This window comes from Amblyomma americanum, chromosome 4 (assembly GCF_052857255.1).
Source record: "Amblyomma americanum isolate KBUSLIRL-KWMA chromosome 4, ASM5285725v1, whole genome shotgun sequence".
In the NCBI taxonomy this organism is placed as follows: domain Eukaryota; kingdom Metazoa; phylum Arthropoda; class Arachnida; order Ixodida; family Ixodidae; genus Amblyomma; species Amblyomma americanum.
Window position 1 is genome coordinate 190,368,687 of NC_135500.1, and position 277,175 is coordinate 190,645,861.

The window sequence follows — 277,175 nt, forward strand, 5'->3', positions numbered from 1 at the left end:
ATTCGCAGCCAACGGAGTATGTGTTGCTATTAAGCGCTGCCAAATCTTGTGTTTCAAAGCTTACCGCGTCCTGTTTTCTTTCTTAGGAACGCCTTCACTCAATGACAGTTTCGCTTGGCCGGTTTGCAAACAATGAAAAGATGGAGAGGGGAGAGAGGTGTGCAGACGTAAACAGAGCACTCAGAGGAGAAACCCAGGCATAACCTACTCTGGATCCCGGGCCACGCGGGCATAGGGGGGAGCGAAAGGGCAGACAGCCTAGCTCGAGGTAACGCATTCCGAGCAGGGCAGTCAAATGCTCCGGAGCTCCGCCTACAGGCTTGCGAGGGGGGATACGCAGAGACCTTGAACTTGCATAGGGGAGCTAGAATTAGATGTCCACCACCACACAAAGCCCTAACAAAGGAGGAAGCGACCGGCTGGCGCAGATTACAGACCAACTCCTTTCCTAACCTACACATACTTAACAAGATGTTCCCGACACAATACAGAGCCACCTGCCCTTGGTGCGATGCCACACCTACATTTTACCATATCACGTGGGAGTGCTAACGCAACAAAGCATTCCACCAACACGAACACCCGAGTGCGGAGCAATGGGAGAGTCGGCTCACCAGCGGCGATCTCACGACCCAAAGGGCCTTAGTGCAGCATGCGAATGATGCAGCACGACTCAGTGGAGCCTTGGAATAGGGGCCCACCCTTGCTGACGAGAAGCCTCAAGTCGCCAGCGCCAGAGAAGATGACGGAGACTTCATAACCGCGAAACCCTTGAAATATCCAATAAAGTTTTCACTCACTCACTCACTCACTCAAGATCTGACACGCGCGAGGTAGTGGATGGGTGAAGGGAGAGAAGAGCTTGTTTTCAATCTACACAAAGTATTTCACTTCCGGGAGCTCGTTAAGGTCTTGGAGCTTTAAAATTGCGGCTGGCTGCGCCTAGGTCTGGCTTCCGGATTGGCTGTAATCCAAATTCGAAGGGTCTTGAGTCGAAGGACGTTATCTAGTTTGTTTTTGTTTTTAGCGTGTTCAGCAGAGAGATTACTGTCTTCACTCTAGCTTTCATCTTCTTCCTTCCATCTTTGCCACAAGGTAATGGGCTGTCGCAAGCACTAACACTTCCGCTAGGCTGCAGCGAGTTTGAATTTCCGATAAAATATTACCCCTCCACAGAAAAGGGATGATGTTAGTCTGTTATGTTTGCTGTGTCAGGCGTTTTGCGATGCTACTCAAAATGCTGCCATTGAAGACAAGCACAGGATTAAGCCTGCGAGACCTAGCAACATAAGACGATGCTTTCTTTTATGCTAGGATGAAATGAATATCGCTTTAAAATAAGATGCTAGAATGTCGCAGGGAAAGCCATGGATGAACGAAAATGTAGTTCGGCATGGGGAAATTTTATTGTCAGTTGGCTGACACAATACTTTCCTCAGGTAGTCATTCACTGATCGGAAACGTCACCCGTTCCACTGCCGGCATCGTTACTGTTGTCACATGTATTTAGACAGGTCGTTGGCGTCATCTATGTATCTGTCCTTCACAATCGCCTCCGTGATACCACATTATTTGCACGCGCTCCACCCGTACTACCCTGCGCTACCTTTGGGTCACCATATCTTTGTTAATGTGACAGGTGTGCTAAAACCAGTCTTGTTGCGAGACAGGAGTTTAAAGAGTTCAGTCTCAAAGGGAGCACTGGAAGTGCAAGGAGAGTCCATTGTCGCGCATTGGACGTAATCCAGATGCTGCTGATGATAAAAAATGACGATGAGGAAGTAAAATAGTGCTTCGGAAAAAGGCAGCTAGCTTGTATTTGTGTAGAACTAAGTATTTGTGTAGAACTAAAGTAATTATTCAAGTGAGCGCTCTTAAACTCAACAAAGTAGCTTGAGCTATGTTGAAGGAAAAAATCTTTACGACAATAATTAGGAACCCATTTTTGTTCGGGTGCGCTTTTGAAAGTACGTTTTATTTTGTTTTGTTCTTTCGGTTATGTTAATATTGCGCATTTATGTTTTTTATTATTTGGTAATGCGGTGGTACAACACATTTAGAATTTTTCTCAAGGTTCTATTCCAGCGAGTTATCTTGTTTGCGTTTGGAACAAAAAAACAGCCTTTTCTCAAGGATCCTTTTAGTCAAAGAAATTCATTAGTAATGCATGTCTTTTCGTGATTACTACATTCGTTCCAGAAAAAAAACTTGCGTTGCCGATTTTCTACGAAGCGTGGAGTGGAGATCTACAGGGCAATACCAAACGGGCATCACGATAGCTATCGTTTTTGCTTGAAGTAGGTTCCCCACCGCATGCTTTTCATTTAACCTCGAACCTTCTTACAACCGCTGTAAAGAATCGTACGTTATGAAAAACTTAGCGCTGGACGCAGTAGCATCGAAAGAGTGGGGGGAAAGCACAGTGACATTTATTTTTCGGTCCAGTTTCAACACACACCAGCCACGCGATTACGCCATGCGTCTTCATGCATCACGTGGTCGACCTCTGCCTTTTGTCGCCTTTATACATCATGAATGCAGGACCCATTGCCTTTGGCGACAGCCGCCTTTTTTATCGCATGTGCGCCCTCAACCAAAAAAGATCGGCGCTGACATTTATAGCGCCCTCAGGTGAGGCATAAAGACCCGGCGCCTCCGTTCAGGACACGATAGAAATGGAAACGCCATTTGTGCCTCGGGGCCGGGCGGTCTGCTGTGGTCACGTCTTCGTCACTGACCCGAAAACGATATATGCTGGAAGCGCGCCTCGAAAATGGGGTTTATGGACAGGTTTCTCGTCGTATGGCAGCTGTAGAGTGACGCGCTCCGTTCTTCGCGAGTGCGAAACAAACACAGGCGCGAAACACTGTTTGTCTGCACCCTACCGCAACAACTGCTTCCCCGAGGAGCCGTCCGGGCAATTCAACTAAACGATTCCGTGGTGTGGGGACAAAACCAGACGAAGAGGTGTCTTGGGAGACTTTCCGAATAGGCGTGAGTAAACAAACGGAATGGTGCCATGACGACACCAGAACGACTTGGAGTTTTATTTTTTCCTTTTCGCATTGACGTCAAATGCAGCACTCTCTTGCGTCTCTCGAGCATCGTATGCCACCATAAAAGCGACGGCGAAACCTCAGTTAGGGCACAGCAGTAAGGCGGCCGGAGACGGTTAAGAAGCTACAATACAAGTAACGTTAAGTTTAGGCGACGTCTTTGACACATTCTAGATTGTTAATGTCGAACAAGTCGATTCCGTTTTATGATCAGGACTTACCTTTAAACGAATGTACCGTGTTTACTTGCGAATAGACGCACCTTGTTCCCCCAAAAAATCTCAAAATTTGAGGGGTTCATTATATGCGTTCATTACGCGAGTAAATACGGTATACATGTCTGAGGCTATGGCAGGCGTACGGAATATTAGTCTTGTTTTTAATTAATAATAATAATAATTGGTTTTGGGGGAAAGGAAATGGCGCAGTATCTGTCTCATATATCTTTGGACACCTGAACTGTGCCGTAAGGGATGGGATAAAGGAGGGAGTGAAAGAAGAAAGGAAGAAGAGGTGCCGTAGTGGAGGGCTCCGGCATAATTTCGACCACCTGGGGATCTTTAACGTGCACTGACATCGCACAGCACACGGGCGCCTTAGCGTTTTTCCTCCATAAAAACGCAGCCGCCGCGGACGGGTTCGAACCCGGGAACTCCGGATCAGTAGTCGAGCGCCCTAACCACTGAGCCACCACGGCGGGTCATTGTTTTTAATTACAGGATTTATTTATGAGCGAAATGGATTGGGAAATTATATCAGACAAGATATTTCAGAAGAAAAGAAGCAAAGACAGCCACAAGCTGCAGGTGGAAGCCGAACGCCCGACCTCAACGTACCGCGTGCAGTGCTCTGCCAAATGAAGTATAGACTCTAATGAAGTACAGTGGTGGTTGTCTCGCCCTCTACTTTCGAGGCTATTAATGTTAAGTGCATTGTGACCTCGAGAGTGAGTTAGTGAAAAATTTTTGTTACCTCTCCAGAGTACTATACGTGGAGTCAAGTGGGCGGGTCTTTCTTTCCTGGGCTGCAGCGTCCACGACTGCAACGCATGCTCGGTCCACCTACCGGACATGATCGTCCAGCTCTTCACTTGACAGCGCGGCTTCCCACTGCTCCGCTGTGAGATTCTGCATGTGTGGGAATTGCCGTCATCTTCTGACAGACCCATGTTGTGTGGTGTAGTGTTGGTCTGTCTCCGCACCAAAGAATTGTGTCTCGGTATATGGCTGGGTGGATTTTATTAAGAACAAAGAGGTCTAAGAAGGCGTTCGTCTGCAGTAGCCTCCAGCGGACCGACTGTTTCGTGTTGAATTTTGCATGGGGGGTATTGAAACGCTTCCTGGGGCAGCTGAGGTGCTCCAATATGTCGCCGTACGTATGACATACCGAACCGGTTCCCATTTCGTGTGCTGTATTGAGTTGTGTTGTGTCGTGTTGTGTCCTGTGTGTTGTTTTTAATGGCACATAAGCAGCTAAGGCCATCATGAGGCCAAGCGCAAAGTATACGGTTCCCATTTCGTTGATTGACGCTAGGTTAGTGTGGCCGCGAGATATGGCGTCTGCGATTTGGTTCCCGCAGTTCGGTGTGTCCTGGGGCTCATGTGATTGTATGCTGTTTTGAGCAGCTGTATTTTGGTTCAGTAATTGGAAAGCTTTACGATAGGCTGTGTGCGAGTCTGAGATAACTGTCAAAGATCTGTGCCGCCAGGCCTTGAGAGGGTTCACCAGCGCCGCACCCAATCATAGCGGCGGACGTGAAAAGTTCCTTTGTATACCTCAACTGTCAAGTAATACGCGATCAAAAGAGTAGCGGCAACTGTGCAATAACATTATATATATATATATATATATATATATATATATATATATATATATATATATATATATATATATATATATATATATATATATATATATAGAGAGAGAGAGAGAGAGAGAGAGAGAGAGAGAGAGAGAGAGAGACCTGAATCCAGAGCCGTTCTCGAGCACGGGCATTTTCTGTTGAGTGGCACGCCGCAGTGCGGGCGTTTCTATGGGGACCGTCGGGATGCGGAAGCTCCGCGGTCGGGCCTGTCTGTATGAGTTCCGCAATTTACTGCCCTTCATATAAACATCAACATAGAAGACAGCTTTCAAGACTTTTGCAACCAGAAGACGAGTCTATTTTATTCAGAAGCAGTCAGCGCGTGTGTCAGCACTCAATCCGCTCATTTATTACGAAAAAGAAATATGCAGCTCTTACTCGAGCGGCATATTAAGAGCGGATATTCACCGCGCTCTAAACTAAGACTGGCTTACAAGTCGGGACTTATGTTGTATTTATTGAACGCCACGATTGCGAATTGCTGCCAACGGTTGCCAAAAGATCAGGGCGCATCTACGCCTAAACGAGAAAATTTTCAAAGCTAACCAAACCACAGCTCTTTGTTAAACTCAGGCGGAAAGGATGCAATCAGTAATATTACACCGATGTGAATACTGGCTTTTTAATTGCTTCACAGCAGCTACGTGTCCTGATGAAGGGGAAAAAATCTTTTTTTCCTCCGACTGTGTCTGCATGTCTGTCGATATGTGTAAACGTGTTTTCACCGCATGACGGAGCCGCTACCAACGGACTTTCGTCGCCGATTCAATCCCCCGCCACGAAACCGAAATGATTGGGAGTCGATCCCGCAACCTTGAGCTCTGCGACAGAACGGCTTCGCCGCTGAACCACCGCGCCGAATAACATGCGTCTCTACTAAAATGATGAAAGCGGCAAGCAGGAACACAAAGTTTCCAATGAGCTATTATTAAGCTGTCATGGTTAATTTATTATATTGTATTAAAACAAGCTTTCTCTAAAAAGCTACAACACTGCTGCATCTTAGAAGATACTTATTTTTTATATCCTCGCGACTGTAAGTATCTGATTCGAGATGACGAAAGTGCTGCTGAAGTTAGATCCTATACTCCAGGGCTTGAATGGCTTGGTCCGCTTAGATGGAGGGCATAAAGGGATCTAATAAGCGTCTTGAGCTGCGAGGCAGTCGGTTTCTTTGACGCTTCACACTAGCGCGGTTGTTTATATTTTTTGCAATGCGCTAGAAGTAAAACCTTTCATTGTGGCAATTAGGTCTTTCCAGAGGATCGTAAAAAAAAAAACATTACGACAGAGCAAAAGGGGGCGAGAAGCGTTTTATTTTTCAGCAGTAAATCCCAGCCGTTTCGTTCTGGAGGCAGCTGTTACAGGACTAAGAAGGACCACCCCTTATTGCTACTGGAACTGCAAAGCTGGAGCTGCTTGTCCCTTCCTTTTACGGCTCCCAATCTTGATGTGACTACCTTACGCAAGCACAATCTTCACGCCGGCTCATTGCAAAGAGAGGCTGAACTCCTTCCTCATCTTGTGTAACTGGATGCAGTTAGGTGGTCACTCGTAAATCCCCCTAATCCCGTACAGAAATAAACCCCACTTCAGCGCCAGCCGGAGGCTGCTCACCGAGGACAAGTGAAGAAAGAAGCGAATGCTTTGTCACCAATCGGTAACTGCGCACGAGCTGGAAATAGCTGCAGTGGAAAGGAGGACAAGCTCACCGTCGTCCTCTGCGCAAAGTGCCATGGTCGTCGGAAGTGACGCCACCAAGTTTCGAGGCTTGAAATTCCTCTAAATGCAAAGAGAGAAACGAGTTTTCGAAGTGTGCAGATATGTAGTGGCTGCTGCCATGTCTAGACTGAGCGTGCGTAAGCCGGCCTACCCTGTGGTAGCACAGTGGCTGCGGAGTTTGGCAAGTGAGCCCGAGTTTCGGGTTTGATTTACTGTTTGCAAATCGTGCCCGGCGTAGCAGGTGGCGTAAAGTTTTCTAGATGGCGCGTACAGGAGACAGACTAAAGAGAAGTGAACAGCCCGAGAGGATCACGGAGAGAAAAAGCTAAAAAAATTAATGACGCGCAACTGACGAAAAAATTAAAAAAACTAACAGAGATTAGGTGGGGTGGATGCACCAGCAAATTTTGCTTCCCTAAATTTTGCAGCTTTTGGCGCTGTAGTACTGTATGTTATTGTTTTATACGGCGCAGTGAAAAAGAACCGCACGTTTTATTCTGGCATAATTCAGCGACAAAAACTGTTAGATAATAGAAGGAGACAAAACAATGGCAATTTTGAATGTTTATTTTGTTTTTCGCTCGCTGCATTACGACAAGTTCAAGTATTTTCAGAACCAGCAATGCACTAGACGCGAGTTTATGGCAAACACTCCCCTCGGGCGATTCCGAAAGCACCCTTAAATCTTATAGTCTGTTTTTTTTCTTTAACTATGGACATACTATCATTAAAAACCCTGAATACCGTTATCATAACTGTCACGAGAATCGAGAATCTAACCACTCATAAACCACACCCAAAGGGGCCATGCGCACAAGGTCAACGACCTTCAGTTGAAAGCATTAGGGTTGGTGCTCGAAAAATAAATGACAAAGGAAAAAATACATGCGATATGTGATTATCACGATATCCAGACAAAAAGCTATGTTTGCCGCGTCTCGCTGAGATGAACAGAAATAATGAAAAATTGTTATGACTCGCCAGCGCTTCCGACGGAAGTAAACGGAGTAAGACGTCATTGTTAAAGGCAGCGAGGGCGCTGCTCTAATGAAGGGCGAAATAAATTACGGCAGCACAACGCTGGCCGACATCATCTTCTCTTGTCATGTACACTGAAAGCGAAAAATTTTGGCTTGAGATGCAAAATCTCTTTTTCTTGTTATTTCTGCTGTTCTTATAGCAACTGCTTGTATTTATTGTTTTCTGTCTGTACGCACGCTTGTCGCGGTCACAGCCGCATAATTTTTTTTAAGATGGCGCAGGGCTGTATATAGGGTACCGCTAACTTCGAGCACAGCTGTTTGTTTTTCGCCTCATCACTGGAGCTGAATTAAGCTGCAGGAACCTACAATACCAGCCACGGCGTTTGGCGCTTTTTTATTTACGACTGGAGAACAGCTGCCTGTACTTGTTAAGGGCAATGACCCTGTCTCTAAAGATTGTTAACTGCGTTAGCAAATAGCTTTGTTAACTACATAAACTGCTCGCTAAACTCTATATCCTTTATGCTTACCTTTAGCCCACAATATCAATCGTATCGTGCGTCCTGCGTTTCTTTTGTATAGGACAATGAAATAAACAAAATTAAGTGAAATTCCCCCCCCCCCCCCCTCCAAGAAAAAAAAGATAGGAAGCATCTCGAGAATGCTATTGTTATCTTGTATATTGCATCACCGCTTTGCTGTTCATATATCAGGCGGGCTTGACAATAAGTTGGTGAGAAAAATTCGAGGGGTACTTTTGTTCTCTGCCAGTAAAACCAAAGGGCAGACAACCAACGTTCTTTTTCTTTTTCGGTTTATTTAGTTTTTTCTAAGCTTCTTCTTCGCTCTTTATTGTATATATGCATAATCATACATGTACAGTCTTTGTCAAATATATACAGCCCAAGGGGTTTGCTTCCAAGCAGTGTAGCGGGGCTCTTAAGTAGATTCCGCAGTCCTAAGCTTGGAAGGGTTGAGGGCTCAAGTTCCTCCCGCCTTGGTGAGATAAGGCACATGAAGAGGATCCGCGCTGCAAGGCCCAGAAGCAGACTCCTTGGGCTATATACTTTTGGCAGAGGCTGTACATACAGCAAGCTATGTTTACTCCATCCCGCTACAACACGTTCACGTACATTGTTATCATCGTTGTTTTTCTGCACTCCTTGAAGGTTTGCGCATGGGCGTTATTTGCTTATTTACGAGACGTTTTCAGAGTTCATTCAGTTGAAAGTGTAGGACCTGTCCTGTTTTCGCCTTTTCTGTGTGCTGTTTAAACGCTGTGATCTTCGATAAAATGTGTTAAAGAAGAGAACAAAACAAATAAAGCATTATAAACGAGGCAAAAAGATTTTAATGTGAGCTCATAACTTTCTCTGAGAATCGTCACAGTAGTTTTTGCCTCCCCTCTTCCCCTTTCTCTCTCCCTGCCTTTCCGCTTGTCTCTCTGTCTCTCGAAGTGTTTTGCAGATGTTAACTTAATCTTCTGCTTGTTGCGACGCCGCTGAATTTCCTTCGACGCACACAGCACTGAGTACGTCAGCAGCGTTCATCTCCTGCGACTGCATGCCGGTCTCGACTAAGCTACGGCTGACTTCCACAGCATCGCAAAAGTAGACAACCTTACACACATAGTTCCAAACACTAATGCATCACCCACCAGGCTCCCTTCTGGCGCCCGCTCCACTCTCCCCATCTTAGCATCTTCTTTAAGGAAAAGTACACCTGCCCTCATTTCTCCGTGCACTCCCCCCCCCCCCCTCCCTCATAACTTATCGAGATTGGAGGAGGTATCTTTTAGAAGGATCAGGTTTGGGACGGCGCTTACCACGTCGGTCACGTGCTGATGGGGTTCTGAAGAAGACGCAAGGCCCACCACCTGCCCGAGGTGATCCACACCGGCTGCAGAGGTGGATGTTTTCCACCTGCTGTGGACTTTTGCAGAGACAAGGGCTTCAAGGACACGAATTTTACAGGAACTTGGACTAACGGCGACAAGGAAGGAGGATTCCTCCAAGTGGCTGACCGACAACACTAAGAGTAGGAGCCTTCTCCGGTTCCTGTATGGAAATATCTTGCATCATTTCCTTTAATTAGTATACAGCGAACCCAAATTATGTGTTTTTGGCAAACGTGCGAGAAAAAAAAAAAAGATTGCCACAGCATGGAAGCTGTGTACGGCCCCTGGCCCAGGCGGTAACGCCGAACAACGTTCCTCGGCTTGGTTCAGGCCCTTGGGTACTACCATTTCTTGTCGAGCAAGATTACTTAAACGTTTGGGAGTGTCCTCTCAGCAGTTTTGAGTGCCTGCAACGACCTCGTGGCAGAGGTTGCAGATGCACCGTAATGAGCGGTGTTGTGTCTCTTTTGTCGGTGTTGTAAACTCTATGTGGAACCGCTGCGTCGTGTTTTCACTGCGTTCATTTGAAAGACAGAAGGAGAGAAATCACTTTGTCAAACAAGACATGACAGAGAAATTTACCATAGCGCAATCCGCGGCCGCTATCCGCCTCCGCGAGGAACCATTGCGCATGCGCAGGTCGCTTTGAGGGCGCCAGATGGCGCTGTGTTACGGGATCAATCAGCTAATGCGCACTGTTGGCGCTCAGAAGCGAATCGTAGTAGCGATCGCGGATCACAATATGCTAAATCTCTCTATAAACTGTTCAAAATGTTCGTTTCTTTTTCACGCTGTGAAGCTATTGGAAAGGATAATCACTCCCTCCCTACTGAACGCGGCGGTTTGACGATCGTCTTCATTTTCTTTAAGCGAGTTAGCTCTCCTTTATATTTTAAAGCGCACATTTCAAGAGTGTTTTTTTTTCTGTTCAGCGGTATCGGTCGTTGTGAGCGTACCAGCGGTTTTTGAAGAACGTCGTCAATACCACCTTTTTTCTTACAGGCCCTTTTCTGTCTTGAGTGCACCCTTGCCGCGCGTCGAAGGCAAAAAGCGAGACAATCACATACAGTGAAATTCTAGAACACTACAGAATGTGGAAGAGAACCCTGCCCTCCCCCCCACCCCCCGTACATCTCTCACAAAGAAGGAAGAAGTAATCTGGCGAAAACTGCAGACGGGTACCTTCCCAAACCCGTATATCCTACACAAATGGCATCCTGAGGTGCACTCTCCTAAATGCAAATACTGAGAAGGCATAGCAACCCTAAATCAAATGCTGTGGGCTTGCCCAGCGCTAAATGGTCTACACGGAAACAAAGAGTCATGGGAATCCTCCCTCCATAGCCAGGAAGAACAAGTCCAGAAACAAGTCACCGGTCAAGCCCAGGCCGCCGCCGGAAGTCAACTGATTCCGGCTGACGTCTAGGGGGGAGGCAGACGGTGAAAAGGGGAGTTGCGTCTCACCCGATCACCCATACTCTCTGACGGGTGCAAATAAAGTGCTTTCTCTCTCTCTCTCGAAGGCAAATCTGTACATAACTGCTCGACGCCCTCTCATTTGCCTTTTTTAGATTGCTGCTTGCTTGACGCGTCAAAATCGTGGTGCGCTTAAGAGCGCCGGCCGTCTGTGCCTCTCGTAGATAGTTAAACCTTTTTATCCTTAACTCCTATAAACACGGAATGCCCTCTTGTGAAACAATGGTTGAAAGCAAAGGGACTGTTCTCTGCCAATGCGGATGAACTGCCACTTCTGTTCGCATGCTGCAACTCTTGAAGGTTGTTTCGAACATTGACAAATACATTTATGCTGCCTGAGGAATAACCAGAAGGGGGCTGGTTGGTACTATTTCATGGCCACACAAAAACTGCAGTGAGAATAAGGAGCTCTGAGATAAGGTCCCAGGATGGGGCGCTACTCTCTCGTTCTATGCTACCTTCAGTTCTTCGCATCGTTCGTGCTGCGCATTTCGCTGCGACCACTTGTTCTGCATAGCCTCTGGCGCAGCAGGATACGTGAGAGGCACGCTGAAAGCCCACGATCTATGAAGTCCTCCTGTTGTAAACCTACGCCACGTGTGCGTACATTTTATGCAGCCAAGAAGTAGCCGCAGGCTGTAAACAATCGTTGAATGCATGCGTTTTCTTTCCCGCGAATATAATTTTTTTTTCAGCGTTTTCTTATTGCCGTAGGTAAGTGCTCTTGCTGTTGTGTGTGTGTGTGTTTCAAGCATCGAAACAAAGAAAAAAAAGAAAGCCTGTCAAACTTCTTGCCATCGCTCGCGTCGAAGTGGAGAGAGCGACAGCTGAAGCGCACCCCTGCAGGTGCGCTTCTTAAACGAAGCTCGCTGGCATCACATGTGACGGCTCAAAAAGCGCTAAAAGGGCGCAGAAAGAGGAACCGCGAAAGGCAACTGCGTAACTAAAAGAGAAACAGTGCAAAAAAAAAAGAGATGAAATAACCAGTAAAAGCACATATAAGCGCGCAGTCGCGTTTGTGTCTTTTTTTTCTTTGCAACACTCTTTTGTCTTTTAATGATGACTTCAATTTCGTGACGTGTTAGGAAACCCATTCGTACTAAATAGCCAAGCTGGCAGTTCTCGACAGAACATTTTTGTAGGCATCCATTGGGTGACCCAGATGGCTCTTAGGCTTGCCCATAAACCTAATATTAACTAGAAGGAAAGCTGGCGCTGCGCTAGTTAATCCAATATGGAGAGGAGCAGTAATGCTGCGAAGATGAGCTTTTTTTTCTTGACTACTGTTAGGCATGAAACGTGGTTTCTGCCCTGACAATAAGACTCTTCTCGAGGCAAACCTCGAACAAATGCTAGGAAAGTTTCCATACCAGCCTAACACTTGCGTTAAATTTATTACAGATTGGAAAAACGCTCTAATGAACTGATTGAATCTACTCGCCGGGGAGAGGGCATCGCATCGTCGCTACCGATTCCGAGGCAGAATACACCTTAACGTGTTATGGTGGAGAGTTGGGCAGGTTGGTACATCATACATAGTTCCTTCTCGTGCCGTGCATGTTTCTGCGTTGTTTTTTTTTCCTTTTTAAGCACATGTTATCGGCCCAACGCTAGCCAAGAAGAATACGAAACCTCTTCTTCCCGCCATTACCGCAATAGACGAAGTGGTCTTTAATAAACTCGCATGGATGGTGGCACCAGCTTTTCCTTCGCGTAATATTGGAAAACTATGTGCTTGCCAGCCTTGGCCACATAAGCAATGACGGCGAATTCTTTGTGGTTTGCAAGGGCGTTTGTGTAGTTTTTGGTTGCGACATGGGAAAGTTTCATGTAGGCCTATAGTTGCAAAAAAAATATGTATCGACGGCTCAGTGGTGCGCCAGCATTCTGATTAATAGACGGTGGTTCGACACTTTTCTTAAGTGTATGGTACATGAAATCAGGTGCTAGCCTACCCATCAGCGGTGGCAGATTATGTTTGAGGAAGGATTTACGAGAGCTGTAGGATTGCGACATAACACAATATCTTCATGAAAAACCTGGCCAACTCCACCTGCAAGAACTTGAAGTTAAAAAAAAAGAATATGTATACTTTGTTGCCCAATTGTGCGAAATACCACCATGAAGGTTGCCTGGCTTTGGCGTTGCAAGCGCGAGATGCCAGGCGCGATGCCCGGTGGCATTGACCGAATTTCCGAAGAGGCGCAATGAAAAAATGCTGGCGCAGTGAACTTTAGTGCACATCAAAAAACTTAGACGGTGGAAGTACAGAGCCCATTACCGTGGCTTTTTTTTACATTCTCACAGTATAGCTTTGACATGTGAAAGTTATTTTATCAAAGAGGTAGAAAAAGATAACCAGTCGAACATCTTTCGACTTAAGCCATCTAAATGAAAGAAAATTGGTCGGGAATAGTCTTACTGGAGACGGAAAGAAGTAGTTTGCAAAGTTAAACTGCTCGAGGATCAACCTTCATTTTCTTACGCACCAACATTGTTGAATATGACGTCAGAACTGCCTGCCGGTGTTGCAGGGTTGCCCTCAAATATGCCTATTCAAGACATACGGAGGGACGGATGTCAGCTAGATGGCGAGCCATATGGTGTTCCAGTGCTGAAACAGCAGTGCCCAGAATCCCGATAGGAGGCGGAGTGAGCGAAACCTCTGCTTATAGACTCTGGTTACGACGCTGAATCACCGAACGTGACACATGTTTGTATACAAAGGTTTTATTTAAGTGTACGCTCACCAACTGCATAAATGTGGATGACACTATTTGGACTCTAGAGATAACGCATAATAATGTTTGCGTTTGATTCTGACCTGAATGCACACGTTTAACAAAACAAAGTTTAGATTACAGGGAAAAACCCACGAATGTGACAAACTACCGAAAGCGGGTAGTTAGTGTTGATGCGTCCTGTAAGCTATCTAACGTTTGTGTTTAGTTCATGTGACAGTAATGTTGCGCGCAATGGTTACAGATTAGAGCAATATGAGCGATATAAACTGAATTGTTAAAGTGAACCACCTCGAGAACACATCAAGAGCATATAAGAAAGTAGGCGGAGATTAACATCAGACGCCAGAAAGCATTGCAGCCCATACCATAACATCATTTTCAAAGAGCAGTTAAATGACGCTGCCCCGTTTTTAACGAGTACTTGCCAAGGACACCATAATCGCCACGTACTAAAGAAGCAAGCAATGACTGCGTCTACAAGCCAAGTGCTTTGAAGAAACTGCGCGAAAAATACGGACAAGTAGAGAGCACGTAGTACGTGGAGGAGCGCACACGTAGAGAGCGCATGCGCGGAGACGAAGGGAAGAAACGCACCACACGCTACGTGTTCTTCCCTTCGTCTCGTCCGCGCGGTTGAAACCAAGCGCTGAAATAAACAAACTGGTCCGAGGGGTCTTATTTATTATACAAGCCAAGATCACGGAGAAATCAGGCAAGTGCAGAAGTTCACGCAATTTCCAGGCATTCATCCGTATTCCCTGCCAATAAGCCCCGTGTCCGAGCCCACCTGAAGTCACATGCAGCTGTCGTTTCTGGAGGCCTGAAAGATCCAAGCCCCTCGAGGAAAGTCAGGGCTTTGCACTCGCTAGCAGCTGTCCCATCCAGCCTCAGCGCACTGCCATTGAACGGTGCCACTTCATTAGGTGCTCCGGATGGCGACCAAGCAACTATACGAGGCGCAGACGTAAACATCGTGTTTGAGTTTCGCAGGTGCAATTCCACTCATGCATATTGAAGTCCGCAGGGTAACTCCCCTGATGACTCGCTTCTTTTTCTCAGTTTGCGTTCAGTCAAGCTGCGTTGCCGGAAGGGATGCTTTCCTGCTTTATTTTCGCGAGGGCATACACATGGCGCTGAATGCGTATGCAAATTCGTGCGGGTTTCGACTGTCATGCCAAGGGATGTCTTTCAGCTAAAACATGCAAAAAGAAAGTCACCATTTTGTGACCAGTAGCTTCTGTGTTCTCCGGAAAAAAAATTGTGCATTTGGCACAGTAAAATGATCGCGAAGGGGTGCAGACTTCGATTCTTTTGAATATTCTTGCTTGTTTAGTGTGCTTTTCGATATGCGCCCAGGCTTTTCTCAGAAATGAATACTTACTTTACATTCTACTAAATTTCAGTACTAGCCGGCGCGGTGGCTGAGTGGTTATGGCGCTCGGCTGCCGGCCCGAAAGACGCGGGTTCGATCCCGGCCGCGGCGGTCGAATTTCGGTGGAGGCGAAATTCTAGTGGCCCGTGTACTGTGCGATGTCAGTGCACGTTAAAGAACCCCAGGTGGTCGAAATTTCCGGAGCCCTTCACTACGGCGTCTTTCATAGCCTGAGTTGCTTTGGGACGTTAAACCCCTATAAACCAAACCAAACCTAAACTTCAGTACGACTAAAACAAATCATGGAAAAGCAAATTTGCGCATGCTGGTAGCTCCAACTGAGTGCGGACGGCAAGCAACGTTTAAATGCGCCGCATACCCAGAATGACACAGAAAAATAATGAAGGTGATTCGCACCGCTTTCGCACTCTGAACTTTTCAGCTTCTCAGAAATTATAAACAGCGGCCATGCGTTGTCGCTTTGCAACTTAAGTTTCCTGCAACTGTCGCCCTACGCAGTCAACTGAGCACCGTCCCAGTTCTGGGCGACTATACGAACAAAGAAAATTGGGAGCATAAATCTACAGATTCGCTTTTGCTCCCCTAGTTTAACCTGCGCCCACATACACACATCATTGCACAAAAGTACAGGCTTGATGAAAGTTGACGCCTTCTCTGGGATTTATGTGTATATAAATGTTATCGACGTGGTTAGAAACGCCTGCTGACAGTTCGCTCTGAGGAGCACAAACAAACCTTCATTCTCCTAACTGACATTGTAGGTGTTCGCTCCAAACAAGTCTGAGCAAAACAACTTCCACGCGCTCAATACGCGCTCCGGTAGCGTCCCCGCAGTGACCTTTGTCTCAACAAATAACGGAGGAAGGAAGCGTCACTCGAGACGCTTTTCAGCGCGCTGGATTTTTCCCGGCGGCGCTTTCATGAATGGGCGTCAGGACAAAACCACGCAGGAACTGGCTTCATGGGTGGGCAGGGAGTGGGTAGAACTTCGGTTCCTATTTCTCTTAAGGCTATGGCTGGAGTTCCGTCCAGACGGAACTCCAATTTGCGCTCGAGTTACTTTGTTTGGCAGGATTAGCATGTTTAAAATAAATAAGCAATAAATTTCACTAGTCTTAAATGGTTGAGCTATAGTATACAATTTTACATCTCACTTTGCTGATTGCTGCTTTTTGAACTTTTTTAATAGTTTCAACTACGTAACTGCGCCTTAATTGTTCCACTCAGCCGGTTCCGCTGGATTGTTTGCTGGCTTCGCCGACAACGGCTTCGGCACCAGCACATCGGGACGTCGGCTTAAACGTAACATAAAGGAACCTAAAGGAACATAACATAAAGGAACATAAACGAGTAACATAAAGGAACTCTAGCTGCAGCAAAATATTTCTGTCTGGACAGAACTGCAGCAGCAGCAAATGTTCCGTCTGGGCGGAACGCTAGACACTCCTTTGTCTTTAACGTCACAAATCGTTCATATCTCCACAATTATCTCGGGTATGAAAACTTGCTCCGACGACAAAAAAAAAAGAAGAAATGACAGAATTTTTCCCTAAATTCTATAAACCTGCAAATGCAGAATTGCGTGAACAATAACGACGACGATCTCTGTCTTCGCGCCACAGGTAGAAGTTGATCGAGACGACGATGTGTAATGCACGCCAAGGGAACTTTGAAGCGAAAACCTGCACTACGCTAGGTAAAGCAGTCGTCGCGTAGGACGGAGGATGACCTTCAACGACCTTCAGCCCAGCCACGTTAGCCCGGTATGACCATATGTGGTACAGTTGTGTCGAAGCATTGACCCCTGACCTTGACCCATAACCTTTAGCTAATCTCTGACCTGACCTTTGGCATTGGGTGACCGCTGACTTTAAGAACATCCGATGGGGTGATGTGAAGCCACGTGATGGCATCCGATGGGGGTGTCGTAAGACCACGTGATACCACGTCATAGCCACGTGGTGGTGTGGGTACATGTAGAACGGCTGTCGCGAGCGTGGAGCGGAGCTGCCACGGACGAGCCTCAGACGCTTGGCAAGCGTGTTTGCTTTTCGCTGAATCCTAGGGTTAGCCAAGTTACGCCACTGCCACTTTTTGTGCTATGGTCGGTGAACTGCCGCCTACGCGGCCAACCAGAGGAGTTCGATCAGTGCTTTTTGTGGCGCCGTGATGCAGCGTTTTTGCTGGGACATAATTCAGCGGACAGTTAAAAGTGCATTGAGATATCGCCGTACACGATAAGGTTCTTGCCTGTGCTTGAAAGACGCCGGGATTCAGTGCGATCTGTTGATGCGGATTAGAATTTTTAGCCTATGGAAGAGCCGTATGATTGGTAGACACGCAGAACCAGCTCGTTCATGGAAGTCTCCGTTCAGTGAACAGTGCGCCTTAGAGCGGGGGCTTTAAGCTGCGCAGGACCAGCCACGTGAATGGTTGCCGGTTCTTGACGCATGTGCATGTAACCCGCAATTTTGATGTGCAGTGCAGTGCAGTGTACGAAGACATGAGAATGTGTGTCTGCATTGCGGAATAGTATGTGTGTACGTAAAGCATTTGGTAGCGGGAATAATTTCCATGCAATAAACAAAAAACTGCGGTGATAGCATAGTGCTCTCGTGCAATGGCCAGTGAAGCTGATCCGTTCGAGCCTCCGCGGGTCCGAAACACATTCGGGGCAATATTTGTTTGCTTTATTTTTATTTCACTTGGAACAAAACCACAAGCATCGCAAGATCTTGCTCGGGGTTTATCCATCGCAATATTAATTTCGCACTAATATTTGGACACAGAACCAGCGCATAGACCGGTCACACAAAACACGCGTCCGAGAAGCCGCTGAACTTCTATTTTTACTTTCAGACTACTATAGAAAAAAAACTCAAAAGGCGATTTTTTTTTGTTCCAAGCAACCGAATTGACGGATACTCCTCAACAGTACATTACTAGTTATGTTAACGCAACCCATTGAGAGTTTCGGGACTGTTGAGAACGAATAGGACCAAAACAAGGAAGGGCTCTAGAAACGTAAGACACTGTACTTTGCTGGACACAACGTGGGCCCGCAAAGTTAAATCTGTCCCAAGAACGACGTAGTGCTCGTTAAAAGTAAGGCGCAGCGAAACCTCTACTCCTTAAACACTCCGGATAAATGAAAACGACCACAAACCAAAACACAGTAAACTGCTTTCTCGACTGGACAAGTCTGCTTTGCTCAGAGACATGACTGTCTATTGCAGCGACGACAAAGTAGAAACTCCGAACGCAACTGAATGGGATATTTTATTACAGGCCACTATTATTCATTCGTCAACAGAAAAAAAAAACTGGCGCCAAATCCAACAACACACAGCAAGAAAACCTGTCAAGTCTTCCTTGCTGTGTGTTGCCTGATGTGGCGTCAGTTTTTTCTGTTGATATGCACCAACTAGACCCCTAACAAGTTCTACTCAATTATCCATTCCTCGCATAATGCGACAGCCGAAATTTTCAACGACTGTTAAACCAGCTACCCGGCATGCCTCGAGTAGTCGCCTCTTGTACGTGATGATCAATATCACGATCTCAGGAGGTCGAGTCCACCCTACCATCCGTCATAGTTATCAGCGCACCATTGCACGCGTGCATTAGACGGACACGAGCACAGCCCAACAAAGCAGCTCGGCAACATTAGTCCCAACGCGCATTCACGCCAGCTTCCTAGCAGGACTGCTACGTATACATTGGTCAGGCCAGTCAAGGTATATCTATGTAGGTCGCGTTGTGGATAGAGGTGGCTTTATAAAACGTAGTCTGTAGGCACGTGACGCCTCGCTCACCTCCGTAGAGAGGCGGCAGTGGCCGATTGCGGCGTGTTGTTTGTCTGAACTCTCCCAGCCACGTTTGGGCCGTAGAACGTACGGGGTTGGTCAAAAGTTCCCAGGCCACACGGTCCCCTTTTATTCGGTGCATCCCGGCACTTCTGATGTCGGTAAAGCTATCTAAGTTGTAATAGGTTAGAACAATGCTTCATTTACCCTCTACAAATATATTGCCGTAAGTGCCTTACTATACTGCTCAAAAGCAGACCCTGTGGCCCGGGAACTTTTGACCGGCCCTGTACCTTTGAAATGTAGATGCAAAGGAGGTTGGCACGGAACAGGCGATAAGGTGTAACCAGTCACCATGTTCCGATTAATCAGCAAAATACCGGCTTTTTCGATCACACACACACACACATTAGGCGTAGAGGTTCACGGGCCCTACGGCTGCCAAAACTGTTCCAGCTGTTTTTGCCACTGCTGTAAATTACACTCCAAGCAGAAGACCAGCTTCCTTCCGGGTAGAAGGCAAAATCACGCTGTTATGATTCAACCAGCTAATGATAGAATTCCGCAAATGCGACACGAAAGCACGTTTATTCGTAGTCGCCTCAGTTACATGATTGTTGACGTTGGTGGAAGAGCTGTCAACGACCCCTTGGACAGACATCACCGCAGATACACGCAATGAGGTTATGAACTTCACAGAACGTATATGAGTGCGCATCACGAAAACTCTGCATGTTCTAACTGCAAAAGAAAAAGCGTCAAACGAAACGAAAAACATTGGATGCCGGAAACCGCTTCCAGCATTCCTAAAATCCCGGAATAGCAGCCTTTACCCTACCAAGTGCGGCGTGTGCCACGTCATAAAGTTGTTAATTCATGCATGTTGCCCAGGGTCACTTGCTCTGTGCCTGCGTGTATCGGGAACTACTAGGCTGCTTAAGGTTGATTATAGTAGGGGTCCAAACAGCAGACCTGAGGCAGAGGGTGCCGGGAAATAATTTTCGTGTACACATTTAGAAGCAACACGAACTGAAACGATACAATGTTTCGGGAAAGTGAAATTATTCCAGAATTTGGCAGACACTATCGGTAGATGAAGGCCGCGGGGTTTGCGACGAACTAGATGAGTAAGACTGCAAGGGAACCTAAACAACAAGGAAAACATAAATAGAGACCCAATTATCTGATGTGTTGGCAACGAGATAGCATTAGAAGCGGTTTATGCTTTCACCGGAAGTGACGTCACATCCGGTCTGGTGACGTCACTTCCCTCCAGCCAATGGGCGAATTCTATGACAGACGATATCTTTTTTACCCCCAATGAGGCTTTTAATGCACTCATTAAAACTGCAAAGCATCACACAGACCAGAAGAGGAAAGTGCAATGATGTCGAGGTGCTGAAACAGCATGCGGTAAGAAATTAAAAAAATGAACGCTCGCGGGCAGTGTGGTGCAGAAGAGAAGGAATTCCACGATGCGGTCGTAAAGACCTGAGGAGACGCGTCCCGCCTTCTTGGGCAGGAATGAAAGAACGAGAATGATGTGTTGCGCAGCAGCGCTGAAGTGCTCCCGGACAGTCTGTACAGCGAGGAAAGATGGGGGTCGACATTCACCAATTCGAGAGGCTCTCGAGTGACCACATTTGCACTGCGCGTAGTATAGAACATGCGTGCTCGAAATGCAATGGCACCTGAGGTGACGCAAGCGCACGTGTAAGGGAACGTAAACCGGATTTTTGGACTCCGCATGTTGTGCAAAGGGCACCAGGCTCGGGCCGGTAGCCTTGCCCGAGAGATGCTAAACATTTGGATGAGGCATGGTTGTTCATTTCGCAACCTTTCTATGTGCTCTCGTCCCTAGCCACTATTGAACGCTGAGAAATTTGGTAGTGTTCACGTAGCACATACAAATGCTCCCGCGCTGTGTTCATGCCTACACGGCAGTCACCGTTGGTACATTGCACATAAACGCCCGGAATGGCTCTTAGCGATGCCACATCTGCAGTATAGAACATGGCGGACCCTATGACCCGTTAAAGTTCCGCACGCAGCCACTGCACTTTTGAAGACAAGAAAAAAATGCGGCCAAAAATACTCCACTGCGTTAGGTACCCTTCCATTGAGAGGGCTGAAAAGTGGTCGCCAAAGGTACAGTGAAGTGAAAACGCCGAAAGGTCGTAATCACCTCAGCAAGATTGGCGCTCGAGGGTGTGTTGTGCAGGGCACGATGGAAGTAAACGTACGCGGTGCCTGCGACCTCCAGTAACTGGCCCCCTTCGTGAGCGAGCTGGAGAGACATGGCGGTGTGCAGCTTTCGGAATGTAGTCAGCATTTGCTCGCTAAGTGGGTGCGAAGCTGATAAATTTTTGCGGTCAGGGTCACGCTCCGAATCGTGAAGAATGATCTACTGTAATAGTGCGCATTTGGAGAACAAAGTGGTGTCAGAAGAAAAGCGCCAGTTGCCTATAAGGAAGGATTATGCGATGGCACTGAATTAAGAAGGTGTGGCGACCTACCGAATCTATGACCTCGTAGACCTTACTGATGGTACGCTCGATTCTTCGAACTGCCAGGTCGCGCGCAGCCCGCACGGCCTGGTGAACCCGCTTGGCCTGCACATTATGCAAAGGTCAAGATTACCTTGTAGGCAAAAGTTTACGCGGAATGTCTAGTTTCACCGGAGCACGTAATGCACTGCGCTTTGAGCGCGTAAGTGGAATGTGCATCGGCGAAAGGTGAATCGGCCATCAGGAAGTTCCCTGCAAAGCTGTAACCATAGCCTTCGCGAGCAACGCAACAACGATACGTAGAGCTGTTCAACAACGTGCGCGGTGAGTAAGAAGACCGCTTACACAAATGTCCAGAGTATAAAAATCGAATCTTGAGCCTCAATGTTTACAGCGAGTGGCGCGCCTCCGTTAGTGTGCTGCGGATTAACTAATATCGACTACACGCAGCTCTCACGTCTCATATTCCGGGTGCACCAGCGGTTTTTGGTCACCATCCAGGTGTGGTCCGCCCCTCGCCCACACCGATGCAATACCGGCGATATACTGAGGAATGACGTCATAGGCGCAGATCCATCACTGCGTGCGGGCACCAAAGTAAGAGATTGACCAGTAATGACGGCACAGGCTTCTCAAGCGCTCTAGCAGACACCGTAATCACGATACTGAACAAGCCCCCAAGGCTAGTTCACGTTGCTATTTTGTTCTGGCCGCCTTTATAATGCTCCACCTTAAGGAAATCATTGTTGCGCGCGAACAAAGAAAGCAGAAAGAGCTGCACTCATGAACTCTTTGCAGCACAAAGATGGACGATTTTGACGTCGAACTCTCGAATACACTAACGTTTACACGTTTTTTTTTTTTTTCACTACGCCGCATGATTAAGACCGGAAATAAAGAGAAGAAAGTGTACCTGCTCGCGAATGCATCTTTCCATCTCCTCAGCTTTATGGCGGCCGAAGGCGACAGTGTCTGCAACGATTTCTTCAGGCCGCCGTAGTGCAGCTGGCCAGTTCTTTTCCATCTCGTCCAGGGCCCAGCAGGCGAACGCTTCGGCGTGCTCCAGCTGCGGGCCGAAGTAGGCCATCGCCACCGGCTCAAACCGTCGAACGACTGCGACAGCCGCGTTCTCAGCCGTTGCCAAAGCCGCGGCCAGGATCGTAGAGCGCGCTTTGATTCCTTCGTAGCGCCGAGACACTATTTCTGCGATTCCAGTCATCAAAGGGACGCAAGCGATCCGCTCGGGGAGGTGCAACTGCGGATCGCGAACAGCTTCGCGAGGTGCACTGTTTCCGTCTTCCTGGACCATCTTGCCGTTCCCGCAGCGATATGCGTAGTCACGTGGTTCCTGTTCTTTACCAGGCACGCAGTCGGAGTGTGCGAGAAGTCTGTCAGACGCGAGGCCTGTGCTCTAACCTTTTTTAATGTTTGCGGCGCCGCAGAGTAGATAAAGATAGCGGATATCGGGGAAATCCCTTGTTACCGCCCCCCTTTTAAATTCTTTCGAGACTGCCATCGTTTTTCTATGCATTGCGCCTGTAGAGAGTGACGCGCGCAAAGTTCGTTGGCGATTTTTTGCCGCGGTCAGCTTCGCTAAGTATCAACCTCGGGCTTCCTCTCATGTGGCAGTTGAAGATATAAAGTCTCCAATAGACCGCTTTGGTTTATGGTTTATGGGTGTTTAACGTCCCAAAGCGACTCAGGCTATTAGGGATGCCGTAGTGAAGGGCTCTGGATAATTTCGACCACCTGGGGTTCTTTAATGTGCACTGACATCGCACAGCACACGGGCCTCTAGAACTTCGCCTCCACCGAAATTCAACCGCCGCGGCCGGGATCGAAGCCGCATCTTTCGGGCCGGCAGCCGAGCGCCATAACCACTCAGCCACCGTGGCGGCCAATAGACCGGTTTCGATTCACGCTGTATCAATGCACATATCGCAATGTAACAGTGAAGCGCGTCGTAGGCCTATCTTTAGAGTAACTTTTGCTCACGCTTGTACTGTTTATAAGTTCCTTCGCGCCGTCGAAGCGCTAAAGGTCCGGGTGATAATTTTTTTTCTGTGTCTCTTAGTTTCGTCAATATCAGTGCCTTATCAGTTTCACCCCTTCTCAGTTTCAATGACAGGTGGTGATGGTCTTTTTGTTTCACTGGTCTGTCAGTTTCAATATTCACGCTGTCCGTCTCACCATCAGCACTAAGTATTTTCGGTGATTGTTTGCTCTGCTGTTGCCTTGCTAACATCTAATGTCTGCGATCATTGACGATCAATTTCACATTAGATGAGGAATTTTTTTAAAAAAAGGAAGATATTCTAGAAGCGCTGTAGACAAATGGTAGGAGATATAGTTCATCTATGATTATAAATCTCAGGAGCGAAAATTTGCGGCATAATTATTGCCAGGTTGATCCCGCCTGCATCGTGTCACCGTCACAACACCCGCTGCATTGTGGGTACGCGCCTTTACATAAGCCGGGAACCAAACCTTCTTTTTCGCCTTCTTTCATGTCGACTGAGCTTGTTCCGTACACGATGTGTATAATGTTACTCCTATGCAGCTGTCTTTTTTTTTTTTTGAGGGGGGAAAGGGGGGGGGGGGGGGAGTGCGGTAAAAATTGAGCGCGTGCAGGAAATATGAACTCCATTTTCAAGGTTAAAACTGCAAATATTTCAGCATCGTGGCACGCTGCGGGCGTGTGCGTAGCGATGTGTATCCACAGTTCGCTTCTTCGAATGACAAATTGCTGGCAATAAAGCGAAAGTTGGAATGACACCTATTTTCAATCTCTTAAAAGTACACCAAAGCATTTAACCTGGTTATTTCCCTTCGCCCTTAATTCCATTCGTCCTGAAAATAATCGTCCTGAATTGTAAATTGTTTCGTTTAGTTTGATCTGTGATGTTCAACGCCCAGAAGCAACTCAGGCTATGAGGGATGCCGTAGTGAAGGGCTCCGGACAGTTTCGGTCCCCCCGGGCTTTTTTAGGTGCACTGACACCGCGCGGTACACAAGCCTCTGGCATTTCGCCTCCACCTAAATGCGTACCGCGGCGGACGGTACCGAACCTGCGCCTTCCGGGTCAGCAGCTGAGCACGTTAACAAATGAGCCAACATGGCGGCTGATTTTAAATTCTGGGGTTTAACGTCCCGAAGCGACACGTAGGTTTTTGAGGGACGCGGTAGTGGACGGCTGGTGACTAATTTAAGCCACCTGATGTTCTTTTAAATTGCGCTGACATCGCACAACACACGGGCATTTTTGTATTTATCTCCCAACGAAATGTGGCAGCTGCGGTCGAAATCGTAGTCGCGACCCTGGGATCAGCAACTAGAACGCCTAATTTCCATCGCAGCGGGTCAGATAATCACCTTGTGTGCTTTTAATTTCTCTTCAATTGTCTGTTCCTGCATTCTTGCTCAAGCGAGCGGGAACGGAAAATGCAACCGCTTACTCAAACACTTAAACAGTTTGCCACCGCGGTAGCTTCGTGGTTGTGTTTGTCGGCTGCTGACTCGAAAGACGCGGGTTCGATTCCGGCCACGGCGTTCAAATTTCGATGGAGGCGAAATGCATAGAGCCCCGTGTACTGTGAGATGTCAGGGTACGATGAAGAACGCCAGATGACCGAAATTATTCGAAGCCCTTGACTATGCGACACCCCTCTTAGCCTGAGTCGCATAGGGACGTTAAACCCTCTTAAACCAAACCAAACCAAACATTTCAACAGTTACCGAAAAGTTTAGTTCGCTTTGCTTTCAAAGCAAAATAATATTCAATAGCATTTGTTTGAATGGCCGCAAATTTCCGTACAGCTACTAAAGCACACAACATGACAAACGCTAGTTTAAAGCGTCAACAACAACGGCGGCAAAAACCGCGAAGCCAGTGTAGAGGCACACCAGCCAGGAGGCAGTCTCCGGAGCTGTTAGCGGAAAGTAGCGACGCTTTATTAGAGAGGCCAGCGGACGGAGGCGTTGATATTAGGCTCGTCCACAAACTGGACACTGCAGTATCCGACCGACGCGGAGCGGGTAACTTCAAGCTCCATAATTAATAGGATGTTGTCTTTCTGCTTGAAGAGCACCCCAGGAACGTACAGCGTCTTCTGCGGGCCGGCGGGGGTCCAGTAGCGGCCCAGGTTGAAGCCGTTGAGGAAAGCAACGCCCTGAAAAATGGACGAGACCATTGTAACCACATGCATGGTAACTATTCCACGAAATGGAAAAGTGGCACTTGTTTTTTTAGTTTTTTTTTATCAGCAGCAGTTGCTCAAGCATGCGGCGGAGCGAAAGCGCTCTCCAGCTTGTACTTCTACCTTCATTTATTGCGACCAGTTTAAATCGCGAAGAGATCAACTATGTCATGGCGTCGCCGAGCAAGCAAGTGAACACGTTAAGGTAGCAGTCGCACGGGTTCAAAAAATTTTGACGCACCGCAGTCACCGACGGAAGCAAGCAGCTAAGTAAAGTCACATCGCAGGCGACCCGTTTTGTATGAAACAATCTCGTTTTATCAGGTTGATTTCCATCTTGCTGTGCGCTACACTCGCAGTGTGTCTCGTGAAAAATATTTGAACTGATCTTAAAACGCCCACCGTCAACACTGTCTTTTTTGTTTGGCTAACCGAATAGTTGTGCGTGATGGTACGCTAGTATACAGTGCGCAGGAAAAAGCTTGCAACAAGTGACCGAAGGCCAGAGCGAGGAACTCTCGATATGAGGCGCTGCTATACATTACGGAAATACCCAATGCGAGCTGGCTGGGCAGTTCCGACTTTTTGGAGATGGGTGGCGGGGCTGTGACGGACTGGCATCTTTTGCGAAACTACTAGAGGAGCGGCCCACTCCACACAGTGTAAGGTCCCGTGTGAGACTGGTTTCTGGAATGTTCCAAGAATTCCCAGTGATGAAAATATAATGCAATCCTTGTACCGCTGTGGACCGGTACTGTCTGTATCAGAATAGTGAGCAGACAATCGTGGGGAAATGAAAGACTCATGATGACACACAAATGAAAGAAGGCAACAGTCAACGAAACCAAGGAAAGCATAGTGAAATGTTTCTTATATTTTTTAGTTTTTAGTGCTAATCGATAGTAAATTATTAGTGTAATTACTTTATGGCTGAACGATAATTGGTTAGAAACAGAAGAACAAGCAACCCCGTGCCATCGGTGAGATTCGAACCCACGACCTCCTAATTTTGCGCACGGTGCTCTACCATATTACCCGCCGCGGCGGCTCAGTGGTTAGGGCGCTCGACTACTGATCCGGAGTTCCCGGGTTCGAACCCGACCGCGGCGGCTGCGTTTTTATGGAGGAAAAACGCTAAGGCGCCCGTGTGCTGTGCGATGTCAGTGCACGTTAAAGATCCCCAGGTGGTCGAAATTATTCCGGAGCCCTCCACTACGGCACCTCTTCTTCCTTTCTTCTTTCACTCCCTCCTTTATCCCTTCCCTTACGGCGCGGTTCAGGTGTCCAACGATATATGAGACAGATACTGCGCCATTCCTTTCCCCAAAAACCAATTATATATGCTCTACCATATCAGCTATGGCGGCGGCTGTTAAATCTTCAGCTCTCGGGGGTATTTATGTAGCGCGTAACATGACCTTAAGAGGGCGCACCAGCGCCACCCTCGTTCATAGCGGACGAGGGTGGCGCATTTTGCTAGGAAGTCGTCGACGTACCGAACGATTCCTATGATCCACCAGTGCTATGCAAACAGGAGAATTTGAATGAAACACTCAGACATCGAACTGGCTGCCTTGAGCTCAAATTCGTCTTAGAACTTATAGACCACGGTTCACTGCGCTTTCTGGATTTATGCCCTGATTTCTCTCTTGACACACTTGTTAGATGCACAAGCCACGAGTTATCAAGAGTTCCTCTCTTCTAGGCCCAACCACTCAAAGACGGTAAGGACAGGAACTGCGGGGAAAGCGTCGCAATCTGCTCTAAACAAGTGGTGTCAACATCAGATGGAGCAAGGCTTCCAGTGGCAGAACATTAGGTTTGCGTAAGCAGGATTCCCTATGATTATGATTTGAGGTGCAGTGGAAACCCTTGTGCTGAATATTAACCGGGTATGAGACACCGAAGCAGCAAAGAATGACAAGAATTTTGCGGCTGCTCCGTACTTCCATAGACTGACCCACAACCTTATGAAGATTGGTAAGCGGCACAGCGTCCGGATCATTTGTGTGGCGCCTAGTAAGGTGAGAAAGCATGTGCGTGCGAGCCAATGGGCAAAATAAAAAATCAAATTTCGAGACCCCGCACCAAACAAAATAACATCAATGCGTTCAAAGAGCTGCGTATCGCATTTCCCTGTCTTGTGGAAATTATTACACAGGACAGCAAGCAGAGGCCCCTGGAACCAACTTTCCGATGGACTGCAAATATTGTAAAAGAAAGCAACAAAAAAAAAACGCTCGGTCCAATCAGAAGCTTCATGCTGTGCAGGCGCTTTAAAAAAAATGTGGCCAAGATTACTCATGAGGCATTAGAAGCATAGGCCATACGAGAATCTGGTAAGCAATGCGTCGATCAGCACGGCATCTGTAGCACTATCGAAGAAAAAAGTGTTTTTGCGCGACGCAGTAGGAAGGTAAAAAAAAATATATAAGAAGGTTCTTATATCCTTAAATTCTTTGGTATAAAAACGCCCGGAGTTTCAAATAAACATTTTAGTTGTCAGCGCACCTTCGTCCTCATCTGTTTGTTCCTTCTTTGGTTTATGGGGGTCCGAAAGCGACTTAGGCTATGACGGACGCCGTAGTGGAGGGCTCCGGGTAATTCGAACATCTGGGATTCTTTAGCGTGCACTGACATCGCACAGTACACGGGCCCCTAGAATTTCGACTCCATCGAATTTCGGCCCCCCGGCCGGGATCGAAACCGCGTCTTTCGGGTCAGCAGCCGAGCGCTATAACCACCAACCAAGCCGCCGCGGGGGCTTTGTTCCTTCTTTTTCTGTTTTTTTTTCTTCGCTGCTGCGGTATGCAAAAAAAAAAAATCTGTACATTTCTGTGGAATGAAGAATACAAACAGATGCATAATTGATTATGCCATGTGCAAATAATTCCACAGCTTGTTCATCGATACTACACTGTACTACGACCCATACTTTCAATCTCCTCTCTCTCTCTCTCTGTCTCTCTCTCTCTCTTTTGGCAGTGAGCTCGTAAAAGAGCTGTCCTCTCCTTTCGTGCAAACGAAGCGGAAGGTAGGGGTTCATTTTTCACGCGGCTAAGAACACCAGGACAGTGCCACAAAAGATGTCATGGTTTGGAGAGGCGCAAGAAACAGCTAGCAGTAATCGTTTAGGGTACTTTTGTGATCAAACTATGTCGAGAGCTAGGTTTTTCTTTTCATACTTGACGCAAGTTGATCAGGCATTCGCGCGCATAGATATGTATACTTTCAAATTTCGCCGCAAGCAAGCCATTAGGCTGCTAGCTATTACGCCCTGCAACAAGAAAATGAGCTGCAAAGAAAGTTGTGTGACGTGGCAGAACCACTTGCCACGCAGGCCACTTTGCGTGCATTGGCGGTAGCTGTAGTCACCTTCGTCCAGTGGCTCAGCCGTAGGAAGCTGTCGCGCGCTGTCTGGCTCTCGGGAAGCGCGAAGGTGGTCGCGTACACCGACAGCCCGTCGTTATGAACGTGGACAGATCTGCCGCCCTGGCGGTGAATTTTCTCAAGCGCTCCGGCATCTCGCAGCCAGTTGCCTTTGGACAGGTCTAAAGGCATCATCTTCCAATCGGTCAGGGTCCGCTCATCCAAGGTCACATTCTCCACAATACCCTGCAATACGGATGCAGGGCACGACACACGTGGTTGAGCTTTGCTGGGTGTTTAAATATGGTTAAGTGAGGCGTTAAATCGTAAAAGTATGGCAGGTTAAACGCAGAGCAGTGAGTCATCGTGAAAAAGAAAAAAATGGCGGTAACGTTAAGGGACAGAAAGAAAGAAGAGTAGATTAGGCTGGGAGGGGGGGGGGGGGGGGAGGTTAATTACTGATACCGTAGCTGAAATCACGAAGAGTAATTGAACCCAGGTCATACATGCAAATCGAAGGCTAAGCAATGTGCGGTCTGTTCGAGTAACAAAGGGTATACCAAGGGTATGCAAGTGCACCAGGCGCCAAAAAAACAAGTGAGGAAAAAACAAGATAAACATATTTGTATAAAAAAGCCACCGTCGGTGCAGGACGGAGATAATTGGATTTTGATGGGAGATGCCTTTGTATTAAAGTGAACGTAGGTTGGATCATGATGATGGTGCTGGTGATGATGACGATTATGGTGATGATGACGATTATGGACTCGCGCACACACTAACCTTGGGGTCAGCGATAAAATCCCCGTAGTTAATTCGGCCTTGGTTCTCCACCAGTATCGACAGTGTCTGCTGTGCCTTGGCCTCAATAAAAACTTCAAAAACACCATCCGTCCGGGAAACAATGCCTCTGAAGGTCTGAAAGCGAAACAGCATGACCACAAATGTTTACTAACGCACTGGGCACTGTTTCCACTGAGCGCGCAACTGAATACAGAGTGGTGAAGCGATAAGGTCAGGTTATTAAACTAGCGCATCCGGGCAGGCTTGATAGGATTGGACTAATCGGCGCTTGCATTAAGCAGACCCACAAGGCAAACGTTTCCCAATGTTTGTTAGCCGACCGAGGCGAAGGCACTAGACGTTCCTAGAGCGCTCAGGCAATGCGTTCCGGAGAAGAATAAGTGGAATCTAATTGCAGATTGCGAAGTAAATTACTGAGTGCCGTCTACTCTTTTCTTCGGCAGCATTGTGTGTGATATGTAAGAAACGTACCTTACGCGGCTGCACATCCACCCAAGAAGCGCCTGTGACGTTCAAAGGCTGTGGTGTGATGATGTGTTTCGAATTGCGTCAGCAAGTGACCCTCAGAGCACTCCAGATTAACCTTGTGCTCTCTATACTCTCCAGCCACAGTAAACTAATTCGCAGCGTCAACATATTTGTACTCCTTCTCCATAAAGTGTTCGAAGATACATCGACATTGTGAATCATATTTACATATTTTACCGCTAGGGTCAAATTTATTGCCCCAGCAGTGCGTTGTAAAAGTAAAAAATAAAAATAAACTACAGTCAGTATAGCTGAAAATCATATTCAACTTGCTCCGGAATGTATATGTGAGCTGAAGCATAGCGAAGGAGTTTATTAACATTAATGGCGGTCATATCGGTAAAAAGATGTTGCAGTAAACGGAAGACCGAGAAAGGAAGAATTAAAAAAATTAACATTTTGCATCACACTTTTCGATGTCAACCTTATGACGATGATCAATGAAAAGAGAACTGTGTTACGGACTTGAAACAAAACATTCGCGTGGATTGTCGTGATCTGTCTTGTGAAGATTTAGGCGACAAATCTTTCAACATGGGCCGCCGCGGTGGCTAAGCGGTTATGATGCTCAGCTGCTGACCCGAAAGACGCGGGTTCGATCCTGGCCGCGGTGGCCGAACTTCGATGGAGGTGAAATGTAAGAGGCCCGCGCACTGTGCGAATTGAAAAAAAAAATGGTTTTGGGGGAAATGAAACGGCGCAGTATCTATCTCACATATTGGCGGACACCTGAACCACGCCGCAAGGGAAGGGATAAAGGAGGGATTGAGAGAACATAGGAAGAGGTGCCGTAGTGGAGGGCTCCGCACCACCTGGGGATCTTTAACGTGCACTGGCATCGCATAGCATACGGGCGCCTTTTGGGTTTCGCCTCCATCGAAACGCGGCCGCCGCGGTCGGGTTCGAACCCTGGTACTCCGGATCAGTAGCCGAGCGCCCTAACAACTAAGCCACAACGGCGGAGGTACTGTGCGATGTCAGCGCACGTTACGCACAAATGTAGCCCCTGCGGACTATGAAAGACAGTAAGGCCTACGAATATCACCGCTATTATTGATTAAGTAATATACATTTTATAAGTGGTTAACGATTTAAAGTACTCATTGGAATAGTTATTAACCCTTAAAAACTGGCAACTTTTATTTTTAGTTGGTATTAATAATAAAAACGTTCCTATGAAGCCAATTCGCACAGGTGTGGAGTATCTTGGAGCCATTCTGCCTTTACATTAATGGCCTCGTTAACATCAGCAGTAAAGTTCGTCATCTATGTCGACGATATCACTATGCTTCTTACTGACTCAAATCCAGTTGACGTAATTAAACCCGCGAACCAAGCAATCAAGAATTCACTGAATATAAATATAAAAGATAGCAAAGAAGTTTTCTTTAGACCCAAAAAACGTAAACTTCACCAGCTACCCACTTTAAAACTGAACGATTAAGTTCATGTTTCGGTGGTTAAATGCCCTGGTGCGTTCTTTGAGGAGCACATGATACGGAGCTAGCACGTAGAGGCTATGGCAAGAAAAGTTTTCTGGCGTTTCATGTACTGTTTCAAAGTTATGATTCTCTCTATCCAGTGTCAACCGCTGTCATCAATCATGCGGCCTTACTACAGTTTCAAATATGTATATACTGCACATTCTAAAAAAGAAAGCAATCAGTAAGATCATAAATATGTAATTTGACAGTCACACATAAGCCTTTTTTACCGAGCTAAATTTTCTTTCTCTTCCGGACACCTACACAGACAACTTGTTAGGACGTTACGAAGCCAGTCTGAACGGACATAATTTCGAACTTAGTAATGTTGTTACCTTAAATTTAAAAAGAAATATTTGCACTACTTGACGTGTGGTAAACTGGAAAATTCCACCATTACGGAAAAATTACGGACTTGAAATGCCGCGTCATCTTCTATCTTACACTTTAGCAAATACACGTAGTCTTTTCTCTGTTTAGGTGCACCTGCTTTGAATCTGCTTTTTTGCACCTTAGATTTCGTTAGGCCGCCATATTTGTTTATATTTCACACATTTGTCGCCTCCTTCATGCACTTTATAGAGTGCATGAAGTGTTATGCATTGTAGTTCCTATTCTTTTACATGTGTACCGCAGCGGTGGCCTAGTGGTTTGAGCATCCGCCTCGCATGCAGGAGCTGCGGGATTTCATCCCCAGTGCCGCCGGGCACCCACCGGTCATACAATGGGAAGAAGCTTTTCCCCGGCCTGGTGCTCGGCTTATTTAGGGTGAAAAGGCTTGGTAAATCGGTATTTGACCCCACATTGAGTAAAAGAAAATACCTAGTGCCATGGTGCTCTTTGGCCACAGATGACCTTGCGCCATAAAAGCCCATCAACATCATCGTCACCTTTTACATGCATATAATTGCTCAGTGTCTTCATTGCACTGCGCTATTTCACTAGTTTTCTCTGAACTTTCAATGCGTTCATATTCATATTTCATAATTCTGTATTTGTAACCTAATTCAAGTTGTAATGCTTGCTGGATACCATGGTGTCATGTAATAAAGGGTAGTGAACCTAAACAAGCCCTTTTAGAGGCTTTTCATACACGGCCCTAAGCACTCTGATGTTGGAATAGAGATTTTATTTCATTTCATCAGTTTCGTTTAAGGTAGAGCAATCGAATATATGGCTTTCTAGGGCCGCATGCCCAGATGCACCATTCCAATACAAGATAGCAAAAAAAAACTAAAAACAACGCTTACGCTTGTCAGCAGCATCCGCAACTAGTCTTTATCGTCACCTGTAGCGTCTATATTCCCTCTTCCTTTAGTTTTAAGCAAGCAACAACGAAGCCCAAAGAAGCGGGTAAAACTAGCGATGACAGACACAAGCTAGGAGCTGCGAACAACAAGGCACGGCTTAACAAGGAAGAAAGCCTGTGTGAGCAAGAAAATTAAGGTGCATATTATTGTTTGCAGCCGACGGTGTACATACATCGTCTAGGTAGACGTAGCCGCGGTCTCTAACACCGTGAAGTTTCAACAGCGAAGGCGCCGGCGGCTGAAAACTGAGCCGTGTTTCGTACAGCATGTAGCCGTAACCCTGGGAGAAAACAAAAAGAAGTTATGCACTCAACGCGTTGCGCAGTAATGATGCTATGCGGATAATTTATCACACCGCTGCTGAAGAAAGCAGTTTCAGTATTAACCGTCCGCAGGGATGTTCGCATAGCGAATCGACTATTTTAGTTTTGAGCGATAAGCTGTTTAGAAACGCTTATTTGTTGATGCGAAACATTCTATCATTGCTGGCACACGACTACGCTAATTTACGCTGTTGTTCACTTCAAAAAAGTCTCTAAGATATAGGACAGCTGTAGTCAGCACAATGCCAGCAAGAGTGCTCGGCGGCAGCACAACATTTCGGCCTTAGCGGCGAAAGTTGGCTGCGCCCACAAACTTAATTTGTCTTCATGAGACAAAAAGGGCTACGATAACATTTGAACGCCTCGCCTGTCGCCTAGAGCGAACGCGCGACGCTACTCGAATTTTCTCATTTTGATTTCTGGCTCGTCGCGTCTTGGCGTCATGCCCATGGGGCTGTTCGACCACACAGATAAAACAGCCCCAAGATCATGATACCAAATTACCGGGATGCCTCCTGCAGGAAAACTCATAACCATTGTTGTTGCTGGTAGTGTGGTGTTCTTTTTTAACATTGTTGGTGTCGTCCAGTTTTTGTCGAAATTAGTATCATTAATTATATGCTTTGATGTTTTTGTTGTTTCTGCTGTCTTTCTTCCAGAATACTGAGCGGTGGCCAATGCGCTTCTGTCCACAGGAATCTCTGCCACGATTTGCGGCTGATATCAAATTCGAACTCGTATATCATATCCTAAACCCGGAGCAGTTTGCACAATTTTCAATCCTTTTGAATATCGAGCGGTTCTGGATAGCAATGCAACTAAAGCCATGCACAAAGCCGCTGTCGACAAGTCCTTACGTGGCCAACTCTCTCGAAAGTCAGCGGGTAGGGCGACTTCACAGACAGATTGCGCATCAGTTGTCGCATCTCCTTGAGGCCGAACATCTGCAAGGTGAGGCACCTTTTTACTTCCAGCGAGCTTTCATCTAGATCCGTCAGTTGTTAACAGGTAAAGGGAAAAATATGCAAAGCTTACGCGTTTTAAGGCCAACTTTCCGAGGGCCATCTTCTGCTTTGGCGCTGGAATCGGTCTCTTCGCTCGATCCGGGAAGAACTGGAAGAGACAGAGGCAGCATGCGAGAGCCATGTAACGACTAGCGGCCTCGTACCATCGACTAGTGGATTACTGGAAGTCATCCCAAGGTAGGCGGACAATAACAAACGCTCAGGGACGTGGTGATAATAACCACACACAGCAGAAAGGTTTCTATATATGTGAAATTTGGCGCGTGAACATGCCCTAACAGTACTCGTTCGCTGGATGCATGGGGACTGACAACTGAACAGCTGAAAAAAAAAGTGAAGGAAAATATGCACGGCAAACACATTCGTAAGCATTCATCGAGCATGTTTCTTTTTTTTTCGCCCCAGTACCCTTCGCGCAGTTAATTTGCCGTAGTAAAAATGAATCTGACCAGAATGCACGAGGTGCATTATGAAAAGTTTCTCGATGTTTCTCAGAAAATTACAGCAAAGATTCCATCGAGCCCCTCCCCCCCCCCCCCCCCCCCCCCCCGCTTTTTTTTTCTTTGCACCTACCTCAGCGATGACGTCACGAATTGCCTTTAACTTAGGCGTGGCGTCGCCAGCTTCGTTGATCGGTGCATCGTAGTCATAGCTGGTGGGTTGAGGCCGGAATCCGTTTTCCAGGTTGGCTGTACGTTTCCGTAGACGTGAGATCAGTAGCGTCATATATTTGTATTAAGTAATTACTTGCTATAGTCTCCATCAAAATCAACGCGTGTTATGTAGAGCAGCCATTCGACTAAACGTGATCGACAGCCCTCAAATACCAATGTTGGCGCTATGTAAACACGCAGCAGTCAGCTGGCCACGTTAAGCCTCGCATCTAGGCATGCCGCCCCTTGGCCTCCCGAAGAACAGCGTCTCCCGACGCACTGGAAGTGCCTGAATCGTCCCTACGTATTTTTGTTATACTAAGCTTGCTGCTTGCGGATATCTTGCTGAACTGCTCACGTTATCTAGAGTTGAAAAATATATATTCCGAAGCAATCTGCAAGTTTTATGTAAAAAAACTGACATATGAGCGATAATTATTCTAGGAATGACCTGATCCTTTAGAGATTAAGTTGGACCATGCTTGTCGCTAAAGCTTGTAGAAACCTACGTTTGGCAGTAATGCGGAATGTCAAACCATACTTTCTGTATATTTTTACTGTACTCTCTTTTAGCAGGTAAAAATACAGGCAAGTATTTCTGATAGAAGCATAAGAACGAGAAGGGACTTTTGTTTTACGCATTCCTGCCCGTTCAGCCGTGCTTAAGAAACTCCAACTACAAAAGCAGGTTATGTTATACCAGAGGGTGTACCTACAGCGGCATAAAAGCTAATTAATTTCATTTGGTAGTAGGAGGTTCACGAGTACGCTTCGCTTCCCGCCGCCCTGGTGTTGCTCCTGTTTTCACATTAAAGAAAAAACTAAATGAAAACGTAAAATTAGGGAACGAAGGAAGGAGCAAGGAAAAAGTGACTCTTACCGCCAGTTTTGAATCCAAAATTTGTTCCACCGTGAAACATGTACCTGCAGTGCGAAGATTGAACATATTTCGACCGAATTCTCTTTTAATCTTGGTAGCCAAGAAAATGAATTAATACGAACAAAAAAACTCAGCCCATGGCAAGGACATGAGCTAACAAAAATTACTTCACACCTCGGCTTCACGCTGCAGCTTCAAGGATACAGTCGCGCTGTAACTCACGAGTCCGAATGTAAGGGGCTCTACTTCCGAGTTGCCTCGCAGTTATCACAGGAACAGCATCCACACATCCAGGCCCAGCGCCAAAATCCTAAGACATTATTCGTTACAACGCGCCAGCCGATGTCAAAGGAGAGTCCTGCCCCAAAAAAATTCCACCAGCGTAACGACCCGCTTTCTAGGCCTGTGTCCGTACTACTCGCAAGAAATGAATTGCATGCATAGGGAAAACGCCTAACTGTTTCAGTGTGCTTACACTCGCAGCTGCTGAGAATATGCATGGAACGAGCACGGTGGCTACAATTCCGCGATGAAAATGCGTATGTATGTATGTATGTATGTATGTATGTATGTATGTATGTATGTATGTATGTATGTATGTATGTATGTATGTATGTATGTATGTATGTATGTATGTATGTATGTATGTATGTATGTATGTATGTATGTATGTATGTATGTATGTATGTATGTATGTATGTATGTATGTATGTATGTATGTATGTATGTATGTATGTATGTATGTATGTATGTATGTATGTATGGACACTAACTACCTGATGTGTTGGCAATAGTAGAAACCATTACAAGCTGCTGATGCTTTTATCAGAAGCGACGTCCCTTCCCGTATGGTTTTTACCTCCCTTCCCTTCAAGCAATGGGAATTATCCGCTCCGGTGACTCACTTCTCACAAGCCAAAAAGAATTATCCGCTGTGATGACGTTACTCCCCTCCAGCCAATAGGCGAATTTCATGACCGACGACACATTTTTTTTTCCCCCGATGAGGCACACGCACGTAATGGCCGTACGGACCGTTGTGGGCTTCATGAGAGCGCTAGGACACATATCAGATTGGAGTTTCACATCAAGAGGTCTTTGTCTAGCAGCGGATTTAACTGGGATGACAATGACAGTGACGAAGAAGGAGAAATAGAAGAGCGGGGAAAGAGAACAAGTGGAGAATAGAGAAAAATAGAAAACAACATGAAAGGACAAGGATAAGGAGAAGAAAGAGAAAGAGGAGAAGGCAAACGGGGGGGGGGGGGGGGGGGATCTGCGATGTGCAATAAGCTTTTAAGATAGCCCCTAACTATCCCCTTTATCAAGGCTGCGTCTTCCTTGTTTTCGGTGCTTTACTTTCGCTCCCGGCATTGTACGCCTGCCGTGGCTCCTGATGCTAGACTAGTCGCAAGAACTTGGCCAGAGACTTTTCTTTCGCACCTGCTTTTTAAGAATGCACCGGCACGAAACCTCCGCTGGCAAGTACCGCGAAGGACGTCTAGGGTAGAAAGAAACGCAGGAACGCGCTGACAACACTGGCGCAGGGACCCTTCCGGCAAAGTCTATTCTTCCGGAAGGGAAATAGTACTGACAGGTTGAAGGAGGCCTTCATGGCGAGCACGGTGCGGATCCTGCGTGCCAGGAGGGAGGCGTTGACCACGTGGTGCTGCTCGCCCCAGTGGTCCAGCCAGCCCGTGTACATCTCGGAGTTTATGAGCGGTCCCGCCTTCTGGTGGCGACGCTTGCGAGCAAACGGACCCCTGGGATCCACGCCTGCACTCGCGCACGCAAGATGGCGCCGTGTGCGTTACTTCGCATCCGCACTGCTGCCCTAATTCAGGGCGCTCCACCTGACGCCGTGGCTCAGTGGCTGCGCAGCCGCGTTGCTTAATATACAGGGCGTTTCACCTAGGACATTACACAATTTTTAAAAGTAGGCTTTTTGAGTTAGAAGAGCGCTTTAGCGGTGTAGTACATCACAAACAAGCTAAGATGTGCTAACTAGCAAGCTGGCTAACTAATATTGAATAGTTAACTTTTTTAACTCTCACTGTTAGGCTCCTTAATTAGTGAGCGGCCTGTAGCCGACCGTAAGCAATAACCATATCAGTTTAGAATTTCGAAAACATGGTTACCCTTGCCGCTATGGCCCAACAAATTTCGGCTATTTCGACGAGTTACGTGCACTGGAGGGCTTGCCTTAATTGCCTGCAATCTTCTCGACAAAACGTGTATTTTGGTGCGATGTCGCCAAAATTTTTTAGTCCACATTGCCGAGGGTAACCATGTTTTTTAAATTCTAAAATCTGATATAGATACTACTTACAGTGGACTACACGCCTCGCATTATAAGGAGCCTAAGAGTAATAGTTAAATGTTAACTATCCAATATTGGTAAACAAGCCTGCTAATTAGCTCATCTTAGCTGTGTTCTGATGTACTACACCGCTGACAATGCTATGCCAAAAAAAGCGCTCTTCTAACTTAAAAATTCCATTTTTAAAAATTGTGCAAAATCTTAGGTGAAACACCCCGTATACGAGCATCTCAGCAACCGCGGCGGGCTCCTTTCGAGGGGGTTAAATGAGAAAATGCCTTGTGCTGAGATTCTGATGAACGTCAGGTAACAAAATCTGGTTTCTTTGTGAACGGCGGGGACGAAACACGACAGGAATCGTACCGTCCTGTCGTCTTTTGCTTTAATAATAATAATAATAATAATAATTGATTTTTGGGCAAAGGAAATGGCGCAGTATCTGTCTCATATATATCGTTGGACACCTGAACCGCGCCGTAAGGGAAGGGATAAGGGAAGGAGTGAAAGAAGAAAGGGAGGAGGTGCCGTAGTGGAGGGCTCCGGAATAATTTCGACCACCTGGGGATCTTTAACATGCACTAACATCGCACAGCACACGGGCGCCTTAGCGTTTTGCCTCCATAAAAACGCAGCCGCCGCGGTCGGGTTCGAACCCGGGAACTCCGGATCAGTAGTCGAGCGCCCTAACCACTGAGCCACCGCGGCGGGTTCTTTTGCTTTCGCCGCTTTTGTTTTTCGCGGTGTCAGTGCAAAGAAGCCAGATGCCACATGAAGTAGATCCCTTTCTTGCTTTCTTTAGAGGACACCAAAGGGCTGAAATTAAGCCGGAGCATTGCCCAGGCGTATCTTTGGTGCCTAGAAATTCATCAATCAGTCAGTAAACAAGCAATGAAATAAAGCACAAAACTTACGCAAATTAGCCTGGTTGTGCGTACGTACCGGATTAAATCAATTCGTGTTCAGCGTTTTATACTGACAGCGACAACAGGCAAGCAGATAGGAAGGCTGGGAGACAAAGAGTTCAAATGGAAGCTGTTTGTCGAGCAAACCTGCGCTATACGTATCTTACGCACAACTTGAAGGTCGAGACGTCACGCATCTGTGCGTGGCATGCATGCAGCGAAATTGAGCTCGCGCTGTTAAGTCGCTGTAAATTTTCTTTTACGCCGAAGCTGTTAGAGGCCCACTTGACGCGTGAGCGGTGGGGTCGTTGGCGTGAACATCACGTGGTCACGTGTCATCACCGTCACATGACCGCAGTCAGGCGGGATCATGTCAAGTGCGCGACTGTGACGTCACCCTAACGTGACTGTCGCGCCATGTGAATCGCGTTGTACAACTTTTGGTGCACACTCTTCAGTTAAACTAATACATCAAAAGCTTTAAATCGTAAAAGCATAAAGAGGTGCACTGGCCAAGCATAATGAGAAAGCAAAATCGTAGATGCATTTTTTTTTAAAGTTCAGTCAAGCTTAATTTCAGCACAGCTCCGTACATTTTTAATGCCCTCTTATCACTATTCCCAGCATTAAAAGCTGCTCTTATATTTGGTGCACGATATTCAGCAAGCTCGTAGTGAATAGAACAAAGGGAAAAAAAAGCCGTGCCAAAGTGCAACCCGCCGGCTCGACGCTCACCGGTGCCGAAGTCGACCGTGGTGAGTGTTCCTTGCACGGCGCCGCACTTGAGCATGTTGTCATTGTCGACGTCCACCGTGAAGAGCGTCACGTCTCGCCCCAGCTGCGCCCACGCTAGGTCCCGAAGGTGCGCCATGTAGGCCGAGTCGCACGCGCTGAAGCTGCCGTACTCGTTCTCCACCTGCAAAAGAGAGGGCGCTCGCGGGAATCATCTACATGCTAAAGAAACGGGAGTTTCAAGAAACTAATCAAAGACAAACAAGGCCAGATCAACAGCAAATTCAAGCCCTTATCAGCGACTGTGTTTGCAGCACCGCTGTAACTGTGTTACATGCAAAGATACCACCTCCACGACCAGCAACAAAACCGTTAGCCAGCTTCGTAGAATTTCAGAATAGTTGCTAGCACATTTATTCAAAACTGCTGCACGTCTCTCAAAAAACTTTTAATTAAAATATTTCAATCTGTCACGTACTAATTTGCTCTGTCGTTCATTATTTCTTTTTTTTTTTTGCAGACAGGGCGTTACACTGGATTGTGGAGAGATATATGCATGCATGCCTACCTGTACCATGATGATTGGTCCCCCGTTGTTGATAAGAAGTGGTCTCACTTTCTCGTACACCTTTTTCAAATAACGGTCCGCGTAGAAAAGGTATTCTGCGGTAAAGTGCAAAACAACTAAGTGTAAAGAAATCTCTCTCTTTACAGCAGACGAGTGCTCGCCACAGTTAAAAGCCCTCGCCGGGTAAGAAAACTCAAACCAACTGATGGTCAATCTTGTCCGGCTTTGCTAGCAAATGGCAGTGTTTCCAGAGCGTATAAGCATTTTGTGCATGGGATTCAAATTCAGTTTCCTCCGCTTTGGGTACCCTGCGTGCAGGCGTCGCATCAACGCGCTTATTTTTTTTTTGTTCTGTTTGATTTTGACGTCCGTTGAGTAGGTAAAGTACGCCGTCCACAGACTCCAGCGGTCCTCAAAACACTACGTGCTAGTCCTATGCAACGCTTCCCCCCCCCCCCCCCCCTCTTCTCACTAGCTCTTTTTAGTTAAGCACTTCCACTCATGCCACCTGTAGAGACCCTGGCAATATTTACACACACCGTTCAAAACGCTTGCTCACAGGGCTTTTAGGAACACGTCCGGAATAACTGCGGCGCAGTTCCTCCGCAGCATAGCGCTACCCGCGAGGCGCGAGTGCGCGTGCGCAGAAAGTCCCCGCCAGAGAGCGCCACGTGACCGTGAGCTGCGCGCGCGTCTGCCACGTAGGGACCAATCAGCACGCACGCAGGGGTTCCCAGTGGAAGCGGATCACGGTGTCCAGCTATAACTCCCTATTAGAAACTATTAGAATAAGCTGACGCCATCGGTTAGGGGCCTAGGAGAATAACGGGGGGTCAGTGTGCAGACGCAGGACAATAACGCCCTTCCGGCCAGTTACCGAAGGAAGGAACTTCTGTAGGCAGGAGTGGGTGGTACAATGAAGAATACGAACAAGAAAAATAAAAAATGCCTAACAAGAAATACACGTAGTACAGGTAAAAATACGTTGCATTTAACATAATCTCACATATCTTAAATATATTTTAGAGGGCAATATATAGATTGTCCGACAGGCTGTTTCCTTATTTTTCCTGGCTGTGTTCAGATAATGTCCGGCTCCATCCAAATGCGGTTTGAAATGAAAATTGGTTTTTGGGTAGAGGAAATGGCGCAGTATCTGTCTCACATATCGGGACACCTGAACAGGGCGGACGCCATAATGGAAGGGATAAAGGAGTTGATGGATGGAAAAACTATATTTCTGTCAGCACGCATGTGCGGACGATTCCCTGCTAGATGGCCACCAACCAATGGCTGACGGCGACCTGGGTGGCCCACTCCACGGCCCTGGTCTGGACGACCGGGTCTCAGCTGGCCAACATGGCCAGCTGAGAGAAGGATCATGCATAATATCCCCTGGTGGCGGCGCTATGCTACAGCTCCATATATATATGGTCATATGTTGCCAGTTCCTGACAGCATTTGCATTCCGGCAGAACATCCGGATAGATTTTGTTTAACACGTATGGGTTAAAAAAAGATCTCGTCTGCAATCTTCGCCAGACACATTCCTGCGCCTGCACCAATCGCTTGTCCGGGGGCGGGTAAATTCTCCGCTCAAGTTTGTAATGGTTAGTAATGTCGTGAAAGGACACCAGCCCATCTCTCTCGTGGACCTCCCCGGAACGTCCGGCTCACCTGCTCGGCTGACGAAACCTCGAGCATTCATGTGAGCCGGCTCGTTCCCAAGGTTCCCAGAGTGTACCGGTACCCAGACAATTTCCATCTCCGTAGTCCCTCGCCCCTTGGCCCGATTTAGGAATCGTGCCGCTGTGATAGGTATTCTGCCCCTCGCCAAATTTCGGATGGCTGTTTTTGAGTCGATGAAAATCAGGTCAGCTTTAGTACTAGCTATAGCTAGCGCTACGCCGCCTCCTCTGCAGTTTCTGAGGAGCGGGTTTTGATTGATCCAGAGGCCACCAAGCGACCCCGCCGCTCCTCCACCGCAACTGCAAATGCGTCCTTGTCCTTATACCCGGCGACATCTACGTAGACTTCCCCGTTGTACTTGTACTTAGCATGTAAAGCTCTGGCTCTTGCCTTCCTGCGGTCCTCGTGATGCATCGGATGCATATTTTTGAGCAAAGGTTTTATGTTGAAGATCCCCAGGGGGTCGAAATTATTCCGCAGCCCTCCACTACGGCCACCTCTTTCTTTTTCACTCCCTCCTTTATCCCTTCCCTTACAGTGCGGTTCGGGTGCCCATATAGAAGTGAGACAGATACCACGCCATTTACTTTCCTCAAAAACGAAACCAATTTCTATTTGTGTTAGTTTCAGGTACCCACTTTTGTCCATGGTGCGAAGCCGAATAGACGTGCCATTCCTTAGGAGCCAGTACGGAAGCCCTCCCTGAAAGGAAAAATATCTGTTGTGGACAATATTTCCCGGTAGTTATTCGTGCTCCTTTTGTAAAGAAACAGGAAGCAATGTACTGATGTTATCCAAAGAGGCATGATTCTGTCAGAGGTTATCATAGATGGATAGCTGTAAGGGACAGATATTTACTAGTTAAAAAGGTTTTCCGTAAGCTTTTGTATTGTTATTTGCAGAGTTAGCCTTTCCATAATTTGTTTTCTCTCACACTAGTTGATAGCTTTAGTGCGGACAACACACTTGTGAGCGCTGCGCTATCCTAAGTATGATTTCATGCCCTTTAAGCTATTCATATCACAGAAACAGTGAGCAATTGCGCTATGAAAGGCACTATAGGTGAAGCGTGACAAAAAATGCAGTTGACAGGGAAAAAAAAACTTCTTTCTATTTGAGTCGCTGCGTGCACCACGCTACGAGAGCTCACGCTAGCTGCATCATGAAATCAGTCGAACGGAGCTCGAAGATGGAAATGTACAGTGCAAATAAAGACGAGGACGCAAGAAAGACACATGGAACACACGAGCGTGTGTTCCATGTGTCTTTCTTGTGTCCTCGTCTTTATTTGCGCTGTACATTTCCATCATGAATCACCAACATGCCCAGACTGCCACCTCAGGAGCTCGAAGGACCAGTGCAATGAATGCTTCGCTTGTTTGAACAATCAACGCAATGCCACCGGGATTTCTTGTCTCCTGCAACGTGAATAAATCTCCCCGCAGCGCAGCCCTCGAAACTCGTAAGGAGTCTCTAAGCGTTCGACTACTGATCCGGAGTTCCCGGGTTCGAACCCGACCGCGGCGGCTGCGTTTTTATGGAGGAAAAACGCTAAGGCGCCTGCGTGCTATGCGATGTCAGTGCACGTTAAAGATCCCCAGGTGGTCGAAATTATTCCGGAGCCCTCCACTACGGCACCTCCTTCTCCCTTTCTTCTTTCACTCTTTCCTTTATCCCTTCCCTTACGGCGCGGTTCGGGTGTCCAACGATATATGAGACAGATACTGCGCCATTTCCTTTCCCCCAAAAACCAATTATTATAAGTCTCTAAGCGCCACTTACGAAGTCGCGCTCGGCGCAGATATACGGTCCAGGCCGGAGGATGACCATGAGGCCCAGCCTGTGGGCGATCCCCAGGAAGCGGACAATGTCCTGCTGCCCTCCGAATTCGAAGCGACCTTCCTCGGGTTCGTGGCTGCTCCATTCGACGTAACTGTGCAAAACAGATGTCCGTGCGTAAACGTCGCTAATTATGTGAGTGCAGGAAAAGGTGCTCATCACTGCCCTCCGCACGTTCATCGCAACAGTGCCTTGAAGTGTGAGGCCCGGGATCTCTACGGTCTGGTACAGGCGGTAGCGCGAGAGGCACACATCTTAAACACAGGCATCCTTGGTTAGGCTTTGCCCGGAACGCGTATTGGAGAGCGACAGTTGTCTGTCGACGTGCCTGAATTAATTTATTCTAAGGGATTTTCTTCTTCAGCTTGCCAAGAGAGACCGCTACCATAGAAAGGTGCATTCTATCGGATACAGTGCATGGCTTTATGCTACAAGGTTTGTCTGGAAACTAAGAATACACCGCTCACAACACGATGAGTTAGAAAGATGGTTGAGAGGCGGGAGCACAGTTCTAAATCTGAACCCTCAGCTTCCCTCTTGTTTATTTACAGTGCTCCACCAGCGCATGACCGAGTAGCACACTTTACAAATACCTGCGCTGATCCAGACTCCCACCAAATGCGGGTTGCGAGCCGCGATGAGCTTTCTGCACTCACGTAAGATGCGAACCACCGGCGGCTATTTACACTGAATTCTGCTCTTTATGGTGATGTTAAGAATCTATAGAATGTGGTAAGACCGTGCCGTGAATTCGAGAGTAGCAGAGCCAATGTTAACATGACGAGAAAGCCATAGAGAGCCCTCTGTTGTCACTGATGACTTTCTTTGGCAAATGGAAGTTGGAATTCTTTCGATTAGGCAGGTGACGATGGAGAATATTGCAAGAACTCGAAGTTCGTTCCCAACGGCATAATAATTAACGCTGCTGCATACTGAAAAACCTTGCATCGGTTACAGCAGTGCATTTCAGGCAAACGGAATGGACTGCTGACAAGTAGCGCACGCGTGGTTCATGACAGCGCCCGGGCTCGTACCACACACGCCATCATCTGGCAAGGTTCAAACGGAGGATTTTCAAGCACGCCCGCGTTGCCCACACCTGGCGCCACTGGTTTGTTCATTTGAAGTAGCATCTCGCTAGAAAGCTATTCGCCGGTAATGAGTTCAAAAGAAGAGTCATGACGTAGGCTCTAAACACGAATACGCCTACATGGGAGTAGAAAAGGAGTAAGTTGTCCCCTTTTATAAAAAGGAGTGCATTGTAGAGGACAGTTTACTTCCTTTTTAATCCTTTCTGTTTAGAGTGTAGTTTACACGGTATAGGCGGAAAACTTATATGACCACGGCACCTAAAAACTGATTCGCAAGCTGGACGGTTGTTTGGACAATGGCAGCAAAATTGTGTAAAAATGAATAAATGAAAAACGGTTACTTTTAAATGAAAGCTTCGTAGAGTAAAAATATTCCACATACGTGGCGGTTTTTGTATCTTTACTATCCGGACACGCCTCGTAGCAATGAATCTTCCTAAGTACCCTGTCAGTGCATTCTGCGTGCACTACGGTGCCAGGGCTGTTGAAAACGTACGAAAATTCACGAGTCATAATGTCGCAGGCGAAGGTGGACACGGGACTCCGTACGTTTCGATCGCGTTCAGGCCGGCGGCTTGCATGGTCCTGAGGCGGTCTTCCCACAACTTCGGAAGAACCCTGAAGTAGTGGATGGCCCCGGACATTATTTGGACAGGCTTGCCCCGAATCAGGAAGGAGTTGCCGGAGAGATCGGCCGCGAAGGGAAAGTTCGCCTGGGAAGAGGAGTACTGCGTCAAACGCAAATTTGAGAGCAGACATGAAAATTTAGGATTTAACAAAAATCTGGAGAAAAACGTTCGAACACAGCTCTACCGTTTCTTATATCACGAAAAAAAATGGCAACTGAAGAGCTAAAAGCTTTCTTTCGCACAGCATATTCGGCCGAAGCTTAGAACCCAATGCTGCAAGCAGTCCGACCACTTCAGCTTCACTGGTAGTCTTGGTAGAAGCGTTATCAGCCGTCAGCTTTATCTGCTACGATGGCGTCGCTGTTCGCGCTAAACAGCACGTAGTTTGGCGGTGTATTTTTGGAACTACTGAGCAATTAATTTGAGATGACATTTGATTCCGACCATGTGATTTGTGGGGGCGAAAAGTGCTTGTTCGCTCGGTGACTTACGTTTGCTGAAGAACAAGTGAGCCTTATTTATTGAACTCGATAAAAAAGAACAAAGCGAACTTCAATAAACAAGATAAAACTTAGAAATTTGTTCAACATATCATAAGGGTCTTTCGCTTTCTAGCAAAACCCTTTTCTTTATCTTATTTTAGAACCGACAGCCAGTTAAATAAAAAGTCGAGCTGTACCTGATTTGCAGCCGAACTGCCCAACCTGAAATTCGTTTTTCCATTGCAAACATGTCGAGGTACCACATGAGAACTAGTAGCAGCCCCCTTCAGGAAGGTCTTATTTTATTGTCAGTGATCGAAGATCTTCGTTAACTCTTGTCACGTAAACTCTTGATTCATTTCAGAATTAGTTCGAATAGCACCTATTAGAAGTGTGCTATCAGAACGCAAATACCAGCTTCAGGCCTTATCGGCAGTTTTCTAGCAAGTGCTTGCAGACGTCATCCAACACCTTTCTGTCTTCATTTTGAATTCCAGATGGCAGCTGCGACATCGTTCGACCACTTTCGATACCGAAAAACGCGCAAAAAGGTTCAGGACGTCTAGCATGAAAATGGAAATTCTGAATAAGTGTACGTTCATGTACCAAAAAGAATGACTGTAGGAAAATAAAGACCAGCAGAGGACAAGTGTCTTGTCAAACAATGCGTGGTGCATCCTATTTCAGCTTGTTCTTGAAGACAAAGCACATTAAGTCCAGCAAACAAAGTAAATGCTTATGATTAATCGAGGCAAAGTTACGAGGGAATAAAGCCTGAAATGCGGAGTAGCAACTATACTGTATCACATCGGGACTTCTAACTCGGAAAGCAGCGCCAGATTTCTACCTTGCAATCTTGGAAATAAAACTTAAAAACAGAAGAACGAAGAGTCCTAATTGTCAACAGCCTAAGGCGTTGGAGCAGAGGAGACACTGCCCCAGCCCCTCCCCCTTTTTTTTTGCTTTGTTTTAGTATGTCGGCTGTCGTCGGACACAACTCAAGAAGGAAGCGGCAAAATGTCCCTCAAACGAGGTTCCCCAGGCAATAGCGCCGACCGAGACTCATGACGTTGTAGTTAGTCTTGTGAGACCTACTAGCGTGATATAGGAGGGAGTGTAGAATGAAAAGGGATTAACCATGGCTTAATCGAATTAATCCCAGCGTCATGACAATCGGTCGGTGTCGTTGGCAAGAGAGCCTCCTTTGAGGGGAATCTGCCACTTCTTTCTTCAGTTGTATGATCCGACTAAAGGAATCAGGACACTGTACACGTTTTGCCAAGTTCACTGCGTGGAATCATGCTACAAATAAAGCGCGCAAATAGTACTGTGCAACAAACAGAGCACCCTTATCCGTGCTGCAGACAGCATGTCATGGCCAAAACAGATTCCTAATAGAGGTCCGCAGCAGCAAGGAGAAAGCAAGGTGGTTCCTCGAAGCACAAACATGAATCAGGTGAGACACGCCGACCAACATTTCGACAAAGGGACTTGCCCAGACGAAGACAAAACCCCTTATTGAAAAGTTTGTCAGCTAACTGTGGCGTCCCTCTCTCGTCTTGCTCCGATTTTGCGCTCATGACGGAAGTGTAATTTTAATGAAACGCTTTCACCGCGAGCAGGGTTCGATGTGCAATAGTTCAGGAAAACATCCGCGAGGTTAACGCCACCACACAAGCGCGGCATGAGTACTCACGTATTTAGGCCTGGAGACGCCCGGTAAAACGAGGTAAATGAGGCAAATGCCGGCCAGGGCGCACAATAGCCACCTGCAGGCCCTGGCGGGTCGGCGCGCGAACGGCAGGCTGCTCTTCAGGTGTCGGTGCAGCTGCGCAAAGGGATGAGTCGAGTGCGTCCACCTATGGAGCGCGCTGTGTTCAGGTATTTCAAGGCAACCCTTCAGGCTGATTCCCAAGAACTTTAAATGATTTCTTCCACCTACACACCTACTGTCAAGGGTATGTGAACTGTAACCACTACTGTGCTAGAAGCTACAGACTTTTAGCTTACTGCACTTATCCTGGGCGACGCGGCAAGGATTCCAACCCGTGTCCTCGATCGTGCTCAGCAGTAGCACGCCTTAGCCTCTCAATCGCATAGTTATGTATTTCACTGCTACATCACCTCCCACAAAAACGCGTCCCTGTGTTTACGGTTGCCCATTGGTGGCCAGCTACCAGCACTGCCTGAGTCAACTATTGTCTCTACGTAAACTTCAGACTTGCCTACGACGATAATGGCACTGGCTGCACCTGACTGCGGCCAACTAGTACTCTCTTCTCAGACGTTATGTCGCAAATGCAAGTAGCCATTAGCATATCCTGCCGTTTAGCGTAGACGGGTTGAAGACCCTTGTCTGGAGGAGAGGACTGCGAGCTCTAGAGAATAGAGGTTCCGGCGGTGTACTTGCCGAAGTACGTTCCATTTTCGTTGCTTGTTTTTCTTCTGCTTCGTCTTTTCCGATCGGCGATATTCTCGCCACCGCGCGTGCGATGCGAGCGCTGCCTGGTGGCCTCTAGCGGGTCGTCGCCGTTTTATCAAGGGCGCTCAACAAATGTGGGTTCAAGTTATGTTCACAGTAAATGAAGGCAGATTTATTTGCAGAGGCAATAAGGAATTTGTCTAAAGTACCACCCCCGGGTGTATGCAAAGGGGAGATTTAAAAAATCTGCTGGCGGTTTACAGTTGCTAAGCACGGAATATTGTGCGATAACAGACTTGCGGGTGAACGCCAACGCCACGTAGATGAAAGCGCGATTAGTGTCCACTGAACCAGCGAGCCAGTTATCCGCCTTTTTGAAGCGAAAGCTTCACTACGCTACCTCGTAACGATTTCGCGGTGCTTGCGGTTTTGACCTACAAGTGAACCAGAGGTCAAACACCTAACGGCGCGGTTCGGGTGTCCACCGATATATGTGAGACAGTTACTTACTCGCCATTTCCTTTTTTCAAAATCAATTTTAATAACCAATCTTCAATTTCGTTCAAAACCAAAGGAAAGGCGCATAGCTTTCCCCCTGGGACGGTGGACACCTCAGTCGCGCTTCAAGCTACGTGGCGATATAGCTACAGATGCGCGCTGCATGCGTTGGCATTCGCAACGTTGTGGCAGGAACGCGGCACTGAAGCTATAGACCGTCGCTGTTCTTTGTGTTCACTGGCGTTAGCGTTGACAACGCTCTAGACTCCCATGATTTTGAGGAAAGGAAGGCGCATAACTGGCTCCCTGGGGCAGTGGACACCTCAATCGCGCTCTGAGGTAGGTGGCGGTGGGGAGAGATGTGGGCTGCATGCATTAGCGCTGAAAACGTTGTGGCAGATACGCGCCACTGCAGCAATAAGCCGCAGCGTTCATTGGGTGACCAACCTCTCGCGCTCAACCATTAATTTAACCCCCGCCTGGCAGGGAGGGCGCGTTGACTATCAAATTCAAAAATAATAATAATTATTATTATATTTCAGGAAAGGAAATGGCGCAGTAACTGTCTCACATGTCTCGGTGGAAACTCGAACCGCGCCGTAAGGGAAGGGAGGGAGGTGGGAGTGAAAGAAAGAGATGCCGTAGTAGAGGGCTTCCACGTTGACTATCCAGCGTGATGAGCGCACTCAACGTTAAGGGTCTAAGCCGCGTCTACTTACCAAAGCTTTCGTTCTCTAACTAGGTTCAGCAGTAGTTGAACCGCAGCTAATTTTCTTTCCTCGAAATCAACGGAATCTACAACGTTGTCAACGCCAACGCCAATGATCCCAGTGAACGCCGGTGGCCTGTTGCCACAGTGCCGCGTTTATTCCAAAAGTTCTCAGCGCAAACGCGAGCAGCGCACATCTCTCTGTCACCACCGCCACACAGTGCAAAGTGCGATTGTGATGTCCACCTACCCAGACAGCCTTTATGCGAGTTTTCTTGCCTTTCGTGGCTTTTCCGCACTGAAGTTGGTGAAGACGGCGACGTGCAATACGCCAGCGCTGTTCTCTCTTCTGCTGTCCAAAGTTCGCACTTCAGAGAACGATTTACCTGGAGGTCCCGCTCTCCAGGTTCGGGCTCCCGTTATTTCCGCCAGTGTTATTATCGTTTGGCGCGAGCGCCAACCTACCAGGTATCTGAGATGCTTCTTACATACATCGGCTCTTTCAGGATCGCAATAGTGAAGTAGTGCTTTCGCACCAAAATTGACAAAACAATCATGAAACCTAGCTGGTGCATGAGAGCTGCGATAGCAGCTGGATTTTCCCTCTATGATTGCATAGTCTTACTCATGATTTTACTCTAAGCCGAGGCTTCACATAAGCGACCGAATTTTTTTGGAGGGTAAAGGTGGCCAGAGGTGGAAGCCATTCTTAAGTGTGGCGGTGGATGGAGTAAGGGTGGCGTGGTGAGCTGGGTCAAGGAGAACGGTGGGTGAGTGGGCCGCCCCTTAGCTAGAAGGGTGCGATACGAAGGTGGCTGGCGGTGGCGTTTGTGAAGGACAGCTAGCTTTCCCACTGGGCCTTTGAATTTGATTTCGCCGTTACACGGACCCCACCCCGAGTGGGAATATAACTGAAGTCCGAAGAATTTGTACTTGTTGAAATCTGCGGTGACTTTGGACAACACAGGGACGACAGTCACTCGTGCGCAAACTGTCAACTGAAGTTTATTGCGGTGTGCACACATATATAAGCTTCGCATGTCCAAACAGAAATACGAAAAAAAAACAGTTGAGGCAGCAACTTTGCTATCATATAAACAAGCATCAATAAAAGAATTTGTCCCAGCAGATCGGGTCACCTTTGTTATGTTATTACTTTTCCAAGAATTGCTTTTCTTGTTTGGAAAGCAAAACTGAAGGGTCACTTATACACAAGTCCCTTTTCCCGATTCCAAGCAGTAAGCTTCCAGCTCCCTGATTGTCTTATATCTGGATTTCAGCTGAACTGTAGTCTGTTGGAAGTGGGGTTTGCAGCTATAGCACCTGGCGCAATGTGCCGCCAGATTTCCAGATGCAACCCTTCTTTGATCCCTCCTGCACCTCTATACGCAACGGTATTCTTACCTACTACCGAGATACCCCGCGTGTTTACGCACCGCCGGCTCCCTCCCTAACCTTAAACCAAGCCTCCCACTGGCACCGACTCCAGACCCGAACTGCTCCTTACCCTATTCTCCTTCATGCCCGCTACCCCGATCAATTCCTCTCTTCCTGTAAACTTTGCGGGAATAATTATTGGTTTTTGGGGAAAGGAAATGACGCAGTATCTGTCTCATATATATCGGCGGACACCTCAACCGCGCCGTAAGGGAAGGTATAAAGGAGGGAGTGAAAGAAGAAAGGAAAATAGAGGTGCCGCAGTGGGAGGCTCCGTAATAATTTCGACCACCTGGGGATCATTAACGTGCACTGACATCGCACAGCACACGGGCGCCTTAGCAATTGCCTCCATAAAAACGCAGCCGCCGAGGTCGGGTTCGAACCCGGGAGACTTTCTTCACGTCCTCCTCACATGTCCTACCTTCCCGCAACACCCTCCATCCCCAAACACGGCGCGCGTGGAGTCATACTGGCCGGCAGACTCTCCTGGCCAGCTCCGCTGCTGCTGACCAGCGCCGGGTAATTATCGACGCCCTGAAGCGGATAGCCCTCCAAGGGCTGTCCTTTGTCCTGAGGGCAGCCCTTAAGGGTTGCCTCGTGCCCTGTTAGGGGGTTTTCTCCCCTCTGTATTGCTTGGCAGTAAATGTTTCCACTACCACCACCGTCAATATTTCCTGGTGGTCGAAATTACTGGTGGTGGTGAAAGCATTTATTAGGAAGGGACAAGAGGTATGTTTGGATCAGCCCGTAAGGGACTGATCCTTAGAAGCACTAGGTGGAGCGGAAACCTCCACTAAGGCACCTGTTTCTTCTTTCAATCCCACCTTCCTCCCTTCTATGGCGCGGTTCAGGTGTCCACCGAGATGAGAACCAATTAATGCGCCGTTTCTTTTCCTCAAACGAATGCTTTGCCCGCCAAGGCGAGATGGGTATCTGGCTTTTGCAGCAGCCGCCCTCGTCGCTTCGGAACATTCACTCACCTCTGATGATGATGATGGCCTCTGGTTGAATGGCACGTACCCACGGTGGGGGACTGGCCAGGGTACATTGTTGATATTTTTCAACTTTCTCAACTCGCACGACCCGCCGCGGTGGCTCAGTGGTTAGGGCGCTCGGCTACTGATCCGGAGTTCCCGGGTTCGAACCTGACCGCGGCGGCTGCGTTTTTATGGAGGCAAAACGCTAAGGTGCCCGTGCTGTGCGATGTCAGTGCACGTTAAAGATCCCCAGGTGGTCGAAATTATTCCGGAGCCCTTCACTACGGCACCTCTCTTCTTTCACTCCCTCCTTTATGCCGTCCCTTACGGCGCGGTTCAGGTGTCCAACGATATGTGAGACAGATACTGCGTCATTTCCTTTCCCCCAAAACCAGTTACTACTCGCACGAGGCAGCGATATGACTTGTTGGGTGCCAGTCGACAGGCACGTGCTTTTTCTTTTATCTTCCTTTGCTCAGCGACTTACACGCACACCAAGGCGGTTATATATGCAAGTGCCGTTGACAAAGGCTGGGAGTGCTATTATTGGACTACTGTTGCACGTGCCGAGAGACAAACTCAGCAGCGTACGTCGTATGAAGTGCTGCACGTGCGAGACCTAGCGAAGCCTCGGCGGGTGGCCCGACAAAGGAAGCCTGGCTTCCGTGTTCCGAATTATGGGCGCCGCGATGAAGAAACCAATGTTGTGGGGTACAGCGGCGAGGGATGCCCGGAGCTCAGCACAAAAGCCGTAAGCTGCCCGTTTTCTTCTCGTGTTCAACACACTTAGGCCGATGCTTCGCGCAATCACTGTTGCTACTCCATGCGTTGCGCTGTCGCGTTCTCAGATACCAACCGAGTATGTACAGGACACGTGCGGCCCCATATTTACCTGCATATTTTACAAGGCATGTAAAGATCGCCAAGAGCGCGGCGATCACTTCACGGGCGTTCGAGACGCTCTTGGTTTCCACTCTTGTCCAGTCAACCAACGTAAGCGCTACGGCGTCGGAAGACGTGTCCTGCTTTTCGCGATATGTGTCCTACCAATTCATTTAAACCGATGGGATCTTCCCGGGGGCGTGCTGTTCATACCACACATATGCACCTAGATGCATGCACGCAACCAGTCACGTAAAATTTATGCATCGAATGCACAGTGAAACGAGTTTCGATTTCCACTGCAGAGTCCCGGGATTTAAGCTATTTGCTTTGCAGTTCTTTTCAACCTAGCTATAGTTATATTCGCAGACAGGGCCCTCGTGCTTTCCTTGGCTAGCACAACTTCACGAGCTGTTTTTCGCTATGGAGTCAACTTCCCTAAATATAGGGTCAGCAGTGAGGCAAGGCTCGTCTGCATTTTAGCTAGACGGCCATTCTTCTGCCTACGACTTAATGCTCTACTGGGTCAAATGCCGAGAGGTGCTCAAGCTTACATAACTAAACACGTAACCTCATATCCGGATTTTTTTTTTATGTGCTGGAGCTATAACTGCCAGGAAATAAATTATGAGCAAGTTGTACAACCAGAAACAAAGCAAATATCAAATGTGCTATGCTTCAAGTATGTTTATTCGCAAAAATGGTGTACAGAAAATCCAAATATGCCAAAAGTAAGGCACTTTTTCCCAGGAAACGGGATGCTTTTGCTGGCAGTGAAGCTGCTTTGCTTCTCAATGACAAAAATGTGGACACCCCCCTAACACCTCAGGATGCAAATCTTGAGCATCAGAAATGAGAAACACAACAAATAAACAGAAGATATAAGTAACGACAAGTGTAGACAAATAACAAGGGGGGCGGTGACATTTAAAGCCTCCATGCTTGAGGAACGCAAAAGAGGCATGAACAGGAAAGGTTACACAATTATTGCCTCAAAAACAAGCCCAAACTTTGAGGCTGTGAAAGCAAATGAGAAATCACATGACGAAAGCCACTCACACAGTAAGCACAGCATATGGGAAATATGAAATCACAGTATGGCTGAGATCACAGGACAATTTGAAAGGCACCTTTTTCCTTTCTTCTCCTACAGATGTGTGGGCCGATGAGGAACACGATTTTCACTTGCTAGCCATGACATTCTCAGTACAAGGAAAAAAAGCACAAGTACAAGGAAAAGAAAAAAAAAACAAAGAAAAAAGGAAAAGATCTAGTTCGATGTAACACAATTATATGAAACCAATTAGCAAGCGAAAACAATAAGGAAAGTTGCAAGGTGGTTCTAAGGTGTAGCAACATGACAGAAGTAGCCAATATGAACTCCAATAAGGTGACAAAAAAAATATTTTCATGAATCCATCTGTTACATAGCACAACCTTTGCAAATGTCATATGTTCGAATTAGTTTTTATGCAATTCTTAAAGATGGCTGCACAAGGTGTACATGAGCTCAATGCACAAGCCGTGAATGGTCAGTTTTCAAGCTACATTGAAGCATCAATGAAAAAAGGAGACACCATGATTGAAATGTGTTCAGAATGAGACTAGATTTCAGTAGCTGGTCTGCATAACAACTAAGCTGCAATTTCTAGGAAAACTTGGCAGACAGAGATTATACACGCCAGCTATTTCATAATCATATATATTATGACTTAGTTCAAAGTTTCAATCTTCTTTGTTTGAGGTCAGGAGCACCATTTGTGACCAGTGGGACTAGACAAGGCGAAAACTGAGGCACTTTAAAAAATAGTTGCACTAACATGGCTGACTAGATGTTTGCTGGACTAGAAAACTTGCACCAAGTATCAGTGTTAACCCACAATCAACTGTGGCCAGGATGCAGCCTAAGGCTCAATTTATTTGGCACCACACTATGTCATGCCACAGGCAGCAATTGGACCCTGCAACTGCGCAAATGTAGCTGCCGCCCATGTATATAGATACAGAGATCACAGGAAACTTCTACTTAACAGTTGCATTGCAAATTTTGGGCTGTGGCCAAAAATAAGTAAAAGCTTTCTAGTCGGACACAGACAAGAGACTATTCTTTATCAGCCAAAGGAGGAATTATTCACCCCAAGCCTTGAGTCGCTTCCCGAGTGCTGCTGCACACACTGAACAAAGCAACTTGCTTGTCAAATAAATCAGAACTGTAATGAACATAAAGCACAATAAGCAGTGGCAGCTTAAGTAAGAGCAACTGAATGTGCATGGAGGACACATTGCTGCAGCCAATTCTGACCTCCAGCACTCATTGCAAACATGTAAACACTAGATTTGCCACACGTTCAAAATTTCAACCTTCTTTGTTTGAGGTCAGAAGCACCATTTGTGACCAGCGGGACTAGACAAGATGAAAACTGTTATGCTAACATGGCTGAGGAGATGTTTGCTGGACTAGAAAACTTGCACCGAGTATCAGTGTCAACCCACACTCAACTGTGGCCAGGATGCAGCCTAAGGCTCAATTTATTTGGCACCACACTATGTCATGCCACAGGCAGCAATTGGACCCTGAAACTGCGCAAATGTAGCTGCCGCCCATGCATATAGATACAGAGATCACAGGAAACTTCTACTTAACAGTTGCATTGCAAATTTTGGGCTGTGGCCAAAAATAAGTAAAAGCTTTCTAGTCAGACACAGACAAGAGACTATTCTTTATCAGCCAAAGGAGGAATTATTCACCCCAAGCCCTGAGTCGCTTCCCGAGTGCTGCTGCACACACTGAACAAAGCAACTTGCTTGTCAAATAAATCAGAACTGCAATGAACATAAAGCACAATAAGCAGTGGCAGCTTAAGTAAGAGCAACTGAATGTGCATGGACAACACATTGCTGCAGCCAATTCTGACCTCCATCACTCATTGCAATCATGTAAACACTGGATTTGCTACACGTTCAAAATTTCAACCTTCTTTGTTTGAGGTCAGAATGACCATTTGTGACCAGCGGGACTAGACAAGATGAAAACTGTTATGCTAACATGGCTGAGGAGAGGTTTGCTGGACTAGAAAACTTGCACCGAGTATCAGTGTCAACCCACACTCAACTGTGGCCAGGATGCAGCCTAAGGCTCAATTTATTTGGCACCACACTATGTCATGCCACAGGCAGCAATTGGACCCTGCAACTGCGCAAATGTAGCTGCCGCCCATGTATATAGATACAGAGATCACAGGAAACTTCTACTTAACAGTTGCATTGCAAATTTTGGGCTGTGGCCAAAAATAAGTAAAAGCTTTCAAGTCAGACACAGACAAGAAACTATTCTTTATCAGCCAAAGGAGGAATTATTCACCCCAAGCCCTGAGTCGCTTCCCGAGTGCTGCTGCACGCACTGAACAAAGCAACTTGCTTGTCAAATAAATCAGAACTGTAATGAACATAAAGCACAATAAGCAGTGGCAGCTTAAGTAAGAGCAACTGAATGTGCATGGACGACACATTGCTTCAGCCAATTCTGACCTCCATCACTCATTGCAAACATGTAAACACTGGATTTGCCACACGTTCAAAATTTCAACCTTCTTTGTTTGAGGTCGGAAGCACCATTTGCGACCAACGGGACTAGACAAGATGAAAACTGTTATGCTAACATGGCTGAGGAGATGTTTGCTGGACTAGAAAACTTGCACCGAGTATCAGTGTCAACCCACACTCAACTGTGGCCAGGATGCAGCCTAAGGCTCAATTTATTTGGCACCGTACTATGTCATGCCACAGGCAGCCCTTCGACCCTACACCTGCGCAAATGTAGCTGCCACCTATGTATATAGATAGAGAGATCACAGGAAACTTCTGCTTAAGTTAACAGTTGCATTACAGATTTTGAGCTGTGGCCAAAAATAAGTAAAAGCTTTCTAGTCAGGCACAGACAAGAGACTATTCTTTATCAGCCAAAGGAGGAATTATTCACCCCAAGCCCTGAGTCGCTTCCCGAGTGCTGCTGCACGCACTGAACAAAGCAACTTGCTTGTCAAATAAATCAGAACTGTAATGAACATAAAGCACAATAAGCAGTGGCAGCTTAAGTAAGAGCAAATGAATGTGCATGGAGGACACATTGCTGCAGCCAATTCTGATCTCCATCACTCATTGCAAACATGTAAACACTGGATTTGGCACATGTTACGTCACAGGCTAAATGCAAGCTGTCATGGCTGACTAGGATGCACGAGGCTACGCAGCAACCAACTGGCCTTGACCCTGAAAATAATGCCAGTGAGCTGCCACACACAGCACTCCAAGCCAGTCGGTCAATTCTGGGGCTGTGCAACATGTGGTGCCATGTTGTAGCCATGGGCTGACGATGGGCCAAAGGAACTGCTGTTCATTGGAGTGCCAAAGCCAGGTGCTGGGGAAGTCATGGGGTTGTGTCCTAAAACAAAAGAAAAAATAATGAAAACAGCATTAACAACTTTTGTTTAATTTAGCCCTTTCATAAGATATATGAATACAACTGCACTAACAGCAAACCCACCGATTATTCCAACGGTGTGCTTTACCTGGTCACGACTTCTTTGTTTCCGACAGATTTAGCACTTACTATTCACGATGCTACCAGAATTTTTTGTGTTGGCTAGCAAACACAGGGAAATAATATTTTTCAAGATGACCTTACTTACTGAACATATCCGGAGGCTTCAACATAATTCTAAACCATTACGACACTTGATATACAGTTATGTACATTTGTCTATAAAACAAGAGGTACCATTTCCTGTTGCAAAACTAACTAGCTTTCTTCAGGCCTGCCTGCATTTCTCTAGTCCATGTGAAACTTGAGGATGCTAACCACCTCATCCGACATATCTAACTGGAAAAAAAAATCAATTTTTTAGTACAAATCTGAAAGCATCTGAAAGGGTTGAAAATGACAAGGCATGTGCAGTGTTTGGCAGAGGCACTGTGTGTGCTTTAATGAATTTCTGCACTTATATAGTCAGCAGCAGGCACTATGAACCACAGATTGGCTAACACAATTTGAGCACACCAAGTTGTCAGAATAACTGGCCTTTAAAAGCACAACTTCATGAACCGTGCATGTAAACCTTTCTGCAGGTGAGAAAAATGCAATAGCTCTTGCTTCAATATTGCAGTATCTATATTCATTCTTTCTACTTGGGGTTAGTGCCACTGCATTAGCTTACCAATAAGGCAATGTTGAGCTGCTATGTCCTATTCAAAACATTAAAATACAGTAGTCAGACTGCCTCAGAACAAGTTTATGCAATTTCAAAACCATGTAGCAATTTGATGTCACCATCGAAAACAATGAGCACACCATGAAGTTGACTGGTAGTCGGAAGAGTGCAAGCACAAGAAACATCCAACATGTGAATGCACAAGTACTGCAGCACTAACTCACACTACTGAAAGAGATGAGCGAACATTAATTAAGAAATTTAAAAGCAAAATTCACGGGAAAAAGTTCGTCAAAAGCAACACCTGGCACAAGTGAGCTTGAGCAGCTGAAGAGTGCCAATAATGGGCACGTGAGTGACGTGAGAAACATGGAAGCAGTTTCTATAGAGCGCTGGTGAGTGCTAGCTAACTATCTTCGCATGCACGGAAGCATCTGCAGCGCCCACGACTCTGTTTGCAAGCTGCGTGCATCTTTCGATGAATGTTCATGCTGTGTGCTGTCTTCTATGCACTCGTAGCATCTTACTAACAGACAAGATCCCAGAACATGCTACATGCTGAAATGTTTCAGGGTTTGTGGGCGCACTGTGCTTGCCAAAGGCACACTTGTCCGTGAACCACAGCAGAGCTTTCTCCTCGTACCTAATGGCTAAACAGCCTTATAGGGAAACTGAGGACGGAGTAAAGTTGGCTTGTATCGACAGACTTCCTCGTTCTAATGAGAAAAAGGTTGCTTTCAATGATAATAAAACTGGTATCAGCCAGAGAAAAGGCCAAAAAATGAAATACAGGTACTACCACTGCCGGCTGTATACACAAGCAAATGTCTGATCTCGTCAAGAGCAGTTTTCTGCTACGGATCTCTATGGCCAAGCTACACTGTGCTGTTCACATCAACAGGGTCCTATCTGATCTCAACATCCCGAAATTGAAATGAGTGATGGAAAACAATGTGCAGGATTTTTACTACCCATGAAGACTGCAAGGAAATGTCCTTACTGCCCCTTTAAGAGGACTAATTTCAGAGGCAAAAGGCAGTGCCAGCAACACTACATTCTTTACATTCTCTTCAGTCACAAATTATTATCAAAGGGCAAAAAATTTCCAAATCTGTTCAATTTTTGGGAGAAGCACACCAAGAGTGCACAGAAAAAAATTATGCAATTTGTCACAACGCTGCTTTCTGGGCATCCGTTAAACTTCTTTTGACTCATTAGAGTCACGAGTTATGTAAAAAATCAGCACATTTTAGGCATTTTAAGCACTGAGGACAACTCCATAAACTTGCAGTTTTCAGTAAAAATTTATTCCCCGACTCTTTTTGTGTGTATTAATGCTTGCCCAGCAACAAAAGATGAATTTATGGCTCAGGAAAAGGCTTTTCAAATTCCAGATGTCTACACCAAGAAGGAGTGCTTGTCACCGTTTTGAAGTGAATGGCATGCAGTGTAGCGTAGCCTCTCGGGTCCGCACCCAAAATTCGGTGTTGACGTAAGCAGTTCACTCGGGAAATCACCACGTGGTCATGGCGACACCTGTATTTTGTTCTTTTGGTCTTTTTAAGCCGATAAAGCTTCATTTTTAGTTAAAGTGGTCTCTTTTGTCATTTTAATGCCATATTCTATCAACAGAGGCCGGCTTCAATTTGTCCTTGGTGTCCCTTTGAAGTGGTCACACTTGTAAAACAAACAAAAAGAAATGCACTCACTGGAGCCGGACGACAGCTACCAAAAAATGCTGAGGCACCCAGCTTAAAAACAATTTCCTACTCATTTCGCATACCTGGCTTGCGATGGCAATATTTTTGAAAATTTCAGTACATTACTGTGTCCACATTGATGGGCACTGTCCCTAGTATACAAGGATTTGACAGCACAGGCTGCATCCACAAATGAAAACACATCGCATCGAGGTGGCATGGCACTATATCTGCCCAAAATGCTATTTTGGCATACAAGGGCACAAAGGTTCACCTTTAACCTCATTTGGCAGAACTTGGCAGGAAATTTGTCACTGAAAATCTTTACACCTGGCTACAAGCGTTTTGTGCACTTTACCACAGCAAACAAGACAATTGAACCACAGACAGTAAAATGAGAAGCTCTCAGCTGGGGGAACCTCAATATCAGTGAAGGGCAACTTCAAAGGTGCGAAGACTGTCCTTTAGAAGTGTTAATCAACCTCAATTGCATTTCTTTTCCAGGAGCCATTATTGTTGGTGCTTTTATGTTCACACTTCAATTCTCTTGCTTGCATTTCATTCGTTGCTGATAGTACAAGTATTGCAAGTTGTCAGGCCATCCATTCAAAATATACAAGCCTCCATTGGGCACTTAATAAATACAAACAACTTATCACCCTAGAATGTATCACAGTATGTCACTGCTGCATGAGCTTTCATTCATTCCGCAATTTGTGAGATCACAAAAGATCACAGGCAGCTTCTACAAGTGGTGCTTTTTTGTCAGCCTATCAGTTTGTTAGTGGAAAACATGTATGGCATTATGCAAGTCAACACAGACAAATAAACGAAATATGCCTCAGCAAGACAAGGAACAGCAAGAGGAGATGCTACCCAAAATACATGCGACTTGAGCTCCTACCCACATGCATCACGCCTAAGAGTGAATTCCAATCGCAGATTCGGAGCACTTCCGGATCAAATTTTTCTGCTCTTTTCACTGCTGTTTACGGAGCAAGGCTATTCCAATGGCAAAAGAGGATCGGAGATCACTTGTTGCAATAGCAGATTAGGAGCAGTCACCAAGCTGTGGCAGTGGGGCAGTGCGGACTGCTTTGCTGAAATCGGTGGATTTGACCGGAAGTCTGCCATTCCATATCAGAAGAAGAGCACAAGGAACGCTGGGTACTTTTCTCTGTCAGATGCCCAGAAGACTCTATTCCTAAGAATTTTTACCCCACAAAAGCCTAGCACCAGGCCTGGGGGGGAACCTTGCACCCATTACAAAACCTGTGGGTACACAGTGGCAAATCTTAACTCCCGCCATTAGAAAGGCGGTGGGTACCCGGCAGCACTAGGGACTGAACCCAGCCCCTACCGTATACGAGGCGGATGCTCTACCAAAATGCAACTGCTTTTTGTCAAAAAAAGGGCCACAAATGGGGTTTATTGCACAAGCCGGATTTAAGTTATTTGATGATCACAAACCTTCTTCGTTAAGCCATGGGGCAGCTTCATATGCTGCTCACAGCTGCCGCGCTGCAGCGATACCATCTGCATAAGGGCATCGTTCGAGGAGCTGGGCACTCTTGTGACCGAGCCCCTATTAATCTGAAGATGAAATTCGACCTTTTAATGTAATTTCTGTGCATGGGACCATGCCAAGCACTTGCTGCATGCCGGCATGCCTTTCCGGCTACAGAGGCATGATTAAGAAAGTTTTGTTGGTTCCTGCTCCAGAGACACAGAGATGCCGAGAAAACCGAAGTGGGCAGTAGCGGGGCAAGACATAAGTGGCTTCACCAACGCCTCAAAATGTGTGTGCTTGTGAAAAATCATTTTATATTTTCAAACTTCAAAATAATCGACGCTGGCCCTTTTCAGCAATGACCATATAGACCTAACAAGCTTGTGAATTCGAGAGTGTGGTTCCAGCAATTGTGGAGGGCAATCCAGAGTAGCATTAACAACAGTGACCTGAAATCTACAAGTGCTAATGCCGCAGGACATGCATACAATTAGCAGCAGTGCTACTGTGAGCTGGTCTGCCAAACAATGCTAGTGACTGGCACCTGTCGCCGGTGTCACTTGTGAACAACAAATTTACCCGCCGCGGTGGCTCAGTGGTTAGGGCGCTCGACTACTGATCCGGAGTTCCCGGGTTCGAACCCGACCGCGGCGGCTGCGTTTTTATGGAGGAAAAACGCTAAAGCGCCCGTGTGCTGTGCGATGTCAGTGCACATTAAAGATCCCCAGGTGGTTGAAATTATTCCGGAGCCCTCCACTACGGCACCCCTTTCTTCGTTCACTCCCTTCTTTATCCCTTCCCTTACGGTGTGGTTCAGGTGTCCAAGGATATATGAGACAGATACTGTGCCATTTCCTTTCCCCAAAAACCAATTATCATTATTATTATTATTGGACAACAAATTAGGCCACTTCAATTACACAAACTGTCACTGAACATACTTCTGGATAAAATTATTTAAAATACAAGCATTTCTCACATTGGAGAAAGCAGATACAGGTAGCAGGAAGTGCCGGTTGCATGCGGAGTCAAAAACCCGGCTATCAAATGTTTCCCAAACATACATTTGCATCCCTGGGCACTGCTTGCAGATTTATTGTACTATGCAAAATCAGTAAAGCTACGACCAGCACAGAAGATAAAAGAATATAAAAGGAAAGCAAATCTCAGCTTGTGTTCTATACCATGAAAACAAGCAGCATCTGACTGTACACAGCTATTTAATTAAACAACAGCAGAGCTGGGATGCAATCGTAGTCATCAGTGCATTCCTGGGGCAATATCGTACACACTCAGTGAACGCTGAATGGTGTGCCAGTACGTTGAAGTATCCACTTAGCCAATGCACAAGATATTTATTAAACGAGCAGCAGAAAAAAAGCGTACAGCAGAAACCGAAATTAACTCCACAGGAGCCGGAGCAATTGTGCAGTGAGGCTGTGGGTAGGGCGAAGTGGAAACGGTAATGGCTATTAGCCGGTGCAGACTACGAGGCATCATGCTGGCTGACTGCCACCAGACTGCTCCAATCTAGGCTACGTGCCACTGACACCACCGTACGCCGGCCACTGATGCACCGCCAATCTCAACGTAGTGCAACAAGGGCAAAGGCTATGCAGAGAATGCCTTTGCTGACAATCTGCTGACTGAGATCAGCCTGGCGTGAACGCGCCTTTTGCATACCGACCATGCACTGTTTGCTTTCTTAAGCAAGTGTTGAATATACACTACAGTGACACTTCCATTTGTGTACAGAAAGTTCTGCAGCCAGCAAGGATAGAGTGAAAGGTGACAAGTAAACGGCCTTGCGGCTTGTCTGATGGGCAGTTAAGTCTTGCCTGTCACGTTATAAATTCCTCCAGGGCTATTCCAAGTTACTAACAAGCTGCACCGTTAGTTTTACAGCATCTGCTCTAGCGGGGCATTCATTCATTATTAGCGCTGTCCTAGCCTTTCCTACAATTGCGTAATAGAAGATGCATATTATGTTCAAAAACTTAACGCTAGAGCGCATTCTAACGTAAGTTAATAAGACAATCGCAGAAAATTCCAAACATTTAGCTGCAAATACTGGCTGAAATGTAATACCAGCCGGCGAGTTCTGCGGTGGCTCAACGCACTCTTGTAAATGTGGCGCCTCTAGCAACTGACACCGAATCTATATGAAACTCCGGTCGGAGTTTCATGCCCTGAAAAAGTATTGAAGGACACTGGTAACATTTTGCACGAGATCCTTTTCGCAAGCGTTTCACCCAAGAAAAGCTGAGCACCAGGCTGGGGGAAATCTTGCACCCATTAGAGTTAGTTGTATGGGGTCTAATGTCCCAAAGCAGCTCAGGCTATGAAGGATGCCGTAGTCAACGGCTCTGGAAATTTCTACCACCTGGGGTTCTTTAACGTGTACTAGCATCACACAGTACATGGGCCTCTAGCATTTCGCCTCCATCGAAATGTGACACCATGGCCGGGATCAAACCCGCGTCTTTCGGGTCAGCAGCCAAGCGCCATAACCAGTTTGCCACTGCAGTGGCGCTTGTAGCCATTAGAAAACCGGTGGTTACCTGGTAACACTGAGGATCGAAACCAGCACTTCCCAAATATGAGGCGTCTGCTCCGGCCAAAGTACAAGTGTTCCAAACGCAGATTTCGGCTGGGTGCTCTGCCGGATTCAGCCACTCCATCGCAAAGTGGGTGAACTGCTCCAGATATGAATTTGGAATCCACATATTTCTCTTCTGTTCCAATATCGGCTTGCTAAGCGCTACAATTCCGAGCACGTTTTCCCTCACCCCCTCAACCCAAGCAACGACTTGATCGCTGCCCCTGTTCCAGTCACGTACAAACTAGAATAAAAAATGGCCACTGGGTAAGGAAGACAGGAATGAGGAGCAGCAAGACCTTCACCGAAGCCATTTGTAGGAGCTCCAGCGTCTGGCACATTGCACCTCACGTCAGGCACAACAGTGCTAGAGTCAGGCATGTATGGCACACAGGCCACGCTGAAGTTGCCATTGTAGCCCTGCACTGGTGGGACGACGCACGCCTGCACGGAAGTGCTGCACATCCGATAGTACTGGGCACAAAAAAAAAAAAAAAAAAAACAGTATGTAGGCATACAGGAGCTGGAAATAAACACAGCATTAAAACGGATAACAGGTGCAAAAGAAACCAACTGTCTTTGAAACCAAGGAAAGCGTTGGGAAACACAAATCGTCAGCAAGATGGTTGTCTTCTACTTTCTGGTAAATTATGTGCTGTCTAAAATGATTATTCAATTACATTCCTTCTCTAGAAAACTAAAAGCCAAAACAAAAAACTTTAAAGTCATAACATTCACCTATAACCTTCCTTCGTTTTAAATACTGTTGGCTTCTTTTGCACGTTGAGACTCTCATCTCCATTTTTCTTTCCTTTTGTGGTGATTGTAAGAAGCCAAAATTAGAGTGAAACGAAGCAAGCATAACGAACATAATGGTGAGGACAGAAGACTGGGAGTGCAGAAAAGACAAGGCAGCGCATTAATTATCTTCCTCTAGGTGTGCTGTTCGTTATGCTTGCTTCGTTTCACTCTAATTTTGGCTTCTTACAATCACCACAAAAGGAAAGAAAAATGGAGATGAGAGTCTGACTCTCATCTCCATTTTTCTTTCCTTTTGTGGTGATTGTAAGAAGCCAAAATTAGAGTGAAACGAAGCAAGCATAACGAACAGCACACCTAGAGGAAGATAATTAATGCGCTGCCTTGTCTTTTCTGCACTCCCAGTCTTCTGTCCTCACCATTATGACCACTGCCATCACCTGTCAAGCTAATTAGTTCACAGCAGGCTTGCCATGCCTAGCACCCCAGTCATGTAGGATTGCCTTGCCTAGCAGCCCAGTCGTGGCCTCTATTCTAGCAACTCCCCAATCTCATTACTCCACCTCAATATCTTTTGACTACATTTTTAGGCCTGTGAGAATATTAGATAATTTCAAATACTTGATTGAACAGTAAAGAATTCGATATTTGATCTGAACCGAATGTTTGGTATTCAGAATCTCGAAGTATTCGTCCCGAGCGAATAACTTTTCTGGAACTCTTGCTTCATACTCCAGGATCGCAACACGGCATGCGCGCAACCAAAGCCCCGACTCTGCGCCCCGTGCCTGCGCTCCCGAGCCTATGCTGGAGCCGGTCTGTGCATGCTCGCAGCAAAAAACTCAAGCAGGGAGAAGTGTGGCGCACAGATCTGTAATTGCCAGGTGCCTGCAGCCGCGCTACACGCGGTGCGCACGCGGCAAGGTGGCGTGCATCAATAGAGAGATTTAGATCCATGCGAAATTCGCGAATCAAGCGCGATGGCGTGAGCTCGAAAGGAAACTAGCACGAGGCACATTGTGACAGGTGCCCATTCTGACATCTGATAAGGGTGGCGCTGGACGTGTAGCATGTGCACTTAAGAGGCACTCATGGAATCGTCGCTTAAAACAAATATCTGCCCAACGACGCAATCGCAGTTAAGGCCAGCAATCTGAGATCTCACAGATAGGTCTCGCACCCGAACTCGGCAAGTAAGCCAATTTCCCACTTTCCAATGCCCACTTTAGCAGGCCATCGACACAGCTTCAATGAATGTGATAAAATTCAATGCATTCTCTCCTTTTTTTCGTGTAATGACCTTGTGTGTTCGAAAAATACATAATTTTTCAAATGCCAATTGTGCCGTTCAACCCTTTTCTGTTCCACACTATTCGTTCCATTCAACACGTTCAACATGATTCAAATTATTCGAAGAAAATTACTATTCGATTCGAATTTGCTTCGAATGTAAAAAACCACTATTCGCACATGCCTATACATTTTGCGAATCCTTTGACGTTCACTGTGAGGACATCTTTCTGCAACTTTTCTTTTTAGTAAAATTTGAATGCCTGGGGAAATATGCCTCTGCTGACGTTTTTTTTTGGCAGCAGCATATATACTTATCGCCTGACAAATTTGTGGCCGAAAATGGAATATTTTGCCCCATTCGATGATGACAACAAGATAATTACAGACTTAGTCATCACAGTCTGCTTGTGATAATGGGCTGTGGTGGCCATGTATGCATTTATTTTCTTGCAGTGGTGGGGGGTGGGGGGGGGAAGGCGTTCATTTTCTAGCTTGTGAAAACACTCGATTTTCATTGAAATTAACCTCTTTGTCAATAAAATGCAGCATAATCAATCAATATGAACCAGCTTCAATTTGTCCTCAGTGTCCATTTAACAGATCATTAGTTACTTAAGGGGGGATGAGGCTTTTTAACCAGGAAAATCACTAAAAAAAAAAACTGAATTTTTCGAAAACATTAGATTCGGTATCTATAAGGTCTTTTTAATCACTTCCCGAAAAACTTTTGCTGAAAACAACCCAGCAGCGACTTCAAAAAAATATTTTTGTGAACGCAGGTAGGAAAAAGAAATTAGCAGTGGCTTAACTCGGCTATGCCAGGATATACGTAGCGTGAGCTACGCTGAGCCGCTGAGCAGCAATTTCGCTCTCCTTCTACATGGCTATACCACACTGGCAAACGCCCCGCTAGATGTACACCCCCGATACCTTTGCGCATGCACACAAAATGAGAGGCGCTATCAAGCGGCTCTGGCGCAGCGCCAGACTTGGCTACTGCGAAACGGAGGCGCACAGCTGGGCACACGGCGGCACCAGTGCATCTGCCGCGGCTATGACCAGCGAGGCGCGCGCGCCAGCTGTGCGACGTGTGACGTAACTGCTCCTCGCGCATGTGCAGCACGGCTCTCCAGGAGACATGCAAAACTGCTCAACCTTGGCCAGTGTAGCTCACGCTACAAAAATCTGGCTGAAGCTTGCGCTGAAGTGGCTGATTTTCAAGTGCGATAGCTCGGCTATCGCACAACCGCTCGCGACAACGCTGGTGTCACCAGAAAGCTAGTCGCATCGCAATTCATTCTCCTCCTGGCGGAATCACATGGCTACAAGGCGCCCAAAGCCAAAGACACTGAGCATTATAGTTCTGGGGCATTTCTACGGACATGAAGTGCCTGTACAATTTCAGTGTCAGTTTTCTCAAAACTAATTTTTTACCTGACTGCTCTGTTTGCAGACAGCATAGCATGACAATGGCTTCCCTGATTTTCATGCATTTTTTTGCACTATGTTCTGTTATAAATTCTTTATGCAGTGAGATTTCTATATTTTTGAGTTACTTTCTCATTTTCCATATAACTCGCTAATTTTTCATGATGGTAATAAGCACATTATGCAAGAGCGGATACAGAACTTTGTGTATAAAAACATCTGGCTGCTAAACATATTTGGAGAGTGTCACTGCATCAACCATTCCTTTCGGTAGATCTTAGGAGAGACTGCAGATTCCTACCAAGTTCTGTTGTCACACCAGGCTTTCGCAAGTTTTATGGTACAGGAAAGACGCACCTAAAAATTAATGATGCCAAAACTACTGAAGATATTTTAGTAAAATTTTGTACTTCAGCATTTAGCAGACTTTTTAATAGGCATGCTAAGTTTCACTGTTGTATGCAAAAAAATTTTAAAATGTGAAGAAAAACTGGCAGTGAATTTACGTAAGTTGTCTTAGGCTTCAGCAGTAAAAAAATTCCAAGGACGATTACAATATTCCTTAACGCAAAATTTGAGCGCAGCTCTCTGGGTGTTTTGATTTTGCAATATATTGAGGCAAAGAATTTGAGAGATACATGTATGTACATACAGTTACAAAGCACTCCTTATCACTTCTCTCCCAGTCATTGATTGTCATGAAGGTGGCTTTGCGGTCGGAGAAATGAATGGAGATGTGTTCAGCCTGCTGCACCAATGCCATGGTTCATAAGCAGGCAGTTTATACTAGGAAGACAACGCTGTGAGTGGCATGGCCGAAGTGGACAATCTATCGCTTGCAGCACATTTCACAGCACCGCCTGCCAAGGGAGCGGAGCGTGGCGCACTGCAACAACAGGGAAGTGCGTGGGTGTGTGTGCCGCCACAGACAAACCTCCCCTCCCTTGGCTACCCTAACTCCGCACATGCAAGTTCCGTTCGATTCGCCTGCACGCTCTGCACCAGTTCTGTAAAGTTCAGCGGCAGCGCGGTGAGTGTGCAGCACCAGTTCCAGCATTTCAAGTGCTGCTTGACACTGGCTGCTTCCAAAACGAATGGTCGAGTGCAGGCCTGGTCGTCTGCTAGACTTGGCGTTGCCACCACATTGCAACCAGCAGCGTGACGTCCAAATCAACGGCCGCCAACATCCCGAACCGCGTGAAGAATTTTCAAACAGCACATCGCAGCGACATGCTGCCATGAGTCAGCCTCGATGCAACCTCATGGCAGCTAAGCAAAACGCACGTTTATTCTTTCACTGAACGCGACTGAAGGTGTGAGCTTGCTGACTTGCATGTTAAGCGGCTGCTGCAACAACATGCATCATGCACTGCATGAATGTGTTTATTTTTTAGTTAAAATAACCGTCTTCGATAACTAATATAGCTTTATTAGTAGAAAGGAAAGACGCTGGCGACGGGTCTGTCGAGAGCACGATGGTCGAGAGATGCAAGGTGCCGGCGAGGGCCGCCGTCCCCACCTCCGTCGCCACCTTCTCGGGCGGCCAATCACGTTCCATAAGAGTCGGAGTGCCCGTGTGAGGCACAGTCCTCATCGACGAGTGGAATAATTCGAGTATCTCTGCCGTTTATCACAAAGGGCAAGCTATCATTGCACAAGTCGTCTGCTTCCATGGCGACTGCACCATTTCGGCACTGACCACTGAGGAGGTGCAGTTTTCCTGAACTTTCCTGAACTAGACCTGCACAACGTCAGCACTTTTTGAAACGAATGGAGTCATGCAGACGCGTCGCCATCTTGCACCGCTGAAACAAATGGCGAAGTGCAGCACCGCAAGAACCAGTTCACGTAGTGGAGGCGAATCGAACAGACCAACAGTGGTGATGGACAATGGTGCACATAGCGCGCACCACTCTGGCACCATCTATGAGTAAGCAGCGGTAATTTCCTTCGCTCGCCACGGCCGGTCTCGAGGGGAGTCAGCGATGTCAGTGACGGCGATGCAGCTCAACCCACGAATCAGCGCTTAAGAGCTGCGCTCTAAAATTTTGCCTCCGAAACCTGTTCCCCCCCAAATCGCCACAGTATACTAGTCAAGACTAACTCTCTTCAATTCCTACTAGAATTATAATCCGATCTTAGTTCCCTAATCCATGCAGCCTGCTTTCTGCTTCTAAACATCACAGATTTTTTTGTTTTCAACTGTTTGCTGCACTGACCTTAGTCAGATCTCAAGTGCTTTCCCATTAAGCATTAAATTTTCATTCATAGGGACCACTCAAGGGGTGTGTTGGTTACAATGAACAACCCTTTTACGGCAGACTGCAAGACTGTTCATAATTTGGAAGTATTTGCCAAGTCCACACTAAACTATGCTTATTCACCTGCTATAAGGGGAGGGGGGGGTCGCACTAAAGGTAAGAAGAAACTATTTTTTTTTGTGCTGATCCCTGGCGAATGGAAGTCATGTCAACACCATGAATGTTTTATTGAAGTCATCTCGCGTCGCCTTCACATTAGACATATGCACCTTACACATAACTTCATACCCATGAAAAAAGAAAATCCTCTGTGAATGTGGCAAAATGGTCAGAGTAAACCATATTTTATTTTCATGCAGAAAACTCGAAAAACTAAGAAAAAAAGTAGGGGTGTGTGAATATTGAAATTTTCGAATACAAATCGAATACGAATATGAAGAAAAAATGGCTTCGAATATCGAATATCTGATCAGCACGAAAAATAAATTCAGAAACGATAAACAAGCAAAACATTGTTGCTCATATTTTTTTCAAAATAGTGTATGGCCTTTACAACTGAAATAAACAAAACTAGACTGCCGGATATAAAAAAAAAATAAACATGATGTGCGCAGAAATGTATACTACCTAATTGAACAGCATAACAGTATCCAACCTGTAATGTGGTCAGGCAAAATGAAGTCCATAACGTGACAAGACTGGAAACAAAAATAACATGATGGCTAGTAAAACCTCATTAATTCGGAGTTCAAAGAACCAACAGAAATGCCCGGGTAATTCAAAGGTCGATTTATAAAATGCCTTGCAGACCCGAAGAAAAAAAACTACCGAAAATGCAGTATTCTTATGAGGCGGCTCTATAGTGCAAACACCTGTAATCTGGTGACAAGCACAGAGTTTCGGCGTGCTGGAACACATTGTGAACGTAAGCGAGATGGGAATGCACACTGACGTTGGAATGGCGAGACTGCTTCTAAAAAGGAAAAAAAAATGACCAGTGACGCGTCAGTCAGCGCCTGAAAGCGGCATGGTGCTGAGATTAGACTACTGGCGAATGCACGGGCCGACAGTTGCCATTGCCACGGGCGAGTGGCGAAGCTCAGAAACCAAAACTACGTGGCCAGGTTATTTTTTTTACCTAGTGACAGGGGCCCTCCGAACGTTGTCACGCCTGCCGTTACGCCCACTTAGGAGGTGCATGAGTTACAGTGCACCATGCAATAGGCGGGATTTTTACAGGATCGCTTGCCCTGCTCCGACACCTCGACTCGCCCCTTCGGGAGCCTCACGCGAAATTCCGCAAGTAGGCTTTCCCGCATCGCGTAGTTGACCAAAATAAGATGCGGTGGTCACGCTTAGAGATTTAAGGTGACAGAACGAATGCCATGGGTGTGGGCATTAATTAGATAACATATTACGGAAGGATAAAAAGTAAACGCGGTTTCGCGTTGCAATTGCTAGAAGCGGGTCGTCCCTCATCTCGTTCGCAGCACGTGTGGTATGTGGGAAAGCCCACTTGCGGAATTGCGCACAAGGTCAAGTCTAGCAGCATCGGAAAGCGATCGGTCCATGCAATAAACGATGGAGAAGAAAGAGAACAGAGCCTTTATATTGTTTTCCTGCAACTTTAAACTCTATATGCAGATAATTTGCCCAGATACTGCGTTTTTGCCACATAACATATTCGATTCGTATTCGAAAATTTAGATATTCGCACACCCCTAGAAAAAAGCATTCCACAATATTTAACAACAAATACATCCCTTTCCATTCTTGCTTGGCTCTTAGGAGAGAATGCAATAGTAGACTTATCATGAGTAGCTAGATTCCTAAAAGAAGGAAAAGCCAAATTGTAGACTTATGAGTAGCTAGATTTCTAAAAGAAGGAAAAGCCAAATTGTGAGTTTTTTTAAGAACTAGTCCACCAGCACAACAGTGAGGTTTTACCAACCCTGTGTCTGGCACATATCATGAGCTGCTTATGCGCCATAAAGCCCGACACACACGCACACAGTCTTTGCATATGCAATCATGATGATGATGAATTTTTATGGCGTAAGGGCATCTGTGGCCAAAGAGCGCCATGGCACAAGTTTTTTTTTTTTTCTCCATTTCACAAGCATTTCACCCTTAAGAAGCTGAGCACCAGGCAGGGGAAAGCTTGCACCCATTGTATTACCGGTGGGTACCCGGCGGCACTGGGGATCAAACCCTGCACATCGTGCATTCAAGGCAGATGCTTAAAAACCCACGACCTGACACTTCTGAAACTGTGCTTGCCGAGCTAAAAAAAGTTATCTGCCAATCAAACTACACTCATTTCCGAAATAAACAACCTTAAAGAAAGCCAGACGAATTAAACTAAAAACGGCATAGCCGACCCGACTAAGCGCACAACCGATCTGGAGGCCCATTTACAAGCTTCTTCAGCTATGCAAACAGAGAAGGAATGAAATCTGAAAATGCGATGATGACTCGCCAGATAGACCTTCTAGACGCCCGAGTCTACGATACTGAAAATCGCTCCTCATAATAACCTCATATTTTATGACATTCCTGGTACTATCCCATTCGAAAATTTTGCAGGCTTTGAGGAGGCAGTCATTCGCCATGTTTTGAGCCCATAAACATTCACTGCGCCCATTGTCTTGGGCGCTATGTAGTCCCCGTCAAAAGTGTACAGTACAACGGGATTTGCTTCTAAGCTCTCTAGCGGGGCTCCCTAGAACATCTAGCAATTTAAAGCTTGGGAGGATTGAGGACTCAATGCAATTTATGTTCGCTAAGTATGCCTAACCAGGCACGCTGAAGGTCTCGCAAGAAAACCCCCTTGGGCTGTATACTTTTGACGGGGGGTGTGCCTAACCACAATCGTTCAATCATAGTCAAGTGTAATTCACATAAAACTAAGGACACTGTACTTTCTAACAGTCGTAAATTCCAGGAAACTGACGTCAGCGTCAGTGAAGACTTTTCCGTCAGAAATGCACGAATGAACCTGGTCAAGTTTGCTAAAGCAAAGTCTGCGAAATTTGCTTTGAAATACAAGATTTTGCATATTGTCCCAGGCAATACGCATTCAGTGAAACCTCAGAAACAATAAAAGAGACAGCAATCACCTCTTCACTATCAGAACAGCAACCACCTCGTCAGAAGCATAAAAAAAAAACCACACCAAGAATGCTAATTTATTTAGTCACTCTTTCTCCGCAATACACACTAACATTCGTAGATTTCTTCAGTGCGAACTTGTTTCTAATCTTGTTTTGTCATCAAGTAGCAAACTACTGAAATTAACCGAAACTTGGCTGAACAGTGACATTACAGATAACAAACTACTGGCCTAGTTGCCAAACTATCAGTTTTCCCGTAAAGATGCACGAGGAGGGGATATACTTACTGCGGTCAGCCAAGGTTTATCACGTTCCCTAATTCACGATTCCGCTGACCTCGAAATGTTATGGTTGAACTGCCATGCCGTACTTTTACTTGGCGTTTGTTACAGGCCACCACATAACAGCCACGATCTTTCCCATCAGCTTGATGAACTAAGTCAACTGATCGCAAAGCACTCCAATTCACATATCTTCCTTTTTGGAAACTGTTAATTTTCTATAATTAATTGGCATAATCAGACCGTGCCTGTAGCTAACAACAACAAAGCAAGGCAATTCCTAGATTTCTACAACAACTTCAGCCTCACTCAGGTTCTACCGGAACCTGCCTGCGTTACAAAAAATTGTGCAAATATTTTAATTCCTATTAACAAATACCTTAGACAGCGTTCAGCTCACAACATAACTACCTGAAATTAGCGACCACAAAGTAATCAATGCTAACCTCGTCCTCACATCAATCCAATGCCAAAAATACAGTAAAACATACTTTACGACAAAGGAAACTATGACATGATAAATAATGAACTTAATGCATTATTTCAAGTCTGTGCATAAAGTTGCCACAAGAGCACTTACTATTAAAACTTTCGTATTTATACCTACCCTCCTACATCTTAAAATGGATAGACGAATTCTTGACTAATTGCTCACAGTTTGTCACTGTTAACAACCCCAACTCCAATTCTATTCCAGTAACATCAGGCGCCCCTCAAGGGTCTGTACTCACCAACCAATATATATTGTAATATTCGCATGTTCGCCGACAACTGCGTTGTTTATTGCTTAGTTACTAATGTTTTCAACAAAACATCTTTTCAAAACGACCTTAACTGCGTTCAGAAATTGGTGTACCGATTGGTTAATGGAACTGAACCCTCATTCCACCGCAGCTGTAACCCACTTGATTTCCTTTATGTAATCGCTAACATCCTATCATATTAATACTTGGGCATCACTTTATGTAACGACTTGTCCTGGAGTACACATGCTACTAACATCATTTCGCCTGCTAATAAAACACATGGATTTTTACGTCATCTCCACCAAGCCCCTGAACATGTAAAGTTATTAGCCTAGAAATCCTTTGTCAGATCAAATTAGAATATACGTCACCAATTCGGAGCCCGCATCATGCTTACTTATCAATGCACTTGAATCAGTTCAGAACAGAGCAACTATCCGTTCTTCATATTCTTACGACCACCCAGCTTATTACCCCTCTTCGTTCATCGGCTTACTGCCAGCCTTTGCTTATTTCATAAATTTCCCCATAGTCCACTTGGCTGCCATACAAATTTCCCTATAGTTCACTTGGCTGCCCACCCTACGTTGTCCCGCCAGCCCACATATCTCACCGCACTCATCCTTTTCAACTTTACCGACCACGTGCCCATACTGTTACTTTTGTCGCTTCAGATTTTCCTGGGCTGCTGCAGACTAGAACGACCTACTCAACAACATCGCAGCCATCACATGTTCATCAAACTTAACCGAAAATATCACCAGTCATCTTTCGTTGCGTTGAAACTTGTTCAGCATTCTATTTGTACCCACCCCCGATATAATGCCCCAATAACCCTCACAAGTTCTTTAAGGTATTAAAATAAAATGAAATAAGCTTTTACAAATTACAACAGATGGCAGAACCACCCTCGCGAATGTTTGAATGAAGAATTGCAAGCACAGGGGTACTAGCACACAAAGAAGCGTCCACTCCTTTCTTAAGCTGAGCTTGTGGTGCTAGTAGCACCAAGTGACCATGCCTCCCAAGGAAGAAGGGGTTGGCACAGTTGCACCACGATCATCTAGCTTCAAGTGACAAACTCTACAGAAAGATAATACAAGGTTCTAGAAATATATTACAGATGGCGAACCACCCCGAGCATGCTAGCTTTGCATTCCGGCACGCATTTTTTAATGCCGAGTGAAGAATGTGCAGGTATGTAAATGACTCTCATAGAGTAAGGGATGGCGAGGCAACTACACAACGAGGAACAGTCTCCGAGTGGTCGGCCTTGAACAGCCACGATCGAAGTAAACAAGGAGATTTGTGCTTCTTCCCCACATTTCATAATACAATGTGATCATACGTGCTGATGTTTCTACAGAAATGATTTTGGAAATCTATAATGGGTGTGTATAAGGACACTGCATTCTTAAAAGGGCGCCGCACCCAAAGGCCAACGTGATGTCTGGACTGATGAAGTCTTGCAATGCCTCGATGCTACAAACATCTCCAAATTTTGATGCAGTAACATGTAATGCATGTTAATGTAATGTATGCATGTAATGCATCAGCATTCCACATGCTATGACTAGCAAATTTACCTGGAAAAAAACTTCCTAGCTATGATACATAGAAAGAGCCTGTCCTTGAAAGTCAACAAAGCCAACTGTGACACATCAGTGACGAATTAGCAGTTTATGGAGTTGAATGGGTGTGTCATGGAGAAATATAGCTGTGAGAGCTCCAAGAAAAGTACCTAAAAGATATATATAAAAAAGTCACATGAAACAAAGCTTCATGCACACAGTGCCAAACAACATTATGTTACCCCCTGTAGGCATTTCATGCTTACACCTACCTAGACCAGCCTTTGACAGCTGTTCAGTGAAATTATATCTCCCCTTAAATTTATCCCTTTATTGCAACAAGACTAGTCTTACATTTGTACCCTACACCATTAAACCACAAGACAGTTATAGTGAAAGCAGGATATAACAGCAAGTCAAGGCAGAAATCAAGAAAAGGTAATTGGCAACATTCTATAGAAATCTCAATGAGAAGAAAATATGTCGGTTTCTCATCCAGCAGAGAACAACATGACAAAAAAATTAAGAAGTTTCACCACCCGGTGAATGAAGTGAGAAGAATCAGGTTCACAAGCAGGGCAACAAATACAGCTGAGCTGTATTTGTTGCCACATATTGAACCCAGACATTTTGAATTATTCACTATATCAAACAAATATTATCCCTTAAAATCCTGTACAATAAAGTCACGAAGAAAACTGAACTCATATGCCGCTGGTCGTTCAATAAATTGAACGGTGCGCCGCACTTCTGCAAGTGGCGCTTCTGCTCGTAGCACACTTTTATAACTTTTCCCACAGAGAGATGGGTTGGCTGCACGGTCACCTGTTGGCAGTGGTTGCGTTCTGAAAACACGGACGGGGTGAACGTAGCGTGTGCTTGAGGGCGATCATCTGTCTCTTCTACTCACTTTCTAGAGGCCAATTTACCTAAAGACTAGCGGCGGCCCTTGCCTGGGGTGCTTTACTCGCTTCGCTGCTGCTGAAGGAATTACAGAAATCAACTCTACCTTAATTTTAATTATTCTATTTATACTATACTAGTAACAGCATCAGATATCTTATTCTTACCTCCAGAAAAATCAACTAGGTAAACATCACAGCAGAGAGAACTACATGGCAAGACAGCTCATTATATGCTGTAAAACTGCCACAAACCGTCACTGAAGACCACATGCATAATATAAGCAAGAGTCCTTTGCTGCTACTTTTCGAGTTGCAATTAAAGACGAAAAGACTTGGGGGATTTTAAATGTGAACACAGTGCACTTTAGAGAGTTTACAGCAGTCTGTCCATGCAATCTGAACCAGCCTACTTCTGCTTATTTATTTGCAAAGGCCATACACCATAATAAAAAAAAAAGGAAACAACTATGCCATACACCATAATGAAAAAAAAAAAGGAAACAACTAGGTTTGGGCATTTATTTTCTTGTGCATTCTTTTTCATGCTAACAGGAATTCGATATTCAAAGGCATCTTTTCTTCATGTTCTAATTCAGTTCGCATTAGAAAATTTCAATATTTGCACATCCCCTAATAATAAAGCAAAAGCAGAGAGATGTGCAAGCATTGTGCAAGGAAACAATAAAATAAGAATAAAATGGCATAAATAAAAGGAAGATGAGGCAAACATACATCACAGCCAACGTTGTAGAAGAACCGCAGGGTTGATGTATCTGAAAATTCAGAGGAAGTTACCATAAGTTCTATTGAACACAAGAAAATAGAGTATTTACACGATTGTAAGTCGACTCGAATGTAAGTCAACCCCCCCAAATCACATTTCTGAAAAGTAAAAAAACTTCCGAGGTTGTTTAACCTTGGCCTTGAATAGTTTAACGAGATAGCATTATCCGGTGGCCGCCGTTTATCGGCAGCCACTATCAGCTGCCGCGAGCGGGGGTGCCCGTGGGCAATTCAAAACGAAAATGTATTAGTCACTGGACTACTCGTCCACACTTGCGCCATCGCCCTCACTAATGCTGCCATTGTGATCGCTGCTGCGGTCCCACAGCACGTCGTTCTAACGTCGTCGTCCAGCGAAATCCCGCACTTCGCAAACAGCCACATCGTGTCATCGCGTGGAACAGCTGAAAATTTTTCTCGCTGCAGCTGCCACACCTTTACCACCCGTTGCAACTTGTGGCTCGGCGTGCGGCTGTTCGTTTCTTCGGTGTAAAAAATGGCAGCCGTCTTGAACGTAGCCATGAATGAGCGCCGGTTGCTTGCTGGAACTGGAGCACAAATGATGACTGACGAAGCACTACACTGAAAACTTGTGAAATGCGGCCGACAGTAGTCAAATGCCTCAGAGCCAAAGAGAAACTACCCGTGAATGGCGTCGGCTCTTCCGTCGGCTACCGACATTCCCCGGTACCGCTGCCGTTCCGAGTGGGGGTGCCTCCTCGACTGGAGTAGCGGCCCTTCCATCAATTATCAACGCTCCCTTGAGCGCAGAGCGTGCATTTGAAAGTAAAAAGAAAACTTGTCGGACGGTTGAGCTTCCCGCAGAACGCAATTGTGTTATCGGGCCGCCGCCGCCAATTATCAGCAACCGCAGTCAGCAGCCAGGTGTGGGGTGCCAGTTTGCTGCTTATCGATAGCCGCCATCGGCCGCTGCTGCCCGCACGCGCGCGGGGAGGGTATGCCAGTTTTGCGCGTTGACATAGCAGCTGCTCAGGACCAGCACCACCCTTGAGCGCCGAGTGCGCATTTGAAAGTAACAAAGAAAATTTGTTGGACGCTTGAGCTTCCCTTAGAATGCGATTGTGTTATCGGGCCGCTGCCACTTATCAACAACCGCAGTCAGCAGCCACGTACGTGCGGGGAATGTGGGATGTCAGTTTGCTGTTCATCGATAGCTGCCATCGGCCGCCGCCAGTGCGCGCGGGGAGAGGATGCCAGTTCCGTGCGTTGACATAACAGCTGCTCAAGGCCAGCACCAAGAGCGATGCGACGGAGCCACGCAGCAAAAATGCAGCCACGCTGTAGCATGCCTAATATCTCGTTTGTCTCGCCTTTACTTATAGTGCGATGTTTTCGTTTCGATTCTAAGTCGACCCCCCCCAACTTCGGATTTTCAAATTTTAAAAAATAGAACGACTTACAATTGTGTAAATACATTATTAAAAATCACTCATCAGGCTATTATGTGCAAAAATTACAGAGCATTACATGTCGTACGCGGCAAGTACAAACAGTAGGGCCTTTATTATTAGAAACTATGCAGGTTGATATATCACACGCAGGAAACATCGCTCAAGCAAGCGTGACAATGCCATGGTGACACCACCTGAGCCCGCAAGGCACCTTATCTGTCATGAGAAAGTAGCTACAATGATTGTGTTTCGCAGCATAGATGGCAACAATCTGGTGTGTGCTACTTTGATTTCTTGGGCACAAGCGATTTCAGAAAGTCCTAATTTTTATTTTGAATACAGCAAGCAACAGTCAGCAGTTGGTGGATTTCTGACAAGCTGATACTAGAGGCCATCCTCAAGCAAGGAAGACCCTGGTTAATATGATGGCAGAATACGTTGAGAAGCACTGCTCCCCAGTTGTGCTTGCCAATAGTGAATAATGTTTCGCTCCTTTCCCAACCCCACTACAACGGCACATTTACTCAGCATATGGTGTATTGAGCTTTATTTCAAGAAACAAACAGAACGACAAACTGGCTCAGAGCTTGTCCCATCATCGCTCAACTGATCACAGTCTGCTGTGTTCTGCTCGTTACCAAAATAGAAAGAAATGCTGTTACATCAGGCCATTCTCCACTCATTGGCAAAAGAGCATTGCGAATGCGTCCTTGAGTTAATTGCAATTGAGTACTTTAAAGACGCACGTGTGAAGTATGTTGGAATCAGGTGCAGAAATTCCCGAATGTGCTGAGCAACTACAATGAGGTAGGAGGCAAAATGCTCACCACTGGGAAGGTCTCTACCATCGGGGTCAATTGAGCGCTGGGCGGCCAGGTTAACAGTGGGTGCCGGCGGCTCAAAAGGAAGCACAATATTGGTGAGAGGCACTGTAGAGAACGAGGTAACCAGCTGCACCTGTTGCTGCGGGTGTTGCATTTCTGGCTTTTGCTGCAACACTGAAACCTGGCCGTTCGGCGCAATATCGCTTGCACAACTGTTTGGAGTTGTGCCAGGGTTCAGCATTCCGTTTTGCTGCGGGCTTATTCCAACCCCTGGTGAAGGAGCACCCTGAAAACAAAAGCGCAGTGAAAGTTGTAGCTGGTGAGGGCATATGCAAATAAAACCCCCCTTTTATTTTGCAGCTAGTAACTAAAACTTACAATCGAATAAATGCCAAGAACTGCATTTGTAGAGCACGGAATGAAAAAGCAACACACACTTGCAAATGAGACATTCGATTTCCACTTTTATCAATACTAAACAAAAACGCAGCAAATACTGTGGCATACAAGATTGTTTAATTGCAGCCGTTTGAGGGACAATGCACTTGCTGTATGTCTCCACACCAGTCCTGCACTAAATTCTCTCCCATTCTTCCCTCAGTACAGTACATAAGTTGCAAAATACTACTCCACATTTGTTTCAGCATGGCAATGTCTGCAGTTGTGCAAATAAGAGGGCTTGTGCACATTTCTCAAACTTGTCTTATTCGCCAAACTGCCTTCCAAGATCAATGTAATTCCAGATCAGCATTGGTGATTATGATTCATCTTGCAAACACAGTGGAACCCTAGAATTACGTTTTCATGGGAGTGCTGAAAAAAAAAAAAATGTACCAGCTACAAAACATAGTAGGCAGGAAGCACGTGTGAAAAAAATGAACATTTTTATCTGCCCTTTTTCTTTTTGCATACAGTAGGGGCAATTCTCATGAATCTGCAAGGTGGCGGGTCTCTCGACCGTTTGGGCCCGCATGCACACTTCAGTGCTGTTTTCATGGCAGCCACTTTAATCCTATACAATCCTCCTCAAATGGAACCAGTAAATTGCGTTTTTAAGCTGCAGGCAACAGGGAAAAATATGCCAACAAGCAAACTCGCAACTGCATCTTGTGTAGCACTGGCCGCACAGCGTCTGCCATGGCACAGTTTCATTTTCGTGCCTCCAGTTGTGAGAGCTCGCACCGTGGCAGCAATGAAACTGCAAGCTGCAACAAAAGTCACGCCGCCCGTAAGTGTGCTCACCGTCGGCATGGGTGCAACATGCCGGAAGCCGCTGAACATGGTGGAGGCTGTGCGCCATGGAGCGAGTTCCGCCTTGGCCAGTGTGCCATTCCCGTTGTGTGTGCATTAAACGTAGGCTTTCAAAATGACGGCATGGGGAAAACTACCATCACGAGGTGACATTCACAGCGTAGTGCGCGGGAATGCTCACAGGTGCGACCTAACAGCAAAGTTTGTATCGCATGGGTTTCTATAGTAGTTTGGACGCGACCAAGCCACGGAAACGTCACAGCCCGGAAAGCACAGCACCTGGAAATGTAACAGTGGGGTTCTACTGTACTAGGCTGTTATGAAGCAAATTATCAGGCATTTTCAGGAGTATAAGGTGCTTTTCTTAGCTCCTCTGTTTGTAGCAATGTTATAAGCATTTTCAGTATTTCATTTAGAACTCTTTCTGCCACATTTAATTCAAACTTGATTTCAGCTGGAACTCCCCAAGAACTTTTTGTATCATCCAAATCGAACATAATCCGTACGCACAAGCATGGAAGATGCATTCACATAGCTCAGTCTACGACTGACGGGATTTGTTTACAGCTGCGTGGCCACAGTTCACTACTTACGGTGCGTACAGCGCAACTGCTGATCACGCCGCCACTCACTGCTCGCAGTGCGTATCGCACAACTAGCAATCACAGCATCGGCGAAGTACAAGCATTGCTTAATGCTTGGGGGTGCAGGCATGACTTGTGCATTTGTAGCATCCCTAAATGGTGTGGGTAAGTGTTTGGAACATTTGAAATTCTTCACATTGTATATAACGCTAAGGGGATTTATTTATAGCAGCACGGCCACAGCTCACTACACGGTGCATGCAGCAGGCCTGGTGATCATGATGCCGGGAAATTTCATAGATTTATGTGATCCTGCAGTCTGTATGAACCGTGTTCATATCATCGAGATTCTACTGTATATGCTTCTGTATGCTAGTCTTGGTGTTCATTCCGAAAGCAAATTAAAATTTATCTAACGCAGCACCAAGGCAGTGCTAAAAATCACGTGCACCTTCGCACACAGAAATGTGGCACACATAAACCTTAAACTACTGCAGTGCCCTGACAGTAAAATGTACAGCCTATCTCAGCCTCATTATTTAAAAGAGAGAAGAAAACTGAGCAATGTACTATATTGTCATAGACTAGAAGACGATGAAGTGGGGAATGGCGTGGCAGTGGCTTGCAGTCACATAACATTTGTTGTGAGGTGCAGGGTTATAACCCATCTACATCCTGGTCCTGGAGCTTCGGCATCCTGCGTCTGCCATGGTTGTCGGCCATGTGTTAATGGTCTGCACCACCCGGCCTTGCCCCAGCCTGCCTGACCTGAACCAACCTCGCCGTTCACCCCAACTCTGTCGCGCGTCCCGACCAGAAGACACGAAGAACTGATGATGCCGCCATGTCCAGACCCTACGACCCCACTGATCTGAAACACATGAGCACATAGCCCTCAGTCCATGCTGTTTGGTGCGACCATGGACCTCGTCCATTGGCTCTTGGTGACCTGTGGCCAGAAAGTTTCGTGGGCCAGGCCTCATCCAATAATCTTCTCATCCGCCGAAATAGCAGGCCCTTCACCTTTTCTTCCCTGTTCACCCCTTCTGCCACACCCATCAAACCATCCTGCGTTTCATCGTCACTGCCATTCTTCTAGTTTGCGCGATCGCAATGATCGCTCGGTGGCCCTGGCTCGTGTCACGGACTAGAAGACAACGAAGTGGACAGTGGCATTGGGTGGGAGCGGTCGTGCCAGGCCGTCCGGCCATTAAATCATGCCATAGCCATCTTTCATGTCGCAGTGTATTCCTCGGCTTGCCGTCACCGTGTCACGTAACACTATGCTTCAAAGGAATGGGGAGTACTAAGAAATCACAACAAGTTTCACTCCAAATGGTGAAAAGATATTTGGCTAAAGGGAAGAGAAAGCAGGGCTCACGTAAGAGTAGGAAGGAGGAGGGACATATTCATAATGAGGTGACACTGGTGAGCCAAGGAACCCAGAATCCGTGAGTGGTGACGTTTGGCCCAGCAGTGATGATGGGCCAAAGACAGTGGAGAAGCTGTTGTAGAAGGGACTCTCAGTTTGTTGACCGCTTGGAGGCGGGCTTCGATAGCCATGGCTGATTCCATTCGGATCCTGAAGCAGAAAAAGAAAAAGAAAAAGATTGTGGATTTTGTGTGAAAACCAAATGCCATACACAGCACATGATGTGGAAAGTCCAAAAAGAAAAGAAATCCTAACACTAACAATTCTTCTGATGACTGGGTCCACACATTTCCTTCCATTAAATTCATGTTTTGTTCACCTTTTTCCCACATGCTTTACCGTGCAATTTTTACACACTGAACTGCTTTAACAAGGTGCTGGTACTTAGTTGCGGAAAGATGCGTTTAGTGCAAAGATCAAGGACTATACAAAGCCTGTAAATGAAAGGACAAATAAAAATGTCATCTAATAGGTGCGTCAAGTCACCGATCCTCGTAGTCGTGCAGTTGAAGCAAGGTAAGGTGTCTCTGCATGAGAGCGGCCCGGAATCAAGCTGTCTTGCAGCTCAACTGCTTACAGCATCACATATTGTAGAGATAAAAATGGTGTTTGGGTTACACAAAGCAATTACAATGCACCAAAACTGTACCAATATCCCTACTAGCAGAGCACTTAAATGTTCCTTAACATTTTGAGGGTCGAATTAAAAAAAAATAATCTTTCCCCGATGGTCAAATTACTTTATTGCAGATTTTAAATGTAAAAAATGTGCAAAGTCCGGAATAAATAGTAAGAAAAAAAAAACGGGAACAGTATTTTGGCGTTAGCATCACTCAGAACTCTAAAATGTTGAATGGTTCACATTCAAATTTCATTTTAACGAGATGGTACTTGAGGAGTTGAAACACATAGCTTCACGAGTAAATTCTCTCCCTATAGAAGCTCTTAGAAACAATGTCATGGCAAGAAACTAGGTGCATTTCAGAAATTATAATGCAGCACTAGAGGAGAGAGTGAGGAGAGAGACTTTACAGGAAAGGTCTGCCTACCGATCTCAACTTTTTTTTTTTTAGAGGATGCATGCATTATTGACATTGTATTAAATGGCATAGAAAAATTAACTCACTCTGAACCAATCCTTGCAGAAAATTTCCCTAGACAACTACAGATAGACAGACAGTAGTATATCTGAACATAAGAACTGCTCAAACCGAGTCGGAAGCATGTAGATTACAAAGCTACATGCTCTGCTGGATGCGTCATGCTTTGCGCTTCATGCTTCATAATAAATGCCTAATACAATCTCCATTTTCTATACCACAGGCAGCAGCAGCACTTAATGCCCATGCAGCTCTTACTCCTAACAGGAACCTCTAAGAACAAAACAAGACACAGAGAGAAAGTCAACGGCTGAAGACACAACTTACATTGATGTCACTCCTGAGGGGGGCATCACTGTATTTGGAAGTCATGTCTGGTAGTGCAAATAAGTGCAGCGTCAAAGCTTAAAACAAGAACACCTTCCTGCAGCTCATTTGAGGTAATATAACTGCTACATATCAAGACTAACCATGGGCTATGAGGCAAGATACATTTTTAGTTTAAGGTAAAATACTTACACTATAAAGAGCTGCATTTATAAATGATATACGGAAAAAAGTGTCATTGAGGCTAAAATTTGCTGACATTACTAAGGCAACAGCATTCTTTCTTTAACATAAAGCAAATGTGTGAATTTGACCCCACACATTTCGTTTTTAAATATTTATGCAGCTGCAGGCTGCTGTGAGTCCTGTGACACTTAAGAGGGCTTGATGCTTAAAGGGGCCATGACAGCCTATTTTCAAGCATACCCTGGTTATCGCATTTAATTCTCAACTTGTTACATTAAAATTCCACCAAGTTTCAGTTGATTCTGTGCAGTAAATATTTTTAAAACGAATTTTTTCCATTTCTTCTGCGAACTGCTTGCTAGTCTGGCAACCTCTGATCACTGACGTCAGAGGGGGTCTGCTGCGCGCTGTTAAGATGCTTGCATGCACACCGTAGACGGCAGTCGCTCGAAAAGTTCTTTTTTTTTAGCTTATCAAATAAAATGCATTTTCAGTGTTTTCTTTCCGGAAGCTGTCAGCTTAGTACGCGACCTGAGTGATCCTTAAGAAAGCGGACTTGCTCGTGGTACCCCTTTTCTGATTGTTGAGGAAACAGAAATCGATGAACCCCTGCTTTATTATTCCCGCTCATAAACATGTTATTTTTATGTTATGAGTGTAGTTTCTTTTGAGCAGTCAAGTACTCCGATATGTGAAAAGCGGCACGTGCCGTGCATGCCTTCGCCGATGTGCGCCGTGAAAGCCGCGGCATTTTGTAGCTGGCTACTAATTTCTTGTCCGCTATACATCGGCTCGATAATTAAACTCATATTATCACAAGGCGGCACTAGAGTAACCTTGAGGCCCGAAAGGAGCAGAGAAAAGTGCCGAATGAGACGACTTCCCCGCTACATGTGTGCATTGTAAGTCAAACATACATTCCCTTCGGTTCCTAGAACCCTTTTGCAGGAACCAAGCCGCTTGCAAAACCCTACGCGACTCAAATGCTTTAACTGCTTGCACCGATGAACAGTCGCCACCATCTAAATGACCGCTTGAAAATAATAGTACATCATTTAGCAATTACTGTGCGTGCGCACTGTGGCCTAGGAATGCGACGATCATGACAATTGCAGCACCGCGCTGGGGTTTTTACATAGCTGCGCGCAAACAGTACTGCTCATTTGCTCGGGATAAAATGCAAGGTGGGCTCTCCTTATCTTAAATATTACGTAGTACGGCTCACAAATTGTAGTTTTACTCATTTACATACTATGATAACACTGCAATAAGTGCCGCTGATGCTATATCGGCTGTTTGGGAAACGCTTCGCGTAGGACCGGTGCTTCGCGCTGATTGTATCTGCTTCCTCTTATGTCATCAGTATTTGGTTTTAAAGTGCTCTGAAGCTAAAAAAAGTGATTTTAAAGCCAAAAAATGATTTTAAAGCTAAAAATACGTTCAGACATTACTTGAATTAAAGGGAAGCTGAAACGGTTTTCAAATCGCATGAAGTGCTGTGGTTGGGAAGAAAGGACCTTGAAAATCATGTGTGTAATTTTTTTCCCGATTCTATCTGCGAACAGAGCTGCAATCACTTCTTAAAAACCCGCCGCCGGTACGCCCTCGTCGCTTCCGGAAGTGCCGGGTGGGGGGACGGCAAAAACGGAGAACTGGCGGAAGTGCCTCCATTCACGGAGAGTCGGCCGGCCGTCCGGCTGCGCTTGCTTCGCTGCGTCCCGCGCTTTGGCGAACCACAGATCAACGTAATCTTCTGCCAGTGCCGTTTACTTTCTCTCGTTCGGGCGTTCCATGTAATGCTTGAAGCCTGTATATGAGACCAGTTTGGCATGGTACTTCTTTCAAACAGCGCTCAGCACACAGCTTGGTAGTATCCATCGGTGGTTCTCCCCAAGCCTCTTCCAAGTTAACCAGACAATCTGGTGGTACGCAGCATGCCGAAACTGCCTTTTTTTTTCTTCGTTATATTACTTTCTTACCTGTTTGTAAACTCTTTGCCTTTTCCAGCTGGTTCACATCCATGCTGAGCTAAGACCACTTCCAGCACTGTCTTTAAGGCACACAGTCTTGAACTTTTTTGAGCTCCTTACGCACTGTGTGTCTTTTTGCTTTTTCCTGATTGCTTGCAGCTCATGGCAGCACAAGCAGTTCCCTTTACATTTCATCAGCGTGCAGCACATGCCGCTGGACCTAACTGAACAAAAAACCGATTATATCAACCTAGTATACTTGAGCAATGCAAACATTTGCATTCACGAGCGCTTGATCATGGCTGTCGATCGACAATGGCGCCAGAATTCATGCAAATCTGTCCTTGAGTCAGAACGGCAAAGTTGTCGAGCCGCGGTACGCATATATCTGCCATAAGCAATTCTGCTGGTTACCTCGATATGCAACAACAGCAACCATATATATCTCGCAGTACACTAGTTTTGATGAGCAGCACTGAGAGCTCCGAAACGCAGCCATAATTATTGTTCAAAAGCGTGTTCAGCATGCAAAAAAAAAAAAAAAAACAGCGCACGGGAGTAAGTGCAGAAGTTTCATGGTTGAACAGTAGCTCGAACATGCAAAAGAAGGAAAGCACAGACGGGACCTTCCTCCCGAACACCTCGACTCTTCGCGCTACAGTACAGCCGTGCACCCACTCCAACTCATCCAGTTTGGCATTCTTTTGCAGTTCTAAAAGGCCTTCGGGAGTAATTAGGCAAAAACAAATGAACAAACAAATGCTTTACCCCGTGCGACTCGTGTAAGCGTGCCAGTGATCTGAATTACATCACGTTTACAAGCGTTACAAGTTGGTCAAGAGGAAAAAAAAAACAGCGAAAAAAGACGCAGGAACAGGAGAAGACACACACAGATTGTCATCGGAAAGAAGTTGGTGGCCAGGGTTTTATGCAGCAGCGGCACACGACAACGTTTCAGTACAATTTACTTTTTTTTTTTATTGCCACTTGCACCTACACAAAAGATATGCACGCGCATGCACCCATGCAAAACATACGTATCAGTCGAGATTTGGTTTTCGTGTTACCCTGGTAGGACGTGAAAGGCCCATACTGGGTTAGCGAAATTTCCAACTTGCAGGCGCCGCCATGTCGCTTTTCTATTAGGTTCTTATCAGGCGGTGGCACCAGTTTTCTCTTCTGTAGTCTGTAGTTCACAACGATTTCAGAACAGGTTTGCGCACACTCGTCCAGGTTTCGACAGTGCGGCGGTTCCAGGGTTACCCGGAAGCAGAGAATATGGGAATGCGCCGACTACCCCGGAGTCGACAAAGATATTGATAGCAGAGAAAGGTGGGAAGCCCTGCTGTGCAGCGATGAACCCGCTCGGCAGAAACAAGCCAATCTGCCTGGCGGCTGATGCCGCGAAGAGATAAAATCTCTTTGTTTGCCTTTATTCACGGAGGCTCCGGCCCCCGCCCTCCCGGCCTGCGTGCCGGGGGCGGTGAGTAGTAAAGGGTCTCCATTTCCGGTGGAAATAAAAGCTGTCATCCACCCATTCATCCAGTCGAGATTTCCAACACGTGAAGATGTCTCGACGACTTTCGCTGCCGGCGCACTCCGCGGCGTCGTTGGTTCCGCCGTTTTCTGAAGCTACTGATGGCTCGAACATGCATGGCGAAAGTCCAAACTGTTCTACACTGTCCATAATTTCCAAAACGTAGTCCTTAAAAGCCAGCTGAAGCAACGCGCTACGCAGCAACGCCATCGGTGCCGGCCGGAGATCCCTGTGGATGACGTCATGACGGTCCCGACCAATCGTGGGCAAGAGCGGCGTTCGCTCGGCGCCCTGAGGCGATGGGGTGCGTTTTCTTCTAAAAAACAGCTTTTTGCGTTTATTTCCGCTCTTTTTGAATGAGATATTCTTTTTCAGCGGACTAAAAGCTATAAAATGATGTAGAGAACTCGTTTTTTTCGAAAAGAGCTTCAGCTTCCCTTTAATGAAAACAACCAGATTTTTTGTCCACAGTCGACGACGACGGCTGCTGCCGGCTGCCTTCACCACATGCTGTGCAGACCGGGTCACATATCGACACTTCCCCGTTATTGTACTCTCACCCTGCGATGTAGGCAGTCGTCGCTTTGAGGGCACTGTAGTCAAAACTACTATCTACAGCTAGGCGCTAAAACTTGCGAATTCGCTCTCCGCAATCGCCGAAATCGCACACACGAATCCTGCATACTCGCTAGGCCTCGTCACGTAAGGGGCTGGCGGTCCGCCGTCGGCCGAAATTCAAGCATCTGGCAAAAGTTCCCCGCTGATTAGTAAGAAAGTGTGAAGATATGAAATGTAGCCGCTCGTTTTGCTTTTTTCGATAAGGATAAGGTACACAAGCGCAGTTTTTCGGGCCGTCTGTTCACCGGGCGTAAAGCTTTTGCCTGGCCGCACAAGCCCAGGCGACGGCGACGAGCGGCACCGTCGAGCGGTGTTTTCTGCCCGAGTCGCACAATTGCCTCGCCGATAGGTTCTATATGCGCAGGCACTGAATGAAAGCACATCTTCACTGGTGCATGCACATCGCATATGTCGCCATGGCTAGCATCAGGTACAATAAGTTTTAAAATTCTTAAGTGTACAGAATGCCATACCAACTAGTCCCCCACCCCACTCTGCCAGTTCCCACGAAGTTCTCTTTACGCTACTGCGATACGGGGTCGTTGGTCGTGCTGGTGTTGTCGTCGGTCTAGCTTGACAGACCAGTGCGTCAGCGATAGCATTTGCATACCGACCAGCCAACCGGCCACCGATCGCCGTCCCATCGGCCTAGTCTAACCAGACGCTATACATATACCGAAGAATAACTGCGTTACTATTATTTACGCTTTTGCAACACCAGTCACTCATATATGGGGGATGGCTACTACTTCGATCGCCCGCGGAAGTACAGGGAACAAGAGACCTTGCTGCGCACACTGCAGCAACGAGAGCAGACGACATTGCTCCGTGCATGTGCTAGTGGCATCACAATAGCATTCAATATGGTGGTCGCTGTCGGTGGGAGGAGTTTCCCGTTCTCAATTTCAATCACATTTTTTGGAATATACAGCGCATCCAGGGCAGCCAAATTTCGGAAACTGAATCATAAGCTATTCTATTAGTTACTGAAGCACAAAACTGCAATATGGAGAACGACCATGTCATGGCCCCTTTAAGTGGATACAAGGGCCTTAATTCTTTTTTTATTATTTGTCAAAATATCTTGCTGAAACTTGGCATATGCAGGTATATCATAGAATGCTGGTTTCGAATATGCATTTTGATTTCAAATAACTCACCTGGAAGGAAATATACGGCAAAATAACACATCCTAATTAGGTAATTTCTTATGGACCTTTATGGTAATTTCTCAGTTAAAAAAGCTTTGTTAAGAATAAACAGACATTTGCAAAGGTCCACTGCACACCCTAAAAATTCCTACGAAATCATTTTGTTGATGATAAATAAATAAGTCAGAAAGAAAAAACAATTATTGTGGCAGTAATTAGCCCACACTTAACCTAATTGCCAATATATCAAGTTTAAAGGAAAAAGGAAAGCTTTAGGATGTGCAATGTAGCTTTGGAAATGTCTGCATATTCTTAAAGAGAGCTTTTTTTTTTTAACTGAAATTATCATAAATGCCCGTAGGAAATAGCCAACCGGGATGTTATTTTGCCATATATTTCCTTCCAAGTGTGACATTTGAAATCTAAATGCATATTTAAAATCAGCATTCTATTATACACGTGCATGCCAAGTCTCAGCAAGTTATGAAAAAAATAAAAAAGTTTTCAAGTTCTTAATCTAGAAAGGGAAGGCAACATTAAAACAGCACTAGTACAATGAAAACTAATGAACGAATTTGCATACAAGCTTTCAAAATTCAAGTCCAAAATCCAACTTACCAGCAGAAAGCTTGAAGTCAAATACTGCATGAGCTTGGCATCTTGGGTTTTCTTGGTACACGATAGGCTAGAAAGATGTTTTGGTGCGTCCAGCACATTATAAAATTTAAGCAACCTACCCACTAACTTCTCAACAATAAATAAGAAATAATAACCATATTCTCTGGTGTTCACACTTTGCTAAATAGCGACTATACCAAAAATTGGACAAAGCATTTACAGCATTTCTGTACGTACCACATAACCTCAACATTCAAAAACTTTTTTTAAATGCCTCGATCACTGCTAGAAGAACCGGTCTTTACTGGAAACCTTTTAACACCAGCGGACAAACACCACATAAGTAGCCCTGGTTACGTTTAATATTTTAATCTATTTAAATTTAGCCTACTGAAACAGGCTAATCAACTTTTTGCCAGGTGCTTTCAAGGCTAATACTGCAGCATCACTTTTTAAAGAGATTGCCTTAACTGGAATTGGTAGACTTTTGCAGTATGAACAATTGTAAAGACTGAGAGCCATTCATGGCATATCTGCCAACAATTCATTCTTCTATTCTTATTTCTGAAACTGGACACTCAAAGAATGTTGCACTAGCACTTAGGTTCCTTGCCTCCGAAATGACGCCTTTTCCTGTTTACAACAAACCTGCCCGAAACTAAAATGCACTAGTAGCCCAGGCTGAAGTTCTGGCAAAATGCTGATATCTCAAGAACAGCTGGCTTCTTCAAAACTAGCAACTGCATTAGTTTACAAAAACTTCTATTGTGACACCACAAACTTTCAAGAGGCAATTTACAAAACTAAGTTCAATCATCAAAGATTGACAGAGTGACAGTTATTCCCTACACCGTCCACTGAGCAAGACATGTAGCAAAGACATCCTCATAGCAACTAGTGCCACCTTCCCTTTATATTTTATTTTTGTCCAAATAACTTTTCATACAGAAGTTCACTTTGTTTGCAAGTGACCATTAAAATGGCACGGACTTTATCATAAACCCTGTTATACTGAAAACCAAAAGAGCTTCATGCCATACTTAAGTTAACTGTTCGCAAAAGGACACAAGGCACAATCAGAACGCAACTAGTTCTTTTTAGCCAAGAAAAAGAACTACCAAAACAAACTTCAAATGTTCTCTATTTTATGCTTACAAGGTTCAACTGCATCTCAACTTTATTGCAAATTCTTTGAAATCTCCAGCTTTTATATTTTCTTTATGCCATTTGCAAAAACGTCAAACCGTCATAAGGCAACATTGCATTCTCTCATAAAATAGAATCACGATCCTGGTTGATACATATTTCAGGGTGATAAAAATAACCCCCTCCCCAACTGCGGTTGATACAAATGTGTGCGAGCCACGACCGAACCCTCAAGTACCCAAGTAATTGCTGCCCGCACATCGCTAATGCTGAGATCACTAGTCACGCGCTGTGAATCAGAGGTAGTGAGCAGCGGCACCCAGCTCGACATTGCTATTGTCGCCAGTCGCGCGGTGCACACCAGTAGCAGTGAGTGGCTTAATTGCCAGTAACATGGTGTGCACCACGTGCAGTGAACAGTGGCGCACGACGAGCACGGCACCGACGTCACAAATAGGTGTTTGCGCAGGGTCATAAGTACACCCCTTCAGCTGAAAACAGATCTGTGTAAATCCTGCATACAAATTTTTTCTTTCTGGGCGATACAAATTTCGGATGATACGAATAATTTTGCGACCCCCGTGATATTCGTATGATCGAGATTCTACTGTAGCTTGTTAATGACCGTGTATTGGCTTCTAGAAGGGTAGACACTTGGGCTTGTTGGTTCATTTCAAGGATAGAAAATGTAGCATAACAACAACAAGGACCGAGAAAGACAGGCACACACAGCACTGTGTCTTTGTCTTTCTGAGTCCTTGACGTTTTTACGCTACGTTTTCTTTATTGGCTTGTAGTCTTTGACATCTGAGACCATGATGTTCTTTCCCACAGTTACCACCATGGATTTTGTCCACTGCATTGGCAGCAGGCGATACTCTGCTTATTCTTAGCAAGCAAGAAGTTCCAACTCACTAAAACCATCTTTTCACTTATGTCATTTCAGTGTGCATTGAAAGCACAGTAATCCAACCAAACTACTGGAACCATTACAGGATACCGAAATCTGCTTGAGCTACTTATGTAAGTGCATCCTTCCTATTCATGAGGCCAAGACAAACTATGCAATGGTACACAAGCAGACACCTGTGGAAGTGGGCGAGGGCTCCCTGGAGGCAATGTCTGGGCTTGTTGGTTCCACAGCACTTGGTTTCTGTCCAGAGGAGGTGAAGGGCTCAGTGGGAACCTCAGCCTGGTGGATAAAACACGTGGAAATGAAATGCTCCCAAAACACGTCTTCAACACATGGAAACAACATAATTTATGTATCAGGTTCAAGCATGCCAGCAATTACAAAACGGCAAAGTAACTGTGCCAGAAAGGAATCAGACTGATATTACAGGAAAAGACCTACGATGGGAGGCTCAGTGGCTTCGGAATTTGAAATCTGGCTACGAATCCCAAGGTCGCGGGATTGAATCCCAGCCTCGGTAGCCACATTTCAAAGGAGGCGAATCACAAAAACACCCATTATCTGTGTGACAGTATTAGCAGACGTTAAAAAACAACAGGTGATCTAAATTAATTTGGAGACCTCACCTAGGCAATCCCATGTGTCACTATAGGCTTGTGCGAATATTCGATAATTTCGAATATTTGGTCGAATAGTAAAGTATTCGATATTCGATTCAAACTGAATGTATGGTATTCGAAATCTCGAAGTATTCGTCCCGAGCGAATATAGTTTCTGTAACTCTTGCTTCGTACTCCAGGATCGCAACGCGGCACACACCTAACCAAAGCTCCGACTCCGCGTCACGTGCCTGCGCACCCACGCGTATGCCGGAATTGGTCCATTCATGCTCGTGGCAACAGATGCGAGCATTCAGAGCATGGCGCCCAGATCTGTACTTGAAAAGTTTGAAAGTTTGAAAAGTATTTATTTGAAGTGTGTTTCATACACTTCAGGAAGGAGGCCAAAAGGCGTGGTGCCTGACGAGGGCCTTCCTCCCTGGGGGTAAGCAAACTGCACTCGGCACATACACACACAAAATAAACAAATACAATAAATGTAGCGGTCGCCATTACACTTGCTGGCATGTTAAAAGAAAAACAAAGGAAAAACTGTACAACAATGTTAAGGTATCTTCGAAGTTGTTAAGATGCGTGCTGTTGGGTTACAGGGAATTATAAAAAGGAAAAAAAAATATATATACAATCATGTTGACTGTTATCAATTTATAATATGTCACAGGATGTACCGGTTAGTCATGAAGTCAACAGTGCAATCACTTTTCTCTTGTATATTTTTTGAGTTCTGCATTGATGGAGGAGGTCATGAAAATTTCTGTTTTCATTCAAAAAGGTAGTCATCTGATATCTAATCGTTTGGAATCCGTAATTTGTTCTTGATTTTGGTGCTCTTATTGTCATGTGTCGAAGGGGATATGGGTTTTGCGGTAGTTCTGGTGTTGCACAAAAATTAGTTTCAAGATGAAATCTGTTATATGTTTCAAGTGCTAGCCGAAGAGTTTTTAATTGAAAAATTGTCAGTAACCCCAAGCTGTTCCACCACGAGTTAGTGCTATCCAAGTAGCCTAGACACCTATACTTGCAGGTGTCTGCGGCTGCGCTACTCACTGTGCATGCGTCTTAACCGCGCTCGGTGGTATGCATCAGTGGAGAGATTTAGCATTGCATGACCAGCTTCCAAGCGCCGCTAGGGAGCACGCGCTGATTAGTCCTGACAGGGTGGGGGTGTGAACAGCTGGCCGACACCTTGCGACGCCCTCAGGGCGATCTGTGCATGCGCAGGGGCTTCCCGCAGAATCGGATCGCGCTCTAATCTGAGGGCGCGCGGTTCTCTTGATATCCGCGGAGCGAGTTACACTGCAGGTGCCGCAGCCGCTCTTCTCCACGTGAAATTCGCGAATCAAGCGCGACGACGCGACCATGAGAGGAAGCTAGCAAGAGGCACATTGTGCTGGGTGCCCCTTTCCGATGCCTGACGTGGCACGGCACTGCGTGTGCAGTGCATACGCTTAGCAGGCATAGGCATGCGTGCAGGCGGGAGGGGCACACTTTCCCCCCAGTCATCTAATGGAGGCGCTAAGTATCCCCCATGCATTTGCTCGTTTGGCCATGCAGGTTTTTTAACGACACTACTAAAAATAAAAACTGCTGCTCAATAATATTTTGTACATGTCACAATACCATCACATTTAAATAAGCGTTTCACAACCATACGTCACCTTTGCCCTGCATTTTGACCGTAGGAGCATGGGTGAGAGGGGTTGGGAAGGTGGGGGGGGTTGCGGCGGAAGCGCTGCGGTGATTATGGCTACCCATAATGGAGAACCCTGTGCACTCGCCAGCAGGTGTTCATTGAGTGATCGCTTATAAGCAATAGCTGCACAACGACGCAATCGCAGTTAAGACCAGCACTCAGGGGTCTCATAATAGGTCTCAATAAAGTGAAATAGGCCAATTTGTAATTACAGTTGACTGTTTCACAAAAACCTGAAGGGACCATAAAATTTGTTAATATTACCAGAAATTCATTTTAAAATAAAGATACTTGAGCATGCTAGGTGTGTCCATACATATGTTACATGAAAACAATGAATAAAATAGCCTTTAAGAAACAGGATTCATGTTATCCTGTTATCCTACAACAGGATTAATGTTACCCATCGGAAGCGAGATCGATCAGAACCAGAGCTGCGTATGCTGCTTGATTTGGCTCTTTGCTGCCGCAGAGGATGCAGATTTTTAATTACTGCTGACTGAATCAAGAAAGTACTTCACCCTAACATGTTTTTAAAGAAAAGGGACGATTAATTGCTATGCCATACATTGAATTTCTGCACGAACAAGCAAGCTGCGTAGCCGAGAGAAGCATTTTACACACTGCATTTAGTGATGCAACACGTGTTATCAAAAATTTGGGAGGGTATACACGCATATTATGCACTGACATGTGCATAAATAAGGGCCGGCAAGCAGTGCAGCTTACTTGTTGTCAGCTGCAAAGATGTCACTGCCTTTGAACAAATGAGGTGATGGGCTGTTGAAGTCCGGGCGCCGTGCACCGGAGAAGTCAAATGGTAGGCGAGTCCCACCGGCCACCGCAGGCATCCACATGGAGCATTCCTAAACAGATGCACGCAGTGTTGTCAGTAGAAACTTTAGTGATGCATGGATATAACTAGCTTAAAAAGCCACTCAGCACAGCTACATCAGGTTTTCGTGCACAGCAAAGTTCAATGTCTGGGCCCTTCGCTGACTTGGTCTACATTAACCCAATAGAAAAAGGCACCTTCACTGACGAGAAATTGGGAATTGAAAATGGGATAATCTTCCTTACCACTCTAATTCAAACTTGTGAAACTGGTGATGAGATCAGGTGCCACAGGCGCTTAATTTTTTTGTGTTAAGTTTTTCTTTTTCCTTGCACGCACACGTTATTTGTTCTTTTCTCTGCTACAGAAGAAAAAATCTCTAGCAACATCGTCCCGGTTTAGCTTTGCAAATGACCTGTGCTGGAATTTTTCATTTTGCACTCGGGATGTATTTTATGGGACATCAACACCCTTGTCATTAGGAAGTGGCAATCCAAGAAATCTTGGCCAACTTCAATTTGGCCTCAGTATGCCTAAAAACATGCAGAAACCCATAAGCAAACAAACCGAAAGACTTGTCTAGTTTGTGATTTCACAACACAGCAGGAGCAGTGAAAAATGGGGAAGAAAAACATGAACACAGCACTAACAATGCACAAGTGAATCACTACATCAAAGCACAGTAAATACGTGCACATCTAAGGCATGTGAAAACAAGTTAGAAAGGCCACTTACATGCACCTTTCTTCTGGAAAAAAAAAATGCAAAAGGCACACATCTATTTTCACATTACAACCACCAGCAAAAATACTCCAAATGAAATGCACCACAACTCACTTTAGTTCCTGTCTTTTCTTTGCGCAGAATCTTGCGTTGTGACTTGTGAATGTCTGCATAAGGAATAGCAGCAAGTTTCACAACAGCTCACTGTGCACCTTTAAAAGCAGCATGCAATCTAAGCACAGTAATTAATGTGAATGACTACACACTTAAAGAACGGTGAAAGTGAGCAATGATGAATGATCTTATTTTTTACTTATTTATTCGTTTCTTACAGCTGCCATGATCGTCTCATCAGTGAGGCCTTCATTTGTCATGACTGCATCCTGAACGTGCAAAAAATCTTTTTAAGTCCAAACCTGCCACCACCATCACCATTCACCGACCGATCGATCAGTCATGCATGTGAAAAGAAAGCAGAGAATTGGCTTTCAATGGCCAGGGTGAAAGAGACAGGGTTTTCGCCAGAAAGACAACTCGGAAACATTGTAATGAACCTCAATTGGGAATTTTTGCTGCCCACTTGACCCACAAAGAGAACCACTTACTTCCCAGTTGGTGGCAAACTGGAACCATTTGCCTCCCACTTGGCCCCAACTGGGACCAGTTGCGTTTCAACTGGGCTTCAAAGTGGTACAAGTTGGCATCCAACTGGAACCATCTGAATTCCAACTGGAACCAGTTACTCCCAGTTGAAACCAGTTACTCCCAGTAAAGTTTCCAGTTGAAGATTTTCGCCTGGGTTCCAAAAGCATCAAGCAAAAGGATGAAGCGTGCCTCACTGCAGGACTTTGCGGGATGTGTGAAGAACACGTTTTGCACAATTCTGTCTGTCATGCTCTACAAGGCCTCCAAGAAGTGCGGAATTTCAAATGCCATGGACAGCACTGAGAATGACTACTCTGAGCCATTGCTAACGACAAGAAGGCTTCCAACAGGGACAATGAGCAATGATGATTTTGGCAGCCAGATGGGGAAAGGTGAGAGATGCAGTGGTGCCGTTCACTTTGTTGTGACATTAGAGCAGTTGCAGTAAAGGTTGGTTGCACCAAGTGAGAAAAAATTTATTTCTTTATCGAAGCATGAAAATCTCGTGCATGTTATAATAAAAGGCATTTCACTTTTTTTTTTTTCTGACCATAAAAAACGGGTGCACATTACAATCGAGGGCACCTTAGAATCAAGTATAAATGGTATGTCCCTACGACTAGAAACCTCATGCAAAATAAGCAAACAATCCTGTACTATACAGCAGTTTCCAAGCTAGACATTATGAGTGTCCATAAATTAGCAGCATGTCACTACAATCGAACCCACCTATAACGATACTGGTTTTAACAATATATTGGTTACAACAATGAAATGCTCTACATCATCCACTTTTGTATATTTCCTATGGTAAAATAACCCACTTACTACAATGCCCTCATGCCGCATTATCGGTTATAACAATGAGGTCTGGCTCCCGAGTGCTCGTGCCAAAAGGTAGTGGAATGCGAAATCCTTGCGCTTCTTCGGGATTTCTCAAGCCGAGAGATGGCCGCGGCAACCTTCATACATTTTTTACATGGCCACTTTCGGGGCTACCAAAACGATGCCTTGGCTGAGCTCGCATGTCACTTGCCGTCCGTGTCCCCTCTTTGCAGTTGTTATGCTTTTTTTCGTGCTACCCGTTTATAACAATTATTGGTTATAACAATGGAATGTTCGTGGCACTTCAATATTGTTATCAGTGGACTTGACTGTAATCTCAAGTGGTGGGGGGGACAAGAGGAAAAATAAATCTGCCTGCGCCAGAACTGCAAAAAATTAGAGATCGCTGCAGCTACCTGAATTCGAAGAATGCAAAAGGGTTGACGCCTCCTCGACACTGGTCACCTTTCAAATTTGGTGCCATGGTTGCTTTCCCATTCACTTGAGTGATTGGTTATCAAATAATTCTGATTATACCCTCGTTTCATCCCGGCAACCATTTAGAGTTTTCAAATTGGGCGCCACGCTTCGTTCCCGCCCACTATGTACCCGTCCATTACCTTTTGCTTCTTATTAATTGCCTCAAATTTTTTATACCTTTTTTCTATCTCCTTTCATTTCCTAAACACTTTCTAATTCTTTTGAACTGTTTATCTCAATTTATTAAACATTTTGCTGCCATTTACACATCCATTTCCATTTTACCGTCCACTCAGTATATCGACGTCAACGTTACACTTTTTTTATATTTTTTGCTCTAATTAATTAACTACTCATCCTATCGATATAATTCTTTTTGCAACATCATCCTGACATCACCCTCTTTCGATTACAACCACTCGTTTGACGCTACATCTTCTGAGGACCTCACAACTGCTGGGGACATCCTTTGGTGACATGACCGCGTCAACATAGCCTAGAGATGCTTTCACATTAATGATCCAAGGACTATGCCATAGTATACTGCAGCTAATTAAACGAGTAGGATTTAAAGAAAGTTTGCAAGAGAATTACCTTGCAGGCTGGACAGCAATGTTTCCTTGTATATACAGCTCCTCAGCTTGTGAGGGACAAGCCCTTGTTGCAGAGTCAATGCTGCAGACAGGATTAGTTGACATTGCACATTTCTACTTCCACTAGCAAATAATGTTAGCAGTGTGCAGTAATTGTCTCACATATGGGTGGACGCCGAACAGCGCCACAAGAGAAGAGAGGAAGATGGGAGTGAAAGAAGAAAGAGAGAAAGGTGCCGTAGTGGAGGGCTCCGGAATAGTTTCAACCAGGTGCAGTTCTTTAATGCGCACTGACATCGTGCAGGAACACCATTTTGGGGCACTTTGCAGCCAAGCTGCACAGCTTTTAATCCCAATGTCCCAACATGTGAACTAAGGTCAAAGGTTAGTTCATTTCAAGACTTTTGTACTCACAACCGCTCGTATTTATGCCCACAGCACTCTGTTTCAGACAGGATACTAACTCTGCTGAGTGGTGCTCAGCGAGCAACTTTGGGGCGAGCGTTCCAACACTACTAGTTACAGGTGCCACGTGCATGAGTAGAAAGTTTTTGCACCAGAAAACAGTTCGCATTATCTGTGCCTTTAGCCAAACTGGCTTAAAGCAAAATCTGGGCCTGAAAGAGCAAAAATGCTGTTCAAGCTTCACACAGATGCAATGCATGTGTAATTACACGTATGGAAATCGGGGAGGAAGCAGCTGCCCTGGCAGTTGATGAATTAATTGCAAGCCTCTTGCTCTCTCTCTCTCTATGTCCAAATAAGGAGTAATGGCAACGTCACACTCACACAATGCAAGCCCATGCAAGCCCAAGTGTGGCTTTTTACTACTCTTTAGTCTGAATACAGTACTACTCATGGGCTACGGCAACTTGCTGTACATTTAGCCCTTGTCCCAAGAAAAATGACAGCAGTTCATGTAGCAGTAGAACACAAAAAATAAAAACAAGAACACAATCACGCGCTACAGTAAAACCTCGATAATTCAAGCTTAGTTACCAATTCGAAACCCCGGATAATTCAAAGAATTTCTGCTGTCCTGTAATTTCTAATGAAAATTGTACCGCATAATTTGAAGTGGCAGCCTGCACCAATCCGGTTAATTAAGATCCGGTGTACTATGCAGGAATCCTCTATCCTAATTTTGCCACAAACCGGTAGAGCAACAGCCCCTCACAGCCGCGAGGCGGCACCGCAGAGCGATGCTGATTCTTGATATCTGAAGTGCCCCGTCTTCAATACTCCCAGCTAGGCAGCTAGGGTAGCCACCAGCACAAGACCCACGACCGCCGAAACGCGTTCCTGCGCTATTGATCTCCATTGGCTTCAGACTGTCTTTGTGATCGCATCATTAAGCGCTTATTGGTTTGAGTTGCGGCGCCATGATTCCACTGTGTGGGAAACCACAAAACAAGTTGCAGCGTTGGGACGACGATATGGGATGATTTGGAGTCTACTTTTTGTTGGGCAAGCAGGGGCAGTTGGAAGGTAGGCTTTTATGTGGCAGTATATGGTAATCACAAAGTTTGTCTAATTTAGGTAGCACATTGAAGCAATGAAATTTTGTCCGGGTTCCATTTTTTTTTTTGCTGTGCTCAGTTAATTCTAATATATTTAGCAGTCCCAGTGACTTTGATTTAACGAGGTTTTACTCTATATCGGTCTCTGCTGACCGCACTTACTGTTTTGCTGGCAGCAAAGTCTGCAAAATTTATAAAAGTTCCAGTGACTACCTGCTTTTACTGCAGTGATAACTGGTGTGAAGTCCCCGCACTACATCACCTTGATGTGATGCAATGCAACTTCGCTTTCAACTTTACCTGGTGTTCATAGTGAACAATAGATTCTTCCCATCTGCAGTAAGAACAGTGGCCGTGCACAGCAGCTATGCATGGGTGTTTGAGGCACTTTGATTATCTCTACAACCGACTCCACGAATGTTTTTTCCTGGCCAAGACTCGGTACTCCAGTCGTGGTGTACATTTTGATGGTAATGTCAGTTCCACTTATATTAAGCAAGTTACAAGGTCGTGTTCCTTATAAGCGGGGCTATAATGAGGAGGCTTGACTGTACCGTGAAACAGTCTACTTACAGGTCATGGAATATGTTCAGAGGCAGATTTATGGGTAAATTCTGGAGGGGACAGCCTATTAGCATAATGCAATTGAAGGTAACACCATGACTCATCTGCCCGGTGCATATGGAACACACTGACAGTGGCAGAGAAGACACCATGGACGCTGGTGTCTACTCTCCCAGGTGAAAATTTCCTGCTGGGAATCTGCTGGTTTGTACTGGTCCCAGCAGCAACTTTGCTGGTTTCGGTCTGGGCCTGCTGGTCCCAGCAGCCCACTTGCTGGTTTTGGTCTGAACCTGCTGGTCCCAGCAGCACTACTTGCTGGTTTTGTGTTGGGAACTGGTCCCAGCAGCAACCTTGCTGGTTTTGATGTCTGAGCCTGCTGGTCCCAGCAGCACCACTTGCTGGTTTTGTGTTGGCGGATTGGTCCCAGCAGCAACCTTGCTGGTTTTGTACTCGATCAACTGGTCCCAGCAGTAAACCTGCTGGTTTTGTACTCAGTCAACTGAAACATATTGTTGCTTTTAAAATCAAGTAGCCGGTCGTCAGAAGGGTTCTACTGGTCTCAGTAGAGAAGAAACCGGCTTTATATTGAGATTATTATTTACTTGCCTGGAGAAAAACTGATCAGCTGGGAATTCAACCTGGCGTGTATTGGACCAGATGACCTAGCTAGTTGGAAACCAACTAGACATGACTAGTTTCATTCAGAAGGTGTGTATTAACAGCCATTTGGCAACTGCTTCAGCGCTTGAAACTTGAGTATTTATTGGGAGACAGGTGTAACTAAATAAAGAAACACAGTGACAAGCTTCTGCGACAAGCTTCATGCACGGCTAGCAGTAAAAGTGGAACTTCGCCTTGTGAATTCCAACTCCAACGCTTTTCTTAAAACGATACTTCGTCAATGGAAGATCATGCCTATCAAGAATATATAATATCAGTCTTTGAAGCGCTTTGATTGCCTTCCAAGACAATCCACACTCAATGGCAAGATTCACAGTCAGTGCAAGGAAGTCCTCAACAGTTAAATTACTGCATTGCGTCTGATCTGACGTCTCAGGGTGCTCGGAAAAGTCAGGCAGTTGCGTGTGATTGCTCGACGATGTAGGAGTTTCCGTAGGACCTGACCAATTATAGCTGCTGCCATAATCATCCCCATCATGATGCGTGGCCTGTGGTGATGTCTGCGCTGGTGAAGATGACCGCATAGGTCCTTGCTCTGGCGAAGCTTAGCGTGTAGATCCTTGCGCTGGCGATGGTGGCGGCCGCGGAGATCCTTGCGCTGTTGACGTCGGGTGCGTATCCCCTTGCACTGGTGACGATTACCGCGTAGGCCCTTCAGCTAGAGACGGTGGGTGCGCAGACATCCGAAGATAACTTCTGGTGGAAGTCGGAAGACCAGCATCGCAGCCTGGGTCAAGACAACGCCGGTACCGCTTATTCCTGCGGCCCATTCTTTCAGCTCACTGTGACAATAATACCACGGCCACCATCCGAATAGCACTTGAACGTCGACCGAAGAGAAGCACTAGGCGGGGATTGCTGTTGCTGCTGCAGGATTTGGATATGGGGCTTTCTCTTTGTATCGGGCGGCCCTTACAAAAAAAAAGAAAACTCGTGTCCTAGCCTATTTTGCAGGAGGCCCTACAGTTACAGAAAATATACTAGTTCACTGCACTACAGTCGTCGAGTTGAACGAAGCGTCTAGTTGGATTTGGATTGGATTTAGACAACCTGGACTGGTGAAAATGCCGATGTGGCTATCCTTCAAGAGCTCATTGAACTGATTTACGAGTAAATTAGCACATTTAATTACATGAACATGCCACTAAAACTTAATAAGTAACTGTGTATCAATTGTTTTGTTTTAAATCAGTTTTGAAAAACTTGCTTACTTACTACCTTTTTTCTTGTCCGAAGTTTGTCGCATCGATTTTTGGAGATAGCAACATTGGGTACCTGTTTACTTTTCTTTTCCCCTTTTTCCCTGTCTTCTCGGAGTGCACGGACGAGTATCGATCCCCGTCTCTCTGTTCTATCATACTGTGGCGGCTTTTAGCTTTTTAAATTACTTCGCTAATCCGAACTTATTCAGTTAAATAATCTGCGGCTGATCTGCGCTTGCAGAGTTATTAGTGATCCTTGGTGTGCATCACGCTCCACAGACACGTGCGATGTTTGCCGTTGTCAGGTTCGCGCACGATATAGATAAGTTGTACGTGATTCCTGCAAAGGATATTACGAATTTCAACCCGAAAAACAACACAGACTTCAATACGCGGTCTGTGTATACCGCGTTCTGGAGAGATCCGCTGGACGGAAAGGACAGCAGTCACTACAGCACCCAAGTCCTGATGCTAGGAGGTAATGGCTCAGTTTTGTGCACCTTAATTGCATGAGATTTTGCCACGCGAACTGGGTTACTATAATATATGTGTGTGTATGTCTGAATTTCTCACTGCAGAGTTGGAGAAAGAAATCCAGGAAAGGATGAAAAAAAAAAAAACTTGCGATGCCAAAAATTCTAGATCCGCATGATTCTTCAAGTGAGACATGTGAAGAGGAAACAGCAGCCCAAAAGAAGAAGGTGTGCTTGCATTGTGCAGTGTTATATCTTGTTTCATTGTGCAATCTCGTGAAATTTAACCTGCGATGTGTTGTAGTGTATGCTTGTTGCAGCACATCCTGTGTTTTTAGTTTTTTCGTTCTTTAGAAGCAAAAGCGAACTCTGCTGGCATCCAAAAAAGCAGAGTATGATGAGACCATGCTAAAAAAAAACATGGACGATGCCAGAAGCAAAACACTGGCAGCTCAAAGCCGCGACAGCCGCCAAGTGGTAAGTAGTACGCCTGCTTAGCTATAAGCTGCCTTATAATTATCAGACACCTTTAAACGTCAGATTAAATCTGAAACAGTGAATGATAATTCTTTATAGGCCAAGAAGCGAGTTGGCTAAAGTTCTTTAGTTATTATAGCAAGTTGGGAGTTATGCGCACTATGCCCCTGCAATCACCTGCTGGATCATGCGCACTATGCCCCTGCAATCACCTGCTGGATCCTACTGTGTCACACCCCTCCTTTCTTTCATATGGCAGCTATCTCTGCAGCACCTTATTAACTGTTGTAAATACTTTTTTGCAGCCACGGTCAAGCACTGGGGTCTACAAAAGGGCGTGGACGTGGACCCCGTCGTAAAAAAACATCAACAGGATCCTCAGCGAGAAGATTCAAGATGTCGTAAAATCCAAGAGGAAGGATATGCAGTGAACTGTCCATTCACATGAGAATAAACATGCTAAACTGCACAAGACAAGTAGAGCTTCTTGCCTTCTCCTGCTGTTGAGAACATGCAATGCATTAGTATGCGTCAAAGCAGCAAGTGGGAACCTGTGTCCAATGAGCTGTGTTTGCTCGGCAGTCTCGGATGAGCAGAACTGGCATGTTAGTTTAGCTTAGGTTCCTCAAATTCTGCGTGAAGGAACTAGAACAATAGAAGTGATACAAATACCAGACAGCACTGTATTTGTGGTATATGCCTCGTTTCTACTGATGTTATTCTTTCACGAATTTCGAGAGGTCAAAAGCTAATTTCAGTGCCTGCTGGTCCCACTAACACCTGCTGGTCCCAGCAGCGCCTGCTGGTCCCAGCAACGCCTGCTGGTCCCAGCAACGCCTGCTGGTCCCAGCAACGCCTGCTGGTCCCAGCAGCTCCTGCTGGTCCCAGCAGCTGCTGGGAATCTGCCAAAATCCCAGCAGTGTTGGGACCAGCAGATTCCCAGCAGGAAATTTTCACCTGGGCTGATGTTACAAACCACCAGCTATAGCCCACCTGTCTACACTCAGCAATTCAAGGACTTTCATTGGGGGAAAAAAAATGATGTTTTTCATGGTTCCCTCAAATAAAATCCCCTCTCCTTTAAATCAGCCCCTGAATGTGTTACTGCAGTAAACGGGTACAGGTATTAGAACAATCGAAGTAACAAAATCCTTTGCAAAGGCCATTCAGATGATATTTCAAAAATAAGTACTATGCGGCCTCAAGATATCATTCCCAGCAAACAGGAACGAATGTGATTATGCCATCAGCTCTTATAAGAAATGCAAGGATTATGCTCAACCACAGTTCACATGCTATGTGCTTCAAATTTTCCAAAATGGCAAACAATGCGTAACAATGGAAACCTTACCTTTATAAACTGGGAGGGGCAGTGCTTGAACACTTTCGTACGAAATTGTGCACCTTTAAAGAGAAATAGGCATCAGCGCCACAGCCTTTAATAAATCTTTCTTTAAAAAGACCAAGATGAAAAAACTTCCAGTTTCAGAACAAAGCCTACTTTGGTTCTGCCAGACGCTTTTCTTAAAATCTAGGGACCATAACTTGACACAATTCAAGCTCAAAACCACACGCGCCAGTTTACACAACGACTGGCAATGTCAGGCCAGAGCAAGGTTCCACACAACCCAGTAATAGTTAGAGCCACACATCTTTACAGGCTGCTTGGAGAGCCATGCACCTACAGATAAGCATCAACAATTCATAGATCACAGGTATCCATTTCTACATTTCACAGCATGCCACACCATGCAATTTTGGACTCCCTAATTGCTCACGCACTCACATTTTCCCCAGCTTTTCAATGAAGACTGTGACTGGCCCTTTGTTGGGCTCCATCTTCTGAATGTGTCCGTGAAATGAGGCACTGTGGCCTTCCTCGTCATTGGTGAGCCGCACCTGCACAAAAAATTGGTCTAAAATTGCGAAAAAAAAACAGCAGTCATAGTTGCAAACATAAATGACAGACAGGCAGGCTGTCAAAAAACATCATCTCTTTACTGAGCAAACTTATGCCCATCAACAAAATGAAACTACTTGGTGGCAAAAATGCCACCAACGTAAGGATCAGAATGCCCATCGCTTCATGCTGCACTCATTTAAAGTGACGGTGAACTTTCGAGGTAGCATGCCTACAGCAATGAGAACGATACAAAACTTAGCAAAACCTGGGGCACACAGCCGCATTTGTCAATTCCCCAGTGATGTATCGCCCATATGGCAAACCCAAGTGATAATATCACATGCTGATGGCAATAAAGAAAACAGAAAACAAGCATAGCAAAGCATTGAGGCAATAAACTGCAGGCAAAGCTCTCTCTGTTGATAAGAATTCTTCACTTCAAACCTGCCTGCTTCACCAGACAGGAATCGCTACCATTCAGTGAAGCCAAAAGCAATTTTTTCATCCTTTTCTATGCCTTGCATTTTCTCACTGACCGTTGTGGCCATGCGCATGCATAACCAAAGGGGATACGAGAGGCAGTCAAACCGGGCCTTACAACTCACCAAGCACTTAACTCCGGGCCCCAGATCAGGTGTCACAAGCTGCTCTGCACGAAGTCGCTCTGCACAGTACAAGAATATGAATGCTTAACAATGACCCTCTTATTGTTAGCATAGTGAGAAAAGGTTGAGCATTTTTTAATGCAGTACACCAGCACAACACAACATGTCAGCACTATTTATTGAAAAGCCATTTGTCAGGAGGTGTTTTCTGCCATCCAGGGCAGAAAAAAAAGACAAAAAATAAAATACCACTGTCATACTAAACGTAATTATTTAAACTTTGTTTTCATCAGTTTCCTTTTTTTTTTCCTTCCTGGACCATGGTCCTGATAGCCTCCTGGATAGTACAAAGGCACATGAAATCACACTTCATTGATGCATTCCCCTTCCAAATTGACCATGTGCTTAAGAATGAAGAATACAACTTCTCTTTTTGCACAAGACACTGGCCAGTTTCCTTATTCTTAACTTTGCTGTGTTGCCCAAGTTCCACTATTACAAGGTCAACATATCTTACGTCATAAAATGCGCAAATTGCACATATACTTCCTGCCTGGAAAACTGCCTGTCCTGCTATTAGTTGAGAAAAGCACATCATGAAGAAGCCTACTTTACAATAAGTAAACTCTTCAATTGTAATATTCACCTAACCACAGCACTCCTAAAGAGAGTACAGACCTCCAAGATGTTGACAGGAACACTATTGCTTTCAGTTCTTATTCAATCATGTCTCTAAATCTCTAAAACAAAGCACACTGAACTCTCTTTCATTGAACAGAAAGGCTATTTTTCATGCTTATTAATTTGTTTTATTCCAAAATAAAAACAGCTTACTGCAAAATTTTTTCCGTGTGTACATATCGGCTAAATGAATAGCTTTTTCAACAAAGTAATAACTAAATCTGACAACCACAATATACACTTAAGTCACACTTCGACAACCGGCCCATGAAAATTTGTAAGACATGTTTCAGCACTTAATGATCAAAAATTTTGCCGCAGACAAAGCATCAGGAAGAAATGGTTAAAGAACACACCTCTACATCTCTACAGAGATGAACTTAGGCAAAGTTAGCCTTTACATAAGCCCTCCTCTTTGGCAAAGCTTTTTCTTTCGAACTGGAAAATGTCACAGATTCAACCCAGCACAATCAACTTGTGTCAAGGAAGCTTCAAACGGAGCTTAACAGCTTCAAGGGGGCTGTTCTAACATTAAACTCATCAAAGACTTAGCAGCTTAGTGGCTCTCAGGCGCATAAGTAATAGAGACAAGCCCAGTGACAAGCAGTCCACATAAGTGAAATGAACAGAAAAGCTGCTGTTAAGAAGCGACACGACTTTCAAATCCCCAAAAAAATGGACAAAAAATTATGTTTTGAAAATTGTTATATCCTCTTGAATGCCTCGTTTTTTTATGCTTCCAGAGTTTCATTGCTAAAATCAACCGAGAAGTACTCTAAAAAAAATTGTTTCGTGAAGCTCGGTGGGTGTGCATTGCGGGGAAACACTCGAACAATGGGCAATTTTGTCAGTTACAGTTTTGCGCTTAGACAATGGTGCAGATTTCTTCACAACTGTTTCATCTATTTTGATCCCATTGATGTTGTTGCACTCCTAGGACCATTGTGCAGGCCAAAACATTTTTTTTCAAATTTTTGAATTTTAAATTGATAGTATGAAATTTTTTCTCAATCTAGTTATGGTAATGAACACTGCATCAAAAAAATTCAAAACCAAAATTTGTGCTTAGCAAAAAAAAAAAATCTAAGAATGTCTTTACCTTTAGCATGCCAGCAGTAGCCTTTTCACAAGATCTGGCAATCAGGAGTAAAATATATATACCAGAAAAATTTTCGGTACATACAACAATGAAATTTTGTGAAGGTAGTTATAAAACTATTTCTAATATGGTAAAAAAATTTCATGTAAATCCTTCCAGAAATAAAAAGTTTGCTGAAAGCCCGATCACCCCTCAAGTAGAGGGATGAAGCTTCAAGTCACCGCCCCAAATCATGGTTGCCGTAGAGGCTTTAATCACATGATTCCTTGTGGCAGCTTTCACCTAAAATACAGAAAGCTTAAACATATCAACTGCAAGTTTTGTGATGTCTGCCCCAAAAGAAACTTACAATGTTTTGAAAGTCTTTGCAGTGTTCGTTCCCGCTAGAAAGTGCTCGGTTTATCATCGCCATTATTTGGTTTGACAGCATGAAGACAGATGCAAAAAACTAGAAAAGAAACAGGATGACCGCTGCCACCAGAAGCAGCATGTGCCCTCTTCCAATAGAAAGAGAGAAAAGAAGGATGCAGAAAAAAGAGAAGGAAGAAATAAGATTCCATGTGATAACACAACACAAAAACCATAACAAAACAGGAAGCACAGAACAATATAAACGATCCGAAACTTTAAAAAAAAAAAACGGAATCGAGCCCTATGCATAGTACAAACAGCAGGAGCTGTTGTACATGAATGGTGCTGTGGATGATGGAGACACCAGCCAACTTGAGAAGGAATAACACTACAGCCTCAAAAATCAAGACCGTCACTAAAGTTGACGCTACTCTACTGGACACAAGAGCACGGCAGTAAGGTTAGCTAATTGCTGGTTAATGTTAATCAGTGCAAATGGTCCATGTACGCCTAAGCAAAAATAAAGTGCATGCTACCTTAGGCAAAGGCTTGCTACTAACAGTACCATGTACCTCTCTCTGCTTCATTCCAGAGGTCATATTCAACATTTCTGTAGATAACAGGGTCCAGGGCCTTGGCAACCTTGAATGGGAATGGCGGAATCTTGTTGGCCAATGCAACCATCACTTCAGATGCAGTTGCCTGCAAGGAAAGACATAGATAACAGAACCACAAAAACAAAACATATAGTGCATACCTGTTCTTCCTCTGATAGGACATTGGTCTCTGTTCCAAACTTGACACTGAAAGAACAGGAAAAAAAAGGTATCACTAGACACAATGACAACGAAGCTCTTGAAACCCTTCCAAGATGCTTCAAATTTTCTAGATTAGTAACATATTCAAAAAGTGCTACGAGAGAGGAAAGTGAATAGCTTTTGACAAAAGAAGTAAGTCAGAAGTGAGGTGGAAACCCAGGCAGGAATGTGCATCTACCGTGCACTGCGCATGCGTTATCCAAGAAAAGAGGCCCTTACATTGCCTGCTGACTCACAATACGCAATGGATTCCAATGTACAGGTAGAAGCAATATGAGAGAGAACACGGGCACTGCCGCCAAGAGCCATTAAGAATTTGCGGCAAAAGCACATGCCCAGTAAGCGTGGTGTGCTGCGCTTTCCGTGCATGCACCTAGTGTCACCCATTCTCGTCTGCTCTCTGCAGCAATGCTTCATGAAGCGAGCAGACCACGCGCTCCTGTGTTCCCTCTCGTATTGCTTCTACCCGTACATTGCCAACATCAAGCAGGTAAGACATGGGAAACATCTTCTAAACACGCCACTACACTGCAGTCTGAACCCACAAAAGGAACCTTCAGCAAAGCAATAAGATTTGTGTACACTCCTTACCTTTCCTTCCACTGGTCAAAAGTCATGTTCTTCTTGTGCTTGAAGTATGCCTTGTCATAAAGCATCTTTTTGACTGCCAAGTCAACATCCTCTCCTAGTTCAAAAACTTTTTTGTAGAGAACCTCGTACACAATCGCTGTAAACAAGAACAAACCACAATTGCACAAAAATAAAAGAGGTGGTGCAAGGTGACTCATAACATTTCCAATACTCACACTGGCACAGAGCTGTAGCACTGAGCTTTGACTTTGGGTAGACAACGTCATAGTGGCTGCCTTGCGTGTAGCACAGCATCACCTGTGGACAGGACAGGGGGAAAGTATTAAAATTACAAAAATAAAATGGCTCTGATGAGATCGCACCACATCTGGGAAGCCATTTTCTGTTGCATAGTATGGATCCCTGCAAGGCCTGTCAAATATCAGGAAGTCTCTCCTGAAAGAGAGTAAAAATTGGGTTAAGGAACAAGGGTTTGAACTATGAGCACAGGAAAAAATAAGGAGGAAAAGGCTGTTGTGGAATTTAGGACATATCAGTGACAGAATGTCTAATAACACAGTGATTTCGATGTTAAAATGAGCCTCACCCTGCATCAAGCAACAGACACACTACAAAAGTCAGAGCAGCAGAACATCACAATAAATCTATTTTCTCTTCCCCACCTGTAGACTGCAGCCATTGCATGCATCTCCATGTGGCCTCCCCAGGCCTGAAAAAAAAGTAAGCATTTGTTACTCTTTAAAGTGGTAAACAAATCATAAGCCTGGAATGTGGCATGCAATTTACTTGCCTTGGGATCCTCCATATTCGATGCATACATTTCGATGTCCGCCGCTATGAACTGAAGCAATAATGAGAGGCAAAAAGATCAATTAGTGAACCCAGCAAGCCCTCTTTCGGTTTCCCTGCGCGTAGCCACAGCCAATTAAGGCGATCGGTTTCGTGTCAGCCGACCAACATTATTTATTATACGTCGACCTGGTTTCTACGGTCAAGTTCTCCGATGAAATTTGCGATGGGCTAAGTTAAGGGAACAACTTACGGGGCCAGCTATGCTCATATATTTTGTACGGCTTGCAAAATAAGCCGCGTTAGAGCTCTTTATTCCATGTACGTTAAGCCTAAAGCTATCACCTTCATACTGATTGACTTTCCGTATGCCGTCCGCCTCCGGATACGAATACTAAACCCCCAACAACACCAAAGCAGCATTACATTCATCGGGAAGATATCGTAACGTACTACTGTGGCTAGGGCGATCGCCGCGACAGCCACCATCCGTCGAAAACTAGAAATGTGCACGAATGGTTCCGAACACTGTTTTACTGCTGCCGTTCTGTAATATATGCGCTAACTATGCAGACGTCAAGAGAAGACGACAAAGATGAGACTGAACAAACTGAAAACCTACCTTTTTATACACATGGCTGTTCGCACGTATGTGCTGAACACACACACGGCGTACCGCAAGATGGTGCGACTGCGTGTCGTACACCTAGGCCGTCGATTAGAAAAGAAAACATTCAAGTAAGCTAGCACTGTCACAGCTACCATTCGACGTCAAAAAATTCTGCTCCGTCAATACACAGGCGCAGAGATGTTGCCGAAGGAAATTAAAGGGTACTCACGTGCTCAGAAACTGCTCTGAACAAGCAGGACCCATCCGCTGCCATCTGTTTTCTCCAATATCCCAAAGAATCGAGATACTCATCCATCTGCGAAATTGTACCGTCCAGGACAGGCATGACGAAAAACGATGTCGACGTTTGATAAGACGAGCTATAATCAAATGACAATGAGCGAAGTTAAATCCTAAACTTCAGTTTTCGTGCATGCTAGCCGCTTTGAGACTCCCCGCCTGAACGTGCCGTTGTGTCCTTCCGCATTTAGAAACTACAAGACATGAAACAACAAGCCAGCAGAAGACACGAAAACTAATTATTCTGAGCACTTGTCGGGGCTTAAAAGTGGCTGAAGTACGCAATACCCCGAGCAGTTTACGTCACGTGAGACAACAAACTCGCTTCCGCAACGCAAGAACTACTTTCGGACATTCGACAAACGCCTCGTGGGACGCGGAAATCCGCTACGCCTCGTCACGCCGAATCTACTGCGCAATGCGCTTCGCATGGTCACGTGGTATAACAGGTTGACACAGGGTTAAAATCATAGCGAAATGGCTGAAGTCCATTTTTTTTTTTTTTCACATCAGGCGCGAAGCAGACGCATTTCAGTGGCATTCAAGCTGTTTTTAACTTGTGTCGTATCAACAACAGGAAAAGTTTTATTTTGTCTATTTTACATTTGGTTCGCGAATAACCTTTGTGAAAAACCAGAAAATATTGAGATTACAGTATCTACCAAAATCAGCACAAGACAGCGCCCCGATACGCAGTTTAATTGGAAGAGTGCTGTTGGCGCGCATTACGAATAAGTGAACGAGCGTTACGTATTTTTTTTTATTTAAGAACTATACTGAAACTAAGAGGTAGCTGGGGGGCACGTACAAATTATAACAACCTTTATTTATTTTTTCTAAACGCTTAAAAGTTGGCATCTGCGGCGCGTGCTTCTGGAGGGCTGGAGTTTAAAATGGCACACACATCATTAGGACACCGCTGCAATGTGCACGGCTGTCCCGCTTCGCTGTTGTCAGATAACGGCCGCGTCGCGTTTCGGGCCGCGTTGCACCTCCATCGAAACGCGGCCGCCGTGGCCGTGTTGGAACCCGAGTACACCGGCGCAGTAGCCGAGCGCTCTAACCACTGAACCACCGCGGCGGGTAGACAATTTTCACAAAGCATACTTTTACATTCTCGCAATAGTTGAAAGCCGGTTGGACGCGGGGTCGTAACACGACGCCAAACGCTTCGAAACGCCTCTAGAATGCTCTGTGCGCGTCTGTGTCGTTGGTTATTGTAAGGCAAGGCGTGGTGGTGGTAGTAACTTTATTCATAGAAATATATGGGTGGGTCTCGGTGTCGAGCCACTCTTCACATCTTTTGACGTGGTCTGTGGCTCTTGTGGCAGGGTTGGATCCCCTAGTCCAGAGCCCCACTGAGTCTTGCCGCCAGGTAGGCTTTCCGGACCAGTCCTGCCTGGACCGCCGGATCCTCGCTGGAAAGCATCCTCTCCCACTGCTCCGTACTCGGGATTTTGTTTATTGCAGCCGCATTTGTTCTCTTTTCACGCCACGTTGTATGAATTAACGTGGCTTTGTCCTCGCACCACGGGCATTTGCTGCTATATAGCCCTGGTTGGATCTTAGCATGTTTAGATTCGGGAAATTTCCCGTTTGTAGCTGTCTCCATTAGACCGCTTCCTGCTGGTGGAGATTTTTGTGAGGTGTGGAATATCTAATCCTGACCCCCTTATAGTAATTCAGAATTTCTGAGTGCCCTAAGGGCACTGGTTCCGCGTCAGGCTGTTCGAGGCTCGTTTGGTTGGAAGCTCGGTTTGTAAGTTCTCGAGCTCTCCTATCCGCCTCGGCATTCCCCGCGATGCCTGTGTGTCCCGGTACCCACATTATTATGTGTTGCAATTGTTTTTCCTTCGGCGATAATTTGGCTGCCTTTAGGATGTGGAGCGCAGCCCCCCCCCCCCCCCCCCCCCCCCCTACTGCGCGATAGGCAGTAAGGGTGAAAACGAAATTAATTTTGCGAAAAGGAAGCGCGCGGTAATTGTCTCGCATCTGAGTGTATACCTCAACCGTGCCGAGGGGGAAGGGATGAAGGAAGGGAGAAAGAACGCCGCCGCGGTGGCTCAGTGGTTATGGCGCTCGGCTGCTGACCCGAAAGACGCGGGTTCGATCCTGAAAATCAAAATTGGTTTTTGAAGAAAGGAATTGGCACAATAACTGTCACACATATCTCGGTGGACAACCGGATCGCGCCGTAAGGAAAGGGATAAAGGAGGGAGTGTACGAAGAAAGTGGTGCCATAGTGGAGGGCTCCGGAATAATTTCGACCACCTGGGGATCTTTAACGTGCACTGACATCGCACAGAACGCGGGCGCCTTTTGCGTTTCGCCTCCATGAAACCACTGCCGCCGCGGTCGGGTTCGAACCCAAGTACTCCGGATCAGTAGCCGAGCGCCTTAACCACTGAGCAACCACGGTGGGTAATCCAGTGCCGCGTTTCTGGCAATGCATGCAGCCCTACTCGGCTGTCAAGACCTCAGGAACCCAATGGGGACCCGAGATAGGGGCCCCACCTATATTGTGTGGAGGGGTCAACAGGCCCCAACCCAAGCACCTCGCTGTAAGCATTTAATGGTTCAAAATAAATGTTTTTAAAGCGAAAGCTTTTAATGCTCCCCTCTGTAGCTTCACCGTGCGCGCGAGTTTGACCTTGAACCAAGGAGAAACTACGTGACATATATGACGTCACTCAGCCGCCGCTAAGCAACGTGGCGGTAGTGGCAGGTGTGCGATGCATGCGTTGGCATTGACAACGTTATGACAGAAACGCGGCACTGAAGCTATAGGCTGTCGACGTTCATTGTGTTTATTGGCGTTCGCAGCGTTCTAAACTGCGATGATTTTGAGGAAAGGAAGGCCGCATAACTGGCTCCCTGGGTCAGTGGACGCCTCAATCGCGCTCTGAGGTACGTGGCGATGGTGAGAGAGAGATGTGGGCTGCATGCATTAGCGCTGACGACGTTGTGACAGACACGCGGCAGTGCAGCAATAGGCCGTAGTGCTCATTGGGTGACCAACCTCTCGCGATCAACCATTAACTGCCACCTGCCAGGGTGGCAGGGTGGGCGCGCTGCCTATTCAGTGTGCGGAACGCACTCAATGTTATACAGACGCCGAGCCGCGTCCAGTTGCCCGATACACCACAGCTTTCGCTCTCTAACCAGGTTCAGGAGTAGTTAAACCGCAGCTAATTTTTTTTAACGAGAGCTTTATGGCCTAGCAGGAGCGAGCAAACTCGTCTCCGAGAAAGCGTGACGTCAGCCTTGAAAAAATGACGTCACAACCTCGTGACATGCCACAGCTACGCTGAGTTGGAGCGGCCGCACCGGCGAACTTCGGAAGTCCGATCCTCCGCCCTGCGTCGAACCATGCGACAAGCTGCATCATGGGCCACGTGATGTGCCACTAAAAACCGCGGAGCCGGCGGCTCCTCGCTAAGGGAGCGTCTTCCTGGCCTTACGGGGCTGGGACCTAGGGCCTCTCGCTCATGTGGCGAGTCACACCTCTTTGAACTCTCCTACTGTCTGCACATGACAGCGATTGTGGCTCAGCATGAGCTAGTGGGCAGGCCCGTGCACTTTTCTGTTTGTAGCGTAAGCTAGATTGGCCGCGAACTTGCGATTTCGCTGTGGCGGTGCTCCGAGGAGGCACAGAGACAGACCTTGGGCCGTTGCCTAGCAACCACCGCAGCTGGGCGGACGCCGCTTTTAGACGCCGCGCGCTTGCCGCGCCATCTGGCATGACGTCACGCCGCGCCTCGCCGCCGCCGCTGTTTGGCATGACGTCACACCGCTTCTCTCGTCATTGCGCTCGCCTCCGCTCGCTTCACTTGCTTCGCTAGCTGTGTCGCATACCTAACATGTCGGAGGATTGAAAAAGAGTGCTCGCGTGCGCCGCAACCATAGCTGAGGCGGCAGTATGGACGGCGACAAGTCTGCTAAGCAGAAGGAGGCCTGGAATCGACACCGGAACGAGATGAACAGGAAACGAATCGCCCAGGAACAGCGTGCCGAACGACTGCGTAAACGCCGTGAATATGCCGCCGCGAGACGGGCACGTTATATGTCGTCTTTAATGCAACAATATAGCTAGACAACCAGACTAACCTGGACTTGCAATCAAGATTCACCGAGGCTAACCAAGCTATGCCCTAGCTTTCGCTACGTATATCCTGGCATAACCGAGCTAAGCCACTGCCAATTTTTTATTCTTCGTGCAGTCGCAACAACACAATTCGCTAGTGTGTAGCCATCGATACCGAGCCGTCGGTTGCGACTGTGTCTCGGCGGCGTCGGGCCGGGTCTGACGATCCCTAGGACATTGCTGGCCATGCAAGGTATATGGAAAAGTATGGGAACACCTGATTAAGTAAAAATTTTAAAGCGAAAGCTTTACCGGATTATTCAGGCCAAGGCCATCGGCACCGCAATTTGACCTTGATGTAGAGGAGCGGTGGTGGTGCGGCAGCCACGTGACATACCACGTGGCTCCTTGCCCGGCCGGGAGCTTTGGCTTTGGGAGACCGGGCGTCGCATCGAACGCAACCAGCGTTCTGCTGAACGCATCAAAGTGCAACGGCGTTCTATGCAGACTTTCATGCCCTGCGCATTCGATGGCGGCAGACGCTTTCCCGCTCGACTCGGTCAAGGTGTGTGACGTCACAGAGGGAGTAGGCAGCACACCTGGGATGCCTCCTTTCCTCTTTTCAGCGTCGGAGTGCATACCTGCCGGAGCTAAAGTCCCTCAAGTCCATTGAGGGGCTTTAGCCGGAGCTCTCCACGGCGGGCGTTTAATCGAACACTGCAAACAGCTTTCCGTTGAACGCATCAAAGTGCACCTGCGCTATGCAGAGCTCATTTTCATGCACTGCGCACGCGATGCCGCGTCTGTAAGACTAAACAATGCAAAACATGTTCGTCTTTATGAGACTAACCTGACTTAAACCACAGCACAACCAAGCATAACAAAACCTTTCGCTTGCATAACCACGCTTAGCTGAGCTAAAATGCAGCCATCTTTGCGAGACGATCTACCACTTCTGTTATAACACTTTTTTCCTCAAGTAAATAATTAATAGTTAGCTAATTACTATTTGGTAATGAACTTCGAAGAACTAAAAACTCTTCAGGTATTTTTCCCGACTATAGGACTTTAGGACACAGAACGCAGGAATAGGCGCCTAAGAGCTGCGCTCTAAAAATATTTTCAGGTCACGCGACTAGGTGAACCAACTCTGAACTCAGATGGTTTTATTCGGATAGGACGTTCCGTCTGTTTTAAGAGCTTTGTTACATTTAGCTGGGGCCCCGAGTTAATTGGTTTTGGGGGAAAGGAAATGGCGCAGTATCTCTCTCATATATCGTTGGACACCTGAACCGCGCCGTAAGGGAAGGGATGAAGGAGGGAGTGAAAGGAGAAAGGAAGAGGTGCCGTAGTGGAGGGCTCCGGAATAATTTCGACCACCTGGGGATCTTTAACGTGCACTGACATCGCACAGCACACGGGCGCCTTAGCGTTTTTCCCCGAGTGCAGAGCTAGAAATTTGGAGGACGCTTAAGCTTCGCCTTTAAGAGTGAGACGCGACAGCGTGTTGCAGTGCTGCCAAGGAGTCCACGGAACGCCAACGCCCGTTCGGCGCGATGCGTGGCCCGTTGGACAATTTAAGGAAAGGACGCCTGTCTCACATATCTCGGTGGACACCCTTACTGCGCCGTAGGGGAAGGAAAATCCCTTCTCTTACGGCGCGGTTTAGGTATCCACCGAGATGCGCCATTTTTCGCTCACGGCCAGACACCGACGACACCGGCTTTTCTGCGACACGAGCTCCTTAACGCTATCGCGTCGAAACAAACGTAATGGCACAAAAATACACCCACCATTTGTGACATCGCCATGGCTTCGCTCGCTGTTCAATTGTTGTTGTTAGCCAATCAAAAGATGGCACATACCCAGACTGGGGGATCTTCCTCACTTCATTTATGACGATGGCATCACACTATAGTGCTCGCGCGGCTCTCCTGGTCATGTGCAAGGCACCTTGCCAGTGGGGCTTAGATCTCAACTCCTCCTTCCTTGACCAGGCGGACCTTTCTATACCGCGGCCGACAAGTCCGAACGGCTTCTTCTAACGCACTCTGCCGGTCAACGAGCACACAATTCGCTGATCTCCCTTACGCCGGCTGGCTCCCCAATGTTTCTAACTTGAGCGTTCTGGCGTGGCTCTGCATGCCGTCAAGAATGTCCGAGCTTTCTATGCGGCTGTTTCTACCTGTCAAGCGCAAGCCTGTCGACTAGCGCACGCGCTCGCTCTTGCCAAATTTCTTTACCCAATATTGTATGTCTCCGTCGCCCACACTCCAATGAACACACTCGCCATCGCTCTCCACGACCTCTACAAGGCTGCTCTCCGCTTCCCCATAACCAGCTCCGCCGATAAACTTTGTGCCACTGGTCTCTTCTGTCTTCTTCGCACTTCCCTTTCTCTTCAACGCGACTGAAAAGTGGCTCGCCTCTCCGGTATAGCTCATGGGCGCTGGCTTCGCTGTCAGGCTACTATTCCCCCCATCCAGACGGCCCCTCTTCCCTCCCCTCCGGATGCTTCTATCCAGAATCAGTGGGAGACTGCGTTGCTGCGCTCAAATCCAGAGGCACAACTCCGGTCAGAGAGCTGGGTCCTAGAGGTCGCCCGGAAGCACGGACTTCCCGCCCCCTGACGCCATCTTGAGGGCCCTCGTAATTTATTTCAAGACGACCCCTGGCACCTCACCCTTGTTGTTTTGATGACAATAAAGTTTTGCCACCTCCACCATGCACCATCTCTGTGTACTTCCTCTTCCCACCAGTATGTTTCCAGTCCTGCTTGCTGGTCGCCGACATGTTGCTGCCTCTCATCACAGTTACCCTTCGATGCTCATGGAGTGGCGTACACGGATGACTCTTACGTGGCTCCTCGCGGCTTCGGTAGCCAGGTCCTCTTTCACCCTTTTCTTTCTACCCCAGTCACTCACACTAGCAGCCCGTTCCTATATCGATTCCCTCGTTCGAGATCCCCCTCCATCATTAACGTCACTCAACATTTTAATTCTCTCACACGTGCCTAACTATACCATATACACTGACTCACATGCAGGAACCATTCGTGCCATTCAATCAAAACCCCTCCCACCATGTGAGACAGATATTACGCCACTTCTTTACCCCAACAACCAATTTACACATCTGTCCACGGAACTTGAGGCCCCACTATCGTCGCTGCAGTCTTGCCCCGCCTTCCATACTTGGAGCCCTCGGGGACTGATGGAAATGAGCTGGATGAAACTTTTATCCAGGCACCGTTTATTCCCTGGCCCAGGCCCTCGGAGGGCGGGTCGAGACTGTCCCTCCAACAACCAGAAGCCCATTGGAGAAGCCTACCACCCACTCCCTCCACCTTACCACCCCCTCGCTACCCTCCGCCCCGGTCATCCATCTCCACGCTCCACACACCACCCACCCTAGTCCACCCTCCAGAAGCCTCCGTGAAGCCCATGCAGCAGCGGAAAGAAAAAGCAAGGGCGAAATCGAAGTCAAAGGTGAAATGGTAAAAGGCAATCAATGTAAAAACTGAAACGTGCAATCAATACTCCTCACGCAGATTTGTCGCGTCACATTTAGTGATCGTCCGCCAGTTTGTATTTCTGACCAAAGGATTGACACCTAGGCACACGACTGGGCAACGAACTTTTGAACCGTCTAAAAAGTATGAAAAGCTTGAATGAGAGCAGAATAGAGCTTCGATCAAAAGAAACGCCAAACAGTAAAGTTCTTAGAAAGCCGAACCTTTTCTTTTACTCTCAAAGCTTTCGCCGTGCAGTGAACTATAGGCGTGCGAATTAGAGAGGCAGTGGTAGATGTAGGAGCAGGATTTTGAAAGCATGCATTTGTGCCGTGCATCTGATTCTTTGGCGTCCATGTGCTGCGTACGTAGGCTTTATTTGAAGATTATTACGCTGACCGCAGACCAACCGCCTAACCCACGGGTATCAAACTCACCCCGCCACGCGCGCCGCATGGACAAGCCTTGACTACCGTCAGAGAGGGAAAGGAAGGGGAAGGGAAGAGGGCAACTCACCCCTTTTGCCGTTTATGACCACTTGGATAGTGGCAAGGAAAGCGATTAGCTACTGCCCCTCACTTTCAGAATAAATTAAAAAAAAAACATGACATTTACAGGGCGAAGACGGAGACTAAGACAGAGGCGCGAGCAAGTTTGGAAGAGAGACTCAGTGAAGCTTCAGTTACAAAAGAATGGCGCTCTTTCGGTGGTTCGGAAAAAAATGGCATCTCTCGCGACGCTCGACGACGCTGTAATTCAGACTTCATAAGTGCTGCCAGCGATCGAAGTTTTAATTATCTATTCCTAACTAGATAGCCAGGTATAGAAGCATAAAAATATTCCTAATTGTACTGCGTTGCTGCCTTAAGTGTATACTCAGTTTTATCAATGGAAGAATTTACTTCTTATTATGAAAAAAAATTGGGTAAATTGGCGCGGTACAAAGTTTTTTATTATGTTAGTTCTTATTTCACTAACTCAACCTATAGCTAACAAGGTATAACAGTCTCACGCACCTTAAATTTTTGCCCCTTTGGAAAGTGGACGGGTAGCTCCTTCAATTCACTTCCCTCACGCAACATCTTGGGAGAAAATTTGTCTGCTGGCTTACCTTCGGCGCAGCTGAAGAGAGTCTGTGAACCTCGTGCGACGCTCAGAAGTAGACGAGTGAGCCGTCCATACGTACCGAATGCTAAACTTCAGTGTTAGGCTTCTGAGGCCTGCAGTGAAAGCGTGATGTCGACACTTGACTCCCATTATAAAGCCTGTCGCTACTGCACAGCTCGCTCGAGAAGGCGCCCGCTACTGTGTTTATAGAGGCAGCGTGTTGGGGGCGCTGTACCGGGACTCACATTTCATACAAACGCGGCGGTGTCGGACTGAAAGACAATGCTCTCGCCACTTCGGGCAGTGGCAAGGTTCACACATCTGGCGGCGGTTTGGCTCGAGATTAATTCGCCGCCGCCGGGCTCCGTGGTGTCGGCAAAGGCGTGTCCAATGACAAAGGATTCGTTTGCTGCGTCGGTTTGGCTCCGCGCTTTGCTTTCCAGATGGAAGACTCAAGAGCGTACGTGCAGATGGCTTTTGGTGGTGGGTGAAGGTGCGTGTGATTTTTTTTTTCAAGCGATGTTTGTTGGCTCAGGGCATAAAGGTTATGAAATGAGAGATGAGGAAGATGCTTAAATGAAAAAAGGTGGGCTGATCTAATGAAATCAAGTAGCGAACGATGATATGGACCCTGTGTCCAGGCAATGTAGGAATCCGGATTTTCCGGTGAGATCTAGACCCACCACCGCCAGGTGCCGAATTCTCGGCTTCAGCGCCGGGCAAGCCCACAACAGGCGGCGGATATGCGCGCCTCACAGTCTCTGATCTTGCAGACTGGACACCCGGGGCGGGGGCGCCTCTCCGTTTCGTTTCGTTTTATTACCTTAAAGACCCCTTTCGGGGTATTATATAAGGGTGGGTTACATATCATAGGCGAACATTACAATTTTTGGATGTGAGGAGGAACACTCGTCGCAAACGTCGTTGGGCAGGTGATGGCAGCAATGACGTAGAGAAGGCCGTTCCACATAATAGCGGTTCGGGGGAAAAATGAGTCAGCAAACGTAACGGTTCTAGTGAGCGGTCGAGCAACATGAAATGGATGCGGAGTGCGGCGGGATGTGCGTGAAGGGGGTGCTAGGTATGGGGGATGATTAAGCGAACTGTGAAATATCTATGGAACAGGCAAGGGCTAGCTATTTGACGACGAACGCTTAGGTTCAAAAGTTGGGACGGAAGGTTTAATGCTGTTACACTGGCATTGCAAGAGCAGTTCAAGTGAATGAATCTTACAGCGTGATTTTGCAAAGCTTCAAGGGAGTTAGCTAGATAAGTTTGATGCGGATGCCAAATAGGAGATGCATATTCTAGCCTAGACCGGATGAGCGACTTATAGGCAAGTAGTTTCACGTGCATTCTAGTTGCTGCAGTTTTGAAAGTATAGCAGTACAGCCTGGTTGCACGACGTCAAGGTCCGTCTTCTCGTGTGCCAATCTACATTGATTCATGAGCGGGTTAGATGCAATGACACTCCACAGGAACGCGACCACGCGGAGCTGTGTTCCCTCTAAGTGTGATTGACCCTGTACATAGTACTGAGAGCGGCTCCATCCAATTGTTGTTTCACTAAAACTTGATTCGCTGGCTTTTTCTGGGTACGCTAACTTTTGTCCGGCAGTCGAAAATACCTTTGTGGCTCATAAAATTGATTTTTAAAATTTTCCCGCCGCTCGATTCAAACTCGTGACGTATACGCCGAGAAGGACTGGTTGTCGCCATTTTAAAGTAAATTTCGGTGCAGCATTGACTCTGTGATCCGGGCAATAATTGTGTGTCGACGCATTGAGTTTGCATAAGAAATCTGCCCCCGATGACGATTTATGTTTTATTCTTCGCTTTTCTTTAGCTTATATAAGCTCTCTTTTTCTTTCGACGACAGTAGTCTTTTTCTGGTTAAAATGCCGTAATCTATCGATACAGGCCATTGTAACTTCAGTTTTCTCTGTCAGTTGGCTTGTGTTGCTAGAATACCAGCTCCCAACCACGAAAAGACCACTTACAGAATACAGAGTTCTTGTAACGTAAGATATAAAAGAGCAAGAACTAAAATAAAAGTATCGCCACCACTGGCTAATTTCGCAAGTGCAACAACAATGATGGAATACTCACAAAATACGACGCATCTCTGAGGCTGACAAACGTTAATTAAAGTTATAGGTTTGGACATCGAAGCATATAAGTTTTGTTTTGATACCACCAGTGCAATTTTATCACTCGGGGAGGGCGGAAAAAAGACAACCTGAATGTTTGAAGCCAAAGAAAACCTATACCAGGCGGTGCAACAGGCGGCCAGGTTTAGGTATGCTTTGTTCGTTTTGGTGCTTCATAGGTATGCGCTTTGCGTGCGGCATGGTTTCGTTTTTGATGCGCCTCAATTTGCAAGTGCGGAGCAGCAGAGATACTCCAACTTCCCTTCTTCACATATCCCCCACTTGGTTGAATGAGGCAGTGAAAGAATGAATGCAGAAAGAGGCGCCGTAGTGGAGGGCTCCGGAATAATTTCGACCAGATGAAGTTCTTGACAAAGCACGGCACAACGGGTGCATTTTGCGTTTCGCCTCTGTCGTGGTTGTACCAATGTCTTCAGACTTAGCCGAGCGCCCTCACCACTGAGCTATCGCGGCTGGATCCTGTTCTGGCAGCGCCACCTGTAAAATCTTGGGGACTGATGCCAAATAAGAAAAAAATACTGTGCAGCGACCTTTTCAACTGTTAGTAGAGCTTTCTCACACCCCTATAGGCAAGCCAGCTCTTTCCTCTGCATTAAATATGTCATATTTCGCTTGAAATATGGGTTCACCGAGAATAAAAACAGGAGGCATTCTTGAGAAATTAAAAGGGCCATCTTACTGAACTGGAAATAAAGCGAAAATCTTCTGCCTATTGATATATGACAGGTACAGTCTTGGTCAAAAGTATTAAGGCCAAACAAAGGCTTTTCGCTGCAGCCGCATAGCAAGGTCATTACGGCACTATGAATGACCGAATGACCTTGAAATGCTCGCAGCAGGTTTCTTCTTGCGGTAGAGAAACTTCCGGCTTGACTTGCATTTTGAATGATCCGCTACACGGAGCATTCTAGGAACATTCATTTCGCTGCAGCTGAACGCTGTGGCTTGAATGCTTTTGACCAAGACTGTACGTAATCGATTGGTGTCGACTGTTATGCCAACTAATCTGGCCAATCCGACATCTACTGCACTGTCATTCCGACTGGTACTGCTCAAGTTTGGACGGGTGACGCCGCAGCCGGGCTGTTTTTCGTGCTTGGTGCAAAATAACGTCCCACACACGCCTGTCCTCCTTGGTGCTATACTATGTCCACGTTGTTCTTAATGGAGCTCTTTCGCCCTGTAAGTAGGAAAGACCTTTAGCAGCACCATATCTATACACCGAATAGGTTGGGTCCTCTGCTGCAATGTCAAAGAGCTTAGACGTTGCAACATCAGAAATTGTATGAGAAGCAGGACAGCCCGTTGACAGGGTGTAAACGTCTTTAGCCTTGAAAGGACTGACAAGAGTGTATGTCACAAAAGTTCGTTCTTATAGGCAGAAGCAATTTTTTTTCCTCAACATTATCTTTTACCCAACGTCACACGTCATACAGCGCATGCGTCATTCGTGAATCAGGACAAGGTGCCTTGTTTGGATGATGCTCGCGCGCGTGCTCGCACCTTCAGAAGCGGAAGGCTTAGTTTAGCCTGCCGGGTCTCTTTCTCGCGACTGCAGAAACTGAGAGGCAGCACGTCCGCTTGGCGCACCTCCGAAGCGCGGACAGGTATCGTGTATCGGTGACGGCGCGGGTGCTGGCGGACTGAGAGACGAATGGCGCGGGAAAGGGGGGGGGGGGTGCAAAACGGAAATTCCCTTTCCTCCTGACTTCTTTCTCGCGATAACGTCGACCGTGGGCGGTGGGACAACGGCGTCTGTTCCCACGAGGTCTGCTTGCGCGGTGGCAGCAGCGACGACATCGTCCCGTAGAGAGGAGCGCTCGTATCGGCCTCGTTCAGAGATGGGCAACGCATGCTCGCTCGCCCTCTTCAAACTTCTCGCCGTAGCGTTGTGGGCTCAAGCAGCGATGCTTGCGTGCGGCGTCACAGCGTCATCCAAAGTGAGCTCAATGCACCGCGGACTTGACTGAGACGTGTGAGATGGTCATGAGGGTCGTGTAGACAGGTGACGAGAGACGGCGCGGGAGAAACAGGACACAAGCGAGGGACTGTTTCTCCAGCCACGTATTTCGTCGCTATGTCACTAGCCCAACTATCCGAAACCGCCAGCGTATGGTAGACGGCGTTGACGCAGTTAAACGCGGTTCAGTGAGCAGATGTGTAAGAACCGTCAGCTGCTCATAGCTACATGAATGTTTAATTTTTTTGTCAAGGGTTGCACATTTATGCCTATGCATGCACTGAATTCGTTGGAGCCCGATGATAAACAAAACGCCTCAGTGGGTGCATTCATGTGATAGGTCCTTCTTATGTTGCTCGTGGCTGTTGATTTATTCAGATATGGCTTTGCTGTGAGGCTTCAGCCCTTCCTCGCAACTGAGCATGGGTAGGCATTCTGGCAACATTGTTAGTGTAGTCTGGCAACAGGTTAAGTTATGCCAGCCGGATGCCCGCTTTTTTTTTCTACCTTTCAAGGAAAATTATGGTATGCGAGGCTGCAGTGCAGAGAAGTCGCAAATGTTAATAGTTGCGTAAAGTATGCTCAACTACAGGGCTGTCGTCTATTCGTGTGTTTACTTCAACCATCGCCCGGACCAGGCCCGTTTATGAGGACGGGTGATAGTACACAGTGCTAACGTATCATGTCCGTGTAGAGGCAGCAGGCAACCTCTGACTAGGCACTAAAAATTTCTGCTTTATTTATCTTTTGCATAACATGTGTACTTTGTGTGCGATTTTATACTTTTGTCGCATTTCCTTTAACACCCTTCGAAAGCGGCGCCGGATATGCATGCAGGGCCAGAGGTCCTTCGTGATTGACTACGAGAACAACCGCTACCTGAAGGATGGCGAGCCGATACAGATTGTGTCCGGGTCCATGCACTCCTTCCGCACGCTTCCCGAGCAGTGGGACGAACGCCTGGCAACCATGAGAGCTGCCGGTCTGAACGCCATACAGACGTGCGTGCGAGCTTCTTGCTTATTCAGCGCTTACACGAAAAAAAAAGAAAACGGTATTGTCTCAAGGAAACGCAGTGCACCAAGTGCAGTCACGTCCGAATATCTAGGGAAGTGAAAACACCTTTCTTCTCCTTTTGCTTGACAATTCTAAATCTGTCATTTGTTTCAAGGAAAACACTGCTCCCTACCTGAACGCTCTAAATGAAACGGGAGGGATATAGGCCAGCGTTATGGCTGTGAAGCAGCTTTCGATAAAAAAAAAAGCCCTAACTCTTACACTTGCAGTTCTCTGCACTGAGCGGATACAAGTGATATTGTCACGTGCTGGTCACGGCAGTCCAGAAGACGGCGAAATGTTTTCAAAAATAACACTTAATTGTGCTGATTTGCGCCTAAAAAGAAATTACAGCTCGGCGGCAGGGATAGAAACAAATGTGCTCGGCGGTCATCTAAGAACAGACTTACCACCACTCTCGGCCTTGCTCAATTTAAAGCCGACGAAGAAGTTTAGAAATAAGGCGCGTAAAGCACCTACGGTTATCTCGAACAACGCAGAAAAAAATCGCATGAGGCTACAAACATTCCAGATATGTTTAGTCGCATCTTGTGTCACAAAGAAAGCGGTAAAGCGGCGTGTCGGTGACTTTGGAAATAAGCAAGCCAAAGCTACAAAGCTCACTGCCCGCCAATATTTTTTTTTCTCTAGACAGTGCTCAGGAAACGATAACGCTTATAATGCACAGTCTCAATTCATGGTGGGTGGAACAGCGCGAACAGAAGATAGACGAGAAGAGAAAAGACAGACAAGCGCTGAGTCGCAACTAATGTTTTTATTAAGAAGAACATACATTTTATATTGAAAAAACACGTGATATATCAGGCACATAGCAATTACATTGGCACTTTTCAATGGTTACCTCGCTGAATTCAAGTTATTCCCATTTGAAAGATCACTGCCAAGAGTGCGGAAAACAGGAGAAAAAGAAAAAATGCCGCCCCATGGTCACCAAAACAAAGATTTTGTTTAGCCACAGGCAAAAAACAACCAGGGAAATAATGGAGGCATATTTCATTTGGAAAAGACAAGCGGAGTGTGTGAGCCAGCCTTCCTTGATTCTTGTAGATAAGGAGGTTTCTTTTTTAGACAATTCATGATGTAACCATTGAATTCAGCGAGGTAACCATTGAAAAGTGCCAATGCAATTGCTATGTGCCTGATATATCACGTGTTTTTTAATATAAATGTATGTTCTTCTTAATAAAAACATTAGTTGCGAGTCAGCGCTTGTCTGTGTCTTCTCTTCTCGTCTATCGTCTGTTCGCCCTGTTCCACCCACCATGAACTGTTACCAACTAGCCCAACTTTCCATCCTTCTACAGTCTCAATCTTGCCCAATTCCGGAAGACACCAGCAGCACAAAAACACATCATGCAAGAATTCCTTGCAAAAGAAAATTATGCGGATATGGGAAAGCTAGGTGGGTGGATGAGTTTAAGAAGTTTGCGAGGTGGCCGCTGCTGGCAAAGGACAGGGTTAATTGGAGAGTAATGGTTATGATGGAGCCAAAATGCATCGTCGGCCATAAAATTCGCCCATTGACTGGAGGCAAGTGACGTCACCCTAGCAACGCATTTCAGTTGGCTGGATGGAAGTGACGTGAATAGAACGAAAGTGTCATCACTTTCAGTAAAGGCATCAACAGCTGCTATTTCTATCGCATCGCCAGCGCACAGTGGAATTAGGTGTTCCTGTGAATTTTTAAACTCTCTAGTTAAAAGTTTGGTTTGGTTTGGTCTCTGCTGGGAATTGCACTATAAATAAACGTAGTTTTCACTACCGCCAATCATGGACAGCCGAGTCGAAACCACATGTAACATTCCGATGCGTGATTTTCGTCAATATTCACTCAATATTCGATTTGATTTGATTTATGGGTGTTTAACGTCCCAAAGCGACTCAGGCTATGAGGGACGCCGTAGTGAAGGGCTCCGGAAATTTCGACCACCTGGGGTTCTTTAACGTGCACTGACATCGCACAGTACACGGGCCTCTAGAATTTCGCCTCCATCGCAATTCGACCGCCGAGGCCGGGATCGAACCCGCGTCTTTCGGGTCAGCAGCCGAGCGCCATAACCACTGAGCCACCGCGGCGGCTTCTAGTTAAAAGTAAAAGGAAACTTTCAAAATAACCACACAGGAGTGATGAAATCGCGCGCCTCACATGAGGCAGAGGAACACGGAGTAAATAATGCCAGCTTTCAATAAAACGTATCTTGTGTAGCTTTTTGCTTTGCCTTACTGCTGTTCAAGAATTAGCTGAACGTTTCCTTTCGACGATATTTTTATAGCATAAATGTGACGGAGAGCAAGCCGAAAAGAAATCAGGCGTGCCCGTTCGTCACTCGTTTTTGCAAACGTGCTGTTCTGTCTCTACTGCAGGGCGGAAAATCACGGGAGTCCCTAAGTAATGTTCAGGAAGATTTCGACATTAGATGTTGGTAGGAAGCCATAATTATTTGGCTTCGTGGGGTTTAACGTCACAATGCAACTCAGGCTATGCAGTGGATGACTGCGCAGTGGAGGATTGCGGATAATTTTGACCACCCGGGGTTCTTCAACGTGTGATGACATCGCACAGTACACGGGTCTCTAGCGACCGCCGCGGCCGGGATCGAACCCGCGTCTTTCGGGTCAGCAGACTAGCACCAAAATCACTGAGCCACCGTGGCGGCTATATAGAACGCAAGAAATAGGTATCTTTCTTTCCGTTTAAGCTTACACCGTACACTTAATCCGGCTCCAGTATCTAGTGACGTGTCCATCAATGCTTCGTAACTAACGAGGAGAAAGCTTGTGAGGAGGGATGTACCTCGGAAGTCGAAGGAGAAGAAAGACACCCGCCGCAAGTGGTAATTAACAGTTTTAAGTCATGGACAGAATCGTGTGTTCCGAGTTGTTTTGCATGTTGAATCATTCTACCGGCTTGCGCGTCGCAGCCAAAGTGCAAAAAAAAATGACACCTTAGTATATTCTCGTCTCATCACCGTACTACATATCACGAACGCCATGCAGGTACGTCGAATGGAGTAGCCATGAACCCGAAGAAGGCCACTTTTACTTCGAAGGGCAGCAGGACATAGTGCACTTTATCAGGCTTGCCCAGAAGAACGACCTGCTTGTCCTGCTCAGACCTGGACCTTACATCGACGCCGAGAGGGACTTGGTGAGCACCTCCAATGAGTCACTCACTTGTTCCTCACTGTCATGCTCATAAGCGAGAACACCAACTTTGTACAGAAGTTCTTGCTTGAGTTCACATATATTCATTTTGTGAAATTCAGGTTGAAATTTACTTCTTAGGCAAAAAAATATAAATTTAATCATTGCAATTAATAAGATGATTATTAGCTGCAACAACATTTGAGAAATCAACGGCTCCTGTAGTATATTGGTCAGCTGTTCAAACAAAGTGGGCACTCAACCGTTGCGCTTCTGCCATATTCAGAAGAAAACCGAAGGTCGCAGAAAAAGTGTACGTATTTTTCCGTAGGTGCTGATTACATTACGTGGAGATCAACATTGGTGAGAGAAAATAGCAGTAATCGCACAATGTATTACGCAAGCCGTGTGCCACTGTGCCATTTTGTGCACTACCGTTTATGAAAGTCAGTTTTTTTTAGCGCGTAAGCATTAATCCGATGGGTACCAATCATGAGGGTACTGCCCGCTTATCGTCGTCTTCTGCTTTCGTGCTTTCGCACTTATTCGAATGTAGTAAACATTCTCTGTAGTTTTTTGTTTTTACTTATACGAATCACGGCCTAGCACAGCAAATGTACGTGAGATACATTACTAAACGGACTTCCTTGTGGGTCGTCGCCATTACGGGTGTACGCGGAAATTGAAGTTTTTTTTCGTTATTTATGCATGAAAAGTTCCCATATTAGCCACAGATATGTAATTGTTATGCGGTTGTCAGAATGACATTTTGTTTTAAGCCAGCTGTTAAAGTTGTTGAGTAATTACGAACAAAAGTCATCCCCGCGACCGTAAATAATTGAGTAGAAAATGCACAAGTTTTTTGTCAGCATATTCCCAATGCCTTGATCGATGCAATAATTATGTTAATTCTCTTTTTTAGATGCCTATACTTTTGAAAATAAAAGTTAAAACTCCAGCATACATATTTACAATACTTACGTGATAACGCTTCTTTAAAAGATACTTTTAAAAGCTGTTGCACGTATACATTGAAAAATTGAAGTCCTTATTGCACTTCTCAACGTCTCAGGATTCATGCGCAAAAAAAAAAAAACCATTCTACTCTTATTCGCTACAAAATGCCGAAAAGATGAGTGATCGCAATCGCAGAATAAGTGAAAGCTGAGAAAATCAACTTTAAAGTTGATTACATGGTTTGCTTTGTTTGGTATTAATTTTGGTCAGAGAAATGCGGCATTGCGACAAACAGAAACTAAGATGGAGCTCCTTCGTCGGAAGGCCATGAAATCCGTGATGCGCCGGGACCATCAGAAGCGCGTTTACAATTCTCAATGACCACACATAAAGAAAACGTTTTATTCTACGTTTTAAATGCGTATTTCGCTGCAATTTTTTCGCTACGAGACAGGTGACCCGATGATCACACACGAACAAAAAACAATTGAAAAATAAAAAATTATAACCAAATTAGCCAATTTATTTGCCGCGTCTATACTTAAATGAAGGCCTCGTTTCTGGCACCTGAGTACCTGTCAGTAAATCACTTGCTAAAGATAGCTTTGCTACGGACCTCTTCGGGTTTAAATTGTTTTTTCTCTTGCGACGCGCAAAACAAACTAAAAGAACATTGTTTCAAAGTATACCTTTACAAAAAAATTTTTAGACAGTCTGTAGACTGCCCATAAACTTCTGGCTGTCAAGTCTATAGACCCTCTATAGACAGAGCCTAGAGAACAATCTATAGGCAATACAAATCCTATAGACAGTCTATAAACAATCTATAGATTTATGGCCATACACTTTTAGTAGACTTTTGTATATAGACAGTCTGTCGACTATGGAACAGACAAAAAAGAAATATCTATAGGAAGGAAATAGAGTCTATAAGAAGTCTATGGACTGTCTATAGATCATTTTTGTAGCGATAGAAAAGAGAATGTTTAACTGCGGACTAATTCTGTTAAGCTTGCCCTCACGTGAGGCCGCTGATTTAAATCGGTGCAAGATTTGTTTTGTCAAGTTTTAGAATGCTTTTGTTCATTTTTTTTTCCAGGGTGGTCTTCCGTACTGGTTGCTGGCTGTGAATCGCTCCATTGGCCTCCGAACAAGCGATCCATGTAAGGAATTCGATGCACGCATGGGCTCTGTGGCTGCCTTTCTAGTTTTGCAAACCATGATTGGCCGGGGCTTTCGTTATGGGCCAACGCTACTCCCATGCCCAATGACGCACCACTTTCTCTAAGGCGGATGTCTGAGCATGTTGGTGATTCATGACAAATGTACAGAGCAAAGACGAGGACACAAGGAAGACCCATGGGACACACGAGCACTCGTGTGTGCCATGTTGCTGTTGTCTCAAAGCGATGGCCCATGTGCCTTCCATGTGTCCTCGTCTTTCTTTGCGCTGCACATTTCCACCACTTTTATTTCAAGGAAGCTTTGTGTACCTCGCCCTAGATACGCAGGGTTCCTTGTGCTCTTTCTATGCCCCAGATGGGCCTGCGTTCGCCTCACGCCTGTTCGCTGACCAATGACAAAAAATGACAAAGCGACAGACTAACCGGATGTCGTGGTTGTCTAGTGCGATAGCCAATAACGATAGCTAACAAGATGGTGTTTAAGGCAGGCACCACGGCTGATTTCCTTTTCGCTGACCAGCCATGTTAACCAACAACGTTTATTGTCTAGACCCCTGCAACTCGCTAACAGATCCGTGCTTGAACTCACTGTATGTGTGTCGTATATCTTTCTTAAATTTTTTCATTGTTCACTGCCGCAACACTTTGTCCATTGCAGCCTACATCGGTTATGTGCAGCGGTACTTCTCGAAGCTGCTCCCGCTCATTCGACCTCTTCTGTATGCCAGCGGGGGGCCGATCGTTGCCGTGCAGGCGAGTAGACGGCGTTATCCATACACGTATACGTGGCACACAAATACTTGACGCTGCTTCAATTTTTTTATGCACTTTGCGACAGAGAAGGTAACGACATTTTGTTTTGCTTTGAATAGCTGCCTTTAACGCTGTTGTGCAAAGACCAGAAGCTCGGAATAAGAGATCTCCTAGGAAAAAGAGGACACAGGAAACAAGAAATCCCATCTATATTCACGGACCTCCAAGTTATTTTTCTCCGTTTCCTTGGCCAATATAACAAAAAACTTGAGGGTGTCAGTCAAAATTCGCAGTCACGGTCATTCTCTACTTTATATTCACAGATCGTGGAGAATCCTCACATCACACTTGACGCAGTGGTGCAGCGCTTTAACGATGCGCCACTGCCCCTCGGCAAGTGGATGTTTCAAATGCAGCCACGAGTGGGGCTTCTGAGACCTTTAAGTTGCTCGGGCAGAGCAGCCTCTCACATCCAATCATTCATTGAACTGCCACCTGCCACGGTAGGCAGTTTGCACATTCCGGATTTCTCGATCACAACGCCGCCGCCACCGACGACTACACAGATGACGCCGGATTTTATGCAGAACAGGAACCTTGACACTATCCCGTTAATACAATTATTCTTGATTCTGTTCTATGGTTCCGACCACCGCACCCTCTGCCCGATCCCTGCGCTGGCGGAGGCCTGGTGGTGCCTCTGCCAATGACGACGGGCGAAAAGAAGAGAAATTTGAGTAGAACCTTTATATAACACCCAGAACTTACCGTAGCAACCACATTCTCGCAGGCGCCACATTCTCGAGAGCACCCACTGCTCGGCCCACAGCGCCTTTAAGGTTCAGGTGTAGTGCCCTACTGAAAAATGTATATTGGTTTGAATGGATCAGCAAATAGGATTATGGCACATTTGGTTTGGCTTTATAGGATGGACGTCCCAAAGAAGCTCAGTCTATGAAGGACGCCGTAGTGGAGGGCTCCGGATAATTTCGACTACCTGGGGTTCTTAACGAGCACTAAAAATGCACAGTACACGGAGCTTTCACATTTTTCCTCCATCGAAGTGCTACCGTAGCGGGCAGGTTCGAACCCATGACTTGCATGCACTGTGTGATGTAAGTGCACGGTAATTAACCACGAGTAATCGAAGTTATACGCAGCCCTCCCCTAAGGAGTCACTAAAAGGCTGAATCGCTTTAGAAGCTTCATTCTATAATGTTAAACGAAATGTGCCATAATCCTATTTGTCGACCTATTCAAACCTGTAACTTCCGAGGCTTTAGCTGCGCCATCTGCTGGCGCGTAGCGCAGCTGTCGCACTGTGCTCACGCTATTTATTCTAGGGATTATAGTCCTTCTTTCCCTACTCCGCACTGACGTCCAGGTGGAGAACGAATACGGCAGCTACGCAGCGTGTGATTTCGTGTACACGGCGTACCTGCGGGACTTGATGCGGTACTACCTGGGCGATGACGTCATTCTCTACACGACGGACGGCGACGCCGACGAATACCTCAAGTGCGGCAAGCTAGACGGCGCCTACACGACGGTGGACTTTGGCACAGGTGCGTTGGTGTGCAAGCGAAGCACAGTGCTGAGGCAAAGACAGGTAGCGTGGTACTTGCAGCATGCAATGAGTACTGTTCTAAAGTAGGAAGGGAGTCCGAAAACAGCGGACCAATTCCAGGTCTTTCCCCAACACGTCCTCAGACCCAATACATATTCGAGGAACTGTCGAGCGTGGCCCTTCGCAAGACACGCTGAAGCATTGCAGTCATCATATCAGCATGATCGTTATCATCCCGGATACTTCCACAGCATGACAAAGGCCTCCTCCATTTTTATCTAATCAACCTTGTCCAGTGCCAGCCGCGACCGCTCTATATTCGCAAATTTTGTTCATCTCACCTGCACACTTCTTTTGCTATTTGCTAGATTTTCTTTTCTTGGCACCCGCTCACGACAAGCTATCGGATCCGCTGTGCCTGTTCCAACCGTCCCAATTCGCTCTTTTTGATTGCAACTAGGATACCATTACAACGACGATGACAGAGACGATTGGTTTGGTCTGGTTTATGGGGGTTCAATGTCCCAAAGCGACTCAGACTATGAGAGACGCCGTAGTGAAGGGCTCCGGAAATTTCGACCACCTGGGGTTCTTTAACGTGCACTGACATTGCACAGTACACGGGCCTCTAGAATTCCACCTCCATCGAAATTCGACCGCCACGGCCGGGATCAAACCCAATGACAGAGACGAGTGGCCAAAGTATTTATTTTTTTATTTAATGATCCTGCAGGATATGGAACCTATCGCGGGATACAAACGTGTAGCGGCGCATGAGAGTTGACCCGTCCTTGACATTTTCCATGCGGCATTTCCGCTGACGTCACAGGGTATGACGTCGGTGCGGCGTTCGCGGTGCAGCGACGCCACCAGGAGCGCGGTCCCCTGGTGGACTCGGAGTACTACATGGGCTGGATGGACCACTGGGCCGAGCCGCATTCTGTCGTCAGCACCGAGGCGGTCGTCAGCCAGCTTGACAAGATGCTCAGCATGAACGCCTCTGTCAACCTGCGAGTCCATGTTCTCACTAATCACTACAATCAATCAATCAATCAATCAATCAATCAATCAATCAATCAATCAATCAATCAATCAATCAATCAATCAATCAATCAATCAATCAATCAAAGGAAGCTTTATTTCATAATTCAAGGGAAATTTGTACGAAATATTTGGACCGAGAGCTTACATGGCTAATGTCCGGTTTAATACAAAACAAGACATTTAGGCAACCGCATAAATATGTAAAGTAAACAAATGAAAACAGCGAAATAAGACAGCAAAAGCATTCAGTGTCCGATCGGATGCAAAACAAGGCATTTGGGCAAACGTATAAGGAAGCTGCACAACAGCATTTCAACAAACTATACGCAGCGAATTCAGACAAAATGCAAACATAGAAACACAAAAGCGAACTCACATCAATACTTGATTATGCACGAAATATAATTTCGAAGACAGTTTAAAAATTCTGGCAAGCTTTAGTTTCAGTGGCAATGAATTCCAGACTTTTGTCCCAATGAACTCAATTAATCTCTCACCGTATGTGTTGTGATGGATCAGAAGAATAAAATTGATTCGTTGACCGATTAATTTAGACAAGAGGTCGCGAAATTGATTGAGTGACGAATCTATCGATGTGTTGAATATCCGCGAAACTTATCGATCAATCAATTTGTTTGTGTACTTTGGTCTTTCAGATACGTCTTTCATGGGGGCACTTCATTTGGCTACAAGTCTGGTGGTAAGACTTCCAATAACTTTTGCTTTAGCGGTGTTTCCGCATGTTACAATCAGGTGATGATCCTTGATTCTGCAGGAAGAGCTGCTAGCCTGAATGTCGGCAATGGTGGGCGAAGTCCTTAAAATAAGGGCAAGTTTTTGACAACATAGTCGCAGCTTGAGCCTCTTGTCATTGTTCATAGTTTTAACAGTTCTTCACTTTTTTGGGATCATTTCTCGTTTGACAGCTATGACAACACAAAGCCATACGAATCCCAAATTAAGCATGGCCAGTGACGACACTAAAATTTTCTGTTATAGTTGGCTGAACTGATGAGAATTCATAAACGCTTAGCTAAGAGAGTACTCCCACAGTAAAAAGTTTATGGAGAGCGTAATTAGCATCGGGGCTTGTGGGAACCGAAAGTTGCGGCTGTGCTTAGCGACAAGCGGCGTTGCTATATTTAACCATTCATATGCGTTAGGAGAACCAGCCGCCTTAGTTTGAGTTCGCTTTAGTAAACTCGCAGTTATCAGCTTATCAAGTTAGTGCAATAAAAAGTTTGACTCACTCCATTACGAGGAATACAACGTGCCTCCCGCTTATACAATCAAAGTGACCTTTACATTTCGAGCCAAAAGCAGCCAAAGTCTTAACAAGTACACTATACCGTTGCGATCAGTGTGCCCTTAAGTAATATTAATATATTTTATTCCCTCATGAATTTTCAAAATAACTAAGACCGCACTTATAACTACTCAGCTCTTGTGGATGGGCTCGCACCTATAAATGCGCGAGCATGTGGTTAACTATGCTCAGCTCTTGTGGGTGGGCGCATATCTACAAATGTGCGAGCAAGTCGTTCGCGCTTTTATTTTTTTTCGACTGCGGCGTTGGTGAACATCGTGCGTAGCAGCGAACAATATTGAGGAAGGAGTTTAACCTCCTTCGTCGTGTGTCCCTTCAAGTCTCTCATCTTTTTCAGCGCTGTCCATCAAGATGAAGCTGTCTGACATCCCCGTCGATACTGCCTTGATAGCCTGCAGTGACTCTCGCGTTCTCGTTTATGCTATGATTACCAGGAAATCGGGAATAGCGCATTTAGTTCCCTTAGCTGCCACCGCGAGGCGCATGCCTCTGAACATTTAAAAAAAAGGCACTGACATCATCCGTGACGTAATAAAAAAGAAGGAATGGCGGACTGGCTGCAGAACAGAGCGTCATGCGCTGCTAGCCTTAGCGGCACTTGCTGGGTACTGAACCGAATTCCTGCTAAAGCGGTGAGTTGAACTTGTTACAAATTAACAGCAGCTTAATGGCACATTGATGACGCACATAATTCTGCGCACATTACGATGATTTATTGGTCAAGAAGATAAAAGGCAGCGAAAGGTACATAGAAGAAACGCTGAGTGTGATGAAGAGGATTTCGAGAACTGAAATTCACTTTCTGGCGCTGCAAAGCTCGAAGCCGGTCGTCGCAACAATTACACATTGGAACGCGATCACCCATGCGCTTAAGAGTTTTATTACAGGCCTACTGAACCGGACAATACTTGTTCCTTGTTGATTAAATGTATGCGCAGCTAACATCGACGACAAGTTCCATCCGACTATCACCAGCTATGACTTCAACGCGCCAATGACGGAAGCCGGGGATCCGACGGACAAGTACTACGCCATACGGAAAACCATCGGCAAGGTACGAGTAAACGGGGCGAACAGAAATGTTTAGCGTTTGGCATATAAGCCGTTGTATGCCGCTCTAAAAAAAAACAAATAAAAAGATTTGCTGCCGAAACTGCAGGTGCGGACATGCAGCGGCCAACCACTGAAATGCGTTTCTAAGAGCGCCCGGCCTTAGCTGTAATTGACACGGTGCGGCGCCTCTTGGCTGTGGGGAATGCTTTCGCTAAGATGGTGTTTAAGACAAAAGTTGTAACGATGATTGTGGTACACGTATATTTCTGAGCGCCACCGAAGATAACGAATTCCGCTGGTGTGCACTCTCGCGTAACATTCGCTGACGGCTCCCCCCTTTCGCTGACCTCACCTTCCCTCAGTTCGCCCATATTTTGCTTCTCTTACCTGAGAAGGAAGTCGGACAACACACGGAATCAAGAACCTTTACGGCACTCATTGATGGAATATAGGAATGTAGTTTAAAACATGAGGGCCTTTCTTACTTTCTCCACTGGGTGCCGTAGCTGAGAAAATCAGCTTGGCGTTCAAGGTTTCCTCGCTAAGGAGGCTACTGTGATTGGAACTCGTGTGGCTCCTGAACGGCGCAAATATGAGCGTTTTTTGTTTCCGAGAAGCTCAGCCCCAAGATAGAAATAATAAGAAAAAAAACTGCCAATTTGAGGACATAGCTTTGGCAATGTAAAAGCTAACCGATCTTACAGAACGCTGATGGCTCAGCTGATTACTACTGAATACGAAAAGAAACTGAAATCAGATTACGAGAACCCTGCAGGGAGATATTATTCGGATGATTCACCCGTGCTTTTCGTCGATGTGTGCAGTACCTTCCCCTGCCACCAGGTCCTGTCCCACAGCCTAAAGGAAAAATGACGCTCGGACCATTCGAGCTACAGTGGGTAAGGCGATTCGCCCAATTTATTCGACGTGTATGCGTTGAGTGATTGGCTGGCGGGCGAGCGTGCTGGCCAATCATGATAGCAAGTGAAAGCCACTCACCTATCGCAGAGAATCAGGCGAATCCTTTTGTCAATCTCGGCCAGGTTGTCTTCAATTTGTCATGTCTGCTTTGACGTCGGATTTTTATTAACTCTTATGTTTCAGCTCTTCGGCCTGAGTGATCTTAGAGAGATGCTGTCGAATGCTACAACAGCTTCGGAACGGCCGCTGACGTTCGAGGAAGTCGGGCAGGTGAGTGAGTTAACAGACTGGCAGGTGAGTTAATGATTATTGCAAGGGGCACCCCTTCTCTTCTCGCTTGATGTGCTCACTAATCATCTAGGCTGTCTTTTAAGCTTATGGGAATACATATTCACGCTTAAAATCAACACCTTTTATTAAGTGCCGAATAAAAATAAACAATAGAAAGCACTGGCCCCATATTTACTAGGACCTACCCATCACTTGAAGGTACGCTGGCTCACTCGTTGACACTCACCGATCAATCAATCGGCCGGGTCGGGTAGCTCAGTCAGTGAATCCATCAGGGCGGATTTGCTTGGCTAATATCTCAGTCATGTTAAAATAAACAGAGCAGACCACATGCTTGTAACTTTGTAGTGCAGATGCGGAGAGAAGTAGGCAGAGCAGGCTGTCAAATCTGCAGATATGCCCCTAATTACGCGTCGGTATGGAATTTGCATATCGGTAGTGATCACTGGCGTGGTTTGTCACGGGCACGTGATGTTTTTTTTTTATTTTTTAGGTAAGGCGTGATAGCACTTTGAGTAACGTACTCCGGTAACTTATATCCGCACATATACCTTTTATGACTCCCCTTGCTGGCACCTCCTTCCCTCCATCATATTTAACAAATTCACAATAATACAGCCATTTTATTGAAAAAAAAAACAGTAGTTCCTTTAAGTTAACGTGTGATCTTTCCGTTTATGGCACCATAATTTTTACACAGCTGCACTTACTGCTGTGTGTTAGCGTGTTGGGAAAATATGAACTGCAACTGCTTTACAAACGTGTTGTCGCTGTGAATGTTTTAGGCGGTTACATAAGTTTGCGGTTACGTATTACCATAACAAACTGAATCGTTTCGTCACCTGTCATGAAACACGTACCTTTTTACGTTATCATATTGAGGAACAACTCTTCCATGCTTCGTTCAAGCATATGCTCTTGTAAAATGGTGACAACCGGCACTAAGCGCCTCCCGTCATGACGCAGCGTACGGCGTTTCGTCTTCCAACGGTGACAAACGACATATGAAGCTGATAACTTTCCTTTTAACTTTTCCCCCGTAGAAATGAAAAAAAAAAAAACATCCGACTCAACAGCTGCAGGGATCACAACAAGGAGGGCTTTCTCGTTGACTGCCACTGCCTTTCATGCATTAGTTTCGCGGGTTAAGTGTAAACTGTCGGGTGAATATCTAACAACATGCGCGCGTGAACAAAATTCAAATATTGTAGTCTAATAGTGCGACCGCTTCGAAGTTTTCAATGCAGACATGTACGCTAGCTTCTGTGGCTAAAAAGGGTATTAGTAGATTTTAGATAAGTGGCTGACGATAATTATTTTCTCACTCTGTGTCCACCTGGTGGCATAATCTGCTTCAGAAAGCAGCTGTCAAGTACTGCTCCTCGTTTATTTCACAAAAAAATCAGGAAAATCTAATTTTGAACACCACGTGTGTGTAGACGTGCTTCTAACACGGCGACAGTAATTGCTTCTCGTTGGTGGGTTAGGTTCTCTTAAAACAAATAAATAATTAAAACTTGGACGACGCTTCATCTACCCTTAGGAATACACTGCGATAGCGTTACAGATTCCTTCCGCGCAAGTTGCACTCCTTCTCTTTCACCGATCCACAGATAGCGGGGACTCCTCATATACCAATCCTGGCGCAGTGGTGCAACCGTCAACCAATGCGTCACTTCCCCGGCAGAAGGCGGTTTCAAACACTGCTACCGGCGTGGCTTGTGAGGCCCAGATTCCTCTCCCCGAGCAACCTCTCGCGAGCAGTCATTAACTTAACTACAACATGGCACGGTAGGAAGTTTGCTGACAATCCGGTGGGCAGGTGGCCAACCTGCTTTTTCGTGACACGGATGGACGGAGGCCGGCTTTTCTCGTGAACGGGTCCTTTCATTTCATTTCATTTATTGAACTCTCAGGGCCGAAGGCATTAAAGAGGGGAGTGGTCACAAAACAAAAATATATAAATAGATACAATGCATATTACAGAAACCCGCCGCGGTGGCTCAGTGGTTAGGGCGCTCGACTACTGATCCGGAGTTCCCGGGTTCGAATCCGACCCCGGCGGCTGCGTTTTTATGGAGGAAAAACGCTAAGGCGCCCGTGTGCTGTGCGATGTCAGTGCACGTTAAAGATCCCCAGGTGGTCGAAATTATTCCGGAGCCCTCCACTACGGCACCTCTTCTCCCTTTCTTCTTTCACTCCCTCCTTTATCCCTTGCCTTACGGCGCGGTTCAGGTGTCCAACGATATATGAGACAGATACTGCGCCAATTCCTTTCCCCAAAAATCAATTATTATTATTATCATATTACAGAACAGGTAATATCATCCTCCTGTTATACAACGTTAGCTTGTGCAGAACGAAAATGCTGGTTATCAATTACCTCGACGATATCTGCGGGAAAGCGGTTCCATTCACGTGATGTACGAGGCAAGAAAGATTGAAATGCCGTTTTAGTGCTACATGTTTCAATGCCAACTTTGTGACGATGATCAATGCGATTTGACACGTATCTGGGGGACGAAATGAGGGAATCGCGTAGCGTGGGGTGATGGTATAGTTTATGAAAAAGGCTCAAACGAATTGTCGGCCGGCGGGATGCTAAAATAGGTAAAAAAAGATTAGCTTTCATGCTTGTTACACTTACGGTACGGTTAAAGTTGGACAGGATAAAACGAGCAGAGTTATTTTGAACCAGCTCAAGCAAAGTTATCAGTTTTTCATGATGCGGATCCCATATCGCTGCGGCATATTCCAGATTAGAACGTATTAGTGTTTTATAATACGTTCTAAAATACGTTATGATTGTAATGCTATCGCATTAAATTTTTAAAATACTAAGAATATACTCCTCTTTTTGTGAGCTCGCACTGCTGTGCAGCAAAAGAGAGACGTCGTCATTGCTTCCGCGTGCTTAAAGCGACGCCATCCACGCATCCCACGAAATGCAGAGCCGAGCCCTGGTGCTGTACGACACCTGGGTGTCCTTCCTGCCGCGCAACCCCGGAGCGCTCAGTGTGCCTGGACTCCACGATCGTGGATACGTCTACGTGGACGACGTATGTTACAAGTCGCTTGTATCCGAACATGCTTTTTAGGACAGCACTGCTTACCGATCTAAAGCTTTTTTTCTTTTTTTTTTGGGGGGGGGGGGGGGGGGCGTTGGCAGTGTAAATGTACTGTAGATATCGCACTTGTGCCATTGTTTCTTGCTTTCGTCGCATTATAGTTCGGTTAATGTGGTGATATTCTACGTTGACTCACTCTAGTTTCACTTTCCACCGGCCGGAGTGTACCGATCAGGCGTCCTCTTATAAGGTCAAAGAGATGCGGTGCTTCCGTCCCTAGGCAGGTCCGTTAGGCTGTTCTTGGTTCTTAGGAATTACTACATTTCAAGTGTCACTGCGTCTCAACACTATCGTTTTGTGTGTGCGCGTAGCGAAGTCATAAAGAAGCAGAAATTAATTACAAGAAGTGGTAGGAGAACATAAACACTGTTACGCACCCCCCGCGGAGGGCGAAGGAAGAGAAAAGAAGTCTAGACGTGGATGAGAAGCCTTAGCATCTCCGTTCTGAACCACCGGTCACCATTTCAATGCCACCTGCGAATAAATCACATAACAGTATGGCGGCATATGCGACAACGTTTTGTTGACGTATACCTTTGTCGCTGCTGCTTCTGCTGCTGTGGCTAATAAACCCTGTCCTGCGATGGAGAGGAAAAATATCTTCACGCAGGAGTGCGAAAGCACGGAGAGGTGACTTACTGAGCAGCGAGAAACTGCCTTCTATTCCGCGGATACTTTTACGTTAGAACTCGTTAACTCTGCGAGCAGTACGAGTGTGACGAGGCGAACATGCCGGCGTGTGTCTCTGCGTGGCCGTCGGCTGAAGCCTCTGGCGCGTGCAGCGAGCCGAGCGCAAGAACGACCCCCTGACGGGGCGAGCGGGAAAATCTGCATCTGCGGAGAGGAGGGCGCTACGACACCCCCAAAGGAAAGCGGCGCCGAAAGAGAGAGCGGGTCTGCGGCTTATCCAACGTGGCGAGTCGAGTTATACCCCTGTCACACGGCATTGCTCTAAGGCCTTTCCAGCAAAGATACCATTTCTCACCAAAGGAGCGAAAGCTTAAAGGGGCAGCGACGCAGCTACACGGTGCAGCCCAAAGGTGAAACTCGTTCAGGCTTAGCACCCGCTGCTGTGCTCGAGGCGGCTGAAGTGAGTGTTTCAAAATTAAAGTGTGAAATTCTGTTCATTCGTTGAGCTCAGACAATTTTTTCATTCTAACTGCTTCCTTAAAAGAACTGCAACAGCTACTCTCATCAGCAGCAGCGGGTTTTGTGTATTGCCTTGGCCACCAGGGGCACTCGGTGTTGCTGCAACACTTTCACTGTCTTGAAATCTGGGCATAAAATACAAGCACTCGTAGAAAAAGCAAAGCTAGACACACCTTTCGTATTAAAAAAAAAGATGTTTTCAAACGTTGTTGGCTGTATCTATTTTTTTTATTGCTTTTACTTTTAGACGTTGGGTGGCACTGCGATCGCAGGTTCTCGAAGGCCGCGCGTTTGGGCTCCAAACGTCTCTGACGTGCGCCTTCGCCTCCAAGGCCCTTAGCGACAAAGGCACAACATTTGTGCCGTGTAGCTGCACTCCTTACGCCTTTGGATATAAGGACCTGATTCTCAAAGGTCTTTGTGGTGCCCGTGCGACAGGGGTATTAGGCGAAATGTGCATAATTCAACAAATGTTAAATCATAAAAGCAGTAGCAAGCCATAAAGCCAGACGAAATAAAATGAAATTAATTGGCGCAACTTTCGGGCAGTGCTATCAGACGAAAGGGAAAATCATCAAAGGAAACGCATCATCCTAAAACCGCATTCATCTTGCGCAGTTCATTGCATCATACCACTTGAGCGCCCATCATTTTTTCTGGTCGTTAGGCAACGGCATTCTGAACGTGACAAGAAATTTAGGCCGACGGTCCGGCTGCTTCACTCTGGTCCCGTACTCCAGGCCGGTAACCTGCATCACTCTGAAACGTATTGGAGTCTTGTTTAGAGCATTTTATGAAATTTCTCTCGGACATGTGGTAAAAAAAGGGGCGGCTAGGAACAAGTCGAATGAATCGATTTCCTGTTCTGGCGTGTATAGCGCGTTTTTATTATTTTTAGCTCATAATTAACAGCCTTGTAGCACGGCAAGCATCTGTCTCGTAATCTGGCCAGCCTTACCAGTGGATATACTCTTATTTTCGTTTCCTTCAGATATACCAAGGCGTGATTTCTCGCATGGACAACGTGCACGACATTATGGTGTCGGTGACCAATGGCCAGCGGCTGACACTGCTGGTGGAAAGCCAAGGAAGAAATGCCTACGGAAATCTCAACGACGCCAAAGTGAGTAACATCTCTGTGCAAAAAATGAACCTAGCGACACTATGTTGGGATGCATCTTGAAACCACGCAAAAACCTTTCGTCGTCCCTCTCTCTACTATACTATGCTGGAAATCCTGCGTCTTCGAAATAGTTGAAACTGTCAGCGTGCATTACTTAAGAAGATATTATATCAGTGAACTTAATTAACAATTCGAACTATTAACTATTACAAATGCCGCGCGAAAAGTACCGAGGTACCTCGCTTTTAGGTATTCCTATAATCCTGTACATGATATCAAATTCTAGAAAGGCGTTGACGTCATTTCAAAGGAGCTCCTTTTGGGGAATAACAGACAAGCACAAACTGAAGGAGACAGTGGTTGCCCTGTAGGATATATGATTCCCTCTCAAGACAAGCTTCTGTGTATGAGGCTATAACTGCGTTAATAATAATAATAATTGGTTTTTTGGGGAAAGGAAATGGCGCAGTATCTGTCTCATATATCATTGGACACCTGAACCGCGCCATAAGGGAAAGGGAAAGGAGGGAGTGAAAGAAGAAAGGAAGAGAGAGGTGCCGTAGTGGAGGGCTCCGGGATAATTTCGACCACCTGGGGGTCTTTAACGTGCACTGACATCGCACAGCACACGGGGATCTTAGCGTTTTTCCTCGATAAAAACGCAGCCGCCGCGGTCGGGTTCCAACCCGGGAACTCCGGATCAGTAGTCGAGCGCCCTAACCACTGAGCCACCGCGGCGGGTGACTGCGTTATCGCAGTTAACTGAATTTCATTTCAATGCGACATTAGTGCTTGTCTATCTATGTACAGCGCTTTTGATGCGAGAAACTGCATCGAAGATTTTCGTCAATTAATTTTGTCTATATTATCTATTTTTTATTTCATTGTATATCCCGGCATTTTGACACATTCCCAGGGTATCGTCTCGGACGTCACGCTGTCCGGAATTACGCTCACGAGCTGGAACATCACCCCCGTCGATGAGCACAAGACCCTGCTTGGAAACCGCGCGACGATCGGTGCCCCCGGGAAAGTGAGGGGCTTCCCGGGATACGGCGGATTCGCGGCGTACGAGGCGAGGTTTCCTCTGCAGCTGTCACCGCCGCTGGACACGTTTCTAAGGCTCGACTACTGGAAGAAGGTATAGGAGTTGTTTTTCCTAGCGTCTTTCCTAGTTTCTGTATCCATTGTTTTAGTTCCTACTTTGCTATAGCTTCGAGTGTTTGCGAAGAGCCTGGAGGTATTTTTGTATGTGCACTAGAAGAGAGAAACTTGGGTCAAGCGCCTTCCTACTTGCCTCAAAACGACGCTGCAGCGTACTGTCAAGAGAAATATAAAGATTACGTTTTCGGTCGTCATAATTCAGTGGTAGCGTCAGGATCTCCTCTCACGTAAAGGGAGGCAGGCTGTACTCGAAAAAAAAAAACCAGGAATTCGGCTTTTTACTCGGGATTCCGGCGGTTTTTGCGCAATTTCTTTGTTTCAAAAGTGTTTTCATCATGGCGACAAGTTAGCGTGTTTGTCCTCTTGTTGTGCCTGATCTAAACAATTCCTTGGAAGATAACTTCAATATATAACCAAGTAACTTGAAGCCAACTTTCAACTGAGCGAAAAAAATGCTTTATGTCTGCGCAGCAGTACGTACCACCAGGGACCTTTTTCATCACGAACTAGCCCTCTGAGACTTGATATGAGAAAGGTGCCGCTCGAGAGGTCGACAGCACTGGTAAGACAAAAGACCACAGAGCGATTAGAGGAAGCAGCGTCTGCACGAACTCGACGTAGTTTTGCGGGCTAACGTATTTTGGGGGATGATCTCGCTCCATCGAAGCCACACGTAGCGTGCGTCATTGTGTTTGACCCTTTATGGTTGCCTACGAGTGTCACAGACTCCGCTGTGGAGAATAGGATCACAGGACAACGTCACCACGTCAAGCTGGCCGTCACCTTACCCCAGTGGTAGCGGCAGGTAGCTTAATGTTCGTATCCAAAAGCATAGCCGATACCTTTTAACTGACGCACTTGTTCAGACGACAAACGCGAGAGCTCGCATCGAAGCCCCCTTTTGACGTCATTTACCCGCAGCGCAGTCCACGCCAAAGCTTAGGTCGCTTCAGATACCGCTAGAGATAACTAATAGCCAACAGGGTCGGATCTCGGGATAGGAAAGACGTGAGAATATGCGCACCCACATCAAAGTTAGGCGTACACCGCAGTCACACACTAAGCGCCAACATGGGTGCACCCACGTCAAAGGCTTGCGTGTCGGCACCAGAATAACATGGAACACAATGAATGTTGACTGAATACTGACGAAAGTCACGCATCGGAATGTTACATGTGGTTTAGACTCGGCTGTCCATGATTGGTGGTAGTGAAAACTACGCTTATTTATAGTTCAATTCCCAGCAGAGACCATGTGCATGTTGTGGATTCGTGTCTATGAAGGAGGAACGAATCATGCAGTCACTGTTTCATGAATATGCATTTCGTATTCGTGTTGAGGCGTGCTTCTCTGAAGGTGGGATCAAACTAATTTTTTTCCTTCTCCATTGTTTACCGCGCAGGGCGCAGCGTTCCTAAACGGCTTCAACCTTGGTCGCTACTGGACACCCATGGGTCCGCAGAAGACACTCTACGTACCGTCTGTTCTCTTCAAAGCCGAGAACGTTCTCAACATCTTCGAGCTCGAGCAAGTGCCGTGCTGGGGCCAGCAGCCGTGCATTGCCGAATTTGTCGACACGCCAGAAATCAACGCAACTGTGCCGCTGTCTTCGACCCCTGCTTTTCGGAAACGTGGCAAATAAACTAGTCTGCGCTTCCTTTTCCATGGTTCTGCTGAGCTTCTAGTCCAAGTAACGATTGGGTAGAAAATATTCACAGCATTATCGCCCTTGTTGAGAGCAAAAAGTTCAGTGTTATAGCTTGTTACTACGCGACAGCGTACACAGCTCTTTAGGTCGAAAAGCCATCGGCGTACTATAGTAGCCGACACCGCATAGTAATTTGTGGTTCTAGTGATTAATCGGTGTGTGATAGGCGGATACGAGTTAATTAGATCGTCGTAATTAATTGATTAATTAAAGAAATGAAAACATAAAAAGGGGGTTCAAAGGTATCAAAATGCTCAGAATGAAAAGTCAATGCTTGATGATGCTAATTAAGAAAATTAGAGCGTGTAATTGACCAATAAATTATTGAAATAATTAAAAAGTAAAATGCGCTGAAACTTTTCAAACTGCTCAGAATGGAAAGCCTAACCCACTACGCTACCGTCTCATACCCTTAAGGCGGAGCTTTTTGTCCTCTCCAATTTTTTAGATTAGCTGTTTTCTCACTTGTATTTAGCTGTCATGAACGGTATATATCTGCAGCAGAGTATAGCATGATAGTAGCTACATTAAGGACCCTACAAGTACGTGTACTCGCTGCCGCCTAGTAGCTGCAGCGCACGCTTACCCCTCCCTTCTGAGCAATCGCCCACTTCTTGGCCCACATTATCACTTACAGCCTAACCACGTCCACTGCAGGAAAAAGGCATCTCCCAATAACCTCCAGTTAACATTCCTTTGCTCCGTTAGCTACGTTTGTTGATTCCAGATGGTATATCATTATACCCGCATGGGCCCACAGGGGCTAGGCCAACCTAAACCACATGGTATTTTCGAGGGTGTTGCATCTGGGTTGCAAGCCCCAAGGGTAGCGTTGGCCTGGCGGCCTGGGGCAAAGCTGGAAACATTCGAAGGTCCCGGCAAAGGAAGAGTCGACTGGCAACAGAACAACTAGTTTATTCTGGCATCGCAAAAGAGCAGCCGGTCAGGGCGACCACGTTACTCGAAGGAAGGAATCGAAGTCTCTCGCCCGCGTCCGGCGCAGCTGTCTTTTTTTATACCCTCGGAGTCGAGGGCAAGAGGGAACGGCTTGGGAAGAGTCATCCGATACGGCGACGCTTGAACATGTTCAGGCGTGACGGGCGCGTCCGCCAGGCCGGCGCCGGTCAGACCTCCTCGCCTCCCAGTTGAGGAGCTCCTCTCCCCGGCTGCCGCGCTTTGACAAGCGTGGGCAAAACAAGCACACACACACACACGCACGCACGACGACACGTGGCACTGAAACATGCCTGGACGCGCTTGGCGGGAGGCGATGCGGCCGCGATGAACGAAGCCGCGGCGTCCGTTGCATCCGCGCCGGCTATACCGCGCGTCGTAGGTAGGCGAGACGTAACAGACCGCCCCGCCGGGAGAAGGAGATCCCGATGGTCAGGGGACTGCATCCGCTGTCCAGAGGGATGTCGCTCGATGATGCTCGTAATCGAAACCGATCGTCCCTCGACGTTGCTTGAGCGCAGCGCACAGAGAAGGCCTCGTTCTCGGGTTCAGGATCACATAGGACACTGTAAAGTCACTTCGGGAGAGTTGCCATTTTTGTGCTCGTTCCCAGCAAGCGTTAGAGCTACGCCGAAACGCAACCGCTCAGTCAGCAAGCACGAGACAACCCTCACTAAGCTCTGCCAGGCTCTTTCCCCTTTTATACTACTGCCTAGTTCCTTACAGTAGTCAAGCAGCACTCAGAACGCGTCCACAAATTGGAAAATTGCACTAGAAAGCACATAATCACTTTGAAACACTAAACAAAAGCGATATGTTAAAAATCCTGCCTCAGGAAGAAAACATCAGTAACCAACAACTTTGAGGCGGATTCCTACGTTAGGGGCTTCGACTTAAGCCATCGGCGTTACCGTTGAGACTCCCCTTTTTGTAACGCACCTCAAAGGAATATTGTTGCAAAGCGAGGCTCCAGCGCAGGAGGCGGCCATTTTTGGGAGATATGGTCTGCAGCCATTGGAGAGGGCAGTGATCCGTCTCAATGATAAACCTCGAGCCGGCTAGGTAGCATGACAATTTCTGAACGGCCCACACGAGACACGCACACTCTTTCTCGGTGGCGCTGTACGCCTGCTCACGACAGGTCAGCTTACGACTAGCATACAGGACGGGGTGTTCCACTTCTCCATTGTCCCTTTGGCACAGTACAACGCCCATGCCTCGCTCACTAGCATCGCACTGAACAACGAACCCTTTTGTGTAGTCTGGCGATCGTAGCACAGGCTGGCTTGTTAGGGCGCTCTTTAGGGCGCTAAAAGCTCTTTCCTTTGTCTCGCTCCAGACGACTGTTTGGGGCTCTGTTTTTCTTAGAGCATCCGTCAGGGGAGCCGCGATATCGGAGTACCTGGGGATGTACCTCTGATAGTACCCGGCGACACCCAAGAACGACCGAATATCGGTCTTCGTGCGCGGTTGCGGGAAGTCTCGCACAGCGGCCACCTTTATTTCAGAGGGGCGGCGACGACCCTGTCCAATCACGTGACCGAGGTAGACAACCTCGGCCTGTGCTAATTGGCACTTGGGAGCCTTGACTGTCAAGCCCGCTTCGCGCAGGCGGGTTAGCACTGCCCGCAAGTGTGCCATATGCTCAGACCAGGATGCGGAAAATATCGCTACGTCGTCTAAATACGGTAAAGCAAATTCTTCCTGTCCCCGCAACACTTTGTCCATGAGGCTTGAAAAGCAGTATGGCGCGTTCTTCAAACCAAAACTCAAAACTTTAGGACGGAATGTTCCCATTGGTGAAATGAACGCCGCATACCTACTAGCCTCCTCTGTAAGTGGAACCTGCCAATAACCCCTGACAAGATCTAGGGTGGAAATAAACTGAGCGCTACTAACTTTCTCAAGGCGCTCCTCGATGTTAGGGATCGGATAAATTTGATCCTTAGTAATGGAATTAAGCCTGCGGTAGTCGACGCAAGGACGAGGTTCCTTGCCCGGTACCTCAACTAAAATCAAAGGGGAGGTATAATCACTCTCACCCGCCTCAATAACACCGAGCTGTAGCATTTTCTTTACCTCAGCCTCCATAATATCGCGCTGGCGGGGTGACACCCGGTACGCCTTGGATCGTACTGGCTCTGGCGAGGTAAGTTCTATATCATGAGTAAGGACAGAAGTCCTACCAGGCCTCTCAGAGAACTGACCTTGAAACTCTTGTAAGAGTTGGTGTAGTTCGGTTTTCTGCTCAGGCGACAGCGGTGCTTTAATGATTAAGTCACTAATGACCTGATCAGTGTCTTCCCTGTTCGTCACTGAGCCTAGTCCCGGAAGCTCGACCGGAAGCTCTTCTAACTTTCCCTTGTCGGGCATTTCCTCTCCAGTACCTGGTGCCTTCAAAGCTACAGGCTCAATTTTATCCAGTTCTGACGTGCTCGGAATATCAGCTTGCTGCGCCTCCGACCCTTTCTCATTGTTCGACAACGTCGGCCCCGCAACTACCGCCTTTGCAGCGAGCTCCTGAACTCTCGGTCTGGTTAAGGCCTGAACGCTAGCCTCACCAAACAAAAGCCCCTTCTCGCGCAGGAGGTGATCGGACCTGTTCGAAAATAGGTACGGGTACTGGGGGGGCAGCCTAGATGACACTACGGCCTCCGTCTCAAGTGCTCCGAAAGGTCCTTCAATAAGCACTTTTGCTACGGGCAGACACACGCTATGAGCTTCCACGGCTTGCTTGATCCATGCGCACTCGCCCGTGAACATATCGGGTTCTACGTAAGAGGGGTGAACTACATCCATTGTAGCTGCGGAATCACGAAGCACTCGGCACTCTTTCCCGTTCACGAGGAAGTCTCGCATGTAAGGCTCGAGAAGCTTCATGTTCTCGTCAGTGCTACATAATGACAAACACACGACTTCTCTTTTTGTTTCTGGACACTGCGCCGAAAAGTGACCCGGCTTCTGGCACGTATAACACACGCGCGCTTGCCTCCTCTCGAACCGCTTTCTGCGTTCGGCTTCGGCTGCCGCCGTCTCCTTACGTTCGGTCGGACTGCTTTCACTCGCATCCGCACTACGCGTGTCCCCCCTTTCTCTCATGGGTGTGAACTTCGGCCTCTCAGACTTGGAGCCAAATTCACCCTTTTGACCGTCCTTAGCTCCGCGAGCCCGACGCGTCACAAACTCCTCGGCTAGCTCGGCGGCTTTAGCCACTGTACTAACGTCTGGCCTATCCAAGACCCAGTACCGCACGTTCTCAGGTAACCGACTATAAAACTGTTCCAGCCCGAAACACTGCAGAATTTTCTCGTGGTCACCAAACGCTTTCTCTTCTTTGAGCCACTCCTGCATGTTTGACATAAGCCTGTAGGCAAACTCTGTATATGACTCATTTCTGCCTTTTTCATTTTCCCGAAACTTCCGACGGAACGCCTCCGCTGACAGCCTGTACTTTTTTAGCAGACTTGATTTCACTTGGTCGAAATCCTCTGCCTCCTCTCTCTTCAAGCGAGCGACTACGTCGGCCGCCTCGGCGGGTAACAAAGTGAGCAAGCGCTGTGGCCACGTTTCCCGAGAGAACCCCTGCTTCTCGCACGTTCGCTCAAAGTTAACCAGGAACAAACCAATGTCCTCTCCAAGCTTAAACGGCCGCATCAGGTCAGTCATTTTGAACGATACCCGTTCTCCTGCACCGTGTGCCTGACTTCCATTACGAGCGCGTTCCATCTCTACCTCGAGACGCTTCATTTCCAAAGCGTGTTGACGGTCGCGCTCTTCTTTCTCTTTCTCTTTTTGTTCTTTACGTTCTCGCTCCTCTTTCTCTTTTTGTTCTTTACGTTCGCGCTCGTCTTTCTCTTTTTGTTCTTTACGTTCGCGCTCCTCTTTCTCTTTTTGTTCTTTACGTTCGCGCTCCTCTTTTTCTTTTTGCTCCCTCTCCTCAATGGTCTCAAGGCATTCCGACAGCTCGTCATCATCAGCCTCCAACTCAAGAATAGCCCTTAGCAGTTCTGGTTTTCTGAGTTTGTCTGAGACATCCAGACCCAACTCTCTTGCAAGCTCCAGCAATTTCGGTTTGCGCAACGACTTCAAATCCATGGCTGCTCCGAATGCTGCTTTCTCTACTGCCTACTATTGTCTTGCCGCAAACTAACCCGGCAGCAACGACAACCACAATTACCAGCTCTGTTTCTGACACTAACAAAAGCCTGGCAAAACTCAGAAGAAGAAAGTCCCGCACTCACCAAACCTCGCAGCCACGAATTCAGCGCAGTCGTTCCGCTGCAGGCAACCAGTCATCACACAGGGCTCGTTGCACTGCTCCCGGATGGTCGTTGTGCTGCTCAGCATACAGTTGAACGCATATCTTCGCTGCTGGCCTCCGTTGTCGGGATCTCACCGCTGGCAACCAGTTGTTGCATCTGGGTTGCAAGCCCCAAGGGTAGCGTTGGCCTGGCGGCCTGGGGCAAAGCTGGAAACATTCGAAGGTCCCGGCAAAGGAAGAGTCGACTGGCAACAGAACAACTAGTTTATTCTGGCATCGCAAAAGAGCAGCCGGTCAGGGCGACCATGTTACTCGAAGGAAGGAATCGAAGTCTCTCGCCCGCGTCCGGCGCAGCTGTCTTTTTTTATACCCTCGGAGTCGAGGGCAAGAGGGAACGGCTTGGGAAGAGTCATCCGATACGGCGACGCTTGAACATGTTCAGGCGTGACGGGCGCGTCCGCCAGGCCGGCGCCGGTCAGACCTCCTCGCCTCCCAGTTGAGGAGCTCCTCTCCCCGGCTGCCGCGCTTTGACAAGCGTGGGCAAAACAAGCACACACACACACACGCACGCACGACGACACGTGGCACTGAAACATGCCTGGACGCGCTTGGCGGGAGGCGATGCGGCCGCGATGAACGAAGCCGCGGCGTCCGTTGCATCCGCGCCGGCTATACCGCGCGTCGTAGGTAGGCGAGACGTAACAAGGGTGTCAATGTGGACCGCATAGCTCATTCGGGACCGTATTCCGAGTTCCGTCCCGTCGTTTTCGGAACTGGTGTTCTCAGCCACACCAGACTGGTCTAAACGTCAGATGCGGATGTCAGTTCGGTTGTGACTGTCAGCGGCGGAAGGGTGTCACTGTGTTCTATTTGCCGCAGTGAAACGCTCAATAGCTCTATTGCTCTTTGGCGACGAACAGAGGAAGACAAACTAAAAATTCAGCCACATTCTTAGTTGCGCATCGAGTGCCACAGTAAAAAGGCAGTCAAAAGCGGCTCTATTCCCCAGTGTACTTCAATAAAAACAATATTCCAGATACTGTTTTCTGCATCGTAAAAGGCTGCCGCGGTGGTTCATTGGTTATGGCACTCGGCTGCTGAGCAGGAAGACGCGGGTTCGGTCCCGGCCGCGGCGGTCGCATTTCGATGGAGGCGAAATGCTCGAGGACCGCGCGCACTATGCGATGTCAGTGCATGTTAAAGAACCCCACGTGGTCGGAATTTCCTGAGCCCTTCACTACGGCATCCCTCGTAGCCTGAGCCATTTTGGGACGTTAAACTCCCATTTAACCGAGCCTGAATCGCAAAGGCCGGAGTTGTGTTCAAAAAAGAAAATGTATGCAACTAAGCGTGGCTTTGCTGCGGCGGAAGGCGGCCGCTGCAGTAATACCAACTGAGGAAGAAAGGAATAAACATGCATTGAGAGGGAAGAGGAAGGTGGTTGTAAAAATGCAGGTAGGTTCTTGAGTCCAAGACCCCAGGGGCTCCGGCTGATGCAGTGGAGATTGCGGTGAGTGCCTCCTGGTCCTCCAGGGAGGTGCTGGTCAGACGCACCTCCCACTGACCCAAAGCCGCATTGCGCGGCTTTAGGTGGTGTAGTTTATAGGTGCACGTCCGTGTGATATGAAGAAATGTAGCGGGCGACGCACCATGGGCATGCAAGGTTGAGAAAGTAAGAGTCTCGGTTCGACGGAGCATGTAGACATCCAGTGAACAAAGGTGTCTGTGTGGAGAGGGTTAATGGGTCGAAAGGAGGTACCGCCGACGATATTACAGCAGTAATATTACAGCGCTGGGCGCTGAGTCCGAGACCACGCTGCACGGTGTGTTTGCGGACATTTCGTGCCCGGCTTCCACCCTATAGTATTGTTTCAGACCCAGCGGCCGACGCCCAGCTGCGCTAATATCAGTGGAAGACAAGCGCTCGAGCGTTCGTGTTAAGCTTGCTGACGACTGTACAACTCGAAGTTTGAAACTTCGTCGCAGTTTACATTACTGACCGCAACTGGCGCGGCAATCCGCAAAGACCCGAATTTTGGCCACCTCTGACCGTGATTTTTTATACATGGGGCCTATGGGAAGTTTCGCAACTCCGCCTCAGAAAGTGACTAGTCCCGGTAGCCGCTTTCCAGGTGCTTACGGATGGCTGCGTCATCTGCAAGCGGCAATAAAAGCTTTTGCTATATGTCTTCATTGTCCTCTTAAAAGCGTTTTTCTCCTTATTTTATCTCTAAATTGATCTCTCTGATGGTTGCATCTATGGATTTTTGTTAAAATATTGGTCTCACTGATTTATTTTTTTTTTTGCCAGGTCGTTGCGCGTTTAAAAAACATCTCGAGGTTCGCAACTTCAGCACAGATTACTTTATTGACCCTGAGTGGCGCGGCAATCCGTAAGCACCCGAGGTTCGGCCACCTCGGACCACTGTTTTTTATACATAGGCCCTGTGGGAAGTTTCGCAACTGGTAATATCAAATAGCCCTGGCTGCAGCCGCCTATCGCCGATGGTAAATAACAGGCAGCTCGCTAGTTCGCACAACACGGCATTTGACAGTTAGCTTGAGGGGCAAAGGAGCGGTAGTTACTTATTTGTGGCATCTACTCGCCCGCTACACAACGTACGCTCGCTGCCATGCTGAACTAGCAAGTCGCCGTGTCGACTTGCCACCTGCAATTTCTCTATACGTAAGTTACTGCTGTGATCAGACCTCTGAGCAGACGGTAATATACTTTTTGCATTCCTTTGGCCGGCACTGCAAGAACTGCAAGATGCCGCTGTAAGAAATTTCTTTTTTAAGCAGTAAATAAATAAAAGGCCCGGCTTGAGGATGAATGCTTGGCGAGACTTCGCAGAAGTTTTCAGAAGTTCAGCGTGATTCGAAGCCTAAATCACAAGTATGACGCAGAGCAACAGCATTGCGACTATCGAGAACCATAAGTGACACCGAAAAACCACCTCTGGCATGTCAGACTGTGCAGTGATTCATTATTGCCAGACACTGCACACGATCGTGATGCGGGACGCTCTGATAGCTAATAGAGGGTTCTAGAGCGGTGAATGTACGTTTGCGTGCTGTAAACACAAGCATATTGCAGGGTACTACGATTAATTTCGCATCGTTTCACGTATGCATACGCAGACGCAACGATAACCCAAGTGGTAGTGGCGCCATCTGGTTTTCATAAAGTGAACCATTTTTCCAACAAGCCGGTGTTTCTCGTTAGGCCTGGGAGCTGCCAAGTCGTCAAAAAAAAAAATAGAAAAAAAAGACGAGCTAAATTTATCGTCTGTCCAATTTATTATAGGCAAGATGAGACGAAGTGAAAACCTTGTACCCAAATTATAGTCAACTGACGTGGCGAAAAACGCAGTTAGACTAACAAGTTCACACCGAAGCGCGAGGCTTCACTTCAAATCGTGCTGCCATGTTGGCTATTTATCTCATTGGGGTCCTTGAGCATCTGCTGTGAGAGCGTACCCTATGTGTGTGACGTCACCGTCCTTTTTCTACGGTATTTTTCGCAACCCCCCAGCCGCCATATCCTCTTCCGTCATTTGTACCAACCGGGTGTGGCCAAAAACAACGATTTCGAAAACGTTGAAACTCAAGATACGGATCCTGCATCGCATTCTTAATCAGGCGAACGCAAGAGTTCTCCGTGAAGCTTCAAAGGCCTTGAGAAAGTCAGTCTCAATAACTATCGCCTTAAGAAATTGCCTCTCCCCAAAACGAAGACGGGATGGGATAAGTGGACCCCTTATCTGATAGTGTTTGTAGTTATAGAATTACAACGTCATGTTATTGAATGCAAGGTTCCGAGTTTTCGATAACAAGGGCCCGCACATATGCTGCGAGTGCATGCATTCGTGTATGTTATCGCATTGGTGCGCACATATGACCTTCGTTCATCCCTTATCACACCTGACGTTATCCCTCTCGCATCCAGGAGACGTCATTTCGGGCGCCTCGGTCCATACACCTCTCTGCTGAATCCGCGCCAAATTGGCCTTATTAAAGTGACCCTGTAATGATTTTGATGAGCATATTCTAGTCCAACAGAAAGGTAAGATATAAGTACAGAAAACTTCCAATTCCATTTTATAGCTGCCATGAGGCGAAAGGATGAAATTTAACCCTTTATTACATCGTCGAAACCAGGTGTCGCAAGTCCTTTGCAAGGCCGACGCATAGCCGACTCTAGGACGGGGCTGAGAATGTCCTAACCTCTCTCTTTCAGCAGGTCTTGGCCAGGTTGTATACGTGTTTAGTGTGGCGTCTCACGGTTGTCTTAGGCCTAAGCGACACGTTCGTTCGCATTCTCATCTTCGCGTTGCGGACGTCTCAAATAATGTATCATACACTGGGTGGCGGTGTTTCTATAAGTAAGGTATACGTCCAGCCAATTTAATATGTACAGGTGCCCACAAAAGATTTAGGAACGCTGAAATAGTGAAATACCGGAATTTATTTCATCCCTGTCTAGAATATAAACCGACAATTGAGACTAGTTGGTATAGCATTTTTGCAATGGAAAGCGCTAACTTAGACAGAACGAACTGGGGCATAGAGTCGACGAGCAGTGCTTACCTTGAAGTGTTTTATTTTTCAGGCGGGAGAGGGGGTGGACAGACATTAACGACATAGCGCATCCCGGCAACTTGGCAACGCACATCAAAAAGTACCCCCAGGAAAACAAAGACAAAAAGGAAAATGCAAACCGATGTATCACCAAACAATCATAATAGAAAAATCGAAATACAAGAAAGTAGAAGAATTAATCGAAGCCTTTACGATGATGACAATACAGAAAGGTGAATATGTGAGCAGCCCATCCGTCAAACTCATCAAGAAAGAAAACGCCTATCTGTTATCAATAATAATAATAATAATAATAATAATAATAATAATAATAATAATAATAATAATAATAATAATTGTTTTTGAGGGGAAAGGAAATGGCGCAGTATCTGTCTCATATATCGGCGGACACCTGAACCGTGCCGTAAGGGAAGGGATAAGGGAGGGAGTGAAAGAAGAAAGGAAGAAGAGGTGCCGTAGTGGAGGGCTCCGGAATAATTTCGACCACCTGGGGATCTTTAACGTGCACTGACATCGCAAAAGCACACGGGCGCCTTAGCGTTTTTCCTCCATAAAAACGCAGCCGCCATGGTCGGGTTCGAACCCGGGAACTCCGGATCAGTAGTCGAGCGGCGCCCTAACCACTAAGCCACAGCCATAATTGTGTGTGACCCCTCCCCCTCTCCCTCCTGCAAAAGCTTTTTCTCGCCTGAAAAATAAAACAGCTGTAAGCAAGCGCTCGTTCTCTTCGTCGTCTCTCTGTCCCAGGTCGTTCTGTCAAAGTTAACGCTATCCATCGCAAGGCTACCTAGAGGCTCGGCCAGGCAATGAGGGGTGCATTCTGCAGGTCGCGCATGGAAGTGCAAAGCAAACCCGTCAGTTCGCGACCTCACACAAAGCAACTGAGCTCTTTTGCCACTTTAGTGCTCAGGAAACTTGTGGGCACCTGTGCGTATGATGTACACCATGAAAATGTGGTACCCCTCTCTCTCACCGGGGAAAAAGAGAAGAAATGGAAGAGCAAGACTTTCATTTGAGCTAGTTGGTTGTAGCATGACATAATACGCGCAAAAGCACACTGGCGTAAGATCCAAAGAAAGATCAGAACGTGAAATAATTGAAGAATATTACACCAAGCCGAGCGGTCTATCTGCGTGAGTAAGCCATCTGTGTGACTGTCAGAAGAAAGGTTTGTTAGCAGACCATTGTCAACATCGTAATCCTTGCTCGTCTCGTTTTGGCAGGTGTGCCTTTTGTTTAGCCAACTGTTCTACCTTTTTTGCCTGTATCTTCTTGCTTTTATCTTTGGCTCGTGTGGTTATAGGGTGGCTTTTTCGAACAATAAACAAAGTTGGAAGTTGGCGCCAGTCCTGTTTTGAGTGTGTGTTTGTCTGCGTAGTTTCGCGCCAGTACGCTTTTACGCAAATTATGAAATGAGAGAGTTTTAAAGTCGCTGGAGAGGGAGAGACCGAATGAAGGAACGTCTCTGACCTGCTATGGCAGCTATTACGGAGCATTCACAACAAAATTAGAGCGAGCTTTTAAAGCTCCGGACGCGGCAGGCACCACCTCTCACAGGTCATGGGGCTCTCCGCGTTTTAGCTGAGGCAAATTCGACTGCGCTGGTTATCGTAAGAGACAGGCCACTGAGGCGGCCTCCACTCACGCGATAAGGATCAGATTGAAACCTATTATGAAGAACTTGTAGCTTTCGCTCATCCTTTGTCCTTGCTTCCGAAATGCGATTAGATGAGTGAAGCATTCGGAGAACAACTCCTGCTGTTACGTGCATTGGACTGGCCGCGCGCCATACGTTTCACAGCTGACTCTGCTGCTATTCACGCGCCGATCATATGATGGACGAGGATGCACGAGATACGTCTCCGATTGCGCTAGTACGTGATGAAAAAGAAGGATAATTGAAAAGTTCAGAAAGATAACACAAGTCGATATCAGATCATAGAGCGTTCTTCACGAGTCACGAGAAGCTTGGCGCGAGTTTCTACGCCGCGGTTCACCGAAAAGCTTGCAGTACAGAAAAGCTATAGCCGTGGAAAGACACAGGAGACAATGCACGCTACCCAAACTCACTCCCATTTTTTGTTAAGTTTTCGGGGACGAACTCTTTACCGCTTTGAACCTAGGGCCTTGCATGCTGTCGCAATAAAAAGAAAACTGTGCCGCCGACTAGCGTATAAGAACCGTTCTTCGAACTCCCTCTTACGGCAATCCAAACTTTAACCTATTCTCAGGCGCGGTCCCAGCAGCAAATGTTTCGTACGTGAGCGGAACGCTTCTTGAACTCTAAAGTGCATTGCATTTTGCAATCGACATTGCGACTCCAGCTCCGATAGCGCTGCACGGTTTTGTCGGAGACACACTACACGCGTAGACTTGCGCACGTTCGAACCCGCAGCATAGAAAAAAAAACAAAAAAAGGTCAGATCACGAGAAATAGCTCGCGAGCTGACGCTTGCTCCGTTCTCTTACTAACTTCGTTTTTTTTTTTCTGCATATATACACGGATCCCCCTTTTCTCAAGCGCCTCTGCTGCACGCGGGTTGGTGAGTATAGGGTTGCCGCTCTCGCCTCTTCCAGCGAAAAACAGCGTTCGACGCGTCCAGCCACGGCGCGTGGTGAATGCGATAAGGGCAGCGGGCGAGACAAGGAAGTTCAAGTGGAAAAGACAAGATAGAGATAGCAGACCTTCACTGGCGGTCGCTTGATGAGGAGTCGGCGCTGGGAAAGCGCTGCGAGCTGTCCGCGGAAGCCATGCTACTGAGATGGATCTTGCTGTTAATCAGGTGGGTGGAACTCCTGCGTTGCTTGCCCATAATACGAAGTAGATTAACTCTTGAGTGAAATATGTATCCTGCGAGAAGCACCCATTAGAGGTCACGTATTTTTTAAGCGGTGATGATTGTTTCAGTGCCTACGCGAGCTATGTTGTGAACAAATCACCGTGCAACTGGCACGAGCACGTCCGATTATTTCGTTTCCAACACAGACTGATGCTATCAACACTCTGTATTAGCATGCTTATCGTGGGGCTTGCGCGAATGGTTATCCTCACCGTTTTAATCATATACAAATGCGACAAAACTAGCAACATCAGGCGCGCGCATATATATATATATATATATATATATATATATATGCGCGCGCCTGATGTTGCTAGTTTTGTATATATATATATATATATATATATATATATATATATATATATATATATATATATATATATATATATATATATATATATATATATATATATATATATATATATATATATATATATATATATATATATATATATGCGCGCGCCTGATGTTGCTAGTTTTGTCGCATTTGTATATGATTAAAACGGTGAGGATAACCATTACTGGAAGGAATCCATCGCACATCTCGTCATGTACACCACTGTGACAGTTGACTAAATTGACAGTAGTGTCCTCTCTCACTGTAAATGCCTTGTTTCTTTTTGCATTATTATCGTTGCGCAAATTCGGTTTCTGGCAAAAATTTTCAGCGTCTGAAGACGCTTGTCTGAGCAGCAACCAACGTTTAAAAGGAGCGACCTGTCTGCAATGAAGAAAAGTTATGGCCGGTGCTTGCGGTGAAATATCGTGCGTCCAATGTATACGTGAACAAAAATGCGAGTATCGTAAAAGCAAAATGCAAGTTTGCACTTCGTTCAACTGACACGGGATGTGCGCGCAGCATGTAGAAGAAGCATCGCAGGAAAGGTCAGTGTCTCTTTTCAGCGTATTTTCGCAGCGTGTTTGCGTTCTCGGTGGAATGCCCAAGAAAAACTCAGAGGGTGGTCAGCACTGTGTAACGCAAGATTAAGCTAAAGCTGTTTAAATATTACTCTTCGTGGTAGACGACAGCTCGGCGGACGACACGGACTCCAAGGATGAAGCGGGACAGGATGTGCGCTGCTTTCTCTCCGTTTAGTTCGTGTGGTCGACCGCTCTGTTGTCTACCATGAATCCGTAGCAACTTGCCCAAATTTCTTCCCTAATCAATGTATTACTCTCCCCCTCTCCTCCCATGGGCTCCTTCCGTGGCAACCTTCCTCCGGTTACGCATTCCTCCGCTTTCGCCATACCCTCCTCCTCCTCCCCCGGTAGCCACCCACCTAGGGGTTCCCGTCCTCTAAGGTTAGAGGTAACCTTCGGTTACTCACTACTGCTACAACTACAACTTCGCGAAACTCAGGGAACGGGCGCTTAACAGCTGTGGCTGTAAAAAAAAAAGGGGAGATTGTGGCTTCTTACATGGCTTATTCGCACGTGGCTTTTTACCAAGAATTTCGCTCAAGAATTTTGGTGCTTCTCATTTGTTTGATAGAGTAAGATATTAAACAATTGATTTCGTTGACTGTAGTGGTTAGTCAGCGGAGTTGTACAGGACACCGCGAATACAGGAAGACCGGAGTGATACAGTGACTAAAAGCTGTTGTCACCGCTTTTAGTCCCGGCTTCTCCTTTGTAAGAGAGGAAATCAACTTCAATCTCTCACCAACTGGCGTTTTGTTTTTTTAAGCTGTATCCTACCAAGGCGCTTACTACACTAGAAGTACATATCTTGTCGCCCGCCCGCTCTGCGCATGCGCATTTGGCTCCTCGGTGATCCCGTTCACATCGCCGATGTGCGTTTTTGTTTTCAATATAGTTTAACTGCAGCAGACGAATTTTCGCGCACGCACTGCCCAGAGGCCAGCATATCTCGTGGGAAAGGCCAATTCTTGGGCGATCTGTGCATGGGCACCATATGTAACCGTATATTCTATGAGCACCTTTGATTAATAAATAATTTTTTACGCCCTATAGCGGGACCGGGAGCTATGAGGCCGGCTGCAGAAAAACTCGGAACCATCTAGATATTTAAATATGCATTTTTTTTCATTTCACCTCCATTGAGAGCCTGTCGGCCGGCGAGGGCCGGAGCCGATCTCAACCACTACCTAAGCCACCGCGGCGTGTACTAAAAACTCAGATTTAGCATGAAATGTGTTCGTGCCTAAAACGCGTTCTCACACTCCCAAATGTGAATTCGTGATTGGTGAAGTGATTCTAAAGCAAGGAATGACATGCGAAGCGCGAGTCTAGCCTGCGATCGAACCGCTGGTATTTTTTTTTAGTTCGGAGCGCTGCCGACGCTAATGGCTGCATATCAGCAAGTGTACACTGTATCTTATGAACGCGAAAACGGCAACTTGCTGAAAGTGTACTCTTCTAAAAACCAGGCCATGAGTCTAAGCGCGCGCACACCATAGCCCGAGGTCTTACTAACCGGTCCCCGAAGGAAGACTCATCGGCACAGGAGCCTGCAGCCCCACAAGAGCACAGTGAGATCCTTACCCACCAGAAGCTAAATTGGCGAACCTACCCCTTGCCACCCCGGAAGCTGACGCGGGAAGAAGCCGTAGCTTGGAGACAGCTCCAGACGAACACATACCTCCACCCACCCCCCCCCCCTCCCCCCCTTACAGCTCAAACACCCCACATTATGCACAAAAATATTCCCGCTAAGCGGGGAGCACCCCACACGCTGTCACATTACATGGACTTGTCAAAGCACGCAAGCCGCTCCTAAAATCCCAAACCCACTGCCTGAGCAGTGGGAGGCCATGCTGTCCAGCTGAAGTCTAGAGGACCAAAGAGATCTGGTTCAGCGGGCGCAGTAAACAGCTAAGGCCATAGGAGCCCTGCACTAAGGGCCCCTCCGAGTTCGGGGGCGCAATTATCTTTATTGAATAAAGTGTTTGTCATCACCACCCGTCGACCATGAGCCCCAAAACAAGCACCCGTCGGCCTCGACTGTAGAAGCAAGTCTATAAATGGGGCACTACTGCATTCTCTACCGACGGCTTTTGGTGCGCTCTGGCGCCGTGGTGTGACCCTCGATATATTTTTGGTGTGCATTTTTTGTATGTGTGTGTGACGTAGGGGTGTGGAGAGCTCTTGTGGCATTACAAGGAGTCTTCAATAACAAGGATAAACGCGCGACCCTTTCGCCGAGCACTAAATGCGCGACCTAAGTCATTACAGGATTGAAGTATGTTAATCCCTACAGTTATTAAAATGGTTTGAGTCAAGCCCATTATAAGGGAGCAGTAGGCAAGAGAAGGGTCTACATGTAACAACGGCTTATCGCTTATGTATTTTTATTTTCTCACAGCGCTGTGGCCTGCCTGGCGCAGTCTTCGTGGAACGAACTCAATAATCCGAGCCAAACCGCAACTTTCAATGGTAAGCAGTCTAACGCAGAAGGATAAATTAAAGGGGCTCGCTCCGAATTCACTAAAATGGGCTAACTCTACGGACAAAAGCCAATAGTAGCGGAGCGTAAAATATTCGACAACGCACTGGTGCAACTTTTTTTACCACCCCCACGTGCTACACTCGACACTGGACGACGCACAACGTGGCCCGGAGTTCAGGAGGAGCTTGTAGAGCCTCCCGTCCAGCCATATAACCTGGCGCTTGGGCCACTTCTAGTAAATAACAGGGCGGGGACTTACAGAGTTGCATGATATGTTTCCTCTGTGAAGACAAGAGCTTTGGACGTAAACACAACGTTACATTTTTTCTTTAGATAAATTACCATCACTGAACAACATGCGCAGCTCCGACTTGACATGACGCGGTTGCTCCTGCCCCCCCCCCCTCTATCACATATTACAGCGCACTAATTACAGTCTCCTAAATTAGCGGAATTAGCAGAATGTTTGCATTACGTTTGAGGGCGCGTGTGTATGACAACCAAGTGATATAACAGTGTTACTATAATATGTAACCACAGGTTATAACTATAGGCACCTCGATTTCGAGGCTATATTAGACCATCAAACTGTTTCATTTTTCGAATGCGCAGTGCTTACTAAAAATGGATACGTTATTTTATCGAGAAAAACAAGAGCGTTGATCTCAAATGTGCCAATAATTTTCTGCTTAAGAAGAGCTGCTTTCCTTATGTCGAGTTGAGTTGAGTTGAGTGGTTGTAAACTACCGGTGGGATTAGCCTTGCAGTTGCTGCCGGCAATTGCTCCACCGTAGCGACACTTAAATAGAAATCACAGAAACACTGTCCGCAAAAACCCAAATAGACACTCCTGAGGTCACCATGTGGAGGCCAAATCCGTGTCCTGCAGGTAAAGTAGAAGAAGGCGCACACCCTACACGCAGCCGCGCTGTGTTTGCCCACAGTGATTTCGTCGAATTTGGTATACGTTACATAAAGGACAGCGAGCGTGTGGACAGTCAAATATGCGTCCTCTCATAGATTCAGTCATTTCAGGAGATTGGATAACAGGACCGCGCCGAAATGATCCTTTTTTTTTCGTACATCGGGCCGCACCCCTAAACTTTTGCTGCCGATAGTATGTCAAAGTCCTCCGGGCTACAGTAGCTAAAAATTTCCCCTGGAATTCGCTGCTTTACACCACCCCCAGCTGCCCTATCTATCTTTGCGATCGTGTTGAAATATGGGCTAATGTAACCTTTAATAACTGCGATCGTTACTCTCCGGCTGAACGCATTTCTTTATCTTGTGCTGTTACTGCATGTGAAATCATGTCAGGCAAATTTCGATCTCGCTTGAGTCAAGTTCACCATTTGATAATTTTAACTGCAACCGTTGGCTGGCCTCCTCATCAACAGATTTCGCATAGAAAATGCTCCGATATTGTTTCGTTCCACATTTGGTGCGTGCACTGGGCCAGCAAGATGGAAAAATTTCACAGGGACACCTAATTCCATTATGGGTTGGCAAATTTATCGCATTAAAACTTTAACGTGTCCTCCGTGGCCTTATATATATTTAAACTTTGTTGGCTGTCCCGTGGACGTCCTGTGGACGTCCTAAACGTGCACAGGACGTCCAAGGCAGTTTCAGTGCCCATCGGGTAGGAACGGGCTGAAATACGTGCCTTCTGCGTACGCTTCCTTGTCAGGGAACGATGGACAGTGTGAGTTGGGAAGCGTCGCGGACCGATTCGACTGCTATCCGGAGCCAGGCGCCAGCCAACAGGGCTGCGAGTCCCGGGGGTGCTGCTGGAGAGCGCTGGCCAACGGCACGGTGAAGGGCCAGCTGAACGTGCCGTACTGCTACTATCCCGCCGACTACAAGGGATACGTAGTGGATGGGTTGGACCGCTTCCCGGATCGCATCTCCTTGAAGCTCAAGAGGCAGACGCCTTCGGGCATCGACAAGGACGTGCAGTCTGTCACGGTGGACGTTTACTTCTACCAGAACGACACCGCCAGAATTACGGTGAGCTCTCTTGGACCGGACGAAGGAACCAACCCTTACAAAAAAATTTTTACACAGTCTATAGACTGTCCATAGACTATATGTCTGTGAAGTCTATAGAATTTCGATAGACTAATCCTATAGTCTAGTCTATAGGCAATACGCATTCTATATACAGTCTATAGACGATTCATAGACTTATGGCCGTTCACATTAGTAGGCTTTTGTCCATAGACAGTCTGTATACTATGAATAGACAAAAGAGAATATCTATATGAAGGCAATAGAGTCTACAAGAAGTCTATAGATACTCTATAGACCATTTTTATAAGGGAAGCAGGCTGCATGCGCAGAAAAAGGGGGGAGGGGTGACGCAACCTAGCTCATCGGGTGAGGGGCAACTGACTACATGAAGCTGTCTTTGTTCACACAATTCCACCCATCCCTTCAGCATTCGCCAGCTTGACGTGAAAGCCTGACCGCCTAAAACATGGTTTTGGATACTAAGGAATGTTCTTTTGCTCCAAAAAACTTTTCTAAAGTTTCAGAATAGGCACATTTAAATTGCAATTTGTGGAGTCTAACGACTCGAAGCCGCTGATTGGTTATGAGGGCTCCGGATTAATTTAGACCGCCTTGGGTTATTTAACGTGCGGTTACGTCACACACGCGAACGCTTTTGTATTTAGCCTTCATTGAAATACATCCGTCAGGGCTGCGATCGAACCCGCCACCTTGGGATCAGGTGCCGAATGCCGAAGCCACTGAGCCAGTACACCGGGCCAGAGTAGGGATAGCCCGCTATCCTTACCGCCGTTATAAAAATTTTGCTATCTTTGTAGCAGTTGCAGAAGTTTGTTGCCCGTTTTGTTTACGCGTGTCCGCTTATTTGTCAGGGCATCTACGGCCTTATCAAGAATTTCTGCCTGGAACGTAAAAGGAGATGATCAGATGAAAGCTGGACATGCGAACTCGTACCTAAACTTCCGATGCACGATGGCTTGACTGGATTGAGATCTTTGTACGTGCTCTTTATAGTCTCGTTGTCGTCCAGTGACAAAAGCGTCTTCGTTTTCCGAACAGAAACGAGTCAAAATATCAGTGCGCCTCAATTTGAATGCACGCGAAACCAGTCGTATTAAACTAGCCCAGAAACACAACGCACTGTACCTTACAATCGGCCATTTGTCTATAGAATGGCGCCCGTTTCAACTAAAGAACAGAACTGTAAGAGTGTAGACAAACAGACCATGAGAAGTTTGACGTGAGGCTGGAAGCTCACTATGTGATCCCTTTAAATCTGCCTGGCTGAAGGGAGATTTTCGTAATCGTCACATTGTGTTCAGCGGTCGAAGAAGCGCCAATTAAAACACAAGAGATTGAGTAAGTGCACATACTGTGAAACTCTTCCATGCTCAAATTGAGAAAGTTAATCGAGACTATGTGGTCATTGTGTGCATGAAAAAAAAAACCAAATTTCTATTGAAAGAAACGCACTTTTTTCGCATTTCGTTTCAGATCCTTGATGCCACTCAGACACGATTCACACCGCCTGTGCCGAAAATTCCTACGCGCACGTTTACGGGAAGCCTTCTCTACAACGTGACCGTCACACAAGACGGACAGCTCAAGATCTACCGCCTGGACAGTGCGTCTAAGACCATGTACGTTCGTTTTAGTTCTAACTGCGTGAGCAAGTTATTCGAATGAAATACGTTACAATTGGATAAATTCAATAATTACATTACACGGTGCATGAAGGACAGATAAAGCCAAAATAAAATCTGATGAATTCTATGAAAGTAGTTTGCAGAGTGGTGGAACAGCAGTGCTCACGTCTTCTATGCGGGAGGCGCGTCTTGTTTGGAACAAGCAGCCATCGAAAACGAGCTTCTTTTTACTCAAGTAAACACGCACCACCCCCTATTTTTGCTCAGCTGTCTTTGGGGAAGAACGCTTGGTATGCCATTTAGGTAAGCACTCCATCGAGTTATGAACTGTTCCAAAGAGTAAAACAATCAGTACTGAGCCAGAGGGTCAATCTGCTCTTTCATCTTCCCGCTCCGCCCCTCCTTTTCTTTTTTCCACCTTCTGCATCAGCCTGCTTTATTCTTTTTCAGCTTCCACGCCAACCTGTCCCGCCTTGTGTTCACGGACCAGTTCCTTCAAATCTCCACGCTATTGCCGTCAGACTATGTCTATGGTCTCGGGGAGCAATGGAATTCGCTACGTCGAAACGTAAACTGGACAAGCCGCTACTTCTTCAACCGAGACCGGCCTCCCGTGGTCTGTACTGCAATCAACATACCTGTTACTAAAAGAGATAAAAATGTTGGTCGCATTGAGGCTGCGCAGATGTTCACATATTATATAGCACACGCAGCAGCGCGCTGCCACGGCTTGAGGAAAGCAACTGCGGGCGTCATTAGTGGCGCCACCGCCAAATGACTTTATCCTCCTCCTCCTCACTAGATGGAGCTGTACCACAGTGTATGTGGTACCACAAGCAAATATCTGGACAGCAGTAAGGGGGCAAATCAGCAATTATCGGTTAAGAAAAAGGTTAAGGAAACAGAGAGCTTTGTGGAAAACAGGGATGCTGACGAAATCAGCACTGGGAACATACCAGACCTTTAAACAGGAAATTGTCAAAGAAAATATATACGATAATTGTAGGGGAAGTTCTTTGTTGTTTGAGGCCAGGACTGGAGTTTTGCGGACTAAGACGTATAGAGTCAGGTACCAGGAGATAGACACTTCGTGCATTGCGTGCGGAGAGGAGGAAACGGCTGAACACTTGATGCTCTCCTGTAAAGGGCTTCACCCTACAGTGGAAAGCAGCGGGGCTGACTTACCCAAGGCATTGGGGTTTATGGATAGTGAAGGGAAAGTGGATTTTAAGAGGTTAGAAGTAACCAAGCGAAGGTTATCTGATTGGTGGCTGAAAGCAAGACAGGAGTAAAATTTCACAAGACATGGCTAGGTGGCTTGAGCCACTGCCCGATGTAAAGGGTTCAGCCGTATCCATCCATCCATCCATCCATCCATCCATCCATCCATCCATCCATCCATCCATCCATCCATCCATCCATCCATCCATCCATCCATCCATCCATCCATCCATCCATCCATCCATCCATCCATCCATCCATCCATCCATCCATCCATCCATCCATCCATCCATCCATCCATCCATCCATCCATCCATCCATCCATCCATCCATCCATCCATCCATCCATCCATCCATCCATCCATCCATCCATCCATCCATCCATCCATCCATCCATCCATCCATCCATCCATCCATCCATCCATCCATCCATCCATCCATCCATCCATCCATCCATCCATCCATCCATCCATCCATCCATCCATCCATCCATCCATCCATCCATCCATCCATCCATCCATCCATCCATCCATCCATCCATCCATCCATCCATCCATCCATCCATCCATCCATCCATCCATCCATCCATCCATCCATCCATCCATCCATCCATCCATCCATCCATCCATCCATCCATCCATCCATCCATCCATCCATCCATCCATCCATCCATCCATCCATCCATCCATCCATCCATCCATCCATCCATCCATCCATCCATCCATCCATCCATCCATCCATCCATCCATCCATCCATCCGTCCGTCCGTCCGTCCGTCCGTCCGTCCGTCCGTCCGTCCGTCCGTCCGTCCGTCCATCCATCCATCCATCCATCCATCCATCCATCCATCCATCCATCCATCCATCCATCCATCCATCCATCCATCCATCCATCCATCCATCCATCCATCCATCCGTAACACTGCAGAGGATCAGCAAGAACAGAGGGCTGCAGGCTTGTCTGAGCTTGTGAACACCTACTCACGGCGAGACACAGAAACCGGCCGGAGATTTGACACGCATGTCATATATGCATATACGTGACAGAAGCCACCGAAACCGAGGAGCATAGGGGACGTTCCTATTCTTTTACAGTTTGTGGTGTTCATCAATGACCACCCGCAACTCTGCCACTTTTCTGAAAGATCTTTCCTAATATGATCTGATACAGAATGCGACTTCAATATGGAAGGGGTGCGCTAATGAGTTGATGTGGCTGGTCACAGAACAGGGCACTACAAATCAGCCACCTCTGAGTTTTCTGCCCTGCATGTACAGTGCCTTCACTTGTAGTAAAATATTAGCCGCTAGCAGGATTGTAGGAGTAAAATTTAATATTGATGGTGACCTTGCATGCCTAACGAACAATTTACATCCCCCAGGGCGACAAGAACCTTTACGGCAGCCACCCTTTCTTGCTTGGAGTTGACAGCGACTGGCAGGGCTACGGAGTGTTTTTGCACACAAGCAACGCTCTGGGTGAGTCTTCAAATTCCAACTGCATTTAATAGGCGCGGCTGCTCGTTGAGAAGTATTCCGAGGCTTGACCCTATAGGCAAGCTAACATTGGCAGCACGAGACGTTGCGTAAATATTGGGAGAATATACACACTGCTGAAATAAACAGGATTGGGTGGGCAGTTCGAATCAGTATTACCTCATCTATATTACATGATATCCCTACACCAGCGGCATATTTCGTTCTAAGGATCAATGGAAAATTTCTGACGCATGGAGCTAATTCAATGAAGACATCCTTAATATATGCGTTTGTCTCTTTGTTTGAAATAGAAATGCCATGGCTAATCACGATACGTAGAGTAATAATATTGAGCGCATACTGCAGGCCAATTAACAAGTTTTTCTCCAAAGTGGTGCACATTGATATTGCTTTGATCGATCCTTGCACCCACTCCGATGGAGTTTGAAAGCCAAGTGTGAGAAGATGGTGGTACTTAACTGTCCGTCACAGACTCGCAAAAATCGTGACGTCTCGGTGCACATCACCCTCTGCTCTTCAAGCTAAGAGCTTGCATTTTTGTCTGCTTTCGGGATATATTCCGCGTATATTGTTATATCAACGCTTAGCTCTAAGAGTTTGAGGGTTTCGAACTCGATGAGCAGCAGTTGCAGTTAGGAGTGACTGCGGAATGAGTTGTTGCAGAACAACGTTAAAAGCTAACGCATTTTAAAAGTGCGCAAATTGCGTTATCTCCTGAACCGTTTTGCAGACGGTACGCCGTTTCGCATTCCGTTACAGCATAGATATTGAGAAACCGAATCCCACTGTAGGAACGTTTCTTTATCGACAATCAGTTCACTTTGTCTAATCCATGAATGCACACATTTTGCTCAGTGGAGAAAATTCAGGCAACATTTTAAGTTCTGCACTGGCCTCATTTACGGCGAATATTCTAGTGGGCGATCCAGGACCCGTTTTATCGCTCTGTCAACCAAAATGTGCGTTGTTTTGGCGTGAATAACAATCAGTTACGCGTTCCGGTTGTCGGCTACTGGTTCTACTATGGGTCACCCCTCATTTCCCCTTAGAACAATGAGCGCATCTTTTGTTTCTGTCGTTCATTTGAAGTTTTGCCTGTAGCGCTAGACTTTGACTTTAAGGTGTAACGTTAAGAGACCGGAAGCGCGCAGAGTGGGTGAGGGAACAAACGCGGGCTAATGACGTCCTAGTCTGATCAAGAGGAAGAAATGTGCTTGGGCAGGGCATGTAATGCAAAGGCAAGTTAATCGCTGGTCCTTAAGGGTAACGGAGAGGATTCCAAGAGAAGGCAAGCGTAGCAGGGGGCGGCAGAAGGTTAGGTTGGCGGATGAGGTTAAGAAGTTCGCAGGCATAGGGTGGGCGCAGCTGGCAAAGGACAGGGTTAATTGCAGAGACATGGGAGAGGCGCGTTTCCTTTTTCCGCGTCCCCACATCCGCGTCTCCTCCTTCAGAGGTTGTCCTGCAGCCCACACCAGCAGTCACCTTCCGTTCCCTGGGTGGCGTCCTGGACCTTTTCGTGTTCACGGGCCCTACGGTTGGTGGCGTGGTGCAGCAGTACCAGCGCGTAGTGGGCTTTCCTGCCCTGCCACCCTACTGGAGCCTCGGCTTCCACCTGTGCCGCTTCGGCTACAAGACGCTCAACAGGACGCGCTACATCATGGAGAGTAACATCAAGGCCGGAATACCAGTGGTAATTGCGATGCTATACGGTTGCACCTCACCCCGTAGCTGAGAATCGCGTTTGTTAGCCATTCCCTCTGCTCAAGTATGGATTTCATTATTTGATCGTTACGAAGGTGCTTTTCGGAAATTACCGGGTTAAGTAGTGTTAGAAATTGCGTGGCTTATTCTACCTTTTTTTTTTTAATTTCCCGACAGATATGTTTGAAAATTTATTGAATAACCCGTTCATAAACCGTTGTGTACACGACATTTGCGCCCTGATGAACATTAATTTGCTCCAGTTCACGACTAAACTTCCGCTGCTACATAAACTGTTTCATAATTTGTTGGGGCTTGCTGTGTAAACTGAACATTATTACATACGATGTAATTCGTGATTATAAATGTGACCAAGCCTGTGCAACTGCACTACATGGGGCTCTCCAGGTCAGGTAATGCATCTAAAAATTAACGCAGTGTGTGCGATTTTGAGTACACGATGAGCAAACCAAGTGAAGGTTATTTGTACCTATTTTAAAAGACCCTCCGTGTTAAGGTAATCACGTTGTAGAACAACATCACGTGTGCCCAATGGGCATTGAAACTCCCTTGAACGTCCTGTGGGCATTCAGGATGTTTGCAGGACGTCTGCAGGACGTCCAAGAAAGGTCCAGGCCTCATTGGGTGGTTATCCTAGTTGAATAATGATTTTGGTAGTGAAGGCACTTTGTGCAATTTCTGGGTCATGATGAGCTACCTAAATGATGATGTTTTTGTTTTTTTAAAGGACACGCAGTGGAACGACATTGATTACATGGACAGAAGAAACGACTTCACCTACGACAAGGAAAACTTCGACGGACTTCCGGAGTTCGTTGAACAGCTGCACGCATCCGGTCGCCACTACGTCGTCATTGTGGCAAGGATTTTTGCAATGTTTCTCACGAGCAGCAGAGAAAGATGCGCGAAATTGATCCCCTCCGATTGTCGTGCCAGAAATTAGGTAGAAATTTTCCCAACTTGAAAGCATGTTTTTTTCTTCTTAGATGCCTGTTACAAACGTATAGCTTGTTCTTGTCCTTTCTTTCTTTTTCGCTTTGAAACAAATGAACCGCCAGTTACAGAACATACGGAGTTTAAACAAAAACAGGAAAAAGAAATAGTAAACTCCCATCGGAAAATGTTATGCAAATAATGACGACCAGAGAGAAGATGGTAGGTTACGATAACATCTGGGATGATATTTCACATTTACAACAAAAAAGTGCGCGTGAGATGGTTAACATTGGCAAAAACGGTAAATGTTTCATCCTCGTTAAAATTGCGCCTTTCTTCATGGTTGGTGCAACGCAATTTCGAGGAAATCCTTTCTTCCTACCAATCGCTCGCAATTGTTCATGGCTTGCGTTGCTCCAGGACGGTTTATTTTGCCCTAATTACGGTAAAATACTAAAGTAACTAAGGAAAAAAGAAAAATGGTAAAACCGCGTGATCAAGTTAAAAGTCTGAAAGAGGCCTCGCACGTTTGCATATGAGCGGAAGATGGTTACGTGTGTTGTGCTTTCAGAGCTCTAGCTTGAGGCAATACGAAAAGAAAAATCTGAATTCTCAAAGACGACGAGGATGTTCAACCGTAGACGAAAGGTGTGGCGTGGCCAGCGCAAGTAGAAAATGTCGATGGTAATAAGACAGACAATATTCTCTAGCAGCACGGCTGATGTGCATGGCCAGGACGGCAGCAGAAGCCAATACATTCCTTGAATAAGGAACCGGCCAGTCACCCCGCGGTCTGTCGGTCAGTCAATCAATCAATCAACCAATCAATCAAGAGGTATTCTACACCACTGACATTCACTCTAGTATGGCTTTGTGCGCAGATATAATTTTTTTTAGAAATTGCCAGGCAAGTCCGAGCAATGCGGCAAGAGCTTATTTCTTCTCTAATTGATGCGAAAGGGAAAATAGTTTTCATTTCAACTGCTGGATAGTGTACCATGAGAAGTACGACCAATACACGACTGGAAAATTTGACAGTCTTCTTCTTTTTAATTTTAGAACGGCACTTCGCGATATCATTGAAACTCTTTTAAGCTAGCAAGGCTATAGTGAAAGGCGGAACCGAATGATCTCTGTAATGACTGGCCTTCAAAAGGTGCGGTCGATTTTCAAGAAATGTTCAACAATTTACAGAATGCAGCTAAGTCCGACGGCACGTGGCATCATGCAGTTCTATCCCGCTCAGATCGCTCACCATTTGCAGGATCCCGCGGTAAGCGGCTCCGAAGCACCTGGGAGCTACCCTCCTTACGAAGATGGCCTAGCCATGGATGTTTTCATCAAAAATACCACGGGAGGCATCGTTTACGGAAAGGTAACGAATAATTCTGACCTTTGATTTTAATTGTAATCGATACTCCTAGAAAGGAGCGAAATATCTTTATTATGAAGTTTTGTCGTCCTAACGAATTCACTTTGTATTTACCGATTTGCGTTTCTTTGATTGGTAACGCCTCGCCTTAGTACCAAATCTTGGACCTTTGAATGGGTGATTTAAGCGAGTGCGAAGTTGCCGAAAGTGAAGCCAGCTGTTTGCAGCTGTCGAAACAAGGCGATTTTGAAACACAATCCTTTTCATGCAAGGTGTGGAACGACAAGAGCAGCGTGTTCCCCGACTTCAGCCACCCCAACGCTTCAGCCTACTGGGCCAAGCAGTTCACCAGGTTTCACAATGAAGTCCCCTTCGACGGCGCCTGGATTGTGAGTACTTTTTGAGATTTTCCTGCGTCAAACAGATTTGAGACAGTTGAACGCTGAAATTAACATAAGCAAGGAATTAACATAAGCATCATTACCAACAATATGCTTAAGTCCTTTGTAACGCGAGAGTAGGCGTGTATGAAATTGTTTTATGTATTTTAGAAATTCTATTGTAGAATTGGTGTGCTACCGTGGCTGCCTTCCTTGTACATACTGACCTTTATTTGTGGCTCAAAAATGAGTATATTATTTTTGTATTGCATATTATACGTACTGACTTTTAAACTTTCTAATGTATAAAGATGTATGTTTCTTAATCTTCCACTGTATATGCCTTGTAAATAGGGGGCTCGAAGTTCGTCAAGTGGAAACTTCCACTTTTTCTTCGAGCTCTCCTCGTCCTCCGCTAATCTTTTTGTGAGGAAGAAATAAAATTATTGATTGATTGATTGATCAGAGCCCATAAGAATACATTACACTCTGAAGGCACTGTATACATGATCAGGAGACGAAACAGCAAAAAGACCTGCCGCCTGCTATAAAGCTAAACGACGAAGAAAAACCGCTTTGTGTGGAAGTGCCTACATGACGCTGGTACAAATGCTTAAGTCATGTCCGATTACAGCGACGGCAGAGTATTTTTGTACAGGCAGATTTTTTTCCACTATAGGTCGGCTCTCTTCGATTAAGCTGCCGCGCCCTTTGCGCTCTGCCCCGTCGTCTTACCCACCACAACTGCTACAGACGTACGCAGGACACTAATTGCCCTTTTCGCACTGTATGCAGTACCACGGCCGCTCAATGGCAACGCACTTGGTAAGTGCGTTGCCATTGAGCGGCCGTGGCAGTACTTTCAGGGCGAATTAAGGACAAGGCATGGCGTAATTTCCCTCGCCTCCCTCCACCTTTTCACTTCGAACATCTTCCCTATAAATCTGCCAATGGAGTGGCTGTGAGCCGCATATCAGGAAAATCTAGTGTTATCTTCTTCGAAGATATCTTTTTTTTACAAACACGGTTAAGTAGGATAAGCAGTACGACTGCACATAGGTAGGCAGCCTTTCTTTTTCTTATTGCGTAAGTGAGCTGGAAGAGCAGAAATCCCGGTATTTCCAACCTCTTCAACCGGGCTGACTAGACCTAGAGGTAAGCGTCAGTGGGTGTGCTAGCTTATTGGGCTTGGACAGATGTAAGCATAAAAAAATTGACGGGCAATCACATGATATGATGCGACAAATCTGCGTTAGTAGGTTCACATATCGCTTTTAAAATTTCGGTTTTACAATGATCACCTTCACATTGCTTCTTTGATGTGATTTCATAGTCGGTTTTTTGTTCCGCTACTGCTTGGGCTTCAGGAGGGTGGGTCGAGGTTTCGCACATAGCGGCATTCGCTTCGAGTGAGGGCTATAATGCTACCGCAGTAAAAAGAATAAAAAAATACCGCGATACGTGTCGTCATCTACTGGGACGAAGAAGAGGTAGCGATAGCTGTACTGAACCCTATTTCCAGCACACCTAAACCACAGGCTACAGATGGCAGCACACTCTCGAGAGCTTCCGCTTCCCAGCCAGCATGCCACTGGTCCCATACCCACACTATCTATCTACTAGCTATCTATCTCTTTGGACAGTAGGTGGACGCGAGTTCCCAGTACTATGATGCTGACGGAGGATCTTTATTTAGCCCGGGGAGAAAGTTCATTTTACAGGTATTTGTGCAGGAAAGAAGAATACATTCTGTTCATAAAAATTGGCTCCTGACACTAGTGCTTAGATCTATCGCTTATAAATGGCGAATTAGAGGAGACAGCATGTAGGCACGTGTTTCTCTCTAATTGTAAGGGAGGTATAAGCTTGGCATGAATAAATCCGGGAGAAGTCTATGGGAAAGGATGACTAAAGGCTAAAGATAAAGTCTAGCGAATAATGAAAGGAAAGGATTTCGATACCATTCGTCCTATGCCGTTTGTGTCCGTCGTCCTCTCTTTTTCAAAAATATGAGTTCAAATGTACGACATCGGTGCTTGACAAGAGTGCAAAGGTGCTACAGGTGCGGATGTATTCCCATACAGGACATGAACGAGCCGTCCAATTTCTACGATGGCCACAAGGACGGTTGCCCGCCAGGCCAGAAGAAAGACAATCCACCGTACGTCCCAGGCGGCGAGAAGCTGAGCGCCAAGACCCTGTGCATGAGCGACCGACACTTCATCTCATCCCACTACAACGTCCACAACATCTACTCCCAGCTAGAAGCCAGGGCAACGTACAAGTACGCTCTTTTACTCGCCTAACGGAACGGGAAGGGGAACTCAGAAATATCGCGTACACGCATAGTCTATCTTGAGACAACTTTTAATAAATAAGCACACCTTTAAGATGAAGGGAAGTTCAGCTTAACTAGCAGTTACCTTGGAAGCATTAAAAAAAGGAACTGATCAAATCAGACGTGGTCGATATTGCTCCTTTCTTGTCCGTGGTTGTTTTGCGCAGTTTTTTTCTTAATGACGTACGACTAACTCGCCCAACTGCGTGCTCTCTTGCCCAACTGCGTGCTCTCTTGTAGCCTGCAAGCCGCTTACCTATGTCTGCAGTTCATTATTTTGTTTCTTTTCAAAGTAGCGGTTGCTCAAGAAGGGAACTTGCTTTGCATTCCCAGCGTCGCTAGGCTCGAAAGCAGGCTTGCTTGAGCAGCGCATGCTAGATCACTCGTGATGATGTGACTGCCTCTTGCACAAGGCGTCCTGTGTCCAATAGCGCCTCAATGTTGAGTAGAGAAGTGCGTACTTGTTATAAGAGCAAAAGAATATCCCGAAAAATTAGAATTTTCTCATGCGCACGTAATGACGTCATACTTTGGATCCGCCCAGGGCTCTTGGTCAGATTCGCCAGAAGCGTCCTTTTATCATTTCCCGGGCGACGTCACCGGGCCAGTCTGCCTGGTCGGGCCACTGGTCTGGAGACATCAGTTCTAGTTGGGAAGACATGAAGCTCAGCATCCCCAGTAAGTTCCACGCATGCCGCTTCGTAGCCCTCAAAAATTTATTTAGACAGACTGTCTATAAAGTCCATAGACTCTTATAGACAAACCCTACAGTATAGTCTATAGACAATAGAAATCGTATAGACAGTCTATAGACAATCTATAGATTTATGGCCATACACTTTCAGTCGACTTTTGTCTATAGACAGTCTATAGACTATGAATAGACAAAAAGAAATATTTATAGGAATACAACAGAGTATATGAGAAGTCTATATATAGACTCTCTATAGAACATACTTTTAAGGGACGCGCTCCCTGTCGCGCAATGTTTTCAGGGACGGTTCACACATTTTGGTATTGTGGTACTGTAGTAGGCAGTATGCACAACGCTAACAACATGGCCTGATGAGCGTTTAATTTCAGTTTATGAGTGGCTGGTTGTGCCCAGTTAAGTTCCCCAGAGGGTCGTGGTGGGGCGATCGGCTTTGCTTCGACTGATCGATGTCAGGGCCTTTCTGATCAACGCAATTCAAAGTTTTGCACGTGCCATCATTTCGAAGGTAATTTTCGGTCGACAGTAACTCGTAGTCACACAAAATGCACAGTCGCGAGTAGAAATGGTTTGCAAAGTGATCGATTAATAGTACGAAATAAATTCCACGCGCGGCGCTTCGGTTAAAAAAAACGTCAATAACGAGAAAAGTGGGCCTTCTCCGGTCCTCATTCCAGCCGAAGGTTCAGTAAAAAGTAATCACCAGCAAAGATTACTTTGTACCTTTTTTTGGCCAGCCGGGTCGCTGGTTACTTGTGCTAATCGTTTCCCTCACGACTGTACCCCACAGCCAAGGGAGTAGCTTCAATGTGTGAAAGATTTATTTGAAGTCATACAAATATTTGTTTGGTGCTTCATAGTGGTCACCCATCTTTACCATGTATGCGAAACTGACACCTGACTACTACAAGAAGAGTGCATAAATAGAAGGTTGCCCACTCCATTACTGCACCATTGCAAGGCACAAGTGGTGCAGATAGCGCAAGTTCAAAGATGAAAAACAACTTTCAACAAGGAGCTCGGAAAAATGACAAAAGCGGTGTTATTGTGTTCAAAAGGCGTCGCGCCTTTGACTCACCGTTGTGGCCGCTTATCTCGCCCTAAAACACGCTTAACGAAAGAAAAAATAAAACTGAACGTTCTCCAACAAGCAGGAGCTGTGCTTGAGTTACATCTGTGACAATTTGTGCTGTTGGGCCCACTTTTTAGTTCTTGTAATTTTTTTCTTTATAAAATCAATCAATCCATCAATCAAATCTTTACCGTACCATAAAAAGGAGTCAAGATAAAAGCTCTATACTATAGTTAAAGGTGTTTTTGGCTCCCGCAACAGCACTGCAGCGGAAATCGCAAGCGATACATTGCACGAATTCCGGTTCCTTAATATCTAAGTAGAACAGGCTGGCTGCTCATGAGTCATTCCCAACGATTCCTCTCAGGGCAACTTTCATGAGCGTGAACTGACTTTCAGATATGCTGAGCTTCGGCATGTACGGATTTCCACTCATTGGCGCCGACATCTGCGGCTTCAATGGCAACACGACCGTCGAGCTCTGCGCCAGGTGGCACGCGCTGGGTGCCTTCTACCCTTTCTCCAGAAACCACAACACCGACGACGGTATTGTACGTACTATTCGGCCACATGGACACGGGCCAACTCTACCCTCCCCCCCCCCCCACACACGCACGCACGCACGCACACGCACACAAAAGCAACATGCAATCTCAGTCCTGTCCTAGTGACGTTGCACTGCTCCCCATTATGTCAGACCAACTCGCACATCCGTTGACGCTGGTATCCGCGTAAGCTTCTGCATACAGATCACGCAGGTCATGTTACTTAGGGTTGACCCTAAGGGTTTCCTGTGGTCAAGCCATGCGCCCGTAGTTCCTCGCAGGTTGACTTTATGAGAGGTATTCAACTATAGTCAGATACAGCTCAAGAATGCAGCAGCGGATGCCTCTCAAAGGAGGCCCTCCAGACAATGGCGTGGGCCGGCGCTGCTAATCCACTATACAGCATCGCATCTCAGGTGACTGGCAAGTGCCTTCGTGAAATGCGGTTGAGCCGCTACATCACGACATTTGGTCGACCGCCATTAGTTGGAGGCCCTAGGCGTGTCTGCAGCTGCGCTCTACAGTTAACTGTATCCAACTGCAGTTACTTCCAGTTACTCTCATCACCGAATCAGTTAATCAGGCGAAATGGGATCAACAATAGCGTTAACAATTGCGTATCTGATGCCGGCTATGAGCGCATTACCCTAAATCTATGTATAACCGCACCGACATTGACGCCATCCGACGGCGACACTTGCTGCACAGCTTCCGAAAGTCATTATGGAATCCTTTTCATGCAGGATCAAGATCCCTTCAGTTTGGGGCCGACCGTAGTCGAAGCGGCGACGTTGAATTTGCACGTACGGTACATTTTTCTGCCGTACCTCTACACGCTGTTCTACAGGAGCCACGTCTACGGGGAGACGGTAGCCAGGCCTCTCTTCTTTGAGTAGGTGGATGTTATGACAATCAATTTAATCTGCATAGACGTATGACGCTATATACGCTTCGAGGAAATTCGAAGCTAAGTAAACAGAACCTCGTCACCTTCGTGCTTTTTGCGCAATTGCGCCAAATGCAAATCACCTGGACGGATCAGGGGACGGAATATAGCCCCTTTTATTTTGCTTAGATAATTGACCCAGCTTTCGCGGTTATGGCGAGACTAGAGTGCAGCGCCAAATACTTCTGAAGACAATCACGACTAGTCGCCCGCTCAAGCCGAAGGTCGTGTTGAAACAGCGGTTGTCTAAAAACCAAATCTGCTCACAGATTTGCCAAAGTTCTGCCGAAAATTTTATAAAAAGCGCACTATCTACGTGGATACTCTCGCGTACGTGGATAAATGCGAAACGCTGGTGCTGAAGGACATGAAACTTTTCTGGCCTAATCAACCCCGAGGCGCACAAATCCTGTTCGCCCTCAGATCTTATTTAATTTACCTAGATGGTTTTTGATAAAAGGTTAAAGGGTCTGATATGCAAGGATACAATTTTCTGAATGGAAAAACAAAACTGTGTATGAAATCACCGCTCTGATTTTCACTGAAGTGCGATGGAAATCGCGAGGTTTACTGCAAGGCGAGCCCAAGACGCTATGGTTGAGAGCACTGCGATGATAATGAAGGTGATGACAATAATGGAGAGCGTTTATTGGACCTAATGAAGCGATGTTTACCCCGTCCGGGAGAAAACTCTGTATCTGAGTCAGCTGGTTCATAGCCAAAGATACCACAAGCACACAGAAGGCGATGCACCGGGATGCTTTAGCTTCGTGCCGTGTCTGATCACTGTGCGTCGTCTTCTGTGAGCTGTTCTATCTCTACCGAATGCCGCCATCCTGGCTCAATCCACTAGATTGTTTGTTATCCAGGTCCAACCTTGTCATCCAGGGCGGACCTTAGAGGCACAACCATTCACTTCAAAACGGTGATCACGAAGTCTCTTATTAGTTCACGTGCTTTAATCGAGTGGACAGTAGATTTGTAAATCCAATCTTCGCAGCAAAAATTGTGGAGGACACCTAAGCACCGCCTTAAGAGTATGAGGCGATAGCGTTAACGGATTAGTGACCATATATGCGGAACTGGTCATTCTCGACTTGACATTCATAGGCCCATGGGAGTCCTGATACCACTGCCATGTCGCAGTGGTGCAGCATTTAAAAGAGTAGATGCTGCCACCGGTGAGGCCTGAGAGACCTGAATTGCCCTTCCCGAGCAACCCCTCGTGACCGATCATTAATTTAACTGTCACCTGCCATGACGGACAGATTGCTCATAGTCCGGTGGGCAGATTGTGATGACGCCACAAAGTTACGTGACCTAAGGGGCCCATCTGTCAACTAAGTAATGTCAACTTGTGGCGTCATCACAACCTGCCCACCGGATTATCAACAAGGTGCCCACAGTGGCAGCTGGCAGTTAAATGATTGGCCACCAGAGGTTGACAGGTGATCCACCTATAGGCAATTGCTTCTCTGGGGATTTTTTTGTAGATTTCTCGCTCACGGCCAACGACGCCGACGCTGGGTTTTCTGCAACAAGATATTCATAACGCTGTCGCGCTGATATACACTCATTTTGTTGCAGGTGAAGCATGAACATACCCAGAAAGATCCATTGAATTGATTTGTGCGTGGTACGAAATTTAGATGGTGCTGTCCTCAGTCTCACTATAACAACCACACGCCTGTCTCCTTTTTTATAGGAGGCGGAAAGGATTCCTCGGGTGCAGAACCCCGACGGAAGTGTTCAGAGTTCGCTTGTGAATGTCAGAGCGCGGTTGCAGCATGTGCAGAAAACAACTGAAGATGACGACAAAACCTGTTTCGAGCGGTGGCGGTAAACCTTCATTTAGCAAGATAATTCTAGGCCCGCCGGCCCCCTGGGTCTCCACACGACCCCACTCACGGTCTAACCGTTCATGAGGTGTTTGTCCATGAAGTATGCGGCCCGGCTGACGGCGATCATCAGCCTGGCCAGGTCCGCTGACCGCAGTGAAGTGTCCCAGTCCTCCCAGGTTCGGAGAGGCACCGGCCCGGAGGATGATAGGATAGGAGTAGGATAGCAGGATGTGGGTAAAGGTGGCGGCCTTGGGGTGGGCACACAAGGTACTCATGGAGGGTAGCGGATTAAATATCGAAAGATTGGTTGGTGGCACTGAGTGGGCGATGAGCAGTCAGTGCTGACCTATTATCCTGTTACGTGCAGATTCCCGAACGACCCCAAGACTTACGACATCGATGAGCAGTTCATGTGGGGATCTGGCATTATGTTCTGTCCTGCTCTGTACCCGGTAAGTGACTGGCATTGTCAGGCTGGGCTTTGATTCCTTGCTCAGGGAACGCCCTTTATTGTTGCTGTTGTCAATGGGGGGTGCAATATAAGGGCTGTGTCTTTCACTTTATTTGGCCCACTTGGGAATTTTGGGGAATTTTGGGAATTTTCTATTTTCTAGAGAATCGCTGGGATAAAATCAGTTTCAAGGAATTTCCGGGACCGTAACTGTCTCACTTTTGTTATACTACCAGTTTTCCTGCTGCTGAAGAAAAAAAGCGCCTGAAAAGGGGATTTTTGGTTCGGACTAAGAGAATTTTCGGTTGCAGCATTTGCAATGGCAGTTGCAGCCGTCCCCTTGCAAACTTCATGGAAAGCTTGCAAGAGCCCACGACTCCATGTTCACTCTCCGGTGAACATGGGGATTTAAAAAATGAGGACAGTATAAAATAGTAAAAAAAAGCCTCCTGGCACGGTTGCTACTGTAAAACTCGAGATTCTGCGATGGCTGCTTCGGGATTTTCATTTCTTGGCATATTGACGTAAGGAATTTAAGAGGGAGCACATGCGTTCAGTTATAGCGCACTTTTTTAGAGCGAAAGCTCCAAAGATACAAAATCAGATTCACCGCAGAAGTCTTTACCTTGACATTGAATAATTGCCGCGACTGGGATTCGAACCCGCGACTTCCGCGAACAGATCAGTTTCGTTTGACACCGCAGCCGATCACGCCACATGTTAAACTTCAATACACTCTCGCGCAGTGCATTGCACATTGTCAGATTCATCAACTTCCATCTACTGCGCGAACAGATCAGATCAGCTTAACCGCGATCAGAGCTTAACCTGAGTCAATAACGCGTCGCCAGACGTGCCCGGGACGCAGCAAAGCAGAACCATGAACCAATCAGGCTAAACACATGCTTTCGCACATATACTCACTTTAACAACTTTGAACCCTCTACCATTTCTTTAGTTTTCCTTACATACCTACTATTCGATTGGAACTACTCTCCACTGCGCTGCTGAGCCTGTCCTCGGGCAACGCGTTTCGCAGCGGCCGCCGCAGACAGGCCGTGCTAAATTCCACCGCTCTCGTCTAACCTCCTCCTTCCATGGTAACTACCTTCATGGTAGTTACCGTGGTAACTACCTTCCGGTGGCGCATTCCTCCGCTCTCACCATACCCACCTGCTTTCCACGTGGCTACTATCCTTCCAGAATTTTTCTTCAACTGCGAAGTTCTGAGAGAGCTGTATACAAGTAGCTTTCCTTTGTAGCCATATGGCTGCACTTGGGTGGATGCCAATGAGTAATTACTCCCTTATTACAAATCTACTCCACCTTGAGGGATTCCCTTAAACAAGTGAAGAACACTGTTCCCACTTCGAGTTAGTGATCAATCCGCTCTCGCCCTACCATACGCTTGCCGTCCCGGTTAGCTCAGTCGGTAGACCGACTGCTCCGATGAAGCGGTGGTCCCTGGCTCGAACCCCGGACCAGGAAGAATTTTTCTTTAACTGCGAAGTTTCTGAGAAAGCTGTATAGCTTCCCTTTGTAGCCGTGTGGCTGCGCTCGGGTGGATGCCAGTGAGTAACTACTCCCTTATTACAAATCTACTCCACCTTGGGGGATTCCCCTAAACAAGTGACGAACACGGTTCCCACTTCGAGTTATTGATCAATTCGCTCTCGCCCTACCATATGCTTGCCGTCCCGGTTAGCTCAGCTGGTAGAGCGACTGCTCGGGTGTAGCGGTGGTCCCTGGCTCGAACCCCGGACCAGGAAGAATTTTTCTTTAACTGCGAAGTTTCTGAGAAAGCTGTATAGCTTCCCTTTGTAGCCGTGTGGCTGCGCTCGGGTGGATGCCAGTGAGTAACTACTCCCTTATTACAAATCTACTCCACCTTGGGGGATTCCCCTAAACAAGTGACGAACACGGTTCCCACTTCGAGTTATTGATCAATTCGCTCTCGCCCTACCATACGCTTGCCGTCCCGGTTAGCTCAGCTGGTAGAGCGACTGCTCGGGTGTAGCGGTGGTCCCTGGCTCGAACCCCGGACCAGGAAAAATTTTTCTTTAACTGCGAAGTTTCTGAGAAAGCTGTATAGCTTCCCTTTGTAGCCGTATGGCTGCGCTCGGGTGGATGCCAATGAGTAACTACTCCCTTATTACAAATCTACTCCACCTTGGGGGATTCCCCTAAACAAGTGACGAACACGGTTCCCACTTCGAGTTATTGATCAATTCGCTCTCGCCCTACCATACGCTTGCCGTCCCGGTTAGCTCAGCTGGTAGAGCGACTGCTCGGGTGAAGCGGTGGTCCCTGGCTCGAACCCCGGACCAGGAAGAATTTTTCTTTAACTGCGAAGTTTCTGAGAAAGCTGTATAGCTTCCCTTTGTAGCCGTGTGGCTGCGCTCGGGTGGATGCCAGTGAGTAACTACTCCCTTATTACAAATCTACTCCACCTTGGGGGATTCCCCTAAACAAGTGACCAACACTGTTCCCACTTCGAGTTATTGATCAATTCGCTCTCGCCCTACCATATGCTTGCCGTCCCGATTAGCTCAGCTGGCAGAGCGTCTGCTCGGGTGTAGCGGTGGTCCCGGGTTCGAACCCCGGACCAGGAAGAATTTTTCTTTAACTGCGAAGTTTCTGAGAAAGCTGTATAGCTTCCCTTTGTAGCCGTATGGCTGCGCTCGGGTGGATGCAATGAGTAACTACTTCCTTATTACAAATCTACTCCACCTTGGGGGATTCCCCTAAACAAGTGACGAACATGGTTCCCACTTCGAGTTATTGATCAATTCGCTCTCGCCCTACCATACGCTTGCCGTCCCGGTTAGCTCAGCTGGTAGAGCGACTGCTCGGGTGTAGCGGTGGTCCCTGGCTCGAACCCCGGACCAGGAAGAATTTTTCTTTAACTGCGAAGTTTCTGAGAAAGCTGTATAGCTTCCCTTTGTAGCCGTATGGCTGCGCTCGGGTGGATTCCAATGAGTAACTACTCCCTTATTACAAATCTACTCCACCTTGGGGGATTCCCCTAAACAAGTGACGAACACGGTTCCCACTTCGAGTTATTGATCAATTCGCTCTCGCCCTACCATACGCTTGCCGTCCCGGTTAGCTCAGCTGGTAGAGCGACTGCTCGGGTGTAGCGGTGGTCCCTGGCTCGAACCCCGGACCAGGAAGAATTTTTCTTTAACTGCGAAGTTTCTGAGAAAGCTGTATAGCTTCCCTTTGTAGCCGTATGGCTGCGCTCGGGTGGATGCCAATGAGTAACTACTCCCTTATTACAAATCTACTCCACCTTGGGGGATTCCCCTAAACAAGTGACGAACACGGTTCCCACTTCGAGTTATTGATCAATTCGCTCTCGCCCTACCATACGCTTGCCGTCCCGGTTAGCTCAGCTGGTAGAGCGACTGCTCGGGTGTAGCGGTGGTCCCTGGCTCGAACCCCGGACCAGGAAGAATTTTTCTTTAACTGCGAAGTTTCTGAGAAAGCTGTATAGCTTCCCTTTGTAGCCGTGTGGCTGCGCTCGGGTGGATGCCAGTGAGTAACTACTCCCTTATTACAAATCTACTCCACTTTGGGGGATTCCCCTAAACAAGTGACCAACACTGTTCCCACTTCGAGTTATTGATCAATTCGCTCTCGCCCTACCATATGCTTGCCGTCCCGGTTAGCTCAGCTGGCAGAGCGACTGTTCGGGTGTAGCGGTGGTCCCGGGTTCGAACCCCGGACCAGGAAGAATTTTTTTTTAACTGCGATGTTTCTGAGAAAGCTGTATAGCTTCCCTTTGTAGCCGTATGGCTGCGCTCGGGTGGATGCAATGAGTAACTACTTCCTTATTACAAATCTACTCCACCTTGGGGGATTCCCCTAAACAAGTGACGAATACGGTTCCCACTTCGAGTTATTGATCAATTCGCTCTCGCCCTACCATACGCTTGCCGTCCCGGTTAGCTCAGCTGGTAGAGCGACTGCTCGGGTGTAGCGGTGGTCCCGGGTTCGAACCCCGGACCAGGAAGAATTTTTTTTTAACTGCGAAGTTTCTGAGAAAGCTGTATAGCTTCCCTTTGTAGCCGTGTGGCTGCGCTCGGGTGGATGCCAGTGAGTAACTACTCCCTTATTACAAATCTATTCCACCTTGGGGGATTCCCCTAAACAAGTGACGAACACTGTTCCCACTTCGAGTTATTGATCAATTCGCTCTCGCACTACCATACGCTTGCCGTCCCGGTTAGCTCAGCTGGTAGAGCGACTGCTCGGGTGTAGCGGTGGTCCTTGGCTCGAACCCCGGACCAGGAAGAATTTTTCTTTAACTGCGAAGTTTCTGAGAAAGCTGTATAGCTTCCCTTTGTAGCTGTATGGCTGCGCTCGGGTGGATGCCAATGAGTAACTACTTCCTTATTACAAATCTACTCCACCTTGGGGGATTCCCCTAAACAAGTGACGAACACGGTTCCCACTTCGAGTTATTGATCAATTCGCTCTCGCCCTACCATACGCTTGCCGTCCCGGTTAGCTCAGCTGGTAGAGCGACTGCTCGGGTGTAGCGGTGGTCCCGGGTTCGAACCCCGGACCAGGAAGAATTTTTCTTTAACTGCGAAGTTTCTGAGAAAGCTGTATAGCTTCCCTTTGTAGCTGTATGGCTGCGCTCGGGTGGATGCCAATGAGTAACTACTCCCTTATTACAAATCTATTCCACCTTGGGGGATTCCCCTAAACAAGTGACGAACACTGTTCCCACTTCGAGTTATTGATCAATTCGCTCTCGCACTACCATACGCTTGCCGTCCCGGTTAGCTCAGCTGGTAGAGCGACTGCTCGGGTGTAGCGGTGGTCCCGGGTTCGAACCCCGGACCAGGAAGAATTTTTCTTTAACTGCGAAGTTTCTGAGAAAGCTGTATAGCTTCCCTTTGTAGCTGTATGGCTGCGCTCGGGTGGATGCCAATGAGTAACTACTCCCTTATTACAAATCTATTCCACCTTGGGGGATTCCCCTAAACAAGTGACGAACACTGTTCCCACTTCGAGTTATTGATCCATTCGCTCTCGCACTACCATACGCTTGCCGTCCCGGTTAGCTCAGCTGGTAGAGCGACTGCTCGGGTGTAGCGGTGGTCCCGGGTTCGAACCCCGGACCAGGAAGAATTTTTCTTTAACTGCGAAGTTTCTGAGAAAGCTGTATAGCTTCCCTTTGTAGCTGTATGGCTGCGCTCGGGTGGATGCCAATGAGTAACTACTTCCTTATTACAAATCTACTCCACCTTGGGGGATTCCCCTAAACAAGTGACGAACACGGTTCCCACTTCGAGTTATTGATCAATTCGCTCTCGCCCTACCATACGCTTGCCGTCCCGGTTAGCTCAGCTGGTAGAGCGACTGCTCGGGTGTAGCGGTGGTCCCGGGTTCGAACCCCGGACCAGGAAGAATTTTTCTTTAACTGCGAAGTTTCTGAGAAAGCTGTATAGCTTCCCTTTGTAGCTGTATGGCTGCGCTCGGGTGGATGCCAATGAGTAACTACTTCCTTATTACAAATCTACTCCACCTTGGGGGATTCCCCTAAACAAGTGACGAACACGGTTCCCACTTCGAGTTATTGATCAATTCGCTCTCGCCCTACCATACGCTTGCCGTCCCGGTTAGCTCAGCTGGTAGAGCGACTGCTCGGGTGTAGCGGTGGTCCTTGGCTCGAACCCCGGACCAGGAAGAATTTTTCTTTAACTGCGAAGTTTCTGAGAAAGCTGTATAGCTTCCCTTTGTAGCTGTATGGCTGCGCTCGGGTGGATGTCAATGAGTAACTACTCCCTTATTACAAATCTACTCCACCTTGGGGGATTCCCCTAAACAAGTGACGAACACTGTTCCCACTTCAAGTTATTGATCAATTCGCTCTCGCCCTACCATACGCTTGCCGTCCCGGTTAGCTCAGCTGGTAGAGCGACCGCTCGTGAGTAGCGGTGGTTCCTGGCTCGAACCGCGGACCAGGAAGAATTTCTCTTTAACTGCGAAGTTTCTGAGAAAGCTGTATAGCTTCCCTTTGTAGCTGTATGGCTGCGCTCGGGTGGATGCCAATGAGTAACTACTTCCTTATTACAAATCTATTCCACCTTGGGGGATTCCCCTAAACAAGTGACGAACACTGTTCCCACTTCGAGTTATTGATCAATTCGCTCTCGCACTACCATACGCTTGCCGTCCCGGTTAGCTCAGCTGGTAGAGCGACTGCTCGGGTGTAGCGGTGGTCCCGGGTTCGAACCCCGGACCAGGAAGAATTTTTCTTTAACTGCGAAGTTTCTGAGAAAGCTGTATAGCTTCCCTTTGTAGCTGTATGGCTGCGCTCGGGTGGATGCCAATGAGTAACTACTTCCTTATTACAAATCTACTCCACCTTGGGGGATTCCCCTAAACAAGTGACGAACACGGTTCCCACTTCGAGTTATTGATCAATTCGCTCTCGCCCTACCATACGCTTGCCGTCCCGGTTAGATCAGCTGGTAGAGCGACTGCTCGGGTGTAGCGGTGGTCCTTGGCTCGAACCCCGGACCAGGAAGAATTTTTCTTTAACTGCGAAGTTTCTGAGAAAGCTGTATAGCTTCTCTTTGTAGCTGTATGGCTGCGCTCGGGTGGATGCCAATGAGTAACTACTTCCTTATTACAAATCTACTCCACCTTGGGGGATTCCCCTAAACAAGTGACGAACACGGTTCCCACTTCGAGTTATTGATCAATTCGCTCTCGCCCTACCATACGCTTGCCGTCCCGGTTAGCTCAGCTGGTAGAGCGACTGCTCGGGTGTAGCGGTGGTCCTTGGCTCGAACCCCGGACCAGGAAGAATTTTTCTTTAACTGCGAAGTTTCTGAGAAAGCTGTATAGCTTCCCTTTGTAGCTGTATGGCTGCGCTCGGGTGGATGTCAATGAGTAACTACTCCCTTATTACAAATCTACTCCACCTTGGGGGATTCCCCTAAACAAGTGACGAACACTGTTCCCACTTCAAGTTATTGATCAATTCGCTCTCGCCCTACCATACGCTTGCCGTCCCGGTTAGCTCAGCTGGTAGAGCGACCGCTCGTGAGTAGCGGTGGTTCCTGGCTCGAACCGCGGACCAGGAAGAATTTCTCTTTAACTGCGAAGTTTCTGAGAAAGCTGTATAGCTTCCCTTTGTAGCTGTATGGCTGCGCTCGGGTGGATGCCAATGAGTAACTACTTCCTTATTACAAATCTATTCCACCTTGGGGGATTCCCCTAAACAAGTGACGAACACTGTTCCCACTTCGAGTTATTGATCAATTCGCTCTCGCACTACCATACGCTTGCCGTCCCGGTTAGCTCAGCTGGTAGAGCGACTGCTCGGGTGTAGCGGTGGTCCCGGGTTCGAACCCCGGACCAGGAAGAATTTTTCTTTAACTGCGAAGTTTCTGAGAAAGCTGTATAGCTTCCCTTTGTAGCTGTATGGCTGCGCTCGGGTGGATGCCAATGAGTAACTACTTCCTTATTACAAATCTACTCCACCTTGGGGGATTCCCCTAAACAAGTGACGAACACGGTTCCCACTTCGAGTTATTGATCAATTCGCTCTCGCCCTACCATACGCTTGCCGTCCCGGTTAGATCAGCTGGTAGAGCGACTGCTCGGGTGTAGCGGTGGTCCTTGGCTCGAACCCCGGACCAGGAAGAATTTTTCTTTAACTGCGAAGTTTCTGAGAAAGCTGTATAGCTTCTCTTTGTAGCTGTATGGCTGCGCTCGGGTGGATGCCAATGAGTAACTACTTCCTTATTACAAATCTACTCCACCTTGGGGGATTCCCCTAAACAAGTGACGAACACGGTTCCCACTTCGAGTTATTGATCAATTCGCTCTCGCCCTACCATACGCTTGCCGTCCCGGTTAGCTCAGCTGGTAGAGCGACTGCTCGGGTGTAGCGGTGGTCCTTGGCTCGAACCCCGGACCAGGAAGAATTTTTCTTTAACTGCGAAGTTTCTGAGAAAGCTGTATAGCTTCCCTTTGTAGCTGTATGGCTGCGCTCGGGTGGATGCCAATGAGTAACTACTCCCTTATTACAAATCTATTCCACCTTGGGGGATTCCCCTAAACAAGTGACGAACACTGTTCCCACTTCAAGTTATTGATCAATTCGCTCTCGCACTACCATACGCTTGCCGTCCCGGTTAGCTCAGCTGGTAGAGCGACTGCTCGGGTGTAGCGGTGGTCCCGGGTTCGAACCCCGGACCAGGAAGAATTTTTCTTTAACTGCGAAGTTTCTGAGAAAGCTGTATAGCTTCCCTTTGTAGCTGTATGGCTGCGCTCGGGTGGATGCCAATGAGTAACTACTCCCTTATTACAAATCTATTCCACCTTGGGGGATTCCCCTAAACAAGTGACGAGCACTGTTCCCACTTCGAGTTATTGATCAATTCGCTCTCGCACTACCATACGCTTGCCGTCCCGGTTAGCTCAGCTGGTAGAGCGACTGCTCGGGTGTAGCGGTGGTCCCGGGTTCGAACCCCGGACCAGGAAGAATTTTTCTTTAACTGCGAAGTTTCTGAGAAAGCTGTATAGCTTATTTGTAGCTGTATGGCTGCGCTCGGGTGGATGCCAATGAGTAACTACTGCCTTATTACAAATCTATTCCACCTTGGGGGATTCCCCTAAACAAGTGACGAACACTGTTCCCACTTCGAGTTATTGATCAATTCGCTCTCGCACTACCATACGCTTGCCGTCCCGGTTAGCTCAGCTGGTAGAGCGACTGCTCGGGTGTAGCGGTGGTCCCGGGTTCGAACCCCGGACCAGGAAGAATTTTTCTTTAACTGCGAAGTTTCTGAGAAAGCTGTATAGCTTCCCTTTGTAGCTGTATGGCTGCGCTCGGGTGGATGCCAATGAGTAACTACTCCCTTATTACAAATCTATTCCACCTTGGGGGATTCCCCTAAACAAGTGACGAACACTGTTCCCACTTCAAGTTATTGATCAATTCGCTCTCGCACTACCATACGCTTGCCGTCCCGGTTAGCTCAGCTGGTAGAGCGACTGCTCGGGTGTAGTTGGTGGTCCCGGGCTCGAACCCCGGACCAGGAAGAATTTTTCTTTAACTGCGAAGTTTCTGAGAAAGCTGTATAGCTTCCCTTTGTAGCTGTATGGCTGCGCTCGGGTGGATGCCAATGAGTAACTACTCCCTTATAACAAATCTATTCCACCTTGGGGGATTCCCCTAAACAAGTGACGAACACTGTTCCCACTTCGAGTTATTGATCAATTCGCTCTCGCACTACCATACGCTTGCCGTCCCGGTTAGCTCAGCTGGTAGAGCGACTGCTCGGGTGTAGCGGTGGTCCCGGGTTCGAACCCCGGACCAGGAAGAATTTTTCTTTAACTGCGAAGTTTCTGAGAAAGCTGTATAGCTTCCCTTTGTAGCTGTATGGCTGCGCTCGGGTGGATGTCAATGAGTAACTACTCCCTTATTACAAATCTACTCCACCTTGGGGGATTCCCCTAAACAAGTGACGAACACTGTTCCCACTTCAAGTTATTGATCAATTCGCTCTCGCCCTACCATACGCTTGCCGTCCCGGTTAGCTCAGCTGGTAGAGCGACTGCTCGTGAGTAGCGGTGGTTCCTGGCTCGAACCGCGGACCAGGAAGAATTTTTCTTTAACTGCGATGTTTCTGAGAAAGCTGTATAGCTTCCCTTTGTAGCCGTATGGCTGCGCTCGGGTGGATGCAATGAGTAACTACTCCCTTATTACAAATCTACTCCACCTTGGGGGATTCCCCTAATCAAGTGACGAACACTGTTCCCACTTCAAGTTATTGATCAATTCGCTCTCGCCCTACCATACGCTTGCCGTCCCGGTTAGCTCAGCTGGTAGAGCGACTGCTCGGGTGTAGCGGTGGTCCCTGGCTCGAACCGCGGACCAGGAAGAACTTTTCTTTAACTGCGATGTTTCTGAGAAAGCTGTATAGCTTCCCTTTGTAGCCGTATGGCTGCGCTCGGGTGGATGCAATGAGTAACTACTCCCTTATTACAAATCTACTCCACCTTGGGGGATTCCCCTAAACAAGTGACGAACACTGTTCCCACTTCAAGTTATTGATCAATTCACTCTCGCCCTACCATACGCTTGCCGTCCCGATTAGCTCAGCTGGTAGAGCGACTGCTCGGGTGTAGCGGTGGTCCCTGGCTCGAACCGCGGACCAGGAAGAATTTTTGTTTAACTGCGATGTTTCTGAGAAAGCTGTATAGCTTCCCTTTGTAGCCGTATGGCTGCGCTCGGGTGGATGCAATGAGTAACTACTCCCTTATTACAAATCTACTCCACCTTGGGGGATTCCCCTAAACAAGTGACGAACACTGTTCCCACTTCGAGTTATTTATCAATTCGCTCTCGCCCTACCATACGCTTGCCGTCCCGGTTAGTTCAGTCGGTAGACCGACTGCTCCAGTGAAGCGGTGGTCCCTGGCTCGAACCCCGGACCAGGAAGAATTTTTCTTTAACTGCGAAGTTTCTGAGAAAGCTGTATAGCTTCCCTTTGTAGCCGTATGGCTGCGCTCGGGTGGATGCCAATGAGTAACTACTCCCTTATTACAAATCTACTCCACCTTGGGGGATTCCCCTAAACAAGTGACGAACACTGTTCCCACTTCGAGTTATTGATCAATTCGCTCTCGCCCTACCATATGCTTGCCGTCCCGGTTAGTTCAGTCGGTAGACCGACTGCTCCAGTGAAGCGGTGGTCCCTGGCTCGAACCCCGGACCAGGAAGAATTTTTCTTTAACTGCGAAGTTTCTGAGAAAGCTGTATAGCTTCCCTTTGTAGCCGTATGGCTGCGCTCGGGTGGATGCAATGAGTAACTACTCCCTTATTACAAATCTACTCCAACTTGAGGGATTCCCCTAAACAAGTGACGAACACTGTTCCCACTTCGAGTTATTGATCCATTCGCTCTCGCACTACCATACGCTTGCCGTCCCGGTTAGCTCAGCTGGTAGAGCGACTGCTCGGGTGTAGCGGTGGTCCCGGGATCGAACCCCGGACCAGGAAGAATTTTTCTTTAACTGCGAAGTTTCTGAGAAAGCTGTATAGCTTCCCTTTGTAGCTGTATGGCTGCGCTCAGGTGGATGCCAATGAGTAACTACTTCCTTATTACAAATCTACTCCACCTTGGGGGATTCCCCTAAACAAGTGACGAACACGGTTCCCACTTCGAGTTATTGATCAATTCGCTCTCGCCCTACCATACGCTTGCCGTCCCGGTTAGCTCAGCTGGTAGAGCGACTGCTCGGGTGTAGCGGTGGTCCCGGGTTCGAACCCCGGACCAGGAAGAATTTTTCTTTAACTGCGAAGTTTCTGAGAAAGCTGTATAGCTTCCCTTTGTAGCTGTATGGCTGCGCTCGGGTGGATGCCAATGAGTAACTACTTCCTTATTACAAATCTACTCCACCTTGGGGGATTCCCCTAAACAAGTGACGAACACGGTTCCCACTTCGAGTTATTGATCAATTCGCTCTCGCCCTACCATACGCTTGCCGTCCCGGTTAGCTCAGCTGGTAGAGCGACTGCTCGGGTGTAGCGGTGGTCCTTGGCTCGAACCCCGGACCAGGAAGAATTTTTCTTTAACTGCGAAGTTTCTGAGAAAGCTGTATAGCTTCCCTTTGTAGCTGTATGGCTGCGCTCGGGTGGATGTCAATGAGTAACTACTCCCTTATTACAAATCTACTCCACCTTGGGGGATTCCCCTAAACAAGTGACGAACACTGTTCCCACTTCAAGTTATTGATCAATTCGCTCTCGCCCTACCATACGCTTGCCGTCCCGGTTAGCTCAGCTGGTAGAGCGACCGCTCGTGAGTAGCGGTGGTTCCTGGCTCGAACCGCGGACCAGGAAGAATTTCTCTTTAACTGCGAAGTTTCTGAGAAAGCTGTATAGCTTCCCTTTGTAGCTGTATGGCTGCGCTCGGGTGGATGCCAATGAGTAACTACTTCCTTATTACAAATCTATTCCACCTTGGGGGATTCCCCTAAACAAGTGACGAACACTGTTCCCACTTCGAGTTATTGATCAATTCGCTCTCGCACTACCATACGCTTGCCGTCCCGGTTAGCTCAGCTGGTAGAGCGACTGCTCGGGTGTAGCGGTGGTCCCGGGTTCGAACCCCGGACCAGGAAGAATTTTTCTTTAACTGCGAAGTTTCTGAGAAAGCTGTATAGCTTCCCTTTGTAGCTGTATGGCTGCGCTCGGGTGGATGCCAATGAGTAACTACTTCCTTATTACAAATCTACTCCACCTTGGGGGATTCCCCTAAACAAGTGACGAACACGGTTCCCACTTCGAGTTATTGATCAATTCGCTCTCGCCCTACCATACGCTTGCCGTCCCGGTTAGATCAGCTGGTAGAGCGACTGCTCGGGTGTAGCGGTGGTCCTTGGCTCGAACCCCGGACCAGGAAGAATTTTTCTTTAACTGCGAAGTTTCTGAGAAAGCTGTATAGCTTCTCTTTGTAGCTGTATGGCTGCGCTCGGGTGGATGCCAATGAGTAACTACTTCCTTATTACAAATCTACTCCACCTTGGGGGATTCCCCTAAACAAGTGACGAACACGGTTCCCACTTCGAGTTATTGATCAATTCGCTCTCGCCCTACCATACGCTTGCCGTCCCGGTTAGCTCAGCTGGTAGAGCGACTGCTCGGGTGTAGCGGTGGTCCTTGGCTCGAACCCCGGACCAGGAAGAATTTTTCTTTAACTGCGAAGTTTCTGAGAAAGCTGTATAGCTTATTTGTAGCTGTATGGCTGCGCTCGGGTGGATGCCAATGAGTAACTACTCCCTTATTACAAATCTATTCCACCTTGGGGGATTCCCCTAAACAAGTGACGAACACTGTTCCCACTTCAAGTTATTGATCAATTCGCTCTCGCACTACCATACGCTTGCCGTCCCGGTTAGCTCAGCTGGTAGAGCGACTGCTCGGGTGTAGCGGTGGTCCCGGGTTCGAACCCCGGACCAGGAAGAATTTTTCTTTAACTGCGAAGTTTCTGAGAAAGCTGTATAGCTTCCCTTTGTAGCTGTATGGCTGCGCTCGGGTGGATGCCAATGAGTAACTACTCCCTTATTACAAATCTATTCCACCTTGGGGGATTCCCCTAAACAAGTGACGAGCACTGTTCCCACTTCGAGTTATTGATCAATTCGCTCTCGCACTACCATACGCTTGCCGTCCCGGTTAGCTCAGCTGGTAGAGCGACTGCTCGGGTGTAGCGGTGGTCCCGGGTTCGAACCCCGGACCAGGAAGAATTTTTCTTTAACTGCGAAGTTTCTGAGAAAGCTGTATAGCTTATTTGTAGCTGTATGGCTGCGCTCGGGTGGATGCCAATGAGTAACTACTTCCTTATTACAAATCTACTCCACCTTGGGGGATTCCCCTAAACAAGTGACGAATACGGTTCCCACTTCGAGTTATTGATCAATTCGCTCTCGCCCTACCATACGCTTGCCGTCCCGGTTAGCTCAGCTGGTAGAGCGACTGCTCGGGTGTAGCGGTGGTCCCGGGTTCGAACCCCGGACCAGGAAGAATTTTTTTTAACTGCGAAGTTTCTGAGAAAGCTGTATAGCTTCCCTTTGTAGCCGTGTGGCTGCGCTCGGGTGGATGCCAGTGAGTAACTACTCCCTTATTACAAATCTATTCCACCTTGGGGGATTCCCCTAAACAAGTGACGAACACTGTTCCCACTTCGAGTTATTGATCAATTCGCTCTCGCACTACCATACGCTTGCCGTCCCGGTTAGCTCAGCTGGTAGAGCGACTGCTCGGGTGTAGCGGTGGTCCTTGGCTCGAACCCCGGACCAGGAAGAATTTTTCTTTAACTGCGAAGTTTCTGAGAAAGCTGTATAGCTTCCCTTTGTAGCTGTATGGCTGCGCTCGGGTGGATGCCAATGAGTAACTACTTCCTTATTACAAATCTACTCCACCTTGGGGGATTCCCCTAAACAAGTGACGAACACGGTTCCCACTTCGAGTTATTGATCAATTCGCTCTCGCCCTACCATACGCTTGCCGTCCCGGTTAGCTCAGCTGGTAGAGCGACTGCTCGGGTGTAGCGGTGGTCCCGGGTTCGAACCCCGGACCAGGAAGAATTTTTCTTTAACTGCGAAGTTTCTGAGAAAGCTGTATAGCTTCCCTTTGTAGCTGTATGGCTGCGCTCGGGTGGATGCCAATGAGTAACTACTCCCTTATTACAAATCTATTCCACCTTGGGGGATTCCCCTAAACAAGTGACGAACACTGTTCCCACTTCGAGTTATTGATCAATTCGCTCTCGCACTACCATACGCTTGCCGTCCCGGTTAGCTCAGCTGGTAGAGCGACTGCTCGGGTGTAGCGGTGGTCCCGGGTTCGAACCCCGGACCAGGAAGAATTTTTCTTTAACTGCGAAGTTTCTGAGAAAGCTGTATAGCTTCCCTTTGTAGCTGTATGGCTGCGCTCGGGTGGATGCCAATGAGTAACTACTTCCTTATTACAAATCTACTCCACCTTGGGGGATTCCCCTAAACAAGTGACGAACACGGTTCCCACTTCGAGTTATTGATCAATTCGCTCTCGCCCTACCATACGCTTGCCGTCCCGGTTAGATCAGCTGGTAGAGCGACTGCTCGGGTGTAGCGGTGGTCCTTGGCTCGAACCCCGGACCAGGAAGAATTTTTCTTTAACTGCGAAGTTTCTGAGAAAGCTGTATAGCTTCTCTTTGTAGCTGTATGGCTGCGCTCGGGTGGATGCCAATGAGTAACTACTTCCTTATTACAAATCTACTCCACCTTGGGGGATTCCCCTAAACAAGTGACGAACACGGTTCCCACTTCGAGTTATTGATCAATTCGCTCTCGCCCTACCATACGCTTGCCGTCCCGGTTAGCTCAGCTGGTAGAGCGACTGCTCGGGTGTAGCGGTGGTCCTTGGCTCGAACCCCGGACCAGGAAGAATTTTTCTTTAACTGCGAAGTTTCTGAGAAAGCTGTATAGCTTCCCTTTGTAGCTGTATGGCTGCGCTCGGGTGGATGCCAATGAGTAACTACTCCCTTATTACAAATCTATTCCACCTTGGGGGATTCCCCTAAACAAGTGACGAACACTGTTCCCACTTCAAGTTATTGATCAATTCGCTCTCGCACTACCATACGCTTGCCGTCCCGGTTAGCTCAGCTGGTAGAGCGACTGCTCGGGTGTAGCGGTGGTCCCGGGTTCGAACCCCGGACCAGGAAGAATTTTTCTTTAACTGCGAAGTTTCTGAGAAAGCTGTATAGCTTCCCTTTGTAGCTGTATGGCTGCGCTCGGGTGGATGCCAATGAGTAACTACTCCCTTATTACAAATCTATTCCACCTTGGGGGATTCCCCTAAACAAGTGACGAGCACTGTTCCCACTTCGAGTTATTGATCAATTCGCTCTCGCACTACCATACGCTTGCCGTCCCGGTTAGCTCAGCTGGTAGAGCGACTGCTCGGGTGTAGCGGTGGTCCCGGGTTCGAACCCCGGACCAGGAAGAATTTTTCTTTAACTGCGAAGTTTCTGAGAAAGCTGTATAGCTTATTTGTAGCTGTATGGCTGCGCTCGGGTGGATGCCAATGAGTAACTACTGCCTTATTACAAATCTATTCCACCTTGGGGGATTCCCCTAAACAAGTGACGAACACTGTTCCCACTTCGAGTTATTGATCAATTCGCTCTCGCACTACCATACGCTTGCCGTCCCGGTTAGCTCAGCTGGTAGAGCGACTGCTCGGGTGTAGCGGTGGTCCCGGGTTCGAACCCCGGACCAGGAAGAATTTTTCTTTAACTGCGAAGTTTCTGAGAAAGCTGTATAGCTTCCCTTTGTAGCTGTATGGCTGCGCTCGGGTGGATGCCAATGAGTAACTACTCCCTTATTACAAATCTATTCCACCTTGGGGGATTCCCCTAAACAAGTGACGAACACTGTTCCCACTTCAAGTTATTGATCAATTCGCTCTCGCACTACCATACGCTTGCCGTCCCGGTTAGCTCAGCTGGTAGAGCGACTGCTCGGGTGTAGTTGGTGGTCCCGGGCTCGAACCCCGGACCAGGAAGAATTTTTCTTTAACTGCGAAGTTTCTGAGAAAGCTGTATAGCTTCCCTTTGTAGCTGTATGGCTGCGCTCGGGTGGATGCCAATGAGTAACTACTCCCTTATAACAAATCTATTCCACCTTGGGGGATTCCCCTAAACAAGTGACGAACACTGTTCCCACTTCGAGTTATTGATCAATTCGCTCTCGCACTACCATACGCTTGCCGTCCCGGTTAGCTCAGCTGGTAGAGCGACTGCTCGGGTGTAGCGGTGGTCCCGGGTTCGAACCCCGGACCAGGAAGAATTTTTCTTTAACTGCGAAGTTTCTGAGAAAGCTGTATAGCTTCCCTTTGTAGCTGTATGGCTGCGCTCGGGTGGATGTCAATGAGTAACTACTCCCTTATTACAAATCTACTCCACCTTGGGGGATTCCCCTAAACAAGTGACGAACACTGTTCCCACTTCAAGTTATTGATCAATTCGCTCTCGCCCTACCATACGCTTGCCGTCCCGGTTAGCTCAGCTGGTAGAGCGACTGCTCGTGAGTAGCGGTGGTTCCTGGCTCGAACCGCGGACCAGGAAGAATTTTTCTTTAACTGCGATGTTTCTGAGAAAGCTGTATAGCTTCCCTTTGTAGCCGTATGGCTGCGCTCGGGTGGATGCAATGAGTAACTACTCCCTTATTACAAATCTACTCCACCTTGGGGGATTCCCCTAATCAAGTGACGAACACTGTTCCCACTTCAAGTTATTGATCAATTCGCTCTCGCCCTACCATACGCTTGCCGTCCCGGTTAGCTCAGCTGGTAGAGCGACTGCTCGGGTGTAGCGGTGGTCCCTGGCTCGAACCGCGGACCAGGAAGAACTTTTCTTTAACTGCGATGTTTCTGAGAAAGCTGTATAGCTTCCCTTTGTAGCCGTATGGCTGCGCTCGGGTGGATGCAATGAGTAACTACTCCCTTATTACAAATCTACTCCACCTTGGGGGATTCCCCTAAACAAGTGACGAACACTGTTCCCACTTCAAGTTATTGATCAATTCACTCTCGCCCTACCATACGCTTGCCGTCCCGATTAGCTCAGCTGGTAGAGCGACTGCTCGGGTGTAGCGGTGGTCCCTGGCTCGAACCGCGGACCGGGAAGAATTTTTGTTTAACTGCGATGTTTCTGAGAAAGCTGTATAGCTTCCCTTTGTAGCCGTATGGCTGCGCTCGGGTGGATGCAATGAGTAACTACTCCCTTATTACAAATCTACTCCACCTTGGGGGATTCCCCTAAACAAGTGACGAACACTGTTCCCACTTCGAGTTATTTATCAATTCGCTCTCGCCCTACCATACGCTTGCCGTCCCGGTTAGTTCAGTCGGTAGACCGACTGCTCCAGTGAAGCGGTGGTCCCTGGCTCGAACCCCGGACCAGGAAGAATTTTTCTTTAACTGCGAAGTTTCTGAGAAAGCTGTATAGCTTCCCTTTGTAGCCGTATGGCTGCGCTCGGGTGGATGCAATGAGTAACTACTCCCTTATTACAAATCTACTCCAACTTGAGGGATTCCCCTAAACAAGTGACGAACACTGTTCCCACTTCGAGTTATTGATCAATTCGCTCTCGCCCTACCATACGCTTGCCGTCCCGGTTAGTTCAGTCGGTAGACCGACTGCTCCAGTGAAGCGGTGGTCCCTGGCTCGAACCCCGGACCAGGAAGAATTTTTCTTTAACTGCGAAGTTTCTGAGAAAGCTGTATAGCTTCCCTTTGTAGCCGTATGGCTGCGCTCGGGTGGATGCCAATGAGTAACTACTCCCTTATTACAAATCTACTCCACCTTGGGGGATTCCCCTAAACAAGTGACGAACACTGTTCCCACTTCGAGTTATTGATCAATTCGCTCTCGCCCTACCATATGCTTGCCGTCCCGGTTAGTTCAGTCGGTAGACCGACTGCTCCAGTGAAGCGGTGGTCCCTGGCTCGAATCCCGGACCAGGAAGAATTTTTCTTTAACTGCGAAGTTTCTGAGAAAGCTGTATAGCTTCCCTTTGTAGCCGTATGGCTGCGCTTGGGCGGATGCCAATGAGTAATAACTCCCTTATTACTACCCTCTGGTAACGCCGACTATTACTGTTGCTACCACTACTGCGATGCTAAACCTTGGGAACGGACATTTAACAGATGTCATTGTAAAAGGTACCAAACGTCAACAGTTATTTCAGAAGTGGCGCCGTACTACGGCCAGGCGCCTTGGGTAGCGAAGACGAATGGAAGAAGCGGCACGCTCAGGCCATGCAACGATCGCACAAGAGTTGTGGAGGTGTGCTATAGGGGGAGGAGCAATTAGAAGAATCTAAATGACTTTAACACTGCAGCAGCAGGAAAGGCTGCAATGGAAACATGGATGCGTCGTTAGGGGAGTATATAGACAGGTATGTGCTCTGTCTGCGTACCGAAAGGAAGACGAGGAAGAACAGGACAGGACTTTCAGCGCTATAGTCCGGTACGCCTTTATGTTCGTCCAAACCTTTTCGTGCTTCCTTCTCTCGATGCAACAAACAGATAAACAAGCCTAGAATAAAACTTGAGTAGCCTGTCCTTATCCTTAGCGCTACTCTTATTTCGTTGAGTGCGATTTCTCGAGTACAACAACTGAGAACAGAGTGCGTGACGTTGTATAAATTAAGGGACGCGTAGATGCTGTACCAAAGCGAATAAAGTCGTCTGTGAACGGCTGCAAAAACGATTACGGGACGAGACGTATCGTGTGCGGGAGGCTGCCTGAAAGTAGCCGCTAACCCTGCAGTTCAGCGTCTAGGCTTCCAGGCTCGATCAAAATTTGGTGAGCGCCGCATTATTTTGCACTACTTTTCACAGCGTCAGATGTCAAGGGTGCGTTTACGGATTCTGCGGCGACAGCGCCGTTGGCATAAGACCATGCCTATAGATTGATCAGTGTGCAGTGGCGTAACGAATGCAGTTTCTGCAACGCGCCACGCTAATTGGCTCGCATACAGTGACGTCACTGCAGGGCACCAGGGAAAAGCATCACCTAGAGTCATGGAGGAAGGAAAGAACTTCCTCCATGCGTAGAGTGGTCAGAAGACAGTGATGTTACGAGTGAGAGAATATTGATTTCAGGCGCACTCTGCTAGAGAAGATGAACAATAACGAATCGAAGATATATTCACCACTGCAAACAGATGTCGCTGAATGTCGCGTTACACTGCGGTAACCGTCCAGTGGGCTTTTCTTGCTGTCTTGTTGCCATCCCTCTATTATCCCAAGATCATTCCTCGACTTAATCTTTCCCTTCACGCGGAGTTGTGGCATGTGGGAGCTGGGCTTCAGATACGCCAATAAATTGCGTGCACTTAAATTCATAGCTTCCTGTCTGTCCACCTCCTGCAGGTGCAATGTGTGCGGCGTGGAATCTGCACGTGCTAACTGGGTATTTGTTTTGCGCAGGGGCAAACCCAAGTGGACGCCTATATTCCGGCCGGCACCTGGTATGGCATGAACGGAGCGATCAAGATCAACAACGGAACCCGCATGTCTTTCCCCGCTCCGCTCACTGGCCCGACCATAACCCTTGTTCGCGGGGGACATGCGTTCGCATTCGCAACTCAAGTTACCACCGCAACACTCCAGTAAGAATCCTTGGCACAGTTTCGTTATGTCCAGCCCGCCCAAAGCCATCTCTATTGGGCTAAACTTTATATTGGCCTAAAGGAACACCGCGGACGTACAGCTCCATCCAATTTTTGTTCTTATAGTAAAAATTGGTCTACTGTTTTCTCTGGCCATGTACGTTGTTTCTCGGGCAGAAAAAAAACGCGTTTATTGTTGAAGAAATTCGATTTAAGAATAGACCTGACTTTTTTAAGAGCATTATCTCTTACTCATAACGTTTCTCTATTTCTTGGGGTCTGCTACCACCTCCCTTCGGTGTGAAATTTTCTAAGTCCGAGGAATTCAAGATGGCGGCCCCCATAGTAAATCGATATAGCAAAACAATTGGTGATTGACTGGTGACGTCATTAGTGTATCGAATTGTTGATTGATTGGTGACGTCACTGACATATCCGATTTGTGACTGATTGGTGACTTCGCTTATAAATACAAGATGTCGGCAAATAATGGTAGTTAATTTATGAAGTCATTAATTAATCCAATATTTAATTGGCGCACCTTAGTTTAATCTCATTCATATCAATTCTAGTAAACCAAACAGCTAACGCTCGTTACTTTAACAGTCTCCCAGACGGTGGCGGCATTTTTTTCTCCCACTGCATGATTGAAACTTGTGACTTCAAGCCCGAAAACGACTCCAGGTTCCCCGATAGGAAATGAATGGCGCTGCAGCCTGGCCTCAGAGATTCAGGTTGAAGTTCGGTATTGACCTCATTGCAGTTTGCTTGTGGAAACGGTCGGTGGCGGAGATACCCGACTCTTATTTCTTGACCTCCTCTAGGTTATAAAAGATCAGTCTTCAGTGATAGCACCTTCGTTATCAGAAAGCGGTAACTTATGGAGGTAGGCCAACCTCAATTTATCATCACAGTCCCTATAACTTGTGATGAAAAAACAGCGCACACTTGAAAAGAACACAAATAAAAAACACGAAGGGAGGCGCGACCGGCATAGTATTTATACTTGCTTATTTTTTCCCCTTTAAACTTCAGTCAGCGCTGGTGGTTTCTCCCTTCTTGTTTTGTTGTTGTTGTTCGGTTTCTTGCCGTGTCAGGCTATGTACAGTGTATGGGGTCGTAGACACCGTCAAACCGTTTGTGTGGTTTTTAGTCTACGGCCGTCAGTATTGACGTATCTGATGCTGAAATAAAAAGAATTTTGATTTGAACTATAACTCACCGAACCCTGCTGATGGCAGCTTACGGTGATATGAAAGTTTTAACGTCCCAAAGCCGTACATGGAATATGAGGGGTGCCGTAATGGGGGGTTCCGGATTAATTTCGGCTGCCTGAGAATCTCTAACGTGCGCCGACATCGCACAGCATTACGCCCCCGAGACTATGAGCGCGGGTGGAATACGTCCAGCGCCCAGAGATGGCGTGCGCGAGACACCTGCACGCTGTCGGATTCAGTTCTCACTGGGGCTGCCATGGCGTTCTTGAAATGTTTTGTAACCTCACTGCCTCCACCTACACCTCTGGTGTTCTTTCTCTGGCGTGGCTCTCGTACCTTTCGGATTGTTTACAGTGGTTTATCAGTGGCGGCCAAGAGCGCTTACAGCTTCGAGGCAGAATATGCTCCGACGCCAAATGGCTTCAGTTTAACTGAATTATTGAAGCCAACACTTTCTTTCTGGGTGATTATACTTTTGCAGGGAGACCTTAGCTCAACATTATTTGGAAACGTTTGGAAAATTTATTCAGCCTCAAAATAATCAGTGTTTTGTCCAACCACTAAGTCGCCATCCCTTTACAGTCGACGGGCTTCGCTGATGTTGGCAGCCACGCTTGAAGAAGATGGCACAGCGAGAGGAGAACTGTTCTGGGACGACGGAGATTCTTTGGGTAAGTGAATGCGTGTACACCCGCGGGCATGCCAAACGCCATTGAGTTCTTCTACGAGGCATATCCTGCAGTCGAAAAAGGAGTGCCCAGCAAAACACCATTCGATGAGTTAATTCGTTGAACTACCAGCTGCGCTCAGCAATATTATACCTGTCAGTCTTTGATCATTTAAAAGCGCCTTTTAGATCAGTCTTCTATCATTCAAAAGAGTCTTTTAGATCGGCTCCATGCACTTCGTCGTGCTGCTCGCGAGATTCAAATCATCACAGTTTGGATGTGTTGCTTTCTCGTCAGCAGCAGAAAATGTATTCATCGGGGGTTTTCCTCAGGCCACCTCATCATGGCTGTGTTACGGCTGCGACTCACGAAAGAGAAGATTTCCCTCTGACTAGGTTTAAATAGCATTCGTTGGCCTTTTCGCGACCATTAAGTTGTATCTTTGAAGAAAGAAAAACACTTCCGCCTCGACTATATACCCCATGTTGATGAAAATGATACCGTACAGATCCCGAAAAGTCATCTTCACCTTACACTAGGTCAGCGGCCGCAGTTTTGTCCTCTATTCTGCAACCTCACCGCTTCCAGAAATGCGTAGCTACTTTGGCTAGTATTCGGAGTATCGGTAGTATGCTGTAGTTCAAGATTCCGTATTGCACTGAACACGCAAAGACAGTTTAAAATGATGCCTCCAGGGACAGCCACTGAAGTGCTGTAGACAAAAGAAAATACCAAGGCTTATCACACGTACGTAAGACGCGCAAAATCAACGAGAGCTGTTTGTGGCTGTTGCTGTTTTTCGCATTTGTTTTCTTTGCGCGATTCTAAAGGTAACAGCGTGACCGTTGTGTCATGCGACTACAGATAGGTTCTCCCAACAAATGTGACGTCACGCTTGATGTGACCGAATGGGGCGATGGTACCAAGACGTTCAAGAAACAGCTCTCGGTGTAAAACCAGTTGTGCGCGCACTTTCGCCGAAGAGCGGCAGGTTACAATGGCCACGCCCCGTAACTATGGTTTCAGAGACTTGTGTGTTTAGACAGCACCTGACAAGAGTAGTACAATAAGACGAATCGGATTGTGTGCAGGCACTGCGTCGTTTTCTCATCTGTGAAGCCCTCTGCAGCGTAACAAATATCAGTGGCGATTTTAAACAAAAAAACACACTGCAGGGCTCATAAAGAGGGAGGCCAATTCTAATAATAACAATTGGTTTTTGGGGGAAAGGAAATGGCGCAGTATCTGTCTCATATATCGTTGGACACCTAAACCGCGCCGTAAGGGAAGGGATAAAGGAGGGAGTGAAAGAAGAAAGGAAGAGAGAGGTGCCGTAGTGGAGGGCTCCGGAATAATTTCGACCACCTGGGGATCTTTAACGTGCACTGACATCGCACAGCACACGGGCGCCTTAGCGTTTTTCCTCCATAAAAACGCAGCCGCCGCAATTTCCAAATTAAGCGTTTCTAGTTTCAAACATGGAACACACACCTCACTCTTTAAACACGAATACGCTTATATGGGGAGGAAAAAAACGGTAAGCTGTCCTCTAGCGCACCCCATTTTATTATTAGAGAGTATACTACCTGCCTTGCTAACGAAACGCAGTATCCGCGAGCATACTTTCCGGGCTAAACAGGCACCGTTAGTGAGGAAGTATAAAGTTATCGGAGTAGCACATATAATTCGCTTAGTAGTCGGTTACGTCTCGTGCGAACTATTGCTCCCCCCGGCACTAATGTTCCCCAACACGATTCCGGAGACTCGCACGTTAAGGTGTGTCGTACGATGTGCTCCACCGTGTGTTCACTGTTCTTCCATTTTTATTTCAGATTCAGTTCAAAAAGGAGAGTTTAACGTGTACAAGTTTACCTCCAACTGGAATGAGAAGGTAAGTTCACACACGACCATCACAGTGGCTGCAGAGTATTTCTACCGCCATCTTCATTGCGCACCCGCTGTGCATCTGTAGGTCGTCATCTCTGTCTCACGGGAGAAGGCCGGTTGTGGTGAGAATCCTTTTGTGACCAGAGTCCTCATTCTCGGCGTAGAAGAGGCACCCAAGAACGTCACCATGGGCGGCAAGAGATTGCCTTTCGACTACTACGACCACAATAAGGTAGGCATATTTTTAGTGCGGCACGCGCCCAAAACTGACAGAATCCCAGGGGATGGGGGGATATGACCATGGTCTGCCCTCAAAATCTGCTAAAAAAAATTAAGCAGAGTTTTAATCCGGCTAAACCAAAGTAACCAAAGCGAAAGCTTGAAAGTTAAGACAGGTAAAGCTTGGCTAGAGTTGGTTGCGTCTCGTCTGGATCATTCACGACGACTGCTGCCTTTAAATTGTCGAGAGATGTTGCAATTCGTTGGCACCCTCTGAGAGGCAGTGGAGTCTATCTAGACAGAGCGAGCGCATGACTCCGGCATAGCGACGTCATGCTTGTCACGTGACTAGGCAGAGGCGAGCGCTTGGTTTCGGCGGCGGTGCCTGAGTGACGTCGTAGTTGTCACGTGATTTCTCTTCGATTCAAGGTCAAACTCGCGCGCACGGCGCACACGGCTAAGAAGCTACGGAGGGAAGTAGTAATGGCATCTGTGTGCATGCACTTGCTTGCTATTCGTTGCTTGTAATACTGGCGGTTGAGACTCGCCTCAACTGTTGTTATCTAACGTCACGTAACCTAAATTGCTTGTTTGTCCGTTTGCACCCGCTCTCTCTCCGTTGTGTGTCTTATTCTACGTCCATGTTTTTTGCGCTTTTACGTTCAGCATGGTAAACCAACTCGCCCAAACTCGGCCTTTGTTTTTTTCGCATGAAGCAGCAGTGAGATGCTATCGGCTTTCTTGAATCAGCAGGAGGGGTGAATTTTCTGTGCTTACTCATACCCAGAAAATATAGACAAGCGCATTTTTTCATCGGGAAGTTGTTTATGAGCGCAATTTTTTCGCATATCGTAAGACTGCAGTATAAAAATGAACATATTCCCATGTCCCTGCTCAGAGGCAATGGGTGCAAGCACTGTTTTGTAAATTGTTTTTGTTCATGAAGATAATAAAGCATCAGTTGATTGATTGATTGATTGATCTTTCTGGCTGGTTTACTATCTTAATGCAATGCACCAACTAGCCCAACAACGTGTTCTACTGAACAAATTTAAAAGCAACATTTTGCTATGCATCGAAAGAATAGAACATTCCCATCAATTTCATAACAGCATTTCACAAAATTCCACAGTTGGCTCAATTAAGTGATTTTTCAAGAAAGCTGGACTTGGAAACATTTCGACTTCTTTGCGCTGACCCATTTCTAATAGCGCCTGAGCTATTCCCTGACCGCAACAAAACATTTTCTCACGCGCTATGCGCAGTGTTCGCATGTGAAAGTGCTATATTCACACGCCACTTTTCTTTTCAGGAACTCGATATAGGAAACATCGCGGAGTATATGAATTCCGGCTTCGAGATAAACTGGTCATGACAGGGCGCTTCTCGACCTGTGACTGGCAATCGCGCCTTTTCAAGATGTCTGACGTCAGGACGAACGGTCACCAGGTTCGGGAAACCGCGGGCTTACGTCATTTGTGTATAACAGAAATCGTCCATGATATGCAAGTAATTAAATGTATGGGCTTTTTATCGCCGGAATGAATGATTAAATAAAATCGAGATACACCACTCGAAGCATGGACATTTTCAGGAAAAGAGCTGGAACCATGCCTCCGATTCACGTGCATCATCCCTCGCGTGTGCTTTCTCAATTTGCTCCCAAGCCGCCGAGTACCGTTATCCTCGAAAGTACTTTGGCCAAGATTAGTAATCTTGCAAACTACCATAGCCTTTAGGCTCTGGTAGGCAGGAGATGGGCTATCCATGTAATGAACACAGCGAAACAGCTACTCCTAGAGCTCCTAATCTTGCAAACTACCATAGCCTTTAGGCTCTGGTAGGCAGGAGATGGGCTATCCATGTAATGAACACAGCGAAACAGCTACTCCTAGAGCTCCTAATCTTGCAAACTACCATAGCCTTTAGGCTATCGTAGGCAGGAGATGGGCTATCCATGTAATGAACACAGCGAAACAGCTACTCCTAGAGCTCCGCAATACGAATGCACGGCGGCGCAGCAATGCCATTGGCCAAAGTACTTTCGAGGATAACATTTCCCTGCGCGACTTAGCCTCCATTGACTGCACCCATTCCGCAAGCTTTGGATTGAATCTGTGATGTCATGCCAGCTCTTTCTCGGTGGAGGGCAAATAACACTCGTTTGTGCTGTGTTACTGTGACGCACGTTAAAAAACGCTATGGGTGTAAGAAGAAATACTCTGATTCACCCATTACTGGCCCCTCCATAGATGCTCCAATTTCAAACCAGTTTGCGTATAAATAAACGAATGGCGTTCATCTCACGCCATCGCTGCAAACAGTAAGGGACACTAAAAGCCAATAAATCAGCGTTGTTTCTTTACCAGCAATGAATGATAAGACTCCCTTTTTTCTCTTTGACTAAGCGAAAGTGATACTCCTACTACCCCCTCTTTTCTGATTGCGCCCTCCCTCTCTGGCTTTCCCCGCCCCCTCCGCCCTCCTTTTTCCGGCACACATCTGAGCTCTGTGCCAGCTCCCATGCCGAACTGTTCGCCTTTCAACCGTAAGGCTTATGGGGGTTTAACGACCCAACACGACTCGGTCTTTGAGGGACGCCGTAGTGAAGGGCTCCGGAAATTTCGGCCACCTGCGGTTCTAAAACGTGCACTGACATCGCACAGTAGACTGGCCTCTAGAATTTTGCCTCCATGAAAATTTCGCCGCCACGGCCGGTGAAATTTCGATGGAGACGAAATTCAACCATGTAGTGGGCACTAGCAGTAAATGAGTTTATGCTAAATCTCAATTTCTCAGTTAAATCTCTTTCTGCCCCTCAGTTCAGCTCAACCTCACTACGGTGAGGACCTTCGTCCTCCACTATTGTTCGAGAGGATAGGGTACCTCGATGCACGTGCGCGTACTGTGGCGCCACTTCTCGGCAGCGCCGCGAAGTAGGATTACGTGCGTGTGTCTGCTACTTCGCGATGAGTCTCAAGCAGTGTAGTGTTCGCATTTACGGCTTTTCGGCCTTGTTTACGTTCCACGTGTTATTAAAATTGGTTTCTAAAACTTTACGCCTGAGAGAGTGTGCTAGCTGTCGCAGCTAGTATAACCCGTTGAGTTTTACCCGCCGCTACAACGGTGCAGCAACAAACACTCCGTAGCCGCAGCTAGGCGTACAGGTTGACGCTGTTATGGACAACTGGATTCGGATGGTAAGAGGGTACTAAATCCGCATGGCAAAATTTCTCCTTGGCAGTTGCGGAGCTGGGCAGAACGCTAACGCAATCGATGCAAAGACATTATTTACGGGCCAGTCGGTTTCGGTTAGTGCTGGCAGAGGCGGCGCCGTTCCATTGGTCTCTCGAGCTGTTTCAGAGTAAGCGAGCAGGGTGCGTTGGGCGGCAATGAGGACACAAAGGGCGGGATGGAAGTTCCGGTCCGCTAATCGACGTTTCGACAAGACAACCGTCGTCTAAGGAGACAAGCGTGGAAGTCGTCTGCTAACGTTGGCTTCAGGATCGAGGATTTCTCCTGCCCGTCTGCCCTAACTCTCTAGGAGTGTCTTGGCTCCTTTGGCGTCGGCTGCTACTTTACTAATTATTTAGCGGAGACTCCATAACCTTGCTTGCTGAAATGCTTGCTACACACACGACAGTGTGCGCTTGATTTTTTGCGCTTACTGCGCTTAACTGTGCGTTAGATACGCCGGCCGGTCGGTCGGTTGCACCGAGGGAGAACACGAGGTAAAGAATTTTAGTGAATAGTTAAAGATAGGGCATATGGCTGAAAAGATGCGGTCTTGCTCGTTCCGTGACCGAACGCAGAGTGTGCGAGAGTCGTTTCTCGCGCTGCTCAGACCAGCGCCCTCATTCGCTGTGAAGAGTTTTTCTATTGTTCACCGAAAGGAGCCTTCGTGTGCGAGGCAAAGCTGGCCTTTACATATGCTTCTCTCAGCATCTCACTTTTTGCATAGACATCCCAGCGTACGCTGGGGTCTGTCGCGCACGTCTCGATATTGATGCAACAAACCATAGCGGGCGACGCATATTTAAATCTGCCACCGTTGACGCAACGGCACTAGATCAAAACGTGCCGTGCAAGCATTCGCTAACAGGGAATTACGGGACGTGCATATTTTTAAACACCGAAGTCCTGTCGGGCACCGGCTGCTGCCGCAGAAAAGAGTAAGGAGGGAGGTGATCCTACAACCGGCTCCCAATAGGGTGCAAAAGGAAGCCTTGTGGCCGAAGACTTTTGAGCAAGGGTGTATGTCACGTGCTCCGGTCTGCCTGTATGGGATTATCTTAGGTGAGAGGTTCACCGCGAGAGCTCACATAGTGCGCCGGCGCTGACGTCGACGTCTTGTGTTTGAGTGTGTCTCTCTAACAGCTATGGTACAGCGTTGTGCCAAACACGAATGTAACCGTTAGCACGGCCAATACCTGGAGAAAACAGTGAGAGCACCTGAGCTGACTCACAGTCAGCAAGCGTCAGAGCTGAAATTTTCATTTTCAGTGCCGAAGACTGTGTATACCGTCTCGGGGTAAAGGCATGAAACACAGCAGTAGAGCAAATCTGATCGTCCCACACTGAAATAAACAACTACGTGAAACTACGCACTGAGTGAATCCTTTCACAAGCATGCGCAGAGGCTAATAAACCCCTAGTGGTTGCTGTCAGTCGAACGCGACCTGAGCGACCTCTATGGCGACGTCAGCTAAGCCAGGACCGTCTTCGAGCCCAGCGGTCAGGTTCATGGTGGTGGTCGCCTGCAGTTCGGACTTGTCCACTGGTGTGACCGTGTAGTTTACCAGTACCATGTACAGCATGATCGTCAGCGCTTTGGTGATGAAGCCGGGCACTATCTGCACAGCACAGCCACCATGCAACGCTGAAAGATCGGACGCAGTCAACATAGGTTATGGTTTGTTGCGAGCCCTTAGAACCTTCCAAGCCCTGAGTTGCCTCCACGAAAAAAAAGACGCCGGGCAGGTTTCAGATGGTAATAAAAGCGTTATTATGTGCATAAATTCGCAGTGTAGACAGTGTAGAAATAGTAACTCATTTCAACAGAAAAAAAGGCCGACCAAAGGTTTTTGTCAAAACAGACGTTTCGGCTTCCGTATGGAAGCCGAATCATCTGTTTTGACGAAAACCTTTGGTCGGCGTATGCCTTTTTTTCTGTTGAAATGAGTTACTACCCGAGCAGACGAGATTTCGTCAGACCTTAGATTCATTTCAGTGTAGAAATAGCCGGTGAAAAAAAAAAATGTTTTTCAAGTACTACTTGTTATCAAGGGCCTTCGTGAAGCATAGCTAACCCAGCTTCTGTAGCCTGTCATAGCTGACGTCGAAACAGGGCTACAAAACTGCGTAAGGAAAGCGCTTTGTACTTTTCTGAGACACTGAGTCGCTTTGGTTACGGCGAGCTGATGAAACAGCGTGCGTTATAGATTGGTGTTGCCTTTCGCCACGCATTCGTCCCCTGTGTTACTGACATCAGATTCCGTGGATCCAGCGGCCAAGGGCACTTGGAGCGAATAACAGGTTAGCAAACACTAATGGTGCAAACACGTGACGTTGCACAGGAATACTAACACCCTGATGTGTTTTGTCATCTCACTTGCCTTGACCCATTCCAGTTCCTTCCAGCATTACTTGCTCTGCCGTCAATTATACAGCCAAGTTTTACATGGCAGCCCAGAGTACCAGCCGTTCAAAAGGCGACCACAGATTTATTGGAACGGACTATGTACGGGCAGTCTCAGCACTGCGTAGTAAAAATGCTTGTTACTCCCTCTAGGCTAGCGTTACTACAGCAGTCATGGTGACGCGGTCCTCGCTTCGCTATAACTTATGTAGAATGGTTATACATCGACCGAAACCTGGCGCAACCAGGAAACCGCCGATTTTGTAAGGAATAGAAGCGTCCCCCCCAACCTGGAGTTTATTTTTTGCCAGGCGTGGAAACGTTTGCGAAAAGTTAGAGCAGAGAAATTGTCGGGCCTTGATTTATTATTGTTTTCGTTTTCTAATGCTGACAACGCTGTCGTTTGGCAAAGAATGAACAGAGCTGTCTGGGCCATTTTTGGAACCCCTTACAGCTGCTTCTGCCTGCACGTGCTACAAGTATTAACCAGATGAAACACTTCATCAGTCAACTGATCCCGTTCGGCGTAAAACTGCTCGACTCTAAGGTCCTGTCGTGTAGCCTCTATTTGAGTGCACTCTCACCATTTGCAGCGATGTCATGCTGCCCATCTCGAAGGCCATGGCGTTGTTGGGGCTCGCCGAAGGCAGGATCAGGCTCAGCTGGCATATCACGTTCACCGGAAGCAGGAAGAAGTGCGGGGCTCGCCTCAGCTTCCGGGACTGCGGTGCACACATATTCACTAAAATTCACCGGGACACCCATTTTCATTATGTTTTGCTAACACGATAATGCGAGTACCTGCTAATGCTCTCGCATTAGCAGGCGTTGATGCCTTGACTGGAAGTGACGTCATTTCTGGTAGGACGGCGTCACTTCCTTCCAGCCAATAGAAATGCTCTGGTCTGGGGACGCCACTTACCTCCACTAATGCGCGAGTTTTAAGACCGTCGAAGCCTAGCATTTAAAGTGAATTTAGCGTTCTGTACAGCGCTTTGTACTCCTAGACTGTGCCGTGCACTCGTGAAAAAAAAAACCACTTAGCTTGCGCGATTTACGGGTGAGCTTGTGGGGCGTACTTGGCCAGCGTCGAGCAACTAACCGTTTCACAACAAAGCCCTGGAAGCTGTTTGCTCATGCAGAGGTCTAACTTCCGAAGGCAGTTTCCAGGTCAGCGGTGACAAAGCACTAAGCATATTTTTTGCTTTGTACTTAACCCAGCACCGAATATGTGAAGGAATACATTTGGTGTAGTTTCGGGCAAGAAAGATTCGCACAAGTGACAGTGAATCACTGGCGCGAAGTAATCTCTCGATGCTCTGTGGTTCACGAAAACACCAATCACGAGAATGGCAGGCCTTGCCCAATCATCAGTCTACGGGAGGTTCAACAGAAGGCCACTGCCGGCAACGAATTTCTACCTTTTTAAACTTTTTTTTTCTGCCCAGTCTGTCATCGGTCACTTGCGCTAACTTTTTTTTTACTCGCGACTGTGAAAGCTGCCGCTATGAAGCATTCAATGATGCTATCGCAGCGTCAGTCTAAAGTAGACTAAACATGCCCAGATTTGCCGGCTTGTGTGATGTGGCTTGCAATCTTGGATCGTTCGTTTTGAGTGTACGATAGCGAAGGCCAACATCTGTACTGAGATGTTGGAGCTAATGAACTAGTTTATAATAAGTGTAAGTCTTTAAAGACTGTGCGCCAGCAAGAGGCGGGCTAATCTTGGCCAGGATCGTAACAAAACTGCATTAGGGCCAGGCTAATTGTTGCGGTGTGGACATAAGTAAACGGACCAAGCTATTCGGTTGTAAGTGTCATCAAGCCTGTCCTAGCAGAAACCGAGACGTACTGCGCTTCCAAAAGAAGCCGCACCGGCAACCACTACCGTAGTATAGACGTCTTACATCCGGAATATCATTAGGCAACGCGAAGGCGTAGCGTACTTTGCTTCTGTCTGCACCTGCACATTAGTAGCTTGCACATGTTTCTTCGTCGCAACTTCCGTCCGCGCATACAAGAACGTGTGCACATTGTCGTCTACGGGGTTAGCTACATATACTGTACAATTTTGTCATCAAAATCCCACGACCGCACTCAATGTAGCCGCTGATGTCTACGTAGATACTCCTGCGCATAGCCCCCTATTGTGGTATTCTCATGAATTGCTTGTTGCAGTGAGAGATACTGATCGATGAAATTCCAGCTTCGTCAAGTCCTCCATGCACTTTATTGAGCATAAAAAAGTTACTGCCCTATCGCAGTTTCATAATATGAAGCCTTGTGCTATCAGCAACACGTTGCTGACTAATGTCGATTGCTCTCAGTATAGCACGATATGAAAGCAGCTAAGCAGAAACAGAGTGGATAAAATATTGCGAACGGGTTGAGAGGCTACACAATGTTTGTGACCGTTAAAAACGAAATTAAATGAAAATTGTTTTTTGAGGAAAGGAAATAGCGCAGTATCTGTCTCGTATATCGTTGGACACCTGAACCGCGCCGTAAGGGAAGGGATAAAGAAGGGAGTGAAAGAAGAAAGGAATAGGTGCCGTAGTGGAAGACTCCAAAATAATTTCGACCACCTGGGGATCCTTAACGTGCTCTGACATCGCACAACACACGGGCGCCTTTTGAGTTTCGCCTCCATCGAAACGCTACCGCCGCGGTCCGGCTCAGCCTCAAAGATCTGCACTTTTGATAGCCTCTGCTGGCATGTCATATCATAGCTCTGCTGGCATAGCCTCTGCTGGCATGGCACGGAGAAGGTTCAGCAGCAGTTAGCCTCATTCGCATTTCTGCTCATCGAACCTGTACACTCGGCACTTGATCTCCACTATTAAAAATCCTCTACCTCGCGAAAAGACACCGCTGCTTAGACGTGGCCAACTCACGAGCTTGTGTCCTATCCTGGAGAAGTTCACCAGCCGGCTCTTGAAGGTGGTGAGCTCCCCAACGCAGCCCATGGCCAGCATAGACAAGTACTGCTGGTAAAACGGCGGCACCGAGAGGCGGAGCAGCCTCTCTTCCAGCATCCTGAAGACACCGTTGTGCTGCAAGAACCAAGAGAGGTGCGCGATCTCAACCCAATGTTTAAGGGTTGTGATGTCTCCATCACAATCCTATTATAGCTGGTTAAAGATAACTGCAGGGCAAATGTCTGCGTCATTAACTTCCAGCTAGCTCTTTTTTTCCAAAGCAGGGGGAACCTTGCACCGGTACTCTTCCAAGCCACACTATTCGAGTCCATGCTAGCTACTGTTGCGTTTTTCTTTTCTTAGTATCTAATCAGTTACTCGTGAGAGACCAACGGTTACCTGCTCTGGGCATTTAATGTCGGCGCCATGTCCATGCCGTCCTGTTGATATTACGCAGAATGTCGTAATTATGCTCAAATTCTTTTTTTAATTAATGCAAGTCTCTTTCCACACTTAATGTGCCGCCGTTTATTTATTTTGAAATTCCCTGTGGCCACGATTTCTCGTCAGCTTTAGTATTTATTTTTTTATTTAAAAAATACTGCAGGCCCTTAGTGGGCCCTACCAGGAGGGGCGAAATGAATACAGCATAAGAATATGAAATCATGGCGCGAAGCATAAGTAACAAGAAAAATACGATGAGGCATGTTCAGATCTTACAAGGAAACACATAGATAAATACGAAAGACGAATATGAGGTAGACGCCAACAATTTGCCAATGGAATCAATGAAAATGATTACATCAGAAGGCAGCTTGTTCTATTCCTCAATAGTACGCGGGTAAAAATAATACTTAAAGGCATTAATTTTAGCTTGATACGAAGTTAACGAACGTGCATGCTGATGTCTTGTGGGAAGAGTTGTAAGGGGCGCAAGGTTAAGTTCGGAACTCATGGCGAGTTTGTTGTTTTGCAGCAGCAATAGGCACCAGTAATGATTGTGGCAGTGCCAAGGAGCGCATTTTTATGTGCGTTTAGGACAAAGCTGGCACCTCGGATGAAGCGCTGTGGCGCTTGGGAATGCGCACGATTTCCTCTCTCTCCCAGCGAAAGGAAGGACGAAAAGAGGTTTGAGAGCCAGCAAGAGATGTGAAGGGTCGCGTGACAGTGAAGGCGCTCCGCGAGTAGCCATGCCCAACATTCTTGGACAAAAATTTTGAATATTATAAAATAGTAAGGTACCTTTATGTAAGGTACTGTAAGGTACTGTAAGGTACTATAAGGTCCATTCTTTTCAAATGTAGCGAAATGTTTCTTTTAAAAGTGTTTTCATCGCTCGCATGGAGCAGTGAAGGCTGCCGTATATATAAAACCAAGGGCAAACGCTTTTGACGATCACAAAAACTTTAATAGCAAAAAAAATGCAGGCATTTAGACGGCCGGATATATTAATTGTTGTAGGGAAACCTTCCAATATATGAAAAAAATGCGTTCATAGACTCTTTCCCGTTCAAAACGATTTTGCCCAATATTGTCGGGTATGCCTGCCCGTGCAGTAGCCTCCGGATCGGAGCAGCAGCTGAGTAGCAGACGGACCTCCATGGCGGTCGTGATGGTGGAGGCGCTCCCCAGGATGAAGATGACGCCCCAGGGCAGCCGCTTGAGCATGTCGGCCCACTCGATGATCTGCGTCTGGTGCGACTCAGGGAGGATGTCCGCCGGGAAGAGGAACGCGAGCATGCCGATCACGATGCCCACCGACGCGTCCGTCACCTCGCTACGCACAACGCCAACACCTCTTTGTTTATATTTGATTTGATTTAGTAGGTTTAACGTCCCAAAGCGAATCAGGCTATGAGGGACGCCGTAGTGAAGGGCTCCGGAAATTTCGACCACCTGGGGCGCAGCTCACGGGCTTCTAGAATTTCACCTCCATTGAAATTCGACCGCCGCGGCCGGGATCGAACCCGCGTCTTTCGGGTCAGCAGCCGAGCGCCATAACCACTGAGCCACCACGGCGGGTGCTTTGTTTATATTTGACTGAATGCCTGTTAGTGTGTACCATGCTGGCACCAGCTACTCGGTAGACAAGGAAGTCAAGGGAATTTAGATTAATTATTATTGGCATCTTGGCCCGTCCACTTTAGTTTGCGCAAATAGCTCAGAGAAACAAAGCCATGACCCTTGTCAAGCGCTCACTCTCCATGTACGGGGCCTTAAAGCGAAACATACTCGCGACCATCGACAAGCGAACTTGTCGAGAGGCGACGGGGGTTAATAATTTTATAAGTTACTCCGGATAAAAAGTAACAGGACCAGATAACACGTAGTTACGTACTGGCTCACGTCACAATGCCCGACAGGGGTGAAAACTTTGTAAAAATTAACGAGAGAAAAGGTTGTTTAAACACATGTGAACGGTTTTAAACTTAAAAATAAAAATGATGCGCCAACATCACACTCAGTGCTCTTGAAAGGTCTTGTGGAGCATAGGAAAATGTTTCATGGGGCAGCTCACCACAAACAAAAAAAGTAATGATTTGATTTGTAATGTATGGCACTGTATTGCCTTTCCATAGCACTTGTAGACTTTCGTATTTAACTGAGGAATCCGCCTCAAATTTAAACAACGGAACTCTACCGTAGCTCACCTTTCTATACCGAGAATGTGTCCCCATCCGTTCTCCATGAATATGGGCTCCCGTAATGCCAGCAGAATCAAGGCAGCTCCCACCAGGAAAGCAACGATGTATTCGCCGTAGCTGGACAGGAGCGTCGATTATTACTTTACCTTATCAACAATTACATTAGGCACAGATGCAGGAAACATATGAGCTTTGTAATTTAGGGCCGCTGAACGTTGAGTTCAGTGGTCTTTAAATACAGGGCACGTGTCAGAAGCGGGCTATTAATCTCCGCGTTTGCTACAGAAAGAAATTCATTCGTAAAAGCACACTTGAATCAAATAAAAGGCAAGAGTTAGACAGAATTAATTGAGGCTTTAAAGCTAATAATAAAAATATTGCCTGATCCGCACCACTGATGTATAACAGGCTTAAAACCAATTGTAATAGGAAATGATCTCCGAGAATGGACAAATAAGCTTTGGCTCGCTCGAAGGTGGAAAAAGCTACTAGGGACGGGAACAGGGCAAGGCGGCCCCTCTTTTATAGGGGTCGTGGGGCTACTTCTTTCGAAGCACTTTTTTGCTTCGCAAACCCACTCTCGCAGCGCCAAGTTTTTTTGTTTTTCAAAGGGGGCAGGATTGCCGCTGTCACTATAACGACAATCAGACAATTAGTGTGGCCACTTCACGACCTGAAGGCGTTAAGGAGATCATTTTCTTCTATTCACTCCAATGCATTTCGAACCATTTTCAAAAAGGTCATGATTTTAACATTTCGCCTCTTTGACGTCAGGGAGTGATGCAAATGATAGCACACAACACAAAGTTTGGTATGATATCGTATGTTATTTGTGCAGTATAGTATGGTATGGTATGGTATGGTTTGAGACACTGGCGACTAAGTTGTGTATCGATTGATTACCACGTTGAAATGTAAAAGAAACAAGTTCCGCTCCCAAAATGGAAGTTTCACTTACTATAAAAGGGGATAACAAAATGAAATACCCGTTTCGTCGCCAGCGGCCGCTTTGTCAAGCAAACTGTAGTCAGTCGAGAATGTTTTACGAGGATCCCTGAGGCTATGCTCTTCTCTCTTCATTCTCTTTCAAACGGTGATCACGGATTCCTTTTCGATTTTGACAGCACGATCTTGTGGCGGCAAAATCTTTAGTCCAATTTGCTCAGCAATAACGGCCTTTTTTTGCTGTCGACAAATATCAACGTCGGCAAGTAAGAGCGATAAATTATTTTAATTAAGAACCGGAATTGGGTGGAGTTGCCCTAAGTGTCCCTTTAACGAAAACAGCAAGCCCAGGCACGGCATAGTCCTTACTGCGACCAGCCCGTCATAGCAGCCGCTAGTACTGAGGAGGTTGAACCCGCCCAACGGTTTTAAGAAAACAGAATGCCGGACGTTGTGACGTAGGTGAATATCCCACTTTAAGTTGTCCATGAGTACAGTACGGCAGCAGTGTTTATAGTGCGCTGCTTATTTAAGCTCCTACTCGTATTTTGGGGACAACATCGGAGAACAGGAGCAGCAGTTTCCAACATAGCCAAGTTCTTATTAAAACACGAACTATACGGGGGCCGAATTAAGGTACAATAAAATCACAAACGTGCCACAAACGACTCCATTATCCCCATTCCCCCCCCCCCCCCCCCTCATTGTGACCATTTTGTGACTGTTTTGAGATTGTGATCGTTCCGTAATTAGGTCCCTGATTAGAGAAAGCTGAAGTGTAGATGTAATCTTACGTGTGTCGCGAAAATGCGACTGCCCTTACAAAAACGGTCTATAGACAGTCTCTAGACTTCTTATATAGGCTCTATTGCTTTCCTATAGATATTTAGTTTTGTCTATTCATAGTCTATAGGTTTTCTATAGACAAAAATCTACTATAAGTGTATGGCCATAAATCTACCGATTGTCTATGACTGTCTATAGGATTTGTGTTGCCTGTAGATTGTTCTGAAGGACTTGTCTATAGTGAGTCTACAGACTTTATAGACAAAAGTCTATGGACAGCCTATAGACTGTCTAAAAAATTGTGAGGGTGGGCTGCGCGTTTCAGCTCAGTCTAGCACGTGTGCACGTGTCGTTTCTGCGTACCTCATACGTCCCATGATGTGAAGACGGTCTCGGATAACGACGTCGCTGGGCGGAGCTTCATTTATCTCGGGGATGTCACTGTCGGAGAGAAAGATGAATTGAAAAATATTCATTTCGCAAAATCTTAACAAATTGTAATCCCGAAAAACTTGAGCTGGGTAGGATTCGGACCAGCTCAGTCAGTTATCGGCGAGTTAACCGTAAGTTCGGTCGAGCGAGTTTTTTAGGAGTGCGTAAATCTACACCACCGTGCCCACCTGTGTTGTGTGGCAGAAGCATTACACACCAAAGACTTCTCATATCGGATGAATATTTTTTGTTATTATTATATGCGCTTGTTATGCAGCAAGTTTGACGCCTCGTTTAGAGCAATGGGCTGAACTCGTTACACTCGTGAACAGGCTTACACTCGTGAGAAATATAAAAGGAAACAAACTTTCAGGTCAAAACGGCGAAATTCAATGTTATTTCTCACCTAAAATTGAGAATTACTTTAGGATATTATACGGGTAGAGAAAAACTAGCGAGGAAGAAAAAAACGTGCTTGTCACAAAATTCCGGAGGAATCAGTAAATGAATACTTAAACTAATTTCCACACACATTTCTCACGACTGTATACATCAGGCGGTTTATCGGAAGGCTACTAGGTGAAATGACTATGCGTCAAGAGACGGAATGCAGTATTTTGCTTTGCTTTTAAACACAATGACATTATTCTCAGTTAACACCCCTGTCAAGGAATTTACGGCGCTCACAGCGAAATGATTTATCGGGAGTTCGGCCGCACTCACTCAGGATGCTGATATTTGCAGTCTGTGCTATTGTATTTAAAAACCTCGACGGCTTTCACAGAGATTGCTAGCTTCTCTTTTTTTTTCGCAAAGTGGGCGGCCACTCACTAGTCCCTGGTGTGGACGAAATTGATGATCATTGCGGCGATTATCATGAGCATCAAGCAGAATGGAACGTGCACCAGCAGCCATGTGGAGTAGTTGAGGCTGACATCTGGCAAATCGATGTTCCTTAAAGGAAAAGAAAACAACGCATGGGGGTGAGACGGCAAGAGATATCAATTCAATTCAATTAAACTTATTCACCAGACATTTCTGGGTGGTTTCCTGGATAAAAGTTGCTAACGCAGCTTGACGAGGTCTAGGAAACCAATACAAGGCAAACCGTACAGCATGCGACAATTAATTTGAAACCATCAGTAACTATAATGCATATTATAACAGTCAAATGGTAAAAATATAAAGCATAGAAAGAGTCAATGATATAGTACAAAAAGTCATGAAATCCCTAGCTGAACAGAGAAAAAGAAATAAAATAAACAGACAACTAAAGATTACACACTTTCAAAACAACGAAGCAAACACAAGTAGGACACCGAAATAAGCAACACACCAAATAATAATAATAACAATGATATAAAGTGAACACAAGTATTCACAATGCTACAAAGTATCTCCGTAGTTCCTTTCTGTTATAGATTAGCTGAAATGCGTAAGATTAGGTACTAAAATAATACGTTTGGACTAGAAAATTAATAGCTTATTATTAAGAAACTTCCATATGGGGCTTACTGCCAGGTTCAAGGACGCTAGAATTGCATGTATACCTAAGACTCTCGTTCTGAACAGAGTGGAGAGCTTTTGCGGGGCCGAAATCAATCAGGAAACTTCAATTCATTTCGGCTCGAAATGGTTAAAATAGGCTTTGTATGGGTGCGTCAATGGCACACCCGGTATAGATGAAGGAATTGAACTGATTTAAGACTTGTTCGCGCAAGACAAGCGAATTATTTATACCGCTTGTGAACACAGAAAAACTTGGTAATAAATAATTGTATAAATATTGAGGAAAGTTAAGAAGAGTGAAGCCCCAGCCGATGTGACCCGAAGCATAAGCGCTGCAGCAAAGTTGCATTACGAAAAATAATGCGCATGCAATACAATGTGCAATAGTACCCAATAATTCAATACAGCGCGCACGCACCAGAAAATGACTCCAGCAACACCAGGTATTAAGAGACCTTAAACACAAAATACGATAACAAACAAGCTAACAATCACAGTAAGCTAACAATGACAAGTTCAGCGTTGGCATAGCCCTCGCGTTGCACTGTGCGTAAGAAACAATCGGGGACTATCCATTCTCTATTTATTTCGTTCGTTTTAAAGCTAGTTTTTCTACTATGCCAGCAAAGCCGAGCAAGACTGTAGGTAGAAAGCTCCTATGGGTATAGCAAAATTAGTTTGAAGAAAACACGACGGGCGCTCGTAGACAGATGACTTTTGAGACTGCACATTCCGTACGTTCCAAGACGTACTTTATCAAGTACTTCTTGAGGAGGTCCTTAGCGTTGGATGCCCCGTACGCGGCTGTTGTTCCGAAGCTTGCTCCGTACGTCAAAGCTAGAAGCACGGCGGTCCTCAGAACTTTCGCTTTCCTGAAAGACAAAGATAGACATCCCTCGTTTGCGTGTTATCTATGCATGCTCCGTAGTGCAAACATAGCGTAAACGTAGCGCAACCATGCTCCGCACTGCCTCAGCGACAACAATAGCTTTTCCCTTAGACAGTGCGATAGCTCGCTTCTGAGCGCGTACGGAGTGCTTATTTGCCGTCCTTACGAGTCGTCAACCGCTGCGCGTTCCGCTCGCAGCCAGGGGTGTTTTTTAAGCGAAAGGCGCAGACCTCCATGCATCATGGCAAAATTTTGTGTGCGTGTCACCGGTATTGCTTGCTGCTAAAAACTGCGCTACCTGCTGCGGTTGGAGCGCAGAGCGAACGAAGCAGTAAGGCCTTGGAACAACAACAACAACAACAACAACAACAACAACAACAACAACAACAACAACAACAACAACAACAACAACAACAACAACAACAACAACAACAACAACAACAACAACAACAACAACAACAACAACAACGACAACAACAACAACAACAACAACAACAACAACAACAACAACAACAACAACAACAACAACAACAACAACAACAACAACAACAACAACAACAACAACAACAACAACAACAACAAAAATACTCTTGCGAACCCAGAGGCCCAACATATGTTACTGCAGCATTTGGAGCAACCCTCTCAAATTCTCTTGACAAGTTTGTGGACGGCTGTAACAACGTAACTATTCATAACGTGCCTGTGTTACTGAAAAGAACACGAGACGCAGCAGTAAAGGCACCAAGAATGAGAGAAAAAAAAAACGAAACAGTGACTCGAAGGCTTTATCATGCTGGCCAAAGAAATTATAGCGTGTAATTATTGCCTGGGCACCGAGTTTGAAGTGGAAACCGAGGAAGAGTGATGGAAGAGAACTTACTCTTTTTCTTCCAGGATAATGGCCTCCAGTTCGCCTGTAACAGCAATCGAGACACGAGAGAAAAACGTTTTAGACGATAGCATCAGAAAACATGCCACGCAGAATACGCATGCAAAGCTTAAATCAGGCTCACTGCACTCGCTCTTTCGACGAGTTGAGCACAAAGGGATGCACAGAGTTAGAGCACGGCAGTTAAGTTGATGGTTAGTTTAATGCAGGTAGTTTCTGACAAAAAAAATTATGCTTCATGCATTCTTGCCACTTCACGTATCCTTCTAGCACTTAGAATGCAAAAGCGGCCAAGATGAAGAAATCTCTTAGATGCCCTGATGGCAGCTTGTGAGAATTAACACCCGGCCCGAGCGAACCAGATATATAATGACTACCGGGCGATGCGAGTTGCTGAAACAATCATACAATATAGAAGGGCGTTTATACTGATGTTAATGCGCAAAGTATATTGCATAGTTTCACTGCCAAATCATGCTAACTTTATACAATGGTTTGTGGGACACGCTTCCGACCCTCAGAACACCGCAAAAAATGGTCACTATGGGAAATTCTAAGGAATACAGAACTGGACATTTTGCAGAAGCGGAGGCCATGTCTCAGAGGGGCAGCAATGACGTTATCGGAGTAGAGAAAAAAAAGTGACAGGGACTCTTAACCTCCGCCTTAAGGGTATGACGCGATAGCGGAATTGGTCATTCTCTACACTCATAGATCCCTGGGAGTCCTCATACCACGCCTTGCGCCGTGGTTCAGCGGTTAAGCGATGCTACACTGTCACCGTTGAGCTTGTGCGACCCAGTTTGCTCTTCCCGAGCAATTTCTAGCGACCAGCAATGAATCTAATTGCTGCCTCTATTTGCTCGCTGTTCAGTGGGCAGGTTGCCACCCGCCATGGTGGGCGGGTTGTGATGGCGTCACGTGACCTAGGTGATAGGTAGGCCACCAGCTTTTTTGCTCACACCGCCGACGACACCGAATTTTCTTCAGAACGGCAGCCTTAACGCTGCCGCGTTAAGAACTTTTCATTCAGTGTAAACCGAATAAACGACCTACAGAGGTGTGCGTTTATAGCACTAGTTTTTGCCTAACTTCTGCTGAAGTTGTGCTGAACGTTAGGCGCAATTCAGAGTTAGCAACAAGAGTCTAATTTTGCGGCGGAACACTCATGCCACCAGTCGCTGAAAACAGTCGAAACTCACGTGCTCCGCCCAGTCCATATTCATGGGCCTTGGCACTTCCCTCCGTTCCTGGACCGCCTAGAGCCTCTCCACCATCCGCGTTAGGCGCCCCGCCGCCTTGATCTCCCTCGTGGTCACCCTTTGACCGATCTTTGCCGGCCGGACGCGAAGACTTCTTCATCTCGTCATCTTCCTCCGGCTGCCAGTCTACGCCACTCGAGAGGCTGTCGCGGTCCTTATTCTCAAGCTGGCTTAATGGCGTCTCCGGATCAGCCCCTCGATCCGTGTCTGCGGTGGCAAACACCTGGTGCAGGAGGCCGAAAACGAGAAATAAATTAATGAAGAAAAACGAGTGCATGAATGGCATTAAGACCCTGCGCACTCAACTCCGGGGGGAAAAACAACAGCAATAACGATAGCTTTGTCACGTTCTCCTCTACATCAAGAGCATCGACCGCCAGGCCCATCTGGCCCATCTGGAGTCATGACCATGCAGGTGGGCAGTAGAGAAGCCTAGTGCCCACTCGCCTTGCGCTTGTTTTCTGTTATACTGAAGCAACAAATGGTGTAGGCCGTCTACCTCGCGCCTGTTGTGTGTCGAAACCAAAAGCTCCCTCCGTAACCCTCTGATTTTTGAAGATCGTTGAGGTCAGCCAGAAACGGGTGGTCTAATCCTATGAGCCAGATGGGACAATAGGGCCTTTATGTGGATTATCCCATGGCGTTCTTGTGGAGGAAGGCCTCATTCCTCATCGAAAAGGATGGAAGTACGAGGAACCCAAGGGTTTCTTTGGATTCCTAAACACTTGAGCAGGGGATATGAAGCCCACAACATGACCCGAACATGGAAATTACTTGTGTTTAGAGCAACAAGGCATGAATTAACGACACATACGGCCTCGAAAACCTCTATGAACCTAGACGCGAAGGACGTATATTTAGACTGAATCTGACTCATGATAAGCACGGAAAGCTCAGCATACATGGTGCCAACTACTAGCTTCCAAGCACATCGTTCACTGGGGAACATGCTGTCTGTAGCGAAGCGATATTGCCAGCGTTTTCGGTCCGGCGGTGTCGACACCTCATATAACTTGGATTCAACAGTTCCTAGATTCACAGTTACTTGTGACAAACACTATAAGTCTTATGCTGTGTCCCCTGAGGCAAAAGTAGTCCTGCCGTGACGAATCGGGAAGATTTGCGGTCACTATTTTGAACTAAGCGTTGTCACCTCCACTAATGCGGCACTGATCCTTGTCGTCAAGACAGCCTGCGCATCATCGTTTTCCTTGTCATTATTACTTTCTGGCCCGAATAATATCGTCCAAAATAAATAATCGTTAACTCACCCTATTTTTTTTCTCCTGCTTTCGAACAGCTAAATTAATTAAAAAGCCAGAGGAACAGTGAAACTCGACTGCCAGGCAGGGACTGTCGACTAGGATTGTCGCTAGCACCGCTATATTATTAAGAAACCGCTGCCGTCTATTCTTCAGAAGTTCATGTTTGTGCCGTCATCAGTTAACCTAGACTCACCAACCACAGTAGTTATTTTGCGAAACGTTCCACTGTACCTGTTGGTGTCGGGCGAGCAGAAGGTTCCTCAGGCTGTCGCCCCGCTCCGCGCAGTATCTTCCAAGTTTCCACAGAAGCCCCGGTTTGGACAACGAACGCCTCAAGCGAAAAGAGACGTCGGTCGCCAGAAAAGGGTTGTACGTCGCCGACTCGTCCACCCTCTCCACCCAGGGCTTCTCGCGCGGTTGCCGCCTCGTCCTTCTGCTTGAGTCGCCTCCGAAGTCGCCCCTATGGTCGGGAAGGATCGCTCGAGGTTCGCCTTCGCTCCTGACGCGCTCCTCTGCCGTCAGGTCGGTCGACTTTCGCTTGCGACGCAGAAGCTTCCGCTTAGACTTCATGACGTCCTTGTGACGTCGGCTCCTCTCTCGTCGGCCGCTGGGGACGCGGCCGTTGAAGTCCACGACGAAGTAGCGCTTGCTCTCGGAGACCCCGAAAGACGTGTCCACAAAACGGGGCCGTTCGGACGACTGGCTCCGACCAGCTGAAGAGCCCGAATCGTCCTCGACGTCGTCGCTGGCTCGCTTGCCGGTGCTGATGACATCTTTCTTGCCGCCACGAGCGGCGCTCGAATGCGGGCGTAGTCTGGGAGAAGCACTCACCGAAGGGTTTCCTTTCCTGTAGACCTGCTGTCGATGTTCCGTAACATAGAAGCACTGTGTCGGCTCCTTGGAGAAAAGAGTACCCGAGGTTGACCCTGCAGACGAACAGCAAGGGAGAAAAAAAGTGTTGTCTTCGATGGCATAGTGTTCCGGCATTCTTAAAGAAAGACTAAAGATGTTTCTGAGCTCGTCATTTTACCACGGAAACTCTATATGCACGCTCCTAGCATTCTTAGAAACTCCGAATTATAGTCCTGCAGCTACATGTGCGGCCAATTTTTCTATTAAATTGAATTAAACATCCCGGCTCCCACCTTTCGTTTTTTATCTCACCACCGAAAAGAGGAGAAGTCAGCCAACGCGTGGAGTGCCTTCCAGCCAGCCACATAACGGCTTTCAGCTCTGCTTACGGCGGAGTGATACGTACCGATCGGCGAAAGCAAACAGTCTACGCGTATTTTTACTTTCGTGGGCCTAATTTGCGGCTATGTAGTATGCGACTGAAATTATTTATTCACGGAAACCTACAAAGAAAATAAAAGCGAAAGCGAAGCCGCCACTCGAGTGGCTGGAACGAACTCCACGCGTTGGCTGACTCCTCCTCTTTTCTGTAGTAAGTAAAAAAAAAAGCAACAGCCGGGACGCATAATTCAATTTAATAGAAAAATCGGCCATAGAGGACTATCGTTCGAAGTATCTAAGAATGCTCGGATAGTTTAGATTGAGCTCCCTGGTAAAAAGACATTTCAGATTCCTGTTTAGTGCACCTTTATAAGATGAACTTTTTTGAAGCTTCCAAGCCGTCGCGCACGACAAGAACAGTTAGCTGGCATAAGTTTTCTAACTTGTCTGTCGCGTTGGAGCGCTTCAAAGACTGTGGACAGCCTGCATCACTGCATGTTTACCACCCCGCCTAAATGCTTTGCACGGACGGTGACCTTCATATATTTTCTACTCTTCCAGGGTAGGCTTCGTCTGAAACCTGTGGAGTGCCTTGAACACTGCAGAAGCGCCCTCCGGCGAACCAGCAACGGTCACACACGAAGCGGTTTGGGAACTTACTGAGGGTACTGTACCTGTCTCGGCGTCGCCTCTGGAAGCAGATGCGACGGATGGTGTCCGGTCCCAGTACAGCGCGTGCGAGAACTGCACATGCTGCTGAGGCACCGCTGAGTCTTCTTGCGTAGTGTTCTTGCTCAAGCTCTTCGTCACCCCAGTAGTTAGCGGGGCTAACGAGGAACCAGCAGCACCGGAGAGTCCTTTCTTCTTCGCTTTTTTCTTGCTCGTCTTTGACGCAGTGGTCTTTAGCGTGGAGCTCGCGTCCACTTCCTTGCCGCTGTCCTTGCCTCCGTGGGTCACAGTCTCGTCTTGCGCCTTGGACGTCTGGCCCTTGCCGGACACCGCCGCCTTTGCTTCTTGGCCTTTCTGTTTCTGCCGGCTGCCCGCCTTTTTACCGTCCTCGACATCAGCGCCATCTTTTTGTGGTGTAGTGATGGACCTTGAAGACAATGGAAGCCAACAGCGCGTATAATGACAAATTTGTTAACCTAACAGCACTTACTTTCTATACCTGTACTATTGTTATACTGCCAATCAAACTCAGATAATATTCGAGCGCTATTTACCGACCGTTATCAGCAGCTTCATGGACGACGTTGGGAAGCAGAAATTTTAATAATAATATCGTTGGATAATAATTGGTTTTTGGGGAAAGGAAATGGCGCAGTATCTGTCTCATATATCGTTGGACACCTGAACCGCGCCGCAAGGGAAGGGATAAAGGAGGGAGTGAAAGAAGAAAGGAAGAAAGAGGTGCCGTAGTGGAGGGCTCCGGAATAATTTCGACCACCTGGGGATCTTTAACGTGCACTGACATCGCACAGCACACGGGCGCCTTAGCGCTTTTCCTCCATAAAAACGCAGCCGCCGCGGTCGGGTTCGAACCCGGGTACTCCGGAAATTTTGCTGAACAACATTTGTGTGTCTTCAAAACACGTTGTCTTGGTACTACCTTTGCTGTACCTTTATAGTTTTCTCTGGTGTGTGCCAAACATGTGTGTCCATTTTCTATGATATTGTCACGTGACGGCAAGCAGGTGAAAGCAGGACTACATGACAGATGGCGATGGAAGGATTTAATGGCGGTGGGCCTAGCGCGAGCGCTTCGTGCCGCGCCACTTCCCACTTTGTCGTCTTCTAGTCCGTGACAATATTGTGTTACCATTGCTATATGTGTGAACTGCAGGAGGTGCATTTATGATACATAGCTATGGCCGCTATGGTAAAGTCAGCTAGTTATTCACGGCGCGCTTGATGAAGCTCTTTTTGCCTTCTTTCATGTACTAAGCTTCTTCGTTAGGGAACAGATAAATAAACAAAATAGGGTAAAATTTTCGTGAAGTGCTACGAATTAAATTATAGGCTTTGGTTTCGTGGAGCTTAACGTCTCACGCCGTAGTGGAGGGCTCGGGATAATTTCAACTATTTCGGTTCCTTAAGATGCACTCGCATCGCAGATACACGGGTCTGTAGCATTTCGCCTCCATCAAAATGCGGTCGCTGCGGCCAGGATTGAACCCACGTATTTTGATCAGCAGCCGAGCGCCATAACCACTGAGCCATCGAGGCGGCTTGAATTACATTATAGTGCCGATTTGTTTGCATTATAGTACTTTTTTGTAATTATTTATTACGGCAATAAACTCGTGAGTTTATGTAGTGCAAGCATAACAGCACAATATTTAGCCAACCACCAATATGATATATCTCTAATTTTATTGGTATTGTTGAAACTTGCTTCAGGGGGTGCAAAGACGTTTTCAAGGGATACCGTTAACATCCTCGTGGGTGAAATTCATTGCAAGCCGACAACGATAATGATCCTTGCGCGGCTTGATGTTGCAAGAATTTCATCGTTGGATCCATTGGTGGTCGAAATTATTCCGGAGCCCTCCACTACGGCACCTCTTCTTCCTTTCTTCTTTCACTCCCTCCTTTATCCCTTCCGTTACGGCGCGGTTCCGGTGTCCAACGATATATGAGACAGATACTGCGCCATTTCCTTTCCCCCAGAACCAATTATTATTATTATTATTATCCATTCATCTGATGCTTTGAACTCACCGTGCACTAGCTGTGAATGATTCGCAAGTAGGAAAGAAACGGTATAGCTCTAAAACGTAATTTTCACAGCCATAGCCTTGAGGAGAAATTTGCCGGTTCGTGAGAAAGCTAATTCAATCACTTCCACGCGGCGGCATCAAATTTATTTCATGGGGCAATAAGTCTGGTACAGGAGGTGTCAGTTTCACTTTTTGGCCTTCCACGCTGCACGATTAAGTGCTTTTCAAGCACTCAATAACAGCCACTAAGTGCCATATTCAACTTTATACTGATCATCGGAGTTATTGCGCCATACCAGTTTTAGGACCGCCCATGAACGCTTCCCAGTCTATATGACTTATTTTTGCTTCTTAAAGTAAAAAAAAAAGCGTCGCTAGCGGCTTAGTTACAGCTCATGAACGGCTTGCAAGCTTTCACAAGGTCGCAAACGCTACGATTCAGGCAGTCAGAAACAAGGGGCGCAAAGCCCAAAGTGACTTCCTTTACGAACCACATACAGCCTTTGTCGAAAGTTTAGAGTCCAGGGAGTTTACTTCTGGGCCAAGCCGCGTGGCTCGTTATGGCTTCACAGCGCTCAAAGTACCTTGAAACTGAGATGCTATCTGGTCCTCCCCTCGGATGGTTAGAACTGCCACATATGCTACAACAGTCCCACTACACGATTTAAAGGCAAACCCTCTTGGACTATAAAATTTTGACAAACGCTGTACATCCATTCCTTTTAATCGCAAAGAGGCCGCGCATTTGAGTTGATAATCTTTACTCCTCTCAACACGCTCAGCAGCGACACCTTTCTTATTTTTTCAGCCGTGCGATATCAATTGGCGGTGGTTTAGCTCTGGTTAAACCTGGAGTGACGCGATAACCACAGCTGGCCGAGTGGAACTTGGTCACGGGACCAACCAAGTGACGAACCACGTGATCAGCCACAGCGCCGAGCCGCCGGCAGCTGCTCCGCTTCACGTGACCAACCACGTGACAGCATGGCGGCGCAGTCACAGGGTGGCGGCGCCGCCAGGCTGAAGGCTCGAAATGCTACCGTAATGTAGCTATCGCTACAAAATTCGGTGACAGATGCTGAATGACCTTCCAGAGCCGCAGATTTCTTAGCTTGGGTACCACTGATAAGTAAAACAAGTGGGCAGTTGTCGCACACTCCTGCCGCAATGTTTCCACTTACTCGTTTGCTTCGTCGCTGGCGCTGTTTTTCTTGCTCTTGGAGACGGAGCTTTCGAGAACGTTTTTTTCGCCCTTCCGGTCAGCTGCGGCTCGGTCGCTCTTCTTGCTCTTGGCGCCCTTTTTCCCTCTCTCGCTCACTTCGCTCTTGCCATCAGCCTTGCTCTGATCTCCCTCGGACTCGGTAGGCGGCAATGGGGGGCATCGGGATGCAGGTGCTTTCGCAGGCGCCTCGCTCTTGGCCTGCTTTGGGCGTGGAACAACAAACAAGATAAGCGCAACGTGGGAGACTAAACGAACGCCAAGCGTTTGCTTCTCATTGCTGGCAAGCAATGTTTCCCGCCAGTTGCTGGATGGCGACCGACGAGAGGAAGAGCAGCTAGCTTCACAAAAATTTTCAGCCGTTGCTGCACTTTAAATCGGTTTGTGATTAGCTGGCGCAATGCCGAGCAGGCCACTTTCGATATCATAGGTGACTATAGTCTTTAGGTGGGTATCTTCGTTTCCAGCTTTGAAGTGTGACAAGGGCATCGCACACTGCTGGCCAGTTACCAGTAGATGCGTACGAAAGCGTATGCGAACAGTCTTTCGGGTGGGGCCCAGAATTGAAGTATCAATATAAAAAAGGGAGCAGTTTTTGATGTAGACATATATAAAGCCCATTTTCTATCAAGTTTGTCCGTAAAAGATCGCACTGTGCAAGGCATTCTCATTCGTAGTTGAAGAATTGTTGTATTCTTTGACACAATCCGGGATTCATAGTTGGGTAAACAATACCTGCACGAATCAAATAGCCCACTTACTTTAGGTAGACCAATGCTGACAGTAGGGCCGGGGTTTTGTGCAGGATTCAATACTGTATCGCAGCTACTGGCAACATGAATTCATGGACTCCTGGGGTGCGGACGAAGAGTGTTCCATTGCGCCCAGCAGCAGAATGTGATAGCAACTAAGCCACCACACGTTCCTCACAACTGAGCAGTTCTGAAAGCCCTAATCGAAGTTGCCACTCATGATACTCGATTCGCAGATGCTTCGCTGTTCTCACTGCCCAATAATTCATATAAGCTTCTCCCTGCATGTTGACGTGCTTTAGCCCGTGTTGAAAAAAAAGAATTCATAAAGGACAAGGCGTACTTTTAAAGTTAAACCACTTCCTGGACTGCAATCTATTTTGGTTGCTTAAGATTTCCTTGATTGTACACTCGGTATTTGAATGAGAAAATTAATGTTAACTATATTTTCTTAAAAGATGGCTTGAAAACTTTCAACAAAGGTGCTCCGCAGCGTAGGTGTCTGTTTTGCTGCTGAAGAACGAGAAAAAAAAAATCATGCTCGAAGCCCATCTATTTTCTCAGTTATCCGAGTAAACGAAACGGAACTTGGCAGAACAATGTAGCTTCTATCAATTATTTCAAAGATCGCGAATATTTTTACTCTTATTCAGTTGGTGCGACGAGAAATGGAGGCAGTGCGCGTTTAAAGCATCATCCAGACACTATCTGCGGTAACAAAAAGTATTGACACATGATAATGTTTTACTGAGAACTTCGAATGTAATATCTGAGATACTTTTTGATAAAGTAATACAGTGTATTTAGCAGCATGTCAAGCCGAAATCGTTGATATACGGCCGTTCAGTCACCGCTTCTGTGGAAAAATTTGCAAATTTAAAACAAGCGTTTGAAAATGTAATCTCGCAAATTCAACACGTTTATCGCGTTCAAAACAAATTTGTTCTATGGGCGCACAAAACCCGAAGTATGCTCTTGCCAGTTAGTAAGCATAGGAACGAATATTTTATCTGAAAATGGGTTTTTCTTACTCGGGCATGAAATAGCATGCTTATGAGGTTATGCATGTTATTTCATGCCAATGCTACCAGTGGATATTGCGACAGAAATACAGATCCACGAGGCGGGAAAGAAGATGTGATTAAGAACAAGATCTGCACGGCCACACAATTATTTTTAATCCCTGTCTTTTTACATATTTTTCTTTCTGCCTTCAACGCAATGCAGCAAGCTACAGATGAAGCTAAAATATAACAGGATTCGCTATTTGATTGCATGGTCAACATTACAAACACCTTCCTGGACATGAGTGCGCTTCGGTGCTTGGAAGTGAACAGATTCACTTCATCGGAAAAAAATAGTAGGCGTTTAACATAGTTAAACCGAGTAGACCTACGAAACAATGTGTTTATTCTTTAATTGGAAGAGATACCTAGGCTCCGCCTTAAGGACATGACGCGATAGGTTCAGTGGGTTAATGCCCATATATGCAGAATTAGCCATTCTTTAGCATTCGCAGATGGCGGCGAGTCCTCGTACCGTTACCAGCGCAGTGGCGCAGCGGTTAGGCCACGCGCCACTGCACTGGCAGGTGGCTGTTCCTGTCACAGTCACCGGCAGGGATTGTGCAATCCATGTTGCTCTTCCCGAGCAAATTCTCGTGACCAACCATTAATTTAACCGCCATCTGCAAAGACCGGCAGTTTGCTGACTATCCGGTGGGCAGGTTGTGATGACGTCACAGGGTCACGTGACCTAGGTGGCGCGACGCCCTACTCCCATTGGCGGCTTCTTGCGCGACGCCCCTCAGTACTAACCCGAGTTTACCCGATTAACTCGGGTAAGTTCGGGTTAGTTCGGAGCCCAAAACGAGACAAGATCTCGCTCGGGGTTGGTTTGTCTGGAGTTGCGCTTTCACATTAAAACTGCCCCGGCTGCGGCGATACTCTATACTGGCACAGTTCCAGCCTCCTCCCAGTTCATCAACTCGACCTCATCCTGCCATTTGTAAGACTTCCTCCTTGCTACGAACGGGCTAACCGTGCTGCTTATGGTGGGCAGTGCACAGAAATCAGCCCACACAGAAGCCGACGAATATCTCAAACACCACAATCTACCGCAACACGCAAAACTAAATAACTGGCAGGAGTTTGATGTTTTGTAGCGATAGCTACATTACGGTAGCATTTCGAGCCTTCAGCGTGGCGGCGCGCCACCCTGTGGCTGCGCCGCCATGCTGTCACGTGGCTGGTCACGTGGGGCGGAGCAGCTGCCGGTGGCGCGGCGCCGTGGATGATCACGTGGTTAGTCACGGGACCAAGTTCCACTCGGCCAGCTGTAGCTATCACGCCACTCCAGGTTTAACCAGAGCTAAACCACCACCAATTTTTTTGTATTATTAGAGCACGTTAGTATGAGGCTAGGGCCCAAAGGTTCCAACACTGCGAGTTACTCTCCTAACGACGAGTGATAATAATAATAATAATAATAATAATAATAATAATAATAATAATAATAATAATAATAATAATAATAATAATAATAATAATAATAATAATAATAATAATAGTAATAATAATATAATAATAATATTAATAATAATAATAATAATAATAATAATGGTTTTTGGGGAAAGGAAATGGCGCAGTATCTGTCTCATATATATCGGCGGACACATGAACCGCGCCGTAAGGGAAGGGATAAAAGAGGGAGTGAAAGGAGAAAGGAAAAGGTGCCGTAGTGGAGGGCTCCGCACTAATTTCGACCACCTGGGGATCTTTCACGTGCACTGACATCGCACAGCACACGGGCGCCTTTGCGTTTTTCCTCCATAAAAACGCAGCCGCCGCGCTCGGGTTCGAACCCGGGAACTCCGGATCAGTAGCCGAGCGCCCTAACCACTCGGCTACTGATCCGGAGTTCCCGGGTTCGGTTTTCGAATCCCGGTGAACATGAGTACGAGTAGTTCACTCACTTCTTCCTCCAACTCTAGCTTGAGGCCGAGCTGGCTAAGGTCGACTCCAAAGGTGCGCAACGCCTCGGTCACCTGCTCGCGGCGCATGTCAGGGTTCTCCGCAAGGTCCTGCGGCAATGGGCTGGCGGCGCCGCTGCGGACCTGATGAGCTTCCTGTCCGCGTGGAGAACAATAACAGCAGTGAGATAGTTATGAGAACATTTCTATGGCCACGCAATCAATGACCTTTTGTCTCCTGAACAGGCCTTTACCGCAGATGCGTCACCTATCACGTCGTCGATGGAAGTGGTCGCGACATCCTCTCATTTTATGCACAGTTGTGTTCGCGCAACATTATACTACGAACGCGTCTTAAACCGCGAAAGTCCAGAGGTGCAAGACGGCGCGTCTGTAGAAATCGAGACTATAGTTAGTTCGGTGTCAAAGTCACAGTTCAGTTTCTCAGGCAGAGCACATGCAGTGGAAGGCTCAGCACTAATTTCGATCCTTGGGGATCATTCAAGTGTACTGACATCCTAGCGTGACTCAGAGTTGAAGGAACTCAGAGTTAGAGCACTGCTGATTCACAAGCAGCGAAACTTTCAACTATTTCACAATGTTTTGTAGTGAGAAAGTTACGGTTTCGGCTTGTTTTCTTAACTCAAAGTGCACACTGAAATCTCATGGGAGGGCTCTCGAAACTTTATTTTGCGAGGCTGGGACTCTCTTCAGCCTGCGTACTCGGTTACACCCGCGCTGTTCTGGTCGACCTGATAAACACGAGGACGAGTCCCAAGTGATGATTGGTTATCAGAAAATAAAAGGCGTGGTAATGGTCTCACTTCTTGGTGGGCACCTCAGCCTCTCAGTGCATGAAATGCACGGCGTCGTCAACGAGGCGGTTGCCAAACATTTCGACATCTCTTAAATCGGTGCCACAGTTGCGCTTACTTTAATGCCGCGTATAATATGGAACATGGGCCGCGTTTGCTAAGACACGGGCTGTATAGTGAGTTTGCAATCTACAGTAGAACGGAAAAGGTGCAACGAATAAATACTAGTATAGTGCTCCACTTAAAGACACCCACCACCCCTGTCCAGTCGAGCGCTCGAGCTGTGAACATTGCGTCTCGTTTTAACGCAACTGCGATGTTGGGAACTCCCTCTTAAGTTCGCGGAGTAATAGTGCGTTGCCTTCGGTTTAAAATGCCACCACCTCAATCTTCAAATCGGTCACCAGTGAACAGAGAATGCAGTGCAGGTCTGCTGCCTTTACAACGGGAATGCTGGGCAATTGTAATACTAAATACTATCTTTGGTAATGTAATCTGTGTGAGTCTCAGCAATGTGGGCTATTATACAAGCAGGGAAAGGGAGACTTTAGAGGAACCCCCTAAAAGGTTGGTAGTTGAATGGAAACGGCAGAGCCATCACTGTCACTCCTTCACACAGTGCTATGGACAAAAAAAAATCTCGAGGAAACCGGCGCCACATGGTGAATCCGGCGAGAAGCTTGGAAAACGTCGCCTATACGCACCTCCTTTCGATCGACGTACAAGATCAGCTGCCGAATGTTGCCCCGACTGTCGAGGGCGAACACTGGCTCTTCCCAGTCTTCTTGCGTCAATTGCACGGTGTCGCCCATGCGGGCCGTAGTGCCCAACGCGGACCGGTGTTTAGCCGTGTCCTTGAACATGAAGTCCACCTCTGTTACGCTGGCGTCCGGAGCCTGCGTAGTCGTGGTTGTGAGAGGCAACGTTGAAGCTAATTAGATTGACTGAAAACGTTTGAAACTAACCTCTTGACCGCAGTAAGGCTATCTAACCCTGTACTGATCATTGGCTGAGTTGCATCACATATGTAGCTCGGTTAACTAATTTTCATGCCCAACCTAATGCAAAAGCTTGCTTTTAAAAAGCACGGTCATCGCAAGTAAACGTATCATAAGTATCTAATATCGTTGGCTTAAGTCGCTTCTTGATATAAGCCGTTAGAAGCTTATTTTTTAATTTTCGCTTAACGCAGAAAATACCTGCCTCCTTAAGCGCTACGCACCACAGATTTCTTAAAGGGAACATGCGGATAAGGAGCTCTCACCTTGAGGTCAGAGCGCATGTGGGCGGCGTATCGGATGCGCAGGTTGTTTGCGTATATCTCGAAGATGAGCGGGTCGACGAATCCGGCCAGGATGCCCGTGGTCATGGTGGCGTCCACCACCATGGACACGAGGAAGACGAGCAGCATGACGCTGACCAGCACTCGGCCCACCTGCACACCCGTGACGCACAGCAGGTACAGGCAGAGGCGCCGGCTCAGAGGGGACTTCAGGGCAATCAGGCCCACCAGACCCGACGAGATGGAGCGGAGAATCTCGTCCTGCACAAAAAAAAATGCAGAGCACGCGAGAAATTATGAGTGCAACTGCTGTAGAAATGCATTCCCGCCGTTGGTTGGCCCATAGAAGCCCAAAGAGGGTTTAAGCGAAGACCGACAGTAATTATCAAAACAGCCATATTGATGCATAAAGATGGTCTGCAGCATATATGGAGGACGTCGGAAAAAGGTTAAGGGTAATTATAAAAAGTTGGCTAATTGCAACTAGTTATTTGTAGCTGCCCGTTAGTGATATTCATACAAAGTTTCAGATTTTAAAAGCGCGATTACGCTCGGCACTGTGGCGCAACGAATTCGGGTCACCCCGCGCGCTGTTTGAAAACCGAGCGCGTGTGGAGCGCGAACACCAGCGCCCAGAGGTGCACGCCGCTCGGAAGCACACGTGTCACGTGACCGCCTCAATCCCGCTGGGACCGCTTCACTGGTGTCTTAGCCTGACAAAGTTGCGCACCGGACAAATTTTTCCCACTCGGATAACTTTTGACCGCCTTGTAAACTATGCAAAATATAAACTAGAAGCTGCAGGAAAGTGGCGCCTCTGTCTTAGCGCTGCCCTGCCCGTTGCTAGAGGCAGGCTTATGGGTAAATCTTGGAGGGGGCAGTTGGACAGCGGCCCCATATTCAGAGTGGCTTCTTGGAACTTATTGAAGAGCAAAATGGGCAGGCAAGTGTGGTTCATCACTGGTAAATTTTCTTCCTGGGGGCCAGAGGGCAGGGAGGAGGGTGTAACAACATCCAACAAATCCAACTGCGGGTGTTCTACAAATAATGCTGATTCAGGAGTAGGGGATTATTTTTCTTATTTTTTTCTTCTGTTTAATTTAACTGCATCCTCACATTGACCGAATGGAATATGCCTGCGATAATCGAACCATTACCACCTACGTTTATCTCTTTCTAAACAATTCCGTATCACTGCAGTGCTGACATATTTGCATATCAGCGCTGCAGAGCCTCTCAATGCGACATAAACTCAAGGAGCTCCGATTCGTGCACAATGTCTTCCCTTCTCATGGGTATACAGTTTTCCGAAAAATTGGCCGTATCTGAATTGCCCCACTTGGCGCAGTTGTGGATCTGATGCATTAGATTTAAATACACTGCAGATGGCCCAACAGAGCGAGGGCGCTTTGATGACTCACGTTCATGTACACGCCGAAGAGCTTCTGGGCGACCAGCAGTCGGGCAACGGGGAACAAGAAGAGAGGCAGCATGCACGAGCTCTGGTACGGTATCGGCTCCAGCACGAACAGCGTCACCATGCTGGCCACCACGAAGAGGCACTGCACGTGCTGCACGGAGCACCAAGCACGTGCGCGCCCTGTTACACGGCTTCAACGGAGTGATTCACGCAGTAAACCAAGAATGCAGCGCTCATTGAGTTTAAACATAAGGTAAGCGCCTTCATTCCTGCAGTCTGGCTATTCCCCCTTCCTTTCAGCGACTGTACTGCCTCATCGTAACCATCACCAGAATCTTCAGCCTGACTACGCCACTGCAGTACAAAGGCCTCTCCCATGTCTCTTCAATCACCCTGTCCTTTGTCACTTGCGCCCACCGTACGCCCGCAAACTTCTTAATCTCATCTGCCCACCTAACCTTCTACCGCCCCCTGCTAAGCTTGCCTTCTCTTGGAACCCACTCCGTTACCCTTAAGGACCAGCGGTTATATTGCCTTCGCATTACATGCCCTGCCAAAGCCCATTTCTTCCACAGGGTGCACCCGCCGCGGTGGCTCAGTGGTTAGGGCGCTCGACTACTGATCCGGAGTTCCCGGGTTCGAACCCGACCGCGGCGGCTGCGTTTTTATGGAGGAAAAACGCTAAGGCGCCCGTGTGCTGTGCGATGTCAGTGCACGTTAAAGATCCCCAGGTGGTCGAAATTATTCCGGAGACCTCCACTACGGCACGTCTTCTTCCTTTCTTCTTTCACTCCTTCCTTTATCCCTTCCCTTACGGCGCGGTTCAGGTGTCCAACGATATATGAGACAGATACTGCGCCATTTCCTTTCCCCAAAAAACCAATTATTATTGTTATTATTATTATTATCCGCAGGGTGCCTCGATGGCACTGTCCTTGCATCGAGGTACCCTACGCTGGCCGAGGAACGGAGCCCTCGGGCTCTTCTTACCGCCTCTCCGGCGTTGATGGCGATGGCCATGAAGACGACGACGAGCCCGTAGCCGAAGATCATGCGCACGACGGGCAGGGACCGCACTGTCTCGTCTAGCTTGTAGCCGACCTGCACCACCTTGACCACGGCGCCTTCCTTGTCTTGGTCCATGGCGGATGTGGTTAGGGCCTTGCCACGAACAGGACGGATGGGGAAGACAGGCAAAGGAACGGCTCCAAGCAGTGGAAAGACGGACGTCCACGTTCTGGGCGAAGCAATCGCGTGCTGCCCGTGAAGACCAACACGAGCGAGCTCGGGAATGCGTGCACTTCCTCTTCTTCTTCGTCCTCCGAGAGCAGCGCATGCACCGAAGGTACCACAAATAAAAAATGATTTGCTTGTGCACTTTTCGTTTCACGACAGCGGGGAAAGTGCAAGATCGTGACTTGAAGAACAAGAACAATATAAGTAGAACGAAATAAGTAATCATAAGGCCAGGCACAAAATTGAAGGAATTTCGATGGAGGCGAAATTCCAGAGGCCCGTGTACTGTGTGATGTCAGTGCACGTTAAAGAACCCCAGGCGGTCGAAATTATTCCGGAGCCCTCCACTTCGGCGTCCCGCATAGCCTGAGTCGCTTTGTGGCGTTAAACCCCCATAAACTAACCAAACAAAATTGAAGGCTGTTAAGCAAAGTGATGAAGCTTTAGCAGGTAGCGTTTGCTCGTCATAAGTCAAACGTGTACAGGCAGTGATGTGGTGGCTACAAGGGAGAGGTGACGCCAGCGCCCGCAAATCCGCCGAGAAAGCGCGATCCTCTGTGTCAAGCGCTGCCTGCGAAGGCCGCCGCGGCGCTTCTGTCAGCTTTTCGATGCGACTATGCGGTCGCTCGCGCTTTCCTTTTCTGCGGATCGCGGTTAAGAGCTTCTAAACGCGTTTGCCGCTGGCGTAGTTAACAGTGATGATGATAATAATGTCCTCAGGCTTAATGGCACGTATCCACGGCGGGGGATTGGCCAGGGTGCATTGCTGATACAAAGGCACACATGGGTAAAGAGTGGAGTAATTGGATTATTTTGGGATGAAGACTCGAATTTGGATTAAAAAGGTGATAAAAAAACGGAAATGAAAAAGCTGTGTGTTCACATTCTAGCATAAGAATGTACCTGATGCAATTATATATCCGTGAATAAAATCGCACACAGGTTTCAAGGCATATCCCTTGGCGCTTGCCCCGAAGGAGAGGAGGATCGGAATAGAAAGATTTCGCCCCAGTCGTGCGAGGGGGATTTCCATGTATGTTCTATGGGGAGAAGTGAACCGCCAGCGCAGTTTCCTGCGGCGTCTGCACGGTGGATCTTTTTCTTCGTAGCTACCAGCATGTTATCTCGTTTATGGCAAGATGTGTTTCGCTGCTGACATGCTAATATGAGTGCCGAACTCTGCCGGACAGCTAGGTTAACTCCAGCGCAAAGAAAGCGAGACAGCGTCACTGCCTTGCTTCTGGCTGCACAAAGCTGAAAAGAATGAAAATGTTAAAACTTAGGCGGGTGCTCTAAATTGCATATTAAGGCGAAAGCCTTTAACGGCTCATACTCCCGGTCGAGACCCTGTCCGTCCGTTACACCGCCAACAGGAAGTCACGACAGCGGAAGTGACGTCATACCATCCGGCCTTCTCTTAGGCTCTTCTACTGAATAAAAAAAAAACCATTCTGCAAGATTGGATTCAAACCACCATCCTACCGTTCCGCAGCTGAGCGGGCTAACGACTATGCTACATCTTGCCAACACATATCTAGTTCTTGTCTAGGACGCTGGAGAGTGTTTGCGGAAAGGCGTCGAATCAGACGGATGCCTCCCAAACGCCCCCCAGTGTCTCCAGCATTTAGGATTTATAAACAATCGTGAAATTAATTAACATCTTAACGACACATCACTGACACAAGCAGCAACACCGTGCTAAATGTTTTCGCCTCACCGCACTTTAGGTCAACAAAGTGCCCCCCCCCCCTCGCCTCGAATTTTTTTCGTAACTTCAAGCTCGAATGTTTTCATTTTTTTATTTAGTGGAAAGAGATATCCTTTCCTCCCAATTTTTTAGTGCCGAGCGATGCACTGTCTGTGTGCAAGCTTTTAATGTTTGTCTTTTTAATTAGACTGAAGCGTGTAAATGTGATATCTCTCGTTTTTAACCCTGAATTATGCCATGTGCAATAGACTTTATTTTTATTATTATGTGCAATAAACTTGTTGTACTTTTTTTTTGCTTGTTCAGAACCTCAGTCAGACTTTTTCCCCGGGGGTCGCTGGTACAATGGGAGGCTCTCCTACTCAGCTTCGATCCGGAGACTCAGACAAGGGTCGTCCAACCGGCCGAAGACGTAGCCAGGAGCCAAGATCTTCTGGCCGTTGTTTAGGCAAATGGCCTAAAGCCCCTCAAAATGTTAAAAATTTTACAATACAATAATCTGAGGAGTAAGCTGACGCCTCGTACGGTCAGCACAAGTGAAACGAGACAGGCGCGATACTTCAGGTGAGGTCCAAGCTTAAAAGTTTTAAAAAGAAAAATCGAATCATCAGTGCTTGACGACGCAATCAGAGGTCTACCGGTGCAGCACCAAGAGCAAATCAGTATATTTGCTGCTTCAAAAAGTTCGGGCATATCGTATAAGAATCGCGAGATTCCCCTCTAATGATTGTGGTGCGATAGTCGATCCCTCTCGCGAGTTGAAACTGTAGACATTAATCACTGTAGACCTACAAGATTAACATCCTAAAATACGACTGTGCTTTTGTTTTCTATTTTCTTTTTTTGTATACAGAAAGTCGTTGCAAAGCTTGAGCAGTTGTGCTTGCTCCTGGTGCCGGTTGTTTGCTTCTGCTGCTGCAGGCAAGAATGTAACAGGGAGCGCGGTCCCTGTCAGGACAAGAACTTTGTCGGTTTTTGATCCTGATCCCCGCGTCACGTTGATTGACTGACTGATTGATAGATTGATTGATTGATTGATTGATTGATTGATTGATTGATTGACGTTCTCAGTTTCGCTTATGACTAATCGGCGCTGAGACATGCACCGGGAACTCAAATAAATGCAGGTATTTAGAACGCTCGACGAAGCCGGAATCTGGCCGCGCTGCCAGTCTGGTCCAGCGCGTTGAGCGCTCCGCGCATCGCACTGCGGTGAACAGCGCCACCTACGATAGGCAAGAAAAGAAGGAGCGGCTCTCGCCTCCCGTCGGCGTCATAGTTGCAGTGGACGTAAATTATGATGATGATTGTGAAAAAACTTTCTTGAAAGCTTGTCAGATTCACTATGGATACATCCTTGTGGAAGGCCTTTTCGAAGCACAGCGAAGCGAAGGATAAAGAATAGTCGCTTCGTGAATTACTTTGAACCACAGAAATTTTCGTATACACTGTCACTATAAATGTCCAATTGTCCCGTCCTGAGCGAAGAAATGAATATGACAGCTGCACCTTGGTAACGGCAAGCCCATCTAGAGCTCTGGTGAAAATGACGGATACAAGGTTTAAACTACTTTCTGCTATTAAAGAAGTTTATCCTCCTCCTCCTCCTCTGACTTCCTCTTATGACGAGCAGGCATGCTGATTCAGATCACGGCCATTGTGTAAACAATAGGAGTGGGTGGAAGCTTGGCCGAGTTGGTTCAGCATTTTCGGAACAGCGCAAAAACGTGGATGTGAAATGAGAACACCGTGTGCTGTCTGTGGCCTCTTTCACGTCCGCGTATTTGCGCTGTTCCGATAACGGGAATGAGCTTTGTGTAAGCATTGCATGTATCATGCTGCTCGCCCGAGAGTTTTCATTGGATGCATCTCTCTGATTTTGGAGCTACTGTGTACATAAACAAACCTATGGCGTTTGGAACATACTATGTGTACAGCTGCACACGAAGATATCAAGGCACACTCTAAGAGTCAAATAGATCAAAGCAGCGCCACACTTTACTTCTCCAGGTCATGAGGAGAGTACGATGCTGCGTGATGAGCCGATTGGTCGGCTGACATAGCTATAACAATCACAAAGCCATGGCAGGACAGCCGCGCAGGAGTAGAAACGGAAGTGGAGAGAAGGAAAAGTGTTGAGAGCACCGCACTCCTTTTCCACGTGGCGCAAACCTCAGAAAAAGGTACGGGTACCTCCGATTAAAGTTTCCAGCACAACGAGCGCAATCTTTTTTTAAAGTTTTCAGGCGCGATATCCTTCCAATGGCTTTAGTAGCATCAGTTGCTGTTTACGTGCGCTGTAAAAATTCTTTTCGTTCATTTTTTTTTCAGAACCATATCGCTGAAGGTGACTTAACGGCTAAGTTGGTCTGCAATTTCACCGTCCCTCATGATGATGGAAATATTTCTTGTAGTACCGGTACAGGGTGGGGAAGAGGATAGGGGTGTCCTTAGTCCGGGACTTCGTTGGCGTAGGCTTCTGGCCTTGCTCGTTCCATAAGCTGAAGTTGATGTCCTTTGTCCGAGACAGACAGCGCCACCTCCCGCGTTGGCTGTGTTGTAATATAAATGACTAGGTTTTTTTGACAGGCTCATACCATATAGTAAAGGGCTGCCTTCTCCACACAAAATCTGGATTTTTATTCGATTGAACCAGGATTTGTGGCGTGTAGGACATAAGGAGAGCAAAAAGTTGGGCTACTTGATTGATATGTATACTGAAAAAAATTTTGTGCAGTAACATGAGGACTAAGCCAATTGGGAGGACTAAGCTGAGCGCCTGTCATCATTTTTATCAATTTAGTTCTCGTGTTACTGCGCAATTTTTTTTCAGTAGTACTTAATGGCTGCGGAATGTCTCAGTCTGTAATCTATGGAGGTAAATCTCGTGTCTGCTCATATTTCTTGGAAGGTGGGGGATATGCTTGCTCCTCTATAATCTGAGGTGTTGCAGTATCTTGTTGTATGTTGTCAGTGGAACGAACTGGTCCAATTTCGAAGTACATCTCTCGGGGTCCCAGGGGAGAAAAGCTCGGGCTGAGTTATGTGCCGGCTCGTTCCCCTCTATAGCCTGGTGGCCAGGTATCCATACCAGCTGCTTGACGTCAGCGTAGGCTTGTCTGGTTTGGGGGATCAAGGACACAAGCGGGGCAATCCTACCCTTAATGAAGTTTCGGTATGCTATTCTTGAGTCTGTGAGTATGTATTGCGAGGCGGGATGTGTGGCCGCGAAAGCTATAGCCAAATGTTCTGCTGTTGCTGTGTCGTGGCTGACTGCGGTAAGTCCATCGACCATCTGCTTTTTGTGGACAACCGCCGGTATGGCTAGTACACCTTCGGGAGCGCCACGGCATCGACGCAGAATACGTCTTCTTGCGTGCCGTGGTATTTCTGGATTCTCTTTGCCCTTGCGTGTCTTCGCACCTGGTGGCACACCGAGTGCATGTTTCTTGGAAGGGGAGTAGCTTTGAAGCATCCCCTCCAGCTCTTGGGATGACATATTTAGTAAGAAAGTTGGGGAGGGGGGGCACACAGTATTGAGATTACTGAGGACTCTTCTCCCTTTGTGTGTAGTTGCCGATCGGACCACTTGAGCCATGAAGTGCGTCTTGATGAGTTCATCGATGGTGTTGTGAACCCCCAAATGGAGCAGTCGCTCTGTTGACGCCGATAACGGTAGTTTTATAGGCCCTTCTGATTGTGCTGTCGAGATGCTTTATATCAGGTTTCTGGAGTTGAAGATATGGTGTCACATATATGATACGGCTGATAACAAAGGCCTGTAGAAGGCGAAGGGTGTCATTTTCCTTCACACCGCGTTTCTTGGCTGTGGTTCGAGCAATCATTCGGGAAACGTGTTCACCCACGCCACAGAGCCTTTGTAGTGTGTGTGAATTATTGCCCCTGTTGTTGATGTGAAGTCCGAGAATTTTGCGTGTTTCCAACTCATGATGGCACTAAACAGGCAGATGATCAGAACACCGCGAATGTTCTCGAGAATCATATATAATCGGTCTTGAGGAAAAGAAATTCGCAGTAAATGTTCACTCTTGTTGAAAATATGAACTGCGCCGTGAACGAAGTCGCGTTTCCATTGTGAGCCAGAGCACCCGGGTTCGAACCCGGCCGCGACCGCTGCATTATGATGGAGTCCAAACGCAAAGGGCGCCCGTGTGCTGCGCGATGCCTGTCCACGTTAAAGATCACCAGCTGGCAGAAATTATTCCGGAGCCCTCCACTAGGGCACCTTTTTCTCTCCTTCCTCTTCCACTCCCACCTTCCTTCTCTCGCGGCGTGGATGAGGTGCCTACCGAGAAATTAAAGTTACTGCGCATTTAATTTAATCAAAAGCAATATTCCTGTTTATGGCCCTGTTCGAAGGATTAGTGGTTTTTGAGAAAAAGAAAAGCAAAGCATGGCGCCAGCTACGAAAGCTTCCCGCGAATAAGAGCCGTTTCCAGCCTTATGGCTAGCCGCTGTGGCAATCATAAAAGGCCAGCGCAAAATAGCAGCGACGCCTCTCCGCCAGCGACTTCGCCACCTGAGGAAGGAGACGATGATAAAAGGCAATAAGCCACGTGACTTCGAGCTTGCCATGCTCAGTGGAATAAACCTCTATTTTGGTCTGGTGACACGTTTGGTAGAGGTCCTCCTCACGTAAGTGCTACAGTATAAAAATACACTATAAATACACTATAAAAAGTGATGGGTAGGAACAGGAAAACGCTTTTTCATATAAATAACACGTGAGACACCGCGCGTCGACATTCCTTTTGCTGTTTACGCTAGCTCCTAGTTTACCTTCTACATGCTCGGACGCGTGAGGTTCCAAAATGTTGCATCACCGAGTACGGGCGTGCCCACAAGCTAGGTATCCCCCCCCCCCCCTCCCTCTAGTCCTTCCCCGCTCCATCCTCTTGGAAGGAGACCCTGCGGGCCGCGGACCTTGAGCCAGATCACCCTGGTTTTCCGGAACCGGTCCAAGGCTATCTACAGAGGGCAACTGTACTTAGAGGCCATCCTGCAAAGGATATCTTCACTTTATTTTCTTTAATAAAACTTATTCTTTTCCTCTCCCTCCATCTCTTATAATGGCTTAGACCAAGGCTCTTGGGTTTGGGAGCGCTTAAAATCAGTTGGTCTAAAGCGGTGATCAGAGATTTTTGTGGGCAACCTCTGAATGCCATGCAGTGAATTGAACTGTTTTCCTAAATGTTACGCAGCTGCGTCCCGGATAAGCACAGTTTCCATGTCTTCTAGTTGTAATGTCAGGTTTTTGTTTGGAACACAAATATATATAAACCTGTCATTTGGAAACAAATTTCTTCCTTTAAGTCAAGCATACAGCAGCGTTACAAAATGCGGAGTCATCGTTTTTTTATCGAACTTCTCCACTTGCTTTGCTCGTACTGTGCTGAGCTCTACTCTTCTGCCCTAATATTGTACCAAGTCGCTGTTCTCTTCCTTCTTCAACATGCCGGACCAACTGGCCCAAAACTTCACCCTATTGAACCCCAAGAAGTACAACCCAACGAGCCCAGCGATTTTACTCACCTCTTCGCCTCTCCAGAAAGATGGAAAATATGCTCGGACTCATGAGTCCCACCATCCGATGGGAAGACTGGGCGAGTCCAAACTAATCAGGGGGGCATTAGTTTATTGTGCAGTCGATGCGAGTAGAAACGAAGCGACTAAAAATGAAAGGACTCCAGTCCCTTAAAACTAAGGCATTTGCCGAATCTTCACGAGGAACACTGGCAGGTAGCGAAATGGCGTAAATGCTGGCTTTTTTTTTTCTGTAGCGAGAAGGGGCGTTACGCCCAGGTAATGCTGAAGTCTTCGTTCAGGATTTCACCAACGCCACTGATAGCCAGCACCTGAAGAGGGGAAAGAAAAACATGAATAAGAGCATAAATGGGGCGACACGTATACCTTACTTTTAACGAGGGAGTAATCACTCTTTGGCATCCACCCAAGCGCAGACATAGGGAAACAAAAGAAAGCTTTACAGCTATAGAGCTGGATGACATTGAGTAATTACTCCCTTATTACAAATGTACTCCACCTTGGGTAGATTCCTCTATACATTTGCAAACATACCTTACTTGACGTCTTTTGAATGCACGGAGTTGGGGGTGACTTCAATGTCACAAGCAAGTTTGAAATGTTTAAATCTGACTCTGTGCTTGCGCTTTGATTAATAGTATTGTCATGGATCTTTGTACTGTTGTTGTCTAAAGCCGCCGACACTCGGCTTTATCACTTCCTCGTGACGCGAGATGCAACCAGACTTATCTCGAAGTAACGCAGCCACGCGCAACTGCTCTCACTTTGTTGCACTTTTTGGTGTAGTTTTGGCGATCGTAGATTTTTGTAGTTTTGGCGCTTTTTTCTTGCCAGCTTTAAATTGAGCGCTGCCGAAAGCGGCAGGCATTCTCTTCGACGACCACCGACCACGCTTTTTGCTATCGCCGCCTCTGAGTCATTCAGTTCTTTGTGGGCGCGAGTGAGCCCCCCCCCCCCCCCCCCCCCTTAAAGAAAAGGAGTTGGAAGCCTTTTCACTGACTTCCTGGCTGCCAGACTGCCGTCATTATTGTGTGAGAGAATGCATACATTAAGAAAGAAAATCAAGTGAAAATAAAAAAGTGATGACATTTATTAGCAGCTTACGAAACGTAAAAAAAAACTAAGCTTGCCATCATGCTGCGTTTAGAAGAGCACATGACCGTGCTTTTTGTTTCAGTTATGTGCAAGAAGCTTACAGTCCGTTTAATACAGTTGCATGTTTGCGACAAATACAAGTTCGCCTTCTTCCGTGTTATTATTCTCTAGTCTTCGTATTTATTAATCGCCAACACAGCATGCCCTGTAGGGTCGTAACAGGTTGGTAGCAAGAGCTATGCAAACTGCAACTTAAATGTTTACTAAAAGTCCCAACAAAACTACACTGCATAAGCTGAAGCGTATATAAAGCGCGCTTCAACCAGCTGAATACGATTTAAATGCGTAAACTGTCAGGCCCTCCTTTTTAATAAAGTACCCGTATAAACGGTTCATGAAATAGCCTTGAGTGTTCCTCTAGGTCCGAAAGATCTGACAGTCGACTTACCTCGTGTCGGCGCATGTAGGTGAAATTGAGCGAATGCCCTCCAGCGATAGAGACCGAGGTGGGTTGCTCCGACACACCAAAAATGATGACATCTCCCAGGATCAGTTTATCGGGATTGCCTTTCTTAACATTGTTGATGACCAGCAGGTCCTGAAACGCAGAACATGAATTCCAAATATTCGAGTTCAACAGACACTGGCCTATGCATTTTTCTAAAAATCAGCCATCTTGGCGAGCATTTACAATGGCACTGGGCTCCAAGAAACATCTATTTTTTTCTCTTGGTCTGGTAATATTGTTGGCCATCAAAAAAGAAGAAACGAAGTCCTGAGCTTATCGAAGCCACGGGCTTGCCCAACTTAAAAACAAAGCGATAGTAATGCAGTGCATGGGGTTCGAGGCTACCCCAAAAACTCCGGATAAAAATGGTCGGGCAGGGAGCACCGGACCGGAACTGTGATGGTTCGTCAGGCCTAAGCGATCCGAATTTTAAGTTGTTGGATCCGTGCTGGCAGAGGCTTGAAGCAATGGGCCCGTGTTGGGCTCGAACCTTTACATATACGTGCCTGTATCGGGATTCTTGCACCTCAGTGCCGAATCAAGTACACTACACTCTGAACACGAATACGCCTAAATGGGAGTAAAAAGTTAGTAAGTTGTCTTCTGGCGCACTCCCTTTTTATAAAAGGGGGTACGCTAGAGGATAGCTTACTCCCATCTTACTCCTTTCTGTTTAGAGTGCAGGACAAGTGCATTAAACTAGTACACTATTATTGGTACACTAGTACACTATCAGCGACAAAGCTATCCCGCCAAGAGAAAGAGGGCTAGTACTGAAAAAGCTACAACTGCTCTTTTTTTTCTTAAAGTAAATAAGATTTTCGATGCAAGCTAAAGAAGCCAAAGTGACAGAAATAATACTAAGCATTGCACAAAGGCGTGCCCAGTTGTAGTTTTGCCATGCAAAAATTCGTTAATCGTTGCATGAAAAATAGCATCCGTGGCTCACCTTCGCCAGGGTAAACTCGAACAGACTGTACATATTCTTCTGTACGGCATCTGTGGAACAAAACATATCTTGCTTCTCATAAAACTGCAACGCGTTTAAGGAGAAACGAACATTGTGCGAAAAATTAAGATAGTTTCGCTTAATTAGTACGTGCAATTTAAAGAAAAAATTACCAAGCGATTCTCCGTCGTCCCAATACAACATTCCTTCGGCTTTTCCTCGAGCATCTGGTGCTACAAGGAGCGATATGTTGTTCTTGCGGCTGGAATGGAAACAAAATTTTGTTCAATTTTAAGTCGTTACTTGTTACCCCTTCGATTAATATTTACTTGAGGAACAACAAGCAAAAGACAGCACTACAGAACAATAAAATATGCGGCCTATAGCGCCGAAGGGGTAAAATAATGTTGTATTTATTAATAACATCATCATCATTATCATCAGACTGACTGCGCCCAATGCAGGGCAAAGGCCGCTGCCATGTCTCTCCAATTAACCCTGTCCTTTGCCAGCTGCGGCCACCCTATCCCCGCAAAGTTCTTAATCTCATCCGCCCACCTAATTTTCTGCCGCCCCCCTGTTACGCTTACTTTCTCTTGGAATCCAGTCTATTACTGTTAACAACCATCGGTTGTCTTGCCTTCGCATTACATACCCTGCCCAAGCCCATTTCGTCCTCTTCATTTCGACTAGGATGTCATTAACCCGCGTTTGATCCCTGACCCCCCCCCTGCCCTCTTCCTGCCTCTTAACGTTACATCTACCATTTTTCTTACCATAGGTCTCTGCGCTCTCCTTAGCTTAAGTAGAACACAAGTACCCTAAAACAAAGCAGTTATAAAAAATGGTACGAAATTGTTTCTTTTGCTCCGTAGTACTCGCCAGGTGTCTTTGGGCCAATTTTTTACTATTTTTTTTTCTGGCGATTCCAATAGCAGTCAGAGCCAATCCGTTTTACCCACAGCCAGAGGTTAGTACATTCTGGCAATGCCCTTTTCGCACTGACCTCTCCGTGGTGGTTAACGCCGGCTCCTGCATGGGGAGGATGTGACCGCCACGCACCAGGATGCCTGCCTGATTCAGCGGCGCAGGGAAGGTCCGGTAGTCGCCCGCAGCTTGCCTGTACTGACGTCCCTTGTAGAAGTCATACCACATGCCTTTGGGGACGTAAGCAGTCACCTGTCTCTGTGCCTGCGTATGAAGACACGCATGTTCAAGATCCTTCGGTTTTGTACCCAGTTTGCCACGTGGTGTGTCGGTGCTGATTAATTTGCTTATATATTTACATCTTAGATGCATCGAATAGAGTGCTGACCGCAAACATTTCTTACAAATGAGTGACTGTACTTGGAGATAAGAAGTCAGGGCGAAAATATACCGAGAATTTGAGAAAAACTTTTCGATCCCGCGAGAGAAAAAAAGAGAAATTTATAGAAATTTATTGATTATTACCGGGTTCGAACCCGACCGCGGCGGCTGCATTTTTATGGAGGAAAAACGCTAAGGCGCCCGTGTGCTGTGCGATGTCAGTGCACGTTAAAGATCCCCAGGTGGTCGAAATTATTCCGGAGCCCTCCACTACGGCACCCCTTTCTTCCTTTCGTCTTTCACTCCCTCCCTTATCCCTTCCCTTACGGCGCGGTTCAGGTGTCCAACGATATAGGAGACAGATACTGCGCCATTTCCTTTCCCCCAAAACCAATTATATTATTATAATTGATTATTACTTTTTTCTTGCCAAGAGGACACTGCGCGCTGAAAATGGGGCCCATCGTAATGGAGGGATGCAGGTTAGTCGAAATTGTAACCGCCGAGGGATCTGAAGGGAATACTGGGGGATTGCAGCGGACATTGAGAATGTTGCGTCTGACCGGTATCTGAACACATGAACCGAAGTTTGCTCTCTCGCCGGAATTAGTGCCACAAGCGGTTGGTGATGCTGGAGGATTCAAGATCCGGCAAGCGTCGGCAAAATTTTGTATGCGAAGAGGGTTTAAACGCCGGAACAGAGTAGCGCTGAACTGCTCTGCAATGGCAGCATTGTGCGGTCCCACTCGATGACGAGAAGGGGCTGAGCTCACCTCTAAAGGTGGATGAACGCTTCCCTTAGCACGTGATCGGGACCGATTAGCCTAAATGAGAGCGGCTGGCATTGCCTATTCCCCACCCTAGCAAGGGCTAGGGTGGGGAATGCCACCCTTAGAATGCCCATTAGAATGCCACGTCTTCAAAGTAATTCCCACCGCCAACACGGTAGAGCGACCGCATAAAAAACTTTTTTTTCCTACGCTTCTATCAGGGTTAGTTTTTTTTTTAAGCCTCTAAAAAGCAACGCGGCTTCGACTCACCTCGTACAGAGCTGGCGAAAACAGCAGCGCCGATCCCCACATGAACTGCTCGTCAATGTCATGCGTCTTGGGGTCCTCTGGAAATCTGAACGTTTCCAACAATGTACAACATAAAAACCTCGTTTTTTACGCTTTCCTTGCAACTCGCCAAGTAATTTCTGCAGCTGACGCTCATTAACGGGATTGGAACGTGGTAGTGTGCTCTACTTATTCCTATCCGCGAATGTAGAAAACATATAGCCATTGGGAAAGCTAAAGTTATTCAACGTCGCATCTCATATTTCGCTATGATGATTGTAAGAACAGCGAAGTATACTGCCTTGTTTTGCAAAGACGCTTCTCGCGTCTGTTCTGAAAACATACATTGCAAACAATAGTACAAGCTCAGCTGTTAGCACATGAAGTCCTTGCAGGCTCAAGAACAAAAAGCAAGGAGATGGAAATTGAAACTTATTCGGAAGGAATACTGAAATTTGAAATAGAAAATTAAACCTAAAGCCTGTATGTTCGACACGAATTACGGTAACATGAAGTAAGGTGCCTAACTCAAGAATACATGTATACTAAAAAGAAAACAGTTTAAAAGTGCTGTTTCCATGACGTAGGCAGCAGTCCACAAGAGGCTAAAATTCTTCATTAAAAAGACTTTCATTAAACTCAAAAGAGCGAAAAAGTATGCGTCGTCGTGTCATCTAACCAGCACGGACGTATAAGGCACTCATGAGCACTGAGAGATATAACCGCAAAATATGCACTTATCCAGAGTGGAAATGCAAAAAAAAAATAAAAAGCGAGCGCCCACTCGAAGGAGAGAGCCCTGGCCACTGTTTCGCCGTAGACGTGGCTCCTGTAGAACAGCGTGTAGAGGTACGGCAGCAGAGCGTAGCGGACGTTCAGGGCAGACTTGGCAGCATCCACGACCTCAGCTCCCATACTGTACGGGTCTTGGTCCTGCGGTAGTCGTTTTTGCGCGGTAAGAGTGGAACATATGCGTGCTACTGGTCACATTCTATCGTCAGTGCAGTTAGCTAAAAGCATAAGAATATAATTGGACACGGTTGTGTAGTACGATTGTTCAACACAAGATATCTCGCGCAGGTGGTAGGCCGACCCAACCTTTATCCCCTCCTCTTAATACGCGTGTGGCTATCTCTGTCACAAAAAGAAAAGTCGGTAATGTTTGAAAACGCCCTACAACTAATGAATGATTTTCATACATTGCACACAACTATAGCTGGTACCAGAATAAAAAACAACAATATATTTCTAAACTCCCCTCGGTTAGAATTCCCCTGGATAGAATGAAATATGTTCCCTCTCGATAGCTGTCGCGAGAAGTCCAAGGTTGTTATGAATGAGGAAAGTTGGTGCTTTTTTTTTTCATTTCTGCAGTGAAAGACAAACCGTATGGGATGGTGCAATGTCATGAACGTTCAGTGCCGAACTTCTGCGACGAATGAACAGGACCATTTGCTTACCTTGTTGCGTAGGTCGTTGTGGTTCCTTGAGAAGGGATAGAACGCACCCACGACTTGCCAACGGGCACACAACTCTGCTGTAGTGTTTTCCCTGAAGCCACAAATGTCAGCACCGGCAAGGGGAATGCCGTACAATCCAAAGCTGAGGATGTCTGCGAAAAGTGGGGACAAGATGTCGCTTGCTTTTATGGCCTGTCTCGCAAGTATTGCGTTTTTATTATTTCCTTTTCGTTATTTCTAACGGCATGATCTTCATACTTCCTTCTTTCTAACTGCAACTTTTAGCTATCTGGCGACTGAGTCACTGAGTGCAAATGTGGAGAGAGTGCGGAAGTCGAGAGGTCCGGAAGTATTTTTATGCGAACATTCCGATGAACAGCGGATTCGCTGTGCTGTTCCCATTAAATAGGCAACAATGACAGTTCTTCGATGGCTGCGAAGGCGGTAGGTGCGGCCCCATTCCTGCTTCTGAACTTTCTGACACTCAGCCCCTGACCAGGAAGATTTACGTATGAGCCTGCCAACTTCGGAATCTGGCATCAGTTATGAGAGGGAAACTGCACCCCAGAGCTCAGTAGAGCCCTATGGATAGCACAAGATAGATGGTTTGGTTTATGGGGGTTTAACGTCCCAAAGCGACTCAGGCTATGATGAGAGATGCCGTAGTGAAGGGCTCCGGAAATTTCGACCACCTGGGGTCCTTTAACGTGCACTCACATCGCACAGTACACGGGCCTCTAGAATTTCGCCTCCATCGAAATTCGACCGCCGCGGCCGGGATCGAGCCCGCGTCTTTCGGGCCAGCAGCCGAGCGCCGTAACCACTCAGCCACCGCGGCGGCACAGCACAAGATAGAGAATATACAACACCACGTGTACTACATTTCTTGCTCTCTGTGTGATATGCAACTCCTTGCATGATTGGCTGAGGAGCTTAGTTCGCACAACGACGTGACCAATGCTACTACTGCTGAGAAAAAATAAGTGCTCGTATTATCAACATACTAGGAATGCTGAGCCTGAGGTCTTTCCAGCTGGACAGGATGTCACCGGACCAATGGCCTGACCAGGCACCCTGGCCTGCGGAGGTGGACCGGGAAATGATGAACGGACGCTTCTGGTGGATCTCGACCAAGGCCCTGGAAAAGCAATGAACGAAAGAGCGCTCAACGAGACATGGCAATACTACAGTTTCGCGTCACCCCCATAAGCTGCCTCCCTACGGAAAAATAAATGATGGTTCACAAAACGACCGGTAGAAAACGACGCAGGCAGAAAAGTGGACGGACGTGTTAAGAGTTGAGTTTCAGCGCTGTTGGTAGAAACATTCGCACCCAGCAATTCTGGACAAAAACATTTTTGAGCGGGAAATAGTTTATGAACGCAATTTTTTTCTCCATATAATGCAATATTTCATTTCCCGGGCTATCGAGTGCCGAGGTCATGGATGTTAAACAATCGTGATCAGTTCTTACTTTATGTTTCAGATAATTCCACCCCCTGACTTGCTGATGTCAGCTGTAGCTTCAGCGATACCGCAAGTTTTTAGTCAACAAACTACGAGTTTGTGTGACACAGTGGTCACGCGTATGATGCGTGAAAAAACAAAACAGGGACATCACCATCTATGGAGCAAGTTTTTCAGCCGACGCCGGATCTTCCGATATGGTTTCCGGCAGCTGGGTCGTCCGCGTTGTCATCTGTGTCCTCTGTGGACCCACATGCCAACTTCCAAGTTCTAAGTATATTGCTACAGCGCACTCTGAAGATTCTCTACAACAATATAGGCCAAGCAAGAAAAACGCTCTAAGATTTCAGTCCGTTTATTTGCGCTTGACCTCTCTTATTAAGTTGTGAGGAATAGTTACACTTTTTAATTGTAACAATCAATATATCCGCCGACCACTCAACGGCAGCCGCGATTTTTTTTTATATTCGCGTTTATTTGCTGCTCGATGCGATCGATTGCAACACTTGAAAAGAAAGATTTTGTTGCACATCAGAAGGATGGAACCTTACCTTCGATATTTCTATAACAGTATATTACAATTCTTCAATATTCAAAATTTTTGTCCGAGAATGGTGGACACGTGCTTGCCAGTTGCCCACCGACATCTTAGGATAAGAGTTACTTTATTAAAATGCCGGCAACCAACGGTTTAACGCGTGATGACGTCGGCCGACATCTTACATAATAAGAAGACAATGGACACCTGCAGAAGGACAGTTTTCTTTTTTTTGGCGGTGTTTGAGCAGCTTCCCGTGCCAACGGGATGGTTCTTTCCGTGTAGCGCATCTCACTAAGGTGCGCGCAAGGCGTCTCCTGAGCCCAGGGACACGTTCTACTTCGCTGCTTTATGATAGCATGGTAGCACACACAGTAGAGCGCAGTGAGACAGCGCTGTTCTCGGAGGTTGAAGGGGTCTATTACGCTTTCGTCTCCCGCACAACATTTGATTTTTCGTTGAGGGCTTCGTATTCTCTGGTGCCTTGAAATTGCTCGTCTCACTTTGTTCAACTTGAAGTTATGTCAAAGCTACTACCATTATCTTAACCAAAACATATTAAAAAAATCTCCATCCCTGCTCATTTTTGCGCGGATGCGAAAATAACCCTTCTGTACCTTAAGTCCCCTAGCTACCCAGTAAGCGCATTAACATTTCAGCTAAAGGAAGTGACCATTGGAACAACGAAGTCTCAGCGTGGCTTCGCCGCAGTGCGAAACGGAAATGGAAACGCGAAATGCGTCGAAATGATTTCGCAGTTCATTTCTCAGTTTCGCAGCGCAAGAGAACATGCGTCACTTGTCACCTTCGTCCAATTCACCGGGTGAAACAGGCCAGTACTCCACCAAGCGCCAGAGAATATCTTCTAAAACCGGTGCGCAATTATCTTCGTGATTACATAATTTCATCAGGAAGATTTCTTTGTTAATTAAAATTTTTAAATCATTTCCTTTAACAAAAATTCACCCATGTCTACTTTAATTGCGCCAATGTGTCACTTCTCTTTGAGTGTGCAAGGCAACCTGGCCAATCCCCCACTGCGGGTATGTGCCACTGCACCTGAGGGCAGCAACAACAATAACAACCACCGAAAGCTGCCATTTTCAGCGGGAAACTCACTGGTAAGTGGCCTTGGCTTCCAGCTGCGGGTAGACGCTGTGCACATTGTAGTGTGACGAGATGTAGTGCTGGTCGCTCATGCACAAGGTGTGGATGGAGAGCGGGTCTTTACCCGGGACATACGGTGGATGCTCGACTCGCTGGTTGGACGGGCATCCCTCCTTGTGGCCATTGTAATACGTGGACGGCTCATTCATGTCCTGCGAATAGCGCCCGTAAGCTTAAGCGGTGCGCATGCGGAAAGCTTTAAAAAAACGCGCAGTGTTCGCGAAAGCAAATGCAGCCCACAACTGCTAAGCTTCGTGCGACTGCCAAGCACGACGAGCAAAATCACGCATTTCAGCATTGTTAAGGTCTACTGATCCGGAGTTCCCGGGTTCGAACCCGACCGCGGCGGCTGCGTTTTTATGGAGGAAAAACGCTAAGGCACCCGTGTGCTGTGCGATGTCAGTGCACGTTAAAGATCCCCAGGCGGTCGAAATTATTCCGGAGCCCTCCACTACGGCACCTCTTTCTTCCTTTCTTCTTTCACTCCCTCCTTTATCCCTTCCCTTACGGCGCGGTTCAGGTGTCCAACGATATATGAGACAGATACTGCGCCAATTCCTTTCCCCCCCCCAAAAAAAACAATTAAAAAATTGTTAAGGGTTACTTCGCAGACCGGCCTCTCGTGTAGCAAAGAAAAAATTTGCTTCTGACCCGCAGGTCGTGGTCGCAGATCCGGCGCATTTTTAACTCCAAGTTATGTTTGCTCGTTTTTCCGCTTTACGGTAAACAGTTCTGCCTTATGACATACACAGTTGTGATTAGTCTTGAAATGTAGGTCGCCGTAGCCTGCTTTCAGATGTGCGGGATGTTGAGCTGAAAGAAACACCGCTTCTTGGCGTGATGAGCGAAACTGCTCTAATTGGGCGAAATCAAAAGCCAATTAAAAGCCAAGATGTTCGTTCAAAAGCTATCTTCTGTGTGCTTTGGTTATTTTTCTTTTGCGACGCCATAGCCCCACATGCAGTACGATCTTTCTAGCAACTGACTTTCCTCCCGCTTGCTCAGTACGCCGCTCTTATCCAACTGTCTCCGTCCCTTGGCTATTTCTCGTCTGTTCTTTCTAAATTGATATAGATGTAGCAATCCACGTACCAGCGAGCGAGACGGCCGGGCTCTAAGCAATGCAGACAGCAGAACACGCTACATCCAGTGCTTATGCAGATAGCCAGCAGTAATGCTTGTTCAAGCAATTGAGGCTCCATGACTTACGATCCAGGCTCCATCGAAGGGCACAGTGGTGTGGAATCTTTGGAACTGCTTTTTCCAGAAGTCCGTCGCATTGGGGTGTGTGAAGTCGGGGAACACGGTGCTCACTTTGTTCCACACCTGCGGAGAAGTCAGCAGGGTCACAACGCTATGCAAAGAGTGATTCTTTCTCTCACGGAGACGTTTCGGTTTGCACTGTATTTCAGCGTGAACCATCCAGCTGCTTGGATCAACTGCCTTCTATATTTGCCACAAAAATTGACCGGATAAGGCGTGTGGGTTCAGCGGCTCGAACTGCGCGAGGACGCTCCGAGATTCCTCACCGCTTGCCGCAGCATAATAATTTTTTGGTACGTACGCCACACCAAGCTACATCATAGCAGTCATATTTTCATAATCGACAATTAATATGTTCTATTTTCTTACGATAGCCTGAGACGCTCTGGTATGTAACTCTATAAAATAAATTAAGCCTGTTTTATTATGCTCATTTATTTCACTGCGCGTACTCTTACTGTCCATCATCTAGGCAGTGAAAGCTTTTTCTAAAGAGAAGAAAGGCAAGAACTCCCGTACGCAGGGATTTCACTGAAAATTCGAAGATCAATTATTCGAAAGCTCTCACCTACAGCCTCCCGTAAAGTTCACCGAGTAGCTCTTGGACGTAAAGATACGTTTTTTTTCGACATTGACCACTTCGTCATTTTGGCGTTGCGTTCAATGATACTTGTCGAGTACAGCATTTCCCCACAGAACCATGATGTCTTTTACTTATCTGTGCACACCCCACGGACAAGAGAACCCTCACAGCAATGAATTCGACCTCGGATACTCCAGTGGTCGGACGTAAGACTCTTAAATGCAGCGCTCAAACACTAAAGCTCGTTATCCGTTAGCTCACCTTGGCGTATACTATTCCACCGGTCACGTTCTTCACAAAAACATTCATCTTGAGCCCATCATCAAATGGCGGGTAGGTGCCAGGCCTTTCGCTTCCGCTGACGCCCGGGTCCTAAAGGCAAAAAAAAGCAAACTAATTCACAGTAAGGCTAAAACCACCGTTCATACAAATGACACAAGAGCTTTCATTACAGAGCAAAAAGTTTAAGAACAGCGCAAAACGATAAATGCGCTCCATTCAGCTGAAATGTTTTTTAGGTAAGTTAGCTTGCGTAAGAATGTGCAGCTAATTAGACAGCCACGTTCGGTAGCCGGTTGCTTACGTTTACTTGAGGCAAGAAGACCTTTTTTTGTTGTTTCGATTTCACTCATGAATCTAACGTCCTCGGTAAATTTGAGTTGCGACTGGGTCGTGTTGGACATAACTCTGGCACGTTGAATGGCATCAACGTAAAATAAAAAAAGTGGCCGGATGTGTTCGTTTAACAGGAAGTTTGCTAAGAAAACTGTGATCTCCAGCTGGTCGAAATTATTCCGGAGCCCTCCACTACGGCACCTCTTTCTTCCTTTGTTATTTCACTCCCTCCTCTATCCTTTCCCGTGCGGCGCGGTTCAGGTGTCCAGTGCTATACGAGACAGATATTGCGCCATTTCTTTTCTCCAAAAACCAAGTATTATTAATATTATTATTATTAAAACTATGAAAAATGCTCTCTCAAAAGCAAACTGACATCAAGTGCGCATCCTTGTCATAAAGAACATCACCCCTGACAACCAACAGTGTAAACAGTCTAAAAATAAGGGAAGAGAACAGTGAAGGTACGTACAAACATCATAACGTAGTGACGCCCTCCCTCGTGGACGTCCGCGACAAACTCCGGCAGCCCGGCGTACTTCACTTTGTCGTAGGTGAAGTCGTTCCATTTGTCCATGTAGTCTATATCGTTCCACTGCACATCCTGTTCAAGGCGCGTTAAACAGGTCAAGCTTCGATTATGAAGAGTCCAATTGTCAATTTGCCAGGGCATTATTAATGCGAAAGCATTTCTCGGCTATGTCGACGGGGTGGTGTCACCAAAGCGTGTCACCAAAACTTGTCCGGAGTGATTGTTACATACTGAGAAGAAGTAGCATCAAGCGAATGATTGTGATCGATAGAGTACAATGTGAGGATGATGCGCGAAAAGTTTAATGTCAATAAGATGGTTAGTTATTTATTAATTACAGCCAATAATGTCAAACAATCCCAAAATAGCGCGGACGTTGATTAGTGAGTGGACGGGAAAACAGCCGTGGATGACAAAATAGTTGGAAAATAGGCAAAGAAGTGAAAATGAAGTTTTAAATGGATTGAAATGTGTTTGATGAGTGAAAATTATTATAACAAAAAGTTTGATTGACATGGATTAATTAGTTAGTTAATTAGAAGCAAACGTCAATGGTCTCATTAAGAAAGCAAAGAGAGGCGACGTGTGTCGTGGAGGCGTCAGTGCTTTCGCATTCCTCCAATGCGGGTCGCCGCAGTGATCTCTAAAGTTTTCTTTTATTTCTTACGTGTTAATTACCCTTAAGCCGACTCCCAAAGGATGGTAGAAACGCAATATATATCTTCATTATTTGCAGTAAGTTGCACTTATCTGAGCTTAAGGAGCTTGCGTCGCGTGTTACTGAAAAGTCACAGCAAATCCAAGGATTACGAGAGGGTATTTGTTTGACCTGAATGTATCAGTGCGGCTGTATATTCTGGTATGCCAGGTATAGTAAGCAGGGCCCAAATACCTGCAAAATCCAAATTCGAAGCAACAGGCAGTATCGTGGGATACGAAATGATTGGTTCAGACATCGCACTGTCGAGCGGCATTTGGTGTGGAGCGTGCCACAAAACACTGAAAGCGTAATCTCACCAGTGGTATGCCGGCTCGGATGTTGTTCTCCATCACTTGTCGTGTCCTATTGAGCGACCCGTACCCGTACCGGCACAGGTGGAAGCCAAGGCCCCAGTAAGGCGGCATGGCTGGGAAGCCCACCACACGCTGGTACTGCTGTACCACGTCACCAGGGGTAGGGCCCGTGAACAAAAAGAAGTCGAGCACTCCGCCCAGGGCGCGAAAGGTAGCGGCAGGCGTCGGTTGGAGGAGAACCTCTGACAAAAAAGATGCTTCCATCAGGCGCTATGAGTTTGATGTTTCTAACGCAGAGAGTTTATTACTCTATATATCTTTCTTCAATTACTCTATTATACCCACGGAACACACCAATGTCCTTTTTTTGTGGCATGCAGTCACGTCTCAAGTTTTCGGCGTGGTTATTCATGGTCCACCCAGTTGCTAGAAGTTTGGAATCATGTGAAAACGCGGAGTCGTCCCGAAATAGAAGCTTCTGAATTCCACAGTCAGACAGTCAGTGATTTTCGCTGAACGAAGTGAGAGTGAAGGCGGGTTTCCTCAGCAAAAGCCACTCGCCGACTGCTTGAGATTATCGGGAAACCCGCCATAGTGATCAGAATAACGACAACGACACGGGAGTTCTCAACAACATTGGGAAAAACATCTAATCGATATCCACATCCCAAGGCTGCATATGAGCTCTAGAGAAGGTCGTAGGGATTTACTCGGGATTTAATGAATGAATGAATAAATAAATGATTGAATGAATGAATGAACGAACGAATGAATGAATGAATGAATGAACAAATGAATGAATGAACGAATTAAATAAATAATTAATTAATTAACTTCTCCAAGAAATCTGAACCCCTTGCATTTCTCAGCTCGCTCCAAAATTACAGCGCATGCTTGTTTTCTTCTATTTGACCTCTATCTAAATTTAACCTGCGTATACAACAGGATGCAGTGGCCACTTCAATACAACGACAGTTGAAGTGCCTGAAAAGATAACTATAAAATAATTTTACTCTTAACACCCTCAGGGTTTGAATTAAAACAGAAAGGCTGGTGAAAAAGGCTTGAAACGAAGCTGAGGAGAATAGCACCGAGTGCGGGGGCAACCGCGATTACAAACGTATTTGTGTGAGCGGAACTTAATAATCTTTTAGTTTGTATTAAGAGAAAATGAACATTTTTCTGGACACAATGATACGTATGACGTTTACAGGTAAATTCTCAGATTAACAAAGAAAAACAAAATGTATTCGCGGCGCCATGGCATTACACGGAGCTATGGGGATTGTGAAATTCGCAAGCGTGATGCTCAAGATGAGAAAGCAGGATACAAGTAATATCAAAGCACTCGAAGACACCTCTCTTTTGATGAGTACTTAATTGATTTCATGACGATCATGATTGCGTACTACACAAAAGCACTGAATGATGTGGATTTAATTGCCAGAAGACATTGTCTCGGGGAACCCTTAATCTTTTTTCTCAGATCTGAGAAATGCTTTGTTTTACTAAGTTTGATGTTTTCTCTTTTCTATTCCAGTTTCTGTGCTACATTGTGATTGAAAGATCACACATCCCGTTAAGCACCTGTAATATCTGATTTTTTTTTACTGCTCGTCGTCTTTCGCAGTTTAATTCATATTGTCAACTGTGCTCGCATACTGCTACTTTTGTCATATTGTTTCTGTCCCTTTCATATCCTTGATCTCGTTCAATCCTGGATACTGTGCGTTCAAGAGCAGGGATGCGCTTTCAAGAATGGATAAGCAGGAACATACCGATAAAATTGCTGTTGTGGAGAAACACGCCGTGGGCGGAGCCGCCCTTTTCCACTGCGACGTAGAAAGGATGCGCCCCGTAGAGGTTGACATCGGCCTGAATTGGATAATGGAATAAACGAAGCAGGGTAAATCTCAAGGTGCATAGGATGGTATTCTATGACAACGTAAACATACGCTGGGTAACAGTAGTGATAAAATTTGCTCTAAGTGAGTATACGAGATTTAGTGCGGTCAGATTATCTCCATTAAATCCGGTGGCAAGCTAACGGTAAAGTCAGCAGATATAAAGCACCACTGTTAATTACAAGCGAGGAAAAGAGAAGTTCTAACAGAATAAACAAGTCAACTTTGGTCGATCACACTCCATAACCAATAGCTGAGAGAGGGCACGCTATTTTCTATGATCACTGAAAATATAACTGGGACTTGCCGCCATGCATGCCTATGAATTGGGTCTCTCAGGCCTGAACTTGAGAACTACTAATCCACTCTCAATAATTTGAGAAAAATGCCGTCTAGAATGAAACCTGAAGCATCTAATGTTGCCATTTGTTCTAGCGTAATGTAAAACGACGCCATGTGCGTAAACCCATACATCAGAGGCTCACCTGTGCAGTATATAGGCGAAAACGTGAATTCATACTGATACATCAGAGGGAAAAAGTTATTTCTTCTTTGTACAGATGTATCAGGTTCGTGATTAGCATGAATTGTTATTCCCGGCATGCATTGTTTGCAAAACGGTGTGGCATGTTCATATCTAAATGTGTATAATCATAATCGTCCTGATCATAAATACGAAAGTTCTCACCTAGACTTCGTGAATATTAGAATGTCGTCTAATTGTGCGACTCGTGAATACATGACATACAAAGCGCAACAAAAATGTTGCAGGTCTAAACACTTTTCTTGAGTTTCCCCTTTAGTGTACCGAACAAAAGAAGGTATACATTGTCTTGTCAGAGAAATCAAGCAAGTTGAGCTACTTAAGAACTCATCTCGCTATCATGGGGACTTAGCTTGAGACACTTCGCAAAAGCAAAAAAAAAATGAGGGGCGATCAATTATATTGATGCAGAGGAAATGCGAGAGCATTCTCCACTACTTTATCTTCCTTTATGCTATAGTTCTGCAGCCTACAACCGCTAACGCTACTTGTAACTTCACTAATCCACTATTATCACTAGAACCCCAATCACTGTCACCTGTCACTCAAGTTTCCTTGCCAGCTGATATTGCTGGTGTGTCATTATAGCTTATGTTTCATTATATCCGGAGTTTTATAATAGCCAATGTTTCATTATAGCTAGTTTGTTATAATAGGCATTGCTTCATTACAGCCGGTGTTATAGTAAGCGGAATGGTGGCAGGCGAAGTGCAGGAATTCCCCTTAAAGAGAGAATTCCCCACAGAAGCCGACGCCGGACAATTTTCGCCGTCACGGTCCTCGTAATGCTCTCGCATTAATGATATACCGCATCATTGGGCAGAGGCTTGACTAAGTTGAAGTTAATGCAGCTCTGCATCATCATGCATTATGGTCCAAGTTTTCAGAGTCGCCTTCCTCACAGTCGGGTGGAGTGCATTTTCTTCATGAATAGACGGACCGAGCGCCCCACTTCGCATTAACTCGCCGCGCGACATGCGGCCACTTATAGTTCATGGTTCAGACTGTATAGCAGGCATCGATGGCTTAATTCCTGCCTCGACCAGAGCTACATAGTGTCCTAGACATAGTTCACTGGTGACAGGCGACCAAACGTGCTTTCTCCAAGCAAAAGCTTGAAAAAAAAAACATATGGCTTGCTCCTATATGAGCGTTTTTACACGCTTAATGCGAATCCTTAAGGGAACATTTGATTACCCTCCACCGAAACGAAGCCACACGGCTACAGAGGAAAGCTATACAGCCTTTTCAGACGCTTCGTAGTTGAAGAACAATTTGTCCTATTCCGGGACTCGAACACGAGGCCATCACCTAACCGGGAGAAGCCGCTCCTTTTGAAACTAAGTATGCTTACGCTCAGGTGGATGCTAATGAGTAAATTCCTTAATTGAAGCATTTCTCTTCATTTAAATCTAATTTATTTTCAAGGTTTTATCTGACTACACTGGACTAATACGAAGCCTTATGAGAATGGCCTTTTTGAAGGAGTTAACGAATTCTTTTGAAGGGCAGACCGAGAAGCGGCAAAATGGGACACACACTCACACACAGTAACAGGAAGCAGACACTCAGCGATCAAGTGTCCGCATACATTTGTGTGTCTCTTGTTTTTTCTGTTCCCCAGCGGTCGCTATGGATCAGCTTTGTATTTATGACCCTACCCTTGGTGCTCCGTCCCTGGTGAACATGAGGTACCGCGTCCAGTTGACGCTCCGTCGCAGTGAAGTCCACTGTTCTCCCAGCCCATACACGACGTTTGTTGGCATCCACGTCGACAACTGGAGGAAGTATTCCGTGAACACCAGGCGCGACAGGTCCACATGAAACCTAAAAGAAACGCGACGCGGTGAAACTCTTTTTCTTCTAACAACACCGACGTGTTACATGGACGAGTTTCTGGTAACAAAAAGCGTCGCAAAAACTGGAGAGGACACTTGAGCTCCGCTTTAAGTGTTAATTGGTTAATACCCGTATACGAGGAGTTGGTCATTATCTACTTAACATTCATGGATTACTGGAAGTCCTCATACCACTCCTGGCGCAGTGGTGCAGCTGTTAAGCGATGCGCCACTGTCCTGCGATGGCAGGTGCTGCCACCCGTGGTGCTGGTGAAACACAGGCTACTCTACCCGAGCAACCTCTAGCGACAAATCATTAATGTAACTGCCACCTCCCATGGTGGCAGTTTGATAATACAATGGGCAGGGTGCGTGACGCCGCAAGGTCACGTGACCTAGGTGGCCCACCTTTGTCACATCTCCGGGGATTTTTCGCTCAAAACGCCGACGATGCCAGAATTTCTGCACAACGGAAACCTCAACGCTGTCGCGTTAAAAAATAGAAGTACTTAAACCAAATAAATAAATTTGCATCTAGAGATGAAGGAGCTTAGAAACGAGCAGGTTTAACGAACTGCTGTACATTTGTTTCGGAGACACAGAAGGCATAACACGCGGAACTTGCGGTAGACAGTTTTCCTCCCCTCAGCTTTTTTTTTTTTTGTGATCGATTAATGAAACCACACGTGTAGTACAAATGCGCTGAGTTTTAAAATCACAATACGAGACACTCAGCACATTTATACCACAGCTATGAAATACCAACTGACCCCCGTTGTCGCCTTGGTAATGAATACAGCGCGGTGTAATTTTGCGCAAACAGACGCGAAGTTCCTTTCATATTCACTCCACTGACAGGGAAGGTAATTTACTGGTTCCTAAATAAAATAAAACAAGACAAAAAGGTATGTAGTACTCCATCGCTCAGTATTAAGTGAAGCCGCATAGACAGCTTCTCACTTGTCTGCACTTCGACAGCAGCTTCAACATCTGCTAGCTCGTTCAGTGAGTATCAAACACATATTTCTTAAAGCAATAAAAAAGGGCCTGCAATTATTCACTCATATACATTGAAGATCCAAGAGGGCTCAAGTAAATATCCGGTTAATGTATAGCGCTTCGTCACACGCACTGCCATTTCCTTTCACATTATACTATAGTGTGCAAATAAATTCTTTTCTTTTTTTAAGTTCCAGGCCACTGCTTTGTTTCTGGACCCTTTCGTACAACTTACATGCCATCCGTGGCGCTCCAAATCTATGGATGGCAAGCAGGCTTTTTCTCCGTGCTCTTTTACAATCTTGCAGTGTCAGCTACGCCACTAGATCTCCGTTACACAGCCCAACAGCAAATTCCAAAACGTGAGGACGTTTGATAAGGACGCAACATATAGTCGCGACTCAAGAAAGATTAGCACAGGTGACCGACGACTGGCTTGGCGGAAAAAATGTAGAAAGTAAATAAAATTTTTCGCAGGCGATGATCTTCTGTTGAACCTCCAGCATGACTATGAATTGGGCAAGGCCTGCCATTTTTGTTATTGGCGTTTCCGTATAGATCAACTGTGTTACTCTTTTTTTACTCTCAACTGTATGTACAAGAGAAGGGTGTGGCAGGCACAGTTTGCTTATGCTGAAACGTAAGGAAATGCGCCGAATACATATAACGCCGATGTCACGCATCTCGTTGCCCAATCAGAGGACACGGTAACTTACAAGGTTTTGTTGTGTTCGCCTAATCGGTGGATGCGGAGCACGCCACTGGTTGAAACCTTCAACTTGTAGCCGGTCCTCCCTGCGAATCTTTTGTTCGGTATCTCCGGTAGCGGCGGAACGTACCGCAATCGCGTGGCGTCGCCGATCTGGATAGAGGGATTCAAGTGACGATGATGATGATGATGATGATGATGATGATGATGATGATGATGATGATGACATCAGGCTTAATGGCACATAGGCAAAAAGTGATTCTGTAGATTTTTCTTTGTCCAACATGCAACACGCGCTGCATGCAACACGCGCAGACAAGAATCCCGAAAAAAAAACCTATGGTATCTCGGTTTCACCCCGCCGCGGTGGCTCAGTGGTTAGGGCGCTCGACTACTGATCCGGAGTTCCCGGGTTCAAACCCGACCGCGGCGGCTGCGTTTTTATGGAGGAAAAACGCTAAGGCGCCCGTGTGCTGTGCGATGTCAGTGCACGTTAAAGATGCCCAGGTGGTCTAAATTATTCCGGATCGTCCACTACGGCACCTCTTTCTTCCTTTCTTCTTTCACTCCCTCCTTTATCCCTTCCCTTACGGCGCGGTTCAAGTGTCTAAAGATATATGAGACAGATACTGCGCCATTTCCTTTCCCCAAAAAAACAATTATTATTATTATTCTAGCGTTAAGTTGCTCACTCTCACCCTTTACCTCATCCGGAAGTTACGTATTGATGTGGGGGACAAATGCGAAACCGGTACCGAAGGAAAAAAACGAAGGCTGATTCTCCAACAATTAATGGAGGCCTTTCTTATATGTTTATTGGGCCCCTACCGTTCACGCATGGTAGCTCGGTTCCACTATTTCCGGAGGCAAAATACATCTCGGAACGCCCGTTTTCGAGGAAAAAAAAATTGCTATTGGGTGCAGAAATAAGACACATTTGAGTCTTAATCGAAAACGGAGGACCCCGTATGTCCTTAAAGGAAAGGAAACTTGCAGGTGCTTGCAAGAGGGGTTTAAGAACCATTTAAAACCGATTCTCTCCTTCTTTCAAAATCAAAAAAAGAAGTGAACGAGGCTTGCCGTGATCCTGGCGATGTCTTGATCGTAGTAGGTGACATCAACGTCAACAGTCTGCACGTCGTCATCGATGCCCGACGGCGTGTTCCTGGTCAATGCGATATGGGCACCAGAATTGTGTAAGTCGATGGAATCTACACCGTAACCGGTGTAGTACTTGGGATAGAAGCACACGGGAACGTTCGCATTTGCTCCTGCGACAGTTCCGGACATATTCCAACAGCATCCCCGGTCGAGACACGAGCCTTCGGTGGCGCCTTTCTCCGGGTGACAGTCGAAACGGTCTTCGACTCGCTTCAGGTCACACTGTGATCCAAGTGCTGTAAGGAAGCCATCATAAGAACTCGTTCTTTTAAAGCAAGTTAAATAGAGCAATTCAAGCATTATAGTGCCATCAGCATAATCGCCAAGTTAGGAGTCAAGCTCTTGCAACTCACGTATGCGATACATTAGCATGCTGTATATAACATAAACACGATAGGACACAGGCGGTAAGACTTAAAGGGAGGCCCGTCACACCAAACAATTTGTGCTAAATTGAAAAATTTTCTATTCACTGGTAGATGGGATACGATAAATGGCTTTCGCATAAAAACATTCGCAATCGTAACAAGTAGAAAATTAGAATGTTAGCTAATTATATAAATACATTTCAACACATTGCTGTGTAAAATGCTGCGTGTACGGCACAAGTTTAGTCCCTCACTATGCCATTTAATTATATTTAAACAGAAAGATACACGCGTATAAAGAACTAAAATAGGACTCTACGCTGAATATTCGAAATCATACCAAGAACCTGCTAATTGCAGTTGGTGTTTTATAAGCCACTTCAACGGAGAAAATAGTGTACTAACAGCGAAGTTTTAACAAGAGAGCAAGAGGCAGAGATCAGGTAAATTAAGGCTTTATATGCGAGTTGCGAGGGGGACTATGTAATTAAGCGCGTTCATAAACAAAAAATTTCCCTGATGCCATCAAAAAATCTACGGAGTTCAGCGCTAGCTGGTTGTTTAACGTCACTTCGCTATGATGTCACTGATCAACCTAACATTTCAGTGGGACCTCCGACATAACTTGGCTACGGTATGGCAGAGCCGGACATTATATGGTAGTTTCTGTCGTAGCATTAAATGAGCTTATTAAAGCATATACCATCGAAGAAGAAAGTGCTCCTAATAACATGTCATGCTATATTACATTAGCTTATTCATTAAAATTCATATAGTGGATTCAGATGTCCTTGCTGGAGAGCGGGGGCGAATAGTTACAAGACCGATAAAATACTTTAAAAGAAAAGTAGCATACCTGACATAATAAGTATTAAGCTCTCACAAGTGCAAAAGATCTATTTGTACACACATGCCAAACATACCCTACAATTTTGGACAAAACCATTTTTTGGTGGGAAGCCGTTTATGAACGCAATGTTTTCATATAATGTAAGATTTCACTATAACGATAAATATGTCCGCAGAAAACTGTATGGCAGTCTCGTATTTTTTTCTATTAAGGTTTTTCCTATCATCAAAAACGTTGTCCGTTCTTTTTCTATGGCAGTCTTAACTGCTCGATGCGATCGATCGAAACATTTTAAAAGAAATATTTTGCTACATTTCAGAAGAATGAGCCATTACCTTCAATATTTCAATCACAGTATCTTACAATTTCTCAATTTTCAAATTTTTTTTTCCGAGAATGTTGTACATGTCGCAGACCAAAGCAGCACTACTGAATACTATTCATTTATTTTTTATTATTTATTTATTTATTATTTATTTATCTATTTATTTATATTAGTACCTTCAGGGCCCAGAGGGCATTAAAGAAGGGTGTAGAATGCATCAGTATAACATAAAATGAAAATGTGGCAATGCAACAGGAGGGAAACAAACACAAAAATTGCTTTTGACATCGCTAATTAGGTCGGGCCAAAGCACTTACCATTCACTTCATTATCAGAGGCGCTCTCAGCGCGTTGAACGGAAGGGATGGAAGCCGACTGCAGCGCTTCGCTTCCCGGCCAGCACAGCGCTGAGCTGAGAAAGTTGACATTTTCATTCAAAATGGCGAATTTTGACCAATTTTAATTTGAATACCGGCAAGACGGCATCTCACTCAATCACACGACTGATCGCTGCTCGTGCAAGGGGGAAATCGCGCGAAGTTCTCACGGAAGGGTCTTTTTTGGTGGGTGCCATAAACGCTTGAAGCCTTGCTTCATGACAGTGGCTCGTACGAAGAATTAAAGATCAGTAACATCCACATTCTGCAAAATTCTCAAAAAGATATATAGTAGTATAGATATAAGGTGTCAACAGTTTCGCATATAACGTAGAACGATGCCTTGTTGAGCGACTTGGTTGGTGACACCCAATGTGTGAAGACCGAGAAAAAAATAAAACATGCGAGTACAACACAGCACTTGACGGTACGACGCTGGATTAATAGTCTTTTTTACACAATTCCACAGGGCATTGAGAGACGTTTCCTCCAGAACCGAAACGGCCTGAACAAGCAACGCATCACTCTCATCACGGACACGGGCTAGACTCTAACCCGCCAAGAACATGAATGGTTTATCTGCAAGCTCCTCAGCAGAATGGTCCCTGCACTCGCTTCACCCCTTTATCATGACCGTCTCCAGAGCGTAGATATAAAAGCCACTCCATTCTGATTTGAGGTTATTCCTCCTCCTTCTTTATCTCTAAGAAAAACACACAAGGCTTGCCGACACCTCCTGTGTGCGTGGTGCAAAAGATGCAACGTTTGCTCGGGCTATATCGGTTCTGGCACATGCGTATCTTTGGCCACCGGGGAACAGTGCCTAATGAAGTTGTTTGTCCAACGTCTTCCCCGCCTAGTTCCTTCCTTGCCCTTGCTTGCTCTCTTCCTTCCCACAACACGTATGTACGCCAAAAGAAATATATTTTTTCCGGTTCAAGGATAGCCATCTGAAATTTTGCGAAATAAAAAATCCACGCCCCGGCCGCTATCAACCTCCAATCTGTCCCCCCCCCCCCCCAATCGCCACATCACCCTCCTCTAGGCCCCCGTGCACTACGGACACCCGGCCAACGCGGCCCCCCACAAGCAAGCTTCAGCTCTCGTCAACCGGGCAGTGGACAGCCTGCCTTCGTTCCGCAGTGCGAGGGGCCGCCTCCTCGCCTCTCAGAACACCACTACGCATTATGAAAACGCCCGCCAAATCTGCCCCTTCCTCAGCCTTCCCTGACCAAGACCGAGCAGGTCGTATCGTGTCGACTTCAAATCGCCACCATGACGTCCCCTTTCCTATTCTCCCTCATATATAGAGGGAGAAAATCTCCATCATGTCAGTTATGCCCAAGCACCAGAGCGTATTTTAAACATACTTATCAAAATTGCCCAAACAAACCGAAACCTCCATTTCAAGGGATGGAATCGCAGGAGCGATGGAAAGCTGCTCTGCGCAGTTCACAAGCGGAGCTACAGCTTCGCATCGTGGGCTGGGACTTGGAGGTCGCCGCGTCCTAACAGGGCCCGGACATCTAGAGCGGCCCCAGGGCCCATCGCCGTCCTGCTCATCCCCCTCCCCCTTCATCCACCCTCACCTGATCCACTGAAGTGGGTCCGATAAAGATGTTACCAACCAACCCCACAGCGACCTGTAGGCTTGCAGTAATGCCACACGTGCACGTGCATGAGCAGCCAAGTAACGGCGTCAGCGTCTCCTCTTGAGTAGTTCGATAGCGACCGCTTCTGCCGCGCGCCTAGAAACTGCACTAAGTGTCGCTTGAGTGCAGCGGCTGCTGCACATTATGTATCCTAAACAAGTAATTTTAACAGTCTATACAAGGTCAGTCAGCCCATCCGACACATTTTCAAGTCGAGTAGAACTACTGCCGCCAATTTGTGTCATCTCTGAAGGACGTCGCAGTTCTAGATCATTTTATTCCTAGGCTTCTACGCTCTTCAAGCTTCACTAAAAGCACGCAGTGTTGTTGAAGACAGAGCTGACGTCGACCATACAGGGGCCAAAACTGCAAATCTTTCCGCAGTTAATGATTACTCGTTATTGTCTGGCTCTTGGACTGTTCTATCACGGACCATCCTCATCGACCAACGCACACCGAGCGCCAGTCAGTCAGATCAGTTTCTAATGTTTTCATCCTCCCCTGCATTAGCGATGAAGTACTATATAGCCGTATCAGCACCTCCCTCTCTCTCAATTCTAGTCCAATATGGCCTCAGGTCCACCTTTATCAAATGACCGCTGATGGCACAAACACGTTCGTTGGTCAGGATGTGGACATGGCAATGCTCTATTTTTACCGGGCAAAAGGTCATCACGTCATTCCGTGGTGAATAGTCCAAATAGTTTTTTTTTCTTACAGAACACTTCTTCTTTCTCCTGCTCCTCTTACTATTCATGTTGCTCCTATTAATATATTTTTTGCGACTAGCAAAACCGATACCACTGCAGCTGCTACTATTATTACCACTACTAATACTGCTGGGGATAATACAACTAAAACTATTGCCTACTCACTGCTGCTGCTGCTACTACTACTACTACTACTGCAACTACTACTACTACTTCTACTACTACTACTACTACTACTACTACAAGGACTAATACAACTAAATCTATTGCCTACTCCTTGCTGCTGCTGCTACTACTACTACTATTAGTATTGCTACTACTACAAGGGATAATACAACTAAAACTATTGCCTACTCATTTCTGCTACTACTACTACTAGTATTGCTACTACTACTACTAGTAGTACTGCTACTACTAATACTACTGCTGCTGCTACTACTACTAGTATTGCTACTACTACTAACACTACTGTCGCTGCTGCTACTACTACTACTACTACTACTACTACTACTACTGCTACTGCTGCTGCTGCTGCTGCTACTACTACTACTATTAGTATTGCTACTACTACAAGGGATAATACAACTAAAACTATTGCCTACTCACTGCTGCTGCTGCTACTACTACTACTACCACTACTACTACTGCAACTACTACTAGTTCTACTACTACTACTACTACTACTACTACTACTACTACTACTACTACTACTACTACTACAAGAACTAATACAACTAAATCTATTGCCTACTCCTTGCTGCTGCTGCTACTACTACTACTATTAGTATTGCTACTACTACAAGGGATAATACAACTAAAACTATTGCCTACTCATTGCTGCTACTACTACTACTACTAGTATTGCTACTACTACTACTAGTAGTACTGCTACTACTAATACTACTGCTGCTGCTACTACTACTACTAGTATTGCTACTACTACTAACACTACTGTTGCTGCTGCTGCTACTACTACTACTACTACTACTACTACTACTACTACTACTACTACTACTACTACTACTACTACTGCTGCTGCTGCTGCTGCTGCTGCTGCTGCTGCTGCTTCTACTACGACGACGACGACGAAGACTACTACTGCTACTACTACTACCCCCACCACCATTACCACTACTCATGGTTCTAGTACACGACCAACTCAATTTTTATACTCTGAAACCTTCCTAATAACGGTCCAGAACCATTCTTTTCTCAGAGCAGCCTCTCTATAACCACAGCTAACTCTATTTTGAAAAATGTACAAGAGTTCTAATGAAGTAAAGTCTAAACCCCGTAGACGCAAAACGCGTTCCAAGCAGCCGTCTCACCTTGCCAGCAGAAGACAGCAGAGTTCTAGCATCGCAGAATGCGCTCCCCGGAGCTGACTGAACCGTACAAAACTCTGTCGCATCAGGCGACTAGTCTTCGGGGTTATAAAGTCGCTACAGCTTCAGAGGGCTCGTAGCTTATATTTTCGCTCTCGACAGCATCTTGAAGTGTGCTGGGCCTATCACACACTTCCTGGGGCAGATATACACACTCGACTCCTCAAAGAAGCCGAATGCGATAACAAGCGAGTTTCCTTTCTGTTTGCCAAGTTTTGGCGTCTCGCGACCCAGTGATAAAGCGACCTTATGCAGGGATAACTGCGTATTGCTAGTTTCCGCCTTTGCACGAGTCAAACACGGCATCAACCATAACTGGCCTTCTGAAAGCCAGTATGAGGAGTTACATAAATTAATCCAGTACATCCTTGCACGACAAAGCTACATCCGCACTATTGAGCGCGCCGGTCGGCATGGCTGGTGATTGTTTTTCTCCCGGCGAGTAATTGATAAGTGAAAACCTCAGTGAGAATTGCTAAGGCCTCGTGTCCACAAGCGCTTTCACGCTTTCCCTTTTTCCAAACACGGGCTTCACGGCGTGGATTCTCAGAGAGGGCACACCGTTTATAGGGCTATAGGCAGGCGATATCTACGCATACACGGCTATCAGAGGAGCGCGAGCGCTTTAGAGGGTCTTTTTTAGCGTTGCGGAGAATTAGCCTTAGCTCGCAAACTGCCGGGAGATGAGCTGCTAGACATGGCGGCGCGGGGCTCGGCCTCTTCGGACCAAGTACACCATCGCCGCCGCTCGGTTCGGCGTGACACTTCGCTCTAAATGGCGGCATTAGATTTTAATTTTCATACTCTCACTCACGCATCAAAGTATTATGGACAGTTGTCCCTTGTTTCTCAGATAATTCGGCAATTTTAGAGCCGTAAGCCTGACTACATGCCATATAAATTGTCTTCACAGCAACGACAGCAGTTCTTCAGCTTTGAGTAAGCTTTAAATTTCATTCTGTTTTCATAGTTTTCTTGCTTCAAAAAACAATGGCTGTTAATGTACTCAGCACTGTCCCCAGTAAGTTCAGAAAAAGAAGATCACCGATGATCAATGCGATTCATGCGCCAGAGGATGCGTTAGCATTAGTGTTCCCCGGACAGAGCAGCCACTGCAGTTGAAGGGTTTGGTTTAGTTTTTATTTATTTCAAAATGAAAGATGAAGCAAAAGCAAAAGGCGGTAGGCCTGTCTAGGCCTTAACTCCATGATACAGGCGGCAGCAGACAACTTTAGCGCAAATATCACACAAAAAATGACACCAAACAATATAACACTAATATGACACAAACAAGCATGAATTGAATACATCACGACTCCAAACGACCGTACGACTGCAAACGACCTGAAACGAGAAGGGATCCCTCCCATCAATCTAACACCAGTTAGCCAACTGCGCAACATCGGATTTCCAAACGCACCAAAAGACACGACGCCATGCACACCACCATGAAGGTCGACGTCAAGCACAAGCCAGCCATCAGGGCATGTATAACGATATACACGAACGCCACACGTTCTAATTAGGAGTCACAGGCGTATGCAGTACATGCACCAGGATAACAGCACCGATCACCCACACAGCTGGGCCATTTTCCAATCCTCCTTGCATATCCAGTCTAGAAACTCGCGTGATAGCGTATGCCATAAAATAAGCATGTCTTCTCACTAAAGGCAGACTACTGACGTCAACACCTGCACTGACTCCAGCAAAGCCATCCGCAATATACAGAGACGACTACTGAAAACCCACCTACATGACATTTTAATACAATCTCATAGCAGGAATCCGTACATTAAAATTTTCATGCGTTGGATACCTGGTCATGCTGGGATCGAGGGAAATGAGTTGGTTAATCAACGGGTCCGCGAAATTAATATCTGGACGCCATCGATTTCCTGGCCAAATCCAACGTCAACGGAAGGCACCGCAACATACAAAGAACAAACAGCTGAACACTACGAGAACACCTGGAAAAACCGCACAATTTTATCTCAACCTCACCTGTTACTCAGCATCGAACAACCACACGGCGATCGCCACCCATCGCCTACCACCCTCTCTTCCTATTCCCTCTCCAGGGATTCCCTCTCCTACTATTCCTCTTACTTCTCTCACTGAATGTGGAGGGTGATTTTCCTCTCTCGACTTATCTTCCTGCCAACGAAGGTTTCACACTCAAACGCCAACGATGGACTTTTTGCGATAATAGGCGTTCTAATGCTGACGCATTAAAAGTTTCTTCTGCCCAGGCCGGTATCGAGGGGGGGAGGGGGGGGGGGGGGCGCTCTTTCACACGGCCTTCGCATTAGCCGCGGAAGCAATGCGACTTTTTCTCCGGGAGTTGCGCCGCCCGCCGCCGCAAGAGGCGCGACAACCCCACCGCTCGTTCCCCACCTGCATCTGCGCTGGCGAGTAGCTTTTGCCTGGTTTCGCGCTGTAGCCCGCTGGTTCGTGGTGAGCACAGCAGCGAAATCAAATAAGACAAAATGCAGATGCTTAAGCTGCGTATCTGCAACACAGTCCACACGTGCACAGAATCTTTGTCCCAAACTTTTCTCGATGAAAAGATTTAAAATGAGGAATCACTTCCCATTTCTCAGAACCATGTCGAGCATTTGTGGTTTTAAATTCAGAAGGAAATACTCTGATCACTTCCTCTCGTATATATCATGGTCCGTGATTAAATGACAAGTTAATGCTAAGGGGAAGATAATGAAAACTCCGAGAACGAAAGTTATGTGCTCGTCTCATAAAAATGTACTATATCGCCAAAGAACCAAATGCGGAGCTGTGGGAGGACCGGCTAACCAGCAGCCAGCTCAAGGTCCAAAAAGACCTAGTGAGCCACGCATGCCGGATGGCCAGGGACAGTGGTGCCTTGGACTAGGGGCGCCACCCACGCTCAGCCTGGAAGACATCGGCAATCTTCGGGCAAACAGCAAGACTCCTTTATTAGAGCAATAAAGTTTGTTCGCTCACTCACTCTACGACGCTTGAGCCGTAAATCCGATAGCGCCGTAGCTGGTGGCCAGAGACGATACTTGAGTCGTTGTACTGTCAAATAAATTGATTGCTGGGAGATATATATAGTATACTAAATTAATAATAATAATAATTGGTTTTTGGGGAAAGGAAATGGCGCAGTATCTGTCTCATATATCGTTGGACACCTGAACCACGCCGTAAGGGAAGGAATAAAGGAGGGAGTGAAAGAAGAAATGAAGAAGAGGTGCCGTAGTGGAGGGCTCCGGAATAATTTCGACCACCTGGGGATCTTTAACGTGCACTGACATCGCACAGCACACGGGCGCCTTAGCGTTTTTCCTCCATAAAAACGCAGCCGCCGCGGTCGGGTTCGAACCCGGGAACTCCGAATCAGTAGTCGAGCTCCCTAACCACTGAGCCACCGCGGCGGGTGTACTTAATTACGCCGATATTGCTTTTCGCACGTCCCGAATGAACTTATTTTCACCCTCATATACATCACAACTTCCTTAAACGAGAGGCCTGTATTGATAGCTCAAAATAATCTAATTACTAATGCGCGAGCAAGTAAGAAGAATGGTAATGCATTGTTCTGTGCTCTAAGCCAATGGCCCTCGGCTTTTCCGCTTTTGTTGTCAAACGAGGGGCCACCAGATTTCTCTGGAATGACCTTAGCCGCGTGCAAGTCTCTCCTCATGTTCAAAATTGTCGTAAGCGCATTAGGCGTGTTTCAAGTTCCTTGTCACTATTAAATTTTTCAAGGCCGAGAGAGACAGTCATTCTGACCTTCGTTGACCGAGCACTTGTTTTATCGCTGCGCCGCCGTACTGCATGCTTTGTTTGAGGACACGAGTTAGCCCCAATAAACAATTTTCGAGTTGGACGCAAGCTTCCTTGTCGTCATTCTGGCCTGACTAACGTTAACAGAACGTAACAGAAGCAACCAGCACAATCTGCGTATGCTGCCACAGATATTGACGCGTACTGAGTATTGCAATTTCAGAAAGTATGTATGTTCAATGAGTGACTTCAGCTACCATAAACAGCGCCATTTTTTGTTGTACACATATATTCATCCTGCGGCGTGTCCTGAAACTCCCTAAAAGAATTGGTTTAAACGTTATTGTAAAGGACTTCAGATTATGCACTTGAATGCCCAATGCCCTCAGGGACTTTTATTCAGGGCCGTTTACTAATATGTAAGCATTGAAAATGTTCACTTTTAGTTCCTTACATTGTAAGCATAAAAACGCAGCCGGGTTCGAACCCGACAGCGGCGGCTGCGTTTTTATGGAGGCAAGACGCTAAGGCGCCCGTGTGCTGTGCGATGTCAGTGCACGTTAAAGATCCCCAGGTAGTCGAAATTATTCCAGGGCCCCCCACTGCGGCACCTCTCTCTTCCTTTCTTCTTTCACTCCCTCCTTTATCCCTTCCCTTACGGCGCGGTTCAGGTGTCCAACGATATATGAGACAGATACTACGCCATTTTCTTTCGCCCAATACCAATTATTACTATTACATTGTAAGCTAAGCCAGCTGGTATAACGCGTATTGCTGCGAGGTTTAGTGAAGCTCCGTTAAGTCTCAGGAAACTTCTTTTTTGTGGTGCTACTTTGTTTCCTGAATGTCGTGAGGAAAGTTCATGCTCACGGGAGGTTTATCGAAAGCGATGACGAGGCTACAGATATGCAGGAGAATAATGCAAAGCTGGTAGTCATCGCCTCTCATATAAGTCTGCTGGCTCGTAAAGGGCCGATTTTATTAAGACAGAGCGCAGTTCCTAATTTTGCTTTGCTGGCAGTTAGTTAATGCTTGCAGGTACTGTAAAATTTTGTGAATCAGAACTATGCGATCGTAATATGAAGCGAGCATTTGTGCTCGCGATGTGGTGAGAAGCTCCAATTGCGATCACACACACGTACGTAAAACAAATAGATAAAAGCGAGCACTACCGCGAAAGGTGCCATCGCAGGCGACACAGACAATATGCACCATGGTCTAGTGTCTCAGATCATAAATAGCAGGTTACGAATATCTTTGAAGAGAAAAGTGTAGAACAGCTGTATCTTGCCGGTACTCACGTACGGGGCAGAAACGTGGAAGCTAACGAAAAGGGTTCAGCTTAAGTTAAGGACAACGCAGCGAGCCATGGAAAGAAAAATGATGCTGTAACGTTAAGAGAAAGGAAGCGGTCACAGTGGGTGAGGGAACAAATGCGTGTTAATGGCATCCTAGTCGAAATCAAGAGGAATAAATGGGCTTGGGCAGGGCACGTAATGCGAGCGCAAGATAACCGCTGGACGGTAAGGGTAACGGAGCGGATTCCAAGAGAACGCAAGCGTCGCAGGGGGCGCCAGAAGGTTAGGTGGACGGATGAGATTAGGAAGTTTGCAGGCATACGGTAGGCGCAGGTGGCAAACGACAGGGTTAATTGGAGAGACATGGGAGAGGCATTTTCCCCGCAGTAGGCGTAGTCAGGCTGCTGTTGCTGCTAGTCGAAGCAAGCGCCTGCATCGCACAAAAACATCTGATGAAGAAACACGGTCCTTCTAGTCCATATAAAAATGGTCGCACGCGCTTCCCGCTACCATACCACCTCTCCGTCGTCTGCTAGTTGCCCGAGCGCTGCAAGCACAAAGTCGTCCTGGCGAGTCTGACTGCCCGCAGGCAGCCAGCGGGCAGCCAGAGACGGATAATCGAAAAGGCCCACTGTACTTGCCATACTGCTGTGTGGATGTGCTAAAACGCTTGTCTTCTGGGCACGATAGAGTCAGGGTGCGCAAGGTGGTCAGCTTCAGGGAGAAATTTGAAAAGCAGCAGAAACGGCTGTTAGCTTAAATGTACGCTTCCATATGAAGATATAATCTGCTTGCAGCATCTGACTGCAAGGAAAAGCTTGCAAAGCGACGTATTTATGCCTGAAATAAATGCTGAAGCATCTGTCATCATCATCACTCTTTTTCACCTTACGGCAACTGGACACGAGAGAGACGCTAAGCTAAAACTGGTTCTCGCGTTTTGCAGGTATACGCTAACGTAAACGTCGTAACGACTCTGCTCTGCATTGGGTTCGAAGCCCCGTGGGCCGTTTTCGGTTATAGAATATCTGATCCGGGTTCCATACGAACCCAACATATTTTTGGAAGTGTGGCGGAGTGCTGGAAGGTTGCTTCACTTCCGCCACCGGTTGGCCCGGTATTGCACTGCCTCCGGGATCGGCCTGGGGCATTATAGCGCGCCTCTTGTCTATCCTATCTTTAAACTCTCCTACTTTCTGCACGTGGTAGCGATTGTGGCTCAGCTTGAGCCAGTGGGCAGGCCTGTGCACTT

At 46.7% G+C, this 277,175-nt stretch overlaps 7 protein-coding genes, 2 long non-coding RNA genes and 22 other non-coding genes across 35 annotated transcripts; 26 read left to right on the top strand and 5 right to left on the bottom strand.

Annotated features, from left to right (window-relative positions):
- Nucleotides 1–25,300: 25,300 nt before the first annotated feature.
- LOC144130496 (beta-galactosidase-like) lies at nucleotides 25,301–48,051 on the bottom strand. The gene is made up of 15 exons (XM_077664411.1): nucleotides 47,969–48,051; nucleotides 45,711–45,874; nucleotides 44,014–44,164; nucleotides 42,870–42,933; nucleotides 40,543–40,637; nucleotides 39,978–40,158; nucleotides 37,616–37,796; nucleotides 36,021–36,064; nucleotides 35,061–35,176; nucleotides 34,498–34,575; nucleotides 34,320–34,406; nucleotides 33,312–33,419; nucleotides 29,797–29,931; nucleotides 29,020–29,259; nucleotides 25,301–25,617 (listed from the first exon to the last, which is right to left on the bottom strand). The coding sequence occupies exons 2-15, from the start codon at nucleotides 45,803–45,805 to the stop codon at nucleotides 25,402–25,404; spliced, it is 1,791 nt and encodes a 596-aa protein (XP_077520537.1). The 5' UTR covers nucleotides 45,806–45,874; nucleotides 47,969–48,051; the 3' UTR covers nucleotides 25,301–25,401.
- Nucleotides 48,052–52,930: 4,879 nt separating this feature from the next.
- Nucleotides 52,931–96,756, top strand: LOC144128876 (uncharacterized). Its single transcript, XR_013313839.1, has 3 exons — nucleotides 52,931–53,069; nucleotides 92,459–92,535; nucleotides 96,631–96,756. It is a non-coding gene; the product is annotated as an uncharacterized LOC144128876 (long non-coding RNA).
- Nucleotides 53,831–111,938, bottom strand: LOC144128873 (uncharacterized). 5 transcript variants are annotated; one of them, XR_013313837.1, is made up of 25 exons: nucleotides 111,792–111,916; nucleotides 111,433–111,519; nucleotides 111,216–111,299; nucleotides 110,595–110,645; nucleotides 110,467–110,513; nucleotides 110,167–110,239; nucleotides 110,020–110,101; nucleotides 109,805–109,940; nucleotides 109,153–109,198; nucleotides 108,968–109,097; nucleotides 106,265–106,323; nucleotides 105,543–105,655; nucleotides 105,108–105,160; nucleotides 98,841–98,921; nucleotides 96,411–96,463; nucleotides 95,468–95,604; nucleotides 92,599–92,704; nucleotides 90,367–90,433; nucleotides 84,287–84,333; nucleotides 82,809–83,009; nucleotides 79,596–79,878; nucleotides 77,306–77,346; nucleotides 64,522–64,690; nucleotides 55,694–57,641; nucleotides 53,831–55,086 (listed from the first exon to the last, which is right to left on the bottom strand). XR_013313837.1 is itself a non-coding variant. In XM_077662647.1 (24 exons), the coding sequence occupies exons 2-24, from the start codon at nucleotides 111,517–111,519 to the stop codon at nucleotides 57,520–57,522; spliced, it is 2,274 nt and encodes a 757-aa protein (XP_077518773.1). In that variant the 5' UTR covers nucleotides 111,792–111,906; the 3' UTR covers nucleotides 53,871–57,519. The 5 variants fall into 5 exon arrangements, 3 of the variants coding, with proteins under 3 accessions (XP_077518773.1, XP_077518775.1, XP_077518774.1); XR_013313836.1 differs by having other exon boundaries at nucleotides 111,433–111,938; XM_077662647.1 differs by having other exon boundaries at nucleotides 53,871–57,641; nucleotides 64,516–64,690; nucleotides 111,792–111,906.
- On the top strand, nucleotides 103,616–104,233 carry LOC144128874 (uncharacterized). The gene is made up of 2 exons (XR_013313838.1): nucleotides 103,616–103,756; nucleotides 104,062–104,233. It is a non-coding gene; the product is annotated as an uncharacterized LOC144128874 (long non-coding RNA).
- Nucleotides 111,939–124,125: 12,187 nt separating the features above from the next.
- LOC144128878 (beta-galactosidase-like) lies at nucleotides 124,126–145,878 on the top strand. The gene is made up of 15 exons (XM_077662651.1): nucleotides 124,126–124,316; nucleotides 125,174–125,337; nucleotides 128,411–128,561; nucleotides 130,614–130,677; nucleotides 131,357–131,451; nucleotides 132,836–133,016; nucleotides 133,848–134,028; nucleotides 134,719–134,762; nucleotides 136,328–136,443; nucleotides 137,267–137,341; nucleotides 137,547–137,633; nucleotides 140,606–140,713; nucleotides 142,923–143,054; nucleotides 143,971–144,195; nucleotides 145,622–145,878. The coding sequence occupies exons 1-15, from the start codon at nucleotides 124,218–124,220 to the stop codon at nucleotides 145,859–145,861; spliced, it is 1,962 nt and encodes a 653-aa protein (XP_077518777.1). The 5' UTR covers nucleotides 124,126–124,217; the 3' UTR covers nucleotides 145,862–145,878.
- Nucleotides 145,879–158,455: 12,577 nt separating this feature from the next.
- Nucleotides 158,456–205,957, top strand: LOC144128877 (lysosomal alpha-glucosidase-like). Its single transcript, XM_077662650.1, has 20 exons — nucleotides 158,456–158,527; nucleotides 161,910–161,980; nucleotides 163,684–164,003; nucleotides 165,501–165,646; nucleotides 166,103–166,268; nucleotides 168,255–168,351; nucleotides 169,824–170,062; nucleotides 170,822–170,953; nucleotides 172,295–172,405; nucleotides 172,675–172,791; nucleotides 174,867–175,066; nucleotides 175,665–175,798; nucleotides 177,304–177,455; nucleotides 178,193–178,341; nucleotides 180,604–180,688; nucleotides 200,207–200,388; nucleotides 202,188–202,276; nucleotides 204,106–204,164; nucleotides 204,246–204,392; nucleotides 205,692–205,957. Exons 1-20 carry the CDS (start codon nucleotides 158,496–158,498, stop codon nucleotides 205,752–205,754), a joined length of 2,691 nt encoding a protein of 896 aa, XP_077518776.1. The 5' UTR covers nucleotides 158,456–158,495; the 3' UTR covers nucleotides 205,755–205,957.
- TRNAT-GGU (transfer RNA threonine (anticodon GGU)) lies at nucleotides 184,629–184,702 on the top strand. The gene has a single exon. It is a non-coding gene; the product is annotated as a tRNA-Thr (tRNA).
- TRNAT-GGU (transfer RNA threonine (anticodon GGU)) lies at nucleotides 185,191–185,264 on the top strand. The gene has a single exon. It is a non-coding gene; the product is annotated as a tRNA-Thr (tRNA).
- Nucleotides 185,472–185,545, top strand: TRNAT-GGU (transfer RNA threonine (anticodon GGU)). Its single transcript has one exon. It is a non-coding gene; the product is annotated as a tRNA-Thr (tRNA).
- Nucleotides 185,753–185,826, top strand: TRNAT-GGU (transfer RNA threonine (anticodon GGU)). Its single transcript has one exon. It is a non-coding gene; the product is annotated as a tRNA-Thr (tRNA).
- Nucleotides 186,034–186,107, top strand: TRNAT-GGU (transfer RNA threonine (anticodon GGU)). Its single transcript has one exon. It is a non-coding gene; the product is annotated as a tRNA-Thr (tRNA).
- TRNAT-GGU (transfer RNA threonine (anticodon GGU)) lies at nucleotides 186,877–186,950 on the top strand. Its single transcript has one exon. It is a non-coding gene; the product is annotated as a tRNA-Thr (tRNA).
- Nucleotides 188,001–188,074, top strand: TRNAT-GGU (transfer RNA threonine (anticodon GGU)). Its single transcript has one exon. It is a non-coding gene; the product is annotated as a tRNA-Thr (tRNA).
- On the top strand, nucleotides 188,844–188,917 carry TRNAT-GGU (transfer RNA threonine (anticodon GGU)). The gene has a single exon. It is a non-coding gene; the product is annotated as a tRNA-Thr (tRNA).
- On the top strand, nucleotides 189,125–189,198 carry TRNAT-GGU (transfer RNA threonine (anticodon GGU)). Its single transcript has one exon. It is a non-coding gene; the product is annotated as a tRNA-Thr (tRNA).
- Nucleotides 189,404–189,477, top strand: TRNAT-GGU (transfer RNA threonine (anticodon GGU)). The gene has a single exon. It is a non-coding gene; the product is annotated as a tRNA-Thr (tRNA).
- Nucleotides 189,967–190,040, top strand: TRNAT-GGU (transfer RNA threonine (anticodon GGU)). Its single transcript has one exon. It is a non-coding gene; the product is annotated as a tRNA-Thr (tRNA).
- TRNAT-GGU (transfer RNA threonine (anticodon GGU)) lies at nucleotides 191,930–192,003 on the top strand. Its single transcript has one exon. It is a non-coding gene; the product is annotated as a tRNA-Thr (tRNA).
- Nucleotides 192,773–192,846, top strand: TRNAT-GGU (transfer RNA threonine (anticodon GGU)). The gene has a single exon. It is a non-coding gene; the product is annotated as a tRNA-Thr (tRNA).
- Nucleotides 193,614–193,687, top strand: TRNAT-GGU (transfer RNA threonine (anticodon GGU)). Its single transcript has one exon. It is a non-coding gene; the product is annotated as a tRNA-Thr (tRNA).
- TRNAT-GGU (transfer RNA threonine (anticodon GGU)) lies at nucleotides 193,895–193,968 on the top strand. The gene has a single exon. It is a non-coding gene; the product is annotated as a tRNA-Thr (tRNA).
- On the top strand, nucleotides 194,174–194,247 carry TRNAT-GGU (transfer RNA threonine (anticodon GGU)). The gene has a single exon. It is a non-coding gene; the product is annotated as a tRNA-Thr (tRNA).
- Nucleotides 194,735–194,808, top strand: TRNAT-GGU (transfer RNA threonine (anticodon GGU)). Its single transcript has one exon. It is a non-coding gene; the product is annotated as a tRNA-Thr (tRNA).
- TRNAT-GGU (transfer RNA threonine (anticodon GGU)) lies at nucleotides 195,016–195,089 on the top strand. Its single transcript has one exon. It is a non-coding gene; the product is annotated as a tRNA-Thr (tRNA).
- On the top strand, nucleotides 195,859–195,932 carry TRNAT-GGU (transfer RNA threonine (anticodon GGU)). Its single transcript has one exon. It is a non-coding gene; the product is annotated as a tRNA-Thr (tRNA).
- TRNAT-GGU (transfer RNA threonine (anticodon GGU)) lies at nucleotides 196,140–196,213 on the top strand. The gene has a single exon. It is a non-coding gene; the product is annotated as a tRNA-Thr (tRNA).
- Nucleotides 196,419–196,492, top strand: TRNAT-GGU (transfer RNA threonine (anticodon GGU)). Its single transcript has one exon. It is a non-coding gene; the product is annotated as a tRNA-Thr (tRNA).
- TRNAT-GGU (transfer RNA threonine (anticodon GGU)) lies at nucleotides 196,982–197,055 on the top strand. The gene has a single exon. It is a non-coding gene; the product is annotated as a tRNA-Thr (tRNA).
- Nucleotides 205,958–208,908: 2,951 nt separating the features above from the next.
- Nucleotides 208,909–221,044, bottom strand: LOC144130497 (solute carrier family 13 member 4-like). Its single transcript, XM_077664412.1, has 9 exons — nucleotides 221,022–221,044; nucleotides 220,005–220,124; nucleotides 218,575–218,697; nucleotides 217,675–217,752; nucleotides 215,587–215,697; nucleotides 214,532–214,712; nucleotides 212,912–213,070; nucleotides 210,602–210,739; nucleotides 208,909–209,232 (listed from the first exon to the last, which is right to left on the bottom strand). Exons 3-9 carry the CDS (start codon nucleotides 218,625–218,627, stop codon nucleotides 209,044–209,046), a joined length of 909 nt encoding a protein of 302 aa, XP_077520538.1. The 5' UTR covers nucleotides 218,628–218,697; nucleotides 220,005–220,124; nucleotides 221,022–221,044; the 3' UTR covers nucleotides 208,909–209,043.
- LOC144129938 (uncharacterized) lies at nucleotides 221,018–237,198 on the bottom strand. Its single transcript, XM_077663994.1, has 10 exons — nucleotides 236,960–237,198; nucleotides 235,971–236,120; nucleotides 234,532–234,810; nucleotides 233,972–234,163; nucleotides 232,456–232,608; nucleotides 228,692–228,930; nucleotides 225,465–225,886; nucleotides 223,789–224,483; nucleotides 222,233–222,515; nucleotides 221,018–221,055 (listed from the first exon to the last, which is right to left on the bottom strand). Exons 1-10 carry the CDS (start codon nucleotides 237,110–237,112, stop codon nucleotides 221,018–221,020), a joined length of 2,604 nt encoding a protein of 867 aa, XP_077520120.1. The 5' UTR covers nucleotides 237,113–237,198.
- Nucleotides 237,199–244,549: 7,351 nt separating this feature from the next.
- Nucleotides 244,550–270,959, bottom strand: LOC144128879 (lysosomal alpha-glucosidase-like). Its single transcript, XM_077662652.1, has 20 exons — nucleotides 270,801–270,959; nucleotides 267,051–267,145; nucleotides 265,110–265,426; nucleotides 264,037–264,182; nucleotides 262,145–262,310; nucleotides 259,814–259,910; nucleotides 258,039–258,277; nucleotides 256,962–257,093; nucleotides 256,136–256,246; nucleotides 255,238–255,354; nucleotides 253,981–254,180; nucleotides 251,861–251,994; nucleotides 250,857–251,008; nucleotides 250,181–250,329; nucleotides 249,379–249,463; nucleotides 248,037–248,221; nucleotides 247,204–247,292; nucleotides 247,031–247,080; nucleotides 246,022–246,171; nucleotides 244,550–244,789 (listed from the first exon to the last, which is right to left on the bottom strand). Exons 1-20 carry the CDS (start codon nucleotides 270,881–270,883, stop codon nucleotides 244,727–244,729), a joined length of 2,760 nt encoding a protein of 919 aa, XP_077518778.1. The 5' UTR covers nucleotides 270,884–270,959; the 3' UTR covers nucleotides 244,550–244,726.
- Between the last annotated feature and the right edge of the window lie 6,216 nt (nucleotides 270,960–277,175).

Excerpts from the sequence above, each read along its gene's own strand:
- LOC144130496 (XM_077664411.1), bottom strand. The coding sequence starts at position 45,805 with ATGTCCGGGGCCATCCACTACTTCAGGGTTCTTCCGAAGTTGTGGGAA. Across the intron at positions 44,165-45,710 it reads GGCCTGAACGCGATCGAAAC|TTACGTCGAATGGAGCAGCC; the intron begins GTACGGAGTCCC and ends TGTTTTGCACAG. Across the intron at positions 36,065-37,615 it reads ATGAAGGCCTCCTTCAACCT|GTACATGTTTCACGGTGGAA; the intron begins GTCAGTACTATT and ends TTCGCACTGCAG.
- LOC144128873 (XM_077662648.1), bottom strand. The coding sequence starts at position 111,549 with ATGCCTGTCCTGGACGGTACAATTTCGCAGATGGATGAGTATCTCGAT. Across the intron at positions 106,324-108,967 it reads CTGGAATGAAGCAGAGAGAG|AGCGACTTCGTGCAGAGCAG; the intron begins GTACATGGTACT and ends TGTACTGTGCAG. Across the intron at positions 105,656-106,264 it reads GGCCCGGAGTTAAGTGCTTG|GTGCGGCTCACCAATGACGA; the intron begins GTGAGTTGTAAG and ends TTTTTTGTGCAG.
- LOC144128878 (XM_077662651.1), top strand. The coding sequence starts at position 124,218 with ATGGGCAACGCATGCTCGCTCGCCCTCTTCAAACTTCTCGCCGTAGCG. Across the intron at positions 125,338-128,410 it reads GGTCTGAACGCCATACAGAC|GTACGTCGAATGGAGTAGCC; the intron begins GTGCGTGCGAGC and ends AACGCCATGCAG. Across the intron at positions 131,452-132,835 it reads GGCCGATCGTTGCCGTGCAG|GTGGAGAACGAATACGGCAG; the intron begins GCGAGTAGACGG and ends ACTGACGTCCAG.
- LOC144128877 (XM_077662650.1), top strand. The coding sequence starts at position 158,496 with ATGCTACTGAGATGGATCTTGCTGTTAATCAG. Across the intron at positions 166,269-168,254 it reads ACCGAGACCGGCCTCCCGTG|GGCGACAAGAACCTTTACGG; the intron begins GTCTGTACTGCA and ends TACATCCCCCAG. Across the intron at positions 170,954-172,294 it reads GCCACTACGTCGTCATTGTG|GATCCCGCGGTAAGCGGCTC; the intron begins GCAAGGATTTTT and ends CACCATTTGCAG.
- LOC144130497 (XM_077664412.1), bottom strand. The coding sequence starts at position 218,627 with ATGCTCATGATAATCGCCGCAATGATCATCAATTTCGTCCACACCAGG. Across the intron at positions 217,753-218,574 it reads TTCGTCCACACCAGGGACTA|TGACATCCCCGAGATAAATG; the intron begins GTGAGTGGCCGC and ends TCTCTCCGACAG. Across the intron at positions 215,698-217,674 it reads CACATCATGGGACGTATGAG|CTACGGCGAATACATCGTTG; the intron begins GTACGCAGAAAC and ends GCTCCTGTCCAG.
- LOC144129938 (XM_077663994.1), bottom strand. The coding sequence starts at position 237,112 with ATGGACCAAGACAAGGAAGGCGCCGTGGTCAAGGTGGTGCAGGTCGGC. Across the intron at positions 234,164-234,531 it reads ACATGCGCTCTGACCTCAAG|GCTCCGGACGCCAGCGTAAC; the intron begins GTGAGAGCTCCT and ends ACGACTACGCAG. Across the intron at positions 225,887-228,691 it reads GCCAGCGACGAAGCAAACGA|GTCCATCACTACACCACAAA; the intron begins GTAAGTGGAAAC and ends ATTGTCTTCAAG.
- LOC144128879 (XM_077662652.1), bottom strand. The coding sequence starts at position 270,883 with ATGCGACAGAGTTTTGTACGGTTCAGTCAGCTCCGGGGAGCGCATTCT. Across the intron at positions 267,146-270,800 it reads TGCTGTCTTCTGCTGGCAAG|CTCAGCGCTGTGCTGGCCGG; the intron begins GTGAGACGGCTG and ends CAACTTTCTCAG. Across the intron at positions 251,995-253,980 it reads GAAGCCAAGGCCACTTACCA|GGCCTTGGTCGAGATCCACC; the intron begins GTGAGTTTCCCG and ends TTGCTTTTCCAG.